Raw genomic sequence first — 288,358 nt, 5'->3', positions numbered from 1 at the left:
TGGGCACACATTTTGATAAAGGATCTCTGGATATTTCACACCAATCAAAGTTCCTTCATGGAGCACATGCAGGTCTGTGTGACCACCAAGAAAGATCCCAGTCCAAACCATTATTCCACCAACTCTGTAACTGCGTTTTTCCACAATGTGGGATTGGTTATACAGTCAAAAGTCGTTAATTCGGACACCCATAATCTTGACCTCATAGCTACAAACTTTCTGCGCATGCGTTGCGTTGACGCAAGACGTAAGACCTTTACGGCTGCAAATACGCGTGTGCACATGTGCATATTACGTTTACGCATGCGCGTTTAATGTATAACGGACGGTATAAGCTAAGCTAAAATTATCTAATTCAGTTAATGTTGCAGATTGCATTGTTCCTTACTCTTTGAATTGGATCCGGCTTATTATTTTTTGCAGACTGTTAGAGCAATTTTATAAAAGTAAGCTTGAACTTTCGATTAGGTCAAATAGAATTTCCGATATATATTTACTAATATGTAAAGGATCTACGAAGCGAAAGTATGTTTCGAAGTCCATTAAACAAAAAGTGGAATTGCTGCAAAAAATGGATAAAGGCATATCCTTCTTTTCTCTAACCATTCCGAAATCTGTTTATCAATTTCACGCTGCTCTGCGGCGGAGAAGGGAGGGACGCCGCGGCGCGCAATGAATTGGAAATTGATCTGTCAGCACTATCCTTATCATCAGCGCAGATGTTTTTATTTTATTTGGCTTATAATTCCTTACTCCTTCCTTATGTAGTATTTCATCTCGATGTACTCCATCTTTGATATGATTTAAATCAAATTTCTTGTCATTATAATTCGCTTCCGATAGTGAAGAAAGTGACACGGAGGTTATTGAAAACGAAAAAATTTTGATTGACAAATTGGTCGGTATTCTTGACACAGCAATTATAGGACTTGAACAGCAGAAGTTTGTAACTGAACAAGAAATTATGTCTGTTTATAGAATTAAAGAGAAAGTATTATCACATAAAATGAAGCAACTTAAACAACTTACATTGAGAGAAATGTTTAATAAAGTGAACAAATAAATATTAAGCTCTTTTTTTTTGTAAATTTTGATATCCTTTATATCATAATTGTTCTTTATTTCATAAATTACGGTTTCATATTTTTAATTTTATAATTTCTGCATGCCATCTTACCAGATTTAAACTGATGATCTATAATCTGGAATCGCCGAAGTCCGGATTAACAACTTTTGACTGTATCTGGTGCATTGTTCCTTCTAGATCAGCTGACGACCTGAATCACTCTTCATTGTGAACCTGGACATCCATTGTTGACTGGTCCAGGAGACGTGTTCCCTTGTCCATCATAAACGGGGACCTCTGTGTCCTCGGGTTACAGGGACACCAACAATCTGGTCGCTTTGCATATAGACCTGTATTGTGCAGCCATAGTAGTAGTAGCTGAGATTCTTGATCCTGTAGCCACTTGATCTGCCATGAGTAATGTTACTCTTCCTTCGGGGCAAAAGAGCTAAATAATGGTCTCTTGCAGGTGTTGTAACTCTAGGTCTGCCTGGAAACATGTCTTCTAGAGACATAATCCTCAGATTCAAACCAATCCCATAGCCGGTGAACCACGCTAGGAGAGACATGGAGACGTCTAGCAGCATCAGCTTGTGACATCTCCATTTTTCATCCATCCAATCGCCCACCACCTCAACGAATTGGGCAAATGACTTCTCCTGGATATTGTCATTAGCTTACAATTTTTGCATCTGTTCTCAACTCCTGTTGTTAGTGACATTTTTGTAATAGTGAGCTTTGAAAAGCATGCTAACTTTTGGAGGGCAGTGTATTTTCTGATTATCTGCCCTCTTTTAAAAAGTCAACTCACTCCTGATATTTGAATTGGTGAAAAATATTTGTTTGGCTATTTGTATAGCATATAAGTGCTGTTCTGTTCACAAATAGTAATAAAATGAAGCATTTTGATTTGCTACTTATGAATTTTGAGAGAGAAAATAAAAATCTATGTGGCCAATATTAACATTTCAACAGTCAGTGGATATTTTTCAGTAAAATGATGGTTAATTATTAAGCATGCAAATCCACATGTGCATGGTACACACATGCATAAGCTGGCTGTTTGCCATATGTACATATTTGAAAATATGTGAAAAAACAAGGCAATTGTACTGAGTGTTGAAATCTGGGATATGAATAATCTCAAAGTATTATTGAAAATCCGCAAGTAACTTTTGACTTCTAAAATACTTAATTGCTAATAGCTCATTGCTGCTGATGACATAAATGCTGCAGATGTTGAAATCTGGGATATGAATAATCTCAAAGTATTATTGAAAATCCACAAGTAACTTTTGACTTCTAAAATACTTAAATTGCTGATGATGACATAAATGCTGCCTTACTAATGACATAAATAGTCAATAATGTATATTTTTTATTTTATCTTTATTATGTATCAAATTGTTAGAATAACGTTAACTATGCAAAAGAAATGCCATTAAGCTGATTATAAATAACAGAAAATACAGTTGCAGCACTGAACTATATTCATTAATATAAGTGTGTTTTCTCTGTTTACAAAATCTTTCAGTACTTAATAACAGTATTGGATTGTACAATATAAAACACTCTAAGTTTTATATATATTACTAACATTCGTTATTAACAAAATTGCATGTATTTATAGCTATAGAAGAAGAGTCCACTGCCTAAAACTTGCTAGCAGCTAAAATCCACATAGTCATCAGCAGTGACATTTGCTGTTAATAAAACTGCAGAAATTTTAAATTAAAAATTAAAGTATATGGCAAATGATATTAATGCAAAGAAAAATTGGTCCTAGAAGGTATTTTTCAATGCCTGTTGAATAGGAATAAAAAAAAAAAAAAAAAAATGTAAGTGGAGAGGTTTACAGTTAATGACATTTCTTGACTGTGTGTAAAATCTGTGTTTCAGTTGGGGATATGCACATGGATTTGTTCTGTTTGACAACATTTAGATCAGGGAAGGAATTTCATAGTTTCAAGGGGAGGTGATGAGCCCTTTATATAGCTATGAAGTATTTAATTTTAAATTTATTAATGTGAAAAACTATTTTGGTGTTTTAGTTTTGTTATTTAATGCTATTTTCTGTACTTTTTGAAGCTAAATTATAAAAGCTTAATCAAAATCTAAATAAATGTATATGTATTTTTCGAGGAGCATTGGAAAAGGAGAGTGCATGATCTTCTAGCAATTGTGAAAGGCATGCATAGTGCAAAACAAGTTGGGAATCACTGATATTATTCATGACACTAGATATTATTCATGACAGCTTTGCATATTCTCTATTAAAAAATGCTATTCTATTGTTTATTTGTTTTATTGCTGAAGCCAAGTAAATATTTTGCCAAAAGTTTCTAAATTTGTGCTCTAACTGAAGTTTGATCTTTTATGCTTTTTTTTTTTTTTTTTTTTTTTTTTTTTTTTTTTTTAACTGAGCAATATTTCTGTAGTCAAAAATTGTTTTTAACTGACTTAGAAGTAATGGTGCTGTATAATTTGGTAAGAGGACTTACAAACAAGATCATCTTTAAGTTTTAAAATAAACTACTATAGAACAGCCATCTGAGAAATGTAAGAAATATTTTTTACCTGTTTTATATCCTTATTTTCTCTATAATTAAAAGCAATGTTTTATTTAAATTATATTTGATATATATTTCTTCATGAAGACAATTCTTATATATATGTGTGCGTGTGTCTTCAAAAATGTTAAAAAGAATTTATTGCTTTTAGTTTTTAGTGCTATTTATTTGAAAAATCAGTTGTCACAGCTCTGGAACATAGATTAAACGTTTACTTGGTAGCATTCTTAATCTTTGGTTTGGTTGCTTAATTATGGTAAAGCACTAAATGGCAAATATTCATCGAGCTATGTTTGTGTTATAAATCAATTATTATATTATGCATAAATTTACTAACTTCCTAATTTAAATTTTTTGGCATTCAGATATTTATTTCATAAAACTATTATAAAGTGAAAAATTAAGTAAATGTTTTAAGTTTAACCATAGAAGTGTTTAGAAATTTAAGGTAATAGCTATAATTATATTATAGACACATTTATAATAACTTCAAATTTTATATTGCCAAAACATAATAGTAAGCCCAAAGGAACAATTTGCCCAGAAGGGCTACTAATATCGTTTTGGGCCCACCAGCGGCCGAGCAGTAAAGTCGCTGAACAATTTCGGTCCGAGGTTCGAATTCCGCGAACGGGCTGGCTGCATGGGCGTTTTCGTGGTTTTCCCCATGTGTAACGTGTATACGAGTCGGTTTTCCTTAGAAAGTCCTCCACGAAGGCATCCCGCTCCTTAGGCAGATAGCCCTTGAGGCTTTGCCATAATCACACATACACATACACAATATCCTTTTGGTATTTTACGTTGATTCACTATAAACGAAGAATCACTTTTTAAATTGTTGCCACCAAATATTATAGCTCTGTATTACATTTAAAGAAATTGAATAATAAAGAATCTGCATAAATGTTATGTTTCTCGCATTGTGATAAAACAAAGGTACCTGCAACCATCAAATTTTGAATAACGTATGTCTCCACCCAAATATGGGCATTTGGAATAAGTTTTATTATCTGTTTCATATTTTCTGCAGTTTATGAGTTTTTGATTAAAAACTCAACGATTTTGAAGTGAGCAATGGCAACACTGTACGAAAAAAAAAATATCTCCAGTGTGTGAGATTGTGTATCGGAAATTCTGCAGATATAATCGTTTAAATATTTTGTGATATTGCTGTTGAATTGAAATTTATGGCTTAAGTGTGAAGAACATTATATTTAATAAACAAAAGTAACATACAAAACATTAAAAAAAACACCCCCTTGGCCATAATATAAAATATGAAAGCTTTTAGATTTCCTTTTATTTTTCTTTCAAGTATTGATTATATTTATTTTGGCTTTTTTTAATTGTTTTTTTTTTTTTTTTTTTTTTTTTTTTCTTCATAATTTTTCACTTACCTGAAAGGTTACAGTAGAGAGAAGGGTACCCCTTGTATTATCGCGAAGTTGTTGTTTCAGTTATGATAGCATGAGTAGTTGAATGTTATGGAAACCCAATTATGATGTAATCGGTTGCATGATTGCGGTAAATTCGTAAGGGCTTGTGGTGTGTGTGTTGGTTAGGAAGTATATTGCTTGTTTTGTGGTTTAGACGGTAAAATGGCGGAATGTGGTAAGATTAATTTGAAGTTTCTGTATGATTTGGAAATAAAGGGAAAAAGAGCATTACTTGACTGGTGTATAAACGAAGGTTTACTTGGTAGCCATTATTAGGTGTCATGTTTGTAGGAAGGAAATGCCTATGGTTGAACGCCGGAAATGCGTACGGTGGAACGTCACAACAGAGGATATTTTTTACTCTTATTTTGTGAATTTATGTAGTGACGCCAGTATACAGATTCTAGTTCAGATAATTTTAGAAAGCTTTTGGATGCCGTTAAGGAATTTTGTTTGACTGAAGAAGTGTTAATTCTTAAATAAGGTAAGTGGATATTTCCTTTGTGTAATGCAGAGATGAATTTCCTTTTTCACGTTATTTCATTGTTTGATTTAAAATGTAGTTTATTTGATGTTATATATTTTTTGTTGGTTGCTCCTTTGACTTTTTAAGTGAATATAATTCAATGTGTACATGGACAAAGGGAGTGTGCAAAGCCTTGTTTGTGCAATTCTCTGATGTTTTTTTAAGTGAAAATAGATCGATGTGTACATGGATGAAGTCAAGGGCGTGCACAATGCCATTTCTGTGCAATTCTCGGATGGAAATAGGTCGATGTGTACATAAATACTGAGTTTGTGCAATTCTTGTTATTTTGGCTTTGTGTAGCGGCGAAATTGTGGCAAAAAAATCACCGCTACACAAGCCAAAATAACAAGTCAAAGAACTGCACAAACTCGGTTTCCATATACCGCTAAAAATCGCCAAGGGGTACCCGTAAATATACTTTTACCACCTAAAATCCACAAAAATCCAGGTCCCAAGCTATACAGATTTTTTTGGTATTCTCTAAAATAGTTCTGAATAATGCATTGACAATAAAGAAACTGTTGTGATTGCGTTATGGTATCCTAATATAATGCATGTAGTTACTTTACAATAATTGACCTATAAATTAATAATTGAGTCAGAATAATCGCCTTTTCATATTTTAAAAGAAATAATATTAAAATTTATGATACACGGTTTTCTTTTTTTGGCTTTAGGTGCGATTCTTTAAAAAGTAAAACTATAAAACACCAAAAAAAATTATACATTTTAAATTTTATATTAAATATCACATTATGTTTTCTATCTACTTCTATATAAATTCTGTGCTGAGCAAATGCATCAAATGATGATTACAAAAAGCAATTCATGTAATAGTTCTTGCTAAACAGTTTTCAGATTTGAGACTAAGCCTCCCAAACATATACAATAAATAAGTTTATTAATTGTATGATATAATGATTACTTGCTAAAGAAGTGTATTATCATTAAGATCCCTTCATTTTTGTTTTCTGAATAATAAAAATTTGGATAAGGATATGTTTAGCTCATCATTAAAGTTTCAATAATGAAGAAATCTGAAAAAGAGGTGAGTAGTACTAGCATTACTATTACTGTTCGACATTTTTGCTTTATCATTTTCTTAAAATGATTATTATATAGTAGCAATAAATATTTCTGTTTACTGTAGTTCACTTTTAAAATTTACTCTGACAGTTCAGTCTATAGAAAGATCTAGACTGTAAAAACAATTAAATGAAAAGCAGTTTTGAATAATTGAAGTCTTTCTTTTGCATTGTTTCCTGACAACCCACTAATGACTAAGTAAGATTGCTGAATGCTGGTAGTTCAATCCAGACAGTGCCGCCCTAACCACAGGGCTAAATGGGCTATAGCCCCAGGGCGCAAGCCTTTTGAGGCGGCAATTTTTTATTTGCGATATAGTAAAAATTTATTTTTCATTTTATTAGTTTTTACTTATTTTTAAATTAAAACACTTCTTAAAATATTAAACTGATTTTTATTTCTTCCAAATGTGCTGAAAAACGATAGATAGAGAAGGGCAACGCGAAATAGGAGTAACACCCTACCGATCGTACTTTTGTTTCAGTCGCATCTGAACTGTCGGAGCTGTACTGGAGTTAATATAAGACCACCTACGTATACTCACCGCGTCGCCAGGGCATATTCATTTATCTAAACGTAAATTGTATTATTTTAACAATCCTGATAAAAGATAGGAACATAAAGGGGTCACTGATGCGTACCTTAATATAGATTGCACGACAAAAGTAAAATTGATATAATTTTAGTATTTGTCGACTGAATAAGGTGAATTAAAAATTGAAAATTAAGTGGAAATTATTAAATTATATTATTATCTTCCTAAGGTAAGTGCTTTTCCTTTTACATACACTAGTGGACAAAAAAAAAACGCATAATCAAAAAAATGGCATTTAGCAAGATAATATTTATTAATTTTAAAAGGTTAAAAAATAAATTGGTTTTTTTTTTCTTTTTTCTCATTTTATATTTAAAAATATATTTACTTTAAGGTATAAAGAAATTAGGTAGTATATTGAACGGTTTATAAAAATCAAAGTGGACCAAAAAAATGCATATTGAAAAAAATTGCCTTTTCCCGCCAAAAAACATAAAAAAAATCTATGATTCAGTGCATCCATGTCAAAGCAATTATCAATTGAAGACAAGGCTCAAATTGTAGCTTTCCACGAGTCTGGAATGAGCCAAATGGAGTTATCAAAAAAATACTCCGTAAATCAATCAACAATTTCCAGAATTGTTAAAAAATATATTATAAGAGGGTCTTCATCTCGAAAACCGGGATCTGGCCGAAAGTTGTCACTCTCATCAGGTGATTTAACGTTTTTGAAGCAAAATATCTCAAAAGATCCTAAATTAGGATCAAATAAATTCAAAAATATATTAAATGACAGAAAAAGAAAATGTGTTTCATCTAGAACAATTCGTCGTGGATTGTGTTCTATAGGTTTGCCTGGCAGAGTTTGCCTGTTCTAAACCATATTTAAGTCCTGAAAATGTTTTAAGCAGATATGAGCATGCTAAGAAATGGGTTTATTACACTCAAGAGCTTTGGAATAGCATAATCTGGTCAGATGAGACGAAGATAAACTTGTTTGGATCAGATGGACGAAGATAGGGTAGGGGAAGATAGGGTAGGACGAAGATAAGGTAGGGGAAAGATATAATTTGAAAAATTTAAAGCCTACTGTTAAACATGGCGGAGGGCATATTATGGTTTGGGGTTGTTTTAGCTCTAATGGCACTGGAATGTTAACGATCATTGAGGGAAATATGGATTTTTTAACATTTTAAAATTAATAAATATTATCTTGCTAAATGCCATTTTTTTATTATGCGTTTTTTTTTTTTTTTTTTTTTTTTTTTTTTTTTTTTTTTTTGTCCACTAGTGTATATGTTAGCTAAAAATTAATTAATAATGATATATACATATTTAACAATTTTATAACAATTTTTTATTCCATTATGTAGGAAGACTAACCATGGAACATAAACGAAAAAAATTATCTGGTTCCACCAACCGTAAATTAAGGCAAAAAGCTCTCTTGGAAAAAATGCCTACATTAACAAATTTCTTTAAAAACGGCGAAACACTTTTTATGGATATTACAGAGGATGAGCAACACAAGGAGGGAAAAGGAAAAAATCAACAACAGTATGACAATAATGCCCAGCAATCAAATGTGAAAGAAAAAGAAGAGGACCAGAAACAACAAAACATGGAACAGCCACAGCCAGAAGATCAAGAAAGAGAAAATTTAGATGAAGATGAACTTAGTAATATGTTGAGTGTTAATTATACTGATCCAGCATTATGGGGAAGATTAAGCGAAGATAAAATTATAGATATAATGAAGAACATATCTAACGTAGAGGTAGATATTCAAGAACTAGACTTTTCTGCATCTAAAGTGGTCTACAAATCACAGAGCAGGTATGCTACAAAAATGATATTTTATAGACGTTTACAAAACGGAAAACAACAAAAAAGAAACTGGCTTTTATACTCAAATACTTCAGGAAAAGTATATTGCATCCCTTGCAAACTGTTTGGTAGTGCCAATAATCCATTTAGTGCAGGTTTTAACGATTGGAAACACAGTGAAAAAATTTCGGACCATGAAAATTCAGCCCTTCATAAAGAAAACACCCGTATAATTGTGAACAGATCTACAGAAAAATGGGAATATTTCAAAAATTATTCTATTATATCAATGGAAAAAAAATACGAATTACTGGAAAAATATTTTAGAACGTATCATCGAAGTCATAAAATTTTTAAGTTCAAGGGGTTTGGCTTTTAGGGGAGAAAATCAAACTATTGGTGATAAACATAATGGGAATTATTTAGGGTGCTTAGAACTTTTAGCAAAATTTGACCCTATTTTGCAACAACATATATTTAATTTTGCAAATAAAGGTACTGGGAATATTTCTTATTTATCTGCAAATATTTGTGATGAGTTTCTAAAAATATTGGGCAGAAATGTTAGATGTTTTATTATTACGGAACTAAAAGAGGCAAAATATTACTCTATTATAGTAGATTCGATGCCCGATATTTCCCATATGGATCAATTAACCATTGTCGTAAGATATGTCAATAAAAATGGAACACCCGTTGAAAGGTTTTTAAAATTTTTGGAGAATACTGGCCATAAGAGCTCAGAAATGCAAGACTGTATTTTAAAGCTATTATCTGATTTAGATATTAGTTTGGAAGATTGTAGAGGACAATCTTATGATAATGCCTCTAATACGTCGGGTATATATAACGGCCTCCAAGCACGCATTAAATCTAGAAATAATCTTGCCATTTACGTGCCCTGTGCGGCACATTCTTTAAATTTAATTGGACAATCGGCAGCTGAATGCTGCATACAAGCAACTAAATTGTTTTTGTTTCTACAAAACTTATACAATTTCTTTGCCGCATCAACATCAAGATGGGAAATTTTAAAAAATACGCTAACAGCAAAAAATAAAGTTCCCAAAAAATTAAGCGACACTCGTTGGTCAGCAAGAGCTGATTCAGTGAAAGTAGTGGTTTCGGGCTATGAAAATTTTAAAAATGCTTTAACTAAACTTTACGAAGATAATTTTCAAAAGCCTGCAACAAAAGTTGAAGCCCAGGGGTTGTTAAATGAGTTCAACTCATTGGAAACTGCTATTATGATAGCATTTTGGAGTGAAATATTGGAAACCATCGATAAAATTAATATATCGCTTCAAAAAGTTGATATTACAATTGAATGCATTGTTTCATTATATGCTTCTTTAGAAAAATTTGTACAATCGAAACGAAATATAGATTCGTTTAACCTTTACAAATCAGAAGGTATAAAATTATCTGGCTGTTATGAATACGAACGGTTACGGAAAAGAAAAAGACAGTTCGACGAAAATACGTCGGAAGAAGTGCAACTTGATGCAAATGACGAATTCCGCATAAAAACATATTATGCTATTATTGATAAAATTCTAGCAGAAGTACAAAAGAGAAAATGTGCATATGTTGACATTTATTCAACATTTGGGTTTCTAGTTAATTTAAAAAATATAAATGAAGACATAATTAGAAATAATGCTGCAAAGTTGTGCGAAATATATCAGAATGATTTAGAAAACAACTTTATTGAAGAATGCCTACATTTTAAACATGTGAATTTATTGGAAAATACCGAAAATATATCTATCGCAGAACTAAGTTTAAAGACAATAATCGAGTTAAAAATTGAATCTACATTTCCAAACGTAACCACAGCACTGCGCATATTTTTAAGCATCGCCACAACAAACTGCAGTGGCGAAAGATCATTTTCAGCAATCAAAAGAATAAAAAATTACTTACGATCTTCTTTGAGACAGAGTAAACTCAATGATTTAAGTATTTTGTCTATTGAAAGAGATTTATTTGAAAATTTAAATACTAGTGATATTATTGATCAGTTTGCCAAAGAAAAAGCTAGGAAAGTAAATACGAGTTATAAGTTACATTTATATAAGTTACATTACTCGTATATAAGTTACATTTGTTTAGATTAAGGTGTGTTTTTGTTCTTAAATGGTTTTTTATTTAATTAAATTTTATTTTTGTTTATGTTATGCAGTGATGGAGAATCATACAATAGTTCCGATCAAGTTCTAAGGATTAGACTAAAAACTGATCGGAACTGTCATTATTGAGATAATCCCCTCAAATCTGGGTAAACATTTATACCCATCTTTTAAATAAGTGACTTTAAAGAAAAGTTACAATAAAGATAACAGTGTATTATAAAAGTAATAAATAGTTTTTTTCTAGTTCTGACACTTTTGTTTTGTATAACTTTTCCGACTCCCATTTGCCATTCTGTGTATTTTCTTAGGAAGAAGGGCGCATTATTTTTAGTAGCCCATGGGCGCCGAATTCCTTAAGACGGCCCTGAATCCAGATATGAATCATAGTTAATAGGCTGGCTATATAGGTGTTTTCTCCATGTGTAGCATCAACATGAGCTAGTTTTTCTTTCTTTAAGCAGATAGCCTTTATATCCTTTGCCATACAAAACGTCAAATGCAATGCTCTGCATTTTCCATTCTTTCTTCTTATCTTACGTTTTATTAGTAATTCAGAGTAGGTTAGTTGCTTATTTGATTACAGTTAAGCATGTTAAAGATATCTGCTTTAGGAAGGTTATTTTCATAATGGAATTTCTAAAGAAATTATCTCATATTCATGTTGCATGTAACGAAAACAATGATTAGATTGGGATATTATTTTTGAAATTACTCAGTTCTTTAAATAATTAGGCAATTAAAGTTTTGCTTATATAATTCATCATACATCAAAGAACATAATTAGATTATGTTCTTTGATGTCTAGAGTGAAAAATATTTCTTAAAAAATTGCTTTTGGCTATGTGCATATAGTTTATATTAAAAAGTTTGTTGTTTTTTAATTAATCACTTTAACCTTATTAATAATGTATTGCAATTTTAAGAAGAAACTAAATCTCTATTCAATATGGAGGATGTAAAAATAATGTGAAAAAGTGGTTAAATTTTTATCTGATCAAAAACGGCATGTTTGTAAAAATTTGGTTTAGATTGTTTAAAATGTATGTCTGCTAAATTGCCTTTTTTTTTCCCCCTTAATTCCTTTCGCTTTGATATATAGAGTGAATCTAACAAGTGGGCAAAACTTTAGGGGGTGATAGAAGGCATCTATACGAGCTATATTGGTCATAGAATGTACAGTCAGAACATAATGATGAACATTGCAAATAGTAAAAAAGCGTCAGTCCTCACACCCAATGGCATTTTCTACTGTGGATTGCCGAGATGATGGATGGTTATACGACCCACGATAGTGAAGAAAGTGACACCGAGGTTATTGAAAATGAAAACATTTCGATTGACAAATTAGTCAGTATTCTCGACACAGCAATTATAGGACTTGAACAGCGGAAGTTTGTAACTGAATAAGAAATTATGACTGTTTATAGAATTAAAGAGAAAGTATTATCACATAAAACAAAGCAACTTAAACAACTTACATTAAAAGAAATGTTTAATAAAGTAATCAAATAAATAATAAGCTTTTTTTTTTGTAAATTTTGATACCCTTTAGATGACAATTGTTCTTTATTTCATAAATTACAGTTTCATATTTTTAATTTTATAATTTCTGCATGCCATCTTATCAGATTTAAACTGATGATCTATAATCTGGAATCGCCGAAGTCCCGACGAGTCCGGATTAACGACTTTTGACTGTATACTAAATTATACAGGGAGTTTCATAGATCATGGGACAAACTTGGAGGGGTGGTGAAGCATACTAAAACATGCATTTTAAGGCAGTGGTCGGTAAACTTATTAGCCAAAGAGCCAAATATGAACATTACAACAATTTAAAAAAAAAAAAGGGAGCCAAATCTGCTTGTTTAGTAAACTTTTATTACACTAAATAAAACTAAACTTAATAAATATTTATTAATGCGAACAATGTGCTTGCATCTCCTTGGAAAGTTTGGGTAAGTCAGGTTTGTATGTTGTTGTTTTTAATTTTAGGCATGATTCCAAGTTCTCATTAATAAGACAGCTTCTCAGTTTAATTCTCTTGATAATGTTCATGCTTGAAAAAGATTGTTCGCATATATATGTAGAAACGAAAAGGGAAAGAACAACAAAAGCGAGCTTTTCCAGCTGATCGTAAGAGTCAGGAATACTATTCGAAGCATTGAAAATGATCATGTCTTCCTTCTCCAGGTGATTCAAAGCAGACTACTTGTGTTGTGAACTAAGATCACATTTTTCTTCTCCAATATTTCCAATTCAACACAAAGACGTTCGAATTTAGAGCGCCATATCTCCTTGTTTTTTAAATCCAGCGATTGCATTTCAAAAGGAGAAAATTTCAACTCGGTTATCGTAGCATTAAGAGGATTTTTGACAAATGCTAAAGTTGCTCTGCTGTTTTTAAATTCCTGAAACCTGCTGAGAAATGCTTCCCTCATATTTAAAATTATTGTTTTAAAATGGTGTTTATCAATAGAGGAATTATTTTCTTGGCGATGCTTCAGCAGGCTCGGAAAGTGAAACAATGTTTCCCTTTCAAAATCCTGTGCAAAAATGGATAATTTGTTTTCGAATGTTATTACTTCTTCTAACATCGAAAAAATTAAGTTTCCTTTCCCTTGTAGTTTACGAGTAAGCTGATTTAGATGAGAAGTAATGTTTACCATGAAATAAAAGTTTTGGATCCACTGATCGTCTGTTAGTTCTGGATAGTGAATGCCTTTCTCAAGGAGAAATGCTTTAATTTCCCGAAAAAGGGATGCGAAACGTTTTAAAACGTTCCCAATTGATAACCAACGTACCTTGTTATGAAGCAGAAGATCAGCGTACTCAATCTCTATTTCAAATAAAAATTCTTTGAATTGCCGATGATTAAGAGCTTTAGCTAAAATGGAGTTGATAATGGTAATCACTAATTCCATAACTTTACTAATTTCTTCCAGAAATGCTTGCGCACAAAGCGCTTCTTGGTGAATGATACAATGGTAAACAAGTATCTCGTGATTAATTTTTTCTTTCAAAATAGCAGGCCCACCAGCGGCCGAGCGGTAAAGTCGCTGAACACTGGTAGTTCGGTCCGAGGTTCGAATCCCGCGAACGGGCTGGCTGCATGGGCGTTTTCGTGGTTTTCCCCATGTGTAACGTGTATACGAGCCAGTTTCCCTTAGAAAGTCCTCCACGAAGGCATCCCTCCTCTTAGGCAGATAGCCCTCGAGGCTTTGCCATAATCACATACACACTTTCAAAATAGCAACAACCCCTTTTCTTACGCCGGTCATACTTTTGGCCCCATCTGTTGAAATTGGCACAATTTTATCGAGGGAAATATGGTGTTTATCCATACGCTCAGTTACAACATTGGCGATATCTTCTCCACATGTCTGACCTTTGAGTGGCAATAATCCTAAAAGTTCTTGTTTATGGCCTGAATGAGACATAAATCTTACAAAAAGTGAAACTGGCGCTGTATCATTTATGTCATAAAGACTCGTCAACTACTATTGCTAAAGCCGAACCCAATTTCAGATCTTCGATATGCTGGGTGGTTATATTCGAACACATTTTAATTCTTCTATCTTTAACGGTTTTGGCAGACAATGGTAACTCTTTAATTCTTTTCAGAATGTTCTAAAATCCCGAAATAGCTCTTCGGATGCATTTATAAAACAATTTCTTATGTATTCGCCGTCTGTGTACGGTTTTCCTCTCTTAGCAATCTCTTGGCTACAAACAAAACTTGCCATATTAATATTGCTAGAAGATTGCATCCAGTTATTTTGACGACTCTTGACTCTTCTGAAGTTCCTCAACTGCTTTCTTTCTTGCATCACCGGTAGGATATTTAGTGATAAATGACACGTGCTTTCTTGTTTGCATTTGCAGTGTCTCTCTAAATTTGACTTCTTGTTATGCGCGAATTTCTCCTTACGAATAAGACATGTCGGAAGTCCATTCAAGTTTTGTACAAACGCAAATTCTCAATCCACTCAACTTCAAATTCGCGGTTTTCATCTTCCATTTTTCTTTGCTTTTTTTTTGTTAGTCTTGTTAATTGGGGTGCCTATAAAAATATTCCAAATATATTTTTTTCTAAAGCCACCAATACAAAATTATTATCATTATTAAATTGATAAAAAAATATTTTTAAAAGTACAGTTTTATTAATATATGTAACTGCACTAAAAAGAAAAAAAAATTTTTCCATCATCAGAATAACTTTTAATATGATAAAAAATGGAAGAAAACTTCCAACATTTGGACAAATAGAAGTTATCGAAAAATCGATTACAAATTTTGTACCGGAACCACAAACATACATAGCAGGGGTGTCATCCGCAGAGAACCTGTTGGCGCCATTGCATTTTTACTCGCCAAGCCGAGCCATAAACGTGACTTTTTAGTGCATGTAAATTAAAGTTAGCAGACAAAACAATACATTAAGCATATGGTAGTAAAAATTCACAGATAATAAGCATGTAGATGTAAAACTAACCGGTTCAACGTGATATACAAAAATAAATTTGTATTAAATTCAAGTTAGCACAGAAAAGAATATATTAAGCATAAGACAATACATAAGCATTTTTAACGGAAATAAAAATTCATTTAAAAAATAAAAATTAGTATTAATGTTAAGACACAATAACACGCCGAATAAATGCTAATTAAGAAGTCAAACAACAAAAATCAGCGTTATACCTACAAAATTTTCACAGGACTAGTTTCGATGGTTTTACCGAACCATCATCTTCAGCTGCAAAACCGCAAATGAACAAGATAGGAAATAATGATTAGATAGAATAAGAAAGCCTGAACAAGAATAAGCAAGTGGCGCCATCTGTTGGCGAAACCAGAACTAAAACATAATTTCTCTAAAAGCCGAAGGCAAATTTGGATTGGAATTAGGATCGTTAACTAGAACAGAAAGATTTTTATGAATGTGAAATGCCTCTAGAAAATCCAGTTCTCCAATGGAAGATGTTTTTTGAATAATTTTGGCAGCAGAAAAATTGAAAGTGTGATTTTCGGACCAGCAATGTTGAGCAACAGAAGACTTCTGTGTTTCCTTTTTTCTAACATATGCCTCATGTTCTTTGACGCGAAATTTTAAAAGTTTGCTCCTCCAAACTAGCCCTTGATGAAGAACTAAATTATTTAAAAGCAATAGCTATTGACACTGGCTTTTCACCCAACATTATTAATCAAGCAGTTAAAAAATTCTCATCTGAACACACTAAAAGCCACACTCTTATTTTAGGAGATTATAAAAATTCTGTTGTCATTCCCTTCTTTCCATCAATTAGCTATAAAGTTGCACATATTTTGCAGAAATTTAACTTTCGGGTTGTTTATTCTCCCATCAATAAAATTCCAACTTCTATACTCAAGGAACCCATTCCGGATATGAATTCCTGGGGTATTTATAGGATTCCTTGCCAATGTGGTTTAATTTACATTGGCCAAACTAAGAGAGCCTTAAAATTTCGCGTCAAAGAACATGAGGCATATGTTAGAAAAAAGGAAACACAGAAGTCTTCTGTTGCTTAACATTGCTGGTCCGAAAATCACACTTTCAATTTTTCTGCTGCCAAAATTATTCAAAAAACGTCTTCCATTGGAGAACTGGATTTTCTAGAGGCATTTCACATTCATAAAAATCTTTCTGTTCTAGTTAACGATCCTAATTCCAATCCAAATTTGCCTTCGGCTTTTAGAGAAATTATGTTTTAGTTCTGGTTTCGCCAACAGATGGCGCCACTTGCTTATTCTTGTTCAGGCTTTCTTATTCTATCTAATCATTATTTCCTATCTTGTTCATTTGCGGTTTTGCAGCTGAAGATGATGGTTCGGTAAAACCATCGAAACTAGTCCTGTGAAAATTTTGTAGGTGTAACGCTGATTTTTGTTGTTTGACTTCTGAATTAGTAGTATTAATGTACTGAAATTACCCAGTTAAACATGATAAACGAAAAAAAAATGTCTTAAATTCCAGTTAACACAGAAAACAATATATTCCTTACACCAGCAGTGGTTTGCTAATTTTGATTACCATGGTCATGCATCAAACTATTCTGTCATCTTAGATAATCAATAATATTTTTTATTTCAATTTAATCATCTATTTATGTCATACCTCCCATCCTCTGAAAGGTTATTGTTAGAAAAGCATTAACAATATATTATATTGTTGAAATTTTACGCCATAAAAATGGATTTATTCTCATAATTTTAGATGATAATAACCAAAAATAAAATAAAAGCATTACTTAATTATTTAAAATGCACATGCACATTTTTGCGGCCTACGGAAACAAATTATTTTAGAGGTTCGAAACCTCATGGTTCTTAACACAACGCGAACAGCCGTGTTACAAATTAGCATTCACCCCTCCTGCCGTATTTTCTTCCTTTTATCTCGAACCAGCATCTAACTACAAAAATATTTCTATCTATCGTTGTTAAAAAATTCAGAAAAAATAATAATAAATAAGAGAATAATACAAATCTGCAAATGCGAACAACGGCAGTGATAATTCAACAAAATGAACGCAAGAGGAATGGTTGCAAACTTCGAACAATCGAATAGGATAAATAAGCTGGGTTACCAGGTTTGAACTATTATCGCCAACATTGGCGATGTTTACATTTACCGGGTTTCTGCGGAAGTGCCTCCCATAGCAGGTGTAATAAAATCGTATAAAAATATCTGTAAGATGTGCAGCTAGATTAAAAAATACAACTTTTTAATAAGACAGGACAACGGCAGACACGTTAGATAAGACAAAACTGTACACACCGCAACTGCTGCTCTGTGATGCCAATTTGTACCTTGACTACTTTCAAAGAATCTCTAAGGAGAAGAATGAAAGCTTCCATAGACGCAATGTAAACCTGTTTCGCCTCTGCGCCGCTGTACCAAAGAGCCACAGCTATGCAGTGAAACACCAGCGTAGGGTGAAATTTAAATAGCACCGTCCGAGGAGATAGTAATTTTTTTACTTTGAAATAACTCAAAATGTTTTATTTTCATACATTTCTGAGTTTTATGAGAAAAATGATGTCAGTTGGAATTTTGGGGGAATTATAGAAATCCTATCCAAGTTTTACTTTCAATTTAAACTGCGAGCCATACGAAGACAAAATTTAAATGAAATAAATTTCTTAATACTTAACAGGATTCAGAGACTTTTATTTTAGATAAATTGTGATGTTGATATTTTATGTTCTTATCTTTAATTGTTTCGCATAGAACATTCTAAAGTTCAATTGCAAAATGAATTTAAAAAAATGAATAAATTTTATATTTTTATATGCCTTATTCCCCCCTTAATCCTTCTTTCTGTAAATCCACATAATTGTTTTTCATTTGATATAATATCCAGCATTAATTTATAACTAACATCAGAATTAATAGAAAACAAAATTAACTACGGCTGTGATGTTAAATTTCTAACAAATCTGCTGTTAATTACATAAATAATGCTATTTTGTAATTCTTTTCATATCAAGCATATATTAAATATTAAAATAAAGAATAACACATTTTAAGTAAAACAATGATATTTATTGACATTTCTCAAGTTTCAGAATATAGGTATGCAAAATAATTTTAAGCATCTTTACAAATACGAAGGAATTTTTTAGACAATTATTTGGAATGACCATTATGAAAACCATGAGCAATGTTTGTAGCCAAAAGCATATCACTTAAATTAACAAATACAAAATTACACTTAAAAGGTCTTTTAAAGAATTTCACAGAAATTATTAAAATAACTGATTTCATTCTTTTTTTGTAAAATAATCAATATTTCTTACACTTATTAATATAAGATTAAATACTTAACTTGAAAATCAAACCTATAGGTGAAGAAATTTTGTAAATAATTTACTGAATCAAATAAATATTGTTATATCAAACAAATATTGTAGCCATTGGGCAAAAAATTATTTCAAATTATAAAATTAGGAATAATTTTTTTTAAAATAAAAATTACAAAAATGATTTTCGGTAAAATCCTAGTATACGGTGCAGCCTTGGCGCGATTTTGAAAATTATCGCCAACACCAAAAATGACCCGTCTATGTATATATTATACACTATCACTACATAGTACATACCATATAACATACATTCTTTGAATGACCCGTTTACTACTCATCGTATATGTTTCGTTTTTACTGCTCATCATAAAGTCGCCAAAAGTAGCCAAATCCCGTATGCACCGGATACTAGGATTAAGCCTGATTGGTATTTTCTTTGATGATACAATTTTCTACTTTCACTATACAACTAATAATTGTAAAATTGCTGTATGGCTTGGATTTTTCATAATTTTAATTTTGCAAAAAATCTATTTAATCTAAAATTATTCGACAAATGAGTACATTTAATTCTGTAAACTTAAAAAGGGGGTGAAAACACATGCCATACAATAGGTAATAAATTTTTATGAATCCATAGTTAAAATTTTACATTGAAATTTTAAAAGCAAAATTTTCGGTTGATCTTTACAATATGGTAACTGGTAGTTTGGCGACATTTTGGAGGCGATAAAGGTTACTACCTGGGACTTTGGTAATAATGTGAGCAGTACTCAGTTCCGATTATGCATTATTTTGTGTGAGGGAAATGAGAGATCATGGGATATGTCATGTGATATTAATGGACGAATTACGGTTCTTTAATCGGAAAAGGGGGGAAATCGGGAAAAAATCTGGAAATTTTGTATTTGGTTTATTCTGTGTTGTGTGAAACAGTGTTCGTGAATTTTTGGATCCCATGGCCGTAACTAAAGAAAAGTTTATCGGACACGTAATCAAGATTCTGAAGAAGATTAGGTAAGTTAGTATTTTTAATTATTTGAGGATATTATTTTTATGCATTGTTCTAAATGTAAGGTGGAAGTAAAGGAATTTGGTATTATTGGGAAAATTGTTATTAGCAATGATTTAGTTTAAAGTAATTAGGATTGTAAGGTAATTTTTATTAATTTAATGTATGTGCTCATTTATATTTTAAGTAGTGTTTTTGAATTTAATTATATTTTAATTAAATGATAGTTATTTTGTGAATTTTATGTTTGTAGGAATTTGGTATACGTTTAAGTTGAAGTAAACGTGCATCGAAATAATTTAAATATTTGATACTAAGTATTTGTAATGCTTGCTGTATGAATTCGTTGGTGACGTGTATAATGTAATAGATGATTTAGAGGTAAAAGTTTTTGGATATTTTATTTATTTTATATGTGGAAATGTTCATATTTGGAAAGGGTAAATACTTTTTCGCGATCAGGTAATTTCATATATGTTCTTTTCACCGGGTTTAAAGATTGAGAAAATTGTCATGTATTTTCGTGAAATTTTTCTAATTTATGAGAAAAAAGCAGTGTACATGGATATAGTGAAGAGTGTGCGCAATGCCATTTTTGTGCAATTCTGGGATGTTTTTTTAAGTAAAAATAAGTCGGTGTGTACATGGTTTATGTGTATGTGTTATTTTGAAAAATGCGTAAGGAGTATGGTATTGTGCACTTTTTCCCAATTTTGCAGTGAATATTTGTCATGATTAAGCAGTTTTGTTAGATAAAATTTCTAGCATAAGTGTAATTCGGCTAGTAGATTGTTGGAAGAAGTGTTCAGTAGATAAGCGGGGAAAAAAAAAAAATAGAGGGTTGCTGTAGGAGAGTTGGTCGCCAAAAAAACGCCAAGTTACCATAATGTAAATATCAACCAAATTATCATATAACTAACTGAAACAGAAAAGATAATTAAGGACAATTAAAAGCACCCCAAAATAAACTGAAAACACTGAAATACATTATATTTATCCAACGACAACTTTAAAAAAAATTACCATGAAAACTTTTAGACAATTATTTGGAATGACCATTATGAAAACCAAGAGCAAAGTTTGCACCCAATAGCCATAACCATTTCACTTACAGCATTACATTTAAAAATTCTTTTAAAGAATTTCACATAACTAGAACCAAGTACCTCTGACTACAGGAACAAAGAACCTTTTCGAACAACGCGGTAAAATATTGCTAATATGGCTGACGGCATGCTGGATGTTACTTCGCACATGCGCATTGAGGTATGGAGGGTGGATGGATTGCCCCTTTAAAATAAGCTTCAGGGATATACATAATGTGTCTCTTCACTCTGACGGAGCCACATTTGCCTCGAGAACCTTTACTTCTTCTCCTAGATATTCTTTGACTACTTTATAAAAAGCATGCACGCGCATGCCGGTAGCTTGTACATAGTTTATGTTTACGTTTACGAAAACTAATAAAATTAAACTCGATGTTCGTTACGTATTTTTACAACAATATAAAATTTTAATTACCCATCTATCTTTTTATTTAAACAAAAAATTATACGTTTTCGATTTATAGAAGAATTTTAATTTATCAAAATAAGATGTAATTTTTTTCTTACCAAGATTTTTTTAAAGGAAAATATTGAACCTTCTGTGGATATTTGTAACAGAGCCGGGATAAGGTTCGGAGAACAGCCTTAACGCCAAAACGGGGAAAGACATCTTATTATGGTAGACCACGTTATGGTTGTTATCCGATGACGTAGAGATTCTTTGGACGTACTTCTTCTAGGAGGACAGCGTGATACTTTTTCCCTGCTAAGGGATTATCTGTAGCAGCAGATCGGGATACTTATTCGGAAAATATTATTATATTTACTGTTTGCTTATCAAGCAAAGAGTATTAAATTAAAAATAGCACATAATTGAATAAAAAATTGATAATATATGTAAAAATAAGTGTCTTGCACCTGTAAATATTTATTTAATGCTTTATTTTCTGTTTTCATTTGCTTTGTTATGCTTCCCTGTACTCATCGGTGTTCAAACATGGTTTATTCTATAGCTTTTTAGTATTTATTTTATGTGCATTCAAGTAATCTATAAACATTTTCTTGTACTTTCTTTCTTGCAATGTGTGCTTTCATATAGTAGTGCATTAAAATAAGTCAATGTGTGCTTTCATATCACATTCATAGTTATGTACAGTAATCTGAATTCAGATGAACTTTAAATTTGCCTATAAAGTGGCAGTTTTACTTCACAGTTGCTAGAAATATCTGACAGACCTAAGTTCTAAGACTAAACATATTTGCAGTATATTTGTTCTGGGACGTTTGTAGCCTCAGTCTGATATTTAGTTTATAGCACATTTAATATTTTTATTTTTTAATGTGCGAATTAGAAATAATAACTTTTTAGAAATGTGTATGCGATAAATTTGTGTGATGTTAGATATGGTAATGCTCTCAAGTCTTAATTGTTCAAAATGCAATGGTATTGTATTTCATTTTTTAACTGCAGTATAAATATAAAAATTTCATTAAACTTGCTAGAAGTGTTGCATAATCGAGAAAATATTGTTAAGAATTTTATTATTACTATTTTTATTATTATTGTCTATTTTTCAAAAGTGTGTTTTTGTTTTATTATTGTGTGAAGTTGTAACTATATGTCTTTTCTTGTGTGGCAACAACGCTTCTGTAATTCTTCAATTTGAACTTTTGGATGTGTGCCAAGTTTGATGGCGTAATGCTCTGGTGAGAGCGTTGATTGATTGTGTAGATGAAACATGTTGTTTCAGAACGTTATTTCTTTAAAATATGTAAAATAAATGTTTTGTTTTCTGAACTCGGATTATGCAAACGTTATTTAGTTTCAACATAAAAGTTTGGCGTCCGTTTGACAGGACGTTTGTGTGATTTCGAGTAGTTTTGATTTAGGCGTTTTGTTAAAATGGAGTTGTTAAAAGCAAAACGTAAAAGTGAACGTACTTCGTTTACGTTAACTACGAAGATTGTGGAAGAAGAATTGCCTACTTGTACGGATCCTGAGAGATTGCAAGTGTTGTTGGGGCAACTAATTGACAAATTTGAACGCTTGGACAGTACTCAAAGCAGTGTTTTAGAACAAACCAAGGAAGCTGATTTTGAAAATGAATTTAATACGGCTGAAGGATACAGAGATTCTTTTATAGCTTTAAAGGTGAAACTTCAGAATAAAATTGGACAATTGAATTCGATGAATGTTACTACAGATATGGCTTCAGTTTCGATTTCGGATCCTAAAGAAAATAAAAACAGGAAGTTCAAACTTCCTAAACTTGAACTGAAAAAATTTTCTGGAGATGCAAGAGAATTTTTAGGCTTTTGGAGCCAATTCTCCAAAATTCATGAAGATGCGGATATTGTGCCGGAAGATAAATTTTTGTACTTAGTGCAAAGTGCAGTACCTGGCTCAAAGGCAGCTCAACTTTTGAACAGTTTTCCTGTTACCGCCGCGAATTATCCTAAAGCTATCGAGCAGCTGAAAGAAAGATTTGGTAGAGAAGACCTTCTGGTGCAGATCTATGTAAGAGATTTGCTTGGGCTTGTTACAAAGAATGCTACAACAGGCAGAACGGCGTCGGACTTAGGAGTACTTTATGATAGTATAGAAAGTAAACTACGAGCGCTGGAAAGCTTAGGACGCACCAAGGAAAAGTTTGCTGATTTCTTGGGACCTTTAGTGGAGTCGTGCCTACCTGAGAATATTCTACGTGCCTGGGAGCGGAGTCGAACTTCTGAACAGGGACAGGAAAAGAGTTCTGAAAGAACGCTTGAAAAACTAATGTGTTTTTTAAGGCATGAAGTAGAATCGGAAGAAATTATTAGATTAGCACAATCAGGATTTACTCATTCTGTTAAGCGTCTTAATAAAAATGTTATTTCAGGTAATTCAGATTTAGCAACAGCTGCCGCGCTGGTAAGTACAAATGAAACCAGTAAAGGTAAGCAAAATGTTTGTATATTTTGTGGTAAGCCTCATATGAGTGCTAAGTGTTTTAAAGCTGAAAATATGAGCTTAAATGAAAAGAGGCAACTTGTACAAAAGAAAGGTGTTTGTTTTTCATGTTTAAGAATTGGCCATTTAAAAAACCAATGTAAAGCCAATATTAAATGCCCCATTTGCAGTTGTGATCATATAAAATTTATGTGTCCTCAGAAACAGTTCTGTAAAACAAAATGACTCTAAGTTGGATGTTTCCCTTTCTAATAATAGTAAGAGCGAGAAATTTTATTTGCAAACTTTATGTGTTCTAATTAAAGTTAAAGATCGAGAGAGAAAAATTAGAATTCTCTTGGATTCGGGATCCCAACGATCATACGTTGGGGAGAAAATTATGAAGCGAATGAAGGCTGATCCTATTCGACAGGAGAAAGTAATTCATGGTTTGTTTGGGGGGAAAGAAACTGCGCCTGTAACCCATTCTGTTTTTGCTATTGACATAAGCAGTTTAGATAACACTTTTAGGTGTTGTTTAGAAGCTTTTTCTGAAAAAAAGATATGTGGATTTGTTCCAACAATCAAGAATGCTCAGATTATAGAGGAATTGAAAAGCAGGAAAATTGAGGTCAGTGACACATTTTGCGAGGAAAGTGAAATTGATTTATTGATAGGTGCAGATGTCATTGGTAAACTGTTAACTGACGAATGCCTAGAATTACCCTCTGGTTTAACTGCAGTCAAAACAAAACTGGGTTGGACGGTTATGGGTAAAGAAAATGATACTGTCAGGGATAATGCCCTAATAAGTCTTTCCTTACATGTAAATAATGCTTCTTTGAAATCTTTATGGGAGCTTGAAGTTTTGGGTATTTCCGACCCGACGGAAAATAGTAAAACGAAAAATCTTCATTTCGACTACGAGATTGATTTTCAGAATAAATTATCTATTCGGCCCGATGGTAGATATGAATTAGAATTACCCTGGAAATGCGAATCTACCAATTTATCAGATAATAAAAGCATTGCTTTGACACGTCATCAAAAAATGATAAAGAGGGCAAAAGAAAATAATTCTTTGAAGGAATATCAAGAAGTGTTTAGAGAGTGGGAAAATTTAAATATTATAGAAAAGGTTCCGGAAAAGGAATTAAACAATAAATGCCACTTTTTACCACACAAACCAGTTATTAAGATGAATAGTGAAAGCACTAAGGTAAGACCCGTTTTTGATGCTTCATCTTGTGAAAAGGATAAACCATCTTTGAATCAGTGTTTATTGAAAGGACCTAATTTAATAGAATTAGTCCCTGATATTTTAGACAGAATGAGATTTTTTCCTATTGGTCTGAGTGCAGACATAGAGAAAGCATTCTTGCAGTTAGGAATTTCTCCGAAGGATAGAGATTACTTGCGATTTTTCTATCCAAGTGATGAGGGAGAAATAGTGTATAGGCACTGCAGAGTAGTTTTTGGGGTTTCCTGCAGCCCTTATCTACTAGGTGCGTCTATTAAATATCTCTTGAATAATTGTCCATCTGACTTTTTAGATGTGGCTGACAAATTAAAAAATTCGTTCTATGTAGATAATTGTATTACGGGTGTTTACAATATTGAGGAACAAGAGGATTTAATTCAAAAGGCCAAAAGTCTTATGTCGAGAGGCAGATTTAATTTAAGGGGATGGGAGAGCAATGTTGCTTCCAAATATACTACAAAACATTCTGGGGACACACCTCTTTTAGGAATATTGTGGAATTTAGACAATGATACTTTAAGGTGTAATATAAATGTAAATATGATAACTTGTGATACTAAGGTAACTAAGAGACTGATTCTGTCTATTGTACAATCAATTTTTGATCCAATTGGAATACTTGCACCAATAACTTTACTTCCAAAACTTTTGTTACAAGAAACATGGAAGTTGAAATTTTCTTGGGACGAGGTATTGCCTCATGATTTTGTAAGTAAATTTTTTGTGTGGTTATCTGATATACTTTTGTTGAAAAATGTGGCAATACCCCGATTCATTGGAACCTTTGCAACAGTTGAATTGCATGTATTTGTCGATGCCTGCAAATATGCTTATGCAGGATGTATTTTCGAGAGAAGTGTTGATTCATGCAGTGTAAAAATTACTCTCTTAAGAGCAAAATCTAAAGTAGTTCCTATTAAGAATTTGACGATTCCTAGATTGGAATTAATGTACTGTTGCATTGGATCCCGATTATTATATTCTGTTTGTAAAGCTCTTAATGATTTTGATATAAATGTAACTTTGTGGTGTGATTCCACAGTCGCATTATGGTGGATCAGAAATCCTGGTAATTGGTCGAACTTTGTAAGCAGTCGTGTTAAAGAAATTACTAAGTTGACAAAACCTGAATCATGGAGGCATGTGCCTGGTAATATGAACCCAGCAGATGTGTTATCTCGGGGTTGCTCTGCTAAACAAATGATTAACTCGGAGTGGTTTAAGGGACCTCTCTGGCTAAGAGAAAGCCCTGAATTTTGGCCTACCAATATTGTTTGTCAGCCGAGCGAAGCTGACTTGGAAAAGAGGAAGGTAAAACTTATTAATTTAACTTTTCAGAGGATACCACTTGGTATACAGAAAGAGTTTCTGATTATGAGAAAATTATTCGTGTAACCAGTTGGGTGTTACGTTTTATTTCTAACTGTAGGAAGAAGTCAAATTTGTGTAAAGAATCTAAACTGACTGTTGCTGAAATCATAAATTCCGAAAAAGTTTTGATTCGGTTGGTTCAAAGCTCAAATTTCCCTGACATTGGAGCTCTTAATTCACTTGATGTATTCATTGATAATGAAAAAATTATAAGAGTTAAAACTAGAATATTGGAACGCAAAGACAATTCTGAATTTTTAACACCAATTTTGTTACCGAGTAAATGTATCTTTACTACATTGTTAATTGAGTCAGTTCATAAGAAACATTGTCATGCTGGAACTCAAATGCTTCAATCTATTTTAAGAGAAAGATTCTGGATACTAAAACAACGTAAAACTGTGCGTAATGTGTTAAAAGGGTGTGTAATATGTCAACGATATAAAGCGAAACCGATGTCTTGCGAAGTGACTCCTCTTCCTGAAGATCGCGTAGGAGATTATAGGGCTTTTGAAATTTTGGGAGTAGATTTAGCTGGCCCATTGTTTTTGAAAGACGGTAAGAAGGTTTGGATGGCACTCTTCACATGCGCTGTGTACAGGGCAATCCATCTAGAACTGGTGACTTCGTTATCAACAGAATCTTTTCTTTTGGCTTTAAGACGTTTCATAGCCAGACGTGGCAGACCACGAACCATTTATTCTGACAATGGGACTAACTTCCGAGGAACGTATAACGAAATGTCTAAACTTAACTGGGACATAATAGAGAATGAGGCAAAAATAAAGAGAATAGTATGGAAATTCAATCCACCAACAGCCTCCTGGTGGGGAGGTTGGTGGGAACGGCTAGTTCGCATGGTTAAAGAACTTTTAAGACGTTCTTTGGGAAAATCGGTTTTATCTTATGAAGAACTGGAAACCTTAATTTGCGATTGTGAGTCGGTAATTAATTCTCGACCTTTAACATATATTTCGGAGAACTCTGAAGATGCTATCCCTTTAACTCCGTCAATGTTTTTAATTGAAAATTGTACTTCGAATGCAGCAGATATAGATAAAATTGACTCTCAGCATTTTTTGAGAAGAATTAAATACCGCACAAAACTTCTTAACGATTTAAGGAACCGTTTCCAAAAAGAATATTTGGGGCAATTAATAATGAAACAACCACAAAATAAAGTAACCCGGTTGCCTAAAATTGGGGAGATAGTCTTAATAGGCGATGATTTCAAAAAACGCTTGTATTGGCCTTTGGGTAAAATTATAGAGAAAATTCCTGGTCGGGATGGCAAAATTCGAACAGTTAAACTAAAAACTCAGAATGGGATTTTCATAAGGCCCGTTCAGCGTATTTATCCACTAGAGATACAACTAGGTGAAAATTATTTAGTTGAAGAGCCTAACGTTAACGACGATAAAAAAAAAACGACCAGACTGACCTACAGCATATAAAACAGAAATTTACGTCGTCAGGACGGCTTGTTAAGAAGCCTAATGTACTAGACCTTTTTAATAGGATAACATATGTTTTTGAGTCGTTTGCCACTGACTCAAAAAGGGGGAAGGATGTTGCATAATCGAGAAAATATTGTTAAGAATTTTATTATTACTATTTTTATTATTGTCTACTTTTCAAAAGTGTGTTTTTGTTTTATTATTGTGTGAAGTTGTAACTATATGTCTTTTCTTGTGTGGCAACAACGCTTCTGTAATTCTTCAATTTGAACTTTTGGATGTGTGCCAAGTTTGATGGCGTAATGCTCTGGTGAGAGCGTCGATTGATTGTGTAGATGAAACATGTTGTTTCAGAACGTTATTTCTTTAAAATATGTAAAATAAATGTTTTGTTTTCTGAACTCGGATTATGCAAACGTTATTTAGTTTCAAGAAGAAGGATACATATTTTGTAGTATTTAAACACATATTTAGTTACATGCATTATGTAATGGAAAGAGTAATTTGCATTAAACATTTCCTCAACTTTATAGTATTTTATATATATATATATATATATATATATAATGCATTATGAACTGAGAAGTCTCATTAAATTTTAATAAATTAATATTTCCTGATGTCATAACATAATGCTGTATGCAGTTAATAAAAGTGGATTTAAATGCTATAAGAATAAACTAAAAATAGTTTGTTTCATTTTTGATTTTAATTGTCATAAATATAAATCATCTCCAACTTACAGAATGTGATAGTGAAAATTTTGCAATATTTCCTTCATGATTTATTTAATTTTAATTAAGTAAACTGAAGTCCCTGGTAATTGTTTATGATTACAGCAAGATATTTGAGAATTATTATAAATGAATTGTACAAATAGATAATGCAAACTTCATGCCTTACAATGACAGTGGATCTTGTTTACGAAACAGAGATTGATTCTACTGCAGACCTTGTCAGCCAATTAGCATCACTGCAGCAGAGACTTGCTGAATAGCTTTCAAAGTATATGCCAATCACTTCTTTGTCATTGTGATGCATGTATTGCAGTTAGTAGCAGTTCATCTGAACAATTCTGATAAATATCAAGCATTATTTCTTGTAAATATTTATGATTAAAATGGCATTTTATTCTCTATGTTCTTTGCACTTAATATGTTTCTGTATTCATATTTCACATTCCACAATACATTGTATTGCGAGAATTATTACTTAAGCCATGCTATATTATACCTTAGAGGGTTGACTATAGAGGCAAATAAAAATTAAATTTTACGTATATTAGGAATAGTATTTATATGATAGTTGAATATAGAGTTCATATCATAAGTCATATACATAACTACCTATCAAAATGTTTTGCAATGAATTTTATTATCCCCCTTTTTACCAAATAAAAGCAAAATGAGGCATTTAACACCTGTAAGCTATGTAAATAACGATGCATAGAAAATTTGTAAGTCATGTAAATTCTATTGCTCATGTAAGAGCAATACAGTTATTCAACTAATATGTTAAACAATAATATTGATTCTAGATTAGCTAATTGCCCCCTTTCTTGAAAAAAACATATAACGCCTAGGACATTTTACAGAATTACAGCTAAACTCAAATTACATACTTTTTAATTTACTTATTTAGTAATAGTTTGTCTTATTTTATTGTGATTTTCATTTTTATTTTAATTTGATTTAGCTTGGTGTGCATGATTTGTTTATGGCAAAGTATGTGAGAGCTATTTGCATAAGCAGAAGCATGCTTTCATAGAGGACTTTCTAAAAGTCACTCACTCGTATCTTCATTACACATGCAGCCATTCTGTTTACCTAGAATTGCAGTCAGGTCAAACTACCAACTTTGAGCAACTTTTTACACTTTGAGCACATTTTTATTATGATGGAATAAATTTTTGCATTGTATTTTTACATTTTTCTTTGAAACAGTTAAGGACTTATTTTCTGTTTTTAAGCTGTGATATTGAGACAATTGTGATGTCATTTTGCAAATGACTTGTATTCATACATGTGCCCCCAATAATACTTGTGTAATTAAAAACATGCTCAATGCTTATTATGCAAAATATTCAGTTTAAAAGTGTACCCTTCATAAAAATCATAACTGTACACATTCATAAGACATACCTTGTTTATATCATACATTCAGGTTTCAGCCTTAGAAGGCCAGCGAGTGATGTTGTTCCATTTGGAAAGATTGATTGGAATGAGCCTGTGCGTGAATACTTCATAACAAGATAGATACTTCATTTAACGAAGAATACTACTGAATTATATAGATATTGAAACTATCAAAGTAATAGTACAAGAATTAAATCAGAGTATGGAATCATTAATCAAGGGATACTATGTATGGCTCCATAGATTGATCTTTGCATAAATTCACCTTTGAAAACTGCCAAAAATATTTAACAAAAAAAAAAAAAAAAAAAATGGGGCAGAACTCTTAATGTTATGCAATGAAAGCAATGGGTTTTTATTTCTATAGCAGGCTACACTTCCTGACAATAGATAAATTAAGTACACAAAGTAATGAAATCTTCCATCTTAAAAGGAAACCATAAACTTTTTCTGGTAGTAATGAAGAAAATCTGAAGGTATTCATTCCTAAAGGTTTTCTAAAATTGCCAGAAGAAAACTTCCAAAAAATGCTACTAAATATGTAACAAGTAAAAAAAGGTTGTCATCTTGATTTATCTAAACCCCAAGATAGCAGTCAGCCTTCTACAAGGAATCCAGATAATCCTAATAGTCAAACAGAATTTGTCACCTCAACCTAGTTCAGTTTTATGTATCAAATCTCAGAGAAGGCGTGAATGTCATATTCTTTCTGGCATGTAGGCATTTGAATTCTGCTGAAGCAAAAGTTTCCTAGAGCAGCCGATGATAGAAAAAGATAAATACAAGACCATTGGCTAATGAGTTGCTCTTTATTTTGCATACACAATCTTATGTTTTCAAATATATTTTCATTTCAGAGCACGTTTGCCAAAATGGGACCTTCATTTATTACTTGCTTAATTATTACTTAATTATCATTTATTATTTTAAAAATTTGTATTTATTACAGAATTTCAAAATTTTAGTGATCAGTTTATTAATTAAACTTACTTAATTTTTACAAAAGTAATTATTGAGATATCTCAGGCTATTATAAATCTCAGTATATCATAAATTTTAAGGTATGTATATATCTGAAACTGTTTAATAAGAAATTAGGCACATTCACATTTTGTAACTAAATTCATTTCATAAACTTAATATATTTTTAATATATTAGAGGTATTTTGAACTGTGAGTCATAATTGGTTTGGTTTAGTTGATTATTGCAAAGCAAACTATGGTTCTCTTTCTAAGGGGAGGATGCCTTCGTGGAGGACTTTCTCGGAGAAAGTAGCTCATATACATGGTACAGGTAGGGAAAACCATGAAAACACCCATGCAGCCAACCCAATTCTTCTGAAATTGAATAGGAACTGCCCGTATTCAGTGATTTTTTACCACTCAGCCACTGGTTACCTGTGAGTTATAAGACATGTGCTGTCATTTACACTGAGTAAAATAAATTCTGCTTTATCATAATTGATGACACTTTTGTATGTCTTGCATTAAACTCTCATTTAAAATTCTTTTACCGTAAATGCAAAAGCATCACCTATTGCCCCGGCATATGGGCGCACATAAGCATCAAGGATATCAACTCTACAAACATGAGCATTCATGGTTCCTCTTGGAAAAACATGTAGGTCTGTGCGTCCACCCAAAGAGATGCTACCCCAAACAGAGACACTGCCTCTTCCGTATGCATATGTTTGACGGATGATAACGGGTTCCAGGTTCTCTCCATATCAAATAATGCCTACTATCGCGTTCTAGACTACACCTGGACTCATCTGTACAGAGAATAGCCCTCCATAGCTCAGGCGTCCAGTGGACATGTTGTCATGCCCACTGAAAACGGTCCCTCCTATGGCGTGACTTGAGCAGCATGCAAATGTTTGTTCGCCTTGCATACAGACCACCTTCGTGAAGCCTTCTACGCACAGTTGACGTTGACACCAACCTTCCGGTGGCTGCAGCAAGGGAGGATCTAAGAAGAGTCGGAGTAGCGGTTCTATTCCTGAGTGCACATAATGTCAAATATCGGTCATCGGCGCTCGTCGTAACAGTTGGCCGTCCTTGGCTGAACCTCCTACGTGCCGAATCTGTGATTTGAAATTGCCTCCAAAGTCTATGAACCACAGAAGGACTCACATTTAGCTATCTGGCCACTTCTGTTTGACTTTGTCCTGCCTCTAGTCTCCCAATGGCTTTCTGTCGTAGCTCTGCAGGCAAATGATGCCTGGAGATCATTGTTACGAATTGGCTATCTCAGATTTCTGATGTCACTATCACAGTAAAATATGTGGGCTTGCTCTCAAACATGGACTTTTATGCTCCTCGCAGATGACGTATTCCGAGTGCAGCGCCACTAAGTTGCATATTGGAATTTTACACGTTTTGTCTTGTTTTTGAGGGAGTTATCGCTATTTTTGTGATTTTTCCTTAATTTATGATAACCAGTGTATGATAGGAATTTAATTTTTTATTTAGGAAATACAGCTACAAAAGCAAAATAAATAATGCAATGGCCCACCTTTAGCCCTAATGCAAGCTCTAATCCGGTTAGGCATTGACTCGTAGAGTTGGCGGATGTGCTCCTGGAGGATTCCTTGGCATATACTTTCAAACCGGCAAGTTAGATCGGCGCCAGCCAGGAAGGGTCGGACATGGCTCCTTGGAGCCCAAACATGCTCAGTTGGGGAGAGATCTGAAGATTGCGCCGGCCAGGAAAGTGTTGGAGACGCACGAAAACAATTAGTAGAAAGGCATGCCGTGCGCGTCCGAGCATTACCCTGCTGAAATATAAGCCCAGAGATCTGTGAAAGGAAAGGCAAAAATAAAGGGCTAGAATCTCATCGAAGTGCTGCCGTGCTATAAGGGTTCCACACCAAACGAGGCCGGCTGTCAAATGAAATGGCTTCCCATACCATAACTCCTGGTTGCCTCTTTGACAGTATCCAGATCAGTATGCATTGCTGTTCTGGATGTCTCCAGACATGTCTTCGCTAGTCTTCGGAACTCACTTCGAAGCAGGACTCATCGCTGAAAGGCAGCGTTATAGGCTGTATGTACGTACCATAGATTTCAATTCCAGTCTGTTAGATCCCGGGTCGAATACCTCCGGCACCGCTGCAAACATGCTTAACGGTGTGCAATGACGATGGGTAGCCGGCGCAATGCCTTCTGTGAATTCAGCCCCCGTTCCCAGAGTCTCATTATCACCTGTCATTGCACTAATGTTCCGGCTACACGTCGGATTAAAGCATCAGAGGCTGAGGTTGTGAGCGTGTTCGGACGATCACTTTGTCCTTGCGTTCTGCCGTCGCTTTTGCTCGACCGTTACATTCTCTACAACCATGGTTCACCCATTCCTGTCAACATCATAGAATGGTCCCATCGCTCGGATCCAAATATCTAGCTATCCTGCGGCCACCCTCATTCCTTTATTCTTAAATGCTGACATCTGCTCATACTTTCGACGAATCCGTCTACGAGACGTTGGTACAGTCCACCTAGATCGACGGACTCATACTCGCATGGAAGTTATGCATTTTCAGCGTTATATCTTCCGTTTTAGGTACCATCCGTCCATAGCTTAGTTGGCAGAGCAGTGGAGTGTAGAGGTGTTGACACAGCTATCCATTTCATCTGGATGCTCCGCTGGAGCTCATTTCCATATTTCGTCGTAAGGTATAGCCATACGCAATTTCTACCTGTTTGGATAACTTCTCAATGAGTCGATTTCTATGTTATAGGCTGTATGTATACCTGTATGTACACTGCTCAACAAAAAAATGGGACAGTGCTATATCTCCCGTTCTACTGGGCCGATTGACAAAATTCAACCTGCGTTTTTCATGTCTCGAAAGCGCGACTTAGGATATATATTAGATTTATATATAGCACTATTCTAACATAGGTATTTTGACACAAAATCGCACTTTCTCTGAAATATCCTACCATTTTTTTTTCCATATTTCGATTCTACGACTCAAATTATGCCAGAATACCAAGTTTTGTAAAAATCGTACGAGTAGTTTTAAAAATATTAGCTCTCAAAATTTTAGCTCCTTAATGTTAATTGAATTTGGCAAATATTTATTAATATCTCTTTTTTTATTAAACTTTTTTGATTTTTTCTCTCACATTTCGAAATTTAGATTCATTCCAAATAAAATTTACCCATTTTTTGGGTTTTATTTTTAAAATTTCTATTTTAAAATAATTTTTATAAATTTTTCGAAAAAAAATTTGTATTATAACCTATAAAATTTTTACCATCATCTTAAAGTAGGTGTATTTTTAAGCATATCTGCAAAAAATTAGGCTTTTCTATTCAGAATGTTCTAAGATATACACGAATTTACATATTTTCACGTTTTGAAATTTGGCATCTTTTTTTGAGCGATAATAACGCCAAATGTGGTCTATGGATTTTTGTTACACTGAATTGCCACAGCTATTTTTAACCTTAAATTTCAAGTAAAATTTTACGGAGAATTAATTATATGACATTTTTCCCCTCAATGATGCGTAATAAATATTTATTAATACTATATTTAAAGCTATTTTTTTAAATTACAGATGATATTATTCAATTTTTTAACAATTTTTTTTAAATTTCTCTATATCTTAAAAAAAAAAAAAAAAAAATAAGAGTAAATTTTTACCTTCGGCGTTTTATCGTCTGCTGCTTTACTTCGTTTAAATCGAATTGTCTAAAACTGAGAATTTTCGTCTGATGTTTATTTGAATTTTATGACAGTAACTGCATAATTTATTTCTAAACAAACTATTGCTTTTGAAGTGGCTGAAAGAGCGGCTGATACATATTTTTAAAGCACAGTATATTTTTATACAAACATAAGATTTAGAATAATCCTTTTTATAAAAGTCAAATTATGATATAAACATACAACCCTCTAGAGACTGAATTAATGGAAGTTCGGTGGTTGCGTAGAAATGATCTGCAGCTACTTAATGGCTGGATAAGTCAGCAGATTCTGTGGACAAATAAGAATAATTATGTAAACGACACCCAACATTCTGGATTCAATTAACAACGAGGATAGGATGTTTATTAAACGAATTCAAGAAGTTTTAAAACATAAAAAATCAACTCATTTTTTTATCTTAAAATGTATTTTTGTGCGTAGCGTAATTTCATTATACATTATATTCTTAAAATTTTAATTTAGAATGTAATTGTCAAGAACTGAATCCTAATCATTAGTAATATAATAAATCCTTCTTATAAATTGCAAACATTTCTAATTTTATATTAATCAAGATTGCACACGATATTATTTATTTACACTTCAATTCTTACCGTCAGCTCTAGTAGAAGTTACAAATCAATTATATTTAGTTAAGGATTGGATTGGATTGGATTATTTAATTATCGCAAAGCACACGAGGGTTATCTGCCTAAAGGGAGGGATTCCTTTGTGGAGGACTTTCTAAGGGAACTGGCTCGTATACACGTTACACATGGGGAAACCACGAAAACGTCCATGCAGCCAGACCGTTCGCGGGATTCGAACCTCGGACCGAACTACCAGTGTTTAGCGTCTTTACCGCTCGGCCGCTGGTGGGCTGTTTAATTAAGGAACGACCATCTAAGTTTATAAACAGCGTACCGTAGCAGCAATTCAATTATTGGCGCCTTATCTTTCATGTTACACCCGATTGGCAAGCTGCATGATTTTTAATGAGTATTCGGGTTTTGCTAGTAACTTCACTTAGAAATCGCGCTTAAACTAGGTTAGTTGGTTATTTGAACATAGAAAGAACATGGGAGCTATTTGATTAAGATGCTTTCATAGAGAACCTTTGTAAAGAGAACCTAGAAAACTACGAAAACCAACCATGCAAGCCTGGGTTAGATTTCGCAACAAACAATTAGTATTTAACAATCTTCAAATGCTAGGCAACTGGTGAGGCTCCAATTAAATCTCCAATTTAATATTTTATTTGTAAATATTTAAAATATTGTTGTATTCTTAGACACAAAAGGCAGAATTTAAGTTTTGTTAACTCGTTAGTAAACTACCAAGCCGTAGTGCAAATGAATATTCAATTGCTTTTGCAATAATTGTATTCACTTAATATTCTTGGAATATGAACCAGTGTTTAGCGTCTTTACCGCTCGGCCGCTGGTGGGCTGTTTAATTAAGGAACGACCATCTAAGTTTATAAACAGCGTACCGTAGCAGCAATTCAATTATTGGCGCCTTATATTTCATGTTACACCCGATTGGCAAGCTACATGATTTTTAATGAGTATTCGGGTTTTGCTAGTAACTTCACTTAGAAATCGCGCTTAAACTAGGTTAGTTGGTTATTTGAACATAGAAAGAACATGGGAGCTATTTGATTAAGATGCTTTCATAGAGAACCTTTGTAAAGAGAACCTAGAAAACTACGAAAACCAACCATGCAAGCCTGGGTTAGATTTCGCAACAAACAATTAGTATTTAACAATCTTCAAATGCTAGGCAACTGGTGAGGCTCCAATTAAATCTCCAATTTAATATTTTATTTGTAAATATTTAAAATATTGTTGTATTCTTAGACACAAAAGGCAGAATTTAAGTTTTGTTAACTCGTTAGTAAACTACCAAGCCGTAATGCAAAGGAATATTCAATTGCTTTTGCAATAATTGTATTCACTTAATATTCTTGGAATATGAGCTAAAGAAGGAACGTTCTCGGAAGATTAAAGAAATGCTTAAATCCAGTGATATTAGGTTTGTCTTACAAGCTCAGGATCAAAACGATTCTGCAATTGCCCGAGTAGTTGACTTGTAAATGACTGTGAATTAAGCAGATGACTTTTAATCTTACGCTTTCAGTCAGAAAACCTATTCCAAATGTTTTTGTATTGCATGACAATGCATCTTTTCATTATTCAATAACCAGTCGGAGAACCGCTTGTGTTCCGAAAATAAGTATGTGTACTCAATCGTCCTGCATGTTCTTCAAATTTGTCTTCTTGTGATTTTTTTCTTTCCCAAAAAACTAAAGTTGCCTCTCAAAGGAAAGTTTTTTGACATTGAAGAGACAAAAGGAGTATGACATCTACTTTTAGAGGCATGTCAAAAACAGATCTCTACAAGCCTTCTCTTCCATTACATGTTGTGCAGTCAGACAAAAAGTTGCATCAGCGTAAATTTTATAATCTATTATTTTTATTTCACTCTGATTACTTTTATATATAATATTATTGTTATATTGGTATATAACGCATAGCTTCAAATTAAAATTTAATAATATACAGAGTGGTTATAATTAAAGTTCCACACTGAAACGGTCATAAAAGGAAAACTACTGGATCAAATGTTATCAAACTTGGTAATCGTGTAAAGGAGGTCATGGGAATTTATTTTCCGCGAAAAAAAGAAAATTGGAAACCTCACCACCAGGGGGAAAATGGCGCTGTATGCAATATTGTTAAACGAAATAGGGGTCGGAATCTAACTTAACCTTTTGTTACACGGGTTTAACATGTTGTTACTAAGAAACTTTGAAGTAGGCAAATTACCATTTAAAAGCGTTGAATTCGATAAAAGTCGAGTGCGCCATCCGTGTAAGTGAGAAATTCGTCCGTGAAAACCATGAATTAGCGATTACAAAATGTGAGATCGCAAATCACTCGCACAAGTGCGTACAATCTGGAAAACGTTTTCTTACAGATCGCTAATTTGTAATTTTTGAAGCCTGAATTCGGCACTAAAACATGAAGATACTGATTCAAAACGCTTTTAATCGATTTGGGCCAAAGAAATCCCTCATGTTATCTACCTAGTTCCATTGCATTTTCCTACTGCATTCGATTGCATAGCAGTCATTCCACACCGTTTAGTGTTGAATGACAGCTAGTTTTATAACTGAATCATTTTTCTCTGAAGAGCAGGCGACAGCTGGACCACTGTGATTGCAGCTCACTTAGAGTCAATGTTAAAATGTTTCGTGATACATGAACTGCATGGAACTGCAGTAACATGGCATTTTAGATACTATACGATTTTTATGCAGGGCTGGGCCCCACCTCACGTGTGTCGCACAGTTACTTAGGAAACATTTCACGAATGAACGTCTTATTTCACGAATCTTATTTCACGAATGAACGTCTTATTTCACGAATGAACGGCCGACAATTCCCCTCTTTCCACCAGACCTCAATCTTTGTGACTTTTGGCTATGGGGTTATCTCAAAAGCACTGTTTATGGTGATATTCTAAACAATTTGGCAGAAATGAAAAATGTCCGTAACATTCCTCCTGATATGCTAAGAACTGCTGTTAAGAATGCAGTAACAGGATTTAACTTGCTCTCGGGAAATGCTGGACGCTACATTGAACATGCTTTGTAACACGTTTCGGAAACTATTAAACACATTTTAAACAGATGTTTTCATGTCTTATTTCCTTTACCAATATTATATACAGCGCCATTTTTCCACTGGTGGTGAGTTTTTGAACTCTTTTTATTCCCGCGGAAAATAAATTCCCGTAACCTCCTTTACACGATTCCCAAGTTTGATAACATTTGGTCCGGTAGTTTTCCTTTTATGACCATTTCAAATTGGAACTTTAATTATAACCACCATGTAAATTAAACTTTAAAAGTCTGACAGTTTGGTTCAAGTCCCAGCTTTAAAACTATATATATTTAAATATAATATTTTATATTAATACTCTTAGAAAGAATGTTTTAAGAAGGTAATTTTTCTCTCGCGTTATAGATTGTATAAAAAAACATGATCTTTAATATGATTTAGATTGTTTCAGCCTATATAAGAATCGGGTCACTCGGTGGTACAGAATAAACCCTGCTGGACTGTTTTATTTCTTTGTCATTTAGCAAAAATCTTTTAATTAAAATATTTATGCTTTGGACTTTGCTCTATACTTTGTTTATAGTTAAAATGTCTAGAAAATGAAAAGCTGTCTTCAGCTGAAACGCAGTTGATGCAATTGATATTTTAAAAAAATTGACAAGAATGCAAAATTTATAGAAGTCTAGCAATCGAAAAATGTTAATTTTTTTGTGTGAGCACTGAAAATAACTGTAGAAGGAAAGCAGAAAATTATGGAGAAAAGTAAGCAAAAATTTGCAGGGAAATTTGGCTGTCAGACATACCAAAATGTTTCAAAAAGTTGGACGCTTTTGAATATACCTTCAGGATACTTCAAGGAATTTAGGTGTTCAAAGAGAAAACACTTGGACGTGTACACCACCACCACCACCAAATACCATCAATTGAGCTTGTGTTAACAGAAAAGACAAAAACGATATCATTACAGATTAAAGTGAAGAGCGACTAGTTGTAAACTATATGGTTGTATAAATTTAAATTACGTTATAGAACATCATATCGTATCATAAATGGAGAATCCCATGATTTTCTCAGTCGAATTATTTGAAGATTAAGGAGTTTATCCAGGGATGTATGTGGATGTCACCTAAAGACGTTTTTTTTCCTCCTGATGAAACAGCGGCTGAGAGATAAATCGCTGAACACTGGTAGTTCGGTCCGCATGGTCTGTCTGCATGGGCGGTTTCGTGGTTTTCCCCATATGTAACGTGTATGCGAGCCAGTTTCCCTTAGAAAGTCCTCCACGAAGGCATCCCTTCCCTTAGGCATAATTAAATAAACCAAAACCTCTTGATGAAACCAGACTTTCCTTTCATCTCATACCTTCAAAATGTTTAGCCTCTAAAGACTGATAAAGGCTCTGACCAAATACTTCATGATGAACTTTCTAAGAGAAACCAGCTAGCATACATGGTACACATGAGAAAATCCACGAAAACGCCCATGTAACCAGCCCGTTTACCGGGATACGAACCCCGGAGTGAACTACCAGTGTTCAACGATTCTTTACCGCTCGGCCGTTTGTGGGCCTTTATGAAATGGAAGGCGATAACTTTATTTAAAATGATTGTCAGAAATACCAAGATATTTCGAAAAGTTGGATGCTTTTTAATATACTTGCAGAATGCCTAAAGAAAAAGTGCAAGAATAAAGTAGAATGCCTGAAGAAAAAGAAAAGAAAAAATAAATTTTTGCTTAAAATTTAATATTTCTACTTTTTTTTTAAATTTAAAACTTTTTAATCTTATGATATTTGATTCTTGCGATTTCAAAAATAAAATATTTGACTAAAATATGAATAACATTTTAAGAAACGAAATGTAGGATAAAACTGTGTAAAGCAATGGGCACAATGATTAAACTGTTTAAAGCAGTGTATGCAAGTCATCCTATGTTAAAATGTCCGTTATACATCTCTCTTATTTATATATTTCTTTTCTGAACGGAACATTGAAAGGCGTGTTAACTGTGCTTTACTGTAATTTCTCTTTTAATATATGCAGTTTTCAAATGCATCATAGTCTGGGTTACAAAATATTCTTCGGAAAGAAACGCAATTCAAATAAATAAAATCAAATTCTGGAAAATTTATATTAATAAATATATTTAAAATGCTCAGTTCGAAGGAATAAATAGAAAATTTTAAAACAATTATCTGAAGAGACAATGCAACACAAACAATTAAAAAAAAGTATAAAAATTAAAAAATTTCCTAAGATAATAACTATGACAAATAAATATATATAAAGAAAACTATTTGAAAAAAAAATAAATAAACGCTACACCTTTATTGACGCAGTTTGAATAGGTAAATAGAAATTTTTAAAACAGTTATTAGAAGAAAAACATGCAACTTAAAGAATTAAAATGAAATTCGAAAAAGAAAAATTTACTTAAAAAAATAATAACAGTTATAATAAAAAATATATAAAGAATATTATTTGGAAAAAAGAATGATGGTGACTTTTTTTCCTCTCACGAGAAAGGAAACAAGGTTGCCATATATTAAGACGTTCGCCAAGTGAACTATTCTTGGCGCAAACTGAACAAAAAGTGCCAACATAAATTTGTGAATTTCTCCGTAAATTTCGCTCCAAATTTTACAAAATTTCATATTTAGGCGTAATTTGAGTCGTAGAATCGAAATATGTAAAAAAATTGGTATGTTATTTCAGAAAAAGTCCGATTTTGTTTCAAAATACCTATGTTAGAATAGTGCTATATATAAATCTAATATATATTCTAAGTCGCGCTTTCGAGACATGAAAAACGCAGGTTGAATTTTGTCAATCGGCCCAGTAGAACGGGAGATATAGCACTGTCCCATTTTTTTTTTTTTTTGAGCAGTGTACGTACGATAGATTTCAATCTATTTGCAACGGTACTTATTTGTCAGCTGATAACATTACGCTAGTGTCTATTAAAATTGCAACATCATGAAGGCGACATGCAATAAATGTCAAATTTGCATGAACCCCAAATACTGCATCCTGGATATAAGAACAATTAACATTCCAGCGCATGCGCGCAAAGCATGTATGAGTAATACCATCTGCTTTGCGTATAAATGCGAGGAAAAATTGAACAACGACTTTTTCATTCAGAAATCGTATTTAAGCGTTAGTTGCTCAGATTAAAATTATATTACGCCCCGTATAAAAAGAAGAAACTCTTACTAGTATGCGTTGGAATTCGACCATGGCAAGATCGTGGAGTCTTTGGACTACGATTCGTTCTTCCGCGACATTGCTGCCCGTGTTGGTCGGGATCCCATGACTGTAAAGCGAATATGAGATCAATGGGTCCATATTGAACGCCGTGCAAAATCTCAGCGGCCTTGGGGCACTAAAACCCGAGAGAACGTTGTAGGCAGTGAGATGACGTCTGCAGCACCATGACAGTCAGCACGGTGACCACTGTTTCTGCTTCCCATGACGCTACAACAGAAATAGGTGCACCTACAGTGAACGTCATCGACGACACCTGGGCACAGGAGTGCATCATGTCGTGATTCAGACGGAACCCATTCAGCGTACAGCATAATACGAACTCATTCGTGTGAGGAGGCACAGAGGAGAATGACGTTGCCAACTTGCATTAGTGAAAATCACATGAGCCCAGCACCTGTCGTGCTGGTATGAGGTGCCGTTTCGCCTTCATCCTGGTTACACGTCTTGTTCCCATAACCGGTAATGTGGATAAACGTCTTTACATTTGATGTGTTAATGCCCATGGTTGTGCCCTGTCTTCAAGGCCTGCGTGACGCCATCTTTCAACAAGATTATACACGACCTTATGTTCACTGTGCTGTCCTGAAGTTCCTTCAGACAGAATGTGTTCAAGTGTTGTCCTGATGAGCACATTCTCTAGATTTCTCACTGATCTTATCATGGGTTGCCGGTAGATTGCCATGCCATCACTGGCCATAAATAGAATTAAAGCTGCATGGAATGAAGTACCTGTGTTTGCCATTCGAGCTTAGTTCGTTTAGATGCTCAATGCTCAGCCGGATTACAAATGTTGCTGCTGCCAGAGGTGTTAGCTTTATGTACAGAATTGCGCATGTTATTAACCCCATACCATTTGTTAATTTAATCATATCTTCCTCTCATTACATTAATAAATACGACTTCTGCAGCACCACGGACAGTGACCACTGTTGCTGCTTCCCATGACGCTACAACAGAGACAAGTGCACCTACAATGGACGTCATCGACGACACTGGGCACAGGAATGCACCATATCGTGATTCAAACGAAACCTATTCTGCGTACAGCATGAGAACGAACGCATCCATGTGTTGAGGCATAGAGGAGAATGAACGTTGCCAGCTTGCATTCGTGAAAGTCATAAGGGCTCAGCACCTGGCGTATTGGCATGAGGTGCCATTCCACCTTCATCCTGGTCACCTCTTGTTCCCATAACCGGTAATGTGGGCAAATGTCGTTACATTTGTGATGTCTTAATGCCCGTGCCGTCTTCAAGGCCTGCTTGACGCCATCTTTCAACAAGATGATGCACGAACTTATGCTGTCCTGAAGTTCTTCGAGACAGAATGTTTCTGAGTGTTGCCCTGATCAGCACATTCTCTAGGCCTCTCACTTATTGAGAACATTTTATGATGGGTTGCTGGGAGATTGCCATGCCATCACTCGCCAGAAAATAGAACTAAAGCTGCATGGAATGAAGTACCTGTATCAGCTTAGTTCAATTAGATGTTCAAGCGGATTACAGATGTTACTGGCTGCCAGATGTGTCAGCTTTGTGTACTGAATTCCGCATGTTATGAACGCCAAACCACTTTTTAATTTAATCATATCTTCCTCTCATTATATTAATAAATACAATACATACGATAAATATGATTCTGTTATTTGCTTTGCTTCCTGGTATAGAAATTTTAATGAACAGCACCGTATTTGTTATCTTCTTATGAATCTGTACTACAATCTAATTTTTTGAACCGTCGATATTTGCATCTTTATATCAGAATCTATCTCATATTCAGGTCCAGTTCTGTTAAGTGCGCAGTGCGTGCATGCAAAAAGGCCACCAGATCCCTAGTTCGACCTATAGTGCATTTTAAGGAATAAAATCCAAACACTTGGTTATGTATGAATTTGGTGTTTCTATGCTGTTGGTATGTATAGGGATGCCCAGGATGTATAATGGTTAATGACGCTGAATGCCGTAGTGAAGGTTCTGGGTTCGAATCCCGAAAAAGTCGTAGCTATTGGTAAACTTATAATAACTTCACATTATAAGCCACCATGTGCATGGATGTTTGTCCTTATAATGTGAAGCTATTATAAATTTACAATCATTGATGCTTTCTTCATGCGTGAAGCAAGCAAGCACTCAAAATACAAGGCCAGCCGATATTTTCTCGAGAAGTTGATAGTAGGGGAATAAAAGTTGGGAGACCCTCAGAACACCCGCAGGGCCATCTTCCATTAAAAACTGAGATGCAGCTCACTAGTTAACAAGACTCAGCAATACACAATGTACTTTTGGGAATGGAATGGGTGCTTACCAGTTAACTTGACCTACGACTGCCTTTTCCAGTTGGGATGTTATGAATAACTTCTATATGATAGAATATATGAAAAGATTTATTTCCATAAAATTAAAGAGTGTTTAAAACTTAATAGTCCTCAAATAATATATAAAATGATTATTAACGGAAAATGAGATATACCTAAATTTATTTACAACCTCTCCTGTATTCCCGAAAATTCTTATAAACGCTGTTAGTACAGGAAGTTTTCAAAGCTGAAAATTAAGAGCAACATAAATAAATGTACAGGGGGGGGGGGGGAGAATCCAAAATATAGCTGTTTTTGTGGTCAGTACAAAATCTTAATTCAGAGTGAATTATTTTCGACGTTGTTTGCCTGATTGATAAATAGCGCTCTAAAATAATATTGGCTGGTTAAGTTTCGAATGGCAAAACATCACCAGCATTATGTAGATAGACATTACTAGAAATGTGTATGTAGGAAGTCACTTGACATGGATTAATAAAGGAATGACGCAGTCCAGAGAGGTTTATTATAAGCAGTTACTATTTCTAGTACAGAAGCTGAAAATACCTAAATTAAAATGATGAGTTAAGGGAAAAACATATTTAAATTAGAATCTTGATTTACATAGTTTTTATCTATCGATCTCTAGATATACACTTAACAATATACAAGAAACATTACAAAATTAATATTCTATTTTATGAGGTATTTTAATATATATGTGGAAAAAGACTTTAATATCTATAGTTCAGATTTCAGACACAAACTGTCTGCCTAAAGAGATTTGGATTTATTTTATTAAGTTATGGAAAAGTATGCTAGTGTATATTCCTTGATGAAATAATGCTGTTAAGGAGGGCTTTCTGACGGAAACTGTCTTGTACTCATGTTATACAAGGGAAAATCTATGAAAACATGCATGCAGCCAATCTGTTCCCTGAGAATCGAACTTGGGCTGAACTATCAGTGCTCAGCTGTCTTACCTGCTGGGCTGTGAAGAAAAAAAGATGCGTTCATGGATAACTTTCTACGAAGAACTGCCTCTGTTCATGTTATATACAGTTAAAAGTCTTTAATCCGGACTCGTCGGGACTTCGGCGATTCCGGATTATCGATTTTTCCGGATTGTAGATCATCAGTTTAAATCTGGTAAGATGGCATGCAGAAATTATAAAATTAAAAATATGAAACCGTAATATATAAAATAATGAGCAATTTTGATCTAAAGGGTATCAACATTTACAAAAAAAGAAGCTTAATATTTATTTGTTTACTTTATTAAACATTTCTTTCAACGCGCGCTTGCGTAAAGCATACATTACGCATAGCCGAAATTAGAAAATTGCAACCAGAAAACTATTTGATTTGTATTTGTGATATTTATAATGACGAGGAATTTGATTTAAATCATATCAAAGACGGAGTACACTACATTTAGTAAGGAATTATAAGCCGAATAAAATAAAAACATCTGCCCTGAAGATAACAATAGTGCTGAAGATCAACTTCCAGTTCATTGCGCGCCGCGACGTCCCCCCCCCGCGCAGAGCAGCGTGAAATTGATAAACAGACTTCGGAACGGTTAGATAAATAAAGGATATGCCTTTATCCATTTTTGGTAGCAATTCCACTTTTTGTTTGATGGACATCGAAACATACTTTCGTTTTGTAGATCATTTAGGAGCTCCAGCATCGGAAATTTTATTTGACATAATCGAAATTTCAAGCTTACTTTTATAAAATTGGTCTTACAATCTGCAAAGAATAATAAACCGGATCCAATTCGAAGATTAAGGAACAACGCAATCATCAACATTAACTGAAATAGATAATTAGATAATTTTAGCTTATACCGTCCGTTATTCATTAAACGCGCACGCGAAAACTTATTCTGCGCTTGCGCACACGCATATGCGCAGTCGTAAAGGTCTTGCGCGCACGCGTAAACGCCTATGCGCAAGCGCAGATATATTTTAGCTTTGAGTTCCGGATTATGGGTGTCCGAATTAACGACTTTTGACTGTATAGGTAAAACCACGGAAGCATCCACGGAGCGAATTTGTTCACCATAATCTGGAGTTTGTCTAGCTATCAATGTTCAACAGTCTTACCCACCAGATTCCATGGTAGGCTGTATATATTACAGATACTGTTGTTAATCACATTTATGGATTTTATGCCATCTCAGTGTGTTCCCTATGTTCCATTCCTTTCCAGTGTGTATGATTTCAAACATGAAAGCAAGATTTCAATATGGAAGCAATAAAAATTGTTTAATACATAGCACTAATGCTGTTATACGAGAAAATAAAGCAAAGATTATACAAAATTCCGAAAAAAAAAAATTCATATGGCAGTAAACTACGTAACACCACATTTCACAAGTGACAATGTATTGTTTGCAGAGATTGTTTAAAGAATCTACCTGGTAATAACAAAAATTTTTCAATTTGTGTGAAAACTGTCACTAAATTTAGTTTGGTAATGACACAAGATTTTCAATGTACTTTGATAATATTAAAGAACTTGTTGTTCTGCATGTGATAGGATACAAAATCAAAATGTTCATGTTATGTCTGAAGGCATGACACACACACATACATACAGGCAATAGTTAAAAGAGGCGGAATAGTTATAATTCTAAAAAAAAAAAAAAAAAAAAAAAAAAAAAAAAGGTGATAAGTCCTTATTAATACCATAGACTTGAGCCACAGTTATATGGCAAAACTGTTGTTAATAGATATTTTTTTACTAAATTAGGTTAGATTTTTTATATTGCACAGCACATGAGGGTAATCTGCAGAAGGGGGGGGATACTTTTGTGGAGAACTTTTTTAAGGTGAGCTGGCTTTTATTACGTTAAACATGTCCAAAAACACAAAAACTCTTATGCAGCCAGCCCATTTATAAGGATTTGAAGCATCCATATTTAGGGATTTCGCCACTGGTGGATGTTTGTTTATACGTAGTATGGAAGACACAAACATCTACAGAGTTCAGGTATGCTTGAGATTTCAGTCTCTTTAGGAATATACTGATAATCAGGGTTAGGTCAGATTAATTTATTAAAGCAAAACACATGAGAATATCTGTTCAAGGAGACATATATCTTCGTGGAGGACTTTCTAGAGGAAACTGGTTTGTATTTATGTTTCATATGGAAAGCCATCCAAACACTCATGCAGTCAGCCTGCTCATTGGGATTTGAACACGAGTCAAACTAACAATATTCAGCTTTCTTATTCACTTGGTCGCTGGTGGGCTACTTAGAAAAACTACAAGAAGTAGGTATGAAATGTCAAAATTTGTATTTCAGCTTTTTATCAGAATTTGTATTTTTATCTCGTACTCTTGCAGGGCAGTGATATTTTTGAATAAAAAATAATCAAAACTATATCAATGTTCCTTTTTCAACTGACCATTTTTTGTTAAAATATTCTACTTAAGCACTTTTTAAAATTTTAATTGATCACTATTTAATTACAGAGACATAAAATATAAAAAGAACTGCCATCTTATTCATTTAAACTTTTATATAATAAATTACGAAAAGCAAAATAACATGATTTCTTAAACAATTCAAAATTAATTTTTAAAATGGTTTTAATATATAAATACCAAAGGAAGATTCATTAGACAAAATTATTTCTTTCACAGTTGAAAAAAAAAAGTTTTTTAATTTTATACATAGACTTCATTGTTGAATTGATAAACAATTTAATTGCATTAAACTGTCACATATCTGTAACATGATAAAAGTTTAGCGCAAATTCAATATGTATTTTAAAGTACTTCACATTTTCTGTTTCTTTCAGATTTAAAAAAAAAAAAAAAAAAAAAAAAAAAACCACTGTGTTAAAAATGTATAAGTTTATATTTAATACAGTAGATAATAAACTGAAACTATAAAAACAAAACATTCAAAAAGGTGACATATTTTTTCCTTTAAATAACAACAAATTAAAATTGTTAAATAATATAAGGCTATTTCACAAAATACTTTATATGCGAATGTACTGTACATTATTTACATGAATAATATCATTAACATGCATTAGTGACATCTGCCACATTCAATACATCAGATGGCCTCCAATATTTTAAATCGAGTCCTTTATAACGATACCAACATCTTTATACTTAGAAAATAGAGCTGGTTAATTTTAACATCATTAAATGCTACAATGTATTTACATGTTACAAATATAGATTACTGATTTCAAGAGAAGTTAAAATTTACTGTATTACCATGATTGTTATTCGTGATACTTTGATCCAGTATTTATGGTGTCACATACACTGAATGTGTACTCATAATTAAACAAGTTAATAATCATTACTGAATATCCAATACAGTCAAAAGTCGTTAATTCGGACACCCATAATCCGGAATGATCTATAATCCGGACCTCAAAGCTAAAAACTTTCTGCGCATGCGCCGCGTTGGCACATGCGCACAGGCGTTTTACGCGTGCGCGTAAGACCTTGACTACTGCGCATATGCGTGTGCGCAAGTGCAGAATACGTTCTCGCCTGCGCGTTTAATGTATAACGGACGGTGTAAGCTAAAATTATCTAATTATCTATTTCAGTTAATGTTGCAGATTGCGTTGTTCCTTAATCTAGGAATTGGATCAGGCTTATTATTTTTTGCTGACTGTAAGAGCAATTTTATAAAAGTAAACTTGAACTTTCGATTACGTCAAATAGAATTTCCGATGCTGGAACTTCCAAAGGATCTACAAAACGAAAGTATGTTTCGATGTCCAACAAACAAAAAGTGGAATTGCTGCAAAAAATGGATAAAGACATAAAGAATGTGACAGAGAGGTTAGTGAAAAAGAAAAAATTTCGATTGACAAGTTAGTCGGTATTCTCGGCACAGCAATTAACGGGACTTGAACAGCGGAACTTTGTAACTAAACAAGAAATTATGTCTTTTTATAGAATTAAAGAGAAAGTATTATCACATAAAATGAAGCAACTTAAACAACTTACATTGAGAGAAATGTTTAATAAAGTAAACAAATAAATATTAAGCTTCTTTTTTTTGGTAAATTTTGATACCCTTTAGATCATAATTGTTCTTTATTTCATAAATTACGGTTTCATATTTTTAATTTTAGAATTTCTGTATGCCATCTTACGAGATTTTAACTGATGATCTATAATCCGGAAAAATCGATAATCCGGAATCGCCGAAGTCCGGACGAGTCCGGATTAACGGCTTTTGACTGTAATATAATTTCATCGCTGTATATAACAGGTAACAACTGTTAATGCCTAATTGAAACTTTCTAAATATTTTATGAAATTGATCTCCATTAGCTAAAATATTTTTCAAAATATACTTCACTTGATAAAACATTCACTTCCCAGGTGGCGAAAAAATTAACATACATACATATTAATAATCCTTAGAAAAAACCCTTTAGCCAGGTAGTAGTATATATTTCACAGCAGCCATCCCTTTAATGCTTTTGTGAGGTAAACATTCAACTTGATTTGAAAAATATGTTACTTTTTAAAAAAATTTCTTTCCTCTCCTATCTTGATATATCTTCAACAGGGATTTTCAACCAAGGGGGCTTCAGGGGGAAGAACATGGTCAGCTTTTTATTTATATGTTAAGTATTTAGTTTTAGTTCATGAATATCAAAATCTACTTTTGTTCAAGTTTTGGCACTTATCAACATTTTCTACACTTTTGTTGTTTAATTTATAAAACAAGTTGAAACATAGTCTGAATCTAAATAAATGTATATGCATTTTTCAAGAGTTGGAGAGGGGGGAAGGATTTTCTAGCAATGGCGAAAGAGATGCATGGGGCAGAATAGGTTGTTTTATTATTTTTAACACATCTACGTTATAGTATTTATTATAATTAAAGCCATGCCTTTCAGATACTTTTATAATTGATGAATCAAAGTAATATCCTTTTAATCTTCATTCAAAAACACATTATCATCATAAATATTCATCTAAAATGTGTACGTAGGAAGTATTTTTGTGTTTTTTGTGATAGGGAAGGCCATAAAGTACTGTATTTCCTTTGTATTCTCAGATTAGTCATGCTACTGTAACATTTATGTTCTCAAAACCTGTGCACTGTATTACCATTTTCCAGGTTACAACTTTAGTTTGACTAAAAAGAAAAATAAATTCACAAATGTTTTATTGCACAGAATTTATAAGTTCACAAAATATTGAGTAGATACTTAAAATTAAGAAGAGATGAAAACAGTAAAAATCATACTATGCAACCAACTCCAGAAGCCACCTGTTGGTGTTTATTGATCTTTTGCACATGTTGGTTCATAAAGACTGGACAAGTTTCACAACGATTTAAGAATATTTGCATAGGCAGTTATATTCCTGTATTAGCTAATTCTGTTTCAAAGTCATCAGACATCATGTCAGTAAGAACTGCATGTTACAATTCAGAAATATTCAAGAAGCACAATTAGGTGTTTATCATGTTTCAAAATTAGCAAAGCTTTTCAATAAAAAAGAAATATTTTAAGTAAATTGCCAAGGGTTTCTTATTTCAACAATAATGCTTACTTACACGAATAAAGAAATGGCAGTACTGTTCTGTTATCGGAATCGAGTTCAGAAATGTATGTATGCGTTTATGTATGCATGTATGTGTTCATTGTATGCATAAGTACAAATATATGTGTGCATACAAATACACATATAAGCACATACGTACCAACACACATTCATACATTTCTGAATCCATCCTTGATAATAGAACAGTACCAAAATAACTGTTACTGCTTTTGCTCAGTATCCGAGGAAGCATATTCCTTGGATGTACGAATTGTAAAATTTTCTATACTTTTTACAGCTAATAAATAAAGCTTTTCCTTCAGATTTTCAATTTTTCTTTTTCGGTTATAATTAAAAACGGATTTTAATAGCAGTAAACTGAAAATAAAAGAAGCAATGTACTGCTGTTTACAATAATGTAAAAATAAAGCAGTAATTTGAAAATACAGAACTATGGATTTTTACTCGACTCTTAATCTATACAATCTCCTCATGGTAATGGTAAAAAGTATGGAAAAAAAGGAGGGGAATGAGACTGTAAATTGTCAAACTATTGGGGTTATAGAAAAGTATAGTTAGTTTTTTGCTATTGCGTGGGCCTTCAACCCACTTCAGAATCAATATAGGGATCAAACCTTACTACTGCATCACATAACAACTAATTCGTTGGAAATTTGGATCATTAGATATGTTTTGTATTTCCTAATGCAAATCACGGTACAGATATTTATAGGGCATTCAGTACAATTTGAGGTACATTATGAATGCAGGTGCTACCAGGATAAAAAACGGTTAATCTTCAGATTATGGTAACTTGGCGATGTTTTGGCGACCAACCCTGCTACAGCAACCTGCTAGTTTTGTTTTGGATGGCATTTTGTTTTCACGAAGTAAAGGCATGTTTTTTTTTTTTTTTTTTCTCAAAATTTTTTCCAACAATCTGCTAGCCGAATTACGCTTATACTAGAACTTTTATGGAACAAAAATGCTTAATCATGACAGAGATTAGGTGCTGCGAAATTGGAAGAAAGTGCAGAATCGCAAACTGCTTGCCGCGTTTTTAAGAATTGCACATACACGGTATTCATGTACACGTCGACCTATTTTTACTTAAAAAAACATCCCAGAATTGCACAAAAATGGCATTACGCATACTCTTGACTTTATCCATGTACACTGCTAAAGTCCTAGCTAGTAACCTTTATTGCCTTACCCAAATGTCGCCAAACTACCTGTTACAATATTCCAATGATTAGCCTAAAAAACATTTATCTTTTCTGCTACGCTGATGACCACTACACATTTCAAGATTAATATCAACATGGTAGTTACAGATATGGCACTGTATGACTTTTGTTTTTACTTATCAGAGATTAACAAATAAGGCATAGTTTGAAATTATTATACACAAAATGTGATTTCAAAAAATTAAATTAGTAATTATTAAAAAGACAAACAAATTCTCTTTCAAATGACAATTATGTTTCAAAAGCAAAACAACATGAGTTGCTTATTACATGAGTAAATTATTAATACGACGTGAGAAAATTATGAACTCCGAGTCTTAGTTTGGCCATGCTTGATCTGTACATAAAGTATATGGCATATAATTATAAAAAAATAACTTCTAAGAAACAGCATATTCTTAATTTGTTTTAAGAATATGTTTTGAAAATTATCCAGATTTTTGAAGTTTTCAAAAAACAACACTTTTTTTTTTCACTTTCATACAATATATAAATTGCTATTTCAGTGTAGATGAAGTATCAGACTTTCAATACTCAGCTAAATAAATTTCTATCCATAAAAATTGTTTTCTTACTTTTTCATCAGCAACTAATAACAGATTTTATTTTAGATATCAAAAATGCACTCAGATATAAGCGAATTTTGTGGCATGGGCTATACTTTCACCTCATTTTGAGTTTATTAACTTTCTTTAGAATATGATCACTTTTATCTGGTTGCATGTGTAGTCTCCCTTTTATTTTTTGTTTATTATTTATGTCTTTAAAATATATTGAACTCGCATTCTCTACATTGATCATATATTCTTTATGAAAATGAATATTTAGACAAAATAATGCCTAAGACAATTAACATTATATAACATTACAGAACTAATTCTAGAATGGCTACTATGTGGAAGGCTATCAAATACTGCATTTTTAAAGTAAATAATAGAAGCATATTTCTATCGTAGTTATATGGGAACTGAATAATATGAGATTATAGTATAGTTAGTTATACGAGAATATCTGAAATAATATTTTCACAAGCACACACATAATGTTTCAATACTTGGGTTTTCAAAGCAGAAAAAGTTATAAAATAATACACATCCAGAAATAAGTGTCAAAAGTAGCTAGTTATCTGATACACATGTAGATCATATGAGCAGGAATGTGACATATTAATACATATATAAAATCGGATCGAAAAGTAATTGCCCTGCGTTTTCGCAACAGACGCACGACTTTTAATGCTAATTTAGCAACATAACAGAACCAAATTAGCAAAAAGATAACAAACAAATATAAACACATCTTAATCCCGTTTTTCCCCGTGTATTTTCCTTTTCTCTTTAGCACCTATTCCCCACATGATATTTACTTCCGTTGGGATAATGAAATGTCGCCCATATCGTTAAAGGAGCCAAGTTGGCGCAACTAAGGCTGTTCTCCGAACCTTATCCCAGAGCCGCACTTAAGGAGCCAAAGAGCTACATGCGACCACTGGTTAAAGCAGAAAAAAAAAAAAAAAAAAAAAAAAAGACATGAGAGGAAACTGTGTTTATGTACAAAATCAACACAAAGGGCTTCTTTGTAGCAATACAGTATTCGCAGTAAATGTTCAAAATTGCGACCACCAGCAGTAATACATGCTTGGTAATGTCGCAGAAGGGATTGACGAACATTTTGAAAAATGACAGGCATTTTGCGCACTCTTGCAGCCGCAATGGATAGTCGTGCAAGGAGGTCCTCCAGTGAGTCAACTGGAGTCTCATAAATGATACTCTTCAGATGGCCCCATAAAAAAAATCCAAGCTGGATAAATCTGGTAAATGGAGCGGCTATCGAACAGGTCCACCACTGCCAGTCCATCGGCCCGGAAATGTCCCATCCAAGTAATTGCGGACCTGCACGGGGTTACGGGCTGGTGCACCATCATGCTGGAACCACATGTGATCATGAACGACAGCCGGAACATCCTGCAGCACCTCTTGCAGAAAAATTAAGCATAAGACATTTGTATGTGCAGGTAAGTGGTATGGGCCTATGAGGGAGTCATTAACAGTACCCGCCCACACATTCACGGAGAAGCCGGTTTGGAATGTATGTGGACGTGTGGATTATGAGTTGCCACACGTGCATGTTGTGGCTATTGAAGATGCCGTCCTGTGAGAAAGTTGCCTCGTCCGTCTGTGAATAGCACATCCGATGGGAAATCCACCTGTGCTGCACACTGCTGCAAGAACCAATGACAGAAATGAACTCGAAGAGGGTAATCTGTCTCTTGCAAGTCTTGGACTCTCTGCAAATGGTATGGGTGCAAACCGTTTTCATGCAATACTCTTCAAACGGTGGAATGACTCAGCTGCAGATGATGTGCAATAGCTCTTGTACTTGTCTGAGGTGATTCATGCACAATGTTCAAGATGGATTCTTCAATGCGAGGTTGTCGTGCACTTCTTTCACTCCTAGTGTCAGAGGTGGCTTCAAATGACCCGTTTTCACCGATGCAACCTCTCTAATATTGTGTGCTTCAGCATAGCCCTGTTCGGAAACCGTTCCTGGTACAACCGTAGCGCTGCTCTGCCGTTCCCATTAGCAACACCATACATGAGATGCACGTCAGCATTTTCCCTGTGCGTAAACTCGCCCATTACGCTCTACATCAGAGTTGCGAATGATCCTCTGATGCATCGGATCGTGATTTGTCCAGCTCACTACCGCTGCATTGCCAGCCAATCACAGCTGTACTTCCTATTACTGTTCCCTTTTTTGAACATTTATTGTGAATACTGTATTGCTGCAAAGAAGCACTTTGCGTTGATTTTGTACATAAACACATTTTCCTCTCGAGTCGATTTTTAGCGTTCCTGCCTTAACCCGTTACTTTAGACCCTACATTCAGAATGTATGAAAATCGAGTAACTAAAAATATCTTCTTGGCCAGACCATTCGGCACCCGAAAAAGAAGGAGACCTAAACTTAGGTGGCTCGACTGTTTGGAAACAGACTTAAGAATTTTAAAAATAACCAATTGGATATCCATGGCCAGGGATAGAAGAGTTTGGAATTCGATTCTGAGGAACGCAAGGGCCCATCCTGGGCTGTCTAGCCATTGAAGAAGAAGAAGAAGAAGCTTCCAAATCATTGTCTTTTTGATCACTGTTATTGGCTGTGTGATAAATATTCTGAAGTCTTGCACATCATTTTCATGTTTTTTTTGTCTTGCAGGAATTAGCTCTTTTGGACTTGATGGCTTTTTCTAAAATGATAATTTATTCCATTCCTTTCAGAAACACTGACAGTACTATCCATACAGTAGGATATGTAATAAAACTTAGATTCTCATAACCGTGGAAATTAAGCTAAATTATAAATGTAATTTAGAATGTGTAAACTGTTTTGATTTCATCACTACTGAACTCGTAGAATTCTGAATTGCCGAAAGCATTGACCAGTATCCTGAGACCTTTTAAAAGGTGTTTCCCTTATTGACAGAAAACATACTCATTTTCAAGAAGAAAGCATCGCATTCTGTTAAGTTTTTTTTTAGTTGTCCATGTCTTGTATAATCAAAAGCTGGTTAACTTGTGTTTACCTACTCCCTTCAAGAAGCAGATTTATAAATAATTGCTTTTCTGATACTAAACATATTAACCTGTGCCTTGCAGTTTTAAATGCCGATTTTCTCTTCATTACTAAAAAAATGTCATATGAATGCCTCTTCTTCCAAACAAGACATTGTCACCTTTGTTTAAAAACCTGTTCATATGTATCTTTTATCCCCAATAATTTTTAATGATGTTTGGAAATTGACCTATTATTGCATTTTATTTGGGAGACACTGCTTCACCTGTTATGTTGATATTTTTGAAATCGAACTTCTTTCCAAAGTTAACAAAATATCTTTTTGTGGTGTTTAATTCTTCACCTTTTTTTTTTTTTTTTTTTCTTTTAACCGCTTGCCTGATTATCCCGAGTTATCTCAGGTTCGTATATATTGCAGTTAAATATTATCCCGAGAAAACGGGAGTGAAGGAGAATTTGCCAGTACAATTTGTTTTTTATCGCGGTTTTACTCGGCCTGGAGGAAATATTCAGCTTTGATTGGCAGTTTGCCAAGTTTTGTTGGTTTCGTGGTTCTTTTGGCGGGACTGGTTACATGTTTTCCCTATTGTACAGTATACGTCAGCTTGGGGATTAATAATGTATGAAGAAGGATAGTTGCACTGAAAAAAGTAAAATAATGATGATGATGCAAGATAGAGAAAGCAATGATTTTTTTAGATAGTGATTGTAACCTCAGGGCATTTTCCAGATGTTATTCCTGCTACTGAAAAAAATCAAATCCAATGAGACAGTGTACTCTGTACTGCTGTGAAAAAGATTACAGAGGTAAGCCAGTAAAAAAAAGAGACTAGATACCAGAGTATACAATGTCAGGTATCAGGTTTGTGTTGTCCCTTGTTTCAAAAACTATCATACAATGACCAATATTTAACTTTTTTTAATTTGCCCAAGATAACTCGGGATAATAAACTAATATTAAAACTAAATGATTTTACACCTGTAAAATATAAAAATTCAACTTAAAAACCTATATATTTTTTGTTTCGTTTCCTTGTATTTAATAATAAAATTTAAAAAAATGTAATGATTTTTTGAATTTTTTTCAAAAAAATTTGTAAGGGAAGCAGTTAACCCTTTCTTCCCCAAATGACTTTGTTTTGAAGAAAGAGTGTGTAACTTTTTATTATATTTCTTTATGCATGAGAAACATTTTTTTTTTTTTTTTTGTTTTGCACTGCTTTTTTTAATTTAAAACTGGGGCTTAAAAACCCCACTGTGACATAATTGAGCGATTTTGTTGATGGGACTTTAAAGCCCCATCAATAAAAGGGATAAGGATACCATAGGGAGATAAAGGGTTCAGTTTTTATGCTGTAAAATATTTTCTTTAGTCTTTCAAAGTATGGTTGTCTAATAACATTTCTGTACCCTCAGAAAAATTTAGTTTTGAATGTAAGATTAAATATATTTTGCAAAAGATGCAAAGATCTTTGTGGTAGCTGATTGAATTGCAGTGTTTGCTTTATGTTTGTTTCCCCCATGTCAGTGCCCTTAAGTTGGAATAATTTATATTGAAATATTAGGCAGCTACAGGTACCAGACCTCAATGTATATGATGTATCGAGCAATTCAACTTTTTCCTGTAAGGTCATGACTAAGCTTGTTTCTTGAGAGAACTTCCAACATCACTAAGAATACTGTAGTATTGCTGTGATGTTATTGTTTGAGGCTTATGTAGTAAAGATGATGAAAAATATATTACGTCACCTTTTACTGCAACATTCAACTTATCAATGACAGAAATTGCTTATGCTGAAATAATAAGTATTGTACATTTTAAATGGATATTTATGACCCAGTTTTAACACATTTTAGCTCAGTTTCTGATTTAATACATCTATATAACTATTTACAGTTCTTTCTATTTGAATGGTCTATGTGCAGTTCATACATGTTTTTACTTATACCTTTTGATAAATCTCAACTTTATATCTGAGATTAGCATATGAAGTAGAAAACCAAAATTCCACACTGCTCAGGACATGAAATTCTCTACATTGTAGAGTTTTGTTGATATCTGATCATAAATGAGAAATTATTACATGCAAACTAAAAACTGGAACAACAAATGAAAATAAATTTAAAGAAAGCATATTAAATACAATTAACTTTTAAAATCTTTTATAGTGAAATGCATATTTAAACATATCATGTTATATAAAAATAAAATGAAACTTGCCAAAATTCCAATTACTTCATTCTTGCTTGATTAAAACAGCTGAGAGTTAATCTTTGGTTAAAATTATAAATTTAGTCACTTTGCACAAAATATTTATTTAGCACAAGTTATAAAAATGATAATCAACAGAATATGGTAAATTATTTCAATACTTAATGACGAAAGCTTTTGCTAAACACTGTCAAAGCTATTTGAACTTCATTATTGACATTTGATAAGCTGTGCAAATGTTTGCATTGCTATTGCATTTTGTGATAATGAAGAATGAAATTGACCAAGTTATATGCATTTACGGCATACATTCTCTTAATTTGTTTTTGTTGTTTTTATGCTATATTGTTCATTTATGTTTTTAAATGTTGAAAATCTTCAAAATAAATTCTGTCCAGCATCTTAAAAGAAAATATGCTTGTAAATAGATAAGAGCAATTCAAATCCATATAGTTTTAAAACTAATTGATATAAGATTAAAAGGTAAACATATAAAAATTAATTTAGGATGTCCATGTTTACAATGTGATATTTCGATTAAAGTAATTGCCACTTCAAAATTTTATATCTTGAAAAACAGGAATTGTTGGTATAAAAAACAGTTCTGGGTATTCTTAATATAAAAATATAATATTTGACTTCAAAAATAAACAGGTCATATTCACATTGTAGAAAGTCATGCTCTTATTATTTGACATTTGTGAAAACATATGTTTGTCCCCCAAAAAATTATCCAAAATGCTTCTATTGGTGAACTGTATTTTGTGAAACTTTTTCACATTCACAAAAATTAATCTTGTATAGTTAATGACTTTAATTTCAATACAGTTTTTCCTAATGATTTTAAAATTCTATTAAATTAATTTTTTAATATTCATTACTGCTTCTGCCAGCAGTGCTACCTTTCTGTTTGCTTTACTCCTTTTGGGTATAAATACAACTGTGACTTTCTCTTTATTGCAGATTTCTTTGCTCCTGATAAAGATGAATCTGTTTGCCCTTCAAATTGACGGTCTTAACTAAAATCTATGCAAATAACAAGGTTATTGCTCTGCCTAATTTAAGTTCTTGCAGTTTTATTCTTATATGAAGGGTACTGAAAATTGAATAAAACCTATTTTACATAACTAGTTTTCTTTGTTAAAATATGCTCAAATGACACACAAATTATATTGATTAATAAGCGTTTCATTACAGAAGAAAATTTTCATAATTATGTCATTTGTGATGCTGATTTTGGTACTCTCAATCATTTGCACTCCTGCTGAAAAGTCGCAAAAAATACTCAAAGGCAAAGCAATAAGTCATGAGTGACAAAATAGTGACATGTCAACCCATGATGTTACCAAAAAGTATTCATTTGGCAATCCAGGTTTGTGCTTAGACCATCTAGTGCACAGTGCTGAATTGAATAGATGCCAAGTTTGTCCAGTTCTGCGATTTTTTTTTAAGTAAAAACAGATCACTGTGTACATGGGGAGAACAAAGTGCAAAACAGAAGGATTTATATATATAAAAAAACTATTTTATTGCTAATGTTTCTTTTTTAAAATTTTGTTGATTGATTATTGCTGTATGTAATTCCTAGTGTGCTACCATTTTGAATATGGCTGCTGTCTTTTGTGCATTAGCTTGACAAAAAATTAGTTGCTAAAAAGTTTGCAATGAGTTTGCAGTTTTTCACTGGGTTTAGATAATTTATCAATACACAAATAATGTTTTGCTAGTAAGAATAAAGGGGTGGAATCTCTTGAGAGGGGAGAAAAAGAGTAGGATTTATTTGAGGTAGCAAGAGTTACTTTCACATATTTTCTGTTCCAAAAAGGATAGCTTTGTAAATTGTTGGTTAACAAGCAAATGAGAAACCATGGTATGTCTACGAAGGTATGAAAAATGATGCTCTGTCTAATAAGGAAGTAAATCACAACTTGTATTTTATTATGTCAACACTACCATGGACTTCTTACAGGAAAAATTTATCTTAAAAAAAAAAAAAAAAAAAAATCTTGTCATCAACTGAAATGATACTTAACATGATTAAAAAACTAGTTCCTTCTGACTTCAGTTTTCCAATGACATAGCTGTATAAGGGTAATAGAAATTCCTGAAGAATATATGCTGTGAATTATCTGGTGTTTTTATTATTATTTTGATGAACACAATACATGATACATTTATTTGGCTTTCCTAATACCAAATAAATTTCTTTAAATAATTCAGTACCAGTCTGTTTATGATTGATATTTATTAATGATATGTGTGTAGTATTTAACACTTTAATAACTTTTAATAGCAAATAAACCTTTCATCTATCAAGAATATGTATTTTGTGAAAATTCATTAAAAGCAAAATTCAGATACTTACTTTCTCACTTTGGCCAATTTGCTCAGTCAAATATGATGACTGGCTGGCAGATCTAAAAGTAATGGAAGTTGTTTTATATTTGGGGCTCTGGCCAGGATACCTTCACAACAGTCCCTGACTGATCAAAGAGTTAGAAGTAGCTTCATAAGACAGGTAAGTATGATTGAAATGGAATTCTCAAAATCTGGTTTTCATCATAAGTATGTCTATTGGAATCTACGTGAAAAAGCATTATAGCATCCAAAGACATGCTCTTCAGTCTACTTGAAGAAAGAAATGCTCTTCAGTTTATTGACAAATTTAAATTAACTCTTTACACTCTGAAGTATTGTTAGAAGGTAATGGATAAAATTTGGTTTTAAGATATTAATCATTCCTAACAGAATGCCAGTTTTGCAAATAATTGGAGAGACACAAATTCAAATAGATTTATATATTAAAAAAATTAGTAAAATTTCTTAAATACATAGGAAATATATGAGATAATAAGTTTTAACCTTTTAAAAGATCTGTTAATTTTAAATGTACTGAATTCATTATTGGTGTGCAAACATGTTTTGTGAGTTTGCGTAAAAAAAGTTAGCTTTTTATAAATAAAAATATATCTCCTACTCAGATCTATGTTTAGATCATTTTCATTTCCTTTTGACAAATGCAAGTGCCATTGAATTTCACATCATTTTCTTAGGAAGTTAAGTTCTCTCAATAGAATAATATGAAAATTTTGCTTTTTTATAATAAAATTAGCATGTTAGGGATTATTACCTTGCTAGGAAGACCTAACGGAGACATCTGACATAATCGACCCATATCCAAAACTAGTTTTCCCTCATAGGGCAGTGAGTTGAAAAATCTGAACTGCAGGTAGAGCGGAGCTAGTTGACACGTGGAACTGACTCTGTTAGCTCAGATAAACCCCAGTGGGAATGGCCCTTTAAAGTTACACCACTTGCCAAGTGGCTAAAGTTACAAAGCACCAATAAGTTTGTTCTCCATTCTTGACAGTTAAATAAGCTGGTTGGGCATTTTTTCATGAGTAGTACAAATATAAGCAAGCTTCCTTTAGAAAGTTCTTCACTGAGAGATAGCTCTCTAGTGCTTTGTTGTGATTCAGCCATTTGATGTTAGGAAAATTCATTTCATCCATTAGTGTTGATAGCTCTTCAGTGCTTTGCAATAATTCTGTAGCTTGATCTTGTGGAAACTCATTCATTAATTAATGTTTTACCCTATATAATAAACATTTGATAAATTTTGCAATAAAAATCTGCTGCTATATGTGATGCTTATTAAAAATTAACCCATAAAGCATGAAAAATACTACCCTTCAAACTGAAAAGTATGTTAGGAAAAATCTAATAAAATTTTAGCAATATTAGAAAAGATAATACAATGCAAGCAATAATGATGTCAATTTTTTGCATATTAACTGAAAAAATATCTTAAATAAAACCAACACATGGTTAATCTAAATAGTTTTATAGTAACTGTAACAAAAGCTCCATCTCAAACCTTAAATAGTTTTACAGTAACTGTAACACAGGCTCATCTCAAACCTCAAGCAGCTCAACAACAACAACAAAAAAAAAAAAAAAAAAAAACAAAAAAAAAAAAAAAATTCTGCAATTTGAATTTTATAGTATTTATGCACACACATAAAAACAGTGAGCTGGAAAATTATATAGTATGTATTTGATAACTCCAGAGTTTTTATGTATTTCCTAAATTTATTATTAAAACAAATTTATAACAGGAATATAAAGTTCATTTTTCAGTAATCATGGCAGAAAAATCTATTTTGAAATTTATAATCATAATTTTGTTTATACATGGCTTTATCTTCATTAATTAAACATATCTACAAGACAGGTTACACAGCAACCAATATCAGCTACCAATAACCAACCATTTCTCACGGGTTTCTTCAACTTGCTTGGTAAGTAATGGTTCTCTTATTCTGACTTTAATTTCCAGCTTGCCTCCACATGCTTTGCGACCATCCATTAACTGAAAAATGCAAAATTTATTCTGTATTGTAAAACAATTTATTATTATTAAAATGTTAAAGAAAAAGTAACAGAATATACCAGTGGTATTCAAACTATATCATGGGTCACAATCCCTGAAAATTTAAAGTGGATAAAAATATTAAAAAAGCCTGACTTGATGGTATATAACTAAGGGTCGATGTTCTGATTGGAGTCGCAAATTCCAAAGCATAACAGCCAGAGGTGACCTGATCACATGAAAGGCTTTCTTTCCAATATCAATTCACCAAACAAACTGATGTGAAAATGCCTTTTTTATAAACAGCTAATGTATGTTATGAAGTCAATCAAAATGCCTGAACTCTGGCAGTTTTACGAAAGATGTGTTAATATGAATACTTAATTTTTTCCTCTGGGAGAGACAAAACTTTCATTTGCATCAGCGATGGCACAGTGTCAAAATTCACATTGCCTCTCTTTATACAATGTCAGACACAACTAAGAAGCATAATCATCCATCTTCTACAAATGGTTTGAAATATGAATGAGATATCTGCAATATATGAAATCATCAAAATTAAAGGATAATGACAGAAATAAAATGTAACTGATACTTAATGAAAACTATGGGTGTTTGCTAAATGATTGTTTGCAGTTGATTATTTGCAAAATATTGAAATTAAAATCAAATTTATGGAAATTTGAAAATAATGGGAAAATTAAGTCACCTCTTGTGGGGGAAAAATTTTAATGTGGTATATGGTAACCTCTGACAGATATGCATACCTGACATCTTGATTTCATAGACTTTAACCAAGATTTTGATCAAGTCTTATGGAATTGCATGCTACTCTGCTAAAATGCACTTTTCAGATCCCGAAGAGTTCGAGGCAGCAATTTCACGTGCTAAAATTTGGTGCCCTAAGCAATCCTACATGTGTACAATTGGCTTCAAGTCAGGTGAGTAAGGCAGCCAATCCATTCGAGCGATATCTTCTGTTTGCAAGTATTCTGACACCACACATGCTTGATGAGGGCAAGCATTGTCAACCATTATCACAACCTGGGCCAACAGCATCCCTAAACAGTCTAACTTGGGTTTCGAAAACCTTGTCCACATATTTCTGAGTGGAACCTCCTTAAAAATATGCAGCTTGTTGTGGCCATTTGTCATGATTCCTTATCAAACCATTAACTCATTAACCGCCAAAACTACAAGGAATGTTTCTTTTCTCATGAAAATAATAACAAGTACTAAATTAAGCATTTATAACATAAATTTACATTGGAAATTAAAAAAATGCTCTTACCTGTGGAAAACGCGAGTGTTGCGTTCGCGCAACATCAGCGGAATAAGACTACGGATGTTTAGTGAGTAGGATTGTACTCGTGTGATGTTTCTTTTGAGTGGAGCGCAGGATTACCTTTTAGCTGTATAAAGTTTTATAAATCTACAAATCACTTTACTTGTAATTAATTGAATATTAAAATATACATTGTAATTCTTTTACATATACATATTATTTCAATTGAAAGATTCACGCATGAAAAGCTTGATTACAATCATGATGTAAAGCTACGTTACATACTTTGCATCTATAAACAGTCTGGCTATGGTACTCTTTACAACAAAGTCTTTTCTTATCAACGGACTTAACTAATAATGATAAAATGTCTACCATCTCCATGCAATGGTTTTTGAATGCTGAATTTACTAGGTCTTCCCGTTGCTGATCTATTTCTGGCTAATTCTGCACTCTTGCAAAAGGAATAATGCATTCTGCGTCTGAAATCTAAAAGAGAGTTTATATTTCCAGTAGTAAAATGTGTTGATATTTAGTAAGTTTAGATATGGTCTCATCTCATAAAATTTATCAGTATTGTCAATTTGACCACTGTCAAACGCAAATTCTGCTTTATATTCATGTACTGCAAATGTGATATCGATTCTCCTACAACAGGAACAGAAATGTTCTTATCAAAAGACCAATACATTTTTTCTTGAGGTAAAGATTAATATCCTGTAAGCAATAATATTCCAATAAATCTTCTCATATAGGCTTCAGATGCAATAAATTCTGTGTTATTATTATTTTTTTTTCTGAGCATATATATTTGTCTGTTCAACAAGAAGAGAGTAAATGTCTAAACCAAAACGAAAATCGAAAACCTGTGCACTAGTTTTCCTTGTATTTTGTCTTTTATAATTTTTCTTCTATCTCTTTCTTCGTGTTGTTCCTGAGACATAACTAACAGTTCCTTTTTTGTCCACTTCAAGATTTCAATCTTCTGCTTTTTAAACTTTTTAGTATTACTATAACTGCTTTTAGAAGGCTGAAACTTACTTCTTACGTGAATTTCAACTTCTCCAGCAGTATCATTTCGTAAAATATGATTATCATTATTTAAAACATTGCCATTCCTTTCTTCTTCGTCACTAGTTTCTGCAATTTCTGGGGGAACAACAACAATATCAGTTTCATTCTGGTCATTATCAACATTATCATCATCTGTTTCTTCAACAAAAAATCTTTGAAGGGCTTCTTCTAATGTAAGATACCTCGTTCTAGGCATTTTTAAACAACCAGAACATGAATCAGAACATCGAAAAGAATGAGTGAAAAAGGAGATTGACTACCCGTTTCTTGCTGACGTTACGTCAGTGCAACACCTGTTTTCCCTTGCTTCCCAACACAAATATAAACATCTGACTGATGTAATGTTCTGATAAACGGTGACCTTGACTAAAAATATATCACTCATAAAGACGGCGATTCTTTCATTAAATATTTTCAGCAAAAATACCCGGTCGAAAATATGAGATTAATTATTATAAAGAAAATGATTGTTGAAGGCAAATATTTTTTTACAGAAATAATCTTCATAATATTCCCTACACAAAATCATCTGGTGGTATAAAATATCTTAGGTAGTTATATTTATATACACATTTATTTTGACCGTTGCGTCAACGCAACACCAGCGGCTAATGGGTTAAACCACACTGCGTAAACGGGATATTCCATGGACAAGGGAAGGCAAGTTGCATGTTCTTTCATTTCTCCAGAATAACACATGTCTAGATTCACTATTCAGATTACATCTGGACTCTTGAGTAAACAATACTCGGGCCCAGTTGTTTTGGCTCCCTTGAACGTGATGAATGCTCCAATTTAAACAGGCCCCTTTTGGCAGCTGGAGTGAGTAGGACACAAACCATTTGTTTTCTTGCATACAGTCCAACCTCATTAAGCCTTCGTTCAGCAGTAGAATGGCTAATTCGAGCTCTTGTGCAGCTTAGATATCTAAAACCAAATCTCTTGCAGTAGCTTTAAGGTTTCTTCCAGCAGACAATGACAAAAGATGGTCTTCTGATGCAGTTGTTCTTGGTCACCCTTAGCGAAGCTGTTTATCAACTCATCTAGAGCTTAAAATGTGGCTCCAAACTCTTGATATGATACTCTGAGGGACATTCAAATTTTGGGTGACCTTAATTTGTGTTTGATCAGCCTCGATTCTGCCAATTATTCGTCACTTTTGACATTCACGTAAATGATGCTTTTGAGCCATAAATACTAAATACTGATCATTTTCAGAAACCACATTCACTTTAAAAAACACTACCAACTGGAATTCCAACATGCGTTCACTGCGCACCACATTGTCAATCACTGAATTTACATATTTCCAGTGCTAATGTATGCGCAGAAGTGCAATTTTGTGTTCAATTGTATTTCATTAACTTAAATAATTACAACATTGGTAGCAACATGAAATTAGTATACATATTTTTTCTCATTATCACTTAATTTTTGATGACCAGTGTATTTCAGTGGCTTTTCTGGATAGGTTGTTTATCAGTTAAAATATGCCTCAGAAGGAAGGCTTGAAGTTAACAAGGCGTGTTTACAGATTTTAATCTTCCAGTATACTAATATTAAATAATAATAAAAACTTCCATATCAAAAGAAAGAAAAAGGTATGACCATATTTTAAAGAAATTATGTATGTGACAGAGAAAACTTAAATTTTTATATAGATTCTGAATTAAACTATGCAAACATAAAATCAAATATGCATAAATGGGAATACCTATAGGAAAAGTGATATACTCACATTAAAACAATCATGAATTAAACATACTGATTCCAAGTCTACCAATTTAATACTTGCTGTTCCAAGAAGCACATCACTTCTTAAGAAGCCTCTAAAAAAGAATTCAAAACAAAAATTCTGAGCAATTAATACAATAGCAGCTCTACTTTTAGTGAATTATCATAAATCAATTATCAAAATTCATAAAGAATTAAAGGTATTCTATCTATGTGCTCTTGAATCATAGTCCGCACATCAGTAATCTGAGGATTCCTAGTTTAGCTCTGTCTGAGAAAAGATGTCCAATAAAGTTTTAAAGATTTTTTTCAACTCAAATGTCTTTCATCCTATGGGTGTAAATTAAGAAATGAACTATACATATGGACAAAATGCAGAGGACACTCAAAACAAAAGCAAGACATTTATTAAGTATGAAAATTCTACTCTTGACCTTCAGTGTATGCTTTGGACCTTTAAAAGGCAACTTATGATTTTGTAAAATAATATACAAATACATTTTCATTTTGTAATGTGACTGTGAATGCTTGCTCCGCAGAAAGCTCAGATTTTAAAATCCTACTACTATATTTTTAAACCATTCTATAGGTGTTCTGTAACAGTGGTCAATTTCTGTTATATTTTTGGATCCGAATGCTTTAAAATATGTTAGGTTTAGAAAATGTTTATGAATATATCCTGGGTTAATAAATACCAGATACTGAAGACATTTCTGCCCAATTTCAAATAATTTTTATGCACAGTTTTAAAAAACAATACTTGAAACTGAATGTAAGGTGACTCACAAGAATTCAGATACTGATTCTAATATACTTTCATGAAAATATTTGTATCTGAAAGTTTAAAATTCAATACAATTTATTAAGCACATAGGCAATACAGTTATCAAAATAATCAGTGATATTATTGATAAGTACTGAAGGTAGGTCTAAACTGTTTTAAGTATGAAAATGTACTATATTTAAATACAAGGGGGGATCAAATGAAAAGGTACGAAATGACATAAAAACGTAACAGCTAAATATTTGCATATTCCACCATGGCAGAACGTACGGAGATATCTCAGGATACGATTGAAGTCTCTGACTGGGATTGGAGCATGCGCGGGCGCTAGCATGCGCAGGAGAGAGCAGAGGCTCTTATCAAAAGCCGCGTCCAAATGATGCGGCAGTCCGTATGAGGACAGGATGGCGTTCGTGTTGCAAAATTCGACGACTGAGGAGCAGCGAGGTGTTATCCGATTTCTGACAGCGGAAGGTGAGAAACCGGCAGTTATTCATTGCCGGATGGTGACAGTTTACGGGGAGAAACGTGTCTCTGACAAGTATGTCAGAAAATGGAGTGCCCATTTTTGTGCAGGCCATGAGAGTGTGGGTGATGACCCGAGACCAGGCTAGGCGAACACTGTCATCACGAGCGATCTCTTCGACAAGGTGGACGACCTGGTGAGACAGGGTTCATAGCCACATTTTAGTTAAAAAAATAAGCACCTATAAGCACTTTTCAAGCACATTTTAAGAAAAAAAATAAGCACCTGCCTAATTACATCATATACAACTGCATAACCTTAAAAATTACACTTGTAATTTAAAATATGAGAAATGAAGTACTTATTAAGAGAGAATAAGCATTACTCAACCATGGAAAATAATTACTTTTTTTGGTTTTTAATTTTAAATAATAGTTCAATTTACAGAACTAGTTTAGAATGAGAGAAAAAAACTATGAAGAACTAAACTATATTACAGGATTTAATGATGAAATTTCAGTTCAAAATAGAGAAAATAAATAATAATAAAGCATATTTATTGTATTCGCTTGGAACCTAATATTAAATACAATTTATTTTCCCACTCATATTGCTATTTAAATAACTTAAATCTAAATTCTGAACATTTTCTAAATTTTCATTGTATATCAGTTTTCTCTTAACAGATATTGCAAGCAAAGTAATTTAAGTAAAAAAGAGGAACATTTCTGAAATCAGAAGACAGAAATTTGCTTCATGCAGTCATCTTTAACAGTAAAAGCTTAACTAACTCGCATACTTGGAAATTGGCGAATATTCGGACAGTCGAGCGTAACTTGAAGGAGCGGAGGGGGGGGGGTAGACTGTAGCCACTCTTTAGATTTTTCCGCTAAATAAATGCTTTTGACATTTCAATATGTGCATCATATAAAAATAAGCCAACCAAACTAAAAAATATTCCGTTTAGTAAGGACAGTAAAACTCTTTTAAGTGCTCATAAACAAATCTCGGACTGAACATCAAAATTAATTATCTCTGCAAAATATCGCAAACGTTATTGCCCAATACGTGCGCCGTAATTCTTCCCTACGTGATATTACGCAATCGGAATCAACAACTGCCGGTATTGAGAGAAAAAAGAACTAAATAACTGGAGTGTTTTTCATTCTAATTTTCAACAGACGGCGTTAAAATTCCGGAATAGAATCATTCTTTGCTTGGGTTGGTAGACCGCAGAACTTTTAGTCCTATTCAATCCAGATTGGAAAGTGACCCCCCCCAAAAAGAAAGGTCCGTTGCTTGTTTTGCAGCGAACTGTAACAGTTTCAATATTCAAGATTTTGCGGAGAAAGGGGAGACATCCCAACCCTCGTACTGTTTAATGTATTGGCCAAAAAATATGAAACTATTTTGACTATTCGATTACTTTCCCTTTATTTAAGCCATTCCGAATATTATTCCCTAGAAAGCTAATCTGTGTTAAAACACAACCATTTTTGGAAGTTTACTATACTTCAGCAGTAACTGCAACTATGTTGTTATAAACATTCATACATATGCTCATAATATAAGCATAACGATCATAATAAATACGAATATGAACTGACCAAGCAGAACGAGAATGCAAATCTTTTTAAGATCTTGATATAAATTCAAACGTGTGTAGTATTTGGGTGGGAGGAAAAGAATGCCGAATAAAGCGGAATTTTCTGCTGCTTTCGCAATTCTTTGACCAATAAAACGACGGGCACCTGTCTGTACTCTTCGTGCCGCAATTCTTTGACCAATAGAACGACGGGCACCTGTCTGTACTCTTCGTGCACACCAAAGGTTATGTTAATGCAGAGAAAGGGGGAAAAGCTATTTCCGGGAGTATGACTCACCATCTGACATTCCATATTAGGAAGAAAAGTTGTTTATTTAATTTCGGCTTTGTTACGGCGAAAATAGCACGTTCATTTAAAAAAAAAGCACTTAAAGCAAAAAATAAGCACTAAAAACAAAAAAATAAGTGCTTTAAAGAAAAAGTAAGCACCTATAAGGGCCTTTATATTTTATTTTCAAATATAAGGACTTATAAGCACTTATAAGGACCGCTACGAACCCTGTGAGAAGTGGTCAGCGTGTCGCATTGTGAATGTTGGCGGTGAAGGTGGATGTCAGCTATGGAACCATGTGGACAACTGTTCTCCACAGGTTGCAATATCGGAAGATGTGTGCCGCTTGGGTTCCGAAGCAGCTCACCGACCAGCAAAAGGAATTGTGTATGGGGCTAGCACTGCAACATCTGTTTTGGTATCAGGAAGATCCCGTTTTCATGGAGCGGATCGTCACAGGTGATGAGACCTGGTGCCATCACTACGAGGCAGAGACAAAGTGGGACAGCATGCAGTGAAAGCATGCGTCGTCACCTCCCCCAAAATGTTCAAAGCCGTGCTGTCAGCATGCAAGGTGTTGCTCACCGTCTTTCTCCACATTCAAGGTCCGCTACTTGTGGAATTCCTCGAGCACAGAAAAACCATTAACTCCAATGTGTACTGTGAGACACTCCAATGCCTAAGCAGGTCCATGAAGAACAAAAGACCGGGCCTGCTCCCGGAGGGTGTGGTTCTGCTCCATGTTAACACGCGTCCACACGTCTCCAGAGTCACACACATGGAACTGGTCAAGTTCAAGTGGGAGACATTGGACCATCTGCCCTACAGTCCGGACATGTCGCCCTGCGATTTCCATGTGTTTGGTCCACTGAAGAAATACCTGAAAGGGAAGCGCTTCAACTCGGACGACGTACTCAAGGACGCTGTAAAGGACTGGGTCTCGTCATGGCTACAGGAATTCTGGGAACAAGGAATCCTACGGCTTGTTCATCAGTGGGATCGTTGTGCTTAGGCCTATGGTGTATATTTTGAATAAAATCTACATTTGTATCCACTGTGTCGTTTCGTACCTTTTCATTTGATCACCCCTTGTATCTATAATGAATAATAAATTTTACTAGCTTAGGCCGTGAGACATAGGAGAAAACATCTTAGGTTTTTTGGTCCATTAGTTGGCTATCACTGCTCTATGGGACTAGAAATTAGAGTATATAAGTTGAAGCATAATACCAATGATTAAACATTGAGTAATGTATGTTATTTGAGGCTAGGTGACAGAAAATAATATAGCTTTCTTCTCTCAATATTGTACATGCTGGTACCAACAGATCTGCTTGTTGCAGAACCAATAGGCAATACTAGTCATGAAGAAAAGGTAGACTTCTTCCATCACAGCTGTGACCAATGCAAACCATTGGCCTAACCCATACAGTTTAAAACAGCCCTACTTAACAATGATGTTATTTCTAAATTTTGCACTTTGGCAAGTACACTTGCCACGTTCATAAGAGTAAAAATCAGAGGGAGAAAGATCCTAGTTAAGACTAATAAAATAAATTTTAATAGAGTAACTGATTTTGCCTTCGTTGAAAAAGAATCAGAAAATTCAGGTTTGTAACACCTATATGCCTGATCATACTTGACAACAAGATATAAAAGTGTGTTGTTGTAGAGGAAAGGAAGAGTCTTACTTTTGTTAATTTATTTTTTGACAGTGCTAAAAATTCATTTGTATTAGATATTGTTACAAAATGTGGTTAAATTCCACATTCAGAACTTCAGCAATCCTGACATATTTAGGATTCCATCTACTAAACATATTATTCCAATGAAACTAACATCTTCAGATGGTAACAACTGGAATTCTTCACATTTAAGTGTTGTAAATTGTTTCTGAAATTCATTGCATGATACATCATCACTCTTCATGCCTTTTATTGTGACTAGAAATGGGTATTTATTCACAAAATACTGAACGTTATTAAAACCATACTATGGTTTTCTCTTAAATTATAAATTTCTGATGATAAAATTACATGCAGCTTCAATATGCTATTGAACTCATGCAAAAAATTCTTTTTTCTCATTATGTTTTAATGCTTTCAGTACTTACAAACTTCAGTTGTCAATTAACAAATCTCATCTTCTATCTGATTTTCTAAATGATGTCAAGCATCTGTCAAAACTTTGAATTTTTTCATTACTGATAAAAACACATGCCAGAAATACAGATTTGGTGCCAAATTAGAATATTTGCATCTTTGCAGAAAGAATATAAAATAAAATGAAGAAAAGAGTGCATGTAAAACTTATAAATCATGAAAGATTTGTAAAAGTATATGTTCACGACTATCCACACAAGCAAACACTGTGCCCTACTAGTCATCATAGTCATACCCAGCCATCAAACTAAGTGCATATTGCATCTGGATTTATCCCAGTATGTAGGACCTACTTCCACTGCAGTCTAAATACCTAGAAGAGATGGTACACTGTTCAGTCAACTTTGTTAACTGTTCTTGACTATGCACAATCACAAAATAATAGAATGCCACAGTCCATCTGCGATATGGTGCTGGTGCACATGAATTTCCAGAAGTATTACTTATCTATACACTCAGCTTTTATGGTGTAACTCATTGATTACATGTCACAGAGATCTGACACCTTTACCTTTGGTGACCGCTTTTAATATGTTCTTGATATCCTGATACATTTTGATGGTTAAAGACATTACTCTTTCAGCACTGCATTACCTCCAAAAGCAGTATTTAAACAGTCTGTACTGCCTTCGATATATGCAAATAGCTAATGCTACAACCTACAGTTGTGCCTTTCTCAAAGTAATCTTTTCTACATCTCAATATTCAGACTAATTCCCAGTATGAAAATGAGACAGGAAAACTTGTGGTTTATTTTTATCCTTCCAAAAGCATACTGCAAAACATTAGGGCACAACCAGACTATTATATTTTGACTTTCAAAAAGCGTTACACAACTTTTTCCTTACACGGTACTTTTTAAACATACAGAAATAATTTATTATTTTAATTAATGCATTCACTAATAAATGGAACAATGCATGTTCAGTAATAAATGGCCATTGTGCCATTTATTACTGAACTAACATTTTATAAAGCAAACAAATCTTGAAAGCCTTTCCAAAATACAAATAACCCTTTTATAAACTTGAAGAGTGACCAGATATAGGTTTCTTAAGCTAGACTGAATTGATACAACTTTATTTAAAATCTATGCCAATCTAAAATTGCTTCTCTGCCTAATTTTACATTGGCATGTCCCGCTTCTAATCTAATTTTCTAACCTAAGTTTTATATCAATTGAATTTAATGATGTTTTTTTCAGTAATAGAATTTTTTAATTTTTTCCTAAATTATTCTGTAGTTGTGTATTCTGTTGTTTGTAGTAGTTTCTAAAAAATTTTGAGAAAGGAAAATTTAAATATCACTATTATTTATACTTTAGTTTTGTTTCAATACTCGCAATATACTATAACACTAGTTTATAAGCATTATCTCACTGCTCATTTGTTCCATTTTGTTATTTTCTGATACTCTGAATATAATGCAATGTGACACAATATGTAAAATATCTTAAAACCTGCATACTTCTGCCCCCAATGGCCGTTTGTACGGGAAGGCCAGAAGCAGTGATCTCTTTATTAGAGAGGCATCTAATAGGTGGGCCACCACTGCTGTGAAGGAATCGACAAATTACATCCATGCCTTCTTTAGGATTTGAACCCAGGCTCTTTGGCATGGCAGTCACAGTCACTAACCACTTTCCCATCTGTGTGGCAAAACTGCATACTAAGTAAATGAATTCTAAAATATACCCATTTTTGGAATTCTTCAAACATAAAAGCTATAAAATAGAAATATACAAAAGTTCAATTACTCACCCTTTAGCCCAAACTTCTAATTTCAGTGACTGCCTCTTAAACTGACGCAATTGTGAACGTGATTTTCGATTAAATTCAAATTTAAATTCTTCTTGGAAAACTATAAAACAAAGTATTAAACATTTAAGAGAAAGTCAAGTTAAATTCACAGTTGTTAATTATGTCTGAAATGTGGCATATAATTTTTTAAACCCTAAAATAAATGGCTTAATAATTCACATATTAGAGCAAAAATTTAAAATAGCAGTTTGCTAGCCAAGAGGAATAAAAATAATGCATAGAGCATGATAAATATATTTTCTATTTAGGACATTAAAAAAAATTATTGCAATGTGTAATGGTTTTAAAGAAAAAAGATTAAATGCTGTGCATTAATTTTCATTCATTAACACATTCGCTGCCGATCACGCATTGGTGCGCAGTGTCAACACCTCCTGACCTGTGAGTTACAAGGCCTGAGCATGAGAGCGTGATGTCACAGCAGAAAAGCGGTTGCTCATGGCTCCGCTTTTTGCTCTTTGCTTTGCTAGTTTATTTACTTAGCTCCTGCTTGTTTCCATTTTTTTAAGTTACTATTTATGATATGTAATTTATAATAAACTTCAGAATGGAATTTTTAAACGTAAATCTTACGTATTATTCGAGGAAGTCAGGAAAATTATGTTTTTTGTTGCATTGAAAAGGGTAGGAATGAAAGCACACAATAAAATTGAATAAGTATGAATTCTAATTTTCTCTCTCTATTATTATTAGATGATTAGTAAATCCTGACCTGGCATTTTCTCTTAGATTACAGTTGGAAGAAACTACCATAGATACTGTTGACTTAAGAAATGAACTTTTTCTGATGAAGAGATGTTAAACAGATGATGCATGCAATTTCAGATTTCATAAAGATGTAAATTTCAGAATGAATTTAACTTATAGTCATTTGTATAATTTATTATTCAATGAAACTAAAACTGTTTTTTATTATTTCGCTATTTTTATCTTCAAACATTTCATTTCATTTCTGATACTCTAGTTTAAAAGGCAGTGAAAATTTGTTCACAAGAGAATAGAACATTATTTCAATAAAAAAATTTTATTTTTTAAAGCTTAACAACTGATACACCATTACTCTTTATAAAAATAATAATTTGTCATCAAAGGTAAGTAATTTTTCTGCAAAATTAAACAAGTAATTTAATATAAAAAATGTAACAATTTTTTGTCAAAATGTAACAATTTGTAACCTGTAAACAATTTTTTGTCAATATGCAAAAAAAGTTTAAATATTTTTAAAATATTTTTTTGCATGAAATAAAATTATTATTTAAAATTATCAGAAGTTAACAAGATAAAATAAAAATTCACACACAAAAAAGAGGTTATTGAAGAAATGAAACTTTTATTCAAGATGTGTATATTAAGTCTGATAATGCATTTTAATCAACTCATCAAAAGGTTATATTATTGAATACTACTGGGCCACATAAAAAGTCTCTGCATTTTTTTGCCTCTAGATGGTGTTGATGCCTATATATCCGGCAACATTCACCTGATTGTCTCAAACGAACATGTGCTTAAAAGGTGAAATTCAGCTTCTATTGTTTGTGAAGATAGTTTTTCTAATTCGTTGCTCATGTAAAAAAGTTACATTGATTTAAAAATGAGCGAAATCTCTAAGTTTTTCTAATTCATTGCTCGTGTAAAAAAGTTACACTGATTTAAAAATAAGCGAAATCTCTAAAGACATACGCTGTGTGATGCTTTTTTACTATAAAAAAGGTAAAAACGCTGCAAAAACATGCCAAAAAATGTGTGAAGTGTATGGTGAATGAAGGACTCAGGAGTGGTTTGATCTATTCCGTTCCGGAAATTTTGATGTCAAAGATGCACCTCGCTCTGGTCAGGCAGGCACTGAAAAAGTCGATGAAATTTTGCAACTGGTGGAGCAAGACCGGCACATAAGCTGTCAGGAAATAGCAGAGGCACTAAACATCAGCCACATGACAGTTTGGGAATCATATGAAAAGAGTAGGTTACAAAAAGAAGCTCAATGTTTGGGTGCCACATAGACTGCAACCTGGTGAAACCATCAATTCGGCCCTGTACTGTGAACAACTCGACCGTTTGAACAAAGCAATACAGAAAGAGTGACCAGAATTGGCCAAAAGAAAGGGAGTTGTGTTCCATCATGACAATGCGCCTTAATGCCTTTGGACCTTCTGGACCCATTGACTAAAAATTTTCATAGCAGTGAATGCATCTCTTCCAACACAAGGGGTAATTGCTTGTTCCTCTAAGTCAGACTCCCAATAGGTTAGGATTCTTCTATACTCGATTTCTGTGAAGTGATGGTACGAGTTCCTTTTCCTTATACGAGGCATAACACAGTCAACAAACAAAACGATTTCTGAACGAAAAATCGGCATTTCAATTTGTTTTTTAACCCTCTGGCTGATCATCCCACGATTTCCACAGACGACTCAAATGTAGCAAAATTTGCTCATCCCGTGATTTCCGTGGGCATATGTTTTTCTTCCTTTATTGAGAAGCGCATCCCGTTTTTTCCCCCTTTAACCATTGAAATAAATTATATACAGTATTAGGCGTTTAGTTTACGTTTTGGCCAACAGATATCATTAGTTCTCCACTAAATTGCAGCATTTGAAGGCCCGCTGTATTAGCGCTCAAACTTCACTTTTTGCCACTTTTTTCTTACAGAAATGACTGCTAGAAAACGTTTAGCGATTATCTTAATTATTTAATTAAATTATTAAATTATTAATTAGATTTATGGATTAGATTAATAATTAGATTGATTATTAATTATATTTATTGATTAGATTAATAATTAGATTGATTATTAATGAGATTTATTGAATCTGGTGCAAAGACTGTGAAGTTGGACTTTGCCTTGAACCCTGTTTTGAACTCTATCAAACTAAACTGCATTTCTAAGGTATTTTCCCTCAGCGCTTTATATTTTCTTAAATTTTATTTTTTTATATTATGCAATAAATAGAAATTAACTTTAATTCGACTGAAATTTATTTTAAAAAAGTTTTTTTTGGTGATAACATCTGAAATTGGTTTTTCTGGCAATTTAGTTTCTCATGATAAAAATCTATATAAAAAATATTTTCTAGAAAGAAAGAGTGCATTTTTCAATTCTCCAATATATATAGATTTAAAATATGCAAAAAAAAAAAAAAAAGGGGGGGGGAAAGCGATTTCTTTCCACAAATTAAGCAGTCAGAGGGTTACTACTGTTTTGAGGCATCATTACTTTTCTCTGCAATAAGCCTATGCCGTGAAATATTTATCACTGGCATTCCCCAGCATGTTCTACCTTTTACATTTCCATCATGACATAGTAATTTTAATGGCCAGCAATGTATGATAACTAAAAAATATGAAATACGAAAACGCAAATTTTTCAGTTGTTATGAAGTGTATTTCTTTTTAAATTAATGAAATTGTACAATTTTTCTTAAGAGTTCCTTGTATGAGACTGCTCTGCATACAGAAATCTCGATTCTGCTTAGAGATGTGTAGTATCATTTTTAAACACACTATACTAATTGCGAACTTCCTAAAGTCTCAGATCTTCTATATGGACATACCTTATGTTATATAGATATAACATTCAAAGAGTACCTTGAAGACAACTGAAACAGTAGTGATCTCACGCTTGTAAATAATTAAAGGTACTTCTTTCTGGTCATTAGGGTGTAGTGCACATATGAATAACAAGTCGAAGATAACAGATTAGCCTGTTGTCAAGGGCAATCATTTTCAGCGTCGTTTTGTTTAGTCAGCGTTGGGCTCATTAACAGAGGAAAAAAAAAAGCTGAAAGCTTTCAAATTTTACATAATGCCCAAAGGCACTTTTTCTTAACGTTTTGTGTGTTACCTTTTATTCATTAAATATCATGTTTTACGCACTTAACCCTCTGAGCGGCCAGGGCTTTTGTTAACAAAGCACAAATTTCCCAAAACTACTATGAGAACAAATGATTTTTTTGATTTTAACGTAAAAACTCTCCTGGTATTTCATACCTCGAATTGCTTTCTTTTGATATATTGCCTTAATTTCTTTGACATATTTTATTACGCACATATATATATGTTCTTACAGATATCACAAAAAATATTGTTGCTGCTTAGAGCATTAAACCATAAAACTTAGTTCAACAGCAATATCACAAAATAATTTTAAAATGAACATATCTTTAGAATTTCCGATACACAGACTCACGTGCTGGAGATAAAAACTTTTTTTTCGTACAGTCTTGCCATTGCTCACTTTTAAATCATTGAGTTTGTTAATCAAAAATTCGTTACAGTTTTACAAAATATGAAATCGATAATAAAACAAATTCCAAATTTGGGCTTTCAGATGCCCATATTTGCAGTAGGATTACGTCATTCAAAACTGGATGGCACTAGGTACCGTTGTTTTATCACAAAGCGAGAAACATACATACATTTATGCAAATTCTTCATTATTTAATTTCTTCGAATATAATACGGGTAGTATTTGGTGGCAACGATTTGAAATGTGATACAGCCTTTTAAAGTTTTCAACACAAAATTTAAAAAAAAAAAAAAAAAAAGTTTTTCAGGGACAAAGCCCTTTTGGACTAATAACTGCAACTACAGTACTAGCTCGCACAGAGTAGTGATAACTGACAAGAAAAATCAGATAAAAAAATATAATTCCAAGTCCATGAAATAGCAAAATTTGTCCTTACAATTATTTCCTAGTTCTGCATAAACATTTACTTTTAATGAAAATTAATGTCAGACTATATCAAGCTGCTATAGCAAATCAGGTAAAGCATTCAAAGATTTTTTTTTCCTTTTAAAACAGGTAAAAACTAATAATGTTATTTATAAATTAAATTTAATAGCCTTTTAAATATTCTACTGCATTAAAAAAGTTTTTAATTTGCATTTCCCTATTTATAAATATAAATTTTTGGTTAACATATATTTGTGAGCACATCTTTCACTTGGACTATATTTTTAGCAGTCCGTCTAACTTCAATCGGAACGCCACTTTAAAATTATGTTTTTGTAAGAAATGTACTAGAAGCTGAAGAACAAACTCTAGTGAATTTTTTAGATGACAGCATACTGAAACAGGACCAAAAATTTAGTTTTAAGAATTCATTTACTTGATGATGTACACAATGTCCATATGATAGCGTAGTGGTAAAGCTGACGGTAGCGGGATTTGACTTTTGGGGTTGTGAGTTCGAATCCCATACTCTTTTTCCCCCCTGCAAGCAACTTTCTTAGCTTCGTGTTCCAATTTGATCTATACAGTACAAAGTCTGTAATCCGGACGTCCATTATTCCAGAATGATCTATAATCCGGACCTCAAAGCCACAAACTTTTTTTTTTGTTGTGTGCTTTACGCATGCACGTTTAGCACAAAAAACAAAGAAACTTGCATTCATTGAAAGAAATGTTTAATAAAGTAAACAAATAAATATTAAGCTTTTTTTTTTGTAAATTTTGATACCCTTTACATCATAATTGTTCTTTATTTCATAAATTACGGTTTCATATTTTTAATTTTATAGTTTCTGCATGCCATCTTACCAGATTTAAATTGATGATCTATAATCCGGAAAAACCCTTAATCCGGAATCGCTGAAGTCCCGACGAGTCTGGATTATGGAATTTGTACTGTATTTGTGTTTTATAATTTATTTCTATCATTATATGTATTAAATATAATGTTTTATTTATTTATATATTTATAATCTTTTATTTAAATTCTCCCTTCAAAAATTTATTTTAAAAGTTATAATACAGGGTGTGACAGCGTTCATAGTGTGACTTGCATAGTACAATGGCGTACTGCATAAATGCGTGCCAGCTCATGCCGCATTCGTGTACTAATGAGCTGCCATTTCGAGTGTGACAGTGATATGGATCGTTGGAGTGCACAGCATCATGCCTTTGCTGTTGAAAGTTATTTCAAGAATAACTATTCTGTGATTGCTACCCAGCATCTATTTTGGCAACATTTCAACTTGAGATGTCACGGGGAAGTTCCAGATGGATGGATCATTGTGAGGTGTGTAAGTGCATTTTGAACAACAGTTTCTGTTTGCAATGGCAAACCGGGAAGAATTGTGCGGACACCAGAAGCTGTGGAAAATGTTCGTGCAGCAATATTGCATAGCTCAAAAAGATCTGCTCGTGGTTCATTTGCAAACTTTACATATGTTCGATCGCTCATTCAGGAGAATATCCCAGGCAATCCCATTGGCAGTGTCCCAGGGAATACGTTACACCGAGTCATGGCAAGCTTCTAACGCCGCCTAGATGAATGTGTTGTTCAGAAGGGACATCATTTGACAGGCATCATATTTAAAAGATAATTCACGTAATGGACAATGACTTACACATTAGTAAATGGCATAAATTTAACTATTAACCCTTTTCGGCATGCTACCTTTTAAAGTCGGAGTTTTGATTAAAAAAAAAAAAAGGTAGGCAGTCTAATTAGGCCTAAAGGAGAACACAAGTAAAATTTTGTGAAGATAGCACTTATCATTTTAATTCTGTGGAAGTGCCCAAAGTGGCACACTGTTTGAATAGAGCTTCGAAAAGAGTGCTGAAATGAGCATTGTCAATGAACTGACCGATGAGATGCGGAAAAACAAAAAATAAAGACTCTCAGTTATCCTAGATTATCGGTGAGCCCGGTCTGGGGACACCTAGTGTTCGCCATTTGATTTTAGGCAAGATTTCAAGGTAAAGATTTAAAACTAATATATAATAAGGAAATTAGCATACAGCCAAAAAATAACATAGAAATTTCTTTTCAAGCAATTCCTTTTATACCCTAAAAAAAAATCTGGAAGATTTCTTTGAAAAATGAGGGTCTTAAAAAAACTAAACATGGCTAAAATATATGGACTGGTTTGCGTTGAGCTGACATCTACTATAAATAGAGAACATTCAGAGTAACCTATAAATCTTTTTTCATTCAATGTTTTTGTGCGTACAGAAGGAAAGTTTTAGGTGTGTCCACACCAGACACACTGTGCCACAAAGGGTTAATTGGTATAAGAGGTAACAAATAAATTACAGATACTGCCTTATGGTGTGTTTTTAATATCCTACTATGAACACTTCCGCACCCTGTATAATACGAATTTAAAGCATACTCCCTATACAGTCAAAAGTCTTTAATCCGGACTTTGGTGATTCCGGATTATCGGTTTTCCGGATTATACATCATCAATTTAAATCTGGTAAGATGGCATGAGAAATTATAAAATTAAAAATATGAAAGCATAATTTATGAAATAAAAAGCAATTATGATCTAAAGGGTATCAAAATTTACCAAAAAAAAAAAGCTTAATATTTATTTGTTTACTATATTAAACATTTCTTTCAATGCGCGCATGCATAAAGCATACATTACGCATAGTCGAAATTAGAAAATTGCAATGAGAAAACTATTTGATGTGTATTTGTGATATTTATAATGATGAGGAATTTGATTTAAATCATATCAAAGACGGAGTACATCGAGATGAAATACTACATTTAGTAAGGAATTATAAGCCGAATAAAATAAATGTTGGCTTTAGTTTTCCACATGCAAATTGTGATCGAGATCAATCGGCGGTAAGCTAACGTGGTTGCCGCTGATAGGCCGATGATGTTAAGATCGGCGGGTTGGCCGAGTATTATATATATGTACGCCGGTATCAGCGAATTTCTTGTTCTCTTGGTATTATGAGTTAGCATAATGCTAGTTTTTCTTTCACTTAATGATTTTAAATGTAAAGGCTACAGTGTTAGCTTATTTTATTTTATTTACGGAATAAAGCATGAATTTTATTTAGATTAGTCTTAGCTTTATTTAAGGGAAGCAAAATATGCTTTGCCTTTATCACCGCTGCCAACATAGTTATGGGCCCAGCGCCAACAGCTAATCAGTCATCCAGTTCAACTCAGCATTGAAGGAATGTAGGTGAAGAGGGCCATTATCCATGAAAAGAAGCTGACCTGTCTTAGAAGTTTGTTCAAGTCATTGTGCTCACACTTAATTGAAGATGTCGTTACTACCTGAAGGTTTTGATCTGTTAAACCATGACAACTGGGATCGATGGAAAGTCGACATGAAAATGCTGTTACTGGATAGAAATTGTTGGGAGCTTCATAGAGGACAAAGAAGAATTAGATAAAAGTGCAACAAGGCATGAAAAGCAGGAGTTCACACTGAGAGAGAACAGAGCCTTCACTACATTATATTACGGAATTAAAGCTGAGTTCAGGCCGCTGATACAAGAATGTTCATGTGGTAAAGAAGCATGGGAAGTTCTATAGAAGCAATTCGAACTCAAAACAAGAGCAAGGATAATTTAGTTACTGGATGAATTTTTTAGTATTAGATATACGCCAAATGAAGAAATAGGATTATTCATCGTGAGGATAAGAATGACTGCAAAGAAGTTGGCTGAAGCTGGTCACAACTTGGCAGATCTTTTTAAAGGATTTCAGGCAATAAGGAGATTACCCCCGGAACACTTCGGCATTGTAGAGTGTATCTATGGGTGGAAGGACGAAGATTTTACACTGGAAAGAATTGCTGAAGAACTGGTAAGGGAAGAAAGCCGACTTCGCCAGGTAAATGCCGATTTAGAAGACAGCAAGTTAAGCGTTTTTAATACTATTGATTCAAATGCAGGGAAAGATAAAGTTGAAAATAAAACTAAATCTAAGAAAAAGATGGGGAATATGAGAATAGGAACTTGTTTTAGATGTCATAAATTTGGGCACTTAATCGCTCAATGTAAAGAAAATGTAAGTAAAAATTAGAAGTTTAAAATAGACGATAAAAATGGACAGTTTAAAGATAAATAATTAATGTTAGTAGAAAATTATGTAACTACAGATAAAGGAGGTAACGCAGATAAATTTCATTGGGTCGTAGATACTGCAGCTACAACTCATTTCTGTAATAATAGAAATTTAATGACAAATTTTGAAGAAATAAACAATATATGTATGTCTTTAGCTGTAGGAAATTGTGAAAGTAAAGTACTAGGAAAGGGTACCGTCAAATTTGCAGTAAAAGTAGGCAATCGAATAAATTGGATTGAGTTAGATAATGTGTTATACAGTCAAAAGTCGTTAATTCGGACCTCAAAGCTAAAAACTTTTTTCGCATGCGCCGCGTTGGCACAGGCATTTTACGCGTGTGCGTAAGACCTTGACTACTGTGCATATGTGTGTGCGCAAGTGCAGAATACGTTTTCGCCTGTGCGTTTAATGTATAACGGACAGTGTAAGCTAAAATTATCTAATTATCTATTTCAGTTCATGTTAATGATTGCGTTGTTCCTTAATCTTCGAATTGGATCCCGCTTATTATTTTTTGCAGACTGTAAGAGCAATTTTATAAAAGTAAACTTGAACTTTCAATTATGTCAAATAGAATTTCCGATGCTGGAACTCCCAAAGGATCTACAAAACGAAAGTATGTTTCGATGTCCAACAAACAAAAAGTGGAATTGCTGCAAAAAAATGGATAAAGACATGAAGAATGTGACAGAGAGGTTAGTGAAAACGAAAAAATTTCGATTGACAAGTTATTCGGTATTCTCGGCACAGCAATTAACGGGACTTAAACAGCGGGACTTTGTAACTGAACAAGAAATTATGTCTGTTTATAGAATTAAAGAGAAAGTATTATCACATAAAATGAAGCAACTTAAACAACTTACATTGAAAGAAATGTTTAATAAAGTAAACAAATAAATATTAAGCTTTTTTTTTTTTTGTTAATTTTGATACCCTTTAGATCATAATTGTTCTTTATTTCATAAATTACAGTTTCATATTTTTAATTTTAGAATTTCTGCATGCCATCTTACGAGATTTAAACTGATGATCTATAATCCGGAAAAATCGATAATCCGGAATAGCCGAAGTCCCGACGAGTCCGGATTAACGACTTTTGACTGTATAATCCAAATCTAAGAAGAAATTTATTATCGGGAGCAAGGTTAGAAAAGGCAGGTGCTCATTTTGTGATTTCAAAAGGGAAGATGTGGATATACTTTAATAATTGGGATAGATTATGCTACGCTAAAAGATATGACGGACTTTATCACGTAAAACCATTTAGATATGCAACAGGTAAAAGGGAAGCTGGTTACGGTACAGAAATTGGAAAGTTAAATAAAGTAGCCGATGAAATGCTGTGGCATCGGAGATTTAGCCACGTAAATTTTGATTATATTAAGAAAACTAGTAAGAATTAAAACGTGAAAGGGTTACCAGAAATTGAAAAACCAATAGAGAGGTGTGAATCGTGTATTATTGCTAAATCTAGTAGAATAGCTTTTAAAACTGTTCAAAAAAGATCGGATAAACCATTGCAGTTGGTTTATTTAGATGTTTGTAGCCCACTACCAGTTCCATCTAAGGGTGGGAGTAAATATTTCCTTGCTATTGTAGATGACTATAGTAGATTAGTAACAGTGTATTGTATGAAAAATAAAAATGAATCGTTCTACAACTTTAAGAATTATCATAGGCAAATGGAAAATTAATAAGTATACGCACCGATAACGGTGGGAATTCTGTAACAGGCAATTCAAAGGGTACTTAGCCGAAAATGGAATTAATGTCGAATGCACAAACGCGTACACCCCAGAAGTGAAAGGTGTGTGAACGTTTTAACCGAACGGCATTAGACGTAGTTAAAGCTATGCTTAATGATGGTAAAATGGGAAAAGAATAGTGGGCAGAAGCTCTTGGCTGTTTCGTACATACGTGGAACAGAATATGTCATAAAAGCAACCGAACACCTTATGAAATGTTCCTAAATAGAAAACCCAGTGTTGTTTATTTTAAAATATTTGGTTGTAAAGCCTATGTTGGCTGGCCAAAACAGATTAGAAATAAATTACAAATGAGGTGCAAAGAAGGAATCATGGTAGGATATGCGAAGGAAACTAGGGGTTATAGAATATGGCTGCCAGAAGAACGCAGATTAATAGAAACCTGTAATGTGAAGTTCGATGAAAAACTGTATGCAGCAAATGGCATCCTGGAACAGAAATCAAAACCTAAATTTAAAAGACTAGAGGAATTTGAGCTATTAGCAGAATCATATGAAGAACAGGAAATTTCTAGAGAAGAAATAAAGTTGTCAGATGACAAATCTACTCTGAAAGAAGTATCAGACTTAAACTGGCAAAGAAAAGCAGTTAAAAGGCCAGATGGAACACGTACAGACATATATTATTACGTAGAGGAAACAGACACCCGTTTTAGATCCTATAATGATATTGAAAAGTATTGTGAGGTAAGAAATATTAAATTTGAAAAAGATAAGTTTGATTTTAGTGGAAAAAACGAATACTCGGGGGAAAGTTAATTTTGTAGAACAGGAGACTAGCTCCGTGTCTGAAGAGGGAAATTCCGTAGAAATTGTTATCCCACAAAATTTTAAAGAAGCTCGAAAATCAGTAAATGCCTAAGAATAGGATAAGGCGATGAAAGAAGAAATTGACACCATGAAGAAAAGAAAGGTTTGGGAATTAGTCGAAAAGCCAGAAAATAAAACTATGATAAGAAACAAATGGGTCTATATGCTAAAAAGAAATGAAAATATTCAAGTGGTTAGATACAAAGCACATTTAGTAGCACAGGGATTCAGGCAGAAAAGAAGTGAAGATTTTGATGATGTTTACAGTTCTGTAGTAAATTTTTCAATCATAAGAATATTTTTCACTAGCCTGGTATGTTTAAATGGATGGACTAATTGTCAGTTAGATGTAAAGAATGCATATTTATATGCAAACCTAAATGAAAAACTATATATGACCCAACCAGAGGAATTTATCGAAGAGGAAAGTAAAGTGTGTTTATTATACACGGCCATTTACGGTCTACATCAAAGCGGCCGTGAATGGTTTTGTGAATTTGAAAGTACTTTAGAAAAATCTTCATTTTAAGAAAATACAATGGTGTAATTGTGTTTATAAGAGTTCAAATGTAATTCTCTTGTTATACATAGATGATATTGTGATTTTTAGTAAAGATCAATATAGTATAGATAAAGTAATTTCACAGCTGGATAAGTTTTTTGATCTTAAAGTATTAGGCAAAACTAAAGCGTTACTTGGAATTGAATTCTTAGAGAATGAGAATGGGGTTTTTATACATCAGCAAAAATATATCGAAGAAATTTTTGAAAAATTTAAACATTTCCAGATACCAATAACTTCACTTCCCATAGCTAAAGGCACTATTCTTACAAAATTAGATTGTCCATCTACAAGTGCAGAAATTGCAGAAATGCATACATTACCCTTTAGAAATCTGTTAGGATGTTTAGTTTTTGTAGCTAACAGGACAAGGCCTGATATTACATATGCAGTGAATATCTTATCACAATTTCAGGAAAATCCTGGAATTAGGCATTGGGTAGCATTATTGAAATTGCTAGGTTATCTCAATAGTACTAAATTATATAAGTTAAACTTATCGAAAATTAAACATATAAATTTATACTGTTATTCAGATGCTGATTATGCAAGTAATAGAGATGACCGCGTGTCCATGGGAGGATTTATATTATATTTAGATGAAGTACCAGTAATCTGAAAAACTGTTAAACAAAAATGTGTAAGTTTATCAACCATGGAAACGGAGTATATCGCCTTATCTGAAGCAGCGAAGGAATTAATGTGGACGAAAAATGTCTTACAAGATGAAATTTTAAAGTTTAATATAAGAGAGTGTAAACTATTTTGTGATAACAAGTCTGCCATTGATTTTTCTAGATCGCCAATAGAAAAACGCCGAACTAAGCACATTAACGTAAAATATCACTTTGTTAGAAGACTATTAAATGATGGAGTGTTTGACCTTGAATTTATCACCAGTAAATTAAATACTGCCGACTTATTTACAAAAGCAGCAACTGCTGTTAATTTAAGAAAGTTTTGTTTAGATGTTTTCAGTGTTTAAAGACAATAAGTGTTTTCGTATAATGGAATTGAACTATGAACTTCTGTAATTCTGTGTAAGTTTTGTTTTTGTCTTTGCATGAGGAAAAGAGGGCCATTTGTTGGCTTTAGTTTTCCACATGCAAATTTTGATCGGAGATCAATCGGCGGTAAGCTAACGTGGTTGCCGCTGATAGGCCGATGACGTCAAGATCGGCGGGTAGGCCGAGTATTATATATATGTATGCCGGTATCGGCGAATTTCTTGTTCTCTTGGTATTATGAGTTAGCATAATGCTAGTTTTTCTTTCACTTAATGATTTTAAATGTAAAGGCTACAGTGTTAGCTTATTTTATTTTATTTACGGAATAAAGCATGAATTTTATTTAGATTAGTCTTAGCTTTATTTAAGGGAAGCAAAATATGCTTTGCCTTTATCACCACTGCCAGCAATAAAAACATCTGCCTTGAAGATAAGGATAGTGCTCACAAATCAACTTCTAGTTCATTGCGCCGCTGCGACGTCCCCCCCCCCGCGCAGACTAGCGTGTAATTGATAAACAGATTTCGGAATGGTTAGAGAAACAAAGGATAAGTCTTTATTTATTTTTTGCAGCAATTTCACTTTTTGTTTTATGGACATTGAAACATGCTTTTGCTTTGTAGATCCTTTGGCAGCTCCAGAATCAGAAATTCTTTTTGACATAATCGAAAGTTCAAGCTTACTTTTATAAAATTGCCCTAACAGTCTGCAAAAAATAATAAGCCAGATCCAATTAGAAGATTAAAGAACAACACAATCTGCAGCATTAACTGAAATAGATAATTTTAGCTTAGCTTATACCATCTGTTTTATGTTAAATGTGCAAGCGTAAACATAGTATGAGCATGCGTAAAGGTATTATGCGTTTACGCATGCCCAGAAAGTTTGTAGCTTTGAGGTCCAAATTATAGATCATTCTGGATTAAAGACTTTTGACTGTATATATATATTTAGTTTCACTTTTATGTGAATGTACATACGTGTACTGAGACTTCGGGATGTTTCCAGCTATAAACTTTCAATACTAATTAACATGAGACAGTATTAATGCCCTAAACATTTTTAATAAAACATTTTTTAAAAACTTATTACAATAATTACTTTAAAATTCAACCCTCTCCACGTGCTGGCATGTAGTCATAAAATTCTATGCTTAAAGTAATCAATGTGGTATACATAATAATCCTTTTTTACCGCGTTTAAATCATATTCCTTATAATAAGTAAGTTTGCATATGGGTGCAATCTATTTCTACAACAGTATTAACTATCAACACAACCTCACATGATCAGCAGTGAAAGTGTTACAGCAGTACTCGTAAGCACTACAAAAATATTTTGCATATATATATATATTTTGCATATATATGCACAATGAGAATATATATATATATGTTATTGTGAGAGACCAAGATTTGGAGAATATTGACATTCACATAGTCGCTTGGCGCATGTCCATAACAGTATTTGCCAAATATCCTTTTTTTTGACTTGCACCTGCAAATGTCAACTCTCACCATGCACTAATAGTGAATGTTGAATATGTCAGAGACTTGCATTTTGTTCTCCGTATTTCTGGCACCATAAAACTTCAAGAGTGATATAACATTTTCGCCTGTTTTGCTGAGAGGAATAACCAAACCCTGGTGACAAGAGTTGTTCGTAACTCTATAGAGGCGTTTTCACTGTGTGACATAGCTTTTGATTCTAATGCGAGGACTACTTGATATTACTTTACTTCTTAATAATCACAGCAGTCGTGCTTGGATAAATGTTAAGCATTTAGATTTTAAGTTAGTCAATAAAGAACTTTAATTCTGCATTTATACTGTATATGTCAAAATATGAAAAAGCTTAAGTAACAGCACATGTAAATAAACTTTTGAACTTAAACAATGCATTCTAACTGAGAAAAGAAAATAATATAAAAAAAACTCAATTATGTTATTGAAATCTTATTGCAAAAACAAACTTTTATGACATTTTGAATTGCACAAGAGTCCCTTGCTTTTACAACTGCATTTAGTTGTTGAAGACTTCCTTTTGCAGTGACAACATGTATAGCCATGCCCTCTACTTCTCGAATTATTTGCTAGTTTATAAAAGCCAGAGTCTTATTCCAACAACTGCCAACACATTTCAGCCATCTGTACAATCACGGTCGACATCAGGGACTTGTATTCATACGGTATCACCAATTTGAGCAGGAGAAAATTTTTTTTGAAGTCCGTAACATTTTCGTTGCTTGCAGTAAAAGATTCTCTTTTGTGGCTGATCTTTTTATAGAAATTAACGCGTGTTGTTCAGTCTAGGCTTGATACGAAGACGTGGTAGGTTGCAGGTCCTCCTCAATATTTTTCTTTGGAATATGGTTTTTCTGTGTGGCCACTGCTCAGATTTTCTTCAAAAGTATTAACAGTTTCTTCAAGCTGTTCTTCAGTTTCAAAAGTATTGGCAATTTCTTAAGAGTTGTTTTTGGTTTTAATATTTGCGATTTGTTTGCCAGGAAAAAAAGACGATGCTATGCCTCTTCTTGGTTTTATGCCAAACATAGTTTCATAAGGAGTATTCAGTCCTCGTGAGGAGAGATGTGGTTCAAAGCTGTGTTTGAAAAATAAAAACAATTGTCTTCTCGTTTACTTGCAATTAATGCATTTAACCTTTCAAGGAAAAGTTCTCGATTCACTGCAGTATCCATTAAACATAAATTAGGGTATTGGATAAAAAAAAAAAAAAAAAAAAAATTTTGTGCATACCATCAAGCCTAGCATAAGACTGACAGTGTTCCAGAATATAACAAATACGTGCTACATAACTTCAATCGCAGCAGAGCAAAGGAATTGGCAACAGACAGTCGCCTCTCTGTTGAACTCGACTTCTCTTTTCAACCTCCACCACAGTATATCTGTGATTGTTGACGTACACCAGTGATGGTCGGAATGTACAAGAATATAACGAAATATTCGGTCTTCACCGACGTATTTGGTATATGTTGACATTCACCGGCGAATGTCGACATTCTCCAATTTCGGTCTTTCACAGTAACATATATATATATTTTGCAATCAGTGTTTCAGCTAGCAATAAAATAACATTTTTACACAGTCAACATTGTAACAAGTTTGTTATTTACTACTAATACTTCCAAAATTTTATATTACTTCCCTTATCTTTTTCACTATAAGTGATTTATAGAGAAGTATAAAACAATATGCCACTATCAAATTCCGTTTCCTTATTTTTTAACTGCTATACCGGGAAAAAAGCAAGCAAGCAGAGACATAAAAATCGCACTAAAACTTAAATGAAATAGGTTTTAAAAGGAAGCTTACAAATAATAATTTGACCTTTTTTTCAGACACTTTATAATTACATCTGACATACAATAAAGGTCTTATTGTGCTGCAATAATAGAAAAAAATCTGACCTGGATTATTAGTGTCACGGACTGTATGAGTTTTTGCCTTCTGGGGAGCTTCCTATAAAATTAAAAAAAAATAATATGGAATTAAATTTTCAAATGCCACATTTCTTCATATTAAAACTGATAATGTACCAATTGAAGACTTAAGTATCACCAATATTAGAACAAGCTAAAAGTTCAACATAAACAATGTTTAAATTACATATTTAAAAAATCATGTGTGTTATTATTAGTAGGTTTCATAATTGAAAAAAAAAAGTCTTTACTGTAGGTATTGGAAATTCAAGTCTAACATATGAATCCAGGTCATCCGGTTTCCCTAAATAGAGCAAAAATTAACATGAAAATAAACATAACAGTTCATCATACATACATCACTTATGAATAAACTTTATGTAAAATTTCAAAAAAATATTTTCATTTTATATATAAATATATATATATATATATATGTTCATTTATATTAATATAAATGAGAATATGTTTTACATATAATTTATATGATTAATAATATAAATATCCAACATAATAATATTGTTTAAAAAAGTACTTTTAAGGTCAAACATTAAAATAATGATTCAGGACTAGTTTTGATGGTTCGGTAAAACCATCAAAACTAGTCCTGTAAAAATTTGAAAATATAACTCTGATTTTTGTCGTTTGACTTCTGAATTAGTATTTGTTCAGTGTGTTATTGTGTCTTAATTAAAATAATGGTTTAAATGTTTAGATTAAAAAAATTAAACACAAAATTTTAGAATGATGAATGCACATTTTATGAGTGCAGTATATGCCGGATGTTCATAGTGATAGTCTTTTACTGCCTTTACTATCTGATGTAGAAAAAAATCAGTTAAGACAACTGTTTCAATTTTAAAATACTTATACACTGAATTAGGGACAGACATGTCTATGCAAATTTTGTAATGCTGTGCTGCATTTATGCTAACACGAGGGGATTGTGGTAACTGCTTATATAGCTAGTACTATGCCTGTTGTTAATCAGTTGTTCCATTTGCCAGTATGGGTAAAACTTGATTTAAACACATTTGATCATGGACAGACAATACGTACTTAACGCATGGGCCACTTAATTTTTGAAATTTTCAGAGAGCTAGGATTTTTAAGGTCAACAATGTCAAGAGTATAATAATGAGAATACATGGATGGTGGGTGGGGGGAACTAGTAATCAGGCAAACTGCAAGGAACAATTAGCCTTGAAAAAGCGTGGTGAGACAACTCCGTATTATACAAAGTCATCAAAGACAAACATTAGCTCAAATTACCAGCTGAATCAGGGCACAAGTTGTATAGCCAGTGAATGGATCATGCAAGGCTCGCTTTACCATAGGGACTTTGGGAGCCTTTTGAGCCATTGCTCAATGCATGCCATCAAGCTGCAGGTCTTGCCAAGGCAAAAGAACACAGAGAATGGACTTTAAAAGACTGGAAACGAATAGCGTGGAGTGATGAGTCAATTCCAACCACTTAACACCAACAGGAGGCTGAGAATAGGGTGTCAGGTTCATGCAACCGGCATGTCATTTTGGAACTGTACAAAGCAATTGTGGCTTAGTCATGGTCTAGGGTGTTTTCTCTCAGCAGTGGTTTGGAATCTTTGATACTTGTACCAACCTCCCTCAATATGATTCGGTTCATAGAATTGCTAGGCGGTCATCTCCATCCATTTATGTTGTCCTGTCATTCACATGGAAATGCAGTATTCCAGAAAGGTAACTGCATCTCGCAGAAGTCCCAGTTAGTTACTGCCTGGTTGGATGACCATTCCTCTGACTTCTCTGTCATGAATTGGCTACCTAAAAGTGCTGACTTAAAGCGCTAACCACTTTCAGATATTTCGGAAAAAGGTGCGAAACCACATCACACAACACTAGTGATCCTTCCTGGGTTATGAGTAGTTATATCCAATGGCTGGAAAGCCATTTCCATAGAATACTTCCACACACATATTGAATCTATGCCTTGTTGTGTGACGGCCATTATCAAGGCCAGAGGAGACCCAACTTGTTATTGACTTGCTATTCCTTCAGTGACAATGCAGTGTATATAATAAATATCCACTTTTCACTGTTTTAAACTAGCAGTACATACAGTATTAATTTCTCTTTTTATGAAATCTATGCCAATGGATTATGTAACCCATTTTTATTGTTACATAACTGATGTAAGAGTAGACCATCAATATTTAAAAAATGTCTCAACTAAGCATCATATTGTGTGATAAAAATTTAGGCTGCAATGTAGATGATGACGATCCTAGAATATTATATTCCCCCCTCTATTATAATAGGCAGTCATGGACTTCCTGGTAATCATTATGTAAGCAAAATTCATGGACTAATAAACATTAACGAAATGATGCAGATGCTAACTGCATTCGAACATACTCAAGCCCGTGTTCTATGCATTTGCAGCATTACAATTTGTGATGAAAAGAGTAGTTCCAGACGACATGTTTACTTGGCAAAAGTAAGCATAAAAAAAAAGGAAAACTACATTACTATGATAGATTAAGAAATGATGAAGTTGCTTTGATTCTTAATCAATAGAATAATAGAATCACTGCATTGGATAAGTGATTTTACTTTCATTTTTATCATTATCTAAGTACATGGGTCACCTGTACTTAGATTCATGTAACAGCTATTAATTTTGGAATGGGACACTCAGGAAAAATTTGTAAGTATTTTACTGCTTTTAGAATAGAAATGGAAAATACCAAAATTAAACAGAAGATTTCAGAGGCTATTTGAAATTAACTAAGATTTTATCTTGCATATATGTCATACAATTTCCTTCGCTTTCTCCAGCTACATTCAAAACTTGAACTTTTAAGTTATTGGAAAGACAATGTGTCCATAATGACATGTTCACATGGAGGGCTTTGCAAGGACCAAGTCCTTCATTGCTAGACAATCAGACTTTGCTACATCATGGAAACTGGTAAATGGATTTTATCTAAATGTTCTAACTGTTGAACTTATGCCAATATGGTAACAGAATCGACTAATCACAGCAAAGCAAACACAAACTGACATATGGTTAACAATTTCATTCCGTCAGCTGCGTATTCAAGTACATGCACAACTTTATCTTCCCTGAGTGGTTATGTTTAATACATATATAAATACACTTTTAGTTGCAAAAATGCTTTAAACAAAGAAAATTCACATCACAGTATTTCTGAATTAAATTCAACTTTGTAAAAATTATACATTTTGCATTTTTGTATGACACTGTGAAAAGGTAGCATAAATGTTACTTGTCTAGTTTCGCCCAGAGGGATCAGACTCAGAATGCAATCATGCCAGTTTCATACCAGAGGAGAAATCCAGTTCCAACAAGGTCACATTGTTAATTATTCTGGTTTCACACTCCAAGGTCACCCTAATAATTCCTGGGATAGAAACGCTTTCAGCGGAGTCAGAATGTGGTCACTTTTTGCTGCCTACCATAGAAGGACCCACTTCCAATTTAGCAGAGGAGTAGAGACACCGTGAGGGTCAGTCAAGTTCTTGGAGTGAAAAGCAAAGGAGGTTTCCGGAAAGCATTGGCTGCTTGGACCTTCCTGCTGCAACTATGGGAATTTGCACACGTGAACTATGACAACTTTCGGTGGGCTGTTGACCTAGCACATTGCTGTTGTAACAGTTTCTGAAACTACTGGACTGAATGATGATTGTTCTTCCCAGATGGTTTTTAAATGCACCTGTTAAAAGTTATGTTCTTCATTAAAATTCATGTTGTCTTTAACTTGAATTGGGAATTCAATTCAGCCATGCATTAAAACAGGGGCTTTGGGTAGCAGATTCAGCCACTACACCACAGCAGTAATATTGTAATTGATGGCTGTGTTTGGGATTATTCCTGAAAGTCATATTAGAAATGAACTTGCCTGTGGATGCACTGAGTGACAAGAACCCTTATAAAAGATCGCTTCTAATTTTGGCTACAACATGAGATTAGCAACTGCTTGGGCGATCCTATACATTACAGTAGTAACTCCCAGAATTCTACTTTAGCTAACATTGAATGTTAGTTTCCATATATCTTCTTGTGTGAATGTTCTGGATCATCCAAGTTCCAGAAAAGGCAGTGTTGTTGGACTTTGTGTAAGTAGTCAACAGATAGTCTTCTCTGCACAAGAACAATTTAATTTTGCATGCAAGAACAGTTCGCACAGTGAGGACTCTTCCAAACATGACTATGTGTCTGAAGGGAATGTTGGAAACTGCGATCTAGTGCTGTGCAGCAGTGGAGATTTCCAGGGTGTACCCAAGTGTGTTCCAGTTCCAGTAGAGTCCAGTAGTCATTGAAAATGTCTTCATATTGGTGAATACCATTTTTGTGATTTTAGAGAAGTTTATGCAAGTTATTCGAGAGAGTTCATTTTGGGTATAGCTCCACTAACGGGGATTTTAATTTTGATTGTGGTTAAAATCTTATTAATGGAAATTTAACTGTTTGTTTTATTATTAGTATTATTTTTTTCAAATGGCGGTCACTAGCCTATAATGGCATTGGCCACTACAAATGACAGTAATAGTGGCCATTTTATTATGGAAGCACCTAATAGGTGGGGCCACCTCTACCCTCCTATGAAGGGACAGACAATTTTACATCCATGCCTTCTCCGGGAATCGAACGCAGACCCTTCGGTATCGCAGTCAGGCTACCCTAACCACTATACCGTCTGGGCGGCTGTTTTATTGTTCTAGTAAGAGGTTTAAAATGGTAGAAGCATTAACACGGTCCACTTTGCGAAAAATTTTATTTCTTTAAAAATCAGTATGAAGTTACAGGGCAAAGACACATAGTACATATATCACAGCTGAGATAGTGCAGGAAAAATTTGCATGTTAATTAGCATTTCTGATTTATGTTTTGTGTATATATGTATAGTAAAAATTTCGGATATCATTACATCTTAAATGGCAATCAAATGTTCAGACTAAGGAAGTACTCAGTTTTGGAGAAATAAACATGTTTTTACATTTTAGGGTAAGTTATTTTTCTTAACTTTATTTTTTTTTCATAACGAATGAGTTTATGAGGAAATTCTCTAAAGCTTTTCTGCTAGAGTTAGCCAAGGAGTTTGATACAAATGTGTCTCAGGCAAGTAAAATAAGAAAAATCAGGCAGGCTGTTCTTGATGCCAAGGGCTATGATGCGGAAGTGGCTAAATATGTTGTGAGAATTTTGGCTGAGTAGGAAAAATTAAGAGAAAATGGTGGAACAAATGAAAGCAGAGCGGAAATACGAAAGGGAATTCAAGTAGCTGAGACTAACAGCTTAGTTTCCATGGTTTCGACTGTTGAAGAACCTAGAGAAGAAAAGGTTAATTTGAAAGACATATTACTGCGTTTTGAAGTGAAATGATAGAGATATTTCTTTGTTCTTTACGCTATTCCAGAAACAGGCTCAAAACAAGAACGTTAATGAGATTAATTGGGTCTTGCAATTAATTCCTTTATTACCTCATGATGTAGCTCAGTTGATTGTAAAAGAACCAGTGGATAAAGGGGATGATTATCAGCATGTTAAGAATTTACTCATGCATAGATTTACACTCAGTTCTTTGGCTCTAAACACAAAATTAGAAGAGCATTCTAGGATAAGTGGGATGTTATGGGTGGAAATAGTGTATGAAGTGAGAGTTTATTTAGATAATTGGTTGGATTCGGTGGAAGATCCGGATTTTGAAAGTCTTAAGGAACTTATGCTCAACAAGCAAATTAAGCAGTGAGTCTCTTTAGAAATGGGAGAGCAGTACTTACACAATTGGGAAGAATTTAAAATGGCTTTTATTTTAGCAGAGAAATGTGACAGGCTTTGCAAAGAGATATGAGAAGGCTAGAGCAGACAGTGGGGGTTAAGAAACAAATTGAGAAAACTATAGAGCAGTATGTAAATTCCAATGGTAGTGATAATAAGAAAAGTATTGGTCATCAGAGAATAAGTCAGAGGAGCACAGAAAAAAAAAAAAAAAAAAGGGTTTAAAAAAAGAGCAGGCTTTCAAAGAAACAGCGGAAAATTAGATGTAACTAATGTGGGAAGGATGGGCACATCCAACCTAATTATCCATTGCTAAAAAAATAAGTCTAATCTTGAGAATAATTTGGGAACAGAGAGTTTAAGAAAGCATTTTGAGATGTACTTCAAGAAAGTAGCAATTAATAGAGTAGAGAAAAAGTATCTGAGAGATACTGGGGCTGGAATAGATTTACATAACAGTATTTGGATTAATTCTAGTGACTTAGGGGAAACTGCGGGTGAAACAGCCAACAGCCTTTGGACACAGAATGTAAATGTTTACCTTTGGTGAAAGTCATCATTGAAGAAGATTTTAGTGTGGCCACAACAAAGGCAGTGGTTACTTCAGTCAAGTTACATAAAGAATAGTATCTGTTAGGAAATGAAACTACCGAGTTGATAGAGGAAATTAGGAAATGACCGGTTCTTTTGAATGCTGTGGAGAACTGTAGTTAGGCACGAGTGAACAGGAGTTTAGATGAGTTTAGACACAGCAGGCACAGAAGGGATTGCACATAGACATGAGGAAGCCTTAGATTCCAGACCAGAAGATGAGGAACAGATAAAAAGTGAAAGCGTTGTCAATAGTATGGTTTTGAAAGCTAGGAAGTAATAAGGAGGAATCCATTGAAATTCAAGGCATCGGTTCAGAAGAAAATCTATCTTTCCAGATATTTGGCCAACAGAATTTGAGGATAACCAAAAGGCATGTATCAGTTTAGTGGCTCTGTAAAAGAAAAGAGAAAGTGAAAAGGAAAAGGAGTTTAGGATTGCAAAGGGTAAGCTAGTTAACTGCTTGCCTGATTATCCCGGGTTCGTATATATCACAGTTAATTATTACTCTGAGAAAACTCGGGCGAAGCAGAATTGTCAGTGTGATTTGTTTTATCACGGTTTTTACTCAGCTTGGAGGAAATGAAAGGAAATATTCACCTTTGATTGGCAGTTTGCCAAGTTTTGTTGGTTTGGCAGGACTGGTCACGTGTTTTCCTTATTGTATAGTATACGTTGGCTTGTGAATTAGTAATGTATACAGAAGGATAGTTGAGTTGAAAGAAAAAAAAGAAAAATAATGGAGATTATGCAGGGTAGCGAAAGCGATGATTTTTCAGATAGTAATTATGAAGAGGTGGACATTTTCCAGATGCTATTCCTGCTGGGAAAAAAAAATAAAATAAAATAAAATAAAATAAAATAAAATCCAATGAGACAGTGTACTCTGTGTTCCCATAAACCCATAAAAGAGATTCCAGAGATAAGGCAGTAAGAAAAGAGACCAGATACCAGTGTATACAATGTCAGGTATCACTTTGTGTTGTCCCTTGTTTCAAAAAAACTATCATACAAAGACTAATAACTTTTTCCCCCTTCGCCCGAGATAACTCGGGATAGTAAACTAAATGCTTTTACACCCGTAAAATTAAAAATTCAACTTAAAACCTATATGTTTTTTGTATAATTTCATTACATAGATTTCTTTCTTCCTTTAGCTGCAAAATGTCTGCAGAAAGACATTTTTAAATCCTGACTGGACAGATTCTAATGTCAATCAATCCTCAGGGAAGAAAGCAACTCCTATTATAGTTATAAAAGTAATGCTTTGGGGATTATATATATACGCATATATAAAGTGATATGTAATTTGCAAATTTTTGTGTTTTCAAGTGGTACTATAATTAATTAGTTTTATAACTTGAGTTGCAAATTCAATTCAACCCTGCCTTACAACAGGGACTTTAGGTAGTGGGTTTGGCCACTACACCATAATATGCTTGCCCATACAGTTACATTTAGTAAAGGTTTATACTCATTCTAAAATATGAAAATGCTTTCAGCATACCAAATGTAAACAGAAAGCTAAGGAATATTACATGCAAGTAAATAACAATGGAACTCAATGATGATAAACAGGGGAAATCAATCTTAAATTTTTCTTATTTATTTTTAATGGCCCTTAAAAAAAGGCAAAAAAAAAAAAAAGCTGATAAAAATCCCATATTTTGTTATTTTAATACCACAGTCATATAATTACACTTTTGGCATGGAAATAAAAAATTTCTGTTTTATTTTAAAAAATGAGACATAATATATGAGATACTTTAAAAATTAGAAATAATGCTTACTAAATATTAACTATATGGACTTGACGAACATATAAAAAGTCAGATTTTGTAATTTTTTACAAAATCAGTTTTTTAAATGTGAATATTTAATAGTTTTGTCATTTAAAACACGTTTGTAATTTGATGCATGCATCTACCACCAGTGGTTGTAAAAATAAAGCCTGGATAAGGACATTACGCCATGATATATAATATAAATCAATATATTTAAAAAAGAAATATATTTTAAAAAAAGAAAAATATAACAACCATTAAAGTACTGAACATCTGTATTTCATATTTTTGCCTGCCATTTATTTAATTATGTATTTTATTTTGTTTATTCACCACACATATTTTTACAAGAACTGCTTTTAAACTAGAAATATTTGTTTAAAATTGATAAAACACTTGAATACAAAATCTAAAAGATCTTTAATATAAAATAATCCTAACACTACACGGGGAAACTGAAAAGCCCTGTATATATAAGGGAGTTTAACTGCAACTGAGTCATTTCAGCTGAAGTGTGCAATTAAAACTCAGGATCTGGCTTAGTCACTTCAGTGTATATTAAAAGTGGTTAATGTAATTACAGGAAATGTGCATTTTTTATTTAACTAAATCATCATCATCATATTATTCATTCACTTGAATAAATTCTACGTGTTTCAGTAAATGAAATGCATTTTATATTTAAAAATTATTTTAGTTACTATCACTTAAAATCCTACTTACCAGGTAAATTTATACCACGTTCAACAGTTACTTCCAAGTCATTATCTCCCAAATCAGTATGGCACCTAAATTATGAAAGACCTTTGCATAAAATAAGCACTTCTTTATTTAATTAAGAATAATTATTCTTCCTTAAACATAAATATTTACAATTCCGATAAAAATGCTACCAATAATCTTCTGAGATATATTATAAAGAAATTGAGATAAAAATCACTCAATAATAACATTTGATAAAAATAAACATTTAATGTACAAAAATGATGATAAATTCATGGTTCATTTTCTCACATTAATTGACACATAATTAAAACTATTTAAAAATTTTTTAAGACAATCTCACATAATTAAAACTGATTGTCTTAAAAAGTATCTTGTTAATGTACAGAGTTCATGAAACTCTCATTAAATCTGATGCTAAAGATATTAAATGTATGGTGGTTGAAAAATCCAGTTAAAAAAGAACTGCAAACTAGTTACATTATACTGTTTTACATACATTTCATGATCAGCATATGGCACTAAGAACATAACTTTAGACTTATTTTATGAAAATACACATAACTCAAGACTTCTTTTATGACAATACACATAACTCATGAAACAAACAAATGATAAAAAACTGCAACTTTACATATACAATTAAAGCAACTCACTTAACCATTGAAAAAAGTCGAGTTTCATAATGAAATTTTGGTGCTAGACCACCAGTTTTTCGCAGATGTTGTATTACTAAAAGATCCTTTTTTGATTCTAAGCCAAATTTTTCAAATCTGAGGGAATAAACATGTAACTGTAAATCATTTTTTAATCAATGCAATATATAAAAGCAATTAAATATCTTATACAAGGAGCTTCATAAAGTTCTAAGATTTTATTTATTTAGAAAATCAGTTAACAGAGCAACGATTATTACCTATAAAAAAGAACTTTTAGAAGCTACATGCTTTTTGTCAATCTCAATTTGCTGGTAACCCATTATTTGATAGTTCTTTAAAATGGTATGTTGCAATGGCAATGACACCCTCATAATGTCAGAATTATTATAATAAAGTTGGAAATGATACATGTCATTGGCAAGATTAGGATGCCATTTCTCATGTTACTATCACAAACCATCAGAGTAAAACAAAAGGAAAAAGAAGAACATGGAATAATAGCAGTGACAATGGATGGTGTTATACTACTTAGGAGTTAACTGTTGGCAATTTAGAATATATAGATTCTCATTTGCAAAAATAAATCAAATGTACAGGCATTACTCTTATATTTCATGTTAACTCCTACCGAAATACAAGAATAATGTAAACAAAAATATATACAGCAGGAGCATCAACCCAACAATTGAGTAATTGAAAGGTGCTCTCTTATTGGCTTCATCCCTTTTACTTTACCCCTGCCCTTCCATTCCTTCAAATTTGTATAATAAACCAAGCCACCTGTGCACATTAGTTTTGGCTTTAATCGTTTCACTCATCAGTACTTTTTGAGGTGATCAATGACACTATTTTTGTCTTGATTATCTGAAAGGGCAAGATGATAATCTGCTGAATTATGATAAGATTCTTTACAAGACATTTAACCCTTTGAGGGGCAGTATATAAAATAATTTAAATTTTGGTGAAATTTTTGCATGAACTATAACTTATGGACCCTAAGGACACAAAATTGAGACTTAAAAAAATCTAGAGCCAAATTCTAAGTTTTGAGAGCCTGTATATATTTTATACCGGCGCCCCTCTAAGACAATTTTTTTCCAGCTGCCAATTGTTAATTTTTGTTTTTTAAATTAATTTTGTGTACTTTTGATGTGCATTTGTAGAGATGGGTGTTTGAATATAGTTATGCAAGTCTGAAGACAAAAACTTCTAAAATTTCAGTAGAAATCTAAAAATTTAAATATAAAATTTATGTTTTTATGCACTTTGATGTTGCAACCCGGCTGAACATATTTATGTAAAATATGGGTAAAAAGTTTTTGAACTTGATTTAAATTCAATATTATTATTTTTTAAAAAGAATTAGTAAATATGACACTGCATGTGTAAATTGTATCATGTTGCAACTAGTATAATATTACAAGGAGATATAACAGCCGAAAAATAAAAAAAAATTAAAAAATGGAACTTAGGGATTCAGATGAGAAAGTACGCTGCATATTTGAAGTCATATTTTATGCTTTAGATAATGTGTAAAAAAAAAAAAAAAAAAAAAAAAAAAAAAAAAAAAAAAAAACATGGTTCATGCTACGATACCAAAAATCCGCCCCTCCCACGCACACACACTTTAGATTATTGAGGACCGTACGGACCCCCTTTTTTATTTTTTGTAAATATAGGTTGTAATATATCTTTTTGTTCAGGAAAAAACGCCGTTAAACAACTTTATTATTTTATACACCTCAAAGCTCTTATTTCGATTTTCAACCCCTTTGGCCTCCTAGGGGTTCCTTTTCAACTTTTGGATAAATTCTAGTTTGCATCTAAAACGGGCCTTAGAAATATTTTCCCTCATTTCACCAACTGTGAAATTTATTTCAAAAACCACATATTTGTTACCTAACCCTAAATTTTTCTTCCATTCCCTAGTCTTTCATCTGAAATTAACAAAGACGATAAGAAAAAAAAGCATGCTTTCAAATCAGCAGTTTTTGTGATTACACTAAGAGATGGACCATAAGTGCACTTCCATCTCCCGTAATTTTAGATGAGCTTTCTCTTTATGTGATCTTATCACATCACACAAAGGGAAGAAGGTGTGACTCCTGAATGACAAATCAGTTGTCAATCACCTCCTTTCATTTTCGTTGCATTCTAGGATTTTGGAAAACACGAAGCAACAGGTGTCTTTTGGGGGCTAACATGCCACATTTAACCCCTACAATTGTGTGAAATTTTGACCCCAGATGGCAGTTTTGAAATCAATGAGCCTTCCTCTTGGGAAAGGGTGCAGTGCTGAAGTTACAATTTTAGATAAATAGAGACGAATGAAACTTGCACAGAGTAAAAAAAAGAATAAAAAGAAACAAATATACTTGTATTCAGTCCTAGTGGAGGGTCAGTAAACTCCCCATCCTTTCATGAACATAATACTGAATCCTAAACAGCTTGTAAGTTAATTAGAAACAAATTATTACATCATAAACTACTATAATGTAAAGAAATGCTGTTATCTCACACAGTAGAGAAGGAGAAGCCTGGTGCTGCCATCTATTGGCAAGGTACCCTCAGTAGAGGCGCCGGTATATATTACATACCGGTATTAAGAACATATACATAATCTTCTTTTAATAATCAGTTTTGATTGAAATGCAGTAAATATAAAAGGTTCAGCATGTGTACGTCATATATTTACAGATTTTGAATTTTATCTTTCCCTCCAATAGAATTTATCAATCTTCAAACATAATACCTTGGAACGAGGTATATTAATTTCATAACTGCAAAATATTGAGCATTCATAGGGTGGTGCTGCCATTTAGAATCAAAAAGAAACTCCAGAAACTTATGATTATAGCTTTTGGTGTAGAGAAATTAGGATTTTTTCCGAGGTTAAAAAATTGACAAACAACCGGTATATTATAAACCAGTGCCCTTCAAAGGGTAAAAAAAAAAAAAAAAAAAAACCTCTGCCAAAAATTTTAATGTTCTAAATGAATATTTTAGATGAGTTTGAACTCAATAATATTGATAAAGTTTTTCTTGTAACGATGATTCCTTAATGTAATTTATAACTCCATTTTTTAAATTTCTAATAAATGTTTATTTTTTCATTATTTGAAGGCCCCTTTGGATACTGATTTATGTAACTAAGTGAATTTATTCTTTATGTTACAATGCCTAAAAAACACAGGTACATTCTTAGTTGCATTTCCATTAATTGAAATATTCATTATTCCTTTCTCATGCTTTTTTCATTGTTTTCAAATTCACTGTGATTTTATCTTCACTGACTTTATCTTCACTGTGGACATCATCCTCAGTATTTCCACTGTTAATTGGAAGTCTACTGCACATATATATATATTTATATATAAAGAATAATAACACAGTGAATGCATAAAAGTGATTTCAGAAAGTCCAGTTTCTTACTTTGATGCAGATGACACATCCCCAAGACGAAGAAAGTGTTCCTTATTTTTAGTACAAGCCTGGAAATAATACAATATAAACAATTATAAAATATATAACATTAAAATACTGTCTTTATAAAAATGTTTAATTTTACCATTTTAATGTATGTATGCTTTTATATAACTGTGGTTAAGCCTAAGAAAATATAAGAAACAACATTTGATATAAAACTTTGGCTCACTTCAATTTGGTGCAACAAGTCTTTCTCTAAAGTCTGGAAAGTTTCTTCTGCATTTCCTATATCACTTTCAATGCATTCTGCTACATCGATGATCACAAATTCTGATTCTAGCTGGGGTGGTGTCGGTATCTATGATTAAAAGGTAATGAAAAAATAAAGAACATATATGTAATAATTCAATAGATGACTTGAGGATACAAAGAAAAAAATAGTTGTGTGGATAATTAAGATGAGACGATAGGAAAGAAAAGCTTTCAGACGTGGCCACTGATTTGAACACATAATTTTATTTTCATAACAGAGCAAGCCTTGATACACATAAACATATTCACAAGCATCATTTATAGGTGCAACATGCACCCCACAACTTTGAACAGCTTATATCTTTTTAAAGAATGAATGAAGCAGAAAGTAAAATCAGGGTGGCTCCTAAAAAGGCCACCCAGGAAAAGGGAGAAAAAGGGCTTATCACACAAAACTTGCACATCAAAAGTACACAAAATTAATTTAAAAAACAAAAATTAACAATTGGCAGCTACCTGGAAAAAATTGTCTTAGAGGGGCACCGGTATAAAATATATACAGGCTCTCAAAATTTAGGAATTGGCTCTAGATTTTTTTTAATTTGGCTCTAGAAAGGAGAGAAAAAGGGCTAGGCAATAGTAACAGAGGTATTTAAAGGCTTGTTTCCTTTGTTTAAATTTTGAGCTCTGCAATTGAATAAGGGTCATATGTAATGCAGGGGAAATACATAAGCAAACATGAACAAATTAATTTGGAATATATATACTCATGACAAATTGTTAGAAAAGCAGTTTTTTCAGATAAATAGCAAAATTTTTATAAATATCTGCACCCCACAAAAATGTAATTTTAAAGGAGGAAAGTATTAAACATCAGCTTCATTTTATATATTCTGAAATGTTTACAAAATTTAGTCCGCTAATTTTAAACCTGATTTTAATTCTTCCTGACTTCTAAATCTCAACTACATTGAACAGCTTTACAATTTTTCTTTCCATTCTTTTATTTATATTTGGGAAACTACATAGTTAAATTACTAGAGGGATTTTACTAAATTAATATTATGAATTAATTGTAATCAATATTAAATATATTTTATATATATCTACACTGTAAAGTAAAATGTAAGGAATAATTCTATGTGTAAAAGTTATTAAAAAAAGCTGTGGTGATTTGCATAGTTATAAATCTTCAGCAGGAAGCACATGCACATTCAGATTTGTGAATTATGATATCACAGCACATAACCAACAAAGTTTATGTGCTGCGATCTCAAAGTTTCTGCATAATGAATGACACCTCTATAGACTATCAATGAAATTCATTTTGTATGGTATTTGAATATTTAGTGTGGAGTACACAAAAATTATTGCTGCACAAAGGAAAAATTGCATGTGTATAGGGTAATGCCACTTTCAAAGTTAAAAAGGAGTCCTAAAAGAGTATATTTCTTATTGTCAAAAATCTTCATGCCTCAGCCAGAGTGCAAATAAATTTTCAGGATAAAACTCTCCAGCTACAGATAGATGCAAGACAAAACAGTGCAAACACCCATTTTGGAATTGGGCCATATGAAACCTAATGGCAAGAAGACACTAAAAGACTTGGTAAGAAATTTTTCTAATTTTTTTTTTCTGATAAACCAGGTGTAACATGAAACTAAAAAACAACAGCCCCCCCCGTAGGGCAAAACCATATAAGTAAGATAAAGTAAAAGAAGAGATTACTGAAAAACATATAAGGGATAATAATTAATAACATTAAATAATTATTCCCATCACCAGTCTGTATGCTAGTCTGGTAGTATTATGCCAGAAAAAGAATGATCTTTCTCACACAAACTTGATTTGCTATTGACTATAGGAAGTTAATAGTTTAACGAAATATACCGTTTATCCATTATCCACTACCTATAATCAAAGAGATCATAACGAAAATAAAATCAACTAAATACATGGCCATGTTAGATCACACTTGAGGGTATTTTCAAATAGCTATGGAACTTGAGGATGTTCAATAAAACCACATTCATGACAAAATCAGCACTTATGCCCCAGCGACCTTTTGTCGAACAATGGATATTATTTTAAAAGCTGTCCTTGGAAAATCAACTTTCATTTATCTTGACGACATGATAGTAACTAGTGGAAATATTGACGACCACATTAAAGATATATATAAAATTTTTACATTATTAAGAGAAGTAGGTTTAAAAGTGAATGTAGCTATTCACGGCAAAGGAGTTTGGATACCTAGACTATAAAATTTCTCCAAGAGGAATACAAACTGAAGATTCTGAGATAATTGCAATAAAAAAACCTAGACTCTCGTGAAACTATCATTGTCGAATTACAAACTGATCCAGAAAACTTTGAACTTCTGGATATATTGGTCATTAAAATCAGAGCAGCAAATTATGAAATAATTGATAAGCTCTTGTTTTATTCTAAAACAACAAATAAGAATAGTGAATTAAAACCAGTCATTCCAGCCACATTATGGTTGTGTTTTGCTAGAATTCCATGATGCACCTACTACAGGCCATCAAGGCATTAGAAAAACAGGGCAGAGAGTGCTTGAGGTATTCTTTATCCGCAACTTCAAAAATTTATCACAGAATATGTCAGGTCCAACCATATTTGTCAATTAGTTAACAATGTAAATTATAGTCCAGCTGGGTATCTAAATAGCATAAGAGCTACTTTCCAAAATGAATTAATAGGAATAGATTTGTTAAACTCATATCTATGTAGTGAAAGTAATAAAAACAGATATTTGCTCATTATTGTCAATCATTTTTCGAAGTGGATAGAAATAGTTTCCCTTAAGAGACCTATCTCATTCTTTTTTAAATAAATGTATCTTAAAATATTGTGCACCACTTGGGGTTATCTCATGCACTGGTCCCACAGTTTATTAGTCAAATTTTTGAAGATTTCTGTGCAGGCCTTGGCTAACACCATTTAAAGATGATTCCTTATCCGGCACAATCGAATACTGTACAGCACATAAACAGGAATATAGTTAAAATTATTCACAGCTAAGTAATAACTTACTGCCGATGGAGGAATGACTGCATCAATGAATTGGCTTTTGCCCTAAGAAGGGCCAAATATAACACTACTAGAAAAATGCCAGCAGAATTAATTTTCCTCCCAAAAATAATTACCTCCTCGGACAAATTGTTTTTCATGTAGAAACAGGAGGCAGAACTTAAACAGATATTCAGAAAATGTTTAAAGAAGTGGCAGTAAATTTGGATATTGCAAGACCAAAAGAAAAGCTTTGTTATGATGGAAAAGAAACCATTTCGGGTTTAAAACTGGGGACAAAGTGCTTAAAGTAAAACATTTATTGTCTTGCCCTCCACACACACACAAAAAAAAAAAAAAAGCGTCTAATTTTCTGCCCAAAATTTGAAGGGCCAATCATTATACAAAGATTCCAATCTTTACAGACCCTCACCTTTGACCTCTCAAAAATAAAAACTCTGATCAAATCTTCACAAATCCTTACACACTTAAAAAGAGTTGCTTATCCCATCTGTTGCAAATTGTGCCAGATTATATGCTCTTCCCAAACTTCATAAAAGTGGTATTCCTTTCCACCCTATTGTATCAATTTCTAGATTTTCCACTTTATCAGATAATAACACTTACACCATAAAAAGTTCAATACAGTTTATAAAAAAGTTAAAAGCATTTCTTCCGGGAATTTACTCATGGTTTCTTTTGATGTAAAATTATTATTTACCAATGTTCCAGTGGAAGGTGCATTAATATGTCTAGAAGCCAGACTTCGTGAATTTCATTTCTCCTACATCGAAACTGATGAGCTATAATTTCCCTCACTCAATTTTATTTGGAACAAACAGATTTTGTTTTCTAAAATACGTATTACAAGCCAACTGAGGGATTAGCCATGGGAAGAGCTCTTAGTCCCATCCTTGCTGATACCTAATACCTGATATGAATTCCCAGGGTATTCAAATTATTTGAAATTTTAAACTTCTTGGTATGGTTCCACTACACAGATGATACTTTTATCCTGTTTGAAAAGAATAAAATAATTTAAATAAAGTTCTTTCAATAATGAATTCCATTGATCCTGCTATTCAGTTCACTTTTGAACTTGACATCTAATTGTCTTCCATTCTTTGACATTTTGGTCGTATGTAACATATCCAACTTCAATACTACTGTTTACCGTAAACCTTCACCGTTTTGCCTTCCACCATACTTCAAATCATGTCATTTGACTAAACAGAAGATAGTTTCATTTTATTCCTTTGCTTTATGTACACTTCACGTTTGCTCCTCCAAACTGATTCTTGATCAAAAACTAAATTACTTAAAAGCATATGCTATTACAGGGGCTTTTCACCCAACATTATTGTTAATTTGTTAATACAAGTGTTTTAAAAATTGTCATCTCAATATCTCAAAAATGCATCCTCTCGTTTTAGATCAAAAGAATTCTGTTGTCGTTCCTTTCTTTCCAACGATTAGCTATAAAACTGCACTATTTTACAGAACTTTTAGATCATTTTTTCTTCTATAATAAAATTCCCAGTTCCATACTTAAGGGCCCCATTCTGGATATGAATTCCTAGGGTATTTATATAGGAGTCCTTGCCACTGTCGTTTAACTTACATTGGTCAAACTAAGAGAGCCTAAAATTTGGCATTAAAGAACGAACATGAGGCATAGGTTAAGAAAAGAGTGTGGTGATGTGGTGTATTTAATTATGGCAAAGAACACTAGAGCTATCTGCCTAAGGGGAGGGATGCCTTCGTGAAGGATTTTCTAAGAGAAACTGGCTCGTATACATGTTACAGATGGGGAAAACCACGAAAACACACATGCAGCCAGCCCGTTCCCGGGATTCGAACCTCGGACCGCACTAGCAGTGTTCAGCAACTTTACCGCTTGGCCGCTGGTTGGCTGTTAAGAAAAAGGAAACACACATATCCTCTGTTGCCCAGCACCGTTGGTCAGAAAAACAGCATTTTCCATTTTTCTGCAGCCAAAGTAATTTAAAAAAAAATCCATTGGTGAAATAGATTTTCTAGGAGTTTCACACTCAAATAAAATAATAATAATAATAATAATAATAAAAAAATCCTGTTCTAGTTAACAACCCTAATTCTAATCCATCTTTACCCTCGGTCTTTAAGGAAATTATGTTTCAGTTTCCTTGTTTCATCAATAGATGATGCCAGTAGCTTGACGTATTTCCAGTCATTCTTATCTTATCACAATAATCTATCTCTTTCATTTGCCCTAAGCAGCTGAAGAAGACGATTCTGCAGTTAAACCATCAAAACTAGTCCTGCAAAATTTTAAAATATTATGTTGATTCTTGTTTAATATTGCTAATAATAGTTATTTGGTGTATATTTTAATCCAAATTAAATGTGTAAGTATGAAAACGTTAAAGACAAGCTAATACAGTCAAAAGTTTTTAATCTGGACTCATCAGGACTTCGGTGATTCCGGATTATCGATCCTCAGTTTAAATCTGGTAAGATGGCATGCAGAAATTATAAAATTAAAAATATGAAACCATAATTTATGAGATAAAGAGCAATTATGACTTAAAGGGTATCAAAATTTACAAAACAAAAGGCTTAATATTTATTTGTTTACTTTATTAAACATTTCTTTCAACGCGCGCATGCGTAAAGCATACATTAAGCATAATTGAAATTAGAAAATTGCAACCAGAAAACTATTTGATGTGTATTCGTGATATTTATAATGACGAGGAATTTGATTTAAATCATATAAAGACGGAGTACATCGAGATGAAATACTACATTTAGTAAGGAATTATAAGCTGAATAAAATAAAAACATCTGCCCTGAAGATAACGATAGTGCTGACAGATCAATTTCCAGTTCATTGCGCGCCACATCGTCCCCCCCCCCCCGCAGAGCAGCATGAAATTGATAAACAAATTTCGGAATGGTTAGAGAATCAAAGGATATGCTTTTTTGCAGCAGTTCCACTTTTTATTTGATGTATATCGAAACATGCTTTCGCTTTGTAGATCCTTTGGTAGCTCCAGAATCGGAAATTCTTCTTTACATAATCGAAAGTTCAAGCTTACTTTTATAAAATTGCTCTAACAATCTGCAAAAAATAACAAGCCGGATCCAATTAGAAGATTAACCCTTTCAGGATTGGCGTCCCATATACGCATTCCCTAAGAACGTCTCTTACAGTCGGGCGTCCCATCCACGCATTGCTAGAGATTGCATTCAGAGGATGGGTGATGCGTATGCGCATTTTAAGCTGGAACGTTTTTCTGAAGGCCACTAGATGGCATCCTATGCCCATTACTTTTGAAATGAACACAGTTTTAAGTTCCTGACCTTGAGTTTGACATATTCTGCTTGACTTTGGTATTTTACTCATCAGCTCTTGCGAGGGTGGGGGGGAGGGAAAACGTAAACAGAGGTGAGCTCTTTAAATCGCTGCGTGCTAATGAAAACATTCGCGTGTCTGATTTATATCAAATTCCTTTTTTATTCCACTTTTTCCTTTACTATATACGGTCTTTTAGGGTTAGCATGTGGAGTATTGTTACGTTTTGCATTGCCCTTCAGATATATTTCTGTTTATGCTCTTTTTATTTCGGAAAGCCTCACCTCCAGTCTATTATAGCGGAAAGGCGCTATTTATCAGAGGAAGAATACCCTCATTTGGTCAATGAACCATTTATTAACGCAGATGAGAGTGATGATTCATTTTCCAAAGAGTTAGAAAGTGATACTTCTCCGTACTTCGAGATTTACCACAGTCTTTATTTTAAATTTTGTTACTTCTTACTGTAAATAGAATTGTGTTGTTTTGTTAATTAAAAACGTTATTGATGGATTTTATCATTTAAAACTTTGGAATAATTTGAATAGCGCTACTGAAAATTATTTTACAAGATAAGCAATTTTTTAAGTATATTTTCATGGAAAATAAAGGAAAAAAAACGTTATTAAGTGTTAATTTTAACATATATAAGAGCTCAAGTAATAATCTAAAAGAATACAAAAAATTACGATGCTAGAAGCGAAACTTTTTTTTTTTCTGATCTTTTTTTATAAAATTAGGCTTAGTGATGCAAAACCTCCGTCCTGTACGGTGACTGCCTCCGATTTCCTTCCGTCCCGCACAAGCGTCTTAAACAAAGGTGCGCCGTCGCGAAAAGGTTAAGGAACAACACAATCTGCAACATTAACTGAAATAGATAATTAGATAATTTTAGCTTAGCTTATACCATCCGTTATACATTAAACATGCATGCGTAAATGTTTTATGCACATGCGTAAAGGTATTATGCGCATGCGTTAACACATTATGTGTTGAGGTATTATGTGCATGCGTTAATGCATTATGCATTGACGCATGCGCAGAAAGTTTGTAGCTTTGAGGTCCAGATTACAGATCATTCCAGATTATGGACGTCTGTATTACAGACTTTTGACTGTAATAGCATTAGCATTAAAAGTAAAAACTAGCTTGAAAATTCATGAAATATAAAGTTTGGCTAAACTAAACTAATTTTCCACTAGAATTAGCACTTCTGGTCTGAGAATCAAATGTAGGGTGTATTTCTGAGGTCTCGTTTGTCTCAATTCTAATAAAAAGGCTGTTAGACGGCAGTGTGGAACACGCTTTACATGAACAAATGCTCTCATATTAGTATACCTTGTTGGAGAGCGGGGGGGGGGGGGGTGATTTAAAATTTGGAAAAAATGTGTCCCCACATCACATTAAATGAAAATTAAATTGTTTAAAACTTTTAAAAGTTATGTGAATATATTAAATGTATCAGACCTTTTCTAAACTACGTTCCTTACATGAAAAGGAGAGAGTTTATTTGCAATCTCAAGACTCAAAATTTGTGAAGGTTGACTCACAGTTAGGATTAGAATTTTATTATCTTTATCAAGGCTGTTAAAGACCGTTCATAGATGATACTTAATTTCTGGCAGGAAAAGTTGTATGGTTTAATTTATTTTTTCTAATAGTTCTTTTAATTTGTTAGCCTTTTCTTTTACTTTCCCCTTAAGTTTCCTCATGGAGGTAAGAAAGGGGGAAGGGCCAAACCTGCACTACCAGTGAAGCACTGCTCCGAGGCTTCAAACTCTAGATGGAGTGTTTTTTTTTTACATTCAGAGGCTCCCTTGACAGCGCTCTGATAGTATTCAACACAGTTCTAGACAAATCGAAAAACAGGACCCTTCCACATAAAAGAAACATTCATAATGTGATGGATAATAGCAATTTGTATAGTTTAGTGACATGTATGCAAAAATCACATCTTGGTTATTTTTTGATAACTAACAACAGCGATTTTGATTATGAATTTGTTTTATTATATTCTAAGCTGTGTTGAACTACAAAAATATAGATTTTAGCAAAAATGTCATGCTTAAAGAATAAAAAATACCTTACGGTACCTTTAAAATTGCATATGTCTTTCGATACACTTGATAGAGTATTTGCTACTTTTATTTTATGTTCCAAATGCCAAAATGTTTTAAACAAAGTAATTTCTTTTTGTCATCCACATATTATTGTAACATGGACTTTTAAAAAAATTTTAAAGGATAGGCTTTATAGTTGTTCATTTTATTTGTATATAACTGAGGAAAAAAATCACTTTGGGTTTACACGTTTTACTTATTTGGATTAATTAAAAAATAAAATTACCATCAAATGCCGCAATCCTCGTCAAAATTAATAAATATACAGATATATTTGCAAATTCGATAAATGAAGGAATATTATGCAGAGTAAGGCAATCAAGACTGCGATCTAATGACAATGCAGTTAATGTTTAAATGTGAAATGGATAGTTATTATTTATTATATTATCAGAGAATTATTAAACTGCATAAAAATCCTTAAAAGAGGTATTGAGTTCTCTGCTGAAATATATTTACCAGAAGATTTGAACTTGATAATGATTGTATCCTAAAATGCGATTTAAGTCAAACGTTTGAAACTCAATGGCTAAATGTAAATATAAAATTACGCATGCTAAAATATTCATTATCAGGCACTTAGGTCATGTTAAGTTTTTATTAGAGTAAGGCATGTAAAGGCTATCTACCTAAAGGGAGAGATGCCATCGTGGAGGAATTTCGAAGAAAAACTGACCTTTGAGTGCGTATTAAAAATATTGCATATAATTTTCATTCAAATTATATTTATACATATTTCTTCTGTAAAAATTTCAGGTATATTCTAAATTATTGTAAATTACTCGAAAAATATAGTGAATGGATAGAAACTAAAGATTTGCGCATTCTAAAAATGAAAAATATGAAATATGTATGGTTATTTATGCATACGCCTGCAAAAAGCATGCATCTGAATTTAACAACAAAAATATTTATTAAATTATTCATAAATGTATTTGAAATGAAGGATTTATTCATTCACAAACTCCTGTGAAAGTTAATGCAAAGAAATCTAATTATTAAATGCTTCTAAACTTATAATGATTATAAATATTATCTAAATATATAATAACATTAATATTGAATTGTAAACATAAATTGAAATCTTGTTGACAAATACGTTAAAGTTAAGGACATGGAAATGTGCACCAATATTTAACTATTAAAAATAAAAGGTGCTCTAATTTGAAATGGACTGAATGAGCATTAAATTATAAATTGACTTCTATTTAAAAGATGAAAAGAAGCTAAAAAATCATGTCATATTTGAGAAAGTATTTTAGGAAGAAGCTCTATAAATAGAAGAAATAATGCATAATTTAATATTAATAATACAATAAACTTTGACCTTAATTTTTTTAATCCTTAACTGAATAAAATCGAATTACCTTACAATTTTTTTCTAATGTAATTAACGAAAACTTGCGAAAATATTTCATTCAAATTACACCGTTCTGAGCAAACTGTTCTGTGAAAAGTATAGCATTTAATTCCGTTCAGAATGAAATGTTGTTTAAAAATTTATTCTTTTCACATACTTAGGACTCTGAAATATTGTAGAAAAAGAAAATTTATACTTTTATATGTATATTTACGATGTAATTACAAAATATTTACATCTGATCGTGTCAAACCCATTGATCTTAATGGTAAGTCACTAAGTGTTTTGGTCACCATGAAGGAATTGCCAGTGCTTCAAAGCAGTGTTATGGGGAAAACTGGTTAGGACCTCTCCTTCTTACTTCCTACCTCCATGTGTTTCTCTGGCAATATGCAAATTAGTTAGGGTAAATGAGTATATTTAAACTGATGTAGGAAACAGTTTAGTCAGGGTGCAGTTTCACCACTTTGAGTGCACACTGTTATTTCAACCAGATGTTAATCTAGAATACTGGCTTTATATTCTTGCCGCCAAATTATTATCTTGCTAGTGTAGATTCCGAGTCAGCCTGTTAGATTAAACTGAATATGTAGTCTTGCACTACTCTTTACCTTTAAACTTAATGTTGCATTATCTTTTAAGTTTCTCACTGCAAGTGTTTGGTGATTGTAAGCACAAAAGTCTGTGCCATCTGTAAACTATTGTGCTGAATAAAAGAGTCCTTCCCTGGTTCTGTTCATTTTGAAGTCTTTGTGAGAAGTTGCAAGGATTAACCCTCAGGCATATCTTGTTGTATTGGATGATAGCTAAGAGAACTAGATCCCACAAGCTTTCTGACCAACATGTTTGACATTGCAAAATTGGTGTTTTACAGACAAAGAAAAACTGACATGAGGTAGTTAGAGCAATTTCAAGCCAGCTGCATGAAAACACAGGGACCCATATATTATGATTTTGTGATGTATATTACAATATTTTGCTTCTATAAATGCAAACAGTTTGCTTGGCAGTAGTGTGCAAGGCTCCTTTAACACTTATCCACTGGAAATATGAGTTAACAATAGCAAAAAGAAAATAATATAACTAGGCAAAGTACTTTTTAACAATAAGGGAAATAGATTGAGACTCAGTTGTAAATCTGGATGTTGGTTAATCTGATAATACTATAATGATGGGCAATAATAACATGCTTCCCATGTAACTCAAAGGCAAATGAAATATTTTTGTCTCACCAATATCTGCATCAAAGAAAATAATCCTAACCCACATAAATCTATTTCAAGGTGGTATTAGCTGGCAATCTATGAGCAATGCTCATTCCATTTCAGCTCTTGATATGCTGCTGGAAAGTGAGGATGAACTAATTAGCTCGTCCAAACTCCCAGACTGAAATCCCATGTAACATACCTTGAATGCTCTCAGCAAATGTTTTGTTGCACATTTACTTTCATTGGCAACTATGTAGTAGAAAATAATCCTAACAAAGGAATGAGAATTTCGACATCACGAACTGATCAATATCATCATTCAAAGTATATTGACATCCATTTCAAAGCATCTATTGCTGAAGATCTCTGCTTCTCTTTATTTCATCTCTATCAGCGATTCAACTGCATCATCACAATCAGTAGTGTACTGCAACCACTTCCGCATAATATACTTATATATTTTATAACTCATTTTGGTTATAATGTGATGCACATTACTTCAGTATTTTCTGAGGAACCCTTTCTATGATTCCCTTATCCAGCATACTTGGATGTAAAGCTGTAGATGAAAACTGACAGTTTCTTAAGTTTTGGATATTAATTTCTCTCTATATACCGTATTTGACGGCATATAAGACGCACTTTTAAACACTCAAAAAAGTTACCAGCGTCTTATACGTGAAGGTAATTGCATTCAATAATTGTTTATTTGGCTTTTACGAAACGTGAGAAATAAAAGAAACCACGCTATTGAAACTTTTTTCCTTTGTGTGTGGCCGTCTAAATAAGGGTGCATCTTATATGCCATCAAATACAAATACGGTATATGTACACTCTTAGACAAAAAAAAAAAAAAAAAAAAAAAAAAAAAAAAAAAAAAAAAAAAAAAAGAAGAAGAAGAAGAAGAAGATGCACCAAGAAGGAGTTATCCGAATGGGACGAAAATCGGTAGAAGTGATGTACATGTACAGAAAAACAAATGATTACAGTTTGAGAAAAATTGGACGATTTATTGAAGTGATACAGCTTCACAAAGTGAAAAAAATCAGTAATGCGTTTGTCCACCTCTGGCCCTTATGCAAGCAGTTACTCAGCTTAGCATCAATTGACAGAGGTTGCGGATGTCCTCCTGAGGGATATCATGCCAAATTGTGTCCAACTGGCATGTTAGATCGTCAACATCCTGAGCTGGTTGCAGGGCCCTGCCCATAATGCTCCAAACGTGCTCAATAGGAGCGAGATCCGGTGAACTAGCTGGCCAAGGTAATGTTCAGCAAGCACTAAGGTAAGCAGTAGAAACATGTGCAGTGTGGGGGCGGGCATTATCTTGCTGAAATGTAAGCCCAGGGTGGCGTGAGATGAAGGGGAACAGAACAGGCCTTAGAACTTCGGCGATGTACCGCTGTGCTGTAAGGTTACGATGGATGACAACAAAAGGGGCCCTACTATGAAATGAAATAGCACCCCAGACCATCACTCCTGGTTGTTGGCCTGTCTGCCGGAAGACAGTCAGGTTGGTATCATACCGCTGTCTAGGGCGTCTTCAGACTTGCTTTCGCTGGTCATCGGGGCTCAGTTTAAAGCGGGACTCATCACTGAAGACTATTCTACTCCAGTCAGTCACATTCCAGTGCGAATGAGCCCGGTACCACTGCAAACGGGCTTGGCATTGTACAGAGATCCATAGTAGTCGGCACAAGGGGCGCCATGACCTCAGCCCCCTTTCTGTGAGCCATCTATGAATGGTCCTTGCGGTCACTGAAGCACTAGTTGTACGTACAATCGATGATAATGATGCATCTGGGTCTGTGAGTGCCGCTCTGACTATTGCTCGGTCTTCACGTTCTGTCGTTTCTCTAGGCCTACCGCTTCCTTCTTGATGCTGTGTGCGGCCATGGTTCACCCTTTCCTGCCAACATCGTCTAATAGTGGCATCTCTCCTCCCAAATGTTGAGCTATTTGACGATGAGAACAACCAGCTTCTTTGAGCCCAACTACACGACCTCTCTCAAATTCTGATATCTGCGCATATCGTTTGTGCACCTGTATGCGAGGCATAGTTACTGTCTACCAGAGTACACGGAATGAAATTTGTGAAGAATTTATGACCTGGAATGTTGTGGTGCGTCATTTTTTTGGTCTAAGAGTGCATATATATATATATGTATATCCATTTATTGTAAACTGCCTGTCTAAAATTGTAATTTAACCCATTTACATACGAATAAAATTCAAAGGTGATGTGTTTAAAAATACAAATGAATTTACTGTTAAATTTATTTGCTGCCATCAAAAATTTTATTTAAATTTTTCAAATGTATGCTTGTGTGGGGGGTGACTAAGAGTAATTTCACAACATCTTGGGTGCATCAAAATCTATTTTGATATTAATAATATATGATACATTCCAGACATCACAAAAGGATTAAGCACTTCTATATTGCAGTAGTTATAAATGTCACAAACAAGTCTAAGTTATTATACACAAAAGGGAGAATCTACTTCCTGGACTTACTGAAAGCACAAAAGCAGCTTCTTCCCATCTGGTGGTAATTTTTCCAGCATGTAATTCATAATGTGCAAATTAACATCCCATGTTGATACCAAGGGTTTTATATAACTTTTGAATAAGTATCAACTTCAGGATTCGTGAATCTGATCTTGGATATTCTACTAAAGAGAAGCTCAATTTCTTAGATGATAATACGAGACTAAATAGCACAGCAATAATAACATTTTACTGAGGCAGTATTATTCACTCAGTTGCTTCTTTATTTCCAGATACAAATTATACATGAAATAGCACTAAAGATTTCAGAACAGCTGAGGAGGTGAAACACAAAGAGGAAAAGAAGGGTGGGCTCAAATGAAGGGATTTGGGAAAAGACCTTAGGTTAATGAAGTGCACTGTTCAAAGCTCAGCTTATTGGTTTGGTAAGGCAGCTTTAAGGTAAGACAGCTTTTAAATGATACTTTGTACAAACATATTGAAAACAATCAGTAGCAGTTCAAAAAAGTTAATTTAACATCCTTATGCTAAGCTGTTCATAGCATTCACCTACAAATGAAGCGGACCAGATAATTTTAATTTAGACAAACTGTAAGGATCCTAAGTTTTACTAACGTTTATTTTGTTTTAAATCTTTACTATCACTTATTATTTTCTACTTCCGGCCAGAATTAAAAGCTTTAACCCTTAGCCTGTAGAGTGATTTTCCGCGAATCCCTTTAAAACTGTCCCTAGTTTTGGACCGAACTTCCCGTAAAATGTCGCGAAAATAACCATAAACCTCTGAAAATTGTCAAGCAGTTCTTTTGTTATTTCCCATCCCTCCCAGAATTTTACTTCAATGATTCTGCTAAGTGAGATTGATTACTATATATTGTTCGCATCTATGTGAGCTCTCAAGAGAATTGCAAAAGGCTAGACTCTCCGTGATGACCGTCTTAAAGCCGCAGGGTACAGCTGCAAAACGTAAAAGTTTCCTTCCCTTAAACAATCTTATCTCTACATATCTTCTCTACATATAATAAAAGAAAGAGTCTGTCTGTGTGTGTGCCTTTCGTTCGCGCTGCACGTAAGCTAATAGACCCACGGCTACGAAATTTGGTACATAGGTACATCTACACAAGAGCCAGTGCACTTCGAAGCGATTTTTTCGAAATTCGAATTTGAATTTTTTTTATTTCATGTTTTGTGACGAAATCGTGTCATTTTGAAACATAATGGGCTATAGGAAAGCGAGATTTTACTCTACACACTCCATTTTCACATCGTCATGAAACGTAGGCACTTAGCTATTTTACGAACTTAAAATAAATTTCGTGTTTCAATAAATCGATTAAATACGAATTTATTGAACAAAGGGAGCTTAACACTTTTTCAATGGGATTTTTTCTAAAAAAGTTTATTTTTAAAAATGTACAGTTTATTTTTCTTTGATTTTTGAACACGTTAAACTTTCATCCTTGCGAATGCTTTTACAAAAAGAATTTTGTAAAAATGATAATATTTTGTATTTTTAAAAGATTTTTTTAATGAAGCTTGCGAGTACAGTTCTCACATCTCACATCTTTAAAAATGTGATTTTGGCAACAATTTTCCTGTCTTATTGTTGTTGATAGATTTTTGATGAAATCGCATCATTTTGAATAGTTTCATTCTTTTAGAAATATGGGTTTGGCAACAATTTTTCATCGTATTTCTTATGTCACTGTTTTTAAGAGATTGGCATATTTCATTATCATTTTTATATAAATATAATATATTTTTATTGATTTTTTTTTTGATAAAGTTGTTCTGTGGAGTAAAATTCTACGCGGAATTTTATGTTTTTTGAGTTGCTTTCATGTTATTTTTTGCTTACTTCACTGTTTATAAGATATTGAAAAGTTTTGCATGATTTTTGTTTTACGGAAAGTTGGTTAATTTTTTAATTAGGATAATTAATATTTGTATTAAGAGATATAGCTTATTTCATTGTAATTTTTTCCCTCGAAAACATAAGATAAAATATTATTAATTATACTTTGCTTTTCAGAATTTTTTGTTTTTTGCATTCCTTTATTTTATTAATTGCTCATTTCACTGTTTTTAAGATATTGAAAAGTTTTGACTGATTTTTTTAGGAAACAAAGTTCTTAACCTCCTTAATACCATTTGAGTTCTTAAGATTTTGCAAAGGGAATTTGGTTAATTTATTTATTAGGATAATTAATATTTGTATTAAGGGATATTGCTTATTTCATTGTAATTTTGTTATACATAATAGCTTTTTTTATGAAGTTGTTCTGCAGAGTAAAATCCTACGCTGTTTTTAAATTTAACGTTTGGAGTTCCCTTCAGCCATTTTTCCGGTACATTTAAAAGCCAGACGAAAGCTCGCAGCGAAGCTGCTAGTTTTCAAATAAATTGGTTTTAAAATTTACCTGGTTAAATTTTAAATTATTACGCATTTTTAACCTAAGTAACCTAAATCTGTATGTCACTGATTATCACCGGAATTTCAATGCAGACTGATTAAACTGCTATCACTGAAATTATATTCTGACAAATATCTGGTGCAACTTTCATTCCTTCTGAGATATTGCTGAAACATTTTGTATTATTTCCGATTTTCTGTATTTTTGTCATTAATTAAAAATCTTTAAAACCTTCAGCATTTTCCTATGTTCTTCAACTCCATGCAACTAATAATTATTTTAAATAATTTCTTTTTTCCTTAATTATTACATTGTTTTAAGAGAGTAATAAACAAAACATTTGGGTGTTTTTTAAGGGTGATAATATTAATATTAAATTTGCATTTTACTTTTTCATATACATTCAAGATATTCAGAAAGGGAATTATAACTTGAAACCGTTTTCAGTGTATCATAAATTTATTGATTCAAATTAAAAATTCTTGCTTTCCTGTCCAAGAAACACTAGTAAATTTTATCTGAAATAGGAAAGATGAGACAAACAAAGCAATTAATTTGGAAATCAAAGAACAAAAATCAGCGTTATATTTTCAAATTTTCACAGGACTAGTTTCGATGGTTTTACTGAACCATCATCTTCAGCTCCAAAAGCGCAAATGAACGAGATAAGATATAATGAAAATTAGATTGTGAAAATTTGAAAATATAACGCTGATTTTTGTTGTTTGACTTCCCATTTAATGTTTGTTCGGCTTGTTATTGTATCTTAATTAAACAAAGAAATGTTGTTACTTATTAGCTTACAATATAATTTATTCAATATGGTATTTTTGTAAAGAAAGAGTGTTGCTGTACATTTGGTAAAGTATAAATAAGCATTTCATTTAATAATTATAAAAGTTATTAATTATTTAATAATTAATCATAAGAATATGAATAATTAAATATTTTTTCGGAGATATATTTTCCGCAGATATTTTTTTTCTAGGGATCCCAGCATACATTTTTGAAGCATTATGCTCTAAATAAATATCTTATTTGAACATAGCATTTATTGTTGACAAATCTCCAACCAAAGGAAATACCTTACTAGGGAGGATATTCATACAAAAATTTTTATTAGAATAAATATTTTCGTTATTTTAATACTACTAATAATATACAAACATTAGTTTAAGTTCACTATAGCTGAGTGAATAAGATTGCTGGATGTTGGTAGTTTGTTGTTGGCAACCGAACAGTTTAGCTGCTTGTGGTCTTTATGATTTTTCCGATGCGTAACGTGAATTCAAGCCAATTTTATTTAGAAAATTGCCCACGAAGGTATTCTCTTAAAGCAGATAACCCATGCCTTCTTAAAAACTGTAAAATATAATCTGTGGATATTTTCCGTTATACGATAACACGAAGAAAATGATTTCCTATACGAAACATATGATCAGCGCTGTTATTGCCCGCCGTTTAATTAAATGCATCCATCTTATTCCTTACAATTAATTTTCTTTTTCAAAGAAAGTTTGATTTTAGTAAAATGTACTATTTACAATGTGTCATTTTATTTTGCTCGTTTTTTATGCAAATATTCAAATTCAGATATATATTGCGTTAAGTTCAGAAAGCCAACCAGTCTTCAAGCGGTAAGATAGCTGAGCACCGGTAAATTCTAGCGGCTGCATGGGAGGTTTAGGGGTTTTTCATAAGTACAATTGACTGTTGATTAACAGTTTGTTTCCCGCAAAAAAAATCTACCATGAAGACTTCCTTTGCCTTAGACAAATAGGTCCTGTGTGCTTTATCATAATCCAAAATCTTAAGCGTAAAAAACTTTTATCATAGCCGTTGATGACGATAAAATATTTTCTATCTGATGTGTCAAGTTAGCATAATTGTATATTTCTAACGAAAATTGTTTGGCTGATGTTACCCTATAATGAAAAAAAGATTCAAATCAGTTTTTAGCTTAAACAGTATTTTCATTATTAATTATATCACGAATTTTATCAATAGTATTCTTAGTATTAATTGCAGGCATGTATTCAAGAATATAATATACACAAAGCTGTGTCTAATGATTACGGCTAATTTTTATATAAAATTTTATATTATAAAAATTTAGGTTCATAGGTCAGCCATATTTGAAAGAGTACTTGTGTATTATAAGAAAAGTGAGAGAGAAATTTAAGAATCAAAAAATTTACCACGAAGTAATATAAAAATGCAATAGAATACAAAAGAGTACAATACTATTTCATGTTTTGTGGATATACTTGAAGACAGAAACATGTTTCAGCTAAATTTGTTCATCGGAGAAAAACTTTTCATATGAAGCTATTTTTTTCAAATCTTTCACTATGCAAGTATTACAAAAGCAGTATAGGAATTTCTTTTCTTAATACCCAACCGAAGAGCTGAGGGGACGTATAATGATTAACATACAGTGGGTGCCTTGAATTATTTTGCTTTACATGCAGTTTCCTTATATATGTAAAACAAAATAAATTTTCACCCATTCCAAGATTTCAAGAACTCACAGAGAGAGAGAAATATCTACAACAAATTTTATTGCTGTCTGAATGATTGCTTCGGAAACAATAATTAGTCTTGCAACTCAAGCTTTCAAGCTTCAAGCTATTCAAATACGAACGTTTCTCAGCAAAGCCATTTGGACCGCATCTGCTTTGTTAAAGAAAACCTTTTGGGGGTAAAATCATCCACTTCATCGGGTTTTTCAAACAAAGCAGTCAGTGGTCCTGTTACAACCTGCTGACCTAGAGAAATTTCTCAGAAACTTTTGTTCGAAAAAAACGAGTTTTATATTTTTAAGAATTTCCATTCTGACAGCAAGATTTTGTTATTTTTCATATATAGATGAAAAGAAACTACTTTGTTTTTAATAAAGAAGAAAAAAAATTAATAAGCTTATTTAAATTTTTTACACAGCACCGAGTAAGGAGACGAAATTTAATTTTCTTTATAAATATTTTTCTCAGACAATACTTTAGTGTTTTTCAAATTACGAGAATAGCGCGTTAGTGCATGCATTTTCAAATCAGATTTATTTAATTAATATATATGGATATGCCGAACAAGCACACTTTCGCACACATACACTGTATATTAGTACATACATAAAAATGAAATAAAATTTGAAAACAAGCAATTTAAAAACTACTGTATTGAAAAATTATTGAAAATTTGTTTTTACCTCATTTTTTTTTCGTTATATACATTTACTTCAGTTCTTTTATATGCATTTACATAATTTTATTTTCTTATATGCATTTACTTAATTTTATTTTCTTATATGCATCTGTTAGTCTTTTTGAAAAATTTTTAGATTTTTTGAGTATGGCAAAGGAAACGAGATCTATCAGCCGAAGGCAATGAATGTCTCCATGGACGACTTTCTAAGTAAAACGTACTCATGTTCATGTTACACATAAGGGAAATCACAAAATTCAACCAGTTCGTTTGTTTGGGTTCGAATATGAGTCGAAATAGCGATAATCAGATATCTTAGCCAGGAGGGCATTGATTGGGTTTGACAGATTTGGAAACTTAATAAACAGTATTTAATAAATATAATATTATTAAACGAATCGGATTTATATAAACCAAATGAAATTCTTATATCGAACACAACTAAAACTCGATATAACTTACACTGATAAACTGATGTGTAATAACACTGATAAATTGAAATACTAAACGGAATATACATTAATTCTACATAGATAATTTTTTGTAATGTATTTCGCTGGGAATGTCTGGCCGCAAAATCCTGATTATATATACCCTTATTTTAAGGTTATCACATATCTGATGGTTTGACTTTTACCTCAAAACACAAAGAATCTACAAAATTCAGTAAAATTAAAAACTTTATTTCCCTGTTGAAAATTCTCTGAATCTTTTCAAATATAAAAGCACACGTGCCAAACAGTTTGCTTTAAATAAATACATGCAGCAACGAGAAGATGCGCTTTTGACAGCAACTCGTTTCGAAAATCGAAAATTTTTCTAAATGTAAGAGATTTGTCACTTAAATTAATTTTTCATTAAACAAAAGAAAACAAAATATAATCGCATATTATTAAAATAATTTTATTGATAATTCAGATTCTGAAAACAAGAACCTTGTTGTTATAAAAAAACAAAGAAAAAATAAACAACATATTTCATTCAACGGGGGCCAAATTTGGCGCATGAACTTTTCAACATAAAAATATTTGAAGTATGTTATGGATAAAGGTTTATTTGATTATTTGATTATGGCAAAGTACTCGATGGTTATTTGCCTAAGGTGAAGGATGCCTTCGTTCGAGGATTGCCTAACGGAAATTGGCTTAAATACATGTTACACATATGGAAAACTAAGAATATCATCCTGGCAACCAGCCCGTTTGCCGGGATTCGAACCCCGGACAGAACCACCAGTTGTTCCGTTAGACTCTGCTCAGTCGCTGGTGGGCTGTTCGATAACGGAAAAGTTCAAAATTTCATATTAGAGGAAAAGTGGTAGCATAGTATAATTCAAAGTTATTGCCATTTCAGTAATGTGAAGAGATTTCAAGAATGTTTAATTATTTTATTTAGCTTATGACAAACTAAATAAAATAATTAAACATTCTTGGAATCGCTTCTCTTAACATACTGGTAGTTTGACTTGCATTCAAACCCCCGTGAACAAGCTGATTGCATGGGCGTTTTTATGGTTTTAACTTTTTGTAGTGCGAGATTGTTTCCCTTAGAAAATCTGTCATGAAAGCATACCTCCCCTTAGACAGATCGCCTTCACGTGCTTAATAATCTAACAAGCCAAACCAAACACAACCCGAGTGAGAACTCGTAGTCAAGGCACGTCATCATGAAAAGCTAACTAAAATTGGCTCATATTCACATTAAACATGGGCAGCAAAAATTCGCTAAAACTGGTATGCAGGCAATCCATTCGTTAGAATTTGAACCCGCTTCAAACTATTAGTATTCAACGATTTTACCGCTACTTCGTTGGCGGCCTTTTGTAGTACCTATAAGAAAAGTAATCGCAAAGACACAATCTTTGCATACCGACGGATGAATTAAGTTCGGAATTTAAAGAATAACTTTCATTCGTGCTATTGCTGTTAGCATTGACATTTGGACAGATGTTAATTTATTTTAAATTCTTTTAATGTAATTAACTTATATCTTTAAATAATTGATCTTCTGACTGTAAATTTTTGTGCGGAGTATATCTAACCCTTACGTACACTAACTGTTTTAATTAATTTACACTCCATTAATTTTAAGAGATTTTATATCGATAGATTTCTTTCTAAAAATGTTTCAAGGATTACATATTTTTTTCTTTAGATTTCAAAGTATTTTGGATTTAAAATCTTAATAATAAAATTTTTAAAACAAATATTTCTAGAAATTCCTTGGGCTTATTCATTTATTCCATTTAGTTGAAGTTTCGAGTAGAATATCTTCTTTTCAACATTCATATAATTTTTATATGTCAGTTCGCCATTTCTACGAAGTATAGAGCCATACATACGAGTACAAAACTCAGGCATGCTGAAAGCACAGTTTTAACATTTAAGAATGTAAAAAGAAAAATATACCATTATAATAACGCACATTTGAAATACGAAGGCAAACAAGAAAGCTGGTTGCAACATTTTATATTTTTTTCCTGACGAATCAGAAAATGTAATCATTTTTCAATACAAAAATAAAATATTTGATTCTATAACATATAGGCATAAAGAGGTCCTCTGTTACAATTCTTATTTTTTCTTGTATCTACAAAATTCGGCAATGTACTATAACAACGTCGGATCCTGTTTGACTTTCATTTGTATAAAGTACCACAAGGCAAACAGTTGTAAAACGATTTATCTTCTTTCGCAAACTTTTAGTCGGCACACAGATAATACATACCTGCTGTATGACAAAGACACTTTCTCCTAAAGTGCTCTTTTCAAAGACACTTCACACCCTATTAAGACCTTTGTGTCAACTGACAGCCGCCTGCAGAAAGGTAGGGGAAGGAAGACCAGATTGCGTCATCTAAACACGTCTTAAGCAATCTTCGCGAAATTCGGGCTTCGTGTATACACGTCTTAAGCATTTTTTGTGCGATTTGAAATTCGTGTAAAGACGTCTTAAGCATTTTTAAAGAAATTCCAAAAACGTTTAAACACGTCTTAAGCAGTTAAAGGGTTAACTTATTTATGCAAATCTGTCTTGCTAACGCCAAGTACTTAAGTTGTGGCTTTTTGCCAAGCAAGAGAGAGGAAGGAGTTATTAGAAGCAGGCAGCTTGCCATAGTAGTTTTACTCAGTTGCTGGTTGCCTTCAAGGCCAGAGGTTTAGTCCTCTTGATAATTTCAAACGTATCGTAGTTTTAGCAGCTCTCTGTACTACATACGGATTTTGTTAAATAACGGCCAATCTTAAAGTTAGGCACATGTATATTAATCCAAGTTAGTTTTAGTTAGAGTTTTAGTTGGTAGTTTTATATTCTTATGTTCAGACCACAAGTGGTTGGTCTCTGTATTCCGAAGTTCCGGGATCTCTGTAAAGATAGAAAAATAAAGGGTTTCGTATACCCTTCCTGTGTGTATTGTCTACTTCACAATTTATTGAACATAGCTTGAGTAAGCTCCCTGTTCCGAGTCAGGACAGTTCATGTTTCCAAGGCAAGTAAAGAGGAATAGAAGTCCTGATAGTGGCGCCCGACGAAGAAGAATAACCATGGCCGAGTTTCAAGAAGAACCTGTGGTGCCTGCAGAAGGGGCTCAGAATCCAGAAATGCCAGCTGCCGCCCTGGAAGGATTTGGGTACATCGTCCAGACCATGCGCGCATCGATGAAACCAGAAGCAACATTTAATGGAAACTCACTGGTAACCAGATTTTTGGAAAAATTAGATGACTACTTCATGCTGTATCCAGTCCATGAATTCCAGAAAGTCACCTTAGCTACCAGCGCTTTGAGGGGCCAAGCGCTTAATTGGTTCAAATGTATAGCCAGAAACCTCTTGGGTCAAGCGGGAAGCCCCCACCTATACTTACGAAAATTTCAAGACTGCCTTAGTAAAAGCCTTCCATGTCGTAAGAAATCGTTCAAAATTAGAAGCGGAACTCTTCAGCATATATCAGCAACGAATTGAAAATCTCTCAAGCTTTATTTTAAGAAAAATTCACGTCTTTAAGCTCTTGTATGGAAGCCGTCTGGATCCTGAGATAATCCAAGTGATTTTGCCGAGGTTACTTCCCCAAGTACAAGACTTTATTGAATTAAGGAATCCGACTACACTGGAAAAGTTATTTGAGCTAGCAATCCAGTTTGAAAGTAAAAGAACGGCAGATATTGAAAGAAGACGCCAGTATGAGCAACGAAGCCAATTTGGTGCGCCAAGACCACAGCAAAGGCAAGAACACGGCTACGGAAATCGAATCAGTGGGCAAGGAAACCTGAGTATCCAAAAACAACCGGCGAACGTCGACAGTTCAATAGTAAGCCAGAAAAAAAGTCTGAAGGCCAGCGGAAAAAGAAGGAGGGCATGGAAAGGAAGAAAGAAAATTTAAACTAAAACGGATTTCTGCTGACGGGAGGGTGCGGAAATCCGAAGGCCAAGAAAACCCCTCTTCCTTCAAGTTAAATACAGTTATTGTGAAAAATTTGACTCTTCCAAAGATTGAAGTTTTGGTGAACAACATCCCAGCCACCGCACTCCTGGATACAGGCGCGCAGTGTTCCTGTGTGGCAGAAGAACTTTTTAAGAAGTACTTCCGTAGATACCGCATATATAATTCGGATAATACGACAGTGTTAGCTGCGCAGGGAGAAAGATGCAAATGCATAGGTAAAATACCATTATATATTCACATCAAGGACGAGCAAGTAAAGATCATGTTTTTATCGTAAAAAATTTACAAGCACATGTCATTTTAGGGATAGATTTTCTTTCAGAGGCAGAAGCAACGCTGGATTTTAACCAAGCGTCCCTTAAGCTGACCATGCAACCAGTTCGGGAAGAAAAAAGAGAACCACCCACATTAAATCTCAATCACCTGCCTAAGGGAGAGCAACAAAAAATTTGACAAGTGGTAAGTGAATTTGCTTCGTTATTTAGTGATATTCCCGGATTTACTCAAGTTACTAACCATAGTATTGACACAGGAGATACACTGCCAGTACGCCACAAACCATATCGGTACGATAAGAATAAAGAAAAAATTATAAAGTGGCAAATTCGAGATATGTAATGTAAAAAGATCATAACGCCCATCTCAAGTAGTTATGCTAGCCCGGTTGTGTTATGTAAGAAAAATATTGACTATCCAGTAACACATCCGAAAACGTGGCGTTTTACAATTGACTATCGTAAATTAAACTCCATGACTAAATATCCGGTATATCCGTTACCTATTATTGAAGAAATTTTAAGGAACATAACTTCTACGAAATATATGACTACGTTAGACTTAACGACTGGTTATTTTCAAATAGGTGTTAAACCAGAAGATGTGCCTAAGACTGCTTTTATAACCAAGTCTGGCACTTATGCATTCTTGCGTACGCCGTTTGGCCTTTCAGGGGCACCAGCAACATTTCAGCGATGTATGGACATTGTGCTAAGGCCTGTTCTAGGAAAGACCACATTTATCTATTTAGACGATATCATTATTACTAGTGATAATCTGGACCAACAGGTACAGGATATAAGACAGGTGTTTTCATTATTAAATGAGGCCGGTCTAAAAGTTAATGTCGAAAAGTGCAAACTTGCAGCCCCTGAATTAAAATATTTAGGTTACAAGATATCTCAGAAAGGAATCGAGACAAACGAATCAAAAATAATCGCTGTACAAAAGTATCTGACTCCAAACACGGCAACGAAGCTCTCTTCTTTTCTAGGACTTTGTTCATATTATAGGTCCTTTATAAAAGATTTTGCAGCTATCGCTGAGCCATTGTTAAAATTAAAAAGGAAAAAGGCAAGATTCTCGTGGACGGCCGAAGCCAATAGTGCTTTCGAAAAATTAAAACAAGCATTAACGCAAGCCCCTGTTTTGAAATTTCCTGAAAACGATGAGAATTTAGAAATTTCAGCGGATGCTTCGGATTATGCGGTAGGAGCGGTACTTTAGCAAAATCAGCAGCCTGTGGCATTTTTTAGTAGAACTTTAAATGAAACACAAAGAAATTATTCCGCGACTGAGAGAGAGGCACTTGCAGTTCTGTTAGCAGTGCAAAAGTTCCGAGTCTATTTTGGAAGGGCGCCAATAACAGTGTATTCTGATCATGCGGCGGTAACTAGATTGTACTCAGGGAAAAACGTATCCCCAAGGTTAATAAGATGGGCACTCAAGTTACAAGAATATAATTTGGTAATTAAGCACACCCCCGGAAAGGAAAATATTGTAGGAGATGCTCTATCCAGAATAAAAATAGATGAAGAATGTAATACTGTAAAGGTGGCAATGCTCACAGCATGTACGATACATTCCCGAGAAACTGTAATAACCGAACTGAGTGAGGATCCTGAATTTAAAAATATTTATGAGTATTTGAAGGTTCCTGAAAATTTTAGCCACTAAGATATTGTGGCCATAAGAAATAGGCCGGCCCATTAGGAACTAATATTACCCATTACGGCCCATTACGAACATTATTTTATACAAAAACTACGAATTCCAACAACGAATTTCGACCTGTTATCCCAGCTAGTCTTAGATTAAATATACTGCAGGAGTTATACGACTCCCCTTTAGCTTCTCATGCTGGTATTTGAAAAACCATCCAACGCGTACGCGAAGCAGTTTATTTTTCTGAGCTGCAAAAGTTAACAAAGGCGTATGTCCAGTCCTGCCCAACATGTCAAGCAGTTAATTATATTAATTTCCGCCCGGCCGGGTTTCTAAATAGCATTAAATCGGAATTTCCAAATGAAATAATTGGCATCGATTTATTGGGGCCCTTTCCGAAAAAGTCAGTTAAATAAAAGTCGGTATCTCCTTGTTATGGTTGATCATTTTAGTAAGTGGACCGAAATTGTTCCCTTAAAACGAGCCTCCGCGAAATTAGTTACTGATTCTATTTTAAATAAATATATTTTAAAATACGGGGTGCCCCTAAAAGTTATATCGGATAATTCTCCTCAATTTGTAAGTAATATATTTGAAGACATGTGCCAAAAACTGGGCATATGTCATGTAAAAATGGTCCCGTATCGGCCGCAATCAAATATAGTGGAACGGGTCAATAGAAATATAGTGAAAATTATCCGAAGTTATGTTAAAAATTTTCATAAAAGCTGGGATAACTATGTCAATGAATTAGCTTTCGCCCTTACGACCGCAAAACATGATACGACGGGCAAAACTCCTGCTGAGTTATTTTTAGGCAGAAAGATTATAACGCCGTTAGATAAATTATTTCATGTGCAACAAAGAGCCCCAGAATTTAAAATGGGCGATATAGAAAAATTAATTAAAAGAAGCAAAAAAGAACACTGAAGTAGCACAAAGAAAACAGAAGCTCTATTATGACTTGAAACGACGGGGAGTAACTTATAAAGTAGGGGATGAAATGTTAAAAATTAAGCATTCCCTTTCTTCAGCACCAGAAGATAAAACTGCCAAATTTTATCCACGATTTGAAGGACCATATGTCATAGAAAAAGTAACTCAGGCTGTAGTGGCGTTAAAAGCCAGGAATGGTGAAACCTGCACTGCAAACGTTGACCAGATAAAACCATTTTATAATCGTAATAAAATGCCAATATTTCTAGATCTTTTGCAGGATCCGGCATGTCAGGCACAAGCTCCAGAGGTGGAACAATGACAATCACAAGGGCAAGCCAGTATTAGACAGGAGCAATTGAAAAGAAAGCTCCCCTGTTGGAAAACTGAAGGTAACAAAGAAAAGCAGCCGTTCCAACGACCAGAAAAGAGAGGGCACGACCACCCCCAGAATGAAGAAGGGAGAAGTACGACTAATGCAAAGAGAGCCAGGAGAAATATCTGCAACTATAACAAGGCTCCAAAATGGAAGATCTACCCATCGGATAGGAGTCTATGCAGCAAATGTCGACGAATTGATGAAGGAAGACCAGCTGCAGATGCAAAGAAGCAAGAAAAATTTGAACAGCCAGCAACGAGATCCAGGCAAGAAAGAGAGAGAGTTGTCCCGGTTCCGCCAAGACCAGCTGCCATCAAACGGCCAAGACCACAAGCAGATGCTAAAAAGAAGGTCTTCAAGGGTGACCGAACTGGAAGAAAAAGAAAGCTCATGGAGGAAGGAACCGAAGGGCGAACCCGCACAAGAAGGAAGATAAACCAGACGGTAGTCTTCGCTACTTTCCAGGACTGGGCAGAAAAAAGGATGTCTGAATATCACAAAGATAAGTAAAACTTTATGTTACTTTGAAACCTTAAGTTAATTTTTCATTCTTACTGCAAGTGACAGAATTCAAGAAGTTTTACCTCATGTGAGGCCTACCTTTATCGCCAAAAAGGCGAGAATTGAGTTGTTACCTATTTTGGTATTATGTTTTTCAATTACTCGCGAGTAAAACTAAAATTAATGTATAATAGGAATGTGTAAATACTTGAATATTGTAAAAGCATTGATAATCTTTGAGAAAGGTACCTTAAGAAAATTGCAAAAATTATTGTATAAAATTTTATTTAAAAGATTCTGGCAAGAAAGAAGTTTTAGTCTGAAAGACTTTTGAAATGTAGTATTTCAATGTAGAAGAATTGGCACTTGCTTGGAAAAGAATAGAAGTTAACAATGTACTACTAATGTATGTTTTAAAATGCGTAAAATTAACGGCACGTTAATATGTCCTTATATATAATGTGAACTGTTATCTTAAAAGTTAAAAAATACTGTGATATGTTAAAAGTGAAAATATTAGAGTAATGCCAAAAATTTTAACTCATTGGTGCGACTGTAAAAAGAGCAAATTATTGTGAATATGTGTTAAAGGTTGAATGAATGTAGTTAGGCTCTCTGACGCTACACTTCAGAGTTAGCCACTTTTCAGAATAGTATCTCAGGGTTTAGAGATGAATATAAGGTGTGTTCTGAGGTCTTGTTATGTTGAATTTTAACACGTTAGTGTTTTGATTGCAGGCGGTAGTGTACATAGACATGCTCGTGTTTGGTGTTTTTCTTTACAACACATGTCAGAGAGCACAGGGAGATAATTAAATAACGTCATGAATGAAATAAGAATTTTAAAAGAGAAATATAAATATTCATGTTACTTGCCATTTGATTGTGTAACATTTCATTAAACTAGTTTTCCTTCCAGATCTCTGGAAGGAACCAGATTTCAACTAAGAAACTCCTGTTTATAGATGCAGTACAGATGAAAATTACTTGTTTATGGAGATGATAATGTAAAAACGACTTTTTAATTTCTAGTTTCTAGAGAGAAATGTTTGTAAAAGATTTGCCTCGCGTTAGATTCTAGAAAAACAAAAAACAAAGTTTTCAACAAGGTCGTTTTAGACCTCAGTTTCAAACTAATTAACTCTGGCGGGAAGTATGTAAGGATCCTAAGTTTTACTAACGTTTATTTTGTTTTAAATCTTTACTATCACTTCTTATTTTCTACTTCCGGCCAGAATTAAAGACAATTAATTAAATTAATTAAAAGAAGCAAAAAAGAATTAAAGACTTTAACTTATTTATGCAAATTTGTCTTGCTAACGCCAAGTACTTAAGTTGTGGCTTTTTGCCAAGCAAGAGAGAGGAAGGAGTTATTAGAAGCAGGCCGCTTGCCATAGTAGTTTTACTCGGTTGCTGATTGCCTTCAAGGCCAGAGGTTTAGTCCTCTTGATAATTTCAAACGTATCGTAGTTTTAGCAGCTCTCTGTATTACATACGGATTTTGTTAAATAACGGCCAATCTTAAAGTTAGGGACTTGTATATTAATCCAAAGTTAGTTTTAGTTAGAGTTTTAGTTAGTAGTTTTATATTCTTACGTTCAGACCACAAGTGGTTGGTCTCTGTATTCCGAAGTTCCGGAATCTCTGTAAAGATAGAAAAATAAAGGGTTTCGTATACCCTTCCTGTGTGTATTGTCTACTTCACAATTTATTGAACATAGCTTGAGTAAGCTCCCTGTTCCGAGTCAGGACAGTTCTTGTTTCCAAGCAAGTAAAGAGGAATACAAGTCCTGATAAAACCACATGAAGCCTGTTTACCTAAATTGCAACTAAATTTTGCCAGAGCACTAAGAAGATGAATTCTAGAGCTCTGTGCCACCCTCTTCACTTATCATCACCTTATTGAGAAGACACATTTCAATTATTAAGTGCCTTCACACCATAAAATATGTTTGGGATCCCAAGCAAGCTGAAAAAGACAAGCTACAAAAATAATATAATTTCAATGATGTTACCTATATTTTCCTCTGCATGCCTCCAGATACTGATAGTACTATGATATTTATCTAACACAGAAACTGTGTTAGTATTGACAAGCTGAGTGTTACATATAAATTTTGTTGGATATCTAGAAAATATTCTTGACTCTCACTACCTACAGCCACATGCTACGATACAACAGTCAGAAAAAGGTTCCGATTAGAAAAAAACACATTATCTCTCTGAATCAAGAAAAGTGCTCTCTTTCTTACTATCATTTTACCAGATGCAATCAAATACTGAAAGCAGGAGAATGTACAGTAGCTAGTGGTTCAAGCATCTTATATTGGATAATGCTCTCATACAGTTTACATGCTGACATCAATATTAGCCATTAAATACAGTAATAAATCTGAAATCTGGACGCCCATTTTCCGGAATGATCCAAAATCCGGACCTCAAAACCACCAACAGCATTTTTCTGGTAGGCTTTACACATGCGCATTTAATTCCCCCCTCCATGCATAAAAAAACAACTGGAGAATCCTGATTCTTAATTTCCCTTCAACACTACATTAAATACCTTCTCATTGAAGAAACAATCATTTTAGCATAAATTTGGATGATCAGTAATTTGGCTCTGTTCCTGCATATCTGCTTGGCACCCATCTCAAACCGAAACATTCCACATAGATACATCGTTGATCTGAAGCCAACCTGGCAAATCATTATTTTTATTACACTTTTCTTTCACCACCTCATGGTTATTAAAACATGACAACTTGAGTAATGACTCATGTAGCAATGCCTAAACATTTTTTTATGTAAGTAATTGAATAATAAAGGAGTATGGTAAATGTTGACATTACGCTTGGCGATAATTACAGATTTAAGTTAAATGTGTTAAAAAATGGGGACGACGAAAAACTTACCAAAACTTTTTTCCATATGCTAAAAATAGATTTTTTGATGATACTCATAAACCTAAAGATTACATTTAGGGCTATTTGAATTAAGAATAACTGATTTGTTATTCACATAAACCCAGAATCAGCACCAGGGCTCGTATGGAGGCACCGACATGCAGAGTTCAGAACCCACAGAGACTGCATCAGGCGGTAAGATATCTAGCACTGGCCCTCAATAAGGCTTAAGTATATAAGAGAATTTATTCAAAACTCTGATAAGCCTTAAGCATGTGCAAGAAATAGACATAAGTATACTAAATAACTAAACTAATACAATTCAGGCTTAATTGTCTCAGTACACGATAGAAGCAAGATACAATTTAACGGAAATTGTCGTTAGTCGTCAAACTCTTGATGTATAGGAAAGGATAGCTATATTTGATAATGATAGCCACTAATTTTAAAGGTTTTCGGATATCGCAAAACAAAGGTGAAATTTTCCAATTAATGGATTTTGTAAAGAAATTTGGAGAAGTGGCAATAAATGAAGATGATTTAAAAGAAGTTTTTTAATGTGATGATAATGTTTCTCAATCATCAGTCAATTAATCAATAACAAAATCTGTAGTATGGTTCTAAATCAGGAAAATACCGCTACCGATAGTGAAGAAAGTGACAGACAAGTTGCTGAAAACGAGAAAATTTCAATTGACAAGTTAGTCGGAATTCTCGAAACAGCAGTTACAGGACTTCAACAATTTAACTCAACAAGAGATTATGTCAGTCAACAGAATTAAAGAGAAAGTATTAGCACAAAAAAAGTAGCAACTTAAACAAACATACATTGAAAGAAATGTTTAATAAGGTAAACAAATAAATATTAAGCTTTTTTTGTAAATTTTGATACCCTTTAGATCATATATACTTCATTATTTCATAAATCGCAATTTCATATTTTTAATTTTATAATTTCTACATGCCATCTTAGTAGATTTAAACTGATGATCTAATATCAGGAAAAATCCCAAATCCAGAATCGCCGAAGTCCTAACGAGTCTGGATTTCGGACTTTGCTCTGTATATATATTTTGATGTATTTGATAACTTGAAAGAATAATTTAATAGGCAGCAATGATGCTGTTTACTTATATGATTGAGTTTCTTGGATATGGCACCAGCTGAGAATGTTTTGGATTTAGATTTTCTGACTAAGGTGAATTCTTTCCAATAAATTAATTTTTGTTCTTTATATAAAATTTTAGAAAATATCAACATATCTCAACATGAAAGAAAGTATAAATTCTTGTCTATATGTGTCAAATGTTATGACTATTAAACAGATCTGATTTCCTAATTGAACTGGAAAGGGAATGAAGACACTTTCAGACATACGAAAACAATTCACAATCTGTTGATCAAGTATTCCAAGAATTGAAAAAATATACTACAGCCTGATGAATATTCAGTGGTATCTACTACAGCCTGATGAACATTCAGTGGTATCTACTACAGCCTGCTGAATATTCAGAATACTGCTCAATACAACTCTAATTTTTTACATGAACACACTCTTCAGTTTCATCAGTAATGAATCAAGTTACTTTACATTATTTGCCATGGGGTTTGCTCCTTTTTCATACCATGTCTCTATAATGCAAGCAACATGAATAGAATATGTATACTCTCTTTGTGTTTGCTGGACTGTATAATAAACTGTTTTGTATTTTAACTTTCTGTGGACAGTTTTTTTTTATGTTCAGCATAGGAAATAGAAAGAATTAACACGAAATTCATTTTGAGCAAATGATTTGAAAAAGTTCAAAATGAAGAGAAAAGATAGTGCGAAAAATGACTACATTCATAATTTGAAAGAAAACCTCTGATATAAAAGCAATTAATATAAAAATTTTATGTACTTCATGTCATTAACTTGCATATCATAATATAATTGACCTAAGATTAAGGATTAAAAAAAAGGATGTGACTACTAGTAGTCAGTACAGTGACAACAACTTTAATGTATTCTTGTCTTTTGAGGACATTTTGCACTAGTCTATGTAATAGAATGGTCACTATGATGAATGGTCGTTGTAAACACACATCTACTGTATTTGAAGATTGAATCTAATATGAATTTCCTAACGTATTTTTTCCTTTCTCATCACACGATTTCATGGTACAACAAGAAACACATTCAGCTAGCAATCAGGAGGTTCGAATTTGCTGATTTTTCATATTTTCTGGCTTCATAAAGACTAAAAATGGCACCACACTAAAATGTGGTATATGATAATTCATCACTACCCAGATTTTGCAACTCAGTCTCCCCCTTCCCCAGATGCCCTTTCAATTTTCTCCTTCCCCACTGCATGCCTTTGTAGTGTAATTGGAAGCATGTCTAGCTAGCAACTGGAAAGTCTGGAGTCCCGGGAAGAGCATTGCTGATTTATTCTGATCTAAAAAAATATCTAAAGACTTTAGTTTTACTTCAAAAATATGGTTTTAAAGAGTTTTCTTGCTCTTTCTTGTTTTCACAATATGGACTTAACTGCTGGATACTATTTCGTCCACCAACAACAAATGGACTACAAGCATATGTTCATTAACCCCTTAATAAGCACAGGGTTTTTTTCCCCCCGGAAAAACTGGTAAAAAATGATGGAGTTTTTTATGTCAGAAAATGAATATATAGGTATAGTGTAAGTTATTGTTTGCAATTTCAGTTGTGGGGGAGGTGACTAGGGAGCGGCGATGGGGTAAAAAATATAAAAAAATTATTATTAAAAATTTTTAATTATCATAGAAACAAAAATTAAAATTATTATACAAAGTGTGTAAACGATTTGATTACATGTTTATTTTGAATATATTATTTACTTATGTTCATCACTTTCATCGCTGAAACTGATAAATTGGCATATTCAAACCCGTCAGAGATGCTCATTATCAGATAACATTTTCTAAACAAGTTACAAAAACACTTAGTGAAAATTAATTTATGGTTAACTGTTTACTTTTATAATAATTAACAGAATAAAAATGGGTATATTGCCTTTTTCCACACCAAACAACTGCTTTATAACAAAGAATTCCGAAAAAACTTATAGCTAATCATCAAAATCCACCAAGTGGTTTACACAAGAAAAATGCTGCATAGTGCTCCCAGCTATGGTAAATAAGTTTAAGTGTAATCTAGCCTATCTATTATTACTGCCACAGATCTGAAGTGGGCATTAGAAAAAAAGAATGCGAGATACAAGATCGTTTGTGTGGCATGGGCATGTGCAAATTTGCCGGTAACCTTTCTCCCATGTCAAATGCATTAAGGGGTTAAGAGGCACAATGTGTTTGTTTGGAGGTCCCAAATGTCCATTCTTCTAGTTTTCCTGATGGGAAAATAAGACTGTGTAAAAGTACGTTAACATTTTTCACTATTGCTTTCTATAAGCTTTGCTTAAAATTCATGAAGTCAAAATAATCTAAAGAACCAAAACTGTTTTTTTTCCTCCGAAAAATTACAAAAGTTTTACATATTGGGCATATTCATCAAATATGATGATTTTCTAAAGACAATGTATGAGAACAAAACAATAGAAGACAATATGTTTGACACTTAGCAATGTTTATTTGACACTGAGCAAACATGTTTTATTCTTAATGCTAAACTTTTAAATTCAAAACATACATATATTTGCATTATATGCATGAAGCGTCAACTGCATTTTAAAAACTGGCAGACATCAAATAGATGGAATAAAATTCTTTTTCTCTTTAAATATAAAAACTTCTCTACTTTCTATCAAACTTTGGTTCAGTGAGAAATGTAATTATTTGAAAATCTTATCCCCCTCCCCCCCAAAAAAAATCCAATAAATATCAGTGCATCTTTTAAAGCTTTTTGTTTTGTTATACCTTCAAATAATTAGTTTTCATTAAATAATAAATCTGAGTTAAATATACTGTGCTTCTCTTAAAAAATTAATTAAATCTTAACAAAAATATAGTAGATTCTTATTATTGCAACATTCACCTAAGATGGACTTTAAGAAAAATTCCCTATGCTGTCTGAGGCATAGGAACTTTCAAAGACATTTTAATGTATAGATAATTCAGATAAAAGACTTGGTTACAAAATTTCCTTTTTCAGAGACCCCCCCCCAGCCGAGGTCGACGTACAGAACTCTGCGAAGCTACTGGCTAAGGATGTAGCAGTCTCAGCCATAGGGGTATCCAAATTAAGAACCTAGTAGTTCTGGAGGCCCTAGAAAGGTCACTTATTGGCCGGCCTGTAGGTCTGGTGCATCCTAGAGCAGCTGTCTCAAGTAGCATGGGTTGGCGCCCTGGATTTGCTGGGTAATATCCCTCAGGGGCAGCCAGCCTATTGACCTCTTTCTCAAAAGTTATATCATGAATTCTTTTGTTTTGTCTTTATCTCCCATCCAAGGGTAATAAAGAGGAGTTATGTAAGTCTGAAAGATAACTTTTTGTAGATATTATTAGTCAAAAGATAATGCTGCTACTCAGAATTTGGAATACTTTGAAAAACTAAAGAATCATTCTCTCAAGAAAAGTTGAACATTTGTATTCTGTGAAAATGATTTTTCTTTGTGCTTGTATGTTGCAAAATACTTAAGTATTTGGCACAATGCATTATTTTACTAGAATCAGTTCCCATTACATATATGTATATTATATTACTGTACAAGTTGACAATAAATACTGAATAGTCCGGAGCTTGAATTGCTAAAGTATGTATCATTCTCTTAGTGTAAAATAAGAAAACTAGCTGTTATTTGTTTTCTATGTTAATGAGAATCAACTGCATTATGAAAATAAATTACATCATCTGCAAAAGATAACTGCAACATTTCTGAAATCAGTTAAAATAACAAAAGCTTCTACCCAGATTTATGACAAAAATCAAAAAAAGATTTTTTTAAATTGAAGAAAAATTGTACAAATATGTAAAATAATTCTACAGTAAGATGCGAAATCATTTAAAGTAATTTTTTTAATAATGTGATTGAATACAATTAAACCAACTTACAGTTGATGCATCAATCGGCAGACCACATTTTGTTGCTTCTATCATGGAATCAAACCCCTAAAAATAATGGTAAACATAAAATACCTATATTACAAAATGAAATACATCTGCCAGTTTCTGGGTAAGAAAAGAAATATATGGAAGCAGAATAATATGCATGACAAGAAAGTTACTCTTATATCAGACTTTCTAAATGCAGTAAATCTGAATGTAATGTTACTGCATTTATGTAAACAAAAATATTTTGTTTAAGGTTAGCGGGAAACCATGATTAATCAATTTTTTGTACTTTTTCTTCATGAACTATGAAGATGAAGCACATGAAATTCTTATAATATTAACCAAAATATTCTTTACACATTTTAACAGACTATTTATCTCTAATTAAAGTGTCGAGTATTAAAAAATAAATATAGCATGTAACTTGAAAATGTATTTAAATGAAAAGAAAGCAACATTAGTCTTTAAAAATTACTCTGAGGTAATAATCATTTAAAGCAGGCTTTCTCAAACTATGGTGTATTATATCACTTTTGGTGATACAATTTTTACACAAAAGATTTAAATGAATATAAAATGATGCTGCTTTTAACATTTTGTTTTAATCTTTATTATTCATACACACACATATGGAATGGAATCTGTTTTCAACACCTCCCTAAAATTGGCACCTCTGTGACAGTCACACTGGTTATATGCTAGTCATGTCTCTCAGGTTAGTATTGAAATAAGCAGCTTCAATATTAACAAACTTTGTAACATTTTCAACGAAAAATAACTGGAATGAAAGTAAACATACGCTCATTTCATTCCTATACCACAATCAACAAATGAGCAGCTCGAAGCATCCTCAGTTTGAGATTTGCCCAAACTTCAAAACTATACACAGTTGGAGAATATTTAGCACTGCATGCAGCCAAATATATTGTAATGCTTAATCTTTTCCTACTGCTGCAGGTAAGTTGAATGCTCTTTCTTTGTGAAGTGACACTAGTTTCATGACAAATGAAATAGCAGCTCAAGCAAAACAATTACTAATGAGAAATATAAAGCAGAATAGTAAATATTTCCCAATTCCAAACAGAAGTACACCTATCCCTCGATTTACACGGCACTCATTTTTGGTTTTACATGGTTTAAAAATTAATGGATTTCAAAAACTTGGTAAAAATGTATATTCAGCTGCATATATGCAAAGACATATCTGAAGTCATTTTTGAAACTCATTCCTTTGGTAACACTGATGGCAAAAACAAGGATGGGGATTCTCCGTGTTGTAAAAGGGGAATCTCGGTAGTGTGTACATGTATTTCACAACAGTAAAGCTATTCTATCCATGACAACTAGTGTGGAGTATCAGTATTTTAACAGCAAAGTTTACATCATTTTTATCTACATATTTGAATGTTTACTGGCAAGTTTACAACATTTACATTTTTATAATTTACGTAAATTTTTAAATGTTTTATAATGCCAAAAGTTTACAACATTTACATTTTTATAATTTACGTAAATTTTTAAATGTTTTATAATGCCAAAAGATTTGGAAAAAAGAAAAAGAAAAGTTATTTCTTTAGAAGGAGGAAAAAATAAAATATTAGATCGTCTACGTAATAAAGAAAGAGTAACAGATGTCACTAAATTTTACTCTGTGAATGAAGCCACAATAAGGAAAATAGAAAAAATGAAAACTCTATTAGAAAAAGTGTAGCAGAAAAGTGCAGCAGTAAGAGCACAATTTCATTTGTAAGAAGTGATACAGTGGAAAATATGGATAAGACATTAGTGATATGAAAAGAAGACCAAAATCAAAAACAGATTCCAGTTGATACGAATGCTATTACAAATAAGGCTTTAAATATTTTATAAAGCACTTAAGAATCAGTCACTGTCGACTTCACCAGATGAAGAAAAGGCATCGTTTTCGGCAAGTCATGGTTGAGATATTTAAATACAGATATTCTTTATATAATCCATGACTGAAAGGAGAAAGTGCATCTGCTGATTTGGATGCAGCACAACAATATCCAGCAAAATTTACTGAAATCATTGCCGCCAACTCTTACATTTCTTATCAGATCTTTAATGCTAAGTTCGGGTTGTTCTGGGAAAAAATGCCTGAAAGAACCTATTTAGCTAAAGCTTGCAAATCAGTTAGTGGTCATAAGGTAGCGAAAAGTCATATAACAATTCTTTTCTGTTGCAGCGCTTTACGCAATTACATAACTATTAGTTATTGACAAATCAAAAACACCATTCTCATTTAAAGGAATAAACACACATAACCTTCCCATTCATTGGAAGGCTAATAAGAAAGCATGGGTCACTGACATAGCTTTTAATGAATGGTTTCATAACATGTTTGTCCCAGATGTCAGAAATTATTTAAGGGATTGCCTTTTAAGGGCTATTCTATTAATTGATAATGCACCTGGTCATCCTCAAGATTTGCAACATGAAAATGTAGAAGTTGTCTTTTTAGCAAAGAATACAACTTCCTTATTACAGCCATTGGATCAAGGAATAATTTCGGCTTTTAAGGCATTGTATATCAAACAAACCTTCAGGTATATTTTAGAACAAATGGAGAATCATGAATCTCTTACTCTTATAGATGCTTGGAAGAAATTTACAATCTTAGATTACATTAAGCATGTTGGACTGTCATATACTCAGATTAAACAATTAACACTCAATGTATGCTGGAAAGCAATATGGCCGGATGTTGCTAAAGATAAGAATGATACATTATCACTAGAGCATGAATATTCTCATATCAATAAATTGTACCAAACTATAAAAGGGGAAGGTTTTAAGGATTTAACTTGAACAGATATTGAAGAACAATCTGAACCAGTTCCATTCACAACAAGAGTCATCAGCGTAGGACTTGGATTGGGAAGGAAATTATGTAATCATTTTTTACAATATGACACGAATATTGAATGAGCCCTCTGATTCCAACGAAAGCTTAATAAGTGCTTAAATCAATATGAGTAGGTTTACAAAGATTTAGAAAAAAAAAAAAAAAAAAAAAAAACCTAGGCAATTGTTAGTTACGGATTTCACTACAAAGTCTTGTCAATCTGAGATCTTCCCTAATTTGTCAACCATTGAAGAAGAATTTTACCAAGAACGCTCAAGTGATGAAAGTGACATCATACCAATCAAGAAGAAAAGACTAATAGTTCATGAAAGTGATGTGAAAGTGACTAAATTTATAATTATTTTTTGAATGATCTTATATTTTCCTAATGTAAAATAAATTAAATATGTACTTCTATTACCTACATATATTTATTTTATGAACAAAGTATAACTATATTTATTTTAAGATGTCTTACTTTTGTTTTATGTAAATAAATAACTAAATTATGCACATTTAGTGTGTTTTTCATTTTACACGGTTTTACATAGCAAAATCCATGATTTCGATTTACATGGTTTTGTGCGGAACCTATCTTCCACGTATATTGAGGGATAAGTATAATTAATTAACTTTGCTCAGCTGATAACTTGTATTTGATTTGAAAGAGCACAAGTTATTGGTGAAAAATTCTTATCCCGTAAGCCTCTTTCAAATCATACCACATAGGCATGAGGTTTTTAAGAAAAGTAATGAGTTTATCAATGGCCATGAAATAAACTGGGAAAAATTCATAGAGGTGTGTGCTGATGGTGCAAGTTTAATAACAGGTTGTGGTGGTGAAGTTTTTGCCAAAATTAAAGAAACTGCATCAGATCTAGCAATTATTTATCACTACCGACTATTTTCTACAATATATAGTACATTTATATTTTATTTAAAAGTTTCATTTGCATATATAATTGAATTATTTAAATTAAAAATGTTTTAGTCCTTGATTATAAATAGCCCATATAGGAGGCACTGATTTTTAATCAGAAAATGATTTTATGATGATACGTATATTTTTATTTCCACCATATATCTATTTTTTATTCTTATTAACTTGGTAAAAAACTTAAAAAGTATGAGATCCCTTAAACACATGTCAGCATTTTTATGGCAAATTCATAACAGTAATTTAATAAAATCTTGGCTTTAGAAAAGGGTACCTATCTTCTGCTTACTGTATGCAATTTTAAATTCCTTTTACCAACTTCTTAATTTTGTTTGATGCTAATAGTTAAAGCTCTCTGTGTTCTTCACTTTGCCAAACTACTTTACTTTTTGATACATTGGAAACATGGATTGACTTCAGTGTATCTAAAGTATAAACATTATTGCATTTCCTGCAACAAATCAGAAAATAGTATCTAGGACTTCTAATTTAAGTCTTAAAAGATGTAATGACAATTTTTGATGTATATGTCTAAACGAAGGCTAACACAGGAACAGAACTGCAGTTATACTCCTATATCCACTGATCTAGCATCAGCAGGTAATGAAGAGGGGGAGACTGAAAAAGAAAGAAAACCCTGCATTTAAATCTCAGAATAGATGCTATAACAGAACAGGTTATAATATTTTAAAAAACAGCACCTCACACCAAGTTGTTAGTCTTCTAACTGCAAGTGTAAAATATGAGCACAAACAAATGCCTGGTGCAGCCAAATTAGTAATATCTTGTACTTGCTTCCAGATTACAGATCATTTCTCAGACATGCATTCTTCTTAGCTTACACTCTTGCTGTATAAATATATATAAGATATGGGGGGTTAACAGTTATCTCTTGTAAGACATTCTTTAACTCATTTTTTTTTAGCCATACGAGTTGAGGATGGAATAATTTTTATTTCTTGAAAACACGATTATGCTTAAATTTGATGAGTATACTGATGAGGGATGAAGAGAGTATACTGTTGTGTTCAGAATATTTTGGATTATTTTATTTAATGTAGTGTAGTATACCTTTGTTATTGCTTTGTTTTCTTTTACCAATTTCTTTCTTCTGTTTGATACTAATAGTTAAAGCTCTCTGTGTTCTTCACTTTGCTCGCCAAACTACTTTACTTTTTGATACGTTGGAAACATAGAATATTGGTAACATTTTATTGCCTATAATTTTTCAATTATGCTGAATTATAATCATAGTTGATATAGCATTTGTTGAAAGATGTCATAAATCTTGGAATAAACTACTATACAGAATATATTATTAATACATCAAATTTACAGTAAATCTCTATAAACAGTTAAAAGGCTCATGGTTAATAATAAATCACGGTTCTAGTTTACAAAAATTAACAAATTTATTACAAATTACAAAACATAAAAATTATGCAAACTCTTTCAGTAATGTAAATATTTCAAAGCTAAACAATATTTCAGCTTTATTTCAGTAGAAAAATAAAATAATAAAGAGATAAAAATTTGTTCATTGATCTTTTAGATTCTAGTTTAACATCTACAAACTGACAGAAAATACCCTTGCAATATGAAATAAATGACTACATTAAAAACCTGAAACTACATTTACTAATAATTTAAAACATTAAATTGCAAATATTGGCTACAACTTACAACATGTAATCTAAACAGTAATAAATAGTAATAATCTAAACAGTAATAATAGGAATAGTAAAGATCTAGAGTTATATGAACCAAACCTGCTGAAATACAAACCAACAGTCAATTATATAAATATTTCATTTCTTTTTTTAAACAAAAATAATATCCACAAAAGTGATGAATACATACAGTGCTCACATCGCAGTCAAATCAACCAATCTATAACAAATTATGTAACCTCATGGTCAAATGGAAATTATGTACATCTGGCTAATGACTCGTACCCCATAGTCAGGATGGCCTGAGCTCATCAACTACAATCATATTTTCTACATTACATAAATTAATTGCAAGGATTTGAAGCACGCTAGGTGATTTGCATTACTAATGTTCAAAATAAATTAATTAATAAGTCAAACCAAAGTATACCTTCATTTAGTTATACCTTGCATGAACAACTTAGCTGACGCCTTCAAAATAGTAACTTTGTACTCAAAACAATGAGGTTATCCTTTGAGAAACATTTTGCATGAATGTCTAACAAAATCACTTGCTCTAAGGTATCATTTGCTCATCTATAGAAAGATAGGTTTAAAAAAAGCTCATGTGGCATGAAACTGGCATTTAAAATATTTAAAGAAATGAACTCTAGGCAGTTTTTCAGTGCTACCCAATTCTTCATAGATTATAATGCTTTATTCAACGTTAAAAATGGTTGTCACTGGTATTCGTTATTTTGGAACAGATGTTTTTTGGAATCTGTAAAAGAAAATATCACTGTCTATGAAAATCTTTATATACTCACAAAAAAACTGCTTTGCACTGACATTGCGTTTTTGTAACATTTTAAAAAATGCGTATTTACACTAACAAGAATAAAATTATAACATTAACTTTTGATGTCATTTTGCAGTCTACTGATTCTAGAAGACTGGCACATCTTCATTAAGCTGTTTGATTGGTTGTGCTTTCTATAAGATCTAATAAAATAAAAAAAAAAAAAAAAAAACTTTGCAAAATATGTACCAAAATGATCGTTTATTTTTGTAAAAATTTTTAATGTTAGAGAAACAGCATTTTTTTTTTTTTCCCCCCAGAAACAATGAAGTTTTATCCACAATATACAAAAAAGTTAAAGAAAGAAACACTTTACAGAAGACGCTGAAATTTTTTTTGACTAATGTTGCGAAAATGCAACGTCAGTTTGTAACCCCTTGGCCTTCACAATATCTGCCAATTGCACGAGCTATAGTAAACAAGAAAGTCAGTCGCGCGGTGTGTCATTCAACAGTTCAGCCATGTACGCAAAATGTGTACTTTTCATGACATATATATTTCAGTGTAATGAAAAGAATTGTGAAATAATAAACAATGTTTAGGTACAAATAGTAATTTTAAGACGTCTAGGGTGTAATCATAATCCATTGATCAGTTGACAAAAATAATTGCATGACAGGTATGATGGGTGGTGGTATGAGAGATTTTTAATTCTTTATATGAAATTATATTTGAAACGTGTGAACATAAAAAGAAGCTTTACGGGGAACTAAAGTAACAGATCATCCAGTTTCGTCAGAAACAACTGAAAAAGCAAGATACTGATGTTACAATTAATGGAAAAATATTCGATGCAGAATAACTCCAACCGCTTGTTCTAATAATAACTTGTGGCATTTTATGACAAATTCCTTACCACGAGTCGGACTTGTGGCTTTTGTTTATAACACATATTCTTTACCACTAGTCAGACTTATGGCTTTTGTTTATGGCACAAATTCTTTACCATGAGTTAGACTCATGGTTATAGGCCAAAGGGTTAATGGGTTACAGCCTCTAATGTTTTGGGACCTTCCAATCACTAAAAGGTAAATTTTGAGGCCTGCTGTAGCATTACTGCATGTTAAAACTGTCAGCCTTTGCATATAGCCATGGACTGCCACTTCAGTTCTGGCTGCAAGACTTTTACTATGTAATATACTGAAATTAAGGTCTGACTCATCACAGTTAATTATCTGGTCATTAACTAGGTTTTCAGTTAATTCCCCAAATGATTTTTGAATCCTTTCTTCAAAATTCTGTGATAGTTTTTCACCACAACAAACAGATTCCGAAGCGTTTCTTCCAACCATTGAGCCAACAAACAACACTTGCCGTGAAATCTGGAGTCCTTTTCATTGAAGCCGTCATGAAAATGCAATGCCGTTTGTTGTAAAACAGGCCATGAAATACACTATCTACCAATAAGTACTTGTGACACCTGTGATAGAAAAGAAAAAGAAAATTTATTCATATTCAGTAGTTGGCAGAACCTTCACAAGCTGCAATTACAGCCTCAATTCTCCATGGCATGCTTTCCATAAGTCCTTGTATGACAGCAATTGGTATTTTCTTCCACTTGGCTTGGAGAACACATGTAAGTTATTTCACCAATGTTAGATGGTTGTTGCATCTCTTGATTTGGTGAATAAACTTCTCTCAGAGGTTCTCGATAGGGTTTAGGTCTGGGCTGTGAGCAGGCCAGTTCAAATGGTAAAACCCATTGTCACCATGCCAATCCATGGTGGACCTTGCAACATGATAGCTGGTGTTGACTTTCTAAAAGTAAGATGGGTCCAACCTGTAAAAATGCCTCAATGTAGGAAGCACACTCTCATCAAAAATAGTACTACAGTAGGTGTCGGCATTGAGCTTACCATGAATTTCGATGAAGGGTCCCTGTCCATACCAAAGACCCCCAGACCATTATTCCACCTTAGCTGAACTTGACTGTGGACACAATGTATTTTGGCAGGAGGTGATCTCTAAGCAGACACGAGACCCAGACCCTGCTATCTGAATAGCAGAGGGTGAACCTTGATTTCTTTCTCCACAGATCTCATTTTCGCTGCTCTATGGGCCACTGCCACATGCTTTGCGCCACATTAAAAAGCAACGTGGTTGGACTTTGTGATCAAAGGCTTATGGGTAGTGGCTGCATGTCCATGAAAAACCAAGCGGATGTGCTTCCTTATGGATGGTACTCACTGAAACAATATTCCTGGATACCTATTGAAACTCCTGGAGTATGTAGTCCATCGGTTGGATGAGATTTTTCCGAATTTCTTTGGAAAGCCTACCTTAGGCTTTAGCTCTAAGTTTTGTGGGTCTGCCAAATCGGGGTGCATTCCGACAATCACCACTTGCCTTCCACTATTGAATCACATTTATCACTATTGATTTTAGGTAATTCAGCTCGCTAGTTATGCCTCTTAAGGACTGGCCATTTTTGTGGTACCTCACTATTACACCTGTCTCGAAATCCGATAAATCTGCATGCTGTGGCATCTTGCATGCAACTAGTGCCAATGTTGTTTCCTACATGATATTCAATGGTGGAGTGCATGATGTATATCAGCACTGCAGATGTAGGCATTTGCAAGGGTGTTCAAGTACTTATTGGGAGATAGCATAGACACACTTTTGTCCCTGAACTGTGTAAACTAAATGTACAAGGCTTTATTCATTTTTTAAATTACTTCCATAATGCATGCTCTGTATCTTGTGATGCACACCGTCTTCTATTTCGATTTGTTTCCTTTTACAGTTCCCTACTATTAACCAAGCCATCAGCTACATTCTGCATTGTCTCTCCCAGTTTCTACATTAGCACAAGTTTTTGCCCCCCTCACATATGCATGAACAGTAACAGATGATAAACCTATACATCTGCATAGAATGATAAAGCGCACTGCCCCTGAGTCATGGTGTAGATGAGTCAGGAGCAATTGAAAAAAAGAAGAAAAAAAAAGACTTCATTCACAACTTGCAGTTCATGTTGCCAAATGATGCTTTATTTTTGCAGTATATGAGATAAGCAAGACTGTATTCAGGAAATCATAGATAAAAAACATTTGCTGCTATTGAAAAAGTACTAACATATTAAGATGCATAAAATGTTCTTAAGTTATGCAAGAGTTACACACACAGATACGGGAATGGACTTCATAATTTAGAAAATAAAAGAGTATGGTGTTTACATCTGTTACAGCTAATGTGTAAAGTAACAAGATATTACATTAGCAGAATGACAGCAGCTTTCTATTTTGACAGTACGTAAATTTTTTTTTTTTTTTTTTTTTAGTTTAATGAAGAAAACTAACACTTGATGAAAGAAAGGCCATAGAAGATTTCATATGGCTGAAAATAATTTAGAAGACTTGTCTTGCAATGAAGGATTAAAATATTACGGAAAATTTAAATCTGTTAACAGAAAAATCTCACCTTGCTCATACGCAAATATTCTTTAGCTTGTTGAATGTCTCCATTTTTCTTAGCTTCAAGAGCTGCTTGTCTAAACAGTTTCTGACGTTCTAATAGAAAATCAAGTTGTTTGTCTACTACTGTATTTGTTCTTTCAACTAAAACGAATAAAAAAAAATTAGTTGCTTTGCATTTCTTAAGGTTTTGTAAAAATGCTGAATGTTTATCTCAATGTAGATTTTAAATCTCTCATGCAAAGTCATATTAAATTTTGGAAGATGTCAGGGAGTTGCTAGAAAATTCTATGCTAAGATAAATATCAGTCTTAAAACCAGGCTAAATCTGATTGTTTTTTTATGATAATTCTGATATTAAAGGAATTAAAATGAATTCTGATAAAAAGGAATTAAAAGTCCCTGCTTTACATATACTCAAGCCTCTAGTAATACATTCCCCATTTACAGACAATCTGTAAACCCCCTAAATGCTTGAAGTAGGAGACCAGTGCACTTTCATTTAATGGATACACCCTGATAATGGACAAAAGCCTGGTCAAGCAAGTGTTCGCTTATGGGAAGTTGAATTATAATAACTATTAGGGTATACTGATTGTAATTGATAGTAATAAATTTGTTACTCTATAACATTTATATCCTATTAATTGAAAAAGAAAATGTAAAGCGAACTAGTAATTAGACGAAAGACCTATCTGGTCTCAGAAACTTTTGCGCATAATGCTGCAAAAAGATTTGAAAGAATAGTAGTAGGTAGGAACATTGCAGCAACCTTGCTAAAAAGTTACCAGGAGCTGTAGCTCCATGAAATGTTGTACATAGTACTACATAAACAATATGAAATTTGCCTGGTAAAACTAGAAAAACTGTATAAGCGCGATAAAACTGCCAAATTTTAGTGCTGGAAGACTTGCTATTGCACGAAAAAAATAATTAATCTGACCGTCGTGTAATGTGAAAAGTTAACTCACATGAAAAAAAGATGGACGGAAAAAGTATACATATATATTAGGAAGTTACAAAAAACATGGGTTATAAATGTCAATATATAAAATGCCTATACATAAAAAATTAAAATTAAAATTGCCAATATATTATATGCCAATACATAAAAATTAAAATCAAAATTAAAAAAATATAATAAAGACACAAAAAGCATCAAAAACTAGCTACAAAAACAATAATTAAATAGCGGAAAAATGGTATATTAGCCCACTCGTACTCTCAGTTGGCTTTTCAAGGGAAAAAAACTGTTCTACGAAATAGGCTAAACACCATTACGCGTTTCGCCGAAACAGACCATTGAAGCTCTTGTTTAATGCGAAAAAAACTTTTCACAAAGGTATATTAGTATTTCCGAAAAAAATCCTTTGGAATAAATCCTTTATAGTAGCTCCACTGCTCTGTCCTATTAATATATATTAATATATATCCTATTAATATATAATATATATTAAAGACAGTACAAAATTTCAAAAGTAATACTTTTAATAGTAATATATAACTGTATAACACATGGGGATAAAATGAACGAAGTTTTGATTACCTTTTGGTTTTCTTTGAGGAACAGATGGAGTGCTCTTTTCTTCAACTTTCTTGATGGCAGATTTAGCAGGGTCAATATTTTGCTCCTGGGTGCAAGGACTTGCTGGTTTCTTTGGAGCCAATGTTAGGACAGAAGATTGATTACCAATAGGTATAGGTGCAAAGCCTATAAATTACATTCTTTACTGAGAGCCAAAATTGCATTAAAAGTATTCTATATAAAAAAGAATGGAAAATGTATAAAACTAATGCATTTAACTGCTTCATAATCTGCAATTAAGATACAATATACCTATAATAATTTTTTTGTAATAGACACTTTTATTTTCACAAGAAATTCATTTATCTGGTGTAATTTGGGATCAATAACTAGAATATTATTGAAAATTAACATACAGGAAACTGCATTCAGTCACTGCAGACATAACAATTTGCATCCAGTGGAGTAAAACACAAATTGGGAATTAACATGGATAGTTTCATTATTTGTGCATACATTATTTAATGGACTCGCACATATTTTCTACATAAATTATAGAACTGACTTGAGACAATTTTATATTCTGAAACGATATAAATATGTGAGAAATATACTTCTAAGCAAATTTGAAAACCAAAGCAAGAATCTTCTACAATCAGAATATATGAAGAGTAAAAGATCAGCAGAGATAATTTTTTGTGTAAATTTTCAGTAGATAATATTAACCATATTGCATGAAAAAGCAACTATTTCTTCTAATGTCTTCAATTTTGTCTTTTCAAAGTTCAATATGATTGTAATGATTCTCAACTACATTTACCTTAAGAGCAAAGTAAATGAAATTTAAATAATCTATGTGAATTTAATAATATGAAGTCTCATTTTTTTAAATGACAGCAAAGAGAGAGAGATTAATTAATATGTAGGAATATGCATACATGAAGTATCACTTTTGCTTTCATTTTTAGGAAGCAAATATTACTTGCATAAAATTTAAGAGCTATTTCTTTATTTTTAGCTTTTTGAAGTATCTTTATTTTTGCACATTAAATATCAAATATTTAACACTGAGCAGAATGACCATTTTTCTTCAGACATGAAATTTTTTGTTACCTAGTATACATCATGTCCACAAAAGTCCTTACTCAGCCTTTATTTTCACAACCATTGGTTGTAGACATATACTTCCAATTACAAAACTATTATGAATGATGTAAAAATTCATGTTTTTGTATTTTCAAATTTTAAAATATTCATTTTGTATAAAATATGAAAACTAACTCTTCTTACACATTCCTCCAGCCCCTATAATAATGAAAAAAGAAATAGAGCATTTTTGCTCTTAATCACTAATACTGCACTTTCTAAGCATTGTTTTAAAACAAATCTGTCATCTTAGCAGGAAATAACAGATGGCAAATTTTGCAGCTTTCAGGTATAACAAAATCTGATTTCAAATTTAGTAAAATTAACTGTCATGTAAGATATATGAAAAAGCATGCTTATTTCAATATTAAAATGTTTAAATGGATATTTTAAGATAAATGTCATTTAACTTCGTAAATATACACAGTGTTCTCAAAAGTCTTTACATGGCCTTTATTCTCACTACCATTGGTTGTAGACATATACTTTCAGTAACAAAAATAAAATAAACTCAAATTTTCATATTTTGACATTTTTAATTTTAAAGCAATCAATTTTGCAAAAAATATGAAATCTAACTTTTTGCACATGGCTCCAGTCCCTATACTTAATGTTTAAGAAAATTTTGTACTCGTTATAAAAAATAAAACACAAAAAGTTTGACTCCCACATGACAAAAGCTGACAGAGACATTTAATTTCAGAATTTCTAATACCGTATTTGACGGCATATACGACGCACTGGCATATAAGACGCATCCTTATTTAGACGGCCACACACAAGGAAAAAAATTTCAATAGCGTGGTTTCTTTTAGTTCTCACGTTTCGTAAAAGCCAAATAAACAATTATTAAATGCAAATTCCTTCACGTATAAGACGCAGGTAACTTTTTTGAGACCAAATTTAGGGAAAAAAGTGAGTCTTATATGCCGTCAAATACGGTATTTGAAATGATTTCAAATTTTCATTGAAGAACTGGTTAATTAAAAAAATTAAATAATTGTTGTTATATTTAATATGCTGAAGAATTTTTACACTAGTAATTCGTAAGTTTTCAAAGTCTAAAAATATGTTATTAATATTATCATAAAGTTTTATTATTTTAGAAAATCTGGTGTAACGGCATAAAATGTAAATAATTAGTTTTGAAAGTTACCCATGAATATTTTAATAATTATAAATGTTTAATTTGCATATTATTGTATTATCATTTTTTCAACAATTTTTATCTTTAGAATTCGATTTGTTTTTAAAAACAGAAGATGACTTTTTGACTACTGAATTGGTAAATAAAATTACATTAGGTGTTGATATGGTAATCTTTTTATTTTATAATAAGATTTTATCTACATGTTATTACTTTGTATCAACTCAAGGTTCATAACAGTTGTACTTATGTTTGGTGACCCAGCAATGTTCGACTTGTTTATTTAAAGTCCCAATCATATTATGTTTCGAATACGCGGGGCTTGATGTCGAAAGGGACAATTCTCAGAACCCGCACAATTCCAGGAAACACACGTAGCTAGGTTACCATTCTCACTTACTACTTACTACAAAGACTTGAACACCAAACAGTAATCGATTACTGCTCAAATTGGGATCATGTGATCCTTCAGAAGCAGAACTTTCGTCTGATTGGTTGTCTCTCTCGGAACCTGAGACATTTTCGGCGAGGTTTGAAAAAAATCCTGCACAGCCACAACATTGTTTCCATAGCTAGGCAGGACTTTGCTTCCAGCAGGGCTCTTTTTGCTAGGAATCCTCCCATTTAAGCCAGTGCTACCAGAATCTTGTTTCTCAGAAAAGTCTTGTCTAGCAGAGACTGTAGCCATATGTGACTCTTACATATGACCTCTTAACACGACTACAGAAAACGCAACAGAAGCAACTATGTTAATGGATGCTGAAGATAATAAAGTCAGCATTAAAATTCCACCATTTTGGCATGAAAACCCCGACATTTGGTTTTTCCAAGTGGAAGCACAATTTCAAATAAATCACAACCGAAGAAACTAGATTCAACTATTTGCTATCCCAGCTTGAACCAAAGTATCTTGAAAATATATGGGACATCATTAAAGACGCTAAGCCTAATAAATATTCTATGGCGAAAGAAAGACTTTTAAATGTTTTTAAAGAAAGTGAATATAAGAGAATTCAGCATCTGTTTACTGGATTAGACCTCGGACATTATAAACAAAGTCAACTTTTGCAGCAAATGAAAAGTCTAGCTGTAGACGATTTTCCGGAAAAAGTGCTAAAATATTTATGGTTGGAAAAATTGCCCAATTTTATGAAGAATATTCTCGTCAGTAAAGAAAATTTAGAGAAATTGGCCACAATGGCTGACGAAATTCTGTGATGAAATCTGGGAAAGAAATTTATGCCGTTTCACCAAACGTTAATGATGCTTTATTTGCAAGAATAGCTGCCTTATAACAAAATATTGACTTAATGCAAATTATCGTTCTAGACCAAGCTATAGATATCATCACCGGAATACAGCTCGAAGTAGTAGCTGTTCGAAAAGGAGAATTAATACGAAAGGTAAATATTGTTTATTTTAAATTTGGTGATTGTTGTCAACCTGAGAAATGTTATTCACCATGTGCTTGGTGAGAGAAGTTGGAAAATACAATAACGCAACAGGAGGATTATTGGCTACTACTGTTGCTGGTATCAATGATAGCCAAAAGTTTCGTTTATTTGTGAAGGACAAAAACACAGGACTGCGATCCTTAATAGATTCAGGTGCTGATGTTAAGTCTCATTCCTGCGACTAATCATAATAGAAAAGTAGATGGTTTTATATGCAGCAAATGGAACAGAAATTCCTATTAATGAAATTAAAATTTTAATGTTAAATTTAAGACTTAGAAGAGACTTCCAATTTCTGTTTATATTAGCTAAAGTTGACAAAGCTATTACAGGAGGTGATTTTCTAAACTTTTAGTTGTCATTCATAATAAGCAATTAAGTATTAGAATTACTAACCTATCTGCTTGAAGTAACAAACAGTGTTTTCTGATCATGCTATTAGTACTCTAGATAAAAATTCTAAATATGCTAATTTGTTACAAAAATATCCAAATTTAGCAAAACTGAGTTTATCAGTATCAATATTTAAGCATGGTGTTGATCATTATATTACAACTAGAGAACAACCTGTTTATAACACAGCTAGACAATTGGATCCCAAACGATTATAAATAGCAAAACAGGAATTTCAATATATGTTAGAAAATGATATTATTTGTCCCTCTAAGTCACAATGGGCCAGTCCTCTTCATATGGTTCCAAAGAAAGATGGTTCCTTTCGACCATGTGGGGATTATCGACGTTTGAATGCACATACAATACCATATTGTTATCCTATTCCCCGATTAGAAGATTAGAAACACATCTTAAAAAATACTCAAATATTTTCTAAAATTGATTTGCATAAAGCATATTTTCAGATTCCTATTAATGAAAATGTTAAGCCAAAGACAGCCATCAATAACCCCTTTTGGGCTGTACGAATTTAACATCATGAGTTTCGGGTTGCGTAATGCATCTTCTACCTTTAAGAAATTTATTAATAAAATATTTAGAGGACTAAATTTTATTTCTCCATATTTGGATGATGTTTTGATTGCATCAAATAATGAAGAATGACACGAAAATCATTTAAAATTAGTTTTTGATAGATTACAAAAATATGGATCAAGACTTAATATTTCTAAATCTGTTTTTGGAGTTAATGAATTAGAATTTTTAGGCTTTCTAATTACACCTGAGGGATCAAAAGCTCTTCCCGACAAGGTTAAAGCTATTCCTAATATTACATTGCCTGACATTGTTCATCAACTATGAACCTTTTTCGAAATGGTTAATTTCTACCGTCATTTTTTGAAAAACACCATTAGTACTCAAGATGTTTTACACGACTACCTAAAAGGCACAAAGATAATCGGAAAATAACTTGGATGGATGAGGCCATTGAGAAACTTGAAGAATGTAAACAAGCTATAGCAAATGCTGCTTTTGTCTCTCACCCCAACCCAGACTTAACTTTTTCGTTGTGCACAGATACTTTGGATTCGGCAGTCGATTCAGTTTTACAACAATTTGAAAAGGGTAGTTGGACACCAATCAGATTTTTTTCCAAACATTACACAGCAAAGTTACAGAACATATGATCGTGAACTTCTCGCAATTTATCTTTCTATTAAATATTTCAAACATTTGTTAGAAGGATGAAAATTCATAGTGTATACAGACCACAAACCCTTAATCTATGCATTTTACCCAAAACCAGATAAAGCATCTCTAAGACAAATTAGGCAAACTCCAATACATTTCAGAATTTATGACAGATATTAGGTACAGTACAAGAGAGGATAATGTCGTAGCAGATACATTATCCAGAATTGAAGAAATCGCCTTAATTAATTATGAAGAAACTGCAGAAGAACAAAAGTGAGATGAATTTAAGACATTACAGAAATCTACAAACTTGACTTTTAAACAGTTTTCCCTTCCATCTGGAAAAAAAAAATTATGGTTTGATATTTCAACACAACACATTAGACCCTATATACCCAAGAGTTATCACATAAAAATATTTAATCAATTTCACGGATCCTGGAATCAAATCAACAATAAAATTAATCTCTTCAAAATTTATTTGATCAAGTATCAAAAAAGATGTTCACCAATGGGCAAAATCTTGTATTCCATGTCAAAAATCTAAAATATCCTGGCATACGAAATCAATAATTAGCGAATATCAAAAGCCATCAGAAAGATTTTGAGAAGTACACATTGATCTTGTTGGTCCATTACCACCATCAAATGGAACACCTAGATCAAAAACATCTTAAAAAAACATCTACTCACAAACATCTCGGAAGAAACTGTAGCAAAAGCTTTCTATAGCAATTGGATAGCAAGATTTGGAATACTCTTGCATATAACAACTGATCGAAGAACTGAATTTTCATCTGAAATATTTCAAACCCTGTCAAGAATCTGCGGCATTTAGCTTTCACTTACTACAGCCTATCACCCGCAGTGCAACAGCAAGGTAGAATGGCTTCACAGATCAATGGAAGCTGCTTTAAGAGCCCATAATAATAAAATTTTGAGTGAAACATTACCAATGGTTCTTTAAGGCCTATGAGTGACAATCCACAACAATACTAATTATTCTATAGCGGAAATGGTATTTGGAGAAAATATTAAATTTCCTGGAGAATTCTTTAAAGAGAAACACCGCCTGGAACTTTTATACATAAATTACAAAAGTATATGGAATTAATTAGGCTGAAGAAAATACAACAGAAAGGTATCCCTAAATTGTTTGTACATAAAGATTTAGAATCAGTTTCTCAAGGTTTTCTTCACATTGACAGAGATCGGAAGCAACTCAAACCCCCATATGAAGGTCCGTATTTGGTTATCAATTGTTTACCAAAATATTTTACTCTCAGGCAAAAGAATAAACAAGTGAATGCATCAATAGACAGATTGAAGCCAGTATATATTCTGCCACAACAAATCCCTGAATAAGAGAAACTTATGGCTTCAAATTGTGTAAATAATAAGCATACGCTGATTGAAATTCAAACTAAAATAACTGTGGCTCAACCTAAAATCAAATCAGCTTTAAGACAATCTCTAACTGGCAGAATTCTTAAGACACCACTGCAATTCAAAAACTGACACTTTGTTTATACATTAATTTTGTCATTATTTTGATGATAAGCACCGTTACTTTTCCAATCTTTCTAACGTAACGTTCATTACTGGAAGGGGAGTGAATGTAATGGCATAAAATGTAAACAATTAGTTTTGAAAGTAACTCGCAAATATTTTAATACTTATAAATGTTTAATTTGCATATTACTGCATTATCGTTTTTGGCAACAATTTTTATCTTTAGAATCCGATTTGCTTTTAAAAACAGAAGATGAGTTTTTTTTACTAATGAGTTTGTGAATAAAATTGCATTTGGTGTTGATATGGTAATCTTCTTATTTTATTGTAAGATTTTGTCTATATCTTATTACATTGTATCGACCGAGGATTCACAACAGTTGTACTTAATGAAACTTTGAGGGACTGGTTAATAAAAAAAATTAAATAATTGTTATATTTAGTATGCTGAAGAATTTTCACACAAGTAATTCATAAGTTTTCAACGTCTAAAAATATGTTATTAATATTATCATAAAGTTTTATTATTTTAGAATCATAATCTGGTAACTGTAAAAAAAACTACTGAAGTACCAATATTGCTCATTTTTAATTAATGAAAATAGTATTATGAGTTGGCTATCTGTCAATATTGAAGGACACTAATTGCATAGGATTCTGTATATAAGATATCATCTTTGAAGTTTTTGTCACACTCCAAATATTTTGCTTTTACAGTCACTGAATATGATTCTGAATTTTTGTATCAAATATGTCTGTCAATTTTTGTCATATGAGAATGAAACATTTTTATGTTTTTATAATGAGTACAAAATTTTTTTAAATGTAACTACAGGGACCTAAGGAACATGCAAAGAATTAAGATTTTGTAATTTTCAGAAAAATTATTTCTTTATATTTAAAAGAGCAGAAACAATTCTTTCCATCACTGTCCAACAACCGGAATGATCTAAAATCTGGACCTCAAAACCTCCAACAACGTTTTCCTCATAGGCTTTACACATGCGTATTTGATTCCCCCTACACGCATAATAAAACATCTGGAGAGTCCCGATTCTTAATTTCACTTCGACACTAAATTAAATACCTTTTCATTGAAGAAACACCATTTTAGCATAAATTTGGATGATCAGTAATTTGGCTCTGTTGCTGCGTATCTGCTTGGCACCCATCTCAAACCGAAACATTCCACATAGATACATCGATCTGACGCCAACCTGGCAAATCATTACTTTTATTACACTTTTCTTTCACCACCTCATAGTTATTAAAACATGACAACTTGAGTAATGACTCATGTAGCAATGCCTAAACATTTTTTATGTAAGTAATTGAATAATAAAGGAGTATGTTAAATGTTAACATTACGCTTGGCGATAATTACAGATTTAAGTTCAATGAGCTAAAAAATGACGACGAGGAAAAACTTACCAAATATTTTTTTCCATATGCTAAAAATAGATTTTTTGATGATACTCATAAACCCAAAGATTACATTTAGGGCTATTTGAATTAAGAATAACTGATTTGTTATTCACATAAACCCAGAACCAGCACAAGGGCTTGTATGGCCGCACCGAGATGCAGAGTTCAGGACGCACAGAGACTGCATCAGGTGGTAAGATATTTAGCACAGGCCCTCAATAAGGCTTAAGTATATAAGAGAATTTATTCAGAACTCTGATAAGCCTTAAGCATGTGCAAGAAATAGACATAAGTATAATAAATAACTAAACTAATACAATTCAGGCTTAATTGCCTCAGTGCGCAATAGAAGCAAGATAAAATTTAACGGAAGAACTTGTTGTTAGTCACCAAGCTCTTGATGCATAGCCAAATATGTATAGTGAAGAACAGCTAAAATTGATGATGATAGCTGCGAATTTTAAAGGTTTTCAGATATCGCAAAACAAAGGTAAAATTTTCCAATTAACAGATTTTGTAAAGAAATGTGGAGAAGCAGTAATAAATGCTGATGATATAAAAGAAGTTTTTCATTGTGATGACAATTCTCCTCAATCATCAATCAATTAACGAATGGTGAAATCTGTAGTATGGTGCTGATTTAGAAAATACCTCTACCAATAGTGAAGAAAGTGACAGAGAAGTTACTGAAAATGAAAAAAATTCGATTGACAAGTTAGTCGAAATTCTTGACACAGCAGTTACAGGACTTCAACAATGTAACTAAACAAGAGATTATGTCTGTCTACAGAAATAAAGACAAAGTATTAGCACAAAAAAAAAAAAAAAAAAAAAAAAAAAAAAAAAATCTTAAACAACTTACATTGAAAGAAGTGTTTAATAAGGTAAACAAATAAATACAGTACAAATTCCATAATCCGGACCTCAAAGTCTCAAACTTTTTTTTTGTATACTTTACGCATGCGCGTTTAATGTATAATGGATGGTATAAGCTAGGCTAAAATTATTTTAACTGATTCTAAGGCATTTCAGTTAATGTTGCAGATTGCGCTGTTCCTTAATCTTCTAATTGGATCCGTCTTATTTTTTGCAGACTGTTAGAGTAATTTTATAAAAAGAAAGCTTGAATTTTCGATTATGTAAAGAGTTTCCAATTCTGAAACTGCAAAAGGATCTACAAAGTGAATGCATGTTTTAATGTCCATCAAACAAAAAGTGGAAAAATTTCGATTGACAAGTTAGTCGGTATTCTCGACACAGCAATTACAAGACTTGAACAGTGGAACTTTGTAACTGAACAAGAAATTATGTCTGTTTATAGAAATAAAGAGAAAGTATTAGCACAAAAAACGAAGCAACTTAAACAACTTACATTGAAAGAAATGTTTAATAAAGTAAACAAATAAATACTAAGCTTTTCTTTTGTAAATTTTGATACCCTTTAGATCCTAATTTCTCTTTATTTCATAAATTACTGTTTCGTATTTTTAATTGTATAATTTCTGCATGCCATCTTACCAGATTTAAATTGAAGATCTATAATCCGGAATTGCCGAAGTTCGGACGAGTCTGGATTACGGACTTTGTACTTTATTAAGCTTTTTTTGTAAATTTTGATACCCTTTAGATCATAAATACTTTATTATTTCCTAAATCACGATTTCATATTTTTAATTTTATAATTTCTACATGCCATCTTGCTAGATTTAAACTGATGATCTAATATCCGGAAAAATTCCAAATCCAGAATCGCTGAAGTCCCGACAAGTCCGGATTTCGGACTTTGTATTGTATATGTCTGTGACTAAGAGTCGTGAAAATAAAGGCCAGGTAAGGACTTTTTCAGACACGGCCGTATTTTAACAGGTAATATATTAAAATATTTGTTTCCTAATATTCTTTAATGACTTGAATACTATCTTAAGGAAATATCTTATGAATACTATCTTAAGGAAATAACAATTCTGACAACAAACAGTAAAATAACTAATTACACAAATCTAGCCTATGAATGTTGTTAAAATATAGATCTTCATTAGTTAAATCCAAAATGAGAAGCTAAATGTATTAATTATTAGTATTAGTTTTAGAGAATTTCTTTCCATATTACTCTAAATTTTATATTGTTAGTTTTAGAGAATTTCTTTCCATATTACTCTAAAATTCAGTCTGAGATCGATGCCAATCTCAGACTGAATTTTACTTATCTTAAAAATCAGATACATATTTATATAAACTGACACCAATTGGGCATAAATACAATGAAAGTTTTTAAAAAATACTTGTCATTGGCTACACATTATACTGCCTTAAACTACATATTTATGCACACAAAGTTAATATTCAGTCAGATAATTAAAAAAAAAAAAAAATGTTTTAAGTCTGACAGAAATAACCTCCTTTACTAAATATTTTAATGAAATACATGGGACAGCATTTTAAATGGTTCACATAAAATATGCTATGATATTCTTCAAAATTATTATAATTTGATAATAATTATGATTTCCTATAAGATATCCCTACTTGTAATCCTGAGCTAAAGAACTAAGCGCAGATTATCAGCTACAGAGTAAAATATTTTACTTTTGCTGAACCCTACATGTACAAAATGTTCACCTGGAGGTGTTGGGAGCTCATCAAAATTGACTTCTTTCCCAGCTTTAAAATCTCTGATTGCCACTTGATATTGCTAGGGTGAAAAAGAGATACACGTTCACAAAACACAAAGTTGCTCAAAAATACATGGCAAAAATGTAAAGGCAGATAGAAGGAATCTGTATTAGCAAATTTTGTAATGAAATGTGTGAGTAGAAATGGTTCATTGGTGTGTTACTGGGTGTTGTTGAGTAATAGGTAGAAGCATTCTGCTAGCATGGTTATCATTCCTTATTTCAAGCAGCATGCATCACTAAATAAACATGAAGCTGATCAACACGCATTTTATCGTTTATTTTACTGCTGCTAAAAAAGAAGGTACAGAGAATGATTCCCAAGTACCTCCTTTGAGCAGCTGCTCCATTTCTGTTCACAGTCCTGTAAATAAAATTCACATCAGTGAGCTCTGCATTCATGTAGCGATGTATATCACTCAAATTCCACACAGGGAATGATAAGTTACTCAACCAGTGTGCTTTTAGCTACCCCTCAACAGTACCCAATATCACTTCAATGCACAATCACCCTATAGTATACATTAAAATTTACAGGCAGGTACTTAGATAATTAAAAAAGCAAGAAAAATATAATAATATCCAAACTGGAAACAAACCAGCTTACAAAATGGAAACAAAACAAATGTAAAAATCTATAAAAGCTATGTGCTCTACTTTGAATGAAAAACGTTAAATCTTCCAAACTGGAAGCATTTAATGTAATTTCTACTTAATCTTTTCTTTTGCCAGTACATAAAAGATAATAAAAAAAAACAGATTAAAAAAAAAAAAAGTCAATTTTTTTAACTATAACATATTTTCTTTCTGTTACATGAAATATTTACATTTTTTCTAAGTTATGAGTATTTTAAATTTTAAACATTCTTCTTTTCGCAAACACATAATTTTACACATACACACAAGAGGAAGAGTATCATAAAATACGAGCGGATTTCCTAATTTTTGAGATTCCCAATAAAAATTAGATCTGAATGTTTTTACATAGAATTTTGTTTAAAATCTTTAAAGCTTTAATAAGATACTTAGGCAAATCATTAAGGAAGGATAAATTACTGAAATTATAGCATGAAAGGATACAACAATGCTGAACATTTGAATATGGATCTCAGTGTACAAGAAAGTTTGCTACAATGGGCAGATAGCTGATTGATTGCATGCTGAATGATTTCAAACCAATTAGTCAGCCCAGAATATGTTTCAACCAACTGACTGGCATCTCTGTAACAAGGCACCCCTTAAGAAAAATTGCACATTGGTAGAAATGCACAGCCTGCAGATGTTTATGATGTAAACCTGGATATTCAGATCAATGATCATCAACACTGACTTCAGCAAACAATACTAGATGAGACCTGGAATGGCTAGAAGTCATTTAAATGTGAACTTTCACAGTAAAACTCATAACAAGATTTCTTAATCAAAATTTAGACTTGAAAGATGAAAGATATTTTAGTAAGGCTTTTTACCTCCAGATATGAATGCATGAATGTACCGACACATCTTAAGACTACTTTTCCTAAACTAAGAAAAGTTCTCTCTCTGTAATATAGCACATGTGGTTTCAGCAAAGGAACACCATCCCATTTTTCCTGTTGTATTTGTGTCTGCTTTAATTCAGAATTCCCATAACAGAGAGCTGGATTGTTTATTGCTTATGGCTGGATTGTTTATTCCCCTGTTCAATTTTTTTTTTTTTTTTTTTTTTTGAGAGGGAAGCTGCACAAAAAGCTTGGTGGATGAGAAACAATAAATAACAAATAACGTACAGAAATTTCTAATGAGGAGGAATTTCACATAATATGCAATACTCTAATAAATTTTGAAAGAACATAGTGTTCTCTGATGAGATGAATCTGTGGTTATATTGCAACTAACAGTTGAATAGTTATTGTAATATTAAGTTATGGATTATCAATAAAAACAAAACCATTTTGGTTCAATTAATAAAAGTTTTGTTTAATGCAGCTTTCAGACTATGATACTAATCTTAACCAATGATTAATCGTTCCGATAAACTAATTGATTCACTAGATTAACTTGTAACAGTAATTTTCATAAGACAGTAATGTTAGTTATGTTATTATAAATAGTTTAGTATAGCTATTCATATGTGCTTTAAATTGTTAAGTTCTTGTTTTTTAAGTTGTTTTAAACTCTCTTTTCAGAAAGGGTACACACCACATTATTTTCCTCTTTTGATTTTTAAAAAAGAAAGAAAACCAAATAAACACATGAATAAATACAGTTCTCTGTTTCAAGAAATTTTTATATTTAAATATTTCCACAGTATTCTATACTTTGATTATTCTTTGAAGTCGCCTAACTTTCCCACTGTTTCTCTCCAACTCAGCAGCTTCTTTCGTCTTAGTGTACTTCTCAAGTCTTTGTTGCAGTGCTTCAAGAATTGTAGTAGGAGGTGGCGGAGCATCAAAAATTGCAGGATCTTCTGGCTCTAAAAGCATGCATAACAAAGCATATTAAATAAAATGAGAGAAAGAAAAGTAAAAAATAACTTTTATGAGTAACAGATTATCAACACAGTTGCTCACATCTCTCAAATAACAAACCATTACTTATGTAAAATAATTTGTGCATCAAAAGCTACCTCATAAAAATGATAAATGTCACACTAATGCTTTTTTAATTCCCAAGATTCTAAAATAAGCTGTAGTTTCAATATAAGATTTCTTTAGAAAACTCAGCAAAATCTTTTCTAAATTTATCATAATAATATAAAACTGCTATTACAAATTAAAATTCATTCAAAAAATCCCACTCTACATAAAAACACTTTTCTAGTACAATCTAAGAGAAGTACATGTTAATATGTTCATACTTGCCAACCTATGACACTCAAAAATCAGGAGATTTTTTTTAAGAAATCAGGAGATTTTTCATAATGTTAAAAAGACTTTTTAAATGATAAAAATATAGTTTTTAATAATGAATTAACTTTAAATAGTAACTAATTCTTAAATGCAAGCAACACAAAAATACCCTACACATAAAAAACATTTTTATTACTTGCATCGTTTAAGGGAAAAAAAAAAAAAAAGACACTTTAATTAGTTTTCGTACAAATGTTATAAACAGTGGCAGATTTTGCTTTCTTTAAGAAAGAAACTTCATAATTTTGTTCACAGCAATTGCCACGTAGGCCTGTTTTCGCTAATAGAAGTTTTTCGAATGTGTCATCACTAATATTAGATCTACATTTAGTCCTCCTTTTCGCAACAATTCCATCAGCACATTTCACTTTTCCAATTAAACTCCACTGGGTGTCAATCCTAGCTGATTTTATAACTTCATTCAAGTTTTCTAATTGTAAACTGCTGTTATGCAGCTGTTAGAAAACTTGAATGAAGACTTGGATGGATTGTTTCAATTTTTCCTTCCTTTTAGAACTCCTTTCAAGATAATAATAAATATCAACAATGTGTTCATCCACATTTATTGGTAAAGAAGCTGCCTTTTTTCAGCTGCTAAATTTAAGAGGTGACAGGTGCACCTCATAATCTGAACTTTCCTTTTCTTAAGATGCCTGCAACACCAGTCTTCCAAGCCTACCAATACTGGTGCATTATCGGCACCAAGTGCTAAGCAATTATCCAGAGGGCCTGCATTTTCTTTTAAAGTTTTAATAATTAGCTGTCCTATATTAAAGCCTGTCAAATGTCCTTCTAAAGTAGGAACATAAAGTAAACTGCACTCAATTTTTGAAGACTCTGGATCAAAAAAAAAAAAAACAACAATTGGATACAGTTTTGAATCGGTATTATTACTTCCATCCGTAGAGAGGCAGAAAGAAGCTGTTTTAAAGCAATCAATAACTGAAGATTTATTTTTCAAACCCATTTCTTTAACAATTGATCCTGTTTTGATTTTTGCACCTTGAGTATTTTTTAGCGATTTCACTATCGGGAAACATTTTTCTAAATAAAGCTGCAGCGTGATCTGATGCATTCAGTGGCAGGATGTGCTCCAGTAAAAAGGCAGAGAACAGACATTCTGCATTAATAACTTTTTGGTCCTTTGTTTCCAAAGAAAAATTTAGTTTTTCATTTTTTAAAAAACAACTCATGTTATCCTTGTGTTTTTGCGTATGTACATGTTTGATAACATCCGCCCTTCCACCATGCGAAATCGAAAAATCGCAATGACGGGCAGTACACATCGCAAATTTATTACATTTCTTTGAGGAAATAATGGAAGGAAAGTCAACTGTGTACGATTTTTGAAACGTACACGAGTATTTCACTTTCTCCCAGACGTAACAAAAGATGATATTTATAAAACTATTTCCCTAAGGCACGTGTACTCACACAACTCTGGACAAAATGAACGAAATAACAAAAGCACGTCCAAATAACAACTTGCTTTGTCCTCATTGGCTAATATATGCCAGCTGACACGCAGTGGAGCTCGAAGCCCATTGGAGAACTGGAGAAAGACATTTCTGGATACGTATAATGCTTTCACTCACAAAGCAGAAGCTATCTGATTAGCAAGATTTTGTTTTAGATATAATGTAGAATAATTCAATTGCTTTCAGACGTCCAAAAGCACTTTTTTTTATTCATATAACAAAGTATTAAGCCAAGTTGCATAAAAGTCGTGAGAAATTTTAAGAATAAGAAAAAGTCGGGAGATATATATTGTAAATCGTGTTGGCGGGAGAGCGGTTGAAAATCGGGAGAGTTGACAACTCTGTATGTTTCTGTAATAAATAGCAACGTGCAATCTAAGAAAATGTACATATAATACAGAAAACAATATCAAGAATGTGAGACTTAGCTATATGCTAAATTTCATTTAAAATTAAGAAAATTTTTTTACATAAGTTGTACGGATTTTAAGTTTTACTAACGTTTATTTTAGTTTTAAAACTCTGCCATCCTCTCTTAGTTTCCATTTTCGGCCAGAATAAGCACGAGTAGGAATTGTTTATGCTAATGAGATTGCAAACTGTATAGATATTTAAGGTGTGGCTTTTAGCCAAGACAAAAGACAGCCTTCTTGCTGCCCTGCCATTAGTGTGCTTTTCAGTCAGTTCATGTCTGCCTTTAAGGCCAGAACTTAGTTTGTACTGATATACTAATTGCATTTCGCTCACTACATACGTAGTGCCAAAAGACCAATCTTCATGTTACTAATCTCTGTAAAGCATTTAAGTTTAGTTCTTATTTAGTTAAGCTAGTGTATCTCTTATTTTCTATGTTTTAGACCATAAGTGCTGATCTCTGTATCCCGGAGTGCGGGAGTGGCTGTACACTGTGAAAAATAAAGGGTAAAGTTAACACTTCTTAGTGGTGTTGTTTGTCCTACACACACACAAGCATACTTTGAATAAGCTCCCTGCTCCCATTCAGTATTACTAAATGTTTTCAAAGGCAAGAATAGCAGCCCTGACAAAGTAACATTTTAAATTAATGTTGCTTATACAAAAATACTTTGCATTTCTGGACCTTATTTTATTAGGTTTTTCATTTATGCTTCAATCCCACAGCTTTTTGAAAATAGCTCAACATTCTGAAAGGTGTTATTGTTTCACATTGTTATCATTCTACCATAAATTGACATCAAAAACTAAACTTTATGAAACTTTCAAAACATCCATCTCATTCAAATCATTGAACCATGGATGCTCCAGTTTCATCCATTTGTCTGACATTCATCCTTGCATTTGGCAATCTAATTTCCAGACATTTCAATTATAGTTTTCCAGTTTCCTTTAATCCTATTAATAAGATCAAATTCTCATCTATAAAGGACAAAAGATCTTCATTTCCGAGGCATTAATAAAATCCCTTCCGAGAGCGATCTTGCTTATCCTGCAGATCTTCAAAACTTAGACTGAAGGAAGAAATTAGATTTGTGAAACAAAAGGAAGTCAAAAGGCTTTCAAATGCTTCCCATTTTTGCAATAAAATTCAGAATTTTCACTGTTTGGAAGCCAAAATTATCACTCGCTTTAATTCATCTTTCAATTTAGATAAGAATCTCCAGAAATCCTTTTATCCAATAATTTGTCAGTAACATTTGTGTACTATCACAGAGAAAACCTGTTCTGAGCCCCTTCTTCACCTTCAACTTGACTTCATATTCCACCATGAACTGAAATACTACAACTTACTCTTATTGTAATAATAAAACTTTGAACAATGTTGGACTACTAAAAAAAAGTGCCTGCAGCAATATTTTCATCATGATTTATATTAATTTTTATACTTAACTACTGTTTAAAATGAAAATCATACTCTGAATCTCATTTAGAATTCTGACACACATTAGGTTAACAATTTTTATTTCTTCTGATAGTGAAATTTAATAATCTAATGGCTTAATAACATTATAGAGTATATTTTAATGCTGCAATGTTTAGGAAGATACTGGTAGAAAAATTAGTTTTGATCTTTTCCAAAATTACTTAAATTATTCATCACATGAACATTACATTATATTTTTATTATTAAAATTTCTTTAAAATCTATGCAATTCCATTTCCTTAGTGACTGTTCTTGTAAGACTTGATAACTTAAACATGTTTATTACTTTGAATATGTTGACTTCTGAACTTAGTGATGCAAAATCACATGAAAAAAGAATAAACAGAATACTGCAGTAACTGATAATAAGGCTCATCTGTGAATATAACCACATGCTAAATGTTACATTTTGTATTATTTTAAAATCTATATGACAGTTACAATTAATATTAATCATATTAGTGTACTAAAATATAATTTACATTCTACTGATTCTGAAACAGTGTGCAAATGATTTTACCACTTAAAGAGATGATACCCTTCTGAATAATTTTGACATAGCTCATATGAAACGATTGCTTTATCAACTTAACAACCACGACCTTTTCTCAAAGGAATAGTATGGATTCAGGAGAGGTTAGAGCACAACAAATCAGGTTCTCTACCTCTGCCAGAAGATCAGATACGCTCAAAACCTGAGTGCGACTAATCATACAGCGACTGCTTTTCTGGATCTGTCAAAAGCCTTTGACAGGATCTGGAAACATAAACTGATTGTTAAAATATACAAGGATTTTGGTATTGATGGAAAGGCTATATCTTGGATCTATGATTTCTTGACTGTTCAGACTCAAGTTCAATACTACCATGTCATATAGCTTTAACATGAGTCAGGGAGTACTTACTACAAGGCCCAGTGTTAAGCCCTATTCTTTTCTCTCCGTATTTGGCTGGTGTTGAAAAGGTAAATAAAGAGACGTGAGGTCAGTATACATACAGATGATATTGCCCTCTGGAGCTCTGGATCAGATGACGATAAAATTGAGTCTAATATTAAGTTTACCCTAGCAGATATGTGAAGCTCTTACAAAGATCATAAGCTGACTTTTAATCAATCTAAATCTATTGTCAGTTTTTTAACTACTAATAAACGGTTGTATAATTATCATACAAAAATTTTTATTGCTGATATGCCTCTCAAATTTAAGAAGCATCTTTAATATCTTGGTTTTACTCTACACCCTGAATTCACTAGCAACAAGCATGTGGAGGCATTAGTGCTTAAGAGTAGGAAATAGCTTAGTATACTGAAATATATCCCAGGACGGGATTGGGGTACTGACGCAGGAACTTTAAGAGCTACCTATCTGGCTATTATCCATTCCATTTTGGAATACAGCCTTCCTATTTACTGCTGTGCTTCAACAACTAACCTCCAGAAATTGGACAGAGTACAGCTTAGCACCTCTCATGTTATAACTGGCTTATGTAACAGCTGCGCAAATATTACTGTGTTATCTGAGGTGGACCTTCAACCTCTCAGTCTCAGAAGGAACTTGAACCTAGTGAAGTATTACAACAAACTTTACAGCTACGGTTCCCTAAATCGTACCTTGAATTTATTGCGGCATTGACACAATAATAAAAGACTTAAGTAATACAGTATGTTTAATCAGATTAAGCACAAATTACTTGACCCTAAAGTAGAACAATGCTTCTTGAAGCAATGCACTAACCCCTCAGTGGGTCTTCTAAGTGTCAGTTTCCATACTGAACTTCTGTGAAGGGTCACAAGGAAAAATGACATGCCGATTTGCCTTTGAGAATTTGCCCTCGAAATTATAAATAACATCTCAAACAACACTACGCTTATGTATACTGATGGTAGCAAAAATGTAGATTCTTACGTTGGTAGTGAAGTACTTATCAGATATCCCAATGGAAATATCAAAATCAAGAAAAGAATTCCTGACTTTAGCTCAGTTTTTAAAAGTGAACTCTTTACTATCGATGAGGGACTGAGCTATATAATGCCATTTTCAGACCCTAAAGCCATCTGGATTATGACTGATAGTCATAGTGCTATCCAACATTTGTCAAACTGGTGTAACGGTGACAAAATTGGAACTTCAATCCTCTTGTCATGTGCACAATCAGTGGATTCCCTCCCCCGCACACATTTGAGCAAAAAACACTCGGTTTGTCCAAAATGTAACACTGAGCAGGCTTCTCCAACACATATTCTTAGATGTCTGGGTTTGTCCTACGATGACATGGTTAAGTATCCTATGACTTTTTGAAGGTGAATAAACTCATGGATCTCATCCATCAGAATCTGGACTTGAGCATTAGTAACAATAACATAATTTTAAAATTTTCTTGTAAAATTCCGCATACATTCAAAAGGGGGAAAACTAACCATTAAGAGAAATTTCTCCTCCAGCTGAAGTCTGGGTCTCATCATGACCCTTTTTCTGAGAATCAGTTTTGATAACTATGCTGCTTGAATCTAAAATAGGAATTTTAAAAGAAATTAAAGAAAAAAATTCAACATAAATTAGACTTGAATTTAAATAAACTCATGCCCATAAATTAAGGATAATTCGTAGTCATGCGGAAATCAAACTCTAAAATAAATATATCACCTGTAAAATCACTACACACATTTTCAAGAATCATATGCAAATTTCAGGAAGTAACCAGATGACACCGATGGTACGTCACAATGACGAGAGTGTAAGAGAGTGATATATAAGGAATACAGGCAAAGAAGTAAAATTGCTCGCAGGTGCTTTATAAGCATTTCAGTGCAATAACCGAATAGTTATGACACAAAGGACACATTTGGATGATTTTTTACGTGGTAGAATTATTGGCCGTCTGGAATATGGTTTTTTGTAAATAGGTTGGTTTTGTAATTTGCTCCAGGGAGAAAAAATCGCTCATTTTTTTTTAATAATATCAAACACATAGCATCTTTTTTTTCTCTTTACCTTTTGTTTAATAAATAAGCTTTACAAATAAGTCAAATTTGTTTTGCTTCTAACTCTTCCTTTTCTTGATTTTGCATTATCCTTAATTTATGGACATGAGTGTATTTGTTTACATAAATCCATTATGAAATTTCAAAAATCACATAAAATGCAGTAACACATAATTATCAGTTCCAGTGTCTGAGCTTGTCAAAAATACAGGAATTTGAAATTTTAAGCATGACTCAATAATCTCCACATGTATAACATACTTACACTACCCCCAAAAAATTCTATAACATCTGAACTTTAATATACCTTGCTATAAAAAAGGGTTGGCAATGTGGCACATTTCAGATGCACCTTCACTACAAGTGTCTCAAAACAGTTAAGCAAAATACCATCTCATACAGCATGGCTGGCACTCTATGGAATGAACATCATGCACATGCACATGGACATGAACAAATATCCTTTCTCCCAAACATGCTAATGCACAGTGAGTCAAAAAAGAGACCGTTTTCCATCTTTTCTTGATCTAGCTGGCCAATCAAACAAACGTTAAATGGCATTTTTCATATTTAAAATTATAAATTAGTATACATATTAGATGCATGTCTAACATATATATTTTGACGCAGAATTAAACTTTTCAGAAATGACATGTCGATTTCTTTCCCCACAGTTTGATTCCAGTAACAAGTTATGCATAAATACCAAATTCAGTAAAAATCAAACAAGCTATTTCAGGGGCATTCACACCTAATACTTGGCACTAATTTTCAACCTAGCATGGGGAAAAAATTACATGGCATAATTTTTAATTTATGTAGCCTCAACTTTCTCTTTCTTTCCTTTAAAAAAATTCAAGGAATGATGATGCTCTAAATCTTTCAGAATTTTAAAACTTGTACTATTTACTTTGCAATTTTAACATAAAACTTCCACAATTTGTGGCAAAGCATGTTTTATGTATGCAGATGATTGAGTTGTGTAAAGTTTCAAAATCCTAGATGATAAGATCAGCTATTGAAATGAATAATTGTTTTAAATACTGGTTTTTTAAATGTATTTTAAAAAATAATTCAGATGTCAAAATATATTTAGAGGACACTTTAGGAGGAAATGTCTTTAAATTTCATGCCATATCAAAGATTAACTTTTTGAAGACGGGAGGCCATTATAGTGGCCATAGAGTCCTCTGTTTGAAATGACGGGGTTGTCCACTTTAGTGGCCAAGTCTTTTTCCTCCATTTTCCAGGCTGAAAGAGTGGGGTGATAAATTTGATGTCCCTTTGGTTTTAAGCACTTATCTCTTTCAAAGGCCTTTGTGTTAAGAATCCGGTTTTCCCCAATTTTTCTCTTTTAGTTCTTGTAGCTACATAGCTACAGAATTCACAATAACTGTGTTTGCAAATTGTAAACAGAGCCTTGTGTTGCTTTAGAATACAGCATATTTTCATAAGTTTTTTAAGAATTATTTTGACATTTTTCTAGCAATAGGCCGAAAAGGAAAAGAGGTCTGTCTGCAGAAGAAATAAAAAAACTTCTTCGAGAGCTTGATGATGAAATATATACACATACATATATCTGTATGTTTATACATGTATGCGTACATCCACACGCAAACACATATATATAAATGCATATGTGTGCCTGTGTGTGTACATGTACATGTCTATATATATGTTATTCCCATTTAAGGGTACACATGCTTTCCGCTTTATGTGCATATCTGCACTTATACCATATTATATCAGTGCAGACATATGTACTACATGGATATGTAGGTATACATTTCCATAAATAAATATAAGTTCCTGCGTACTTGTACACATGTAGAAGCAGTTTTTCTTACATTCTAATCAGTTCATTCTTAATGATTCTGTCTGTCTTTATTTCCATATATATCTGTTTATGCTGAAGTGACCTTCACACATGGAAGTTTACTGTGATGGTACTGTTATTCAAACAAATCACAAGAACATAAATATAAATTTCGTGTCAAAAGAAACAACAGTAGTTTTACAATTGCAGTCTGAAACCTGGAAATCGTAAATATCCTAAAACTAGTCAATCAGTTTGAAAGGCCATACTTCTCTAGCCATTAGATTCCAGATGTACTGTTATTTTAAAAGGTACCTCCGTATCAATGTCTCGATTTCGCGGTCAAATAATTTTGAAGTAAGATGTTCAAAATGGATTAGAGGAGCATTTGTGAAATTTCACTGTCCGTTGAGCTCCGAGAATACAAACAGGATGTAAAAGCTCTCAAATAATGTACAAATCATTGTTCTAAGACAACACATATTCCCCCTCTGAATTTCTGAACCTTGACCTTTTAAGTAATTGAATGCCTTTGTTATTCATTAGACATATATCTCAGGAACTACCTTCAAGGACAAATTCCTGCGGGCATGCCTTGGGCACTCAGTTATGAAATAGTTTCGATACAATAGCATAAGTTAATGGTGTTAATGAAACCAATGAAAAGCTGCCAAATTTTCAATTAAAAAAGAGAAAAACAGTTAATTCAACTGTGCCAGTATAGATTTCGCATGACCTGACTGATGATTTTTTGAGTAACTGCAAGTAAAGATACTCGCTAACATATCGTACAATTTAAATTCCACCATATAAAATATGCCGCCGTGGTTGACGTCAAACCTGCTACAAAGACAGTCTGGAGTTGAAACGAACTGGCTTAAACAATAGAGGAAATAGAAAAATTCACAGGCAACGACAATTTCAAACAGGAGAGAATTTTGCTGACCGACCAGCTGAAATGATCTGGAAATTTCTCTTAATGTGCTAAATTATGTAACATAAATATAGAATAACATAATATGTATGGAAGACAACAACTAATTATCGTGTAACTTTTGTCCCACAGTTTTTGCAGACACTATGCATAACAAACAATTTTCCCTTCAATTTGAAAAACTCTTTGCACTAAGAAATTACCTAAATTTTGATACCTGAGTGAACACGTTCCCTTAGTTTTCGAAATTTAGTTTTAGACAAATGGAATTTACGTTTTGAATTATGGGCTTGCATACTAAATAATTCAACATTTTTAATGACTTAAATTCATTCTATTATTAATACTTGAAATATATCACTTACTAATTTTCAATAAACAGTATAAAATGGTACATGATTAAATAATCTTTTTTTTTTTAAATTTTTAAAACTAAAATATTCTAAAAAACAGTTTTTGAGTGTCTGTTTTATTATGAATTAATTTGGGAAAAGAATTGAATTTTGATTAGTAGCACTTATATAGTTGGACATTGCAGTACCAACAGTCTACAATAAAATTAAATTATTTTTAATTAAACCAGTTATATTCTAATTTGCTAAAGTTTCCTCCTTAAATAGTACGTGATCAAGCAGATTTTGAATAATTATGTAAAATTAAAGTTTCATTACGCCTATAGAGCATAATTTTAACAGTTCCACTGAACTTTAATATTTAATCATGTCTTTAGCTTTAAGCGTTTATTTTTTAATTATTCTCTGTATGGAAGAAAGTTCAAAGATAATTGAACTTAAATTAATAAAAAATTAATTAAAAAAGAATTCAAATTTTCACAGTTTTCCCATTTGTCTCTGCATTTCTTTTCGAAGTGCAGAATAGTATGAAAAGAGTATTAAAACATTAGAAAATTTGTTTGAGCTTGAATAATATTAATAGAAGTATGTAACAAGAGGCTTGCAACATACATGCTGCAATAAAATATTATCCTCAACTTTAGATTTAATTTCAGATGCCGATATTAATATACAAAAGAGTTACAATTAAAAATTTTAATATCGATAAATAAAAATTATTACATACAGCATTAAAAATAATTGCACTTAAGGCATAATACATTTAATTTATTTTAAGGTATGAAATTATACTTGTTGCAAAATTCTATTCAGAAGTACAAATAAATTTTTTTTAATGATTCACATTTTTAATTGATGAATAGCATACTTTTGTAATACTTATGATCAGGACTATGGCTAGGACTTGTACTCATCTGTGAATTCAAGATGGCAAAGAGACAGAGATAAGGAGCCATTCAACATCTAGTAATTCTTTCTTCCTTTCCATGTTACAGGAATATTATATTTAAAACAAACCTACTGTTTAAATCATTTTATTTAATTTTTACATGTAATAAATCTCTCACAGAATTTTCATTTGCTAATATGCACAAGTTATAAGCTAACTTATACATATAAGTTATATTTAAGTTCATACATATAAGTTGTCTTTTGATTACGAATTTCGATTTCTTAAATGATTATTACTTAACACCATCAACACACAAAATCAAAAATATCTTAAACAGAATCAATAAGTTAAAAATATTATATTATTAAAGGCTGTGAACTGGATAGTGCAAGTTTAGCCTATATGGTATCAACTAGGAAAACTGAAGTCGTTTTATCCTACCTTTTTAGGTTTAATTGACCCCAGCTGCAGTTGATCACATATCTCACCATAGACTTCAATACATATACAGTACAAAGTCCAAGTCCAGGACGTCCAATATCCGGAATGATCTAAAATCCGGACCTCAAAGCCTCAAACTTTTTTTTTTTTTTTTTTTTTTTTGCTAAAGTATTTGCATTTGATTTTACCTTCCATAAAAAAAAAAAAAAAAAAAAAAACACATGGAGAATCCTGATTCTTAATTTCACTTAGGCACTAAATAAAATACCTTGTTATTGAAGAAACAATCATGTAAGCATAAATTTGCGAGATTAATAATTTGGCTCCGTTGCTATGTGTCTGCTTGGCATACATCTCAGCGAGAAACATTCTACATACATATATCGTCGATATGACGCCAACCTGGTGAATCATTATTTATTATATTTTCCATTCATCACTGCAAGTTTATCAATACATGACAGCTTCAGTAATGACTCATGCAGTGATGCTTAAGCAATTTTTTTTTATATTAGTAATTGAATAACAAGAGTATCGCAAGCTTTTACACTGATATTACGCTTGCCAATAATTACAGATTTAAATTAAATGCGCTAAGAAATGTTGACAAGGCAAAACTTTCTTTTCATTTGCTAAAAATAGATTTTATTAATGAAACTCATAGGCCAAAAGATTACATTTATTGCTATTTGAATTATAAATAACTGATATGTTATTCACATAAACCCAGAACCGGCGTTTTAGCTCGTATGGCCGCACTGGACGGCGGAATTTAGGGCAGTCAAAATTTTTGGAATTTGGAGAAACACCGAGTGGCAAAAATAAGGAATGACACATTTTTTACAATTTAGGGAAAGCACTGAGACCCAAAGTTTAGGGCAGTAAATATTTAGAACTTGGGAAGATACTCTGTAGCAGAATGTAGGACCCGCAGAGACTGCATCAAGTGGTATTTAGCGCCGGCCCTAGATAAGCCTTAAGTATATATGGAAATTTATTTATTCAAAATTCAAATTAGCCTTAAGCATGTGCAAGAAATAGACATAGGTATAATAATAATTAATAGAATTCGGTCTTAATTCAGTACACGATAGAAGCAAGAAAAAAATTAGCGGAACAACTTGCCTTTTGTTGCCAATCATATGATACATAGTCAATAATGTTTTGCTAGACATTATTAGCTGGCTAAAATTATCTTTACTGATTTTTCTAAGGAATTTCGGTTAATGCAGCAGACTGTGCTGCTTTTTAATCTTTTAATTTGATCCAGCTTATTATTTTCTGCAGACTGTTATTATTACAGTAACTTTATAAAAAATTAAAGCTTCAATTTTTTTATTATGTCGAAAAGAGTTTTTACTTCTGAAGCTGCTAAAGGATCTGCAAAGCGAAAGATAAAAAGTTCCATTAGATAAAAAGTGGAATTGCTGCAAAAAATCAATAAAGGCATATCAGTCTCAAAATTATGCATTGGAAAGTCAACTGTATATGAGATAAGAAAAAGAAACTTTTTGAGGATTCAGACACCCTAATCACAATGAATAACAGAAAAATTGTTCCTTATGCTAAGTGACGATCATGACAAAGTGATGATTGAATGGGTCAGACGGCATCGCAGCGAGGATGTGCCTTTGACGGGTCCAATGCTAATGGCTCAAGACAAAATATTTCATGAAGAAATGAACTTAAAAACTGAGTGCACATATTCGACAGGTTGGTTAACTAAATTTAAAAATCGCCATGGTATGCGGCAATTAAAAATTTCAGGTGCCCCAACATCAATCAGTTAACGGGCAGCGAAATCTGTAATTATGGTTTTAGATCCAGAAAATACCACTATCGACAGTGAATACACTGGCAGAGAGGTTATTGAAAACGAAAAAATTTCGATTGACAAGTTAGTTGGAATTCTTGACACAGCAATTACAGGACTTGAACCGTGAAACTTTGTAACTGAAAAAAAAAAAAAAAAAAAAAAAAAAAAATTATGTATGTTTATAGAATTAAAGAAAAAGTATTAGCACAAAAAATAAAGCAACTTAAACAACTTACATTGAAAGAAATTATTAAATATTAAGCTTTTGTTTTGTAAATTTTGATACCCTTTAGATTATAAATGCTCTTTATTTCATAAATTATGATTTCATATTTTAATTGTATAATTTCTGCATGCCATCTTACTAGAGTTAAGACTGATGATTTAATACCTGGAAAAATCCCAAAAACGGTATCGCTGAAGTCCTGACGAATCTGGATCTTAGACTTTGTACTGTATATCCTTTCTCTTATCATAATTCAATAATTTTTTGAAAGCATAACTATTTTTTTCCTTCATTACTTGTTTTTGATATATGTAAGATGCAAAAAATTACCACATTGTATTTTTAGTTATTCAAGACATCCAAGTAGCGAAGTGCATATATTATCTAAAAGCGCATAAAATACTTTATTTCCAAGTTTAGACACACTCTTAGAACCAAGTACACAAAACACCTTTCACATGATTGCTGAAAATGAAAATATAGATACTACATGCTCTTGATGAATACTATGACCTGCCACATGAGAAAAACTATCCATCAAGAAGTTACAATTTGGCATAAAATACAACATGCAACAAGCTTTTCATGCAAATCTTATAAAAAATATTTACATAAAGAGTATTTTACCAACTACCATACCAGAATAACTACTTGATTAAATACTACACAATTTTTATTGAAATTTTTTTAAATATTTTCCATTATTTGTGTTACAGAATATGACAGGATTAAGGTTCAATTTGAAACAAAACACAGTGATTCTCAAGTTCTTAAATAATGTAAATTAGATATATTAATTTTCCCCACACCTGTTTTGCATACATCAAGTACACAAAGAACTTGAAATAATATTTACTTGTTTTTTGAATATATATACTTTATTCCACTATTAAAACTACTGAATTTCATTTTGACTATGTAATAAAATTACAAATACAATAGAGTTTTTTCTAATGCACTTTCTAACAGAATTTTGTTATGTCAATTAAAATAATAATAATAAAAATTCTGTGGAATTTTGGGCCTTTATTTATACTGGACAAAATTTTGCCATTAAAATAAAGCTAAATTGAAAATCAGAAATAACCATGTCCTTTAACTATACAGAAGATCAAAATTATCTGAAACTGAATGTTCTTTAGATGAAGATACTACGTAAATCCAATATAAGGAATAATTTTCTTACCTAATATTTCATATAGCTTCTTAATCTTTTTGTGACCCCAAAAAATTAATGAATATTTTCCCTTTAACGTTTACTGTATGTGTCATAGGAACAAAAGCATTGCATTTTACATAATGACTCTTTTATATACCTGGGGAAGGATATATGCAATCTGCTGTCTCCACTATTTTCAGCAAAAATATTAGAGACTTCATTCTAAAATAAAATCATTATTTTTTTCTGTGTAAAAGTGACTGCAAATTTGAAAAGGATTTTTTAAATTTATAATTTTATTTATGAGTTCATAGAAGTCAGTCATACTACCTACATATGAATTTATTACCACAGCAGTAAAACCTAAATTTTTCAATGAAATACGAAATATTTTTTATTTTGCATAGTAATATTGCCTAGTGAAGTAATAACTAAGAATTTGACAAAAATGGGGGGGAAAAGTGAAGTAAAGCATTTGGAGTCTACATACTTAAAAAGCTGAATTTCATTAAAATATAAAATTTTGGGGATGTAGAGCCTTTCATGCTGCAAATCATTATAAATTTTACATAATCAACAGCTACATTCTTTCATTTTTATTTTAATCTCTCTTTTTAGTAATAGTGAACTATTTCAAGCAAAAACTAACACTCATTTATTTAAAGTATTTGTAGGTAAATGCAGAGGATACGTTAAAGAACATAAACAAATTTCTGCTTCAAAGTTAGCAGTTTATCATTTTTAATAACATTCTTAAAAAGTTTAATAGAATTAACAATTTTGTAAAAATTGTGTTAGTTTAATTTTAAAAAAATCACTTAATTTCTAATAAAATTGAGTCATTGGCATAATTTAAGGTATAGATTTGAATCATTAGAAAAAGAATTCGCAAGTCATTTCAGAAAAGGTCCAATTTTGTGTCAAAATATGTATGTTCAAGAAATATTATATGTAAATCTAATATCCTCACTCGTGCTTTCAAGACAAAGTGCAGACTAATTGGCCAGTCAAGGAAATTTCACTGACTGGCCAATCAATGGGAATACTGCCCCTTTTTGAGGAGGAAGGAAACTTACAATACATCCAATTCCTATACTTGACAATAAGCCCTTCAACTTTGTTGAAAGTTAGATGGGTTTCGTCAAATTGTTTTGAAACGTAAAACATATGACATTAAAGGGGAAAATCAATGTTGACTTCATGATTACAAAAAGAAAAAGCTGAATAGTTAGGAAAATAATATTTTTATGCTCATTCAAATTAAATGCTGGCATGAAATTACATTACATTTACCATGCACTCGTTCATGAATAAAATGGACACAACGTGCATAGTTTACTACGACACTTAATCGAAATGGAGCTAGCTACTACCATTCTTGTTTCAATTCAAACAGCTACAATCATTCCCGTTTTGAGATGCTAGTCACCCTCATTAGAATGGATGTTTTTAATTGACACACTCATCATTTTAAAAATATAAAATTAGTTACTTCCAATTAGTCTGCCAACAAATTTCAAACTAGTCAGTTTTAATCCATACGTACTCATAATTATCACTGTTCTAAGAAGAGTTCTTAAAATTTGTTTTATGGCATAAGCATATCAGATTTGATTTTTATTGGTAGTAGCGTAATTGAAATTTTGTTGTTGCTATATCATTCTTCTTGTGATGATAATTTGGTCTTCTGTTTTCAGTAACTGATTCAAATTTAAAAATAACCACTACAAAATTAATCATTAATAAATGCTTATGCATCTAAATTAATAAAGAAATTGTTCTCTTCAAATATTTTTAATCATCCATTATGGAGAAGCAGAAAAGAAAATTAATATATTATTATAACAATGAATGGAGAAAAAATGCTTTATTGATTATAAGAAAATGACCTGGGTTTCTTGTGCAAAAATAAAGTAGCTCAATATAACATATAATACCTCAAATAAATGCAACACTAAAAGATAATTTTATTATCCATTCCATTTTGGTGGAATGGTATCCATTCCAATTTTGATAGCAATTATCCTGCGAATTCTGAAATATAAAGATCCGAGATTTCATTCTGAAAATCTGCAATTACTAATGTAAAACACTTTTTCACTAAATTGTACCAAACATCAATAATAGGGATGAATACACCGATTAAAAGTGAGCATTTGTAACCTAAAAAGAAAAAAAGGATATTATCTGATTTCATCTATGATGATCCAAAGTATTACTTGATTTTTAACCAAAAATATTTGCATAAAAATATCACTTAGGTTTTATGGAGTTGTGCTTCTCCTTTAAAATTTTTCTTCGTCAAATCTTGTAACCACTCATGCAAAAATTGCACTTTTTTCTGCCAGGATCAGCACAATTATAAATCCAGGACTGTCCAGGTCAATCCCATATATCAAGTAATCCTAATAACAGATTTCCAAATTCTTACTGGCAATACTTTAATACATTTTACATACAGCCTATATAAATGACCCTACTTTAAAAGATACTATTCAGTGACAGAAAAACTACTAATTTAGATAAATGAACAACTTAACCCCCAAAATACTTACTGCATTAAGTTCGTCTTGTATGTTTTAATGCAAGCATCAAATGTATTCAATATATACAAAATAAAGGTACTAAAATTTATGCATATTTAAATTACATTACTGCTACAGAAAAATTAAAAATTATATGAAAAAATCAAACACATACTTGGATCTGGAGGTGGAGGAGGGATCTCTGTTGAATCAATTTCTCCTTGCTCCAAAGACTCAATCAGAGCATCACACATCTGAAATTCTACTTTGTTACATTTTGCATGTCAAGCAAATTGCATTTAGCAAAATTAAAAATGAAAATCTTCATATGGTTTAGATAAAATATTTGCAAATAATTACGCTACATTGCATCTGAGAACTGTCAGTGAATATCAACAAATAAAACATTTATTTGAACATAAAAAGAAATTATAACAAAATCTAAAATTAAATGTTTATACTATTAAATCGCCTGAGCTATCTAAAACAACCGAGTCTTCAGAACAAGTTTTATGTTGGTTTTCCAAGGGTTCCACTAAGAGAAATTTGGGTCTCTAACTCACTTTTCTTTTTCATTCCCCCCTCTCTGTTCCAAATTGATCATTTTCTATTAATCAGCCACAGATATCCAAACTTTTGCCAACATACAAAACAACAGCTAAAATCATTTTTCCACAATTAGCAACTTTTTTGAAAAGCATTACCAAAGTATTGATTGTCCCAAATATTGCTGGTGTTGAATATAAGATTTAGAGGGCTTATACATGCAAAATATAAAAAATATGATGGCTTAGCTCTACGTGAACCTCTAATTAACTTTCCCACAATTTCAGGACCTTCCCCCTAGAACAGTACTTTTGAGAACATTCTGGCATGTTATGTAACCACTACTATAATGCAGAGTTCGTGAAATTTTTCATCAGACTGCTTTCTCCGTCTACTGCTATGAGACCTTTACTTCCACTCTTCCCTTGTTTGAACAATATGACGCAGTAAATTTAAAGTTAATTCTATTTAGTTTAAATTACTATCACATATGTAATCTTGGAGAATCTAAAAGAATAATGATTTGCCATTTGAATTGAATAAAGATGTGCGATCAAAACAGCTAACTTCTCTGTCGTCATTTGGATACCGCCTTACAATCCCAGCCATGATGACTGCAATCTGATTATTCTTCTATGTTCCCGGAAATATTACACACATATATATATATAAACAAAATGTAGCTCATTTTCATTTCTCTTGCATTGTTTCCATGACAAATTTAAATTTTTAAGTTTCCATAGTCAGAAAACTTTTTAACGGTGAATTTTAAAGATCAAAGCCTGTACTCATTATAATGTTCAACTTACATATTTACATGACGCTTGAGAAATCAGATTTTTAAACTTTAAGTGGTTGGCTAGATAAGTTTAAAAACTAAGCATAAGCCTGAAGGAATTTTAGAATTTAGAAGTATGTCAGAAGAAATACAACAATACAGCATAAGTTTATGCTGTTTTATCTAACATGAAATCATTAGTCAGGAAAATAAGCCACTTCTGTTTTGTAATTGTTCTTTCAGTTTGGGAAAAATCTAGAGACATTTTTAAGGAATATTAAATTCTGGCCGAAATTACCTCAGACAGCACATCTTGTTTTTTAAAATTTTGCATGTAAAAGTCAAGGAACATTCTACATTTAACATATTAAAGCATTATGAAGATTCTTCTAATTCCAAGTTTTAACTCTGCAGGAAGACTATAAAAATGTTACTAATAAACGCTATATTTTGAAAACTGCTCAACACTCAGTGCTGAAACAGTTCTCAGAAAATTCTGTACTTTATTCAGAGAAATTACATAACTGGAAGTCCATGCCTAAGTTCAGTAGTTAAAGAAATAAAACTTTTTAGCTATTTTTCAAAAATACTACATACATATATGTGATGATAATTTAGTTTATTTCAGAAATTTGATATTAGATGAGTGCCTGACTAGGAAAGACATTATTATTTTGCAGTCATGAATATATTGAGGTTAGCAGATCACTGAAAATATTGATTATATATTAGAAGATGCCAGAAACTTTTGAAGAACTAATCAATAATCCAAACTTATCTTTATTACATGTTGATTATTCTATGACATGGCACATCAGAATCAGGACAATCAGCACCCCACAATTTTGATGATGAAGCATACGCAGCCAAGCAAGAGATATTCTTCAGCTAGCAAACTTAGACAGCAAAAGAGAGTGCATAACTGGATTTCAAAGGTATTTATTTACAGTTAAATTTTTCATTAATATGATTGGCGAAGAGTTATATGCAATACATAAGGTTAAAATAACATGATGCAAAATTAAGTTTTCAAATATGATGCAATTTCAAAAAGTTCTCACTATTTGTAGAAGAGAAAGGGGTGAAGTATTCAAATTAAAAAGAGGAATTAAGGGCTTATTGTCAATTTAAAGTATAATTCACAGTTATATATTTTTTATCTTACACACACACACGCATCTATCTATATATATATACAGTATCTACTGCTTATTAAACTCACATCCCTTCCAAACATTTTGAGCTTATTAAGCGATTCAGTTTAATAGAGAGTGATTTGTAAATTGCAAGTCATGACATCAGTTTTAAACCTTTTGAGTAAAATAATAACTAACAACTAATTCAATAATTAATTCTAAAATAGTAATTGAAAATTAAAATATTTACACAATTTTGAAATTTGTCTTTTAAATTTTTATAAAAATATTTTTAGTTTCTGATGAAATTTAATATCTTATGAACAACTATCCAATTGTGTTTGTTTCATATTGTTCAACAACCGCTTCTCAACTTCACAAAACTGCTAGTATTTTTTTAACTGGCATCTTTCAGTTTTTCTTAGAATTTGCAGTGTTTTTCTAGACTCGACTGCAATGACATGTTATCAATTTTTCCTGCATCACTTTTGTGGAATGAGTATCGCTGAAATTTATAGACTACACAAAGTGGATAAATGAAGATGAAACCAGTAAACACCAAGGTGCTGGACGTCCACATGTCATCAAAGAAAAAAGATGTCGGAGACTCTCGCTTGGTAAAGCAAAATCTCCGCCAGATAGTGGCTCAGCTGTCAGTCCAATACAATGCAGGTTTAAGTGCAAGTGTTTTGGAATACACAGTTCAGCAGATGCTGTTGGAAATGGGACTGGGTAACAGCCGTCCCACGTGTTTGTTTACAAAGCATCATTGCCAACTACGCCTACAGTGGGTCTAGGTGCTTAGAGACTGGATAAGAGGAGACTGGCTTAGAGACCAAGGATAAGAGGAAAACAGCTGCTTGGTCACATGAATCACATTTTTCATTCATTACATCAAAGGTCATGTCAAGGTATGCCATCATCCAGGCACATTGGCTAGTGGTAGCAGTGTTATGCTTTGGGGGCCGTTCTCACGGGCGGCTCTGGTTTCCTTACATTTGGTACAGCTAAGTCTCCAGTCATCTACCAGGAACTTGTGACATCCATACCAAAGCAAGCAAGTTGCAGCTGTTTGGCAGGTCAAAGGTCGTGCAATGCATTATCGAGTAGGTGGTCATAAAGTTTTTAGTTCAAAAAGAGATTATTTTTAATAGATTATCCTACCTGAGGAAAAATATGTAGGGTCAATAAACTGTGTCTGTAAACTGGAAGTGAAAAAAAATTTAAACCCGAGATATATTTTTGATTTCAAAAATTCTTATTTAGTAATATTTAAATTTTGCACAGTATTTGTTTTGGGTCTCATCAGAGCAGATTATATCTTGAAGACTAATTAAAAAGACATTTTCTTAAAAATTTTTACATTTCACTTCATTCTTTATTTGTATTATAAAAAAATTAATGGCATTACAATACTTTAATTTCATTTTTTGGCACTTTCTTTTCTGATTTATTTCTTGAATCCATAATTATCCAGATATAATTCAGAAATGTGACTCTGTTCAAAATTTTTTTCATTTGCTCCTTGTAAAAGACCACAGAATTTTCAATCACAATGCATAGCCCGACATCCAGAATTATCGAGGCTTTGATGATTCTGGATTTTAGATTCATTTAAACCCAGTAAGATGGTATGTAGAGATGAGAACATTGGGGCTTAGCTTAATGTTTAGGTCAAACAGCAAAATGCTAACTGCCCAATAGGGTCAGTATAAGAGTTGATGTGGCTGCATCTTGCAGCAGAATTTAGAGATGGCAAAAATTAGAATTTAACAGGAGCATCAATCTGCAAAATTAGGGAAGGTTTAAATTTTTAGAATTCAGGAGAGGCAATAGGCAGAATTTAAGGGTTGCAAAATTTTTAGAATTTAGACTTGAGAACAGCCAACAGAATTTAGGACCCACAGATTGTACCGGGCAGCAAAATGAGTAACAGCCACCCTGCGTCTCCCGACCACCCCTTAAGGCATTAAAGTACAATCCTGATCAAGATCAATATGATGTTAATCAGTGTCCTGTTATTGGCTACGGTGCAAACTCTCCAGCCAGCCAGTTTTGAAAGTGAATCTCAGTTAATGCTGATAAATATAAAAATGCATATAAATTTATTTCTGAAAATTAAAAAAAATTTACTCATTTGTTTGAGCTTTTTAATTTAATATTTTTAAACTGATGGCAGTAAAAAAGTTTAAAAACATCTTATAGTAAATTAATATGTAGAGTTTGAGCTACCTCTTCAACAAACAATAAGTTTTTCACAATTTGTGCTTTGATCAGTTCATTGACAGATTATCCGGACAATGTTCACATTTTGCTTCATTTAAACAAAAGTCCATTTTAACAGATAAAACTAAATAATATACATAATTACAAATTTATTATATATCTGTTACATTAGTTTTTTAATTCATGAAGCATGAAAGCATACCATGAATAACAAAAAAGGGTTATTTTTTCCCTAAAAAAAAAACAGAATTAAAAATTGGAATATCTTTTTCTTAACGTTGAAAAACATTGCATAAAATTCAAATTAAATATTTAACTTTAATAAATCATTTACTAGTAAATGTACATTTATAATAACATATAAAACAGATAAATATTAAACATTCAGAAATTTTTTTCATTTCTGCTATTTATGAGGAAATTATTCACAATTAAGTCATTTAAGCATACTGCAATATTAACACTCACTTTTGAAATTTTTAGGTATTCTAATGCTGCATTTTTATCTCCATCACGCTTTGCTTGAAGAGCTGCCTTCTTGTATTGATTTTTTCTCACAATTAAATTCTGGCTTAAAGAAAGCCCTATCAATGAAGACGAAATATATCATGAAAAAACACTCCTAAAATATATATTTTTTTAATCTCTTCCATCAAAATCATTTACAATGACAGATTAAAAAGTAAACTGAAACAGACACTAATTTTTACACTTTCACAATCCATTTTTACTTTACAAATACATGTATTCTAACATAATGTTTTCCAAATGATGCTTCTTGGCATGTAAAATATATTTAATTAACAGAAACAGCAATTTAATTAAAATAAATAGATTACCTGAAAGATATAGCATTATTTAAGCTGATAAAATTAAGCAGTATTTTCCCTAAACACACTGTAAAATAAAATTTAAATATGAATAAATATAATTACTTTAGAATAATACACTGCTCTCAACCGATGCCACTTCATCTAGAATCCACAAAATACTTTCATGGTGGAAAAATATATCATTTCCATCATGATGACTATTATTCCTGTATCACAGACACACAAATTATATTAGTTGCTGAAAGTCTAAAGCATAGCATTAAGCATTTGGATTAAAGTAGAAACTATAATTATGTTCATATCCTACAGAACTCAGTTCCATAGCTTTTCTGAAAGTTTGACAGGAAAGATAATCATTTGTTACAGCAAGAATTCTGATATTCTGGGAGGAGGGGGGGGGGAATTCAACAAACTTTTCCCTTAAATCATAGAAATTACTTCCAAGGAAAATTTTACAATATATACTAAATACATTAATTTACAAAACAAAAGTTTTTAAAACATCCTCCTACCCAAGTGTATTTACTAGTATTCATTTTAGTGCATGTCATTTTACTTAATTCATTCATTTGATGTATATTCAGTTAAATTCACCAAAATTACATTCATTTTAATGCAGTGCTGTCAATCAATAATAAAATTCTTTTGATATCAATGCAAAGAAAAATTTGAATGATATCTATACATTAAGACACAATAACACGCCGAATAAATACTAATTCAGAAGTCAAACAACAAAAATCAGCGTTATATTTGCAAAATTTTCACAGGACTAGTTTCGATGGTTTTACCGAACCACCATCTTCAGCTGCAAAACCGCAAATGAACAAGATAGGAAATAATGATTAGATAAGATAAGAAAGCCTGGACAAGAATAAGCAAGTGGCGCCATCTGTTGGCGATACCAGAACTAAAACATAATTTCTCTAAAAGCCGAAGGCAAATTTGGATTGGAATTAGGATCGTTAACTAGAACAGAAAGATTTTTATGAATGTGAAATGCCTCTAGAAAATCCAGTTCTCCAATGGAAGATGTTTTTTGAATAATTTTGGCAGCAGAAAAATTGAAAGTGTGATTTTCGGACCAACAATGTTGAGCAACAGAAGACTTCTGTGTTTCCTTTTTTCTAACATATGCCTCATGTTCTTTGACGCGAAATTTTAAAGCTCTCTTAGTTTGGCCAATGTAAATTAAACCACATTGGCAAGGAATCCTATAAATACCCCAGGAATTCATATCCGGAATGGGGTCCTTGAGTATAGAAGTCGGAATTTTATTGATGGGAGAATAAACAACCCGAAAGTTAAATTTCTGCAAAATATGTGCAACTTTATAGCTAATTGATGGAAAGAAGGGAATGACAACAGAATTTTTATAATCTCCTAAAATAAGAGTGTGGCTTTTAGTGTGTTGAGATGAGAATTTTTTAACTGCTTGATTAATAATGTTGGGTGAAAAGCCCCTGTCAATAGCTATTGCTTTTAAATAATTTAGTTCTTCATCTAGGGCTAGTTTGGAGGAGCAAACTTGAAGAGCACGGAAAACATAGGAATAAAATGAAGCTAACTTTTGTTTAGACGGATGACAAGTCCGAAGGTGAAGGATCTTTAGGGATCGGATTATATGGTCCTTCGTTTAAGAGTTTAGTGACACCATCGATGTAAGTGTTCTTATCCATGACGACTAAAGATCCTTCACCTTCGGACTTGTCCAAAATAAAAACTGCGATCAAATCTTCGCAAATCATTTCAAGCAACTTAAAACATTCGCTTATCCCATCTGTCGCTAATTGTGCCAGATTATATGCTCTTCCCAAAATTCATAAAAGTGGTATTCCTTTCCGCCCTATTGTATCAAATTTAGGTACTGCCTCGTATCCATTAGCTAAATATTTAGTTTCTAGATTTTCCACTCTATTAGACAATAACATTTACACCATAAAAAATTCAATAGAGTTTGTAAAAAAGGTTAAAAACATTTCTCCTAGTAATTTACTCATGGTTTCTTTTGATGTAAAATCATTATTCACCAATGTCCCAGTGGAGGGTGCATTAAGATGTCTAGAAACCAGACTTCGCGAATTTCATTTCTCTTGCATCGAAATTGATGAGCTAATTTCTCTCACTCAACTCTGTTTGAAACAAACACATTTTGTTTTCCAAAATAAATATTACAAGCAAACTGAGGGATTAGCCATGGGAAGCCCCCTCAGTCCCATCCTGGCTGATATCTACATGCATTATTATGAATCAAAATTGTTTGAAACTTTAAACTTCCTGGCATGGTTCCGCTACGTAGACGATACTTTTACCCTGTTTGAAGGTAATAAAGATGATTTAAATAAAGTTCTTTCAACAATGAATTCTATTGATCCTGCTATTCAGTTCACTTTTGAACTTGAGACTTGCAATGCTCTTCCGTTTCTCGACATTCTGGTCACACGTAACACATCCAACTTTAGTACTACAGTTTACCGTAAACCTTCATCGGTTTGCCTTCCACCACACTTTAAATCATGTCATCCGTCTAAACAAAAGTTAGCTTCATTTTATTCGTATGTTTTCCGTGCTCTTCAAGTTTGCTCCTCCAGACTAGCCCTTGATGAAGAACTAAATTATTTAAAAGCAATAGCTATTGACAGGGGCTTTTCACCCAACATTATTAATCAAGCAGTTAAAAAGTTCTCATCTCAACACACTAAAAGCCACACTCTTATTTTAGGAGATTATAAAAATTCTGTTGTCATTCCCTTCTTTCCATCAATTAGCTATAAAGTTGCACATATTTTGCAGAAATTTAACTTTCGGGTTGTTTATTCTCCCATCAATAAAATTCCGACTTCTATACTCAAGGACCCCATTCCGGATATGAATTCCTGGGGTATTTATAGGATTCCTTGCCAATGTGGTTTAATTTACATTGGCCAAACTAAGAGAGCCTTAAAATTTCGCGTCAAAGAACATGAAGCATATGTTAGAAAAAAGGAAACACAGAAGTCTTCTGTTGCTCAACATTGTTGGTCCGAAAATCACACTTTCAATTTTTCTGCTGCCAAAATTATTCAAAAAACATCTTCCATTGGAGAACTGGATTTTCTAGAGGCATTTCACATTCATAAAAATCTTTCTGTTCTAGTTAACGATCCTAATTCCAATCCAAATTTGCCTTCGGCTTTTAGAGAAATTATGTTTTAGTTCTGGTATCGCCAACAGATGGCGCCACTTGCTTATTCTTGTCCAGGCTTTCTTATTTTATCTAATCATTATTTCCTATCTTGTTCATTTGCGGTTTTGCAGCTGAAGATGGTGGTTCGGTAAAACCATTGAAACTAGTCCTGTGAAAATTTTGCAAATATAACGCTGATTTTTGTTGTTTGACTTCTGAATTGATATCTATACATGACATCACAATTCTACTGGACTGAACACAGAAATTCTAAAGTTAGATTTCCAGTAAAATAGTTTGTGTAGTCAGCAGTAGAAAAATTGTATAACACTACAAATTCAAGATCGGAATCCTAAATTAAACAGTTTTCCAAAACAGAAAATAATAAAGCACAATAATTTTTTCTATTCTAAATTCTTCAAACTTTCAGTTTAACAGTACCTAGGAAAGTATCAATAAATCTATGATTAAATTCAACGCAATGTTTTCACTAAAATATGTGCTACAGAAGCAAAATACAATTTTAGTTTCAATGTGACTCTTATAATACACATAAGTTTTCAGCACACAGTGTACACATAATATGCAGATATTTAACTGGCAAACTTGGTTATTCTAATAGAACTATTTTTAGCACATACATCGACAGAAACTTTCCTGAAAATACCAGAAAAGATGATGATCAGTACTTTGGTAGGTTTCTTGCTCTTACATGCTTGTGTATAAAATCTTTTAATTTAGGAATTAATGTAAACAGCTTAATTTGGTCTTGTATCACATATGATTGTTTATTTAAAATTTACAACAGTACCTTGTGCACAACATCATAACACAAACTGATGAAAATCATTGACTAAAAAGACAAACACAACACTAAATAGTTAAAATTGGTGAATATTTAATTTTACCCAATCTGCATAAGGAGTGGGTGACACAAGTGGAAACTGTTTAGAAAGAGAAAAGGTAGGTGTTTGGATGAGGAGTTGCATTCAAATGAAAAATTTCAGGTAACTGTCTTTCTGGAACATTTTTGTCTTAAAGGCATTCCATACAGCTCGAAATTCACTGAGCCTGAGTTTCACTCAAAATTTGTCCAATGTGATTTATTGTTGTCTACATTTAAAAATATTTCTAAATTGTGACATGGAATTGCAAGTGGAAATGTTTATCCTGTAACTTGCTACTGCTTTATTAGGGTGGCATCACCGCAAGAAAATTTTACATCTTGTACTATTTTGTATAAATTTCCAGAATCGAAGCACTAAGATTGTCTTTCCTTTCTTTCTCTGAAGACGTTTTCTCCACAACTGCTTTTTATTGTTTCTTTGGAAGCTGCTCCAGTTATTTCTCATTGAGTTCATTTTATGGCCCTCCAGTAACTCCTCCATGTCTCATTGTTAACATCCAAGATCATGAAAATTGAGAGTTAAAGTCCTCAAAGCTGCTGCCTACAACAAAAACTTGGCTATAATTTCCCTTGGATCAAATTGCGAGGTAAGCAACATAATATATTAAAATGACATTTTCAGAAATCCCTGAGTGTTGATGCTGTGTCATAGGTTAATTCAAATTGTTGCCAACCTGAACATTTATAACTTGAAACACTGCTTGTAACATAAAATGGTTTTGGTCTAGATAATTTGTTCATTAACGAAACAGTTCATAATCAGAGGTACCACTATATTATATTTCAAATGTGAAATATAAATTTCAAAATATAATATTTATTTTGAAAATATATTTTCAAAATAAAAGCAGTTTTCAGTTCTCCAAATACATACCGATTACTGCTGTGCATAAATTAAAAAAAGCCATCATTAAAAGAGATGCTTCCCGCCTGTAATCTCATTGGAAATTCACATTGGAAATATAGTGGTTTTAGTAATGACATGCAACATGAATAAACAATATAGTGCAAAGAGTTCACAGAAAATAATTACAAAATAAGTTAAGACTCAATTATTTTCAACCAAGAGATTCAATCATGTTGAACTGCAATGTAATATTTAATTTTTTTTTTTTTTTTTTTTTTTTTTTTCATTTTTGTAAATAACATAAATTAGCATTTGGCATTGTATGGCATACAGAAACCTATCTTAGAAATGATCAACTTAGATTATACAAAATGAAACAGCTTTTCAGAGAAGTAAATATATGCTATCAGAAAAAGAAATGGCAGGAATACGTATACAGTCAAAAGTCGTTAATCCGGACTCCTCGGGACTTCGGCGATTCCGGATTATCGATTTTTTTCGGATTATAGATCATCAGTTTAAATCTGGTAAGATGGCATGCAGAAATTACAAAATTAAAAATATGAAACCGTAATTTATGAAATAAAGAACAATTATGATCTAAAGAGTATCAAAATTTACAAAAAGAAAAAGCTTAATATTTATTTGTTTACTTTATTAAACATTTCCTTCAATGTAAGTTGCTTCGTTTCATGTGATAATACTTTCTCTTTAATTCTATTAAACAGACATAATTTCTTGTTTAGTTACAAAGTTCCGCTGTTCCAGTCCTATAATTGCTGTGTTGAGAATACCGACTAATTTGTCAATCGAAATGTTTTCATTTTCAATAACCTCTGGGTCACTTTCTTCACTATCGGAAGCGAATTATAATGACGAGGAACTTGATTTAAATCATATCAAAGACGGAGTACATCGAAATGAAATACTACACTTAGTACGGAATTATAAACTAAATAAAATAAAAACATCTGCCCTGAAGATAAGGATAGTGCTGACAGATTAACTTCCAATCCGCCGCGTGAAATTGATAAACAGATTTCGGATTTCAAAACATACTTTCGCTTTGTAGATACAAATTACATATTATTAAATATATATCGAAAATTCTATTTGACATAATCTTTCTAATCTATCATAATCTAATAATGACGTTTCTGCCCTCCCTCTGCCGCAGAGCAGCGTGAAATTGATAAACAGATTTCGGATTTCAAACATACTTTCGCTTTGTAGTAAATATATATAGGAAATTCTATTTGACATAATCGAAAGTTCAAGCTTACTTTTATAAAATTGCTCTAACAGTCTGCAAAAAATAATAAGCCGGATCCAATTCGAAGATTAAGGAACAACGCAATCCGAAACATTAACTGAATTAGATAACTTTAGCTTAGCGTATAACTCCGTTACACATTAAACACGCATGCGCACAAACATATTCGCAGCCGTAAGGGTCTTACGCGCTCTCGTAAACGCCTGTGCGCATGCGTGAACGCAACGCATGCGCAGAAAGTTTGTAGTTTTGAGGTCCGGATTATAGATCATTCCGGATTACGGGTGTCCGAATTAACGACTTTTGACTGTAATAACTTAAAACTGAATAGAAAGCTAAACTTTACAGAACATGTAGTGTTCCCTAAAAATGTTTATAATGTATAAAAGTGCTCAGCAGCAGTTTTTCTTTTTACTAAAAAGGTAACTACAGGCTTTATTACCTCACATGTTGATCTCAGATGTATACATCCCAACAGCAAAATTTATAAAAATATGTTAAGAAATGTTATGAAAATCATTTCATTACTAGGGGAGGTGAAACAGCTTTTCAAATACAAAATCTGGCTTTTCATACAACTCCCATACAGCAAAAAGTTCAATTTAGTGAAATAGTTATTCATTATGCACAAATAAATTAAATGAAAATGCTCTTAAGTAGATGAAAGAATTTTTATGTTCAGAATTCAGTGACACTGAAGCAATTATTTTTTCAGAACCAGATCCAAAGTGAATAGTTAGTTAGCTAGTGCTTTCTCACCCAACAGCACCACTCAGAAAAACTACCTAGTTCAGTTTTGTGGTTAATTGACTTAAATGAAAGAAACATCCCCATCAGCTTACAAAAAAATTGATGGACTTTCTGCAGAAAAAGTTGTTAAATTCATTTTCTGACCTCTTTCCAAATTTAGCATGCAAAGAAAGAAATGCAATGTTTTGCATTTAAGCACAAACAATGTTAATAAATGTTTTTATTCTACATAAACTATATCTAAATTGTTTGTTGTCTCCCCCTCCCGAAGAGCTGAAATTGTTCTAATAAAATTCTCTAACTTGTTTTGAGAAACTGTGTAATTGGAAGCATGTATCTGGGATCAATAGTCAAAGAAGTAAAATCTGTAGGTATCTTTTTCAAACACCTTCTTTTCAGTTTTTCATGAATGCAATTTAATTTTATTGCAGATATACATTTTTGTTACTTTGAAGCAGGTGCTTCAGAATCATACTGACATTCCCTCTTTTATGATCAGAATGCGCACAGAAGGAAATAGGGGATTTTAGCAAATTAGAAGATCTGACTATCTTTGAAAGCAATCGTTACCATGGTAAGCCCAGAAGGAAGGAAATAACCTTGACATGAGTGTTCTAAAGATTATAGCTGTGCCGATAACTTACTTTCAAAGAATTCCTATATGTAATGGCTACAACTAATGTGTAATACATGCAAGAACAAAAGTATATAACAAAATTAAATTTTGATCTATGAAAAATAATATATTTAAATATTATTACTGTGCAACTTTTTTTGCCATAAAACGGCATCACTACCTCAGTACCAAAAGCATGCCTTTAGCTTGATTATTCAAGGTGTCATGTCAGGGCTGCAATGGAGCCAAGATTAAGAGGGTTCTAACAGCAGCAATGAACTTCAACCTCTGCCCATAGCACTACCCATCTCGACATCTACCCTAACAGTACTTCGTAAGAGCAATTTGCTGTTGCTTGCAAATTAAAATGACAATAGTGTACAACAATGAAACACAGCCAATGGTCTATCCCTGTAACAGCATAATAAATGATTGACAGATTATTTAAAGACAGATAATAGGGGGACCGGAAAGTAATGTTGCTTTCTTACATTAAATTCAAACGAATACATTTTAAACAAGTTTTTATTTTTAATCAATAATCACCCTCATCATCAACAACTCAACAACTTTTTGCCATCTAATGTGCAAATTTTCAATCTCGGACCGATAAAAATCAATTGGTTTTTGAGTAAAATATATCGAGAGGACATTTTGGACATCATCCAAATTTTCAAATTTTTTGCCACTAAGAAAATGTTGTATGTATCCAAATAAATTGAAATCCAATGATGCGATAGCAGCCGAGTATGGTGGGTGAGTATGGCAGTACCTCCCACCCCAATTCATTAATTTTTTCCAGTGTTCGTCTTGCACAGTGTGGTCTTGCATTGTCGTGTTGCAGAATGACGCCTTTCTGTTGACAATTGATATTTTTTGATTAAAGATTGGTTCACAATAAAAGTCTAATTATCCAGGTTTCAGCAATTCAAAATGAACAATTCCGCAAATACTCCATCAAACACCCAGAAGCGCCTGTTCGGGATGTAAACCCTTTGTAACCCCTATTAAAACTGCCTTTTGAGTTTTGGATTATCATATAGGACTTATTTTTTTTGTTGTTACTAATCAAATGATCAAAAAACGGTTCTGTATGGTGCCATTGAAGTTACGTTACATGTGATGGATAGGTTAGCTTTGTTCTTTTCGGACAGATTATGGGGAACTCAGACACCTGCTTTGCTTATTTTTCCATTCTGCTTTAAATGTTCTTGGATGGTCGACCAAGGTTGGTTAAGAGTGTTTGACATGGATTTGCTTCCACTTCTGCCCTTAGCATATTGTTGTTGACATGCGCAGAAACGACATTACTTTCTGGTCCCCCCTATTACAAATTTGATACATTCAATACAGACAAAAATATGACTCTAGTAAATAGATAAAAAAATTAAATTTTCAGTTACAAAGAAACAGTAGATACAATATTACACAAAAATCTGTTTCAGTTACAAATAATAAGAATGTTTGAACATTGTTTACTCAAAATATATAATGAAGACACCATTCTTCACTTTTATTACTTAAAAATGTTAAAATAAATAAGAATTTCTAGGCTAACTTCTGTTTATCGTTTTAAAATTTAAAAATAGGAATATCATGAAAGAAACTTAAATCAACTCAATTTTATTTACCTAAGTATTTTCAAATAAATTTTACTTTCTACAGATATCAATATACCTGGTCAAAACACGCTGTTGGAAAATATAGCTTATTTTTTTGCATCATCTCTCCTCCTTGAAATGTTTATTTAGGTTTGTCCTTATTTTAATGTAATATAGTAGTTACTTCTACTTCTTTTTCTTGCTGCCACTGTTTGTATTGAGAACGGACTGTTTCAACCTAATTGAGATGCAAAAAACGAAACATGATTTACGTCATCTGAAAAGCCGATTCGTGCCGATAGCTGATTGGTTGCCGTGAGATGACGTCATTCCTACTTCTGCTATAAGTATCTCGCGTAGCTCTGGCTCAACCCTTCTAGTTCCTGGTTTCCTGGCAAGTGAGTGAGCGGTTTCCAGCCCCTTCAAAAGGATGCATGCAGTCCGGTGAAAAAATGCCTTGATTCCGGTTTGCGAGATGATGGTTCCAGATTAAAGTTCTTCGGTTCCAGAGGCTATCCTGTGAGTGACTGCCGTGGGCGGCATCCATGTTTCTTCAATGAAGGCGGAATTAAAAATACGTGAGCGGCGACGACTCCTTGTGCAAACGGAGTTAGGCCGGTTTTAAGTGTTTTCACATTTAAATTTTTCAGGTGTTTTTCTTGACCATTGATTATGGACTTATTGAATGGGTAGCCAGCTTTATTTTTAGGCCACATAGTCACTGTTTAGGACATTTTTTTTGTTTGTATAGAATGCCAGTGTTTTGGAGACCAGGTAAAAATATTTGATGAATGATGATTATATTATATTTTTCCTAATACTCTAATACTGTTGACATTTAATTTTGTGTTTTTATTCTTTATTATATTGTTAATAAATTGGTTAAGTTCAAAATCTTTTATTGTCTTCAATGTCTGCACAACATATCTCAGGGAGCTTTCATTGCTACTACTGCTAAATATTTAATTTCTTTAAAATTTAAACTTTGCTTTAGCATCATTTTGGTTATGGGCCACCAGCTCCTGAGTTATTTTAGTGCAGACTTTTGAAGTTTAAAGTTAATTTAGGACTTAAGAGATTGGGGGGCTATTTTTGTTAAAATTCAAATATGGCTACTGTTAGTGTCATGCACAATATTGCTAAACTTGATGCATGTAATTATTTTACATGGTCCAAAGATATGAAGTTTGTCTTGAATGAAAAAAAATGCATGGCTTTTGGTCAAGGGTATTGAAAAATGTCCTGATTTAGATGATGTTAAGGGTATTGCAAAAGAAATTATTGCCGACTTTCAAAATAGAAGTCGATTGGCATTATCGTTAATTTATATGAATGTAAGCCCTGAATATAGAAACTTGATATGTGAAATTGATGACCCGGTAGTGGCATGGAACACGCTTGCCAAATATTTCCAGCCAGATTATCGGTCAAGACATATGTCCCTGTTTTCAGAGTTCTTAAATTGCAAAATCAAGCCAAATGAAAGTATTAGTTTCTTTTCTTCTAGATTAAAACGCGTAACTGAACAGTTAGCTGATATTAATCAGGCTGTAAGAGACGTATATATATGTTTCCAGTTTCTTAGGTTCCTTCCAGATAAATTTGATCAAGTAGTTCAGAATATTTTGAGGTGGCCAGATGAAAAGTTCATTTTTAAAAATGTTGAACTTGAAATTCTAGCAGAGGAAACGCGTCTTAATTTAAGAGAGATAGATAGGGAAAACTCCAATAAGACTATAGAAGTTCAAAGTACTCACTGTAAACCCAAATTTAAGCAGATTAAAGGGCTCAAGTGTTATAAATGTGGCCGTCCAGGTTATATTAAAAAATATTGTAGAATGAGAGGTAATTTTTCCAGATCACCCTCACCTGCTTCTTCTGTTTCCTCAGCTGTATCTAGTAGTAATAAAACATCTTCTAAGTGTAAGAATAAACCCAAGTTGAGTAAAAGTAATAATTCCCATGCACAGTCCCATTTTATAGCTCAAGCCAATGTTAACAATTTGGAAGAAAATGATGATAGTTGGATTTTTGATACGGCTGCATCTCATCATTTTTGTAAAACTCGAGAATTGTTTGATACTTTTTCTCCTGTGAAAAATGAGAATATGCTAGTAGCTATTGATGGGGTAACTTTTCCAATTCATGGGAAGGGTACTGTTAAAATGAAATTTGGGGATACGGTTATTTTGCTTAAAGATGTGTTATATTCACCTGAACTGAGACGAAATTTAATATCTGGACCTAGGGTGGATATCAATGGAGCAAGATTTTTTTGGTAAAAATGGGCAAATTAAAGTTACTGATGATGAGAATTCAACTTTGTACAAGGCTAAGTTGATAGGAAGTAACTATCATGTGTTCCCGAAAATAATCAAAAAGGGGGGCAAATCTGTAAAATTTGAGGCATCCACAGTTCAGCATAATAATAGTGAATTATGGCATGGTCGGTTTTGTCATATAAATTATGATACTATTGTCAGGACTAGGAAGAGACATTCAGTTCGAGGTCTTCCTGTGTTAAAGCACTCACCTAATTTGTTTTGTGAACATTGCCAAATCAATAAGCAAAGACGAATCTCCTATAGACCCTTAGAAGGTATTCAAGTAAAGAGACCGCTTGAAAGGGTTTTCTCTGATGTATGGGGACCTATTAACATTCCAGGTAGGAATGGTGAATGTTATTTCGTTTCCTTTATTGACGAATATTCTCGTTATGTGGTAGTATACCCCATTGTGGAGAAAAGTCAGGTGTTTGAAGTATTTGAAAGGCATATAGCACGTGCGGAAAGATCTTTGAACCTTAGATTGAAATACTTTAGGACTGACAATGGGCGAGAATATGATAATGATCAATCAGGTCATATTGTAATAAAAATGGTGTAAAGCACGAATTTACAGATGTATATACTCCAGAACAAAATGGAGTTTGTGAGAGATTTAATCAGACAGCTCTCAATAATGTACGTGCAATCTTACACGATAGTGGAATGAGTTCCGAATTTTGGTCAGATGCAGTAATGTATTTTGCATATTCATTTAATAGAACTTGTCATAAGGGCCAAGACAGAACTCCATTTGAATTATACACTAAGCGGAAACCATCAGTACGTCATCTTAAGGCATTTGGAATGATTGCCTATGTGGGAATTCCAAAGGCTAAAAGAAATTCTAAACTTGATCCAAAGGCAACAAAGGGCCGATTGATTGGGTACAGTGTACGAACAAAAGGGTACAAGATTTGGTTGGAAAATGAGCAAAAGGTAGTAGAAACCCTAAATGCTACTTTTAAAGAGTCGATTGGAATGCAGAAAAGTGGCAGTGGAGCTGCACTGGGCACCCTTCCTGATTTGGAATCTGAAGAAAGGGTAGAGTTCCAATCCACTGATACTCCAGTTGGCTATTTTCCTGAAATAGAGGAAAGAACCGATACCAATGTTCCTTCTTCTACAATTGGCACTGACACTCAATCTACATTGAGACAAGTAACTTGGCTTCGTAAACCTGTTCCAAGGCCAGACGGCACTCGTACGGATGTGTATTATTTTGAGAGGGGGTCTAATCAAAGACTACGATCACCAAATGATGTAGAAAGGTATTGCACTGAACATAATATTCAGTATGATCCTACCTTTTTTGATTTCAAGGGAAGCAATACTTATAGTGGTGAAATCGACCCAACTGGTACTCCTTCAACGTTGTATTCCCGAGATAGCTGACTAGATGTTTCAATTCCAAACACTTATAACCAGGCAATGAAATCTGCAGAAAAGCTTAAATGGATAGAGGCAATGGAAGAGGAAATGGCCAACATGCGAAAGCATAAGGTATGGCATCTTGTTCCACTTCCTAAAGACAAGACTCCACTAGGTTGCAGGTGGATTTTCAACATTAAACGTGACGAATTTGGAAACATTGTTCGTTTTAAAGCTCGTTTATCGGCAAATTAAATACTCAGGGTTATCGGCAAATTAAATACGATACCTATGATGAAACCTACTCTCCTGTAGTCAACTTTTCAGTAATAAGGCTCTTTTTCTCCCTTTTAGTTGCACACCTTGGATGGGCAAATATACAATGTGAGGTGAAAAGTGCCTATCTCTATGCTCCTTTATCAGAGGAAATTTACATGTCCCAACCTCAGGGTTTTGTGGAGCAAGATAAAGAAACTTTTGTGTGTCGCTTAGATAGAGCCTTGTATGGTTTGCATCAGAGTGGCCGATTATGGTACTACGAGTTGGATAGAACACTATGTAACCTAGGGTTCATCAAGTTTGAGTGGTGTAATTGTGTCTATCGTTTTAAAGATTTTGTCATTCTGTTGGTTTATGTTGATGATATAGTTGTGTTTGGGAAAAGTGAAGTTCAGGCCAAAAGGATATTAAAAGTCCTGAGTTCACATTTTGATTTGAAAATTTTAGGTAAAACAAGAAAGCTTCTGGGTGTGGAGTTTGAATATGAGAAAAATAGTGTTTTAATTCATCAGCAATTATATATAGAAGACATAGTTGATCGATTTAAGTCTTTTAAAATACAAATTACTTCCCTTCCAATAGTTAAAGGTGTGAAATACTCAAAGTCTCAAAGTCCCAGTACACAAGAAGAAACGACTGAAATGATGAATTATCCTTATAGAAATGTTTTGGGATGTCTCTCGTTTCTTTGCAATCGTACTCGTCCGGATATAGCTTATGCTGCTAATATATTTTCTCAGTTCCAAAGCAATCCTGGTAAGTTTCACTGGGAAGGATTACTTAAACTGTTAGGGTACGTTTCCAATACCAGACAGCACAAACTCAAACTGGTATGCAAGGAACTGAAGCTCAATATATATTCAGATTCGGATTTTGCTTCAAGCAGGGATGATATGGTGTCTATTGGTGGACAAATAGCTTTGTTGGGAGAATCCCCTGTATCTTGGCGTACATTTAAAGAAAGGGGAGTGAGTTTATCTACTATGGAGGCTGAATTTATCTCCATGACTGAACCAGCAAAAGAATTAGTTTGGTTTAAAAACATTTTGGATGAATGCATTCAGTTTAAAATTGCAAGTAACTATGTTTCGAGGCCAATATTGTTTGCTGATAATATGGCTGCTATATGTTTTACAAAATCACCCATTGAAAACTCGAGGACAAAACATATAGATGTGAAACTATTTTTCATTTGTGATCTATTGAACAGGGAAATTTTTGATTTAAAATATGTCCCAAGTAAAGATAATCTGGCTGATCCCATGACAAAACCGCTGACTAAGCATAACCTGGTAAGATTTTATGGAACAATTTTCTTATGAAATTTGTTTTTGTGTGTATTTAAATTAAGAGTTTTGTTTATTTGAAACTAATATGTTATAAGTCATATTATGATGGATATTAGGTAAATGTAAAATTGTATAGTGTAGAATGTTGTATGAGTGACCAGGGCCCTGGGTAAATGTATTGAGTGTGTGATCATATATATGTCTTTGTATTGTTCTGTAACATGTTGGACTTTCTTGCTACGGTACAATTTTTGAATAATGGGATAAGATTTTCCCAAAGAAAAATTTTTCTTAAAAATTTCTGAATGAAATTGTGATATTTATTTATTCTTGTTTTGAATTATGTAAAGATACTGGCATTCGGTTTTTATTTCAGGTCGGAGATGATGATGTGGGGGCATTTGTTGGAAAATATAGCTTATTTTTTTGCATCATCTCTCCTCCTTGAAATGTTTATTTAGGTTAGTCCTTATTTTAATGCAATATAGTAGTTACTTCTACTTCTTTTTCTTGCTGCCACTGTTTGTATTGAGAACGGACTGTTTCAACCTAATTGAGATGCAAAAACGAAACATGATTTACGTCATCTGAAAAGCCTATTCGTGTCGATAGCTGATTGGTTGCCGTGAGATGACGTCATTCCTACTTCTGCTATAAGTATCTCGCGTCGCTCTGGCTCAACCTTTCTAGTTCCTGGTTTCCCGGCAAGTGAGTGAGCGGTTTCCAGCCCCTTCAAAAGGATGCATGCAGTCCGGTGAAAAAATGCCTTGATTCCGGTTTGCGAGATGATGGTTCCAGATTAAAGTTCTTCGGTTCCAGAGGCTATCCTATGAGTGACTGCCGTGGGCGGCATCCATGTTTCTTCAATGAAGGCGGAATTAAAAATACGTGAGCGGCGACGACTCCTTGTGCAAACGGAGTTAGGCCGGTTTTAAGTGTTTTCACATTTAAATTTTTCAGGTGTTTTTCTTGACCACTGATTATGGACTTATTGAATGGGTAGCCAGCTTTATTTTTAGGCCGCATAGTCACTGTTTAGGACATTTTTTTTTTTGTTTGTATAGAATGCCAGTGTTTTGGAGACCAGGTAAAAATATTTGATGAATGATGATTATATTATATTTTTCCTAATACTCTAATACTGTTGACATTTATTTTTGTGTTTTTATTCTTTATTATATAGTTAATAAATTGGTTAAGTTCAAAATCTTTTATTGTCTTCAATGTCTGCACAACATATCTCAGGGAGCTTTCATTGCTACTACTGCTAAATGTTTAATTTCTTTAAACTTTAAACTTTGCTTTAGCAACACACGCATGTGAGTTTTTTAATGTAAAATTTTTCTATTAAATATCTGAATTTTGACATCTCATTAGCTTTATGCTATTTTTACAATTTAAATGAACAAAAATTTTGATGACTTCAGAGTAAAATTTTTAACTTGTACCTAATTAGTAACTATTTAAAAAATATATTGATACAATTTTCAAGTTATTGTTTTTAAAGTTGTTTTAGTGCTTTCTGATTATCCATACAGCCCACCGAAAAGTTTTGGACTTTGGGGAACTTGGTGACTAATTTTTCGTCAAGTTTATGTGCAAAAAGTAACAATCAATTTCAAAATATCAGCATGCTGAGAATTCCATGCAATCAAACAATAAAATTTTAAAAAACCCAGAACATTGGTAATAAGACATGTTCCTTTTCCAATAAATTATTTTTTGTGCAGCTGTTCTTCCCATGTACACAGCGATATCCTTTCGCTAAAACAAAAAAAAAAAAAAAGGGGGGGGGAGAACTGCACGAACTGAAATCTGTATCTGTATAACTTCTGCTTTGCCCATTAGTCAAAACAGACATGTGCCACACATATACCTGGGTTGCCACATTAAAACATTTTGGGGGCATTGTGGGCCGCCACATAAAATTATTTTTGGAAACATATTGCTTTACCACCTGAATCCCTTTTTTGGTGGGGACTGCAGACAATCCAAAAAAAGAATTATTTTATAATCTTTAAGTTTTTACTAGCTCTGTTTGAGTTAAGTATGGAAGAAAATGAGTTTAATCATATTCACAAAATTAAAGTGCATTTTACCAGTTTTTCAACATGACATATTCATAAACGCTTTATCAAAGAAAAAGGATGCAAAATAATTCTAATTACTTTCTGACTGTGATAAATTAGAATTCTGAATTAATTCTGGAGAAATTAGACCAGTACTGCTTTGTTGAGATGGGGAAGGTTCAGTGACATCAATGGCAGATAGTTCTGGTACATAAGGTTTCGGCTCAGATACATCTCCTAAATAAAATGCAACAAAAATATAGTTTATGCCATAATATATATTATTCAATATATATTATTAAAATACCATTCAAAAAGAAATAGAAAAATACGGAAAAAGTTTATAAAGTTTACAATAATACTATTTACGTCCAGAGTCTCTTATTCACTATATAAGGATCATGATGACAAATAAGGAGGATATTAGTTTTTATTTCATTTTCAGAAACATAATGTGAATGCTATCACATAAGTCAAATTTTAACAATAAACAAATTATTTGAAAGAATTTGAATGAAAGCCATTAACTAATTCCCAAAGCATTTTTTTCTCAATAGAACAGAATTATGAAACGTTCAGATCGTAGCAGAATCAAATGTGTGATTAAATTCACATAAATCATGCATTTGAACAATACATACAATTTGAAAAAAAAACCTTATTTATTTAAAAAAAAATCATCACAGCATTGTTTTAAATGCTATAACAGGGTTCGTACATATTTCTGCACATGAAAATTAAGTACTTTTAAGGACCATTAATGGAAAAAATTAAGGACCTATGAGCAAATGGGAACTGAATAAACTCAATTAAAAATATTATCTATGCCTGAATTTCACTTTTGTAATACCATCCTAAAAATAAAATAGATCCCTATGTAGTATGCATTATTACTAAACATGAATTAATTAACATAATAAGTTTGAGAATAAAATAAACTTTATGCAATTTATCAAGTAGCATTAAATATTTTACACTACTAAAAATGTGGACTAGTGGTCAAGTGACATTTATGTTTTACTAACAGTTAGCTTTATGTTGATTTTTTTTTTTTTTTTTTTTTTTTTTTTATGTCTCATTTTGTCACATACTTGGTCAGTCTAGAGGTAAATAGCACGTAGATTTTATGTCAAACAGCATAAGTTAAAATAAGAAGTAAGATCATAATCAGCATGATTCATAACAAAAGACTGAATGTTGTCACCGCTGCTGCTTGTCTAGAGAAAGACCTGCTGCTTCGAACAAACCTGAAAGGCCTGATGTAGGCACAGTTGGCAAGCGTCGAAAGTCAGTCAGGCTCTTTTTGATGCAGTTTAGTGTTGTAGCTTCGTGCAGTTCCAGGGGTTGTAACCCAGTTAATATACTTTAAGGTTCCAATAAGCCATTAAAGCACCAGAGATGATAAGTTGTTTTGTATTATTTTAAGTCCCACTAGATGCAAAAAATCAGTTTTACTTGAATTTTTACATTTTTGTATTTTGTCTTGTGACCAGAGTATTAATGAAAGGCACTAACTCGCTTTAATATGTAGAGATAATTTTTAATGGTAAACATTTAGTTACGTCATTATGGATTTACATGGCCACTATTAAATTTTATTTTTTAACAATATTTGTTAAAAAAGCCCTATTAAAATCAAAATCTAATAAAATTTCACAGTTTAAAATACATATCATTTATGACATTGATTCTTAAATGATATTAGGATAATTACACATTAAATCTATAAAACATTTATGTTTTGTAACAAGACTCAACAAAATATTTATCTGTCATTTTAATTTGAAGTGTTTCCAGACATTTTGGCTAGTTTATATCGATTTCCTTCTCTTTAAGCATGTTTTCTAACAACTAGAGATTTGTCTCAATATGCAAACTCGATCTGGTAAAAGTTAAATAGTCCAAAACCCCCGACAGACGTGAAGCATATTATCACTATGTCTGAAAGTAACTACAATATCAGACAAAGGTTTAAATAAGCCTCTTATTTAAAAAGAACTTAAAACATAAAGGCATGTTCTGTTGCTAACAAAATCAATTACAGCTCACTGTGATGTAATTAAACAAGAACAGTCAATTTTAAACTAAAAATGTGGATTAGTGGTCAAAGATTATACAATTCAATTTTAATTTAATCTGGCTCAATAGAAAGTAAAGGCTGTAATCATAAACAATTGGGTAATTTATATAATAATAACTGCACATATCTTTGAAGAATAATTTTCTTTATGTATTATTTTTGAAAGTAACTACAGTTTCAGACAAAGTTTTAAATAAGCCTCTTATTTAAAAAGAACTTAAAACATAAGGACATGTTCTAATGATAACAAAATCAATTACAGCTCACTGTGATGTAATTAAACAAGAACAGTCAAATTCAAACTAAAAATGTGGACTAGTGGTCAAAGATTATACAATTTAATTTTAATTTAATCTGGCTCAATAGAAATGGGAAATCATAGTAAAGGCTGAAATCATAAATAATTGGATAATTTACATAATAACTGCATATATGTTTGAAAAATAATTTTCTTTACATATTCAGTTTCTTTCTTCAACAACACATTTTCTTTTCATTTTCTAATGTTGGGATTTAATTAAGGATTTCTGTTATTTTAAAAAACACTAAATGCATTTAGAATGTACAGAAAAAGCAGCTAATTTTATTTCTTTAGTAATATGAATATTCAGAAGAAATATGAAATATATATGGTAAAGGTCAGTTACAGAGCTGATGTGGCAGAATTTTTAGAATTGAATGACACACCGAAAATCTAGAAATGGCAAAACTTTTAGAATTTAGAGCTTTCATTGGAAGCATTTAGAAAGGCACTAGCCAACAGAATTTAGGATCCACAGAGATTGAATCAGGTGGGAAAATGTCTAGTGTATGGTGCCATTAAGACAGATTAATCTTTTAAATTGTAAGTTTTCAATTTCTTTATTAATAAAAAAATCCTTTTCTATAATGCCTTCCCATGTGATAAGATTATAAGCATTTTTGATATTTTCCATGCTTGTATCTAGTGAAAAGTAGATAAAATAAAGGGAAGATAAACACGTTAAGAAAAAGATTTTAGTATCAGGAGTAAAACATTCAAATATTATGTTTTCATTGTTCTTCCAGTCGTTCTCCAATAAGAAATTCATCACAAACGTTCTGTAAAATACATCCATTACATGTTAATAGCATGGAGATATTTTTCATTTTGTCACATATTTCTGCAATCTTCTAGAATCGTGGGTCTATAAATCTTGCCTTCAAATCCTTTTAAACTTTCCAAGCTGTAATGTCTAAAATCCAAAAGAAAAATTTTCTCTACAATTCTGTAATGGCAAAAAGTCAGAAAAATTTTAGAAAAAAAAAAAAAAAAAAAAAAATCGGGAAAAGTGTAAAATTAATTTTATAGAGAAAACTGATAGATATTGTGAGAATTCTGAATATTCTGAGACAACTACATGAGAAAAACTCTTACTATGAAAATACTTAAAAAGAAGACATTTTAAATTAATTTCATAGCTAATTTTGTTTCTGCTAAGAACTGTTTTGAAAATTGTGCTTTATAGCATTATACCTTGTTTATTTTTCAAATTCAAAATATTGTACAATGAAACTTGCCAAAATGAAACTTTATGACAGTGAAAAATAAAAATGTTGTATTTTAAAGTTATAATATATTATCGTTATTTTAATGACATTTATCAACGTTATGATATTTTTAAAAAAAATTGTCGAAAAATTCTCAGATCTCGGAATTAAAAATTTTCTATAGAAACTGATCTTAAAATCGCCGAAATGTTGATAAGTTGCCAAATTTAGAACCGTTTAGTAAAAGAATTCGCATCCCCAAAAGTGAAAAGTTGTTTAAAGGCCTTTTATTAGAAAAAAATGGATTTCGCTATGCTTATGTTTCACTTCTTGCTTAGAACCTCGAGTATCCCATCATTTATATTAGAAATAGAAACAAATTATAACCCATGAATCCATTCAAAAGGTACCCATATATGTCAGGGACTCGCCAAAAATAATCCTCCAAAATGCTATTTCACACTCAAAATGGCAGTCAAAAAAAAAAAAAAAAAAAAAAGACAGAAATTTCAGATGATTAAAATTAAGGACCTTCTGCTGATTTTGGCCCAAATTAAGGACTTTTAAGGACCAAAAATCGATTCCCAAAAAATCTAAGGACTTTTAAGGACTCTTAAGGATTGTACGAACTCTGTATAAAGATCTTACTATCGAGATTTTACCAGAAACATAAAATATTTTTTAAATAATTTTACTTATATCCAAAGTGTACTATTATCCAGATTAGAAATATACCATCATAATCAAAATGCAAGATATTAGTTTTCAGTATCACAATGTGCATGATTAGATTTATATAAACAAAATTTTAATACTGAAAACATTATTTTAAAGGTCTTAATGTCATTACTTAATTTCCAAAACATTTTCTTCACCACAGCAGAAACCATGAAATACTCAGATTATACCAGAATCAAATTTGAAATAAAATTTAGAGAAATCATGATGAGAATTCTATTTGCATACAAAGAATACTATTAGAAATAAACAAGCACACAATTTTGTTTTACTTCACTCTCTGAAACACCGTGTAAATAAATTCCTATTAACAAACGTTTTAATATATAAATATACAACTTTGAGAGATTTTAATAGTGTAAACATATAACAAGAGCACTATTTTCAACAGTGAAAAGAGTTTAAAACATTTCGATTATACCACAATTATATGTGTGATTATGTTTACATTAACCTAATAATTTAAAATTAGATATATACTTTTGAAAAAGATTCTTATGACTTGACAAATAACCCTTGTAACTATTTTTATTGCTGCTAAGGTTGTAAAATACCCAGATTTTATTTTAAAACATTTTTTTAAAATTTAAATTATGGTTTCACAAGATAAATAATGCAACTATAAAATAATTCTTAATCAATTAAGTGTTACACAATAGAAATATTTAAATTACTTTCACAAGCTTAACAGATTAATCACACCACCTTTATGTTCCTGTTTATAGAAAGAGCGTACAATGAAAAATATTGAAATTTTCATTTATAATATAATAAATTACGTTGAATTAGCACCACTTTAAACCTGCAAGCAATCCAAATGCTTACTTTATGAACTTAGTGTAAGAAGCTACGATTTTACATATACAGTCAAAAGTCATTAATCCGGACTCGTCGGGACTTCGGCGATTCCGGATTATCGATCATCAGTTTAAATCTGGTAAGATGACATGCAGAAATTCTAAAATTAAAAATATGAAAAAGTAATTTATAAAATAATGAGCAATTATGATCTAAAGGGTATCAAAATTTACAAAAAAAGAAGCTTAATATTTATTTGTTTACTTTATTACACATTTCTTTCAACGCGCGCATGCATAAAGCATACCTTACGCATAGCCGAAATTAGAAAATTGCAACCAGAAAACTATTTGATTTGTATTTGTGATATTTATAATGACGAGGAATTTGATTTAAATCATATCAAAGACGAAGTACACCGAGATTAAATACTACATTTAGTAAGGAATTATAAGCCGAATAAAATAAAAACATTTGCCCTGAAGATAATGATAGTGCTAACAGATCAACTTCCAGTTCATTGCGCGCCGTGACGGTCCCCCCCCCCCGCAGAGCAGCGTGAAATTGATAAACAGATTTCGGAATGGTTAGATAAACAAAGGATATGCCTTTATTCATTTTTTGTAGCAATTTGTTTTTTGTTTGATGGACATCGAAACATACTTTCGTTTTCTAGATCTTTTGGGAGCTCCAGCATCGGAAATTCTATTTGACATAATCGAAAGTTCAAGCTTACTTTTATAAAATTGCTCTAACAGTCTGCAAAAAATAATAATACGGATCCAAATTCAAAGATTAAGGAACAACGCAATTTGCAACATTAACTGAATTAGATAATTTTAGCTTAGCTTATACCGTCCGTTATACATTAAACGCACGTTCGGAAACATATTTTGTGCATGCGCACACGCATATTCGCAGCCGTAAAGGTCTTACGCGCATGCGTCAACGCGACGCACGTGCAGAAAGTTTGTAGCTTTGAGGTCCGGATTATAGATCATTCCAGATTATGGGTGTCCGAACTAACGACTTTTGACTGTAGTGCACGCCAGAATGAAAGGGCTATATGACACACTAAAAGGAACGCGAGTCATTCTATAACGTTTCAAATTGTAATTATTATCAAAGTATAAAAAACATAATACATCTCTATCAATTTCAAAGATTCCAATATGGATAAAGGCCTTTTCAACGTCTGCTGAGAATGCATGTTTGTACTGTCTGAACCGCAATATCAAGTCCAAAACAGAAGGATTCAAATTTGGGCCAGACATCAAACAATTATTCAGAGATACCCCCTTACACTTCAAAGATACCATATCGTGTTTGACGCATTCGTCCTTAGTTTTTGATAAATTTTTTTCTTACCACCGGAGAATGTGGCATGTAATACATTTTACTACCGTCACAATTTTCAATTTCGCACTTTTCAATTATTTCATTTTTTAACTGTTCGTTTATTACGCTATCATAATTCGCCTTAAGCCGTTCATCATTTTTTAGTTTATTAACCAAAGATACTAGACGTCGCTTGGCATTTTCTATATTATTACCCAGGTTTTCATGATGCGATTTCCATAACAAACGAGCTACATATCTACCATTAGTAAAATGTAATCCTTTTTCAAATTTCTTAATGACTGATTTATCATCAGGATTCTCCTTCTCCTCTAAACTCAAGTGGTCCAGAGTCCAAAACCTTCGCAAACAGTCATTAACTGAATTATGATCTTCCTTCAAGTAGTGAGAAGCACCAGTTGTAAAAATACAGGCACTAGACTTGATCACCTTCCAAAGATCCAACCAAGGACCACCCAAATATAGAAGGTATCGCATATAATTTATTACTTACTCTTTTCTTTTCGCCTGTTTCCACTTCCCAACATGAATCAGATCCTAACAATATTTTTATTTCAGCTGCTTCACCATTATCGGCTACATTTAGATTTTTTGATTTTAATATTTCTAAAATGCTTTTGGAGGGAATTTTTATGATCGCTCCAGAATTGTATCTGTAACAAGAGCTTCAAGTGTGATTGATTCATTAGGGCAATGTATACTTTTCAGGGTAATTTGAACAACATTACATTCCATTGGTCTACCTTGGATAAACCCAAAAGAATAAATATATAACCTACCTTTCCTTAAAGTCCTTAATTTTAGTTCTTTAGCCAAATCAGATCTAATAAATGACCTCTGTGATCCACCATCAATTAAGATTTTTGCTATTTGGTTTCTAGTATTATCTGTATCTGAAGCGTAAACAGTGCAAGTTTGTAAATATACACCTTTATCAGCAGTTACAGAAACAGTCTTAGAGCTAAACGACAGGGAGGCAACTGCATTCTGTTTAGAATCTGATACTGTTACTACTTTCTGCTTAACTTTGGAAATTGCTTCCACTTCAGGAACAATATTTTTACAAAATAGCTTATTACGATTTAAACCATTACACAACTCACAAAGCTGAAGTCTCATTTTACATCTGGAAGATACATGGGCAATTGCACACATGCTCTATCGGATTCAAGTCAAGTGGGAATGCTGGCCATTCCATGTGGGCGATATTCTCAGATTGAAGGCATTCCTTCACAATGTTTGCACAGTGGAGATGGCACTCCATCCATAAACAAAAATTCTGCATCCGCAGGACCCTTAAACAAACATACATGTTGTTCTACAATGATGTCCCATTAAATCTGGCCTGCCATGGTTCTCATCTGAACATGAAAATCTGTTCTGGTGCCCAGCATAATTCCACCCCAAACAAGCAATCCTGCACCACTGTAACGGTCTCATTCCATGAAGTTGTCTTGGTAATGGGTACCTGGAGTTCTCCATATGAAAGTATGATGTGAAACAGACTGCATGCTAAACCTGGACTGTCGGAAAACATCATACAAGCACACAGTGACGATGTCCATGCTGCATGTTCCCAACTCCAGGCTAACCACTGGTGACAGTGAGTTGCCATGAGCCGAATACACCTGACAGGCCTGCAAGCAATCATATAGACCAATCTGTACACAGTTTGTCTTGAAGCTGTTGTACCTATGGCTGAAGACAGCTGAAGAGGTAGGTCTGATGCTGTGCTCCATCTGCTTCTTTTGGCAGTTACTGCCAAATACCGGTCCTCATTCAGCGTGGTAACTCGATGGCGACCTGTACTTTAACATCTACTGACATTTCCATCAGTTTGGAATGGTTGTCAAAACTTAGATATAATACTTTGGGCTATTTCAAGTTTCTAAGATATTTCTATCTGAGCATGCCTACATTCCAGGAGGCCAATAATTCTACCACGTTAAAAATCTTCCACATGTGTCCTATGTGTCCAACTATGGCACTATGTGCCCAATTATGGCACTGAGCAGCTTACGAAATGCTTATGAACAATTTTACTTCTTTGCTACCTTTCCTTATATACACTTCTCTGACACTCTCGTCATTGTGACATATTATCGGCATCATCTGATGGCTTCCTGTAATTTGCATATTATTCTTGAAGATGTGTGCGATAATTCTACAGGTGAAACTTATACTTGATTTATACTTGATTATAGTTTGATTTCCGTGTGATTCTGAATTATCTTATGGGCATGAGTGTATTTTATTACTTATATTTATGCTAAAATAAAGTGCTATTTTCACTTTTTATACATAATTAATGTTTTGAGTTGTGTTTTGTTTTTTAAGTTAATTAATAAACGCTTTATCCCTCTCAACATATAAAAAATACATACAAACATATTAGCAGATAAAGTATACACATTTCCACAAATGATATATCACTAAGAAATTTGGGTTTTGCTTTCTTTGGTAGATTATGACAAAGCACATTAGGGCTATCGGCCTAAGGGAAGGGATTCTTTTGCGGAAGACTTTCTAAGCGAAACTGGCTTGTATACATATTACACATGAGGAAAACCACGAAAACGTAACAAATTTGGGTGAACAGTCTATAAATTAAAATACCCTTGCACATTCCTAAAAATGTAAAAAATTATTGCAAAAATAATTTTTACTGAGCACAATATATGCTGGTAAAAATATGAGGAAATAAAAATTACAGCCCATTATGATGCAATAACAGGCTGGGTATATACATTCTATGAAAGTCCTACCAAAACTACAAAGTTTTTTGCTGATGAATTCCAGTTCTGCTCTAAAAATAGCTTATTAGATTATAATGTATTAGATAATAAATCTATATTACATTTACAAATTTTAAAAATCATAAAGATTTAAAAAAGTAACTAGAAATAAATATTCAGTTCTATATTCATACTTACTATTCAATTCAGAAAACTAAGAAAATAATCTGTTATCATATAGCTATGATGATAAACTATATTTAACTTACTTGAAACTGCTGTTGCTCTTTTCTGTGGAGATTTGGGTATACTAACCACAGGCGGAATATCTTCAGCACTGACAGAGGCACCAGATTTTGCAGAACTGAGTAACTTTTTTAAAGTCTGAAGATTAAAGTAATTAAATTAGTAATTACGAATTGAATTTAAAGTCTAAGATAACAAGTATAACCATACTTGCTCAATGACACAAAATTATACGATGAAATTATTTTTTTCCTTTATAAATAAATTCAGAATGAAATCTACAGTTTGGCAATGATAATTTTAACAACTTACTAACTTGTTGCATGAAATTCCTAATTATGCAATTAACCTAATATTTAACTTTCCACAATACTTAGTCTATTTTAAGAAAATATTTAAGCATTTGCAAAAACATACAATCCTCAAAACTTAACAAAAAATATTTAGCCACTGTGATATGCACTACATAAAAGGAAATATGAAATGAAACATAAAACTTTTATGTTGAATAAGACTAATAAAAATTTTTTTTAAGAATTATGAAAATTTTGATTTTCGTATTTAACATTTTTAATTTAACATTAACTGTATTTCTGCTTTTCGGTTGTCATGGCATTATTATTGTTATTATTTATTAATATATCCATCTATATTACTCGTAACAATATAAAACAAAAATTTAATATAACAAAAGAGTATAACGAGATCACAGCGGTAATAAGAAAATGTCACAATAATTATAATTTCCAAGTATTCCCATTAGACTTAACACTACAAAATGTATTGTTTACTATACATATATATATATATATACACACACACACACTATTGTAGAATTAAAAAAAGAAAATCTTAAAATTATTTCTGCACTAAATGCTATTGGATAGTTCAAAATTACTTATTGTTTTAGTTTATAATTAATTAATTTTTCATAGTTCAAAATTACTTAATTTTTAGTATATACATCCACATGTGTGCATAAGATCAAAATAAGAAGAAAAATTTGTTACCAAATTAAACTTTCTTGCAATGGTCCTTTAAATTCTTTATTTTAATGGCATACATCCCCTCTTCAAGGCTCCATATTGCACCATGTTACATTGTGTTTTCCTTGCAGTAACTGCAACATCAAATCTTTTTCCCAATCGCTGCTCAGGATTAAAACGTCTGAGCTTATGAATACTACTGCAGTTATTACACATTGCTTTTTTCCTGCTTGCTCTGCCAAGGAATCTAAAATCTACACTGTGTATATAGAAATTACGAGGGGGGTTAGCACACTTAGTGCTGTACCATTTTAAGCTAAAATGTATTTCTGAATAATTGTTCCCGTTTGAAATAAAAATGATGTTTTGGCCATCAAGCCAGTTGTAATTTTTGCTCCAATCAAATCTATGCAGTAGCTTTTCTTAGCCATGACTAAAATATGAATTGGCTTCATCTTCCACAAAAACTATAACATCTCTCTCTCTCTCTCTCTCTCACACACATACATATATCACATGATCCTTGTTTTAATAAATTTGAACTTTTTTAACAAGCTGAAATTGCATGTCTGTTAAAATACTCACTATGCATTAATTATACCATTAAAATGAATATAAAACTACATAAACAGGCTTTTTCAATTTACACGTGTATTTTAAGCAATACTGAGATAAATTTACCCAACTCATAACCTAAAATATTTAATTATAGGTACTAAAATACAAATACATTTATCTTACCAAATTTGTTGGAAAACCATATAATTTAATTAATGCAAGCATTAATCAGCTGTTAATTACCATACTTCTTTGAAGACTATAAGATAAAACATTATTGTTTGGTAAAACATCAAATAGAAACATTATGACCTGGATCTTGAAGATACTGACTGAATTTACAATTAAATTCTAATACTTTATGAGTTATAAATTATCAGAGCAATATCTTACATGCTTATTCATTAGTTACCTTCAAACAAGTTTCCGGCTATTGAGAGAAAATACTTAGCCATTAGTATATATTTTAAATACCAGTAAATATCACTGCTCCCTAACTCTCATAAGCACTCATAATGATAATGCCAGAAAAACTTAACAATTGCACAGCAAATAGATTTTCAGAATCACCAGCTCCATTTAATCCTGCTAGTTTATATTTCAAAAAAAGCTTAAAAAAACAACAAAAGCAAAGATATACATCTGTTACTATTCACCTGGTGCCACAGACATTCATTTAGATTCAATAGATGTTCACTTCTAAAGCAAAAAAAGAAAATTTCCAATGGATCTCATCAGTTTCAATTTCATTGTGTGAATTTGCAAATGATATTGCCATAAGTCATACATAATTTATTCTTCAAACATGGCCATTTGCAGTAACTTCCAGAGAAGAGTTATTATAACATTTTATACATGCAACTGCACAATAAAATTACATCTATAGCTTTTCAAGTGCAAAAGGAAACACAATTAATTTAAAACTATCAAGAAACAGCCAAGATGTAGAATGCTGACTAGAAGCGAGAAAAGAGCTCCGAAAGATTCTTTCATCAGAAATAACTTTAAAAGGACAGTACTTATCTGAATATGTTGCTTACACCTTATTCTTTTTTATTAAAATCTAATTTTGCAATTAGAGGATTTTTCTGCAGTTGCTTTTTCATACGATGCATATTCAATTTACACACTGTGTGAGAGAAAAAGATCTACAGATGCTCACTTCTAAAGCAAAAAAAGAAAATTTCCAATGGATCTCATCAGTTTCAATTTCATTGTGTGAATTTGCAAATGATATTGCCATAAGTCATACATAATTTATTCTTCAAACATGGCCATTTGCAGTAACTTCCAGAGAAGAGTTATTATAACATTTTATACATGCAACTGCACAATAAAATTACATCTATAGCTTTTCAAGTGCAAAAGGAAACACAATTAATTTAAAACTATCAAGAAACAGCCAAGATGTAGAATGCTGACTAGAAGCGAGAAAAGAGCTCCGAAAGATTCTTTCATCAGAAATAACTTTAAAAGGACAGTACTTATCTGAATATGTTGCTTACACCTTATTCTTTTTTATTAAAATCTAATTTTGCAATTAGAGGATTTTTCTGCAGTTGCTTTTTCATACGATGCATATTCAATTTACACACTGTGTGAGAGAAAAAGATCTACAGATGCTCACTTCTAAAGCAAAAAAAGAAAATTTCCAATGGATCTCATCAGTTTCAATTTCATTGTGTGAATTTGCAAATGATATTGCCATAAGTCATACATAATTTATTCTTCAAACATGGCCATTTGCAGTAACTTCCAGAGAAGAGTTATTATAACATTTTATACATGCAACTGCACAATAAAATTACATCTATAGCTTTTCAAGTGCAAAAGGAAACACAATTAATTTAAAACTATCAAGAAACAGCCAAGATGTAGAATGCTGACTAGAAGCGAGAAAAGAGCTCCGAAAGATTCTTTCATCAGAAATAACTTTAAAAGGACAGTACTTATCTGAATATGTTGCTTACACCTTATTCTTTTTTATTAAAATCTAATTTTGCAATTAGAGGATTTTTCTGCAGTTGCTTTTTCATACGATGCATATTCAATTTACACACTGTGTGAGAGAAAAAGATCTACAGATGCTCACTTCTAAAGCAAAAAAAGAAAATTTCCAATGGATCTCATCAGTTTCAATTTCATTGTGTGAATTTGCAAATGATATTGCCATAAGTCATACATAATTTATTCTTCAAACATGGCCATTTGCAGTAACTTCCAGAGAAGAGTTATTATAACATTTTATACATGCAACTGCACAATAAAATTACATCTATAGCTTTTCAAGTGCAAAAGGAAACACAATGAATTTAAAACTACCAAGAAACAGCCAAGATGTAGAATACTGACTAGAAGCGAGAAAAGAGCTCCGAAAGATCTATTGCATCCTGACAAAAAATATCAAACAGTTTCAGAATTCCAGTGGATGAATGAATGTACCACAGTTATTCATGAAGCAACACGCACAACTACATTTAAATGGGCTTAGTAGAAATACAAAAGATATTAAATAATTATAGAAAGCAAGGAAATAACTTTATGGCGAAAAAATACATTGCTGTAACAAGAATGCATGTTTTTACTTTTTATTTATTATATGCTAAGCCGTTAAGTACTACACGGCATGGTTTGCATGATAGTACATTAATAGATTGATTTGTATCTGTGAGAGTATGATCATTTAGTCATGCTTCTTAATGTATGTGATGTATTCTCACTGTTATGTAGTATATATATTCTCAATGTATGTTGCTTAGATCATTGTGGTTGTACATGAAAATACAAATGCAACAAACTACTGCATCTAATTGACTATAAAATGTTTGCACTTCAAGTCTTATGACCACAACTCATACTTATTTCAATAAGATAACACACTGTACTATATAACCTATGCCATATTTTAACTTCACTTGAATACATAGCTGCATATATGTTAAATTAGCCATTTTAAAGCTGCAACCGCACTATCCTAAGAAGACCATTTGGAATAATCCTGAATGTCAATTTTCTGCTAGAATATGCATCAATTTTTGTATCAGAAATTATTGTTTTAATACAAAGAGAAAACATAGCAATGATTCATTACCAAATTTTTATTTATAAAATAAAATATTTCAAGTAGAGTAGAAAATGTATTTTTTTGCCAAAAGTGAAGAAAGAGAGGAAAACCACAGAAAAACAGGAAAAAAAAAAAAAAAAAAAAAAAAAAGTGGATTCAGAACTTCTCAATTTTGACACAAATGCAATATTCTATAAAAAATTCAATCACTTTTTATAAATATAATTTATTTCTTAGAGCTAATAATTTTGATGAATGGAGGTATCAAATGTTCCTATTACAACACTGCTACAGTACATAATTGTATGCTTTTGAAAAGTATATCTATATTTAGAGAAGTAGAAATTTCATAATCAGCGAGAAGACCCAACAAGAGATTTTTTTCAAAGGTGTCAAATATCTAATTTTAAAATACTCCTTGAATATATATACTTGATAATAAGATACATAACATTTGAATGTATTTGTAAATAAATTACACACGTGGTGAACACATGGGATTTAGTTAACAATATTAATCTCCTAACACCAATTAAATTTTAGTTAACTTACCAAAGAAATTTAATGCAGTATTTCATACTTCATATAAAACAATAATTGGAAAAACATGAAAAATAATCTCTGTAGTTCTGTCTAATGTATGACAGAGAAAGAAATATCCCAAAGAAGGGGGGAGGGAATTATTACCTTTGCTGCTCTATCATAGCGACGCACTTTGGAATTGTCTCCTATCATTTTTGCAGCTTTAATTGCTTCATTATACATATTCAACCTTTCTTCTAGAACAGCAACAACTGAACCATCACATGCTTCAGTAAGTGATTTTTCAGATGATGTTTCCTTTTCAGGTTCATTTGGTAAACATTCAGTTGCATGTTCCTCTGGAGGAGTTTCAGTAGCAATTAATTGAAGCTCATTCTAAAATGAAGAAAGCATTTTCATATAATTATAAAAAAAAAAAAAATAAAAAAAAAAAAAAATTATGTTTATACCAGTTTGAAATTTTAAACTATTATTTGTATCTAATGTAAACCAGTGCTTAATCTCAAAAGATATAGTTAGCTTAGCATGAGTAGGTAACAGTGATGGATGGAATAGCATTTTCTTTTTCTTTTTTCCCTTAATGTTTTAAATAAAATACTTATGTCTTTGACCTACAGCTTTGACAACTGACCAGCTAATTTTGGAAGTGACTTCAGGGTAAGTTACTTCCAATTCCTACAAAGGTAATAATGGCAGAGGTCAAGCTGATTTTTCCCTCTCTTTATATTTTCTAGCAGTTACTAGCTATCATATGCAATATAAGTTCAAAGTATTTGATGGCAGAATAAGAGTAAATAAATAGAATGCCTTCCATTCCACTGCATAGTCATTCCCAAAGACCTATGAAAAAAATAAATTGCTAACAGAAGGAAGGACTGAATGTATTTTGTATTTATAACACATTTCAGATTAGGAAGATAGTTGCAATAACAAGACAAAACTTAATTTCCCAGTTATTGACACTTTTGGCACTTAAGTGAAGTTAGTATCAATGATAAGACCAAAGTAAGTACATATTTATAAATTTATATATGTTATATTCATGGAAATGATTAAAACAGGAAAATACAAAATGCTTTGCAACTACAAGATATATAACCACCTTTATTTTTTGCTCCATATTTGTTTCGTATAAACATCATACATTAAATTTCCTTCCTTTTTCATGATGTGCAGTTAAATATAATTACAACATATGGAGGAGTGAAAAGCGGAGAAGACAGAGAATGTCAACAAAACTATATTACAGTACAAAGCCCGAGATCGGGACTTCGGCGATTCCAGATATTAGAGCATCAGTTTAAATCTAGTAAGATGGCATGTAAAAATTATAAAAATGAAATCGTGATTTATGAAATAGTGAAGTATTTATGATCTAAAGGGTATCAAAATTTACAAAAAAAAAAAAAAGCATAATATTTATTTATTTACTTTATTAAACATTTCTTCGAATGCAAATTGTTTAAGTTGCTTTATTTTGTTTTTGTGCTAATACTTTCTCTTCAATTCTACATACAAACATAATTTCTTGTTGAGTTATAGAGTTCCACTATTCAAATCCTGTAGTTGCCGAGTCGAGAATTCGGACTAACTTGTCTAAACTCCGTCACTTTCTTCACTATTGGTAGTGGTATTTTCTGGATCTAGAACCATACTACAGATTTCGCCGTCCGTTAATTGATTCATGATTGGAGCATTGTCATCGCAATAAAAAATTTCTGTTATATCATCTTCATTTATTATCGTTTCTCCCCATTTCTTTACAAAATCGATTAACTGGAAAATTTCACCAGTATCTTGTGATATCCAAGAGCCTTCAAATCCATGGCTATCACCTTCATCATCCTCACCATGAAATATGGTAGCTGGCCATAAATTATGCCGAGCACTTTTTAAAGTACCTAGAGGCACATCTCCCACGATCTTGCGAGGCTCCACACAGCAGGTTTTATGCTAAAATATTTTTTTAATTCATGAATAGTGTTGCAATTATCCAGAAATTTAACATTGATTTCAAAAATGCTACTTTATATTAGCATTTCAGCACGCGCACTATTCCAGTATCCATAGGTTGAATGATGGATGTACAGTTTGGAGGAAAAAATAACACGGAAGCATAATCTTTCATTAAAACTTTAAGTGAAATATGAGCCGAACAGTTATTTACAATCAGGACAACTTCTGCGTCATCACATAAACCAACCAAAGTCATATTTTGCAGAGCCTGGCATATGAAATGATTTTCAAACCTATCATACCTTAATGCTTGTGTCATCCGTGCTCTTTTATTTCCATGATATATAAAAAGGAACCTTTATTCCTTTAAATGCTCGAGGTCGTGTATTTTTTCCGATTACAAAAAGTCTACACTTGTGCTTTCCTGCAGCATTTGCACCTACTAAAATTAAGTCTAGCTTTGGAATCTTTGACACCAGTTGGAGCCTTTTCTGTAGAGGTTGCCAAGATATTTCGTGGTACATATTGCCAAAAAAGACCAGTTTCATCAGCATTGTAAATTTACCCTGGAGATAATGTTTTATTATTAATGAGTTCAATGAATTCATCTGAAAATAATTCAGCAGCTTCGGTAACAGCTGAAGCTTTTTGACCTGAAATTTTTAATTCCTTATACCATGGTAATTTTCAAACATGGTTAAACAACCTATCAAATATGTGCACTCAGATTTTAAGTTAATTTCTTTATTTAATATTCTGACTTGACCGACACATATGCTTTGAACCCGTCAATGGCCCGCCCCTCACTGCAATGCTGCCTGACCCATTCAACCATCACTTTGTCATGATTATCAATTCTAGCATAGCAAAGAATTTTTCTGTAATTCATTGCGTATGGGGTGTCAGAATCCACAAGAAAAAAAAATTAAGTTCCTTTTTCTGTTATGTCATATAGAGGTCATACTCCTCGCATAATTTTGAGACAGATATGTGTATAATCTATTTTTTGCAGCAATTCCACTTTTTGTTTAATGGACATTGAAACACGCTTTCGCCTTGTGAATCCTGCTGCAGCTCCAGAATTAGAAACTCTTTTCGACATAATCGAAAGTTCAAACTTTAGTTTTCATAAAATTGCTGTAATTATAACAGCTGGCAAAAATTAATAAGCTAGATCAAATATGAAAGTTAAGGAACAGTGCAATCTGATATATTAGCTGAAATAGTTCAATAGAATTGAAATCAGTAAAGTATAATTTTATTCTAGCTTAAATGCATTTGCTATACATTTTTGGCTATATAGCATGAGACTGGCAATGAAACACAAAAATGTCCCATTAAATTTCTTTTCACTTCTATCGCACACTGAGACAATTAAGCTTGAATTCTATTTTAATTCTTTAATTCGGACTCGTCGGGACTTCGGCGATTCCGGATTATCGATCATCAGTTTAAATCGCGTAAGATGGCATGCAGAAATTCTAAAATTAAAAATATGAAACCGTAATTTATGAAATAAAGAACAATTATGATCTAAAGAGTATCAAAATTTACAAAAAAAAGCTTAATATGTATTTTTTACTTTATTAAACATTTCTTTCAATGTAAGTTGTTTAAGTTGCTTCGTTTTATGTGATACACAGTCCAGTCACATTAATGTGACCATCTGTCAAAAGCCAGAATAACCACCTTTCGCAGAGCGGACTGCTGCGAGACGTGCAGGAAGAGAGTCACATAGGTCCCTGAAGGTGTTCTCTGGGATGTTGAGCCGACTCTAATGCCGTGGCCAGCTGCGCTAGATTACGTGGTTGAGGATCCATGGCGCGAACAACTCGATCGAGATGGTCCCACAGATGCTCGATTGGGTTTAAGTCAGGTGAGTTTGCTGGCCAGGGGAGGACGGTAAACTCATCCTGGTGCTCTTCGAACCACGCACGTACACTGGCAGCTGTATGGCACCTCGCATTGTCCTGCTGGAAGATGCCATCATCCTGAGGAAAAACAATGCGCATGTAGGGGTGAACATGGTCCGCAAAGACAGATGCGTACTTGTATTGATCCATTGTGCCTTCCACAATGATCAGTGAACCTAGAGAATGCCAGGAAAACATTCCCCAGACCATAATGCTCCCGCCTCCAGCTTGGACCGTTCCGGCAATGGTTGCAGGGTGGTTCCTTTCAGAGGTTTCACGCCTTATACGCCAACGTCCATCTGTCCGATGGAGCATAAAACGCGATTCATCCGAAAACGCAACCTGTCGCCACTCAGTGGACGTCCAGCTGCTGTACTGGCGTGCAAATTCTAGCCTTCGCCATCGATGAACAGCAGTCAGCATAGGTGCACGAACCAGGCGTCTGCTTCGGAGGCCCAGACGCAGCAATGTTCACTGAATAGTACTTTGGGAGACACTTTTGGTAGCCCCTTGGTTCATTTTGGTGGTCAGTTGCTTAAACGGTAGCCCGTCTATCTGCCCGAACGCATCTCCGCAACCGTCGTTCGCCTCTGTCATCTATGGCCCGTGGTGCACCACATTTGCCACGTCGCTGATTTTGGACAGTCCCATTTTGCCATGCATGGTACACTTTTACCACGGCGGCACGCGAAAAGTTCACAAACTCAGCCGTTTCGGAAATGCTTCCACCCTTGGCCCGAAAGCCAATGATCATGCCCTTTTGGAAGTCGGATAAATCGCTTCGTTTCTGCATTACGCCAACGATTGAAATGTTTTCCGAAGCCCTCACACACCCTTTATATACGCTTAACTGCACTGTGCTGCCACCTGCCTTCTGTGATTGGTTATTTAACTCTGACATGGAAAGTACGTGGTGGTCACATTAATGTGACTGGACTGTGTAATACTTTCTCTTTAATTCTATAAACAGACATAATTTTTTGTTCAGTTACAAAGTTCCGCTGTTCAAGTCCCGTTAATTGCTGTGCCGAGAATACCGACTAACTTGTCAATCGAAATTTTTTCGTTTTCACTAACCTCTCTGTCACATTCTTCATGTCTTTATCCATTTTTTGCAGCAATTCCACTTTTTGTTTGATGGACATCGAAACATACTTTCGTTTTGTACGATCCTTTGGGAGCTCCAGAATCGGAAATTCTATTTGACATAATCGAAAGTTCAAGTTTACTTTTATAGTATTGCTCTTACAGTCTGCAAAAAATAATAAGACGGATCCAATTCGAAAATTAAGGAACAACGCAATCATCAACATTAACTGAAATAGATAATTAGAAAATTTTAGCTTATACCGTCCGTTATAAATAAAACGCGCACGCGAAAACGTATTCTGCGCTTTCGCACACGCAAATGCACAGTCGTAAGAGTTCTTACACGCACGGGTAAACGCCTATGCGCATGTGTCAACACGGCGCATGCGCAGAAAGTTTTTAGCTTTGAGGTCCGGATTATAGATCATTCCGAATTATGGGTGTCCGAATTAACGACTTTTGACTGTACTTACGTCTAATTTTTGTACATGCTTACGGCTCATCTGAGCCTTGAATAAATAAATTCCCATATAAGCTTACTGAGGCCTGGCACTAGATATTTTGTCACCTGATGTAGTCAGTGTGGGTTCTAAATTTTGCTACCAGGCATCTTCCTAAGCTTTAAATTTTTGCCGCCCCTTAATTTTGGGTCCTCATGATTTCCTAAAATTCTAAAAATTTTATCATCATTTAATTTCGTTGCTCGGTGCTTCTCTAAATGACAGAAATTTTGTCTTCCCTAAATTCTGCTGGCCAGTGCGGCCATTATGAGCTCTAGCGCCGGTTCTAGGTTTATATGTGAATAAAAATAAGTTATTTTTAATTCAAATAGCATTAAATGTAATCTTTTGACTTATGAGTATCATTAACCAAATCTATTTTTAGCATATGGAAAGAAATTTTTCCTCGTCAACATTTAGCTCATTTAACTTAAATCTGTAATCATCGCCAAGTGTAATGTCAACATTAAAGGTTTTCATATTCCTTTTATTCAATTGCTAATATATAAAAAAAACTGTTTAGGCATATCACTGCATGAATCATTACTCAAGTTGTCATGTGTTGATAAACATACAGTGATGAAAGCAAAATGCAATAAATAATGATTCGCTAGGTTGGCGTCAGGGATTAAAATATTAGTAGTTGTATAATCAATGATGTTTCTATGTAGAATGTTTCGGTTTTAGATGTATGCCAAGCAGATACGCAACCAAATTATTGATCACACAAATTCATGCTAAAATAACAGTTTCTTCAATAACGAGGTATTTTATTTAGTGCCAAAGTGAAATTAAAATTATAGATTCTCCACGTTTTCTTACGTCGAAAAAAATTAAATGTGCAAGCATAAAAAATATTCCTAAAAAAATTTTTGTTGGTGGCTTTAAGGTCCGGATTTTAGATCATTCCGGATAATGGAGGTCCGGATCTCGGACTCTGTACTGTATTATTGAATGGAAGTTAAAATAAAAAAATTTTCTACATTATGACTTTTTCTCTCCAAAAATCATTCCCAATGTGCTTTACTAATATAACATCTCAACTTTCAGAAAGGAAGGCCAATATATTTTTCAGATACACTGGGAATTGTATATGATAAAAAATGTCAAAATCTAATTACAAATCATAATTCTAAACTAAATTTCGTAGGTCATACACATATCTTTGAAACCTTCTTAAATCTACAGTACCACGTACAGCAGCTGATAATAGTAAAATATACAGTTATCTGCCTTGGAAGAATGTCTTCAAAGTTTATTAAAATCATACAAATTCATATTCTGATGATAAGCAAAGCCCAAACTAAATGTACATTTAGTCATTCTGCCCACTTGATCAAAGAAGGGCCCTACTGAAATGCAAAATTTGCATCACAGCAATTCCAGCAATTCACTAACATGTGGGGTACCATTAAAACATATGTGTATCAATGATATATAATGAAAAATGAACTCTGCATCTCTGAAGTTGTGTTACTTGATACCAGTTAACTCTTGCAGTATGCAAATAGAATAATTCAGCATCATTTCTCTCCAAAATCAAAATCAGTTTGTAACATGTTAATATTTCTTGCAGTACTTGTTAGAAATGCTATTTCTAAGCCTTCTCTGGCAATAGATACTCAATTCTAGGTATTTGGCAATGAAAATAATGTTTTGCTTTTAGAACATTGTAATTCAGTTTAGCTTTTAATTAGTTTCCTTTGCTTCAGATGCCGCTAGCCATTTTATTAGAACTTGCTTTTCTGATGTTAAACCTCTTTATGTAGCTGTAAATAATTGTTTATATTTTAATTTCTAATATTCGAAGAGTTTATTTTATTACATTTGGCATCTGTGACAGGACTCTTTCGAATCAAAAAATAAACAATGCATACAACAGAACGTGTTTGTTGGCAACTGTTTACAGATGAAGCAAATAGTTTAGAAGAACATATCTCCAGAAGAGGGGATAAAACAGAACTGAAAGCAAGATTTGTCTCACTCTTCAGAGATGCAGAGTAAAATATAAAAGGATTAATGCTCTAAACTCCACTCACTTAGAAGAACTTCTGAAAGATAAAAATGTGACAGAAGCTAATGTGGAAGAAGAAATGGCAAAATGCAGTGAGAATGAATTAAGATTTCTTAACCCTTTGACGCACGGTGTTCGTGCCCTGAAACCACCAATTTTTGAAATTTTTCCTGCTCTTGTTTCCAAACTGTTAGAGTGAAAACCGATTGATTACTTATCTTTTACTTCTAAATAACGCAAAATTACTGCAGAACTATAAATTTTTTAGGTCTTAGTATTTTAAATCCGATGCTTTTTAAAATTCATTTTCAATAAGACAAAATAACTTCCTTTTATTTATATTAATAACTTAAAATTTCAAAAAATTTTTATCGCACATCATTATTTCTATCATTAACAATAAAAATACAGCAATAATTAAACTGCATATATAAACAACCTGTGTATATTTATGGTATTCCCTTTGTGGTGTCAGTGCGCGACCACTGCTCCACTAGAGCATTGCGTTACAATGCTCACATTCCCCTAGAGGCTCGGTGGGCACGCCCTGAAACCACAGCTCTTTACAGTGGTGTTTGCTGCTTTCAAATAGAAGTGTTTATTTTCACCTAGATATAGATGAGGGGTTTTGAAATCACAGAGTTATTCTATTACTAAACAATACATGCACCAGCACCTATAAAATATTTTTCATTTCCAGAGATTTTTCTCTGCATTCAACATGCTTCCTCTCTATACTAGTACTGTGATTTTCTAAATTATTTTGTGTGGTTCCAAAAAATTGCAAATATATTTTTGAATAATTAAAAATAGAAATTGTGCAAAAATTTAATTAAATTTAAAATATTTTGTCAATATTTTATTTTATACTGTAGAGATTCAAAATGCCTCACAAAGGGTTAGAAATAGCTGATGCATTAGCGTTACTTGAAGAATTACCTTCAGATTCAGAATCAGTGGTCTCTGAGGATGAAAGTGACAGAGAAGGAAATACACTCAAAAGTCTTTAATCCGGACTCGTCGGGACTTCGGCGATTCTGGATTATCGGTTTTCCGGATTATAGATCATTAGTTTAAATCTGGTAAGATGGCATGCAGAAATTATAAAATTAAAAATATGAAACTGTAATTTATGAAATAAAGAACAATTATGATCTAAAGGGTATCAAAATTCACGAAAAAAAGCTTAATATTTATTTGTTTACTTTATTAAACATTTCTTTTAACGCGCGCATGCGTAAAGCATACATTACGCATAGTCGAAATTAGAAAATTGCAACGAGAAAACCATTTGATGTGTATTCGTGATATTTAGAATGACGAGGAATTTAATTTAAATCATATCAGAGTATATCGAGATGAAATACTACATTTAGTAAGGAATTATAAGCCGAATAAAATAAAAATATCTGCCCTGAAGATAAGGATAGTACTGACAGATCAACTTCCAGTTCATTGCGTGCCGCGACATTCCCCCCCCCCCCCGGCTGAGCAGCGTGGAATTGATAAACAGATTTCGGAATGGTTAGAGAAACAAAGGATATGCTTTTATTTTTTTTTGGCAGCAATTCCACTTTTTGTTTGATGGACATCGAAACATACTTTCTCTTTGTAGATCCTTTGGCAGCTCCAGAATTGGAAATTCTTTTTGACATAATCGAAAGTTCAAGCTTACTTTTATAAAATTGCTCTAACAGTCTGCAAAAAATAATAAGTCGGCTCCAATTCGAAGATTAAAGAACAACGCAATCTGCAACATTAACTGAAATAGATAATTAGATAATTTTAGCTTAGCTTATACCGTCTGTTGTACATTAAACATGCATGCGTAAACATATTATGCGCATGCGTTGATGCATGCGCAGAAAATTTGTAGCTTTGAGGTCCGGATTATAGATCATTCCAGATTATGGACGTCCCGATTAAAGACTTTTGACTGTACTCCTTTACCCCCTTCTTTCCTGCTTATGGACTAAAATTTTACTTATAAATTAGTTTTTGAAACTAAAAACTGATTTATATGCAACTCAATAAGGTAAGCCGTTTTCACCTATAACTCTTCAGGATATGCTGAAATTTTTAGGGATAAACATTCTAATGGGAATTAAAAAACTCCCAAGCTCTTGGGATTTCTGGTCAACTAATGAACTACTGAATGAATCTTACGTGGCAAAGTAAATGGCAGTAAAGAAATTTTCATGGATTTTAGGTAATTTACATTTGAACGATAACAACCTAATGCCAAAAAGAGAGGAGAAAACTTTTGACAAACTTTTTAAAGTTCTGCCTCTATTGACCGATTTGTCGGAGAGATTCGATAGTCTCTTTAGACCAGTAAAAAATCAGGCAATTGACGAATTAATGATTCGTTTCAAAGGTAGAAGTTCACTTAAACAATACTTACCTAAAAAACCAATAAAACGAGGATACAAAGTATGGATGCATTGCGATGAAAGCGGGTATGCTTGTAAATTTGAAATTTATAATGGCAAAAACCATGAAGTCGAAAAAAATCTGAGTGAAAGAGTGGTAAAAATGCTAAGTGAGCCCTTGTATGGTAAAAATCATAGAGTATACATGGACAATTATTTTACATCCTATGAACTTTTCAAATTTTTAGAAACGAAAAATGTATTTTGTTGTGGAACTGTAAATATATAAAAAAAAAAAACCTTCCCAAAACACTGATGGAAGATAAGAAATTAAAATGGGGTGACTTCGATTGGGCAGTAAGTGATGACAAAATAACATGTCTAAAATGGAAAGACAAAAGATGTGTTACCATTTTATCTAGCCTAGTTGATCCCGTTATTCCATCTAATGCAGAAAGGAAAGAAAAAACTGGACAGAAAGTTCAGATACAATGTCCAAAGGCAATATAGATTATAATAAAAATAAGGGATATGTGGACTATTTTGACCAACTAAAAAGCTTATATGAAATTGATAGAAAAAGTAAAAAATGGTGGCATCGAATCTTCTTTCATTTTATTGATGTCACCATTATAAACGCTTTCATTATATACCGAATGCTTATAGAAAATGACCCCAGTTTGAAAATACTCAAGTCTTTCAGAATGAATATAATCAGTAATATGATACGAATGGAAAACGAAGGATCCGTACCACAGTGAAAAAGATCAAGCCTGCCTATTAAGATAAAAAATCGTAAATTTTATGTGCCAGATGAAAAACGACTTAAAGAACGCAGGACATATGCCTGCGTAATGCAAATCCCGGCGGTGTACATTTTGTAATACTCTATTGAGTTTTTCTTTAATCTATCATACCAATTTCCTTATTATGTACGCAAAATGCAAATCCCGGCAAATCTCGGCGGTGTACATTTTGTAGCACAAGGGATAAACCTCATAGAACAAGATACATATGCGAAACGTGCAGTGTTGGCTTATGCATGTACCAAAAAGATAAAACATACTTTAAGCAGTTTCCTTAAAAATAACTTAGTTCTTTGACATTTAAAAAAAATCACTGAATTTTTTAATACTCTATTGAGTTTTTTTTTATCTATTTATACCAATTTCCTTATTATGTACGTTCTCATGTTTTCACTGCTGCAGAAAAATTATATATTTTTTCTGATGATTTACTTTGTAAAATAAAGTAAAAAATTTACATTTGATGCAATTTTTAAATGCAGTTTTTTTTTTTTTATTCGCAAATTTTGTCATTCATTGGAAATGCATATGGAAAAAGGTAAGTTGTTTTTTCCTACTAACTCAGTAAGTTTCAAAGTCCTAGACGTGCGCTGGTTTCACAGCGAGACCACCACCCACAGATTAATGGGCGAGAGTAGATTTTTTTCAATTCATATAATACAGTAAGACCCGTTCATCGAAGTAGAGCGTAATGCGAAACAGCACTAAGCGAGGCTATCTTAACATGTAAATAATGGGGTTAGGGGAAGACGGATAAAAAATGGTTAGGCATTAAATTTAATAATGTTTTTTTTAATAAAAATAAAATCAAACATTTATTTCTTACAAAAATAAAAACAATATAAACACATATACTTTTAAAAACAAATAAAATTCTCAGTCAGATCATTCAGTCTATTCTGGGTTTCCAATTTCCTGCCTTTTTGTTAAGAAGGCATTATGATAGATTGGCTTAATGGCATATTGCGTTCAATTTCGTCGTCAATCCATATAGACAGTCGTTTTTCCATTTCCTCTATAATGTTATTTCTAGAACGGGTAATTCTAGTTGCAGAGCTTGACGTAGTTGCAGTTGCCGATGACAGTATTTTTTCTTTATTCTTAAGAATTGTCCTTATTGTTGAAGTTGCCAAAATCAATGCAGCACTAATTTGAGATTGACATTCACCAGAATCTAATCTTCTAATCACTTGCATTTGAGTTTCCAGTGAAATGCTTTTTCTGGTTGCTTTCTTTTCTTGTTTTTTATTATCACCCATGATAAAAACTAAAGATCATAATATTTGTCACTGTATTAATCGTTATAGTATTATACAAATTTAAACTTACAATAATGTCAACAAATGTTTCAAATGATAAAAATGCGTCCACCAAGCAAGAAACACAACTACACTGTTTCGGATATGTTATTTGGAAACCTAGCGCTGCGCACAATTTCGGAGAATCCCCGGGTTGAAATAAAAGAACGCTAAACCGAAACAGCGCTAAACGAAACAGCGTTAAGCGAGGTCTTACTGTATTTGTCTTTAGGATCATAATATTTGATTTCTAGTGTTTTTAGTTAAAAAAATTATAAAAATAACATAGCACGCATCAAAGGGTTAAGAAATAATTTTTACTGAAACAGTACTCTCAAATGTTGAAGCTATATCTCAGACTGGGTTTAAATTTCCTAAGATAGAATTAACAAAATTTGACAGAGATTTAAAAAACGGGATTGGTTACTGGGGACAGTTCACAAAAATTCATAATGAACATTCTTTATCCAATAAAGATAAATTTGAATATTTGAGAGTTAGTATGAAACCTGGGTCATTGGTGAAAAAATTAACCGGTTTCCCACCATCAAAAGATAATTATGAGAAAGCTATACAGCTTTTAAAATCCAGATATGGGAAGGAAGAACTTTTAATAGAATTCTATGTTCGTGAATTACTTGTCTTTAGTTCAACTAACAGACAAAAATACTCCAATTTCAGAACTCTATGACAAACCAGAAACACAGTTACGTGCTTTAGAATCTTTAAGCATAATTAAAGAAAAATATGCAACGATGCTTTTCCCGTTAGTTGAGTCAGCTATTCCAGGAAACATTTTTAACATCTAGGAAAGACACCAGATAACTAAACAGGCTTCGATTAAAAATCCAGATGATCTTTAAGCAAGTTATTGGAATTTTTAAGAATAGAAGTAGGAGGAGAGGAATGAATAAAACTAAAAAATATTTCATTTGAGTCCAACAAACATAAATCTAGTTCACGGTTGTGTGTAAAAGTAAGATGTCAAATACTTTACCAAGTGCTGCAGTGTTAGTTTCTTCACATAATAATAAGCTGAAAGGAGGTGTATTGTGTATCTTTTGTAATAAATTCATGCATTCTTCTCAAGATTATGCAGCTATTGTTGGTTCTTCTCTAACAGAAAAGAAGCTGGTTGTCAAGAATAAAGGCGCGTTTTCGCTGTCTGAAACAAGGGCATCTTAGTTCTAAATATAAAGTTTTTGTAAAGTGTTCTGTATGCATAGGAAAACATCCGATACTGTGTCAAATGTTAAATAAAAATGAAGAAAATATTTTGAAAGAAAATACCTGCAATATGTTAACGAAGTCTCACAAAGAGACTACTTATTTACAGACTTTACTTTTTAATGTAGTAAATGAAAATATTACCAAGAAAGATTGAATACAATGTGATTCCAGTTCACAAAGAAGCTAATATTACCAAGAACTGTGCAAAAGAATTAAAGTCGAAACCTACAGGTACAGTATATACTCAATAAGTCTTATTTGGAGGTAACAAGACTGTACTTACATCACATTGTATTTATAAAATCTTATTGCAGAGTTTGGACTTAGATTTTCACTGTCATGTAAATGTAATTGATCAAGATCATATCTGTAGTTATGTTTCTAACGTTAGTGATGTGGTGCTTTGTACAAGCTTGAAAGAAAGCTCTGTTAAAAAGCTCATACGAACAGATTTTTCAAGCACAGAAGATGATCTTGCTGATATTTCAAGTATTATTAGGAGCATATGTATGGTCTCAAATTATCACATCTGGTTTTTGCAAGATTAATGAAAATTTAGTGGCCATAAAGTCTAAATTTGGGTGGTCACTGGTTGGCACGTTAGGAAGTGACAGAAGCATCTCTTCAAATATATTGGTTGCATTAATTTACTCTCAAGATGTTTCAGAGTTCTGGGAGTTAGAAAGCTTAGGAATTAAGGAATCCAATGATTCAAACATACAAGACTGGCACAAAAGTTATATACATGAACCAGTTGAAGATGGAGATCAAACTTTAGAAGCATTTTATTTGCCTCATCGAGCTGTACTTAAAGAAAATAGCACAACACTTGTAAGACTGGTATTTGATGTATCAGCCGCAAACAAAAATGGACATTCTTTAAATGAATTTTTAGAAAAGGGTCATAACTTAATTGAATAAATACCACTCATTCTGTTCAATTTCACACAATATCACACTAGATTCTCTGCTGACACGAGAAGCATTTTGCAGATAAAAATTTATGAATCTGACTGTGACGCATAAGATTTCTATGGTGGCAAAACAATCAAATAACCATTTTCTGCCAATGTAGGGTTGTTTTCAGAGTATCATCTAGCCCTTTCTTAATGGTTGTACATATAAATAATTTGTTGAAGAATGCTCCAGCTGATCTTGCAAAGAGAGCTAAAAGAGAGCTCCTCTTGGATCGTTTTTATGTAGACAATTGTTTATCGGGTTTTCAATACATAAACGAAATGGAAACATTTCTTTCAGAGGCAACCAAGGTGATGTTTTCGGCTGGATTTAATCTTAGAGGATGGGTTAGTAACTCATCACATAAAACTGTAGAAAGCATTTTAGGACATAGATAGCACTGTTAAACAGATGAACTAGTATGTAATGTGCCTTTGATAAAGTGCTTAGAAAATCCATCCCTTGACAAAGAGATCACTTTTATCCTCAATTCAAAAAATATTTGATCCTATTGGTTTTAGTGCTCCTGTAATCTTAATTCCTTTAAAAAAAAAAAAAAAAAAAAAAGTGGTCTCTAAAATTAGGATGGGATGAAATTTTACCCACTGACATATGCAATGAATTTCAAAATTGGGTGCAACAACTCAGGTGCATAGAGGTGTGTAAGATACCTCGTCATATAATCATCAACACCACTAGTTCATTGCATGTACGTCTTTTGTGATGCTAGTCAAGTTGTGTTTTTCTGTTGTATATTCCTAAGGACAGAATTCAAAGGAAATATTAACATTAGTCTTCTTATGGCAAAATCTAGAGTTCCTCCAACAAAAGCATCGACACTTCCACGTCTTGAAATCATGGCAATTCTAATTAGAGCTCGTCTTTATTCCTTCATCAGAAATGAGCTGAAAGATCTCAATGTGTACTTTTGGACCAATTCAACCATTGCTTTAGCCTGGGTAATGAATCCTGGTCCATGCTCAGTCTTTATGGAAATCAAGCAGAAGAAATTTAAAAAATCACTACGTTAGAACTATGGAATCATGCACCAGGCAATATGAATCCTGCAGATTTGTTGTCAAGATGTTGTCTTACCAAACAAGTCTTAAAATCCTGATAGTGAGAGAGTCCAGAATGGTCGTATGATGCTCTTCAGAATTGGCCTTCTAATATTCCTGTTCCTGAATAAAAGAAGTTGGAAATGAAAAGCGAAAGACTTATCTTTGGGCAAAAAACAGTGAAATGGAAATGATAATGACCTATTTGGCTAACAAATTTTCTACTTATACTAAAAATTGTAAGGATAATTGCAAGGATCCTCCATTTAAAAGAGAAAACTCCAGGTGTTTCAAGACCTCCTTATATTACTGCGGAAGAATTTTCTGGAGCTAAAAAAGCAATTTTCCGATGCATTCAATCTGAAAGTTTTTTTGAGAGAAGTCAGTAAGAAGTAAGTTTTCGATTCAAGCAACGTTTCTGCAAGCTTTGGGCTGTTGAAATACCTGTCCACATAAAGTCTGTAATTTTTGCCAAGCAGAGGTTCAACTAAAGTTAGAACAACTTTTTTCTCCTTCACCATTTTCTTGTTCTGTGCATTCAGTTGTACTGCCTGTGTAAATAAAAAATTTACAGACATATCCAGTCAAACTTTCACACAGTTCATAACTTTTGACACCAAAACGTGATCGTTTAGTGGGTATATACCGACGAAGTGTGTGTGTGTGATTATGGCAAAGCCTTGAGGGCTATCTGTCTAAGGGGAGGGATGCCTTCGTGGAGAACTTTCTAAGGGAAACTGGCTCGTACACATGTTACACATGGAGAAAACCACGAAAACGCCCATATACCCACGGAAACCAAACCTACCTTTTCACAGTGTAAGTGGAATACCATGTCTTGCAAAAATTAATTTCAATTGCTTTATCACTGCTACACTTGACAAATCTTCCAAATGTCCAATTTCAACATATTTGCTAAAATAATCTATAACCATTAGATAATCCCTTCCTTGAAAGTAAAAGAGGTCTGTTCCCAATACTTCCCATGAACCATTAGGTATTTCTTTAGATATCACTGGTTCTTTACTATTAGCTTTTTGTAAACTTAAACATGTTTGACAATTCAGTACCAAATCTTCAATTTCTTTGGACATTCCTGGCCAATATAATATTTCTCTTGCTTTGATCTTGCATTTTACTACTCCTAAATGACCATAATGAATTCTGCTTAACATATCTTTTCGTAAACTTCTTGGTACAACAACACAGGAATTTTTAAATATTAATCCATTTGCTTCTGAGTTCTTCTCTGAAGTTAAAATATGGTTTTGCCAGTTCTGGAACCATACATTTTTCATCTGGCCATCCAGTTTTAATTAATTTTCTTAAAACTTGTAGTTCTTCATCTTTTTCTGTTTCCAGTTGAAAAACTTCCATTTTACCATTAGACATTGGTATACATTCTACAACCAATCCAACATGAGCTTCTATTTCTCCTTCAAAGAAATCAGATCCTTTATCAGTGAATGATTTTGATAATGCATCCGCTATAAAAAGTTCTTTTCCTGGTTTATATTTTATCTCAAACTGATATGGCTGTAATCTTATACGCATTCTTTGTAGTCTTACAGGGCATTTATTTAATGGTTTTTTGAAAATTGATTCCAGTGGCTTATGGTCACTTTCCACAGTAATATATTTTCCAAATATATACTGGTGAAATTTCTCACACGCAAACACAATAGCTAAATTTTCCTTTTCAATTTGAGCATAATCCTTCTGTGTATCTGTTAATGCCTTAGATGCATATGCTACTGGTAAATTATTCTGTAGTAAGACTGCTCCTAGTCCTTCTTGAGATGTATCTACAGATAACTACAAGCATTTTTATATCATAATACTGTAAAACTGGTTTATTTACTAAGACATCTTTTAGTCTTCTAAATGCTTTTCCATGTGTTGCATTCCAGTTCCAGATAACTTGTTTTTTCAACAAATCTCTTAAACACGATGTCAATTCTGATACATTAGGTATAAATCTAGAAACATATGTAATCATTCCTAGGAAAGTTTCTAATTCTTTCCCATGTTTTGGTGGTTTTATATCTAGAATAGCCTTAATTTTGTCTTCATCTGGTTTTAAACCATCTTTAGAAAATATATGTCCCATATATTTCACTTCATTCAGCCCAAATTTACATTTATTTAAATAAAATTTAACATTCTTTTCTCTGGCTCTGTCCAACAACTTCTTTAATCTTGAATCACGTTCTTTTTTATCTTTACCCCAAACTAATAAGTCATCTATATATATTTGAACTCCTTCTAAATCACTAAAAATTTCAGAAAAACTTCTGTGGAAAACTTCTGGTGATGAACTCAGTCCATATGGCAACCTCAAAAAACAACATCTACCAAACGAAGTGTTAAATGTAGTAATTTCACAACTTGAATCTGACAGTTTAATTTGCCAAAATGCTTTGTTTGCATCTAAAATACTAAAGACCTTTGCATTTGTCATTTGAGATGAAATTTCTTCAAAGGTTGGTATGTGATAATGTTCTCTTAGTATATTTTGGTTAAGGTGCTAGGGATCTAAACACACTCTTAAGTTACCATCCTTTTTCCTTACTACCACTAATGAATTCACGAATTCTGTTGGTTGGTTAACTTTCTTTATAATACCATCTTTTTCCATTCTTGCTAATTCCTTTTTTAATGGATTTAATAAGCTAAGTGGAATTTTCCTACAGGGTTCTATTTTACCTACAGCTCCCGGTTTTAATTTAATATGATATGTATATCCAGTTAAATTCCCAGTTCCTTTAAACAAATCTTGATATCCTTTTAAAGATTATGGTAAGTTTTCATTGGAATCAGGATTTAGTGTACAAAGCCTTTGTATTAGGTTTAATTTTTGAAATGTAGGTAAACCTAAAATAGCTGGAACAGTTTTATCACATGCTACGACTTGAAATTCTATTTCATCCTTGTCCCCTTTCGATGTTTCACATAATAATTTACATTTTCCAACTACATCAATTGTAGTACCATTGCAATTATTTAAAGTGACTTTTGATTTAGTCAAACATTTATCTCTTAAATTTAATTGTTTAAATTTAGGCAATAGTAACATATTACACTGAGCTCCAGTATCCAACTTAACAAATAAATATTTAGATATGTTTACTTTTAGTTTTTCAAACGATTCGGTTTTATTTTTAGAAAATGGATTTGTATCTTCTACTGACCCTAAAATATATTCATTACCATTACTATGCAACTCATGCTCTAAATTATTCTGTACAACATTAACATTTTTGTAAGTGCACATTTTAGAAAAGTGATTTTTCTTTTTACAATACAAGCAAATCTTATTATAAGCAGGACAGTTGTATAACTTATGAAAAGTTCCACATTTTCTACATGGTTTTGGATTAGTGTACCTATTTCCTTGATAGTTTGAAGAAGAATTAGTACTTTGTTGTTGTTTTTTTTTTTACATGATAGTTTTCCTTACAAGGCTGACTTTTTTCCTCTGAAGGTCGAAATTTATTACGTTTGATCGCTTCTATTTTATTTTCTTCAGTTAAAATTTTCAACTGAACTTCTGCTAATTCAGAAGCTTTACACATTTTAATACATTTCTCCAATGTTAACTGATCTTCCCTTAATAATCTATCTTTGAGATTTTTATTTAGAATTCCACTTACTATTCTATCCCTTATTAAACTATCTTTTAATTCTGCAAATCCACAGTTGCTACTTAATTTCTTTAAATCGGTTAAAAAATCATCAAACGATTCACCTACATGTTGTGTTCGACAGAAAAATATATGTCTATCGACACTTTCGTTTGCTTTCGGTATGCAAAAATATTCGAAAGCTTCAATTACTTTGTCAACATCCTTCTTAATTTCTTCCCATAAATTATTAAATTTTTCAAGTATTAAATTTTTCAAGTGCTTCTTCACGAATAATGTGCAATAAAATAGCTACTTTAATTTCAGGTGATTTAGTAATACCATCAGATGCTAACATATAAATTTGGAATTTTTGTTTCCATTTCTTCCAATTTTCGCTTAAATTACCTTCAAAACTTAAATTACTTGGTGGCTTTAATCCATCCATATTTAATTTAGGACTTTAAATAGTTTATATATATGTATTTTTAGCCACTTCAAGTAAAAATAAACAACGCACTTACCATCGATATAAGTTTCGATTTCACAGTAAACAACTTTCCATCATGTTTCTGTTTAGAATATCTTTACCAATGCTGCATGGTTCTTCAAAAAAGTTTTTTTTTTTTTTTTTAATCTACCGTGGGCTGCGCCATGTGTTGTGTTTTATATATGTTGGGTATGTACTCAGTGATGATTACAAGATGTACACAAACATCGTTTATACTACATTGCTCATCTACTATTTTATATTACAGTTATGATTAAAGATAATAATAGATACATTTACAGTTACATATATAACATTCCTGAGCTGACGATTACACTAGCATAACAATTTGTTTCCTCGACTATTTTCTCAACCATGCTTTCAGTAATGAAAGCAGTAAAACAGTCAACAGGGATAACTGATACACTGATACATCAAAACTGAACTGCACACCACCTTCACCAGAAAACGCATCTACAACTGTTTGTTGTACTGTTGAATTCCACATGTTAGTGCCACTATTGATCCAGTGTCACTACAGCCATGAACGCTGTGTACATTATGGGAAATGTGAAGATCATTTTCCACTATGTAAATGACTGCTACACGAAGGTTTAGTCAAAGTACTACCATTGTCCAAACCTTCTCAAGCACTTTCAACGGTCGATTCTACATATTGTGGCACTAGAACCACAACTATAATCATTTTCTGACCCAATATTGAATAAAAACTCAACTGCATCAGCTGCCGGTATCACTTTTTTTTTTTTTTTTTTTTTTTTTTTTTTGCACTCCGCCTTTCTAGTTTGCTGGGGTTCTGCACGCCTTGATAAAAAATTTCTTTCCACAAGAAACAGGAAACGGAAATACATATTTATTGCTTGAAAGTCAGGCTACAGGGTTGAATAAATGCTGCTTCATGATTGGTTGCTTAAAAAAAAAAAAAGTAAAAACACAAATTGGTAAAACAGGCAATCAGAAAGGAAAACGTTCCCCGCGAAAAAACGAGTTCACTCAGGAGCAGCACACTGGTGGCAATTTCTCAGCCCGAGTTAACTCGGGAGCCGCACTGAATGGGTTAAGAAATACACAAAGATGGTATCCAATAGAAATTAATAGCCAGAGCCAAGGTATCTATCGAAGAAAGGGAACCTTTAATCCAACAATTTCAATATTTTGAAAAGAGAAAGCTTTCTGAAGCTGAATTGGAGAAACATCTTGAACAAACACGTTCCGGGACAGTTGCTCGGCTGAAACAGAAACTTGATCTTTAAGACTTTTAACTTTTAGACATTTTATTTTGTTTAAAGTTTATAAAGCTCCCACTTTACAAAGGTCGGAGTATGTTAGAAATGCTATTTCTAAGCCTTCTCTGGCAATAGATATTTAACTCAAATGCTGCTAGCCATTTCATTAGAACTTGCTTTTCTGATGTTAAACCTCTTTATGTAGCTGCAAATAAATGTTTATATTTTAATTTTTACAATTCGAAGAGTTGATTTTATAACATCTGGACATTTGAGAATATAGCAAAATATCATAACATATTCATGATAGCTTTTACTCTTTCTCAAATCATCCACAATAATTAATCTAATACTGCAGGTAGTATTAGTATGTTAAAATAATTCTTTTTTAGCAAGGTATGTTAAATTCCATTAGATTACCTCTTAAAAATACAACTACGAAAGAATGAACCTCATTGCAAACTACCGTAATTTCAGGTAGATAAGCTGCGGCTTATACATGTTTAAAAGTTGACAACTTAGGTCTGGGGCATATCTGAGAGAACTTTATTTTTCCTCTGTCCTTAAAACTTCACTAGTTCAGATTGTAAGCAATGCACAAGCAAAATGGTAAGAATTCGCTGCAATATTCTAACCTCAGATTGCACTACGGCAGTGCAATATGTTCAAATTTCATAACTAAGGTAGGCGAGGCTCTCTGTAAAGATACAGTAATGCATGTATTTTATCCCAAACTCCATGGTTTTTCCCACGTTTTCCTATGACCTTTTGTGTTAATGGAAACAGCTATGTTTACTTGCCAAGTACTACATTCATTCTTAAACGTTTTTACTACTTTGTAGCTTGCTTTTTGTTTGCCTTATCATCTGTGCTCTAAAAATATTATTACCATTATGCTTCTACTCGAAGAAAAAGTTTTACAAGCTGCTTTTAAGCTTTCGGCAGTGAAGAAAGCGATTGAAATTGGAAATCGTTTTGCGGCTAAAGAATTTCAAAGTTGATGAGAGATGCATTCAGGGGTGGAAGTCCGAACAAGAAGAATTAGAAAAAATTCCTATGAATAAAACATCTTGTCGAACTGGTATTATAGCCTGGCCTGTTTTGGAAGGTAATTTAGATGGAGAGAAAATAGATTACCAGTATCAACATCCGCCTTCAAGCAAAGGTAATTCAAGCAAAGGTAATTGCTCGACAAATGGGCATTAAAAATTTTGTTGGGGGACCTTATTGGTGTTTCAGCTTTATGAAGTGAAAGAAATTATCTGTCAGGACCAAAACAACAGTTGGACAAAAGCTTCCCGTGGACTGGCTTGGAAAAAAATATAGCTTTTTTGGAATACACATCTAAGAAAATTAAAGAACAAAATTTGAATAATTAATATGGATGAAGTGCCCATTACTTTTGACTGTCTTCCGAGCAGAACTGTTCATTCAATACGTGAAAAAACTATTTCAGGAAGTGAAAAGACTTCTTTGTGTTTTGGGTTGTGCCGCCAATGGAAAAAAGTTAATCCCTTTGATAATTTTCAGAAGAAAAACAACTCTGAAAGGAAACTTCCCTAAGGGAGTTATTATTTATGCCAACGGAAAAGGATGGATGTATGAAGAAGTGATGTTTTGGCTGACAGAAATTTATCGAAAAAGGAAAGGTGGTTTTTTTCCAACCCTTAGGACTCATTGTTCTGGATTCAATGTGATTCCATTTAGCAGATACGGTAAGATCTCAAGCAAAAAACTTAGCACCGATGTCTCAGTGATACCAAGTGGGCTTACAAAAATTTTACAGACACTGAATCTCACTATCAATAGAATTTTCAAGCATGAACTATGAAAGCAGTGGGAGGAATGGATGCAAAGCATACTCCATTCCTTCACAAATTCCAGATGAATGAGAAAAGCTTCGTATGATGAAGTTGCCTTATGGGTCGATAAGCAGGGCAATAAGTCCGAGCTGATACGATCATATCAGCTTTCATTAAATTGGAAACCATTGAAAAAGAAAATGAAAGTGAAGATAAGTGACATTAAAAGAAGTGATTTAGAACAGAATGATGAAATTGACCTTGATGGTCATTCATTAAATTTATTTAAATATGACATTATTGAATTGGATTTTGAAAGTTTTGTATAAATAAATGTAGTTTAATTAGAAAATTCTCTTTGTTTATCTAATTTATGTATTCTTTCTCATAATACAGTAATTTATGGTGATAAACGAAGTTTACCGAACCCATATAAAAAATATCTATTAGAAATCAGCAGAATTCGTTTTCGACAAGTTCAAGGTAAGATGTTTTTGCCTTATTTATATATTACTGTTTATATTTATGTTGTAAATGTTATAAAATGTTACTGGTGATGATTTACATTAATACGGCAGGGGATTTCTGAATAAATGAATATTAAGTGCCATGTTTCGAAATGCTTTGCTGCAGGGTATACAGCAGGGAGGCTTATCCGATGAACTTTAATTTTTTTCAGTCAATTATCATGTGTGTGGTGTATACGCCAAGGTGGCTTATCTACCCGAAATTACGGTATTAAAGGTGATTATTTCACACTATGGTTATCATAAATGACTAGATTTAAGGCTTTCCAAGAGAACAGGACTAAACCATTACTTTTTTCCCATCACATTTATTTGCCTACAGCTTTAAGATACCACCTCTCCAGTAGACTTCCAAAGATGTTCCAGCACTAGAAAACTTCTGTTATTGATATGAAGTCAAATACGGATAAGCCAATTAAATGCACTGATTCACAATTAAATGCAATTAAATTTGTCGCAGAGAGATTAGCATGCACACTTTAACTGACCAGCAATAATGCAAATCCATACATAGCAGGATTACATGCATTTTCGGTCATGAAATTTCTTGCATTATTATATTTAAAATTATTTGTAAGTTTTTCTCTCCCTCCCCCCTCAAAAAAAATCAAAGAAGATCGCTTTGGCTGTATGTGAAATGATCTGGCATAATCTTCTTATACTAGTAATTTCATCCTTCTAACACTAACCTTAACTATGAATAATAAGCACTTACTATTAATTTTAATAACTTATCTATGATCTTTGATGCACACTTTTAATTTCATTCATATTGAACTTATTTAAATATGAATGGTCCTAACATTTTTTCCTCTCATTTGTATGTATCATCAATGTTTCTGCACACTAATGTTATTTAATAACTAATATTATGTAAATACAAAAATTCCTGGAAGTGTGCAGCTACATAAATGTTCTACGGTTGGCAATAGCTACTCTTTTTTCTCAGCATAAATAAGAAATCAGACTTACTGAGAAAACTATGATACATTCTAATACAATTACAATTGAAAGTATAAAAATTACTTGACTGACTGGACACTGGGTTACAAAGAATGCAGTTCCGAGCATTTCAGATAATTTAATGTGAATCAGATCATAAACATACCAAAAGATCTTCATCAGCAGATAAATTGGATTCATCTTCCTCCTCACCATCATCATCATGAAGCAAACTTTCAGCAATTTTTTCTATGTCCACAGTAGGCTCGGCTGAAAGACACAAATGAACACAGTTTTTTTAATAAATCTATCACAACTAATGCATATGAAAAAAAAAATCCATCTTGTCTGTTGTAGAACATGTACTAAACTATTTGCTATAGAGAGATATATGTGACAACACTTCATATTGATCACCATTAAATCAAATATGTTGTCTTTATAACAGCATTAATATTTTCAAAGTAAGTACTGTCTATCAAAAAACGTATCATTCTATTTTGTCCTTCATTTACTGAAATAATCAACCTGAAAAACAGACTTCTTATGTTAAGAAAAATTTTACCACAGTCAAAATTAGCTAATGAGAAAAAGTGTGTTTTTTTACTGCCAGTTCAAGTTGGTGCAATTTGGTGCCCTAAAGAAAAGCATCTGGTGCATGCTATTCCATAATGGAAAAGTAAAAAAAAAAAAAAAAAAAATCTAGCAGGAACTTCACTCATACAGTTTATAAGACTCCAAGTTTAATTACAAACTTTTAAAATTATAAGAAAGTTGCAAGATCACAGAAATACTATTTTAATTTCGGGAGTTAATTTCAGCAATAATTTAAAGTACTTTATTCCTAAACTATTTGAACTATGATATATGCATAAAAAATAAAATTAGGAAAAAAGCAAGATAAGAAATAATAAAATTATAAGTTGTTAATGTCACACAGTGTACAAAGGACTTGAAATGCAATGAAAGCCAAGTTCTAATATTTATCATGCTGCATCTTTATTATCTAAAATTTACAAATCTAAAATTCATCTATGGACTGAAGATTACTCCAAGAAAATATTAAGCATACTTGAAAAACACTATGCTAAAGTTCTTTTCATCTTCAAATTTCTATATGTTTTGTCATAAATGAAATTCTATATTCAACTTTAGTCCTTTTCTAAACTCATGGGATCTCCCCCTCCCTGTTTTAACTATAGTTACCATTTATATTCAATATTTTATTGTTTCATTATCAAGCAATTGCCTGGTTATTCTGAGTTAGCTTGGTCATCAAAAATAATAATTATCATGAGTTAACTTATGATTCATGGTTCAAGACAGACTTTTATTTATTTATTCCAAATAAACTCACAGTGTGTTTTGTGGCTATGCTGGTGACCTTTTCACGATTGTTTTGTTCTGAGATTATGCAAGTTTTATGCCATGTCTCTTTCAACTCAGCATCTGGATACCTATCCACCAGCATACGAAGCTAATTTTACCTCTATCAAGTGGATTAGGTTAGTAATTCTGCCTGTTTTCAATTTCACAGGAAATATGTGAATTAGAGCTTGTAAATTCATTCTTTTAGTCTAAATATCTCCCAGAAACCTGCTATTTTAGCCCAAATTATAATGTACATTTATGTGCATTGCCATGATTCAAGGTCTACCACACTATCTCTAATCTGAACAAAACTTTTTGTGTATTTTTCATACCTTATTTCTTTTCAAAAGTTTCATTATACAGATTCAATTTATAATTATTAAAATTCCAAATTATTTCAAAATTAATATATGTTTCCATTCTTAACAAAAATACACTAACGAGTTATTTTGGGATAATTATTTACCATTTATTCTGGGTCATAAAAATATTTAAAAATATGAAAATTTAGGAAAAATTTTTGTAAAATCTTTTACGTCTTGTTGCACTAATTAAAAGTACATAGTGAAAAAACTGGATAATTTTTTCCACAGAGATTGAAGAATAAACAGTTAGTTAAGGGTTAATTAATTTTAACAAACACAAAATTATACATAGAGTAGATTTAAAAAGCATGTAGTGTTCACAATCCAAAGCTGCACAGTCTAAATGCATGATTTTAATAAATGAGATACAACATAACTGCCAATCTCAAAATATGACTAAACGGAGGTGCTTGAGCCCAAAACCAGGAGTTTCCAAGAGACTTTGCATTTTGCAGTGTCATTATTTCAAATGAAGTCTTAAATTCATTTAAATTTGCTTCATATGCATGATTCAGGTTATTAAACTATTTATACTATGAGTCTGATAAAACAATACATTAATATTTGATTAAATAGTCTAAAGTTTATGTTCTTTGCCTAATTTTAGCAATTTTCTTACACTTTTATACTGAGAAAATTCTGAATAAACAAAGAATGCTTCAATTTATTAAAGTACTTTAAAAAGTAATGGAAATAAAATTAATAATTCATATACATATTATTGTGTGAATAAACTTAGTAATGTAAAACAAAATTAAATATAAATATTTACTGATTAAACATTGGCTGAATCTTTAAATACTGTTCTACAGATGTCTATGGTAGATTAAGACAATTCAGTAAATAAATTTTAATAAGCAAAATTATGCTCAAGATCACTAGGGATGGAGGAATGAAATTTGAACAATCTAAGTTTCAATACTTCAAAAAATTTTATTTATTGCTCAAAAACACTTTCATCAGTAAGGGCAAAAATTTAGAAACTGAGAAATTTGGTGATATATTGGAAAACTGGGAAATACAATGTAAAACTGGAAGTGTCCTGATAAAATTGGGAGAATTGGCAGTTGTGCTAATTTAACAACTGGGATCTGCAAGACTTTTTTTTTTAATATTTACTTTTGGCAATTTGATGTAAAGTGCTGCCATCTATCCTGAACATATAAAAATTTTTAAAAATTCACTCTCACTATTGAGTTTTGGACAGCAGATATAATGAAAATATAAGTTTGTTGCACCTCATAAAATACTTTTACCAAACTAAGTTTTGAAAAATGTATAACTCCAAAATCCGCAAGCCCAATATCTGGAATAATTTAAGATCTGAGCCTCCAGACTATTCACCAAATAATAATAATAAATAAAATAATAATAAAAAAAATCCCCTCCTCTTATAAAATATAGAAAAGGAGAATATACTACTGAACAAAAGGAAGCAGATGTGCCGTAAACGAAATTTTTCTCCATACTAACTGAAATTCCTGCATATCACTTTCAAACACTGCTCACTAGGGAGTCAAACCATAGCCAATAACAATAAAATGGTGTTGGCCAGGATCATATTTCTGGCCTTAGAATGGTTGTGGAGGAAGTAGGGCTTTAGGAGTGACCTCTACAGGTCCTAAATTTTACTGCCCCACACTTGCCTAAATTCCAAAAATTTTGCCACCCGTAAATTCTACTGTCTAGTGCTTCTCCTAAATTCTAAAAATTTTGCCTTTCCTTAATTTTTGCTGCTTAGTGCTCCTTGCAATTCTAAAATTCTTTCACACCTGGTGCAGTCACATCAGTTTTAGTGTTAACACTATTGAGGATTAAGTATTATTGTTTGCCACCCGTAAATTCTACTGTCTAGTGCTTCTCCTAAATTCTAAAAATTTTGCCTTTCCTTAATTTTTGCTGCTTAGTGCTCCTTGCAATTCTAAAATTCTTTCACACCTGGTACAGTCACATCAGTTTTAGTGTTAACACTATTGAGGATTAAGTATTATTGTTTAGGTCAAACAATAAGTAAAGCCTCAATGTTACTATGTCTGCATGTCATCTTATTAAATTTAAACTGATGACCTAAAATATGGAAATTTACAAAATCTGGAATTGTTGGACTTGTTCTGTATTTAGTTTATTAGATGTTACTACCCCAACCAGATATACGTTTGGTAAAGCTGTTTACATTTACAAAACAAAATTAATAATTTTTTGAAATATTTTCGCTTTTTATAGTTTTAAAAAAATTTACAATTAAAATGCATTGCAGAAGATACAACAATTTTTTTCCTCTGCAAATATTTTTGCAAATTTTCTAAAACATATCTCTACTTGCATATATTGCTTATAAATTGCTTTGCTTTATTGCAACTTGCATATAAAGTTTTAAAAAAAATCCCACTATAAATATCCTTCCAAATTAAAAATTATTAAAACATGATTTATCATTAGTGAGAAGACAGCAATTTTTTAAATAGTTCTAAATTTTTTTTTAAATGGTCATGGTATAAGTACCACCAATGACCTAATCCACCTTAACATGGATAAGCAAATGCAAAACTATAAATCTGCATAAAAATTTTTAAATTTTAATTTTCTGAAATAAATATTAGATTGTTGAGAAAGTTCTGGCTACTTAAGAGGATATCATGAATATTTATTTTGTGTAAGTATTTTTTGTTTCCAAAGGGCAAACAAATCCTTATTTAATTTTAAAAAATAGTAAATAAATAAGTAAAAAAATAGTAGGATAAAAGGCTCTCAAAACTGCAGGTGAAATGCCCCTGGGGGGGAAAAAAAATATGAGACAATTTGTTCAGGGAAGACCTGAATTATGCAGCACAAAAAGATTTTCCCAGTATAGATCTATAAACTTGTTCGGGGTCATTCAAACTGCATGAAGTCTTAAAAGAATAAAAACTCTGCCACAGGCAAATCTCAAAAATTTGCTCATAAAATGATGCTACAGCTCTTATCAGTATAGTTTATCAACAATGCTGGTGTGCAGCAGAATCAGTTTTTAAATAATAATGCAATGTGAATCCAACAAATCAGCAGCAAGTAGGATATCTAAAGCAGGGTGTTTTTCTTCATTCAAGTTCACATGGGTTTCATACTGATGTAGAAGCTTTCTAATGGAATTGAGCCAGGTCTTAGAGTGAAGGTAAGACAGCAGAGTTTCTGCAGACTGATTTTTTGTAGATATATTACAGCACTGATTAATGTGTTCTTAAGGATAACCTCATAGAACTCATAATGGTCTTCAGTAAAGTTCCGCAATTCCATGCATACTTATACATGTGTCTGTTGTGATTCGCATACAAATGCAGGCCTGACTGTAGTCAAATTTTAAGCTTATTACTGTCGTTATAAAAACAAAATAACCAATTATATGCAAAGAGTTTCTTCAATGGACTCCTTTTGACTAAATTATTAATAAAATAACTTTACACAAAATTAGCAAAGTACCAATCTTGTGTTTGACATAGATTTAGTCAAGATCTCAAGAATCATAGATTAGTCAAGATTTTGAGGGCAATCAGGTACATGTCCCTCATCATCAGGAGCAAAAAAATCTTCAACACTGGATAGCAGCAGGTGTAACAGTCATATTTATACCCTACAACAGTAAAGAGAACAAGAAGGTATCACAATCTGTCAGTAAAAATAGTAAAGAAATTGAAAAATTACGTTAATGAAATTTTAAAAGCATTAAGAAGGACTAGTTTGGACTTAAATTCCTTAACAAAATAGATAAATCTTTATGAATGAGAAAATTTTCAAGAAAATTCAATTTGCCAGTTAAAGAAGCTTCTTGAATAATTTTTGCAGACCCAAAGTCAAAATTATGATTAAATTTCCAATGCTGAATAGCTATCAAAGACTTGTTAATTTTGCCTTTTTTGATAAGATTTGTGTTCCTTGATACAAAATTTTAATGCTCTTTTAGTTTGCCTGATATATCTCAAACCACACTTAGAAGATATGCTATAAACTTCCGGAGATTTAAAGTCAGAAAGCGGAATCTTTAAGAATCGAATCTTGGATTTTTATTGATAGGTGAAAAAATTACTTGAAAATTGAGCTTCTGGAGAATTCTTGCAATTTTAAAACTGACAGAAGAATGAGATTGAAGCATGTTAAGGTTATTAATGTTATTTCTAATAGCAGAATATCTTCTTTGATGATAAGCTGAAATTTTTTAAAGGTTTTATCAATTAACACAGGAGAAAATACTCAGTCAATGGCAATTCATCTGAAATAATTGAGATCATTAGCAAGCAAAGATTCTGACGAACAAATTTTGAAAGCACAAAATACATAATAGAGTCAAAAGTCATTAATCCGGACACCCATAATCCGGAATGATCTATAATCTGGATCTCAAAGCTACGAATTTTCTGTGCATGCGCGTAATACCTTTACGCATGCGCATAATACGTTTACGCATGCATCTTTAATGTATAACGGACGGTATAAGCTAAAAAGTATCTAATTATCTATTTCAGTTAATGTTGCAGATTGTGTTGTTCCTTAATCTTCGAATTGGATCCGGCTTATTATTTTTTGCAGACTGTTAGACCAATTTTATAAAAGTAAGCTTGAACTTTCGATTATGTCAAATAGAATTTCCAATGCTGGAGCTGCCAAAGGATCTACAAAGAGAAAGTATGTTTCGATGTCCATCAAACAAAAAGTGGAATTGCTGAAAAAAATTGATAAAAGCATATCCTTTGTTTCTCTAACCGTTCCGAAATCTGTTTATCAATTTCACGCTGCTCTGCAGGGGGAGGGCGTTGCAGCGCGCAATGAACGGAAAGTTGATCTGTCAACACTATCCTTTCAGGGCAGATGTTTTTATTTCATTCTTCTTATAATTCCTTAGTAAATGTAGCATTTCATCTTGATGTACTCCGTCTTTGATATGATTTAAATCAAATTCCTCGTCATTATAAATATCACGAATACACATCAAATAGTTTTCTCATTGCAATTTTCTAATTTCGACTATGCGTAGTATATGCTTTACACATGCACACATTTAAAGAAATGTTTAATAAAGTAAACAAATAAATATTAAGCTTTTTTTTTTTTTGTAAATTTTGATACCCTTTAGATCATAATTGTTCTTTATTTCATAAATTATGGTTTCATATTTTTAATTTTATAACTTCTGCATGCCATCTTACTAGATTTAAACTGATGATCTATAATCCAGAATCGCCGAAGTCCTGACGAGTCTGTAGTAAAAAGAAGCTGTTTTCTGCTTAGCTAAGTGACTTAATGTAGCATGGGGTGGGAAACAAACAGAATATTATTTATGGTACACAATAGTGCTAAAATCAGATTTATTGTAAACTATAAGAATATCAAGGAAGGATAGGGTATTGTCAGATTCAGTTTCAGAAGTGAACTGGATGGCTGGATCAATCAAATTTATAATAAGATAAAATCTGGAATAAATCCTCTTTATTTGCCTCAAAAAGAGGGAATGTGTCATCTAGAAAGCGAATCCGTACAAAAAGATAATTTATCTAATAATTTGACCTTCAAATAGCGCATGCAAATGTAAACAAGTACCAGTAATGAAGGTATTACTCATAGTTAATCCATCAACTTCGTGATAATATTCATCTTGAAAAACAATGTTTTTTTTTTTGACCCACAGATTTTAGAAAGGGAAATTAACTTTTTAATTTCAGTACGCGTGAAATGGAATTCTCAAACCTAATTTCAAAACAATTTAGAGCTCCCTCTAGTGGAATATTAGTAATCATGATTTAACATTGAAAGAAACCATAATGGAATGCAGAGCAACAAAAATAGTTCATGGATGACTTCAAAAGAATTTTTTAATGTTAATATTGTTCGAAAGTATAAGAGAACATGTGAAAACTAAATATTTGGCTAAAGGATATGATGTGATTCATAAGTTGGAAAATCAAAACTGAATTCTAACTTTGTTTACTTTGGGAAGACCACTAAACCAAGCGCAGTTAGCATTAGGTGGAATAAGTGATTTTTTAAAACTCAGTTGGAATTATATGAGAAGACTGAACAGCTGTTTTTACCTTTGTGAGATCAGAAATTGACAGATCTTTAGGGATCAAGCAGTATAGGCTGCCATGTATCAGCTTTGAGACTCCATGTGTGTATGTGTATTTCTCCACAACAACTATCTGTCTGCCCTTAGCAGCTTAGGAAATTATGATGTTAGTATTTGAATAAATTTTGCATAATGCCTCCCTTTCCTTTTGGTTAAGATGTGAAACAAATGATTTATTAAACTTCACATTATGAGTACAGTCAAAAGTCTTTAATCCAGACTCGTCGGGACTTCGGCGATTCCGGATTATCAGTTTTACCAGATTATAGATCATCAGTTTAAATCTGGTAAGATGGCATGCAGAAATTATAAAATTAAAAATATGAAACTGTAATTTATGAAATAAAGAGCAATTATGATCTCACATACTACAGATCATGAATGAAATTTATAATAAAACATTATAAATTTTAAGAAGTAAAAAAATGCAATAGACACAAATGTTAAAATGAAAGTTATGATAAGTGAGTTCCATATGTTCTGGATAGGAAATTTATAGCTAAATACCTTTTGGTTTTGATCTTTTTGGTTTAGAAACCACTTTACCACTAAGCAATGCTTCAAGTTCAGATTCAAGGGCACTTTCATCTACTTCACTCTCATCACTGTCATCCATTAAATCCACATTTGGAATATTAAAGAGGCCAAGCTTTTGAAATATAACTTAGATCAGTATCATTATAACAATACATAAGATAATAATAAAAAACAGAAATATATTATGTACATTAGGAGGAAAATCATCCTATAACTATTTCGTACTGCACAAAGTTACATTTAAAGTCAAGTAACTTTGCACAAATATGAAATACAACATAAACAAACTAAAATTTACCACATTTTATCACACTTTTCATTCTTAATTTACTTAATTTTAATTAGCTTTATCTAATTATTTCAAATGAATTATGAAAGCAATTCTTAGCATATTGCATGAGTATAGTTAGTTACTATCTGATAAGAGATAAGAAGGCAGCTCAGATTACATTTACCCATTTAAAAAAAATCAGGAAATCATTTTGTTTGTGACCCATCACAGTTTATATACAAATGACATTCATTCCCATTCAAAGAAATAGAAATTTGTACAGTGACACTTAAACAGGATTCTAGCGCCTGGGGGCAAATGAAGAATTTGCGCCTCTTTCATTGCGCCAAGAATGGAAAACATTTCATTAAAAAATTTCGTAGCATCAATTTGGCGCCGCTTGGATGCTGCACCAAGCATACTATATCTAGTTGGTCTTGGCTGCGCCCGGGAACAAATGTCCCCTCTTGCCCCACCCTAGCTATGCCATTGGTAAATTACAATAATATTTGAAAGATTTATTAAAAAAAAAAAAAAACTGATTACATGAATCTAAAGTAAACAGAGCCAGATATCCCAGACAGTGCAGTACAATCCAACATTTCAAAGCAGTGTTCTACTACAGGGTATGTAGCGTTGCTTCAGTCACATCCATTTATTGTGTCGCCATCAAGTTTTTTTATTCAACTGAGTAAAAGAGGAGCGGCAACATTAAGACATTGTGAAAACAATTGATCAATGGTTGATCTTCTGTTTGTGATATTCAATATGAATAGATGTAAATAAATATTAATCTCATTGGAATCAGAGAAGTGGTATTAGCAGATCCTTACGTAATCATCAAAAGACTTAGGCTGCTTATCTGCAAAACTTGCATTCAGAACCACCCTAGGAAATAGCAGGAAAGGAAATACATAGGAAATAATTATCGGCATTATGAGAAAAATCCTTTTCATATCAAACAGTCTAGATTTTCTCAAAACTTTCAGAAAATAATAACAGTAATTAATGAAGCAAAGACCTACTACAACCCATGGAAATAGAACAGTCCTTGTTTATAACCATCTTTCCAACCGTTGTCATGTATTCCGGTACAATGATATTAACAATTCTTCACTACAGACCATCTATCATGGACCCTATCCCATATATCTTGGACCACAGCCCATAAGAGGAAGAAAGGATAAATATTTCAATATTGAAATCCAAGGAAGAATTAATAGAGTTTCAATTTGACAGACTAAAACTATGTTTTCTAATCTAAAACCATGTTTTCTAATCAAAGCAACAGATATTCCTTTCAAAGAAAACAGACCTTGGCAGCCTATTAATATGTTTTCCATAAATTAATTAGCATTACTATGACATTATTTATTATAGCAAAAATTTAAAGATTTTGGGTCCAATTTTACATTATTTCCATTATTATTAAAAACAAGTCTAAGTAACACATTAGAAAATCTAAAAATGGAGGTAATGAATTTATACTGAGATATAAATATTATTCAAAGATTTGAAGATACAGATTTGATGAATCTATTCTCGCATTTGTCAGAAGTTAAATACCCTCAGTTATAAATTTTGCAATAAGAATAATCATTTCATTTGGGAATATGTATTTTATGCGAACAATTTCTTTTCAACAGTTGAAAATTAGTAAACTAAAAAGTCTAAAAAGAAAAAAAAAAAAATTAGGCCGATCGATAAGCATCTATAATTCAAGATAAAGTTTCTTGTAATTTTCCCTCGAGGTTAAAAACTATTGAAGTCGAAAAAATGCCATGCAATGTGTAGTAAGAAATAAAAAAGCTTATAATTATTTACATACAAATGTATGTATTTTTTCTGTATTTGTCAAAGAAAAATTAAATAAATAAAAGAAAGATAAATATGTTGATTTTGAGTTAAAAGAAAGTTATTTAGTGGTTAATTAAATTCCTTAAAATTATTTTAAACAAATGTCAGCCTCAAAATTTAATATTTAGCAAGCAATAAATTTGAATTACAAAGCAAAATGAAAAGAAATTTCAGTACTTCTTCGCTATAGTGGCCTGCAACCACATTTGGTGATTTTAGATTTGTGCCAAGATATCAGCTATAATTTTGCCAAGCTCATGAAAAAATAAACAACAATATTACTCACATGCTGTTTCCTACGAATATTTTTAAGAATCCTTTCTATTATTACTTTATTGCGTGCAAAAAACATTTTCACACATATTAAGCCGTTTGTTACACCATTTCATGGATATCAACTCCTCTGGCCAAGAATCTGTGAATCTAATAGCAAAGACAAACAATATTCTGGAAATGCTGAAACAATTTCCAACATGGAGGACATTTTGCAATTTTTAAGACTGCATCTCCAAATGTTTCGTCGTTGACACAAAGTTTCATATTGTGGCCATTTTCGCATATTCATTTGTCACGTTAAAGACTCTTTTCTTGAAAAAATGATATGCAGGGTTCGTACACATTTCTGCACATGGAAATTAAGTACTTTTAAGGACTTTTAAAAACCATTAATGAAAAAAATTAAGGGCCTATAAGCAAATGGGAACAGAATAAATTCAATTAAAAATATTATCTATGCCTGAACTTCACATTTGTAATACCATCCTAAAAATAAAATAGATCAGTAAGTAGGATGAATTATTATTAAACATGAATTAACAAAATTATTAATATGTTTGAGAATGAACTCAACTGCATAAAATGTATCAAGTAGCATTAAATATTTTACACTTAATGGTTGGAAAGAAGATAAGTGACATTTTATTTGTGTTTTACTAACGATAAGCTTTATGTTGATTTTTTTTAATAACTCATTTTGTCACTTACTTGCTCAGTCAACAGGTTTAGTAAACAGCAGGTAGATTTTATGTCAAGCAGCATAGATTAAAATGAGAAATAAGATCATAATCAGCACGATTCATAACCAAAGACTGGGTGCTGTCACCGCTGCTGCTGGCCTAAAGAGAGACCTGCTGATTAGAACACACCTGAAGGGCCTGATGTAGGCATGGTTGGCAAGTTTTTGAAAGTTAGGTCGGGCTCTGTCTGATGCAGTTAGTGTCATAGCTCCATGTAAAGTTCCAGGGATTCCAACCCAGTTGTTTTGTATTATTTTAAGTCTCACTAGATGCAAAGAATAAGTTTTACATTAATTTTTACGTTTTTGTGTTTTATCTTATGACCATAGTAAGGATGAATGAAAGGCAATAACTGGCTTTAATATGCAGAGATAATTTTCAAGGGTAAGCAGTTAGTTATAAATAATTAAATTAGGTAGTTAGATAACCTAAGTCATAATGGATTAACATGGACACTATTAAATTATATTTATTTTTTAATAATATTTGTTAAAAAACCCTATTAAAATCACAATCTAATAAAATTTCACAGTTTAAAATACATGTAATTTATGACATTGTTTTTTAAACGATATAAGGATAATTACACATTAAAAGCTATAAAACATTTATGCTTTTTAACAACAACACTCAACAAAATATTTATGCGTCTTTTTAATTTGAAGCCTTCCCAGACATTTTGGCTAGTTTATATATTGATTTCCTTCTCTTTAACCTTCCAGCACGCGCGTATGCGCCAAATTTACGACAAATTCAGTTCTGAATGCAAATTTTTCGCATATCGCTGAGACGTCTGAAGGTCATTTCTATTCCTCCTTTCTACCCTTCCCCACATCATGGAATGCGCCAACAGGAAGTCATTTGAGTTTTTTTTTTTTTTAACTGGGCTTTTGTGCTACGTGGCATCTTTTTCATAAAATTTACGACACGCACGTGGTCGTGTTTTAAAATTCGTAAAATATTTTTTTTTTCTCAAATATTTGTAATGTTGTGTTATTAATTGCCCTGTATTATTTTAATTTGAATACATTTGGCTCTGTAAATTTTATATCAGTTCTCATGGGAAAAAAATATGTGCAACCAGCTAATTTTGCTCGGATTCTTCAAGAATTATCTGATGAAGATAAGAAAACCTTTGGATGGGATAACAATAGCAATTTCCATTCCTTATTTTCTTTTATTTCTATTTTTTAGAAATAAATATTAACATTAAAGTTAGTTTAAAGAGCGTTTTTGTAACCAGTAATTAGTAAATTTCCTTGCAGAAGTAAGTAATGCTAAACTTACTTTTTTTCCTACCAATGTGTTTTCCTTTTTTATTGTCTACACTTGTCTTTGATGAATATTAAAATTAGCTTCGATTTTAAAATATAATTATTAAACAATAAATTTTTAATTTTCTATAATGAAATACATCATTGCATTTCCATTTCACTAACGTAAGAACTTAAAAATAATTTACTTATATTTGAATGTGATATCATTTGTATTTTGCAATAATAAGATTAATATTTTATTTCTTAACAAATTTATTATCAATATTCACTCATATCTGTCATTTTTCGTGCCAAAAATGGTAAAATAACGGATGTCGTAAAAATTACGACGCGCGCGTGCTCATGTAAAATTGCCAAGCACGCGTGCTGGAAGGTTAACCATCTTTTCTAACAACCAGAAATTTGTCGCAATATGCAAGTCAATGTTCTCACTAGTCTCTGCATGCTTTATCTCCTAACCTGTCAACCTCTCCACAATGCAGCTATGAGGGTTTACTTGATCTGGTAAAAGTTAAATAGTCCAAAACCTCCTGGCAGACTTGAGGCAAATTATCGCTATGTCTGAAAGTAACTACAATGTCAGACAAAGGTTAAATAAACCTCTTTATTTAAAAAAGAACTTAGAACATTAAGGCATGTTCTCATGATAACAAAATCAATTACAACTTGTGGTGATGTAATTAATCAAGAACAGTCGTATTGAAACTAAAAATGTGGGCAAGCAGTCAAAGACTATACAATTTAATTTTAATTTAAGCTGGCTCAGTAATCATATGAGGAAATAGAAATGGGAAATTATAGTAAAGGCTAAAATCATAAACAACTGGGTAATTTACATAATAATAACTGTACATATCTTAGAAGAATTTTCTTATGTATTCAGTTTCTTTCTTCGACATATTTCCTTTTCATTTTAGAATTTTTGGATTTAATTAAAGATTTCTAGTATTGTAAAAAAAAAAAATAATAATAATAATAAATAAATAAATGCATAGAAAAAGTTGCTAATTTTATTTCTTTAGTAATATTAACATTCATAAGAAATATGAAACATATATGGTACGGACTGGTTATAGAACTAGTGTGGCAAAAGTTTTAGAATTTTGTGACACACTGAGCAACAAAATCCAGTAATGTCATAAATTTTAGAATTTAGAGCACGCATTGGAAGCAGAATTTAGGATCCACAGAGATTGCATCAGGTGGAAAAATGCCTAGTCCAGCTCTGTGTATGATACATTAAGGCATATTTAGATGAATCTTTTAAATTGTCAGTTTTCAATTTCTTTATTAATAAAAAAATTCCCTTCTATAACACCTGTCCATGTGATAAGATTAAAAGCATTTTTGATATTTTCCATGCTTGTGTCTAGTGAAAAGTAATGAAAATAAAGGGAAGATAAACATGTTAAGAAAATGATTCTAGTATCAGAAGTAAAACATTCAAATATTATGTTTTCATTGTTCTTTGAGACGTTCTCAAAGTAAGAAATTCATCGCAAACTTTCTGTAAAATACCCAGAAATGTATTAATACCATGGAGACATTTTTCATTTGGTCACATATTTCTGGAATCTTCTAGAATTAAGGGTCTATAAACCTTGCCTTCAAATCCTTCTAACCTTTCCAATCTGCAGTGTCTAAAATCCTTACATAAAATCTAAAATTATCCCTACCAATTCTTTAATAGCAAAAAGCCAGAAGTATTTTGAAAAAAAAAAAAAAAAAAAGAAAGGTGGGTAGGCAAGCGTAAAATTAATTTTATAGAGAAAACTGATGCATATTGCGAGACATGGGGAAAACTCTTCCTATGAAAAAATGGTACTTACCAGGCCAAAATTCGCATAAATTGCCAAATTTGGCGAGCCTACTTACGAAAACCCCACGTGTTATACGTAGTTTTGTAAAAACAGCATGTGGAGATTCACAAAATTTTCCTGCATTTTCGTGCAAATTTTTGTAATTTATGAGAAAATAGCAGTGTACATGGATAAAGTCAAGAGTGTGCGCAATGCCATTTATTGTGCAATTCTGGGATGTTTTTTTAAGTAAAAATAAGTCGACGTGTACATGGTTATGGCGAATATGGTTTTCAATCAGTGCTAAAAGCAATACACAAAAGATTTCCGCCGAAAAAATAATTCTGCAACTTATTCAAATTCGAAACCGGAAGGGTTTAATTGCTATTTTATATTTTAAAACAAAATAATATAAAAAACTGTATTAAAAATTATCTGTAATTAATAAATGTACATTTTCTTTCTATTCATACTTTTTTACTCAAACTTACAAATAGCGCCACCTGGTTGCGATAATACGTAAGTACCGAAAAAATTAAAAAATATTTTTAATCAATTACATAGGTAATTTTGATTTTGCTAAGAATTGTTTTGTAAAACGTGCTTGATAGCATTATACCTTGTTTATTTTTCAGATTCAAAATATTGTACAATAATAAGTTGGCAAAATGAAACTTTATAATATGGCAACGAAACATAAAAATGTTTTATTTTAATGCTATTTTTAAAATATAATTTCGATACATTACAATTATTTTAATAAAATTTATCGATGTAAAAATGTTTTTTAAAAAATTTTCGAAAAATTACCTGATCTCGAAATTTAAAGTTTTCTAATAAAAACTGATCTTAAAATTGACAAAATGTTGATACGTTGCCAAATTTAGAACCGTTAAATAAAAGAATTTACATCACCAAAAGCGAAAATTTGTTTACGAGCTCTCCATTAGAAAAAATTAATTTTGAAATGCTTACGTTTCACTTCTTGCTAAGAAACTAGAATATCCCACCATTTATATTAGAAATAGGAACAAATTATATATAACCCATGAAACCATTCACTCATTCAAAAGGTAACCATATATGTCAGTGAATCAGCAAAACTATTTCTCGGAAATACTAATTCACACTCAAAATGGCAGTAGTAAAAACAGACAGAAATTTCAGATAAATAAAATTAAGGACCTTCTACTGATTTTTGCCTAAATTAAGGACTTTTAAAGACCAAAAATTTATTCCAAAAAAACCTAAGGACTTTTAAGGACTCTTAAAGACTGTACAAACCCTGATATGGCCTCCACCTCGTTACTTCGTAAATTAAAATCTTCTGTTAGTGTCATATTTAGAAAAAAATGCAATGAATATATTTTTAAATAAACAATGTGAATTCAAAAATGAATAAAATAACACATAGCGACAGCAAAAATACAACACAGTGCTAATATACAATAACATGCTGAGGTACAAAAACATGCAGCCAGTGCTAATATACAATCACATGGCAAGGCATAAGAATGTACAGCCAAATTTTGGCAAGATATCTAATGACTGGAGATTCATTTTCAGGGCTGCTTCCAAAATTTCTTGTAGATACCAACCTTAAGATTTCTCACAGAAAACGGTACAAATGTCATATATGGTGCTTTGGCAGCTGAGAGTAATGGTTTGGTAAAAGCAATCGAAACTAGTCCTGTGAAAATTTGCAAATATAGGGCTGATTTTCATTGTTTAACTTTGAAATAAATGTAAACTGAGCTTCAGAAGCTGCCAAAAACACAAATACAAAATCATGAAGGGAAAAAAAAAAAAAAAAAAAAAGCCACGAAATTTGAAGAGGAAATACACATTAAATAAACATTCAGCTTTTTCTGCCAATTGAAACCAATAATGATATTTAGGAAAAGGATGTAGAGAAATTTAGATGGAAAAAATCAACTGATGATTTACAGCTTGTACATATAATCATGATATTTTATTGAGGTTCAAATTCATAATCAAATGCCAATTATCAGCATTTTTATTTGTTGACTTGAATAAAAATATAACGGCGAATCTTTGATTTATGGTATTTCAGTGATTTTTTTAATGAAAGTTTAGGGAATAACCCTCAGACAGCAAACACTGTTTCTTTTTTTTAGGGAGGGGATGACATTTAGTTTTCGCATTGTAAAAGCATGTCTCTTTTTAAACCTTTTTTTTTTTTTTTTTTCTCTTTCAACTTTCTGTGCTGGTCTTCAGCCAATCACACTTGTGGTAGAAGATTTGGGATTGAAAATTACATGCGAAATTGTTTCAAAATGCTTATTCATTGAAAAGTCAATCGAAATTCTTTGCAAAACAAACATATACAGAAATCTGTATTTTGTAGGATTAATTTATATCTGTAATATTTAAATAATCTCTTGCATAAATTAGAAAAATTTGCAAGAAAATGCAGCAAAAATTTGGTGAATCTTTGAAATCAGTAAAAAGAATACATACGAAAATAAAATACCTGATCGCTAAAAAATATGTATTCTATTCAAGTTTCCATACATTAACCTTGCATATATCTCTTTCCTAGGATGAAATATATATGTACATATAAAATACACAGAAAATTGGATAATTGGTTGATCTTTACATTATGGTAACTTGGCGATTTTGGGGCGAAAATTTGGCGACCAACTCTCCTACAGCAACCCTCTATTTTTTTTTCCCCGCAGCCATTTTGTCTTCACGAAGTAAAGACATGTTTCTTTTCTTTTTATCTCCTGAACACTTCTTCCAACAATCTACTAGCCGAATTACACTTATGCTAGAAATTTTATCAAACAAAACTGCTTAATCATGACAAATATTCACTGCAAAATTAGAAAAAACTGCACAATACCATTCTCCTTATGCATTTTTCAAAATAACACATACACATAAACCATGTACACGCCAACTTATTTTTACTTAAAAAAAATCCCAGAATTGCACAAAAATGGCATTGCGCACACTCTTCACTATATCCATGTACACTGCTTTTTTCTCATAAATTACAAAAATTTCACGAAAATACATGACAATTTTCTCAATCTTTAAACCCGGTAAAAAGAACATATATGAAATTACCTGATCGCGAAAAAGTATTTACCCTTTACAAATATGAACATTTCCACATATAAAATAAATAAAATATCCAAAAACTTTTACCTCTAAATCATCTGTTACATTATACACGTCACCAACGAATTCATACTGCAAGCATTACAAATACTTAGTATCAAATATTTAAATTATTTCCATGCACGTTTATTTCAACTTAAACGTATACCAAATTCCTACAAGCATAAAATTCACAAAATAACTATCATTTCATTAAGATATCACTAAACCATGTACACGTCGACTTATTTTTACTTAAAAAAACATCCCAGAATTGCACAAAAATGGCATTGCGCACACTCTTCACTATATCCATGTACACTGCTTTTTTCTCATAAATTAAAAAAATTTCACGAAAATACATGACAATTTTCTCAATCTTTAAACCCGGTAAAAAGAACATATATGAAATTACGTGATCGCGAAAAAGTATTTACCCTTTACAAATATCAACATTTCCACATATAAAATAAATAGAATATCCAAAAACTTTTACCTCTAAATCATCTATTACATTATACACGTCACCAACGAATTCATACCTCAAGCATTACAAATACTTAATATCATCAAATATTTAAATTATTTCCATGCACGTTTATTTCAACTTAAACGTATACCAAATTCCTACAAACATAAAATTCACAAAATAACTATCATTTCATTAAAATATAATTAAATTCAAAAACACTACTTAAAATATAAATGAGCACATACATTAAATTAATAAAAATTACCTTACAATCCTAATTACTTCAAACTAAATCATTGCTAATAACAATTTTCCCAATAATACCAAATTCCTTTCCACCTTACATTTACAACAATGCATAAAAATAATATCCTCAAATAATTAAAAATACTAACTTACCTAATCTTCTTCAGAATCTTGATTACGTGGCGGATACACTTTTCTTACTTCTGTTTCAGAATCTTTAAAATCATACTTATCTTTCAAAGCAAGATACTAGGTAAAATAAATAACATAATAAAACATCTTTATTTCTCTCTCGCACAACCTTAAAAAACATTTATTACTATCCTTTTCAATACCACTAAATACCCATTTCGAATTCACTTTAGTTACGGCCATGGGATCCAAAAATTCACAAACACTATTTCACACAACACAGAATAAAGCCAAATACAAAATTGCCAGATTTTTTCCCAATTAAAGAACAGTAATTCGTTCATTAATATCACATAACATATCCCATGGTCTCTCATTTCCCTCACACAAAATAATGCGTAATCAGAACTGAATACTACTCACATTCTTAACAAAGTCTAACTAACCTAATCTTCTTCCGAATCTTCCTTACATGGTGGATACACTTTTATTATGGATTCAATAAAATTACTGAACGATTTTTTTTCCGAATTTGATAGAATTTGATTAAAAAAAAAATTCTCCTTATCACATCTACAATTCACTTTAGACAGCGCCATACAATCCCAAAATTATTCAACCCTACTTCACACAACACACAATGAAGCTTAATACAAAATAATATATATCCACAGATACTTGTCCAAATTCCCCCCTTTTCCGATTAAAGAACCGTAATTCGTCCATTAATATCACATGACATATCCCATGATCTCTCATTTCCCCCACACAAAATAATGCGTAATCGGAGCTGAGTACTGCTCACATTATTACCAAAGTCCCAGGTAGTAACCTTTATCGCCTCCAAAATGTCGCCAAACTACCAGTTACCATATTGTAAAGATCAACCGGATAATTCCTCCCCCTCCCTTTGAATTATCCATTATAAAATTCATCTGCAAATTTAAAAGACAAACATTAAAAATGGTTGGAAATCTCTAATTTAAATTACTTAAGATATTCAACTTATTTGCACGCAGGCTTAATTTTACTGACATGTTAATACTATAAAAGCATAACGCACAAAAAACACAAACATTAAATTAATAGAAACTGGTTGAAAATTTCTTAAATTAAATTAAACTAAAACTAAATTTACAACTAATAAAAATGTTTCATATATGTGACAAGATTTTTTATTAATAGTACATTAATTTCTTTATTGCTTATATTTCAAATTGTGCATACACTAATTTGGCATAAGTTGTATTCAAAATCGTTTCCCTGACACAATACACAATAATATATATGCATAATGCTAAAAAATAATCTCTTCAAATGATAAAAAATATTAACTCACCTGTCTTCTTCAGAATCTTCAGTGTATGGCAGATATAATTCTTTAACAGATTCAACCAAACTGTTGAATATTTTTTTAATGAATTTTTCTGCCTTACACACTCTGCTAAGTAAAAAGCAAAGTTCTGTTTGCAGTGCCTATTTATAACACTCTTAATGGCACCACATGTGCCCTCAATCATATTCTTATGCGAGTCTCTCTCAGGATCCTTGAATTGATATTTATAGTTAACAGCAAGATGCTCAAAACCTTTTGAAAATTTTTTTGAAATTAGTTAGCAATGTTAAGTATGATATTTTTTAACACCTGAAAGTCTGACTATAATTATGATTACTAATTAGTAACTTAAAGACAAATTATTGTAATCATGATCTGATGTTTAATAATCTGATAAGCATGATAATAAAGGAAAATTATAATCAAATCACAATACCTATAATCGTAAACTTTTAACATATTTGTTTTGAAATTGTAGGAGTCTGCAGTAGTAAATTTTCTTGATTGCTTCTGGCTGCTAATGTATTAAGTGTAAAAAAGCAGGACTTTACCTGCATCCATCCAAGATAGTGCTTAGTCCTAAACTTCAATGAATTGCAAATATTGAAAATATAAGAGAAGAAAGTAATACTAATCCTAGCCAGCTCTGAGCATAGGCAACAAAGGCTGCCATCTAGGACGTTGATTTTTCAGACAACTTGAGTAAGTGAACACTAAACAAAGGAACATTTCACTTTGAAATATTAATGGGTAACTTATATGGGGCAGCATTAATTGCCTAGGACACTGAAAATGCTGGAGGCAGATATGATATCAAACATAATGAGTCCAATGAAGCTTACAATAACTATGTCATGCTGTCATATGGTTGCATTTATGGTTAAGATGGTCAAGTACAGTATCATTTCAAATGCAGCCAAAATATTATAGTGCACAGACATCACCAAGAACCATGCCAATTTAAAAATGAAACGAAACTCATAGAAAGGCATATATATATTTTAGAAAAAGAAACAAAATTCAAAAAGATTGATATTTATTTTAGAAAAATGACCATAGCATTTCTCTAAAATTAATCCCAGTTTAAGAATAAATTTCAATTAATTTTAAATAGGAACTGCACGTTTTAACTTCTGCAAATTCCCCAGAGAGTATGATAATTTTTTAAAGCAATGTCTTAATGAAAGAGGTTTATTTTTTATCCTATTAGTAAATGTTAAATAATTTGGGACAGTTATTTCATCATATTTAATTAATTTCCTTAAAATGTGTCAACTGTTACTTGATACTCAAGATGATTATGCAAGTTTGTAAAAGCATAATGTGAGTGTAAAGCTCTTTCGAAAAGCATATTATCTCTAGCAATACACTTAAAGGTTAAATTAAAAATTTCTTCTAACTTTCTTAATATGCAAAATTTCAAATACTAATTATTGAAAGTTTCAAATTGGAAGAGAAACACGTCAATGCAGAATTAGGCGAAACAAAAGCCTTATTTGGGTGGAGAATTTGATAAAACTTCTACCGATTTCGAAAAAAAAAAAAGGGCGATCAGACACAGGTCTCTTTTTTTCAAGTACAAAAATCTACAATCTTTTTCTTCAGGAACCAATGAGTGACCATGTCGAATTTTTATCGAAATCTACGCCAAAAGAAGGTTTCTGTTTTGCCTAATTTCAAATGCTGAAATTTTATTCAAGTAAGATGACAACACATTAAATGAATATAAGAAGATAGATGGTCCGTCTTTAGAAAACTGCTCTTCATTAAAAAACATATTAAAAATTGTTATTTATTAAAAATTTATCATATATAAAATTTAAAAGAACTAACGTCGGAGGCTTCATTGCGCTTCCGATCTCTCTTAGGTCCACGAGATCGTGCTTTAGTAGCCATGTGAAATTAAGAAATGATTGGTTTAATACTGAGATTAAGAAAACAAAACACAAGACTCCATGTACTGTTTGAAAGTCTCATTCGTAATACTTCACTTCACTTCACTTTGTTTATTTATTTCATAAAATGGTTTGTAGCTGTACAAAGGATATTAAAGCATTTTTAGAATAATTCTGTTCAAAATCTAAATACTTATTACTTAAGTGCTTGGTAAAAACTTATAATTGGGTGCCTCTTGTTTTTTGACGTCAAGATCGGCGCCAGGAAGGCACACTTTCAAGATGGCCGCTACACAAAACCAAACTAAGAAGTCAAAGAATTGCACAAACACGGTGTCCAGGCACACATCAATCTATTTTCATTTATAAAAACATCAGAGAATCAAACAAATTCGGCATTACGCACTGCTTGACTTTGTCCATGCACTCATCGATCTATTTTCACTAAAAAAAAAAAAAAAAAATCAGGAAGTTAAAACCAAGTTCAAACTATCACACACACACACAGATCGTATTTTATTCCCGAGTGTCAAGATGTAGAAACATCTTTTTACTCGACTTCTGATAAGAATCTGGGAGGAGGAAAAAGAGTAGTGTGGAAGGAGGTGTGAGAGGCGGAAAAAGAGTCAGACAGACCAAGGCCAACTTATACTTGGACAGACAAAGTAGACAGATGCAAGGAGGTTAGAATAGAAGGAGGGAAGGTTCAACTCAAACGGTGAAGCTTGGCGGCCATGTTCCTGCTATCGCTGTGACTTGTGCAAGGAAGTCTGTAATTGCAATATTTCTTTTCTTTTCTTTTTGAAGCATGTCAGCTTGTGTTGTATATGGATGCACAAACAGATTTTCGAAAAGGATTCCTGGGATTACTTTTCACGCGTAAGAATTGATTTTCTTTTCTTTTCTTTTTTTCTTCTTTTTTTTATGTAATTTGATAACCATGGTAAAAAATATCACAATGTCATGTTGTTTTCTTTCCAGATGTAAAAAAAGGGACTTAATAATAATCAAAATATGTTAAATACATTTTAATGTTTCTGTTTATAGCTGGTATCTTTGTTCCTTAACATAAAATGATGTATGCTAGTTTTTAAACTGTATAATTTGAACGTTTTAGGTAATTCGTTTGATAATTTTCATGAAAAGTAAGACACCAATTGTTACTATTTTTATGAATTTTAAAGGTGTCAAATAAAGTAATGCTTTTCTTTATGTATTAATTATTATTCATTTTAAAGTTTTTTGAACTGTTAAGAATATAATGTGAATAATCAAGATAAACTAACTTTTCTGTTGTTAAAATGTTTTTGCACAAATTTGTGGGCAGTATAGCGATAAAAGTAAGTAAAATATTTACATAACTGAACAGGTGAAAAGATATATCCAAAAATATAGGTATATTTCTCTAATTTAGCTTAATTCAAGGCAATTTCTTTGAGATTCATAAATATGAAATGCGCATAAACTGAAGTCACTGAATTCACATAAATCTGTTTTATTTTATTAATATTTATTTTCTTGTTGTTATAAGGTTGTTAGTTGTGAAAAGAATCTAAAACTTTCATTTTAATAATATGCAACCTGTAACTATTTTTTTAGATAATTATCTGCTATTAATTTCAGGTTAAATATATTTTAAATGATTCTTTAATAAATTACAATATTGTGAATAAATCAGAAATAGCACTTCTTAAAGGAAAAACTGGAAAGCACACCCAACAGGTTGCTAATAAAACCTAAACAAATTCTATTTTTAAAAGCTTTAATGTTATGCACATGCATTTAGATTTCGAACTATTTATTTCTTAATGATTTTCTGTGCGTAGTAAATTACGGATATCATCTTTATAACTTTGAAACAAAAAAATAACAATAGCGAAGTATTTCATTATAAATTTTACATATTTTTAGAGGGAAATACATGCACGGGACATCTTAAAAACACGTACGTTTCACTGCCGTAATGCAATGTTTTGAAGTTACAAACATGGACGCCGCTTGTTCGGTGGAGATTCATTCCCCGATAGTGGAGGAAACTACGAACCCTCCCTCCTTATATTCTAACCTCCTTGGACAGATGTCTTTTGTTGTACCCGCTAAGTCTTTCTGCACCGATGGGTGAAAAATCAAGCATATTTCCATTTTCCGCTGTTATACTGGACTTAGCCTGCGTGGATTGCAGGCTTTTTGCCAGTTGTCGTTTAATATGGGTTCCTGGAAGTACTAAAAACAGAACAAAGGTGTCGCAGAGACAAGATGTGAAAATAAGGGAAAGTGGGGCACTTTGCCACTAAAGAGTGTAACATCGTGGGGGGGGGTGTAAAATACAAATCACACACAGAGATCGTATTTTATTCTCGAGTGTCAAGATGTAGAAACATCTTTTTACTCGACTTCTGATAAAGATCGGGAGGAGGGAGAAAGAGAAGGGTGAAAGGAGTGTGGGAGGCGGATGAAAGAGAGTGAGGTCCGCACTAGCGGCGGCGAGAAAAGCGGGGGTTTCAAGTTCAGTGTCGTTATAAGATGCAGTCGCGGGTGGTAAAACCGCAGAGTCAGTTTTGCGTGAATGAGTCAATTAAGGTTGTGAATCCTATGTGGGGAGGATATCACAAGGGTAGCAATGTTTTTCTTTTGGACGCGGGGAGTGTCTGAGAGTGCTAATAAGGCTATTACTGTGGGTTTGTACTGAATAAAAGAAGTTGACCGCTAATCGTTTAATATACTCTTGAATAAGTTCCATTCGAAGGTCTCTGTGGATGTAGATGTTGGGAATATACCAAGGAGCATTGATAATTTCTCGTAAAATTTTATTTTGTAGAATTTGTAATTGTTTAATATTGATTTCAGCTGCATGTCCCCAGATCGGTGCTGCATAAAGAAGAGCTGGGTGCAGTATGGAGCGATATAGAATTAATTTGTTTGTAGTAGATAAGTTGCTTTTTCTACCAAGAAGAGGTCGCATAGTAGCTGCGGTGATTTTAAATTTTTGTACTACGGACCGGAAATGGGTTCTGAAGGTAAGTTTTTGGTCAAGGGTGACTCCAAGGTATTTGGTTTCATTAGTCCAGTCTATTTCTTCGTCAAATATTTCAGGGGGTGGAGGATAGTATTTCATGTTTCCTTTACGGAAAATTATTGCCTTAGTTTTATCAGTGTTAATTTTAATCCTCCAAAGGGTAAGCCATTTTTCCAGTTTTATGAGATAGCTTTGGAGTTGGTTTCTTACGGCGATAACAGTGCAGGCTTTAGTAAGTATGGCGGTGCCATCGGCAAAGAGTGCAAGATGAACAGAAGGGTCTTTAGGGATATCTTGTGTATAAATATTAAAAAGGTACGGCGAAAGTGCCGACCCCTGTGGGACACCAGCATTGATTACTCTGGTGGTAGAGTATGCAGTACCGATTTTGATTCTGAATGTTCTGTTGCTGAGAGAAGAGGCTATTAAGCGAATAAAATGATCTGGAAAATTGAGAGTGATTAGTTTGTAAATAAGTCCTCGATGCCATACCCTGTCAAAAGCTTTCGCGATATCCAGAAATATACCACCGGTCGGAAGCTTGCAGTTGTAGCCTTCAGTGATAATGTTGATAACTCTAAGAAGTTGGTGGCAAGTGCTATGATGATTACGAAAACCGAATTGTTCTTCTGGGAGAAAATTCATGGAAGGGTGAATTTTTTGGATGTGGAAAAGTAGGATTTTCTCAGTAACTTTAGACAGGTGGCTAAGTAAACTGATAGGGCGATAGTTCTGTGGGAGAGTTGGATTTTGTTGCGGTTTAGCAAAAACAGTTATTATAGCTTGCTTCCATGAGTTAGGAAAATGAGCGAATTTGATAATGTTGGTGATTATTTTAGTTAGGCAGGTAAGAGCGTTGATCGGAAGATGCTTCAGTGCTTTGGTCCAGATGCCATCGTGCCCTGGGCTTTCTTCGTTTGTAAGGCGCTGATGGTGTTGGCAACGATGGTTGGGGTAGTCAGGAAAGTGAAGTTGTACGGAGCAGGGGTGTTAAGGAAGTTATTGACCACCTGGTTGCCCCGTTCAATATGGTTATTGTCGTACGGAGTGGGATTAAGAGTGAATGTATTTTCCATATAGTCCGCAAAAGATTTAGCTTTATCTTCTTCTGTATACGAAGTTCCACTAGGTCCATGGATAGGTGGAATAGGTTTATAAAGTTTCTTGAATTTGCGGGAAATGTCAAATAGGGAATTGTCCTCTATAGCAAGGTTATTTAGGAAATTGGTCCATTTTTGGTTTTTGAAGTTCTTGATTCGTCTGTTGATTTCTTTTTGCATAGAGTTTAGTTCGTGTTTGAGTTGTGGATCCCTGGTGGTTTGCCATCTTTTGCGGATCCGGTTTTTCTCTTTAATCCTATTTCTGATATCGGCAGGTAGGGGAAGGAAAGGCTTGTTTACATAAAAAGTATTGGTGGCTTCCTTTAAAGCAGAATTGATGCTGTTGGTAAATTTTGAGACTTCGTTTTCTAAATCTTCTGTGTTGTTGATGCATGGGTTACCTTGTATGGAGTTATTCAGAATTTCAGAGTATTTGATCCAATTTGTAACTCCTATACTTCTGTCAAGTGAGGGGAGGTATTTATTAATGGGGATTTCAAATACAATGGGGTTGTGGTCGGAAGACAGGGCTGAAATTACAGAGATATTGCATCTGTTAGTAATGTTATTTGAAATGAAGAAGTCAATTGTGGTGGCGCTATTGTACCCGTAGTGGGTGGGCTCGTCTGGAGCATGAATGTTATAATTATTTGATTAAATGAGCTTAAATATGTCATTTCCTTTTTTGTTAGCAGGTCCTCGGTTCCAACAGGGGTGTTTGGCGTTGAAGTCCCCTCCGACAATGGTAGAAGTATTAGAATTAAGGAGGTGAATCAATTCTTGTGCCCTGGGATTATTATTTGGTGGGATGTATATATTCGAAATTTTCAATTTTTTATGTTCTATTACAATTTCTATTGTGTTACTTTCGAAAGTAGTACTGGAATTAGGAATTTGAGCGTGTTTTATGCTCCTTTTAACAAATGTGTTGATGCCACCGCCTCTTCCTGTTTCACGATCAGTACGGTAGGTGCTATAATTAGCATAAAGTACTTTGAGTGCTGGTTTAAGGTGAGTCTCTTGTATGAGTATTACGTCAGGTTCAATTTCAATAATGAGGTTCGATAATTCATCTTTTTTATGGTAAAGACCGTTAGCGTTCCAAGAGAGGATTTTTATGTTGCATCTGTTCTTGAATTTATTAGCATTAAAGATGATTTCCTATTTTTTCAATGATTTCGACTACTGCGATTATTTTATCAAGAGGTGATTTCTTGGTTTTAATGTTTTTGAGTCCTTGTATCACTATTGTCCAGATTGTTTTTAGCGTAGAGAAGTCAAAGAGGTCTTACAGGGAGGATTCTGCGGTGCTGGTAGTTTCTTCTGTTAGAATTTCGTTTTGAATGGAGGTTTGAGCGATATTTTCGTTACTGTTTGATGTCAGTGGAGGAAAGTCTTGTTTTCTGTTAGTCCAGGGATTGGTTGCTGGTGGAGGACTGGGTTGGAACTGAACTTGTTTGTTTTTTGGTCTGGCTGGGCAATTTGAAAAGTTGGCTGGGTGAGGACCTTTGCAGTGATAACATATGGCTGGCGGGTGCATTCTATAGGTTTGTGATTGCCTCCGCAACGGACGCAAACCCAGTCTCTGGTGCAGAGCAGGGAACTGTGAAAAAATCCCTGGCATCTATAGCCTTGTGGAGGGCCAGGTTTCTTGCGTAATGATTCTATTGTTGCGTTCATATAACCTATGCGTTTGATTTTGAATACTTCCTTATTTTCTTCTGATTTTGGTATATGTACTAAGAAAAGCGGCATTGTTTTGTTTTCTTTTCTGTTTCTTAATAGTGTTATAAAGTTAACCTTAAATCCTTTGTCAAGAAGTTCTTGAGTGATGGTTTGGGGATCTGTGGTGATGGGTAAGCCTCTTATTATGACTTTTAAAACTTTGTCTTCGGGCAGTAAGTAGGTGTGGGCTTTAAGCTTAGTTTCTTCGACTATTTTGCGAATGAATCGATGTGAGTCAGAGTCTGCATGCTGTATTTCAAGGCGGCGTCCTTTTAAGGTGCCAGTTATCTCTTTTCCGGTTTGCTTGTTTAAGTTTTTTAATAATTCATCCGCTTTTGGTACGTCATCTACGACAATAATTGGCACTTTATCAATTCTGCTTGTTTTGGGGCTGGAGTTTGGTTTTCTATTTACGGGAATGGTGTCACTTTTTTTTTGGTTGGTCTTTTGGGGTGGTAGTGAGCTGAGTGGCTGATTCATCTTCGTTGTCCAAATGCATGTCGTCTATTTGGTTCTCTAATTGTTTATATCGATTGCTGGTTTTGAGGGAAGGCTTCTCATCGGAGTCAGAATCCGTTTGTCTATGGCGCAATTTTCTTTTTCTTTGAAACCACGAGTGGATTGAAGTATGTCGCAGAAGTTTTTAATCTCTTCAAATTGCTTAGCGAGCTTTTCGTTAGAGGTTTGTAATTCGTTTATTTTTGCATTGGCCATCTCGTTTTCCTGCATACGCAGTTGATTAATGGCTTTAACAAGGAGAAAGTTTAGTTCTTTTTGATCACTAGCGGACAAAATCACATTTGTGTCGTTACGGATATCTTGGATATCTTCCACCAAGGATCTGGTAGTTTCGACGTCATTGGATAAAGTAATTTTGTGACTTAATATTTGGGGAACGGTTGGTTCATCATTGAGATGTCTCATGTGAGGATTTTCTGAGTTTGGAGGTGAGTTTTCCATGTTTATGTTATTATTAGTTACAGTTATGTTTGTTGTGTCATATTGATTAATCATGTGAGGCAAATAAGTTGGAAAAAGGCCTAACTAGAGGCCGTACCCGAAGGTACCCTTATCAGCACGGTGAATAAAGAAAATCAGAAGAAAGAATAAAATACGACCTGTTTTATCCAGCGAAGGGTGCAGCAGTGGAGTTAAGACGACGCTTTTGCGAGGTGAAAGCCAAAAAAGAAACAACCCAGAGCCCGTGAGGCGAGGTCGATGAACTCGGTACAGTAGCGGGGGTGGTAGCAACGCAAGGAAACGGAGAGCGAAGCGATAAGACGTCTATCTCGAACGCTGTCCCACCTCGGAATCGAATACAAATCAGATACAAATATGCAAAAAAGTTGAAATGATGAAAGTCAAAAATAAAATATAGTTATTCATATAGAAGTTCCATAATTGAATCTTGGTTAAATATGAGTATTTACGAATATACAATATTATCGTAGAAAGTCAAAAGTGGAGCCATGTCATGTGATGGCTAGGGGTTCACTCCATAGGCTGGTGCAGAAAACTTGTTTTTTAAAAATATTTGTCATTCAAATAATAAAAACATATTTTTCTCTGAAAGGCAAGAGTTCCAGTCAATGGATTTCACAAGAGTTTTTCACTAACAGTTCGTGAAATTGCTGCAAAGTCCAAAATTTATGAGCACTGGGCGTGGCTTAGCACAGAGTTCATCAGTCTCAGTAGTGCTCAGTTGACAGAAAATATGCAGTTGTAAATAGCTTATTGAGGAATATATACACATTGGATAGAATAAAAATAAGGTAATAAAGTAAAATAATCAGTAAAATATGTACAGAAATGTGCAGTCATTTCAGTAGCCCTGAGCGATCCAAAGCAGAGATAGAAATTTTCTATGTCCTAGGTCACGTGAGGGGCCACCCTCCCGAACTGTGGCTTCGAAGGATGCTGCTTGGTTTTGGGAGATTAAGTAGGATGATTATCGTCGGCATTTAATGAAAAGGCAGCAAACGGACGTAGAAATTGGTCTTCTGCAAGGATTTCATAGTTTAGGGTTTGAAAAAAGTTTAACTGACAGCAGTTAAATGCTTTTTGAAAAAAGTTTTCGTTGCTCTTGTGCAGGAAATCTTTTAAGGTGTCAATACGTAGATCATTATGCAACACAGAGTTCCTTACATAGTAAGGGGAGTTTGTAGCGATTCTCAAGAATTTATTTTGCACAATTTGCAGTTTATTAATGTCGGCAGGTTTTTCCGCAGTCCATGCAGGAGATGCATATGTGAGGATGGGTCTCACAGCAGTCAAGTAGATAAGTCGTTTCTTGCGTAGATCAAGATTGGAGTATTTTCCTAAGATGGGTAGGAGACAATTAATGACTTTCAGGGCTTGATTCCTGACATTGTTAATGTGCGGTGTCCAGATAAGCTTATCATTAATAGTGACCCCGAGTATGTTTGCCTCTACCTTGAGACACAGTAACAGAAGACACATAAGATCAAGCTACATATAATATCATGCAAAATTATACATTAACTTAAGTAACATCATCTATTGCGGTATCCAACATATTCATATACTCAGAAAACACTATCAGATAAAATCATAAATCTAAAACATGGCGAGAACACATCAGCAAAAATAAATAAGTAAATAAAATACAGAGTTTTTTATTTTAATATTAATTAATTTAAAAAACAAGCATTTTATTTATTTATTAATAAGTTAATGGTCATAATTTGTTATATGTGTACTATTTTATCAATTTGAGGCACACTGTATTAATATATGCTTTTAATTTAATTACATAGGAAATATAGATTAAAGGAGCAAAAACTACAAATCTATACATCCATTAAGGCCCCCATTTTTCCCTCTCAAGAAATTTCTCAAAGGGGTCCCAATGGGTAGCGCTAACAGACTACACTACTGATAAGGATAGCGTCCCTACGAGATGGTAAACAAAAACAAAAACAAAAAAAGAACCACATAATTTAAAGCAATTACTAAGTATTTAATGCCAGAACATATTAAAATGAGCATAATAATAATGATCATAATAAATAAATGAATTTAAAGGTACTTTAGTGACAAATATTTGATTTAGCTTAGACAAAAGAAGTTCTACTTATCTGAATGTTCCGTCTTGGTGTTGTTAAAGATTACAAGGAAGATAAGACCTTTAGGTACCGGAAATCTTTCGGTTTTGAGAACGAGACAATGTAGAGGATATTCGCGAAAATTTTTCTTAAATAAATGAGCATTTTCTGAGAAAACTCTTTGAAAATTTATGAGCTCTTCTAAGATCCAGCCTCCATCGTACGTGATCACAGCGCCACCCGGAAAAAGAGTGTCAGGTCGTCACCACCGGACGGTGGTGACGGTCAGGTCCGCGCTACCGGGGGTAAGCCACAGATGAAATGGCAGAGGACTTCACCTTCTTTGGAGGACTTTCTAAGGATAACTGGCTCTTATCGTATTCACGTTGAAGATGGAGAAAACCCACAAAAAGCCTATGCAACCCGCCCGTTCAACTGGAATCGAACCCAGATCGAACAATCAGTGTTCAGCGAGTTTACCGCTCAGCCGCTGGCAGACCACTCCACGAAGAAGGTGCTAAGATCCCAGGATAATCCGTTTCAGTATTATGACGCAGCGAGATGACAGGACTTAATCGTAATCGAACGCAGAACTGGAACCCGCCAAGCCATTGTAAACGGTAATAGACTAAAGTCGGTCGTGGACTTGTACACGTTTATGTGCAGAGAGGATTTTTTTTTTGCTAAAGTGTTTGTTAGGGAATGGCATTGGTGTCTTATCTACAAACTAATCAAATTGAACTTCCCGGAACATTGCATCAGACGTGTTGCTTCTTAACTCCAAGACAGAACCTTCGCAGTGAAAATTGACAATACTGTTTCTACTACGAGAAACATCTTGGCTGTAAGGCTGTAAGGCACGAGTAAGGCTCCTCTAGACGAGGCTGAATCACCAACTTTTCCCTCTTGGCGAGTAAGGAAAAGCGTTGCCAATTTTGGCGCGTTTATCGCACACACTGGCTGAATGTCTGCTGTATTTTTAAGATTGATTTTATAGACGCGCGGCATTCAGCGCATATAAACTTTTCGGATAATTTATTAGTTCTCAAATAGTATATAGACGTTTCCACTTAAATAAAAATTTCGCTTATATTTTGCAAAACATATTCAAAATAGCTTATGCTTCAGATGTTTCAGTTTAGTTAGCAAAGTAAAATAAATAAGATATGAATAAAAACTTTCAATAGTGTCAAATGGGAAAATAGTTAAAGTGTAGAGTGTGCAAATAAATTTATCTTAATAACAGTTTAACAAAAATTTCAATAAAATACTGTAAATTCATACTCAAAAAATAACTTTAGAATATGTTGTCAGTTAAGTCTGAGATATATGGAAATAATTGCGCAAGACTTTGAAGAAATATTTTCTTTAAAATGTGTGAAATATTTCATGACATATATGGAAGAAGAAAGTACAGCATTCTGAGTTTTGGATGCTTTTCTCCAAATGTAATATAAATACGAACTAGAAACCGTAATAAAAAGTCTTTCCCCTCCAATCAGATCACCTTTGTGTTGCATTGTATTTGTAATACTTCTAAAAATTCAATTTTTACCTAAATTAAAAAAATATTTATTACATAAAAGATAATAAATTTGAACATGTAAGAATGAATTTTGTAATTTGAGTTATGTTACAAAATAATTCATAGTTTATATATTTTATATTAATAATTTAAATGAAAATCTGTCCTTTTACAATCTAAGAATGTGTTTTAACCACATTCTTAAATTGTAAAAGGACAACTTAACCACATGTAATTCATTTCAAAGCATAAAAGAAAGCTTATTTTTTATTTTACACAGCAACAGCAGTTTCATGTAGTCAAGTTTTTTTAATTGCTAGTTGTTATACATAATACTTAATTTTAAAAACATTCTTATTAGAGAGCATAACTAAGAAACCTCTCACACAGTGATTGCAAAGAATGTTGTTAAATTTACAAAGGTATTGAACATATAATGAACAGCACTGTAACAAGAAAGTACTGTACAAAATATGTAAATTTAGTATACTTTATTTTTTGTATTTGCACATAGTTTCCTCCAAATGAACCTTAATGGGAAGTTATTTTGCGAAAATTTAAAAGTATTAAAATGGCCTCTAATTAAGATGTAACTGCATTTATAATTATTTTGTAATTGTGAATATTATTGCAATTATATTATGCACTTAACCCTTTAACTGCTTAAGACGTGTTTAAACGTTTTTGGAGTTTCTTTAAAAATGCTTAAGACGTCTTTACACGAATTTCAAATCGCACGAAAAATGCTTAAGACGTGTATACACGAAGCCCGAATTTCGCGAAGATTGCTTAAGACGTGTTTAGACGACGCGATCTGGTCTTCTTTCCCCTACCTTTCTGCAGGCGGCTGTCAGTTGACACAAAGGTCTTAATAGGATGTGAAGTCTGTTTGAAAAGAAAACTTTACGGATGGGTCCTGAAAATGAAGAATGATTGTCAGAGAGCAGGTGTGCTTTATCTTTCCAACGACTGCAAGCTTGTGAATGAAGATAAATCGTTTTACAACAGTTTGCCTTGTGGTTATTTATACAAATGAAAGTTAAACAGAATCGCTCGTTGTTATAATACATTACCGAAATTTAGAAGAAACAGGAAAAAGTAACAATTGTAACGTAAGACATACTTTTTAATAAACCATATATTATACAATGTATTAAAAGTTGACTACAACATCAAGAACAGGATAAAATATAAAATGCTGCAAAGTATCTTGTTTGTCCTCGTAATTCAAGTGCGGGTATTTCTAATGGTATATTTTTCCATTTTACATTTTGAAATGTTAAAAATGTGCTTTCAGTATGCCTGATTTTTGTATTCGAATATGTGGCTGTGTGTTCCTTGTAAACGCGAACTGACATATAAAAATTTCTTGGATGTCGAAAGGAAGATATTCTACTCGAAAACTTCAATTAAATCGAATAAATTCATATGCCGCAGGAATTTCTAGAAATATTTGTTTTTAAAAATTTTATTATTAAAATTTGAAATACAAATTAGTTTTAAAATCTAGGGGAAAAGTATGCATTTCTTGGAACATTTTTGGAAAGAAATCTACCGGTATAAAATCGCTTAAAATCAATGGAGTGTAAGTTAAGTAAAACAGTTAATGTATGGAAGAGTTACATATACTGCGCACAAAAATTAGTCAGAAGAACAATTAGCTAACGAATTAAATTAATTGCATTAAAAGAATTTCGTTAGAAAATAACCTCTCCAAATGTCAGTGCTGATAGCAGCACTACGAATGAAAGTTATTAAATTCCTAATAGTTAAATTCCTAACTTAATTAATCCGTTGGTACTCAATAATTGTCACCTACCAGCAGCCGATCAGTAAACGTTGCTGAACACTGATAATTCGGTCTGAGGTTCGAATCCGCGAACGGGTTGGCTGCAAGGGCGTTTTCGTGATTTTTCCCACGTGTAACGTGTATACGAGCCAGTATCCCTTAGAAAGTCCTCCACGAAGGCATCCCTCCTCTTAGGCAGATAGCCCTCGAGGCTTTGCCGTAATCACATAAAGCCAAACTAAATTAAAAACCAATAACTATGTGTTTGCGATGCTAGGCTACATTAATGACAAAGCTCGCAAAGGGTGATCTGTTTAAAGAGGGTATGCTTTCGTGAAAGACCTTCTAAGGGAAACTATCTCGTACCGGTGTTACATATAGGTAAAATTCACGAAAACGCAGATGTGGTGAGCCAGTTCACAGAGGTTTCAATCCAGGTCAAACTACCAAATAGTCCTCGTATATTTTGTCATGAGCTAAATAAAATAAAATACAATATCGCGAAAGTTACTTTATGCTATTGAAATGGCAATAACTTTGTATTACACAGGCAATCATTTTGCCTTTGTTATGAGATTTTGATCTTTTCCGTTATCCAAGCAAGCCCACAATGGAATACTAGTAGTTCTATCCGGGGTTCGAATCCCGGCTACATGGATGCTTTCGTGTCTTTCTCATGTGTAACGTGTACACAAGCCGGCTCCCCTTAGAAAGTCCTCCACGAAGGCATCCTTCCCCTTATGTAAATAACTCTCGAGTGCTTTGCCATAATTAAATAAACCAAACGATTACAGCATAACATGCTTAAAATATTTTGTATTGAAAATTTTATGCGTCAAAGTTGGTCCCCGTTAAATGAAATATGCTGTTTTTTTCTTTGCTTTTATAGCAATGTTCTTGTTTTCAGAATATGAAATGTCAATGAAACATTTTTAATAATGTCTCATTCTGTTTCGTTTTTGTTTAATGAAAAAATGAATTTAAGTAACAAATTTCTTATGTTTAGAAAAATTTTACCATTATCGAAATGAGTTGCTGTCGAAGTGCATTTTCTTACTAGCGCATATATTTGTAAAGAGAAAATTGTTTCGCGCGTGTTATCCTATAACTGAAAAGATCAAGAGAAATTTCCAAAGGGAAATAAAGTTATTAATTTTAAATAAAAATTAAAGTTATTTGTAAATTAAATGTGTTTTGAGACAAGAGTAAAAAGACGAGATATGCAATGAATTTAAAATAACGATGTATATAATAAGGATTTTGCCGACAGACATTCCCCGCGAAATCTGCTAAAATTTTCTATATGTAGAATTAATGTATATTCCGCTTAGTATTAGAATTCAGTGATATAACACCTCACTTTATCAGTGTAATTATGTGTTATATCGAGATTTAGTTATGCCCGATACCATCATTTTATTTTTGTTTTATAAATCTGGTTCGTTTACTGATATTATGTTTATTAAATACGATTTATCAGGTTTTCAAATTCTATCAGAGCCCAATAATGGCCCACCTAGCTAAAACCGCTGATTACTACTAATTCCACTCGCACTGAAACCAAAACGAACAAATTGGCTGCATAGTTGGGTTTCATAGTTTTTCCCATGGATATAGGTCACATGGATATGAGTGAGTTTTACTTAGAAAGCCTACCACGGCGACTTGTCTATCCTTAGACAGACAGATCCCGTTTGCTTTGCCATATTTCAAATAATCGGACAAAATTTAACGACAAAGGCTAATAAAAGCATATACTGAAATAAAATAAATTTAAACGCATATTACAAAAATAAAATAAATGCATATAACGTAAAAAGTGATATCACAACAAATTTTTTATTTTTAATACACTAATTCCTAACTTGCATTATTTTCAAATTTTATTTCATTTTTATGTATGTATTAATGTATATTTTATACGTTCGAAAGTGCGATTGTTTAGTAAATTAAGACAACTTAGTAAATTAGGCATTAAATAAATCTGATTTGAAAATACATGCACTTAGGTGAGATTTTCGTAACTTGAAAAACATTACTCGCAACATAATCTCTACGAAAATATAATAATACTTGATTCTGTGAAAACAATTTAAATAAGCTTATTACTTTTTTTTTTCTATATTTTCTATATTGAAAACAACTTGATTTTTTTAAAAAATCTTGCTGTCAGAACGAAAGTATTTAGAAGTATAAAAGTGGTCTTTTGAACACATGTTTCTGCGGTATTTCTTTACAGACGTAGATCAACAGATAAGAGGCCAACCCTTGATGTACGTATTGACAGATTTCACCACCAAAAGGCCTTTTCTCTAACATAGTGGACGCCACTTTTATCTTCTTTGTAATGTAGTATAACTAAACCCGTTGGCTCTGTTTGTTCGAACAGCTTCTGAGAACCGTTCGCATTTGAATGCGCCGGAGCTTGAGTGACTGAAAGACTACTTATTCCCAAAGCTATTAGTCAGACACCAATAAAAATCTGTTGTTCGTATTTCTACTCTCTCTCTCTGTGAGTTCTTCAAATCCAGGAAAGGGTAATGCGTGCATTTGGGTGCATGTGAGGAAAAAAAAAAAAAAAAATTCTATGCTTCATTTTGTATTACTTGTATAGTGAAACATTTCAAAAAACAGCTTTACATGCAAAGTTTTTCTCTGATGAATGAACTCAGCTGAAAACACGTTACTATTTTCTGTAAATCCCCCCCCCCCCAACAAAAAGGATGCTCTTTTAAGTGAATTAAATTCTTATTGTGCTCTTATTACATTTTTCTAAATTTTTATGTTCCCCTTTTCTTATAATACATAAGCAATTTTTTAAATATGCGTGACCCCTGAGCGCTAAGATCGGTAAGCTCGTTAAAGACTGGTAATTTGAAGGAATTCAAATCTCGGCAAATGGGTTTATTGCAGGGCAGGTTTCTTCGTTTTTCCTCATGTGAACGAATACGAATTCTTTCCCTTTAAACGTCCTTTACGAGACGCAACTCCTTTTAGGAATATAATCTTCCAGTGCTGCGAACAATTCTAATCACCGGTGTATGTCGAAAATCACAGATATGCTCTGGTGAAAGTCGAAAAGAGAGATCCATAAAGTGCCATAATAGTTTAAGTTGTTGCAATAAATAAGATTTGAATCACATAATTTAGTAAGATTTTTATTACTGTTATTTTATTTTCTCATTTAGAACGTACTGTATAATTAAGTAAGTTTTTAACTTCTATTATTTTCCTTTCTCATTTTGAATGTACTGTGTGTTTTAGGTTCTTATGTTCTTAAGTTCTTATTTCAAGTTTCAAGTGCGTTTATTCGCGACTGAATTACGGAGAAGAAAATATAATATTGTTATATGTTCAACATTCACCATTAGTACATGGTGAATGTCGACATTGACCGGTTAAGTCAGAAATAAGAGTATTTGGAAAATATTTCGGACATACACCAACAGACTATGTGAATGTTGACATTCACCGGTGAAAGTCGACATTCTCCAGATTTCGGTGTTTCACCGTAACATATTTTATATATTTATATATATATCCACTCTGTTACCCGGCTCAGTAATCTCAGTTTCTTTACACTTATATGTTTGTATATTGTACATTTTTTGCTTTAAAAATGATTGACTTATGTTGTACTTATCTTCCGGTTAAGGTTTTTATGCCTTTAGTAAATCTCTAGGCAATGGTTTTAGAATTATCAACAAATTTAAAGTTCTTTTAAGTGCCGCTAAGCCTAATAATTCTTTTGATGGCGGCCATTGCTTGTTTACATTTGAAACAGCAGAGTAGTGGATTTTTTGCCAATCTAGAGAAACGTAGCTTCGCAACAACAAAGATAACGCCTTCATTTATTAATGCGAATTAAATCATGCTTAATCCTTTCTGGAATGTTTTGAAGAAATAAGTCATTAAGAAGAAAATACAGATATTTTGAGTTTTTATGTGTTTTTGCTTTGTCGTGAAGTGAGAACTGAATTAATTGAATGAGAAATACTCAATCGTCTGTGAAAAACTGTTTCTTTTTTGTTTTGTTTGCTTAATTGCTTTTATACATCGTTCTAGCTTTATTATAGGATTTGAATAGAACATGAGGCAACGATTAGATAATTCTTTAAATGATATAAATTTTGTGCATTCTGTATTATAATATGAACGACATATAATACTAATGAACGAAATATAATACTAATGAACGAAATATAATACTTAAGTGAATCTAGCGCCAGAGTGCCGCTATGGTAAACAAATAGAGTGAATTTTAAAGAATGCATTTATTCTATTGTGGTTTATGCGCTGTCGGCGAAGTAGATTTAATTCAATCCAATAAGTTTAAACGAAATGCAAGAAAAAATGCGTATAATTTAATATTTCGTACAAGGAAGTCATGTGGTGTACACATCAGATTTTTATAATAAGGTAACATGCGCTAAACAGTTTTGAATAGAAAGAAACCGCTCACGCGCTATTGGGCTTTCTCAGCTTACGAAATATGTATTTTAAGTTGGTTATTTACATAACAGAAGAACAAAATACAGATTATAAATAGTGCATTTTACTGACAAAACTTTCTTTGAAAAAATAAAAGTATTGCAAAGAATAAGAGATATAGTTTACTTAACAGCTGCCGATAATCAGTGCTGGTGCATATGTTTTTGCAGAGAAAATCATTTTGCTCGTGCTGTCGTATAACAAAAAATATACATAGATTATTTTTTACAGTTGTTAAAATAGTCCTGGACTATCTGTTTTAAGAGAATACCTTCTTGGAAAATTTTCAAATTGAAATTGGCTTGAACTCGCATAACGCATGGGAAAGATTATAAAGACACCAAGCCGCTAACTTGTTTGGTTGCTAGCGACAAATCCAGAACAAACATCAACATCCAGTACTCTTATTCATTCTAGTGAACGTAAATATTTGTTTGTATATTAGTAATAGTATTAAAATAAAAATATTTATTCTAATAAAAGCTGTTGTTCAAAAATACACCCTTGTAAGGCATTTTCTTTGGTTAAGGGACTTCATGTGAATAATTAATTCTACGTTGAAGCAAGACAATTTCTTAGAACTTAATGCTTCAAACAATTGAATGCTGGGATTCCTAGGAAAGAAAATATCCTCAAAAAGTATATTCCACAAAAAATATTGAATTATAATCTTATAATGACTTTATAAGTACTTATAATGACTTTATAACTTGACTTTTTAATTAATAATTGTTATAATTATTAAATATAAAGCTTACTTATTTTTTACAAAATGTACAATAATACCCTTTATTTACAAAAATGCCATACTGAACAATTATATTATAAGCTAATAAAATAACAACATTGTATTGTTTCTTATTAACTATGTGTCATCTTTCTTTTTCACCTTTCTGTTATAGGATAATGTTTTTAATCCTATTTCAGACAAAGTGTACTGGTGTTTCAAGGACGGGAAGGCAAGAATTTTAAAATTTAGTCAATAAATTTATGATCACCTGAAAATTCATAAAGAAAAACTATTTCAGGTTAAAATTCAATTTCAGAATATCTTGAACGTATATAAAAAATTGAAATGCAAATTTGACACTGATATTCATGATTTGACACTGTTTAAGCCCTTAAATAACTCCTAAATGTTTTGTTTTTTGCTCTTAAAAACAGATCAGGTGTTTAAAAGTTAATACCATAATTTTTTGTATTAAAATAAATCTCGAAATTATTGCTAAAGAAAAAGCAGAAACAAAGGCATTATTATTTATTTATACCTAGGCAAATTTAATTTCTTTGAGATCGAGAAGATATTTTAAAGCAAATGTTTATGTTATATCCTGAAATCACCTAATTTTTTGTTGTCATAAATCAGATGAAAAAGTCACATTTGAAACCCATCCCTTTTTCAAATCAGCTAGCTATCCAGGTATAATCATGAAAATCTTGTTCCGCTCTTGAAATTAAGATATTCAGCTACCAAATCTTAGCTCGCTGAATAATTAACTTTACTTAAAAGAACATATTTGGTATACATTAAGTATATATTGTTCATTCATAAAACGAAATCTTTTCAGAAAATAACATCCGTTTTAAAAACTAAGTAAATTTCAGCATTAAATATGTTTTAAAAGTTTAAATTTTGAAATCTCCTTAATATTTAACTATAGTTTCTCTAAAAGCAAGTTTAAAAGTCACATCAAGTTAAGTTGATTAAATTTGCCAGAAATAATAAAACAGATATTTTTCATAGTAATTATTCAAATATTATGCTAAATATCTTAAATTCTAGGTAATATTTAAGTAAAAAGAAATTTAAAATAATTATTATCTGCATGTAAATGCATTTCTAATTTATGACAAAAACATGGAAAATCAGAAATAATATCAAATGCAATCGAACTATAAACATTGCTTTTCAAATATTTCACAATCTCACAGAAGGAATGAATATTGCACCAGATATTTTTTAATATGGATTTTATTAATAGCAGTTTAACCAATCTGCGTTGAAATTCTGATGATAATCAATGACCCAGCGATTTAGGTAACTTAGATTAAACATGAAAAATAATAATAAAAGAAAAGCGGGTAAATTTTAAAATCAAGTTATTTCAAAATAAGAGTCTTTTAGGAAAGAAAAACCTTTAAGATAGTATTCGCACCTGTAGCCTGCGGCATTCGGACGGTCATCACGGAGAAGCTATTATAGTCATTTGCAACTTTCTTGACAACTCGCATCTACAGGTACTAATATTTATGATAGTAATCCATCTTACTTACAGTCGGAACCGTTGATCTAGTATTCAGGGAGGGGAAAGAAATAACAATAGCAGTAGCTGGCATTTTTCAGAGGTTTAGGGTTATTTTCCCGACATTTTAAGGGAAGCTCGGTCCAAAATTAGTGACAGTTTTAAAGGTATTTGTAGAAAATAACTCGACAGGCTAAGGGTTAAAACATAATTGCATAAAGTAATGAAATTAAGATTTCACATACAGAATGTAAAATAACTAGAATGCAATTACCTAAATTGTAATTATAATCACTTATTTAATACCACAATATTATTACAATTACAATGTAATTTAAACTGGGCGCTACAATTGCATACCCTCCACTCAAAAAGAGGTACTCATAAGCCTGGAAGTTATCATCAACAAAAAGCCTGTTCAGGACAGTTTGATGACAATTTCCACCGGGCAGAAAGTACATTCTTAAGCTCAAGCAAATCATGACAACAAAAATCACTTAGTCTCATGATTCATTATATTTTCTATATATTTATCCATGTAAGTCACATATCCTAAATTTGAATTCTGCACAAAATTATTTACCTATATTTTAACATACTTTAAGAATTATTAGAAGAGATATGGCAAATATCTTCTAAAAATAACTGTCAAATATCTGTATCCATTAATTGATTCAGATACACACTTTTATTATTTAAGTATATCAAAATAACAGTTTCATGTTCCTGAAATACAAAAATTACGGAAAAAGTAATATTTTTAGAAGCATATGATATTACTCATCAGATGCAAAATTATAGTTAATTTTTTGCCATAAGTACATTACACAGTAGTAAAATGTGTAACTTGACAACATGTTATATAAAAAATTAATGATAATAAGTTTATCAGAACTGAATTAATTCTGCAAATAAACTTTCTGCACTTGAAAATTACTTGAAACTTTTCTACACCTGAAGGGAGGGAGAGGTCTAGTAAAATTAGATTTGTTATAACTTCAGTTGGACCAAACAGCTTATATATATATATATATGTATATATGCATAACTAAAGCTCATATATATATAAAGTTAATTTTGATAAGATTTCTTCGTACAATACCATTCTAAAGATAATATCTTGGATCTTCCGTTTTGTTAAAAATGTCAGACTAAGTCCTAATAAAAGAACTTTTGGAACAATTACAGCGGAAGAAATTAAAGGAGCCGAATTAACTCTTTTGAGATTAGTACAGAGTGAATCATTTTCTGGATTAGATGACAAAAGATTACGTGTACTTCAACCAATGATATAGTCTAACGGAATCCTTAGGGTTAAAACCAGAATTTTGAGAAGAGATGATACAGAAAATTTTCGATTTCCTATTATTCTTCCTTCAGATCATCCTATTGTAGTCAAATTAATTAGAGCTAAACATGAAATGAACAATCATGCAGGAGTACAATTCTTAATATCCGCTTTACGAGAACAATATTGGATTTTGAAAACACGAAAGACTGTCAAGAAAGTCATAAGAAGCTGTGTTGTATGTCAGAGGTTTGATGCTAGTTCTTCGAAAACACCCATTGCTCCTCTCCCTGAAGACCGAGTAAGAGAAGCAGCAGTCTTTGAGATTGTAGGTGTTGACTTGACTGGACCGTTGATATTGAAGGGAAATCAAAAATGATGGATAGTGATTTTTACCTGTGCTGTTTTTCGCGCAGTACATTTGGAATTGATTTTCTCGCTATCAACTGAAAGTTTTATGCAAGCGCTGAGACGTTTCATTGCTAGACGTGGAAGACACCACACCATCTATTCCGACAATGGAACGAATTGCAAAGGAAGTGATAGATTATTCAAAAGCTTAAATTGGGAAAAAATCTTAGAACAAGCTAGTATCCACAGGATCACATGGAAATTTCTTCCGCCATCATCAGTGGGGAGGATGGTGGGAGCGATTAATAGGAGTCCTGAAAAGAATCCTTCGCTAAGTTTTAGGACGATCATCTCTGAATTATGAAGAAATGATAACAATTTTGTGTGACTGTGAAGCAATAATGAATAATCGTCCGTTGACGTATGTCTCTGAAGATGTTGAAGATTTATCTCCGATCACACCTTCCATGTTTCTCCATGAGATTCGACAAATTGAAGTTCCTGATCTGGATAATATAGAAGCGAAATGTTTAAACAAAAAGCTTATTTATCGACAAAAACTTTTACAAGATCTACGTAAAAGATTTCGAATCGAATATCTCGGACAGTTACGGCAAAATTATGAACATGTAAAAGCTTAACAACCTCTGAAAATAGGAGATCTTGTTTTAATGTCCGACGATAATAAGAAGCGAACAGACTGGTTATTGGCGAAAGTAACCGAGATTTTCAAATCTCGGGATGGACATGTGCGTTTAGTTAAGGTCAAGGCTAAGCTTGGAGAAGTTTTGCGACCAACCAAGCGTTTGTATCCTTTGGAGATAACATCATCAGATGAATAGTCTAGATTTAGAAATGTGGCAAGCAGCTCTTCTGATGAACCAGAGACTTACTGCGATCCTGATATTCGTAATGACTTGCCTCAAGATCTTAAGAGCGAAAAGATTCCATGGATGACTACAAGAAGTGGTCGAATGGTAAAGCCTGTTCAAAGGTTACAGTTTTAAATTTGATTTTTCAGCAAATTTAAATGTGGGAGTATGTTGAAACTCACACCGACAACCGCGTGATTTGCGCATGCGTGCAGCAAAAACTAAATCAGAACTTTTTAACTGAACTTTGAGAATTCGTGATGGACGTTTGAGTGAAACATGTAATCCTCTTCTGTGTTATATATATATATATATATATATATATATATATTAGCTTAGTGATGTGATTGAAAATTAAATATCTTATTATCTTAGAAGCCTCTCTCTTTCTGTGAGTAGTGTATCGATGAATGAAAACAAACATACCCGAATATGCCTTTGGAGAAGAAAGAAGATCGATTAAAAGGTAAGCCTTTTTACCTTTTATTTTCTAAGAATTATTATGATTAAACACTTTACATTGAGAAATACAAACAGTACAACGCTGAAAAATATTATCCTTGAAATTTTGTTAAAATGAGGGTGTAGGGTTTATATTTATTTTAACTAACATTTATTTTAAGTTTAAACTATCTTTCCTGTCAAGCCTTACTTTCCCCTGGAACTGCCAATGCCAGAATATGTAAATTTGAGTAGAACGCGCAAGCATTCAAATTATCAGCGGAAGTAGTATGATTTAAATAGAAGGAAACAAGTTCGGTGAGAGAGAGTTATTCTTACTTCGCGAGCGCGGAGGTAGAAATCGAGAATTAAAGAACCCCGCGTTGCGGCCTATGTGCTTGGCGGGAAGTAGTTGCAATTGTTCCAGTGAGCTTCAAGTCTGCTGAATTAGCGGCGGTATTTGTAAAACGCGGTGAGTTAGTTATTTTAGACAGCCTCGTAGTTAGAATATTGTCTTTACTTTCTTTTCAGGTTTTTATTTTTATTTGACTGCCTAGTTGGCACAGTTTGTAAGCGTCAAGAGGACGCAATTGTAATTTAGTACGTTGAATAAAAAGGGACTTAAACCCTTTATAAGACTCTGTGGTTTATACAAGCTTTCACAGTCACCTCTTGGTTGCGTGCTAGTTAGAGGCGCGCAACGTTATATTGGCGCCCGAACACTTATCGAACTGAAATGGCCGAAAATTGGATGGAAGCCGCTGGACAACACCAAGAAATGACAACTCAGTTAGAAGGATTTGGATACCTGGTCCAGACTTTGAGAGCATCAATCAAGCCAAACGTCTATTTCGACGGAAAAAATTCGGTGTCCGTATTTTTAGAAGGTATAGAAAACCACTTTCAGCTCTACCCTGTGCCTGAAAGACAAAAAGTCGCCATCGCCACATCAGCACTAAGAGGACAGGCCGCGCTATGGTGGAAAAATATAGGCAAATTTCTTCTAGGTGAATTTGGAAGCCCGACGTATACTTTTGAAAATTTCAAAAAATCGTTAGTAAAGGCCTTCCCCATAGTGAAAGATCGCGCACGGCTGGAAGCCGAGCTATATAGTTTCTATCAACGGGATACAGCACAATTGACGGACTTTATTTTACGAAAAATCAAGCTAACGGATATGCTGTATGGCAAGAAACCCGATGCGGAGATAATTGAAATAATATTACCAAGATTGTTTCCCGCTGTCCAAGACTACTTTGAAATTAGAAACCCAACCACATTGCAGGAACTTTTCGAATTGGCGGTGAAATTTCAAAATCGCAGAATAGCGGAAAGAGCGAGAGGGGAAACATATTCTCAAAGTACCAGAAGGAAGGAGGAAACAAGAAATGGAAATCGCTCATATGGGGGAAATAACTATCAAGCTAACGCATCGAAACTCGAAGGTCAAGGCCCAAAAAGGAAATTTGAAAATAAGCATCCGCGTACCCAGAAGACACAGATTGAAAGGAAAGCTTTAAACGACTAGAGGGGCCTGTGAAAGGGAGGGTCCAGACCCCGGAAGTTTTAGAAAACCCTCAAATAGACATCTAAATACAGTCATCGTAAAAAACTCACAGCTACCAATTATACAAGTCCTGGTTGGCGATGTACCAGTAGAAGCCCTCATCGATACAGGGGCAGAAGGAAATTTCATGAGTGAAAAGTTCTTCAAAAAGAATTTTTATAGGATACGACTCTTTAAAACCAGAAATACGGAAATTATAGCGGCGCAAGGAAAAACATGTCACTGCATCGGGAAAGTATCATTAAACATACAGGTAAAAGAGGAAAATCTCAAAGTATTAATTTTTGTGGTGAAACACCTCCAACACTCTCTTATTTTAGGTATGGACTTTTTAAGGGCCGCGAGGGCCAAATTAAATTTTCAAGATAGTTCCGTGGTGCTGGAGATGGACCAGAGGGTGGTGGAACCGGTGGAGACACCTGAATTGGACCTTAGCCATTTGAATGACCAGGAAAGTAAAACAATACAGCAAGTGGTGAGTAATTTTTCTCATTTGTTTTCAGAAAAACCGGGAAACTGTCAGATCGTGACTCACAAGATTCAATTAAATGCCGAAAAACCTTGTAGGACTAAACCTTACCGCTATGACAAACAAAAAGACGTAATCATCGAAGAACATATTCAGGAGATGTTAAAGAATAAAATAATAACGCCCATAAATAGTGAATACGCGAGTCCAGTCGTACTATGTAGGAAAAAGAACGAGTTTCCTCCTTCGGATAAAAGGGCTTGGAGGTTTGCTATCGATTATAGAAAACTAAATAGCATAACTAAATTCCCAGTTTACCCTTTGCCGGTTATAGACGAGATCATTAGACAGATCAAATCGACGAGATATATGTCTACTTTGGACTTAACGTCTGGCTACTATCAAATAGCTATGAGACCCGAAGATATACATAAAACCGCGTTTATAACAAAATCGGGCACTTATGCATTTTTACGCGTGCCTTTTGGGTTGTGTGGGGCCCCATCAACATTCCAGAGAGCTATGGACATTGTTCTAAAGCCTGTCCTAGGAAAATCAACTTTAATTTATCTAGATGATATAATTATAACGAGTAGTACGTTGGAACAACACATTAGTGACCTCGAACAAGTTTTTAAATTATTAAAAGAAACCGGTCTTACAATTAACGCCTCAAAATGCAAGTTCGCAACTAAAGAACTTAAATATCTCGGTTATAAAATTTCGCAAAAGGGTATAGAAACGCAAGATTCAAAAATAAAAGCTATTAAGAATTTCCCACCGCCCAACACCGCCAAGAAACTTTCGTCTTTCCTTGGACTATGTTCTTACTATCGATCTTTCATAAAAGATTTTGCTAATATTGTTGAACCACTCTTAGTAATCAAAAGAAAAAAGAGTAAATTTACGTGGACAGCGGAAGCGAACACAGCTTTTGAAAGATTAAAAGAAGCGCTTATTAATGCCCCTGTTTTAAAATTCCCTGAGGGGGACGAAAACCTGGAAATTGCGGCAGATGCATCAGACTATGCGGTGGGTGCGGTTCTTATGCAAAATAACCATCCGCTGGCATTTTTTAGTAAAACATTGAATCAAACACAAAGGAATTATACAGCTACAGAAAGAGAAACATTAGCCGTATTAATGGCTGTACACAAATTTCGAGTTTATTTCGGCAAATCGCCAGTAACAGTCTTTTCGGATCATGCGGCTGTTGGTAGACTTTACTCGGGAAAAAACCTAACGCCCAGGTTAATAAGATGGGCTTTAAAACTCCAAGAATATAATATCACAATAAAATATAAACCGGGTAAGGAAAACAATGTAGCTGACGCACTTTCTCGTATAAAACTGGACGATGAAGGTAATGAACTTAAATGCGCTGTGTTGACTTCAAAAATTTTAGATTCTAGAGATACGGTTATTACTGAACTGAAAGCTGATCCTGAATTTGGAAATATCTATGCTTATTTGAAAGACCCCGAAGGCTTTGAGCATACAGATATCGATGCGATAAGAAATAGAGCAAAAAACTATGAAATAATAGATAACTTATTATTCTATACGAAAACAACAAACGAAAATCTTGAGTATAAGCCAGTCATCCCAGCCTCGCTTCGATTAAGCATTTTGAAGGAGTTGCACGAAAAAAAACAGCGGGCCACCTCGGGGTCAGAAAGACTATAAAAAGGGTACGCGAGGCGGTATATTTCCCGCAATTATACAAAATAGTAACGGCGTATGTCAGGTCCTGCAATCAATGTCAGTTAATAAATGATATTAATTACAGCCCGGCCGGGTACTTAAATAGCATTCGCGCTACATTTCCGAATGAAATTTTAAGCATAGATCTCCTTGGTCCCTTCCCCCAGAGCGAGTTAAATAAAAATCGTTTTCTTTTAGTAATAGTAGATCATTTTTCAAAATGGATAGAAATTGTTCCTCTTAAACGCGCGTCAGCCAAAACAGTCGCAGATGCATTCTTACATAAGATACATTTTAAAATACGGTGCACCGATAAAAGTCATTAGCGATAACGGAAAACAATTCATTAGTCAAATATTTGAAAACATATGCAGTGGACTTGATATACGCCATATCAAAATGGTTCCGTATAGACCACAGGCTAACATAGCAGATAGAGTTAATAAAAACATTGTAAAAATAATTCGCAGTTACGTTAGCACACATCACAAGCGCTGGGATGGCTACATAAATGAATTAGCTTATGCTTTAAGAACGGCACATCATGATACTACGGGAAAAACTCCAGCAGAATTATTTTTAGGCAGAAAGTTAATTACGCCTTTAGATAAATTATTCTTTGTGCAACAAAGAGAGC

At 32.6% G+C, this 288,358-nt stretch overlaps 1 protein-coding gene across 2 annotated transcripts; it reads right to left on the bottom strand.

Annotated features, from left to right (window-relative positions):
* Nucleotides 1-61,854: 61,854 nt before the first annotated feature.
* Nucleotides 61,855-262,169, bottom strand: l(2)gd1 (lethal (2) giant discs 1). Of its 2 annotated transcripts, none has more exons than XM_035368889.2 (23): nucleotides 262,014-262,169; nucleotides 248,613-248,754; nucleotides 240,442-240,545; nucleotides 216,596-216,826; nucleotides 211,324-211,438; nucleotides 201,935-202,072; nucleotides 184,979-185,094; nucleotides 180,000-180,078; nucleotides 169,099-169,188; nucleotides 162,711-162,865; nucleotides 160,358-160,430; nucleotides 149,486-149,650; nucleotides 147,947-148,083; nucleotides 138,213-138,269; nucleotides 102,876-103,004; nucleotides 102,653-102,711; nucleotides 99,218-99,334; nucleotides 98,562-98,626; nucleotides 89,933-89,985; nucleotides 89,670-89,721; nucleotides 73,212-73,311; nucleotides 66,167-66,257; nucleotides 61,855-62,069 (listed from the first exon to the last, which is right to left on the bottom strand). In XM_035368889.2, exons 1-23 carry the CDS (start codon nucleotides 262,074-262,076, stop codon nucleotides 61,950-61,952), a joined length of 2,451 nt encoding a protein of 816 aa, XP_035224780.2. In that variant the 5' UTR covers nucleotides 262,077-262,169; the 3' UTR covers nucleotides 61,855-61,949. The 2 variants fall into 2 exon arrangements, with proteins under 2 accessions (XP_035224780.2, XP_035224781.2); XM_035368890.2 differs by lacking the exon at nucleotides 262,014-262,169 and adding an exon at nucleotides 251,755-252,037.
* Between the last annotated feature and the right edge of the window lie 26,189 nt (nucleotides 262,170-288,358).

This window comes from Stegodyphus dumicola, chromosome X1 (assembly GCF_044657685.1).
Source record: "Stegodyphus dumicola isolate Sdum_Otavi_A_Nest chromosome X1, ASM4465768v1".
Taxonomy (NCBI): Eukaryota; Metazoa; Arthropoda; class Arachnida; order Araneae; family Eresidae; genus Stegodyphus; species Stegodyphus dumicola.
The sequence above is the reverse complement of the archived record's forward strand: the minus strand, read 5'-3'. Positions and strand labels throughout refer to the sequence as shown.